The sequence below is a fragment of the Bufo bufo genome, chromosome 2 (genome assembly GCF_905171765.1).
Source record: "Bufo bufo chromosome 2, aBufBuf1.1, whole genome shotgun sequence".
Lineage (NCBI taxonomy): Eukaryota > Metazoa > Chordata > Amphibia > Anura > Bufonidae > Bufo > Bufo bufo.
Window position 1 is genome coordinate 89,265,986 of NC_053390.1, and position 288,358 is coordinate 89,554,343.

A 288,358-nucleotide genomic window follows, 5' to 3' on the forward strand; every position below is an offset into this window, starting at 1 on the left:
GATCATCCGGGCCTCTGCATTATCAATTGCTTCAGGGAGTATCACACTTCCATGGAGTACTAAATTTTTATAATCCCCAACAGTCCACTAGAGAACATAAAAAACTATGGCTCTCAGACTTTGGAGACACGGAAACAATTTTTTTTCCCCCCAAAAATATTAGTTTTAGAGCAGGCATCCTCAAACTGCGGCCCTCCAGATGTTGTAAAACTATAACTCCCAGCATGCCCAGACAACCTACAGCCATCAGCAGGGCATGGTGGGAATTGTAGTTTTACAACATCTGGAGGGCCGCAGTTTTTAGGATGCCTGCTTAGTGTCTCCAAAGTCTGAGAGCCATACATATTGGGCATCGTCGCATGCGTAAAAGTCGTCGCTATAAAAATAACTTTTGACCAAACGCCTCGGATGAACGGTGTTAAAAATATAAAATAAAAACGGTGCCAAAACACCCATTTTTGGGCAAAATTTCCATTTGAATCCTTTTTGCCGGTAATAAAGCAAGGGTTAACAGCCAAACAAAACTCAATATTTATGGCCCTGATTCTGTAGTTTGCAGAAACACCCCATATGTGGTCGTAAATGGCTATATAGCCGCACGGCAGGGCATAGAACGAAGGGAACTCCATACGGTTTCTGGAAGGCAGATTTTGATGGACAGTTTTTTTTTTTACACCATGTCCCATTAGAAGCCCCCCCCTGATGTAGCCTAGACTAGAAACTCCAAAAAAGTGACCCCATCTAAGAAACTACACCCCTTAAGGTATTCAAAAGTTACTTTACAAACTATGTTACCCTTTAGGTGTTCCACAAAACTAAATAGCGAATGTAGAAACAATTTTTAAATTTTCTTTTTTGTTACATTGCCTCAAAAAAGAGTAATGAAGAGCAACCAAAAATCATATTTACCCCTAAAATAGTCCCAAAACAACAACCACCTGATCCCGTAGTTTCCTAGATGGGGTCACTTTTATGGAGGTTCTACTCTAGGGGTGCATCAGGGGGCTTGAAAGGGTACATGATGTAAATAAACCAGTCCAGCAAAATCTGCCTTCCAAAAACCATATGACGTTCCCCTTCTTCTATGTCCTGCCGTTTAGCCAAATAGTAGTTTACGACGACATATGGGGTGTTTCTGCAAACTACAGAATCAGGGCAACCCATTTAAAGTTTTGTTTGGCAGTTAACCCTTGTTTTACTCCTGGAATAAATTGATTATATTGGAAAATTTTCCAAAAAATAGAAATTTCTAAATTGTTTCTCCATCTGTCAATAACTCTTGTGGAACACCTAAAGGGTTAACAAAGTTTGTAAACCCAGTTTTGAATACCTTGAGGGGTGTACTTTCTTAGATGGAGTCACTTTTTTGAAATTTCTATTCTAGGGGTGCAACAGGGGGCTTCAAATGGGACATGGTATAAACAAAACCAGTCCTGCAAAATCTGCCTTCCAAAACCCATATGGTGTTCCCCTCCTTCTATGTGCTCCCGTTTGGCCAAACAGTAGTTTACGACCACATATGGGGTGTTTTTGCAAACTACAGAATCAGGGCAACCAATTTTGAGTTTTGTTTGGCAGTTAACCCCTGTTTTACTCCTGGAAAAAATTGATTATATTGGAAAATTTTCCAAAAAATTGAAATTTCTAAATTGTTTCTCCATCTGCCAATAACTCTTGTGGAGCACCTAAAGGGTTAACAAAGTTTGTAAACCCAGTTTTGAATACCTTGAGGGGTGAACTTTCTTAGATGGAGTCACTTTTTTGAAATTTCTATTCTAGGGGTGCAACAGGGGGCTTCAAATGGGACATGGTATAAACAAAACCAGTCCTGCAAAATCTGCCTTCCAAAACCCATATGGTGTTCCCCTCCTTCTATGTGCTCCCGTTTGGCCAAACAGTAGTTTACGACCACATATGGGGTGTTTTTGCAAACTACAGAATCAGGGCAACCCATTTTGAGTTTTGTTTGGCAGTTAACCCCTGTTTTACTCCTGGAAAAAATTTATTATATTGGAAAATTTTCCAAAAAATTGAAATTTCAAAATTGTTTCTCCATCTGCCATTAACTCTTGTGGAAGACCTAAAGGGTTAATAAAGTTTGAAAAAACAGTTTTGAATACCTTGAGGGGTGTAGTTTCTAGAATGGGGTCATTTTTGGGAGGTTTCTATTATCTAAGCCTCACAATATGACTTCAAACCTGAACTGGTCCATAAAAAGTGGGATTTTGAAGATTTCTGAAAATTTCAAAATTTGCTTCTAAACTTCTAAGCCTTGTAACATCCCCAAAAAATAAAATATCATTCCCAAAATGCTGCAAACATGAAGTAGACATATGGGGAATGTAAAGTCATCACAATTTTTGGGGGTATTACTATGTATTACAGAGGTAGAGAAACTGAAACTTTGAAATTTGCTAATTTTTCAAAATTTTCGGTAAAAATTGTATTTTTTTATGCAAAAAAATTAACTTTTTTGACCCAATTTTAGCAGTGTCATGAAGTACAATATGTGACGAAAAAACAATCTCAGAACGGCCTGGGTAAGTCAAAGCGTTTTAAAGTTATGAGCACTTAAAGTGACACTGGTCAGATTTGCAAAAAATGGCCAAGTCCTTAAGGTGAAATAGGGCCGAGTCCTTAAGGGGTTAAAGAGGATATTTCACCGATCCTGACATTGTAAGCTAAGGATCATGACATATACAGCGGCGCCCAGGGATCTCACTGCACTTACTATTATCCTTGGGCGCCACTCAGTTCTCCCGTTATGTCCTCCGGTATGGCCAATCGCAGCGCAGAGCTCACAGCCTGGGAGTTTTTTTTCTCCCAGGTTGTGAGCTCTGCGCTGCGATTGCCCAGCGCTACAGCCTAGGAGAAGAAGCGGCCCGCAAAACAAGGGCAGACTCCGCCTACTATAACCAAGTCCCCGAACATACCGGAGGACATAATGGGAGAACGGAGCGGCGCCCAGGGATAATAGTAAGTGCAGTGAGATCCCTGGGCGCCGCTGTATTTGTCATGATACTTAGTTCACAATGTCAGGATCGGTGAAAGGTCCTCTTTAAGACCCCTGGCCAGGGGCAGATTAGACATAGACCTTACAGTGAAATTTCCCGGTGGGCCGATGCCCAGGGGGCCGCCTGAGTTCTCCTCACAGCCTCCCAGTGGAAATTTTTCGGGATGTATTTTGTGATGCTGGCAGTATTGGGGTGGTATAATGTGCCACAATATAGAATTGCTGGCCCTGCCTTCCATCAATTTGGACCCGAGTACAAAACAGGGCCACTTTAAGTTCCCAGTCCACCCCTGCCCCTGGTCTAGGCCATGTGACCAATGAACATGATGTCACATGGCCTAGGAAAAGGCAGTGACGCTCCTGGTCCACTGCAGCCTTTCAAAACAGCTGATATCCTGAGGATAGGCCATCGATATCAAAATCCCAGAGAAACCCCCTTATGTCCCATTCTGGCACTGGGCCTAAGGCCTATGGTGGGTCAGGTCTGTCTACATAATTTTATTGTGCCTGGAGATCGGGTGGACCTTTGATGGGCAGGGCTTACCTCAGCTAGCTGCATGCATAATGCTTGCTGCATACAGTGGCGTAGCGTGGGAGTGGGGGATGTTGTCGCGGGTGCAAAATTGCAGGGGGCGCCAGGCAGCAGGCACTTTAATGAGGGACACGGGAGCCTATGGCTCCTGTCCCTTCAGTTCTTCCTCATAGGCTTCAGGCTAGTGGCCTGAATCCTATGAAGCAGTAGAGCGATGCAGGAGATCGCGATTACCTTAGCGTGTCCTCCTGCGCCGGGTCTCGCGAGATGATGTGATGACGTGGCGCAGGAGGGCACGGTGATGTGTTCATGACTGCATGCGCCGGAACGCCCTAACACAGGCTACAAGAGGCGATGAACAGGTAAGTATTTATATATTTTTTTAAATAGGCAGGACATAATGGGGGCACTATGGGGGTGGGGGAATTATACAAAGGAGGCAATTATTATTACAATGCTACAGAGGAGGCTATATTTATTACTATAAGGCCTCATGCACACGACCGTTGTGTGCATCCGCGGCTGTTGTTCCGTTTTCCGTTTTTTTTCGCGGACCCATTGACTTTCAATGGGTCCGTGGAAAAATCGGAAAATGCACCGTTTTGCAGCCGCATCTGTGATCCGTGTTTCCTGTCCGTCACAAAAATATGACCTGTCCTATTTTTTTGACGGACAACGGTTCACGACCCATTCAAGTCAATGGGTCCGTGAAAAAACACGGATGCACACAAGATTGCCATCCGCGTCCGTCATCCTTGTCCGTAGGCTACTTTCACACAGACGGATCCGCTGATCCGTCTGCATAAAAGCTTTTTAGATCTGATTTTTCACTTTGTGAAAACTCAGATCCGACAGTATATTCTAACACAGAGGCGTTCCCATGGTGATGGGGACGCTTCAGGTTAGAATATACTAAAAGAACTGTGTACATGACTGCCCCCTGCTGCCTGGCAGGTGCTGCCAGGCAGCAGGGGGCAGACCCCCCCCTGTATTTAACAGATTGGTGGCCAGTGTGGCCGGCCCCCCCTTCCCTCCCTTGTATTTAACACATTGGTGGCCAGTGCGGCCGGCCCCTCCCTAATTAAAATGACCGACCCCCCATCATTGGTGGCAGCGGAGAGTTTAATCGCTGGGGCTCCGATCGGTTACCATGGCAGCCAAGACGTTACTGCAGTCCTGGCTGCCATGGTTACTTAGCAATTTTAGAAGCATTATACTTACCTGCGATGTCTGTGACCGGCCGGGCGCTCCTCCTACTGGTAAGTGAAAGGTCTGTGCGGCGCATTACACATCTCTGTGTAATTTAAAACTGCCATTGGCCACTGTGTTTTCCTGTGCACTGTACATTTTGGTACTGTATTGCAATATTTACCTGTGTAAGGTTACTTTCACATATGTGTTTTTCTTTTACGAAATTGAGACCTGGCATAGGATCTCAATACTGGATAAAAATGCTTCCATTTTGTCCCCATTCATTGTCAATTGGGACAAAACTGAACTGAACAGAACAGAGGGCACCAGAATGCATTCCGTTCCGTTTGGTTGCGTCCCCATCGCGGACAGAATAATGCTGCAAGCAGCGTTTTTTCTGTTCGACATGGGATGCAGAGCAAGACGGATCTGGCATTACACACAATGTAAGTCAATGGTGCCGGATCCATTTTCTCAGACACAATAGAAAACAGATCCGGAGCCCATTAAATGGTTTTAGTGCCAGATCCGTTATTGCTATTTTAAAGATAATACAACCGGATCCGTTCATAATGGATGCAGCCAGTTGTATTATTAAAAACGGAAGTGTTTTTGCTGATCCCTGCCGGATCAGGCAAAAACGCATATGTGAAAGTAGCCTTCGGAGCCACTATGCCAGTGTGTGTGCAATTTATCTTGGCACTGAGTGCAATTACATTTTTTGTTTGCTCACCATATACACTATTTATGTAGGCATTGTATGTCACTTTTAACGCAGCATTGTGGGCACTGTTTCTTTGAGCTATGCGATATCTGGGCATTGTAGAGTGCTATTATTTGCACACTATATGGAGGTGTTATTTAGGTACTGTCTGACATTTTTATTTCAGCATTTTATAACTGCATTATTGATACACTGGCATTATCACTTCAGCAATATGTTGCGGTATTAATTGGACTAGTTCTCATTTCTTAAAAATCAACATCTCCAATAGACGACAAGTTAAGCTGAAGGTGCTTGTTATGGCGCTTCGGCTTCTTTATTCTATTGATTGCAAGGGACCACAGCTCGCAGACCCCACCGCTGTTCAATAACATGTCACAAAAGGGAACATTCACCTCATTGAAGGGGATGAACGTGAAAAAAGAGAAGCCATAAATGTCAATGACTTCCCAATTAAGGCCTCTATCACACATCAGTCAAATCACGATTCATTGACTTGGTGCTCCATGGGGACACCACAGGAACATGCCCTATTTCGCCTGTGACTACAGATCCCTCACACACATTATAGTCTCTGGGTCCGTGAAAATCACAGACGCAACACTGATAGGATCCGCATTTGGTGTCCATGGTTTTCACGGACCATTAGTAGGAGATACTCTGGAAACGAATTTTCAGCCTAACTGGAAGGGAAAAAAACCGACACGTGGGCCAAACACAGATTCTTCACGGACATCTTAAGAGATGAACCATTGACTATCTTGTCACAGACGTCATCACGGAAATGGGTGCGTGAATGAGTGCTAAAAAATGTGTTAAACTTATGAGGGGGTTCCATAAATGCACCAAATGACCCCATATTCCAGGCATCTGTGAAAGTCATAGTTGAGAGCAACACCATCAAGGTAGTAAGAATCACAACCTTCTTTTTAAGACCTGTACGTTTCTCCTTACATGTCTATTTTTGTAATACTTGTTCCCTTCACGTTGTTAATAGGGTGTGTCCCTACTCTATTCTAGCACTGACAGGGTGTGTTAGGACACGCCTCTTTGATAAGGTGGGTCTAAGATGCTCCCACATTGTTATATTACTGGGTCCCCATTCCAAGTTTAATTGTGGGGCACTATAGTTACATTCCTGGTCTGAATTAAAAGAACTCACCAGATGTTTCCTCTGATATGTCTCAGTGACAACTAATAATACAACTGTAATTCCTCTTCGACATCGTATTTCCATGTTGTTGTTGCTTAGTAACATCATATCTCGTAAACCATTGACATCTCGTATTAGGCATTTGTCAGAATGAAAAGAGGCGCATCTCCTCGGATATAGCCGACAAAGTAATTAAAATAAATTAACCTATAGTTAGACTTGATGCAGCGAGGCAAGCTGAGGATTTATGGCAGACAGCTGATTTATTCAGATGCGTAATCAGCCCTCACAATGTCTACCCCTTGATTAATACTCACAATGACGACTGAATTTCAGAAGATCATTGATGGAGAATAAATCTAAACTGGATGGGATCACTAATACTGCATGTCTACTGCTGACGTATGCTGTTTTCTTCTGTGGCAAGATGATTAAATGCCATGAGAGTCAAGTCATAGAAGGTTCAATATCAGATAGTATTGCATCAACTGGTATATTATTGTTATCATTATATCTATATGTATATCTATATCTATCTATATCTATTGTCAATGCAGATTAGACCAAACTATTCCCACTATATCTGATTCACTGAAAGGGATATTTTGGTTATAACAAGATATCACCTATCCACGAGGACAAGGGACCCATGTCTCCCATTTCAAAGCTGCGACAGTTGCGCCTGCGCAGTGCCACTCCATTCAGAAACTATGGGACTGCTGGAGATAGCCAAGAGCTGTACTCAGCTACCGTATCTCCAGCAATCCAGTAGATATGAACGGAGCAGCATGTGCAGTGGCCGGGTTTGGATTGGCCCAAAAGCTATTCTGCGTCCCCTGGACACCTTCAAGATGTCACCACATGTTGCTGCTCCCCAGAAGGGATGGAAAGGTGTGGTTGCACCCCAAAGGGAAATAATACAGATAAGGCACTGAGCCTGGGCAGGAGAATGTTTCTTGCTAAGGAAAGGCTTTCTCTTTCAGAAGTCTGGTATCCTAGCCAATGGCTGGTGGCCCAGGGTCTGTGGCTCAGTTGTCCGGCTGGAGGCCTGGTCAACGGGCTGGTAACCCAGGTCTGTGGCTCAGCATCCTCATATCCGCATCTTCTCCTTGTCACTCATGCAGTCTGGCAGAGTTGCTCTTACTTAACACTGGTCCCTATCTGCAGATAATTAGAGTCTCTGACTGCTCTCCTTATATACATTTTCTAGCTGAACTAGAACCTTCTAGTCGAAAGGGGTGGAGTGGAGAAGCACAGCCTAAACAGAAACATTGTTACAATTTCTGTCTATCATAGACCTGTATAGAGATTCTATGGAAATGAATGAGCAGTATTTTCTAGACATAAACAAGTCTTCAGAAATAAGCAAGTGAGTTTAACGAGATAGTCATAAGGTCTGAACTTACTCAGCCAGTCACTCACAAATGGAGGTGATCTGTGCAAGAACGATGTGTGATGCCTATTTGCTGCAGCAGAATCCTAGTGTCATAGCCCCCATAACAGTAAAGGATTGGTGGCATTGTAGTCAGGAACTGCGCCAAGGGTTCATCACCAGGAGGTTGGTCAGGATGCAATAGATTAGAAGATAAAATAGGAGCTTCATCAGGAGACAACCAGGGGTCAGAACCAGAAATAGAACAACTGGAGCCTAATGAGCAAGGACAAGGCAACAGTAATTTCCAGGAACAAGGCCGAAGTCAGTTTTAGGGTCAATCAGGAGTCAAAAACAGGAGCAATAGAACAAAGAACAATAGGCTGGACAGGGTGTGAAACTCAATTATCAGGCATGGTATGGCAGGAGACTCTCTTTTAAATAGGCCATCAGGCTACTTCGGGGCAGTGGATGTATTAAAAATTAACATTAATGTGCAACCAGAGAAGGAAAACCTGGCCTGATCCAGCAGACCCTGGCAAAAGACAAGGGCCAGAGCAGTGGATGAAGCGTCAAGCTGGTTGAGCTGAGCAACATCAGCAAATGGCTGAAGAGGATGAGAACCTCAGAGACCCAAGATGACTGTGAGCTGGGGGTATAGTATGGAAAATGAAGGGCCCCTGTTTTGAGACCATCCATGGCCAGAGGTGACCCTCTTATGGCCCTGAGTAACTTAAAGTGGTTGTCCAAGTTATATTTATTGATGACCTGTCCTCAGGATAGGTCATCAATATCAGATCGGCGTGGGTGAGCAGGTGTAATTACACTCAAGCCGATGTCACAGCCCTATAAAACCCTCATCCCACGTTGTCTCTGCCATTGTCCTGTGAGCTGAGCATAGGGAGAGACCTGAAAAGTGCTCATGCGCTAGGGACAGTGTTGCTGAAAACTATTAATAGAAGAATATTGGAGAGGGAGAGTGCGGGGAAAGTGCAGGGAGACTACAGGGGGAGTGCATGGAGACTTATTCTGTGTCAGTTTTATTTATTTATTCCTACATTTACTTATTCCCACATCAGCCATAAATGTAATTCAATACCAATAAGATGGAAGCCTTTATTATTCCGGTGACAGCGTGCCAACCAATACCATCCAGTCTGCACCCCTTGCGGGGGGGGGGGGGGGCAGGTCTTAAAGGGGTTGTCTTACTTATGTAAGTTGCATTTGTCATGTAGAGAAGGTTAATACAAGCCACTTACTAATGTATTGTTATTATCCATATTGCTTCCTTTGCTGGATGGATTCATTTTTCTATCACATTATATACTGCTCGTTATTATGGTTACAGACCACCCTGCAATCCATCAGTGGTGGTCATGCTTGCACGATAAAGGAAAAAGCGTCAGCCTCTCTGCTGGCCGGAACCATGGGAGCTCACTTAGGCTAGGGCTTTTTCCTATATTGTACAAGCACGACCACCGCTGCTGGATTGCAGGGTGGTCTGTAACCATGGAAACGAGCAATGTATAATGTGATCGAAAAATTAATCCAGCCAGCAAAGGAAGCAATATGGATAATAACAATACATTAGTAAGTGGCTTGTATTAACTTTCTCTGCATGATAAATGCAACTTACTGAAGTGAGACAGCCCCTTTAATGATGATCATCCTCCTCTTTTGCTGGCTTTACTTCTTCCAGATCATCCTTCAAAGTCTCCATGTCCTAGAAAAGTCAGCAAGATACAGAGAGAGGAGCTGGGTGTTCCTGATGACATATTCTCATCTATATTAGATGATGTGGAGATGGAGGAAAAGCAGATGGCAGAAGAAGGGCTCCCACCTGTGGAGCAGGAGAGCACTGGGGTTGGAGAAGTGGGTATACCAGAGGCCTTAGCACGGCTGTTCCGTGTGGCCATACTCTAAGGTAGAGTGGCCTGGGTATACCTGATTTATAGTGATTCATGACAAATTAATGTGTGACAAATCGAATTTCTTGGCTAACTTCGGCAAAGTTGCCCAAACGAATTTTTCAAAACTTTACCCATCACTAATTAGAATGTATGCAGGATGATGATGAGAAAAGTAAAATGTGCATTGCAAGTTATGGAGGGTAGTGAAATGCCACACATAGCAGGCACTTTAATATATGCTGGTGGCTGTTGTGTAATAGAACGGCAGGAGAGGTAATGTAAGCCGCAAGTGCTGAGACCTGTAATGTGCTCTTGTAACGCCCCCGAGTGGCATTACTACCTCTTTTTGGGCCCCCACTATCTGTAATGGTTGATCCTGTGTCATCTAATGCAAATACCATGTCTTGCACAGTGTGTAAATATATTTATGATTCTGCAAAGGTTTAACATGGGATCTGCCTGGTTCACCAGCAGATGGCGGCACTTCTGGCAGAGCTGTGTTAGATAGAATGGAGCCCTTCTTCCATTCTATTCCCCTCTCTAGAGAGGGAGGAGTTAGTTAGGAAGCAGTTGAGAGCAGCCCCTGTAAGAGGAATGCTGCACTGTCTGCTCTGCTGAGCCCAGAGGCCCCAGCTACAAGCCTCTGAAGCCAGGAGGAAAGTTTCCCTGGACAAGACAAAGAGAAAGATAGAGTCAGACTACATTAAGTTAAGTTGCAGCAGAAAGCAGAAGGAAAAGTACCTATCTAAGCTAGCTAACATAGCAGAGCCGAAAGAGTTCAGATGTAGCATAGCTGAGAGTGTGCGCCTGCCAGAACTTAAGCCAAAGTCTGCCGGTAACCAAGATAAAGTTGGAAAATTGTTCCCTAATGAAAGTTTGCCAAGTAAAGCTGCGTTTGATTACTTCAATCAAAGTCTGGACTCAATTCCTTTTTTCACCCACTTCGTCAACAACCCTATTTGCACTGCTTTGGACTAAAACGCTTGGGGTTCCGGATATCCAGGTAGGAGCACCATGACAAAGTGCAAAGTCACACAGGGACACTATAGTCAACCCTCATATCACTCTGGCATTCCTACATCTGGGTATCAACAACACTACACTTAAAGGGGACTCCATGTCCTCGTTGCTTAAATGCAACTGGTGTCACGACAACTTGCTCTATCAGAGGGACATATATCGTAAAAACCTCTTCAGGGGCAAGGGATACCCCAGGTGCTTAGTAGGCCCGTTGCACTCTATGCAGCTGTAATAGGGGTCAAGTATAGTGGACGAAGGGGATCGGTAACGTGTTATGCCAACTGCTAAGTGAAGCACAGTAACTAAGAGCAAACAGTAAGCATTATCTTTACTGCTTTAAAAGGATGAAAATATACATTTACAATGCTTTATTACATAAGTCAATGACACTTATGTGTACATAGATAAAGTCTAGCACATGGGTTATAACCTGTTATTTTCTGTTATTAGACTATAAAAAGATTTCACCTACAACAGATAACATTCAGTCCACAGTATCCCTCCCGCCTTCATCTTCCGTGCTGCAGTTACTTCTGCAATCATGAGATATATCATACTTACAATCAGGTTGCACGATTTGATCTTTCAGACTTAAAGGGGTTGTCCTCTTTTTTATATTGATGACCTATCCTTGGGACATAGAATATGTCCTATTATTGTCCGCATTACGGACAAGGATAGTACTTTTCTATCAGGGGCCAGCTGTTCTGTTCGGAATGCACACGGACGTCATCCGTATTTTTTGTGGATCCGTTTTTTGCGGAACGCAAAATACATACGGTCGTATGCAAGAGGCCTAAGGCCTTAGGCCTCATGCACATGACCGTTGTGTGCATCCGTGGCCGTTGTTCCATTTTCCGTGATTTTCTGCGGACCCATTGACTTTCAATGGGTCAGTTGAAAACTCGGAAAATGCACCGTTGTTCATCCGCGGCCGTGATCCGTGTTTCCTTTCCATCAAAAAAATAGGACCTGTCCTATTTTTTGGAAAGAACAACGGTTCACGGACCCATTCAAGTCAATGGGTCCGTGAAAAAACACGGATGCACACAAGATTGGCATCCGCGTCCGTGATCCGTGGCCGTATATAATATCCGCCGACAGTATATTCTAACACAGAGGCGTTCCCATAGTGATGGGGACGCTTCAAGTTAGAATATACTATGAACTGTGTACATGACTGCCCCCTGCTGCCTGGCAGCACCCGATCTCTTACAGGGGGCTGTGATCCGCACAATTAACCCCTCAGGTGCCACACCTGAGGGGTTAATTGTGCGTATCATAGCCCCCTGTAAGAGATCAGGTGCTGCCAGGCAGGAGGGGGCAGACCCCCCTCCCCTGTATTTAACTCATTGGTGGCCAGTGCGGCCTCCCCTCTCCCCCCTCCCTAATTAAAATCACCACCCCATCATTGGTGGCCAGTGCGGCCTCCCCTCTCCCCCCCCCCCCTAATTAAAATCACCTTCCCCCATCATTGGTGGCAGCGGAGAGTTCCGATCGGAGTCCCAGTTTAATCGCTGGGGCTCCGATCGGTAACCATGGCAACCAGGACGCTACTGCAGTCCTGTTTGCCATGGTTACTTAGCAAGTTTTTGAAGCATTATACTTACCTGCGATGTCTGTGTCCGGCTGGGCGCTCCTCCTACTGGTAAGTGACAGGTCTGTGCTATAGGCAATGCGCCGCACAGACCTTTCACTTACCAGTTATTAGGGAGGGGGGGAGAGGGGAGGTCGCACTGGCCACCAATGATGGAGGGGCTGATTTTAATTAGAGGGGGGGGGAGGCCGCACTGGCCACCAATGATGGGGGGGTGATTTTAATTAGGGAGGGGGGGAGAGGGGAGGCCACACTGGCCACCAATGATGGGGGGGCTGATTTTAATTAGAGGGGGGAGAGGGGAGGCCGCACTGGCCACCAATGATGGGGGGGGGGTGATTTTAATTAGGGGGGGAGAAGGGAGGCCGCACTGGCCACCAATGAGTTTAATACAGGGGAGGGGGGTCTGCCCCCTCCTGCCTGGCAGCACCCGATCTCTTACAGGGGGCTATGATACGCACAATTAACCCCTCAGGTGCGGCACCTGAGGGGTTAATTGTGCGGATCACAGCCCCCTGCAAGAGATCAGGTGCTGCCAGGCAGCAGGGGGCAGTCATGTACAAAGTTCTTAGTATATTCTAACTTGAAGCGTCTCCATCACTATGGGAACGCCTCTGTGTTAGAATATACTGTTGGATATGAGTTTTCACGATCTAACTCAAATCCGATGGTATATTGTAACATAGAGGCGTTCCCATGGTGATGGGGACGCTTCAAGTTAAAATATACCATCGGATTGGAGAAAACTCAGATCCTATGGTATATTAACTCCTGACTTTACATTGAAAGTCAATGGGGGACGGATCCGTTTGCAATTGCACCATATTGTGTCAACGTCAAACGGATCCGTCCCCATTGACTTGCATTGTAAGTCAGGACGGATCCGTTTGGCTCCGCACGGCCAGGCGGACACCAAAATTACTTTTTTTTTCATGTCCGTGGATCCTCCAAAAATCAAGGAAGACCCACGGAAGAAAAAACGGATCACTGAACAACGGAAATCCGTTTTGCGGACCGCAAAAAAAAAACGTCCGTGTGCATGAGGCCTTATTCACACATCAGTGTTTAGTCAGTGATTTCCATCAGTGATTGTGAACCAAGACCAGGTGTAGGTCAAAAACAAAAAAGAGGAGCAAATCTTTCCATTATGCCTTATCTCTATGTAGGCTGCACACCTGGTTTAGGCTTACAATCATTGATTAAAATCACTGACCAATACTGACTGTGTGATTAAGGCCTAAATGCCTTTAGATTTTAATAGTTTGGACATTTTCAGATGCAGATATACCAGTTATGTTTATTTTTTTTTTATTGTTTATGAGAAAGGATTTCAATTTTTACTACTTTTTTAATAAAAATATTTTACTTTTTTTTTTGTCCCCCTAGTGGACATGCGATCATTGGATCACTTATACTGTACACTGAAATACTTTATTATTGCAGTCCTTGGTGATTGTGATGTCTTCCCATTAAATTCCTTTATAGGGCTGCCACAACAACCTCAGCAATTGCCAGGTGGGGGGAGGGGGGCTGAATGGGCATTAGAGGGAGCCCCCTTCCATGCAGATGATGAGGTATTTATTGTCCATAGCATCTGTGGGGTTATTGTGTATGTGTTTGGAGTTATCTTTGATCACAGACACTGCAGGAGTCAGATATGTAACACAGGTGTCATCAACTGGCTATGACGAGGTATTGGCTCCTGAGCCGGTGTCACATTTAAACTCATGTACATGTACAGCGGATGTCAATATCAGGTTAAAGGGGATGTCCCACGGAAAATATTCAGCAGTTTTCAAACCATCACCAATATCTGAATACTTTTATAATTGCATGTAATTAAAAATTTTGTATAGCCACTGAGCTATTCAATAAAATGTATCTGTATAGCGCCACCTGCTGTTTTTTTCTTTCTTATTTCTTTGACCTGATCACTGAGATGGCCCCACATGCTCAGTTTCTTCCTTCAACTGCCTTCTGAGCTGTGATAGGGAGAGCATGGACACGCCCCCTTAGCAGCAGCAGAAAAGCCACGCCTCCTGAGTTGCCAGCTTGATATAAATCTAGTAGAGCAATGAATGGGGAGATCTCTGGACCCATCTGAGGTGCAGGGCTGGTTCTAGCTTGGTTAGAAAGAGATTGTTGTGTCATGGGATAACCCCTTTAATGGATCAGAGCTGCAATACCAGACACAACCTGTGGACAGGTGTGGCATTGTGTATAGAAGAAAGTGCGGCCTGCTGGACTATTCCAGCATGATGGTGCCTTTTTCTTTTTCAATGGAAATAAATGAGTGGATGAAACCAAACACATTGCAAACGTTTTCCCATGTTTTACAGTGTACGTCTGGATCTGTCTTAAAAATGGGCTCTAACTGATCTGTTAGACGTGTTGTCTAAAGTATGTGGAAGAATTCATATGCTTGCATCCTGTTCACCGCTGAGTTATTTAAAATATATATAATCTATCTGTATAGCACCACCTGCTGTTTGTTTTCTTCTGCTTATGTTCTGTCCACCTCACTATGGTTGTTGCACATGTTCAGTTCCATTCTTCAACTGCCACCATTAAAGGCTATGACAGTTATTGAGAGAGAGAGAGAGCTACAGAAGAAAAGACACACCCCTTGAACTGCAGCAGAAAGAACACATCCCCTGAGCTGCAGCAGAAAGGACATGCCACCTGAGATGCAACTGATATCTGCAGCTTCCTTTCCCTGTTGTGATATAATACTCTAGTACTATATTATCAATGTAGTCTGAAGCATTGGGAAATAATTTCATGATTCCTTCCCAACCTTTGCTCTACATATTTTTTTTTTTTTACTGTCTCTAAAGAGGTTTTTGGCAGGGGGTTCAGAAGGTTGGGGGGAGGATGTAAAAAAATAAAAGAATGCATAGTCACCACCTCTATCCCCTGCCACTCCTGTTCAACATTTCCCGGTCTCTGCTGGTCTCTACTTTTTGGTCCCCCTGATAATGCCCTCCCAGCCAATCACTGGCCACAGCAGTGACCTGCCTCAGCTAGTGATTGGCTGAGCTGACATTTGTCAGGACTCCGCAGTAGCCTTCAGCAGTGATCCAGGTGGTGTATGAATGGGATCGGGGAGGTGAGTATTGGTTCTTTTATTTTTTGGAGCCCACTGCTACCAATTTTTTTCTCACTGAAAAACCTCTTTTAAAGTCTTCAAATGGGTGTTCCTGTCATAAGAAGTGATGACATATCAGTAGGATGTGTTATCTCCTCCTGATCAGCGAGGCCCTGACATTTGGATCAGTGAATGGAGCTGTGGTGGACTCACAATGCTTAAAGAAGCACTCCGGGATTTTTTTTTCTTTGCTATACAGTGCAGGATAGGCCACTATTATAGAATAAGGTAGAGGCTCTTGTGTATACCGGTTTTATTTGATGTGCCATTTGTGGGTTGTCTGCCATTCTTCTTCTTCCCTCAGATATGGTTTCCCTTATGAATCCTAGATATCCTATAATGTCTGACTTTGCAGAAAGAGAGGGGGTGGAGTATCACTGCACTGCTCTGAGAGGGCAGCCATGACACAGCTGCTGTCCCCTCACACTGTAGAGTCTCCATGTTTTCCTATGTGATGTAGCTTGAACCTGTCTGCCCTCTCTGCCCTGTCATCTCTCTCTCCGCTGTCAGGCCACTTTCACACGACCGTATTTTTCTGTACACATATGTTCTGCAATTTTGAGAATCGGATGCGGACCCATTCATTTCAACGAGGCCACACTTCCATTCCGCAGCCCACCAAGCAAGATAGATTTGCAGACAAGAATAGGTACTTCTATCATAGGGCAGGATGTGCTAACCCGCAAAACGCAGAATGCACGCGGCCTGTATCCGTGTTTTGCGGTCCACAAAAACGGATACGGTCATGTGAATGGACCGTTAACATGCAGGAGGCAAAGAGACTGGTGTGAAGCTACATCTCACAGAACTTCACTGGAGAGTCAGCACACACAGATAGTACAGGCAATGTGAGTCTTAAGGTTTATATGATTACAGGGGAGACATTATATAAGAAGTAGCAGAGATATACAGAGGAACATGGAGTGAGGGGAGGGGCCTGAGATCTGCCAGGAGAGATTTGATTGGTGATGATGTCATCCTGTAGTTCGCAGAAGTCAGCCACAGGGAGAGACTTCTGCTGGCCAGATTTGTGGTCACATGACTTGGTTCTCATAATGAAAAGGTTTAAAATGTATTGATGCAACCGTCCATGATCCGGCGGAACAGTCCCAGATTTTGGTGGTCCCGGAATGCCTGAGGTATGCCCTGCTCTCAGCTGTCTCTGCCTCCAAAGGACACAGAGACAGCTGATTGTAATGGTGAAGCAGGGAGCCATCTTCTCCCTGCTTCACCAATCAGCTCAGCTATCGGCGCTCCCCAGCAGCAGTGGAGACAGGATGCGGTCAAACATCCCACTGCTGGACTGTGAAGAAGGAGCAGGGCAGGTCGGAAATCAGCCTCTGCTGTAACAGTATCCTGCCTGCAGCTGCTGGGGAGCGCAGGGTCAGCTGTGATCATCGGAGGAATTAGGTGAGTATTTACTGTTTTTTTTGTACTTCCTGTGAAGAGGGCACATATCTGGGCATAACTATTGTGAGGGGGCACATATCTGGGCATAACTACTGTGAAAGGGGCATTGCTACTATGAAGGGGGTACATCTGGGAATAGCAACTGTGAAGGGGTACATTTGGGCATAACTACTGTGAAGGGGGCACATATCTGGGCATAGCTACTATGAAGGGGGCACATGTGGTCATTACTACTGTGTGTTGGCACAAAGGGGGAATAATTACTATGTGGGGCATTAAGGGGACTGGGTGTGTATAGTTATTCTTTGGGCAGAGTTAGTATGAAAAAAATTGCACATATTGTCCTTATTTGCAGTTTTGATTTTATGTAAAATAAAAAATAGAGTGTTTCTTAAACTAGGACTGCAATCCCTTTGCCGTGAGGATTAATGGGAGTCTGACAGGCCCCCTCCAATCAGGAAGCGATGACCTATCCTATCCTGAAATGTTTACGATAGCGGTCACCCTCCTTACAGCCTGCACCCCACAGCACGGTTCATCTGCCATTACAGACCTGAGCCTGTCCCCTGAACTTGTTCTTTTACAATCGCTCGATTAACACTGTAAAACAGGGACGGCCACTGCGAAGTGTCAAGCGGGGGGCTGGAAGATAGTTATTTCGCTTCTTCATCCTCCTCCATGATCCCAACCAGAGCTGAGAAGAGTCACATGAATCCTCTCAGCCATGACCCCTCGGAAACAGGGAAGAGGAGACCCTTTCAGGGTGAAGGACGAGGGGCGTCGGGGCTAATTTTTTGTTAGCATGTTCAGTCCTTTTTAGTCATTAATAGTTCAATTATGTAGAGATGACCTAAATCTAAGTGAAGAATGGTCTGATGGCAGCTCCCCTTTAAATGGATGCCTCCAGCATTGCGAATGGATAGGTCATTAAGACTTTCCGGCTGTAGAGTCTACAATCGGAACATATGGACTGTGGGATTTGACAATTGCCTAGATTTGTACGTGGCCCCTTATAATGTCACCGGTTGCTCATGATATGGCCGGGGCGGGCAGTGCGTCTTCTCCTGCTGCTGAGGATGCACAGAGGCAATGTTTGCCTTGTAACCAGACACTTCCTGCGGATGATGAGAGCTGTGCTGCTGCCTTTGTCCTCCCTGCCCTCATCTGCACAGCCCTCTCCAGCTGCTTGATGAACTGCTGAGCAGACGCCACCTTCCCATTCATAGCCAGCAAATACTCCAGATCCTGAGTAGACTGCAGCCAGCCACACAGAGGCACAATTACATGGAGTTGTATGGCAAGGTAGGTACCTTCGTCTACCCATTGCATTGCTAAGGGAGAGACAGCGTTGACAAATATTGACCCCCATCCTCCTCACCGTCCCTGCACCTCTAGATCATGACAGGAACAATCGCATCTTTCACTTTTCCAGGACTATTGTAGAAAGGCTGCCAGATGGAAGCTGTGCCCTGCTGCATTGTGGGAGGTGTAGTTTCCAGCCTTGACGTGCTAGGGAAGGGAGCTAGCTCCAGGACTACAATAACCAGAAGAGGCGCTGGCAGGCAGAGAGTACATGAAGCCAGTGGACAGCTCCTGGTGCTGATCTTCCAGCCGGTCAGGAGGCAGAGCAGACAGTGTGCAGGGGCGGCTGGATCTGGCTGTAAGGGACATTTCTCCAGTTGGGTCAGACCTTTTTAAGAAGGCAAAGGGAGAGCCTCGGACACCATGAGACACGAAGCTCCTATGCAGGTTAGTAGGCAATGCCATCCCCACAGTCCTCAGTAATATATGCTGGGCTGATCAGCTCCTATAATACTCTTTTGGATTAACACTTTATGTGCTGCAAATTCAACTGCCCAGATTGCAATCCTATAGCATGCGTATACTCTTGACGGAGCACAGCGAGGTATGATCAGAGATTGTGCACATTGAGAAGAGCTATGAAATATTGAAAAGGAGGAAAGCCAGCTACAATGGTGCTCCTACTATACAGATAACTTACTTTATAGCAGGCGCCTCAGTAAGGCTAGTCAATTGTTCTGTAGATCTATAGAGAACATCATGATCTCTATGAGAGATGTAGCAGAGCTGAGTTTGTGAATTTGCATAAGGCATTGTCCTATGATGATATATATGACTTTCCATGACACTGCTGCAGGTAGACCTTGCCGCACAGAAAAACGGTGGAAAAACCAGTTAGGCTCTGCTACATCTGTACTGTGTCTGTATAAGTGTTTTTTGCACTATTCCATGTAGTTAGAAAATAATTGAGCAATGAGCATTCAAAGTTAGACATTTTACATGCCAGTCACATGAATAGATGTCCTAATAGCTGTATAATGACTACATCTGATGTAGAAGGGATGGGTTCGGGATCCACAAGAAGGGTTTGTTAGTGGAGGTCATATGAGTGGAGTAGTGATCTCGTCTGGAGTGATATTACTAGTATTATTTTCTTATTGTCGGTTAGATTTGAGCAATTTGTTTCACAGTCCATATGCCCTATTAGGGTTTATAGACATCATATAGGAGGGTCCAGCACTTGTGAAGCGCCTCTGATCCAGCGGCTCCTGCTTAGACTTGCATTGTCCATGTATGAAATGAATGATCAATCAACTGAATGTAAGACTAGAGTTCCCTGAAATATTCCACTGACCATGGCAAAATCAGAGGTTTATTGGGGTGCCAGCAGTGGGACACTATCTATCTATCTATCTATCTATCTATCTATCTATCTATCTATCTATCTATTATGTATCTAATATTTATCTATCTAGATATCTATCTATCTATCTATCTATCTATCTATCTGATATCTATCTAATATCTATCTATCTATCTATTATCTATCTATCTATCTATCTATCTATTATGTATCTAATATTTATCTATCGATCTGATATCTATCTATCTAAAAAATAAAGCTCCTGGGCAGCACCACCAAATCGAGGTAAAGTTGGAGTGCCAGCGGTTAAGGCGGCGGCCCTACCACCCGTACATACAGCAAAAATAAAGGATACCGCGGCACCTCCAATAAAGTGACATGTGCTTTATTCACCAATTAGGCGCGACGTTTCGGTTCACTCCATCAAACCTTTTTCAAGCAGGTTACCACTGCTTGAAAAAGGTTCCATGGAGTGAACCGAAACGTCGCGCCTAATTGGTGAATAAAGCACATGTCACTTTATTGGAGGTGCCGCGGTATCCTTTTTTTTTGCCATCTATCTATTATCTATCTATCTATCTATCTATTATCTATCTCTCTATCTACCTATATCTCTGTCTATATATTTATCTATTTGATATCTATTATCTATCTATCTATCTGATATCTATCTATTATTTATCTATCTATTTATCTGATATATATCTATTGTCTATCTATTTAATATCTATTGTGAGACAGTGACAGGTAGAGTGATTGATGGCAGGTACTTTTCCCCCCAAATCCTGTCAGTGTAAAGTGTAGTTCCCAGGTTAGAACAGTGCATCTGCCAGGACCTGTGAAGACATCATCTTTGGCATCACAGGTCCTGCAGGATCTAGCAAAGGAACTGCACCAAAAATTGTGTAGTTCCTAGGTTTGAAAGGTACATCTGCCAGGACCTGTGATGACATCATCACAGGTCCTTCAACCACTAACAGCAAGTATTAGAAGTTCACAATCAGCTCTGCATTGATCCATACAGACTGGAATGGAATGGTAAGAGGAGGTCCTCCACTTCTCATCATTAACCCCCCCCCCCCCTCCATGCCCTGTTTTTACTCATTGCTCACTGATGTATAATACTTCAGACAGTTACAGTGACCACTAACTCATGTACCTCACACACACAGTGACCATAATGTATAACTGACCACATATTTCTGTAAACACTGCATCTACAGTATTATACCTTCTATGTCTCACATCAATACACTGCTCTGTGTGTATATATATGCACATACATAAACACACCGCATATATTACACAGTATTATACAGGGTGGGCCATTTATATGGATACACCTTAATAAAATGGGAATGGTTGGTGATATTAACTTCCTGTTTGTGGCACATTAGTATATGTGAGGGGGGAAACTTTTCAAGATGGGTGGTGACCATGGCGGCCATTTTAAAGTCGGCCATTTTTAATCCAACTTTTGTTTTTTAAATAGGAAGAGGGTCATGTGACACATCAAACTTATTGGGAATTAAACAAGAAAAACAATGGTGTGCTTGGTTTTAACGTAACTTTATTCTTTCATGAGTTATTTACAAGTTTCTGACCACTTATAAAATGTGTTCAATGTGCTGCCCATTGTGTTGGATTGTCAATGCAACCCTCTTCTCCCACTCTTCACACACTGATAGCAACACTGCAGGAGAAATGCTAGCATTGGCTTCCAGTATCCGTAGTTTCAGGTGCTGCACATCTCGTATCTTCACAGTATAGACAATTGCCTTCAGATGACCCCAAAGATAAAAGTCTAAGGGGGTCAGATCGGGAGACCTTGGGGGCCATTCAACTGGCCCACGATGACCAATCCACTTTCCAGGAAACTGTTCATCTAGGAATGCTTGGACCTGACACCCATAATGTGGTGGAGCACCATCTTGCTGGAAAAACTGAGGTAACGTGCCAGCTTCAGTGCATAAAGAGGGGAACACATCATCATGTAGCAATTTTGCATATCCAGTGGCCTTGAGGTTTCCATTGATGAAGAATGGCCCCACTATCTTTTTACCCCATATACCACACCATACCATAAATTTTTTTGTTCCAACAGTCTTGGAGGGATCTATCCAATGTGGGTTAGTGTCAGACCAATAGCGGTGGTTTTGTTTGTTAACTTCACCATTCACATAAAAGTTTGCCTCATCACTGAACAAAATCTTGTGCGTAAACTGAGGGTCCTGTTCCAATTTTTGTTTTGCCCATTCTGCAAATTCAGTGCGCCGATCTGGGTCATCCTCGTTGAGATGCTGCAGTAGCTGGAGTTTGTAAGGGTGCCATTTGTGAGTAGCTAATATCCGCCGAAGGGATGTTCGACTAATGCCACTCTCCAGTGACATGCGGCGAGTGCTACGCTGTGGGCTCTTGCAGAATGAAGCTAGGACAGCCACTGATGTTTCTTTATTAGAGACAGATTTCATGCGTCCACATTTTGGCAAATCCAACACTGAACCAGTTTGCTAACTGTAGCATGGGAGATGGGTGGTCTCGTAGGGTGTCTTGCATTGAAATCTGCTGCAATGACCCGGTTACTGCGTTCACCAGACATCAACACAATTTCTATCCGCTCCTCTCGTGTTAACCTCGGCGACATGTCAATGGCTGTAAACAAAGAGAAACTTGTAAATAACTCATGAAAGAATAAAGTTACGTTAAAACCAAGCACACCGTTGTTTTTCTTGTGAAATTCCCAATAAGTTTGATATGTCACATGACCCTCTTCCTATTGAAAAAACTAAAGTTGGATTCAAAATGGCCGACTTCAAAATGGCCGCCATGGTCACAAACCATCTTGAAAAGTTTCCCCCCTCACATATACTAATGTGCCACAAACAGGAAGTTAATATCACCAGCCATTCCCATTTTATTAAGGTGTATCCATGTAAATGGCCCACCCTGTAGATGCAATATGTACAGATATATAGTATATCCAGCAGTGTACTGATATGTGAGGTACGAGGTATAATATATGCAGTGTGTACAGATATATAGTATATACAGCAGTGGACTGATATGTGAGGTACGAGATGTAATTTATACCTCATACCTCACGTCAATTCACTGCTGTATTTACTATATACCTGTACACACTGCATCTATTATACCTCATACCTCACATATCAGTACACTGCTGTATATACAATATATCTGAACACACTGGATATATAATACCCCGTACCTCACATATTACACTGCTGTATATACTATATACCTGTACACACTGCATATATTATACCCTGTACCTCACATATCAATACACTATGGTATATACTATATACCTGTACACACTGCATATATTATACCTCGTATCTCACATAACAGTACACTGCTGTATGCACTATACATCTGTACACACTGCATCTATTATAGCTCTTTTGTGTGCCAGGGCTGTTTTGTAATCCCAATCCAGCCCTGATGGCATAAATTATAAAACGCAGCAGCAAGCATAGTTCATGGAAAATAGAGAGAGGCCTGGAATGGGTAGTGGGAGGGGCTATAAATGGGGAATGGGGGCCCAATTTCGATTCTTGCTATGGGGCCCAGTGATTTCTATGTACGCCCCTGCCCAGTATGTAGTGGAAAGCCAAGCTTTCCTGAAGTGGCTTTGTAGAAAAGCCGGTATAGGGCCTGGAGTTTTGGATTGGGGAAGAGTTGGGCGGGTTTCCCAATCTGTAGTCCACTTCTGGGAAGAGTTCTAGCCTGTGAGCTGCACCTGGACCAGTTGCATAAGGAGAACCCAGGCAGAGAGTCTGGGCCTAAGACCTGGGTCTGATATGCTGGTGTGTGCGAGGAGCTCGCTGTGATGAACTGCAAGACGGACAGTACCATGTTTAGGACAGTGAGTAAAATACAGTTTAGTTAGTGCTCAGACGAGCAGGTTTTTATTTTATGTTTTGCCTAAAATGTAAAGGCCTTTTGTTTAATGTTATTTGAAACCACAATAAAGTGGGACTTTCTTTGGACTTCAACTCGAGAGTCACTGTCTCTGACTGTTCCCAAGCCGGTCAATCCTGCCTCTACCAGAGCTGATTCCCACACTATCTATCTACCTATCTATTGGTCTGGAAAAACAGGTATTTTCCTCCCAGCATGTGCTTCTGGGCTGATTTACAGCCAGGTGAGGTCAAATACCGGACCAGATTTTAAATGCCGGCCCGGGTTTTGGCAGCACCTGGCTGTCCTTAAATAGGCAACTGGGCTCAAAAGCCAGGTCTCTGTGTTGGTATCTGGGAGCCTTGTGTCTAGATGAAGGTTTGCTACCTGTTTGGCGTAAAAACAGGTTGGTGCTGCTATCAGTAAGGACTCTTTGAGGCAGAATTGCCGCATGGTGTGAATTACCATCAACACTGCAAGGTGACTTTTAGTTTGAATATGACTGTTTGTTTTGTCACTTGCGTAAAGTGTGAATAAAACACTGAACGGTTTGATCCAAAGAACTTGTTGTTGCCTCTATACTGCGTCCGCTAATCCTGTCTACCTGAGCGTGTCCCCATAATTGGTGGAGGATGCGGGCTAGTACAGTATGGCTGGCGTGAAGGCTGAAATATTTTAGTTTTTCCAGGCACGGTTGTATGTCTTACATCAAACCAGAGATATTACAACCCGTGTCTCTCAACAAAATGGAAGCTGTCGTAAAAGCCCTCGTGGAGGCTAACTTGCAACAGCGGGAGGCTAATAAGCAGCAGCAGGAAACCAACCACCTGCTATTGCAACATGTGATGGTTTTACAAGCGACAGGAGCATCCCAGAGCGTCCACAATGCCCGAAAAGTGGTCCGTGCGGCGATCCCTAAGATGACCCCCTCAGACGACGTCGAGACCTATCTGGCAGTGTTCGAGAAGGTGGCCATGAGGGAGAGACTACCCCGAGATCAGTTGGATGAGGTCGTCGCTCCGTTCCTGGCATCCGGACCCCAGCAGGTGTTTTTTTCAACTTACCAGATGATCAAGCGGCCGATTACACAACAGTAAAGGGTGAAATTCTGGCAAGACTGGGGGTGAATGTGATGGTCCGGGCCCAGCGGGTGCATCAGTGGGAGTTTAACCCGGCTGAACCCGCGAGACCTCAGTATTATGATCTGTTACACCGGTTGCAAAAATGGCTGCAGCCTGACGTGCTGAGTTCCACTTCTATGCTGGACCGTCTGTTGGCTGATGTATTCTGGAGGGCTTTGCCGTACCCTCTCCAGCACTGGATCGGCCAGGTGTCTCCTGGTAATGCCCTTGAGATAGTTGACCTGGTGGAGCGCTATGAGGCTACCAGGACTCCACAGGGGGGTTCTTTTGGGAGGGGGGTGGTCAAACCCCGGAAAACTCCACCCCTAACCCCGCGACTGGTGCCAGCAAAACCCACCCGGGATATTACCCCTACAGACCTAACTCCGTTAGTCTGCTGGCGGTGTCAGAAGCCTAGCCACATAAGGGCCGACTGTCCCCATCGAGGCGATCCCATGGATACTAACTATGGCTACCGCCACTCCTTGTATGCCAGGAAGCTGTGTGCAACAGGTACCCCAGAGACTATAGACAATAGCCACCTGTGCCAGGTAGAAGTGGAAGACACTCTGGCGGTAGCTCTGCTGGACTCAGGGAGTCTGGTGTCCCTGGTAAGAGCTTCTCTGGTGCAGCCCGCCGAGTATACTGGCAGAAAAGGTGGGGTCGTGTGCATCCATGGAGAATTAAAGGACTATCCCACCGCCCTGGTGTCTCTGTCCACGGTGGCCGGTGGGTGGACCCATGAGGTGGCCGTCGTCACCAATTTACATTATGAACTCATAATAGGGAGAGACTTCCCGGCACTGTGGCCTGCTATGAGAGTGACTGATACCCATGAGACAGTGGTAATCCTAGCAGAGTGGGCTGGCTCAGGGGGGGGGGGGGGGACCAGAAACCTGGGAACCTGAGACCGAAGGGCCAGCATTAGGGGTGACCGTCACTTCGGTGGAAGAGGGGGAGACAACCCCACTAAGTGTGATGGTGGGAGATGTGGAGGACTTGCCGCCGGGTCCTGAACTGGCAGACCTCAGTGTCTCCGGGGATAATTTTAGTGCCGCCAAACGTCAAGACCCAACCCTATCCCGCACCTGTGAAAATGTGTTAATAGTAGATGGTGAACCACAACAACCTGGGGCAGTCAGTGTTTCCCCGTTTTGTGGTTCATCAAGATATGTTTTATCGGGTAAACCAACTACGGGGTGAACCTATTCAACAGTTGGTGGTCACCAAGGCTTATCGCAAGCTTGTGTTAGATCTAGCCCACCAACATGTTCTCGGGGGTCACCTGGGGCTGCAGAAAACTCAGGATCGTATTCTACAGCGTTTTTACTGGCCCAGCATATTCAAAGAAATGGAAGAGTGTTGTAAGTCTTGCCTGACCTGTCAGATAACTAGCCCCCAGCCACATTTCCGTAGTCCCCTAGTACCTCTCCCGATTATCGAAGTACCGTTTGACCGAATAGCTATGGACCTCATAAGCCCAGTATCGAAGTGCGCCATAGGGCATCAACACATCTTAGTCATTCTAGACTATGCCACTCGGTACCCGGAGGCGGTACCACTGCGACATACCTCGGCCAAACTCATAGCTAAGGAGTTAATGGAGATGTTTTCCCGAGTAGGACTACCTAAAGAGGTTCTGACCGACCAAGGGACCCCTTTTATGTCCAAGGTGATGAGGGAACTCTGTAAGTTGCTGCACAGAAAACAACTATGGACGTCCGTTTACCATCCGCAAATGGACGGTCTGGTAGAACGGTTTAACCAAACATTAAAAAATATGTTGAAAAAGGTAGTGTCTAAAGATGGGAAGGACTGGGACCTCCTACTGCTATATTTCATGATCGCAGTGCGAGAGGTACCCCAGGCCTCTACTGGGTTCTCGCCCTTCAAACTGCTATATGGCAGACACCCTTGCGGTCTCTTGGACGTGGCCAAAGAGGCGTGGGATCAACAACCCACTCCACATAAAAGTGTCATTGAGTACGTTACCCAGATGCAAGATCAGATAGAGACAGTGTTGCCTCTTGTTAGGGAGCATATGGAGGCAGCTCAGGAAGCCCTGAGTCGGGTCTATAATCAGCAGGCTTGGGTCCGGATCTTTAACCCGGGTGATTGGGTTTTGGTTCTGGTGCCGACCATGGACAGTAAGTTCCTGGCTAGGTGGTATGAGGTACTCGAGAAAATGGTGCTATGAGGTACTCGAGAAAATTGGAGATGTAAACTACAAGGCACACCAGCCAGGGCGGCGAAAGCCGGAGTAGGTTTACCATGTGAATTTACTCAAACCGTGGAAAGATAGGGAAACCTGTACAGATGACAACCCACTGCCGAGTTTTCTAGGATAAGAGGTACTGTCTGATGCAAGAGAGGCAGCTGCCACAGTAAAAATTGCTGACAGCCTCTCCTCTAAACAGACTCAGGAGGCCAGGGAGTTCATTAGTCGGAACACGGATGTGTTCTCGGACCTCCCTGGACGCACTTCCATAATCCAGCATGACATTGTCACTGAGCCTCAGGCAAAAGTCCGATTAAAACCATACAGGGTGCCCAAGGCTCGGCAACAAGGCATATCGGAGGAGGTGCAGCTAATGTTGCAGCTTGACGTCATTGAGGAGTCAAAAAGTGAGTGCTGCCAAAGAGAAAACTGCCTTCATGACGCCTGAGGGGCTGTATCAATATAAGGTCTAACTCTTTGGTCTGCATGGCGCCCCCCGCCACTTTTCAGCGACTAATGGACATTGTGCTTCGTCCACATCGTCGGTACACTTCGGCTTACCTGGACGATATTGTCATCCACAGTACCAAGATCTGTCACCACTAGGCAAATAAAGTAATTCCTGGGAATGGTGGGGTATTACATGAGGTTTATTCCCCACTTTGCTACTCTAGCCGTGCCCTTGACAGGACTCTTGAAGGGACACAAATCAAGGATGGTTCCCTGGGATAATCTGCTGGAAAGACTTTCTCTGCTTTGAAGTTGGCCCTGTGCGTGTCCCCGGTTTTTGTGACACCTGACTTCAAAAGGGAGTTTATAGTAAAGACCGATACCTCCGAAGTAGGCCTCAGTGCTGTACTGTCTCAGGAATTCAACGGGGAGGAGCATCCCGTTGTCTTCCTCAGCCATAAGCTCACCCCAGCCGAGACCCGGTATACACTGCGTGCAGAATTATTAGGCAAATGAGTATTTTGACCACATCATCCTCTTTATGCATGTTGTCTTACTCCAAGCTGTATAGGCTCGAAAGCCTACTACCAATTAAGCATATTAGGTGATGTGCATCTCTGTAATGAGAAGGGGTGTGGTCTAATGACATCAACACCCTATATTGGGTGTGCATAATTATTAGGCAACTTCCTTTCCTTTGGCAAAATGGGTCAAAAGAAGGACTTGACAGGCTCAGAAAAGTTAAAAATAGTGAGATATCTTGCAGAGGGATGCAGCACTCTTAAAATTGCAAAGCTTATGAAGCGTGATCATCGAACAATCAAGCGTTTCATTCAAAATAGTCAACAGGGTCGCAAGAAGCGTGTGGAAAAACCAAGGCGCAAAATAACTGCCCATGAACTGAGAAAAGTCAAGCGTGCAGCTGCCAAGATGCCACTTGCCACCAGTTTGGCCATATTTCAGAGCTGCAACATCACTGGAGTGCCCAAAAGCACAAGGTGTGCAATACTCAGAGACATGGCCAAGGTAAGAAAGGCTGAAAGACGACCACCACTGAACAAGACACACAAGCTGAAACGTCAAGACTGGGCCAAGAAATATCTCAAGACTGATTTTTCTAAGGTTTTATGGACTGATGAAATGAGAGTGAGTCTTGATGGGCCAGATGGATGGGCCCGTGGCTGGATTGGTAAAGGGCAGAGAGCTCCAGTCCGACTCAGACGCCAGCAAGGTGGAGGTGGAGTACTGGTTTGGGCTGGTATCATCAAAGATGAGCTTGTGGGGCCTTTTCGGGTTGAGGATGAAGTCAAGCTCAACTCCCAGTCCTACTGCCAGTTTCTGGAAGACACCTTCTTCAAGCAGTGGTACAGGAAGAAGTCTGCATCCTTCAAGAAAAACATGATTTTCATGCAGGACAATGCTCCATCACACGCGTCCAAGTACTCCACAGCGTGGCTGGCAAGAAAGGGTATAAAAGAAGAAAATCTAATGACATGGCCTCCTTGTTCACCTGATCTGAACCCCATTGAGAACCTGTGGTCCATCATCAAATGTGAGATTTACAAGGAGGGAAAACAGTACACCTCTCTGAACAGTGTCTGGGAGGCTGTGGTTGCTGCTGCACGCAATGTTGATGGTGAACAGATCAAAACACTGACAGAATCCATGGATGGCAGGCTTTTGAGTGTCCTTGCAAAGAAAGGTGGCTATATTGGTCACTGATTTGTTTTTGTTTTGTTTTTGAATGTCAGAAATGTATATTTGTGAATGTTGAGATGTTATATTGGTTTCACTGGTAAAAATAAATAATTGAAATGGGTATATATTTGTTTTTTGTTAAGTTGCCTAATAATTATGCACAGTAATAGTCACCTGCACACACAGATATCCCCCTAAAATAGCTAAAACTAAAAACAAACTAAAAACTACTTCCAAAAATATTCAGCTTTGATATTAATGAGTTTTTTGGGTTCATTGAGAACATGGTTGTTGTTCAATAATAAAATTAATCCTCAAAAATACAACTTGCCTAATAATTCTGCACTCCCCGTACAGGGAGTGCAGAATTATTAGGCAAGTTGTATTTTTGAGGATTAATTTTATTATTGAACAACAACCATGTTCTCAATACCATGTTCTCAAACCATGTTCTCAATAGTTTTAGCTATTTTAGGGGGATATCTGTGTGTGCAGGTGACTATTACTGTGCATAATTATTAGGCAACTTAACAAAAAACAAATATATACCCATTTCAATTATTTATTTTTACCAGTGAAACCAATATAACATCTCAACATTCACAAATATACATTTCTGACATTCAAAAACAAAACAAAAACAAATCAGTGACCAATATAGCCACCTTTCTTTGCAAGGACACTCAAAAGCCTGCCATCCATGGATTCTGTCAGTGTTTTGATCTGTTCACCATCAACATTGCGTGCAGCAGCAACCACAGCCTCCCAGACACTGTTCAGAGAGGTGTACTGTTTTCCCTCCTTGTATATCTCACATTTGATGATGGACCACAGGTTCTCAATGGGGTTCAGATCAGGTGAACAAGGAGGCCATGTCATTAGATTTTCTTCTTTTATACCCTTTCTTGCCAGCCACGCTGTGGAGTACTTGGACGCGTGTGATGGAGCATTGTCCTGCATGAAAATCATGTTTTTCTTGAAGGATGCAGACTTCTTCCTGTACCACTGCTTGACGAAGGTGTCTTCCAGAAACTGGCAGTAGGACTGGGAGTTGAGCTTGACTCCATCCTCAACCCGAAAAGGCCCCACAAGCTCATCTTTGATGATATCAGCCCAAACCAGTACTCCACCTCCACCTTGCTGGCGTCTGAGTCGGACTGGAGCTCTCTGCCCTTTACCAATCCAGCCACGGGCCCATCCATCTGGCCCATCAAGACTCACTCTCATTTCATCAGTCCATAAAACCTTAGAAAAATCAGTCTTGAGATATTTCTTGGCCCAGTCTTGACGTTTCAGCTTGTGTGTCTTGTTCAGTGGTGGTCGTCTTTCAGCCTTTCTTACCTTGGCCATGTCTCTGAGTATTGCACACCTTGTGCTTTTGGGCACTCCAGTGATGTTGCAGCTCTGAAATATGGCCAAACTGGTGGCAAGTGGCATCTTGGCAGCTGCACGCTTGACTTTTCTCAGTTCATGGGCAGTTATTTTGCGCCTTGGGTTTTCCAAACGCTTCTTGCGACCCTGTTGACTATTTTGAATGAAACGCTTGATTGTTCGATGATCACGCTTCAGAAGCTTTGCAATTTTAAGAGTGCTGCATCCCTCTGCAAGATATCTCACTATTTTTGACTTTTCTGAGCCTGTCAAGCCTTCTTTTGACCCATTTTGCCAAAGGAAAGGAAGTTGCCTAATAATTATGCACACCTAATATAGGGTGTTGATGTCATTAGACCACACCCCTTCTCATTACAGAGATGCACATCACCTAATATGCTTAATTGGTAGTAGGCTTTCGAGCCTATACAGCTTGGAGTAAGACAACATGCATAAAGAGGATGATGTGGTCAAAATATTCATTTGCCTAATAATTCTGCACTCCCTGTATAGTGGAGAGAGAGTGCCTGGCTATCAAGTGGGCACTAGAATCTCTCCGCTATTATTTATTGGGGAGAAAATTACGCCTGGTGACTAGAGTTGAGCGAACACCTGGATGTTCGGGTTCGAGAAGTTCGGCCAAACTTCCCGGAAATGTTCGGGTTCGGGATCCGAACTCAACCCGAACTTCGCCCCGAACCCGAACCCCATTGAAGTCAATGGGGACCCGCACTAAAAAGGCTGTAAAATAGCCCAGGAAAAGGCTAGAGGGCTGCAAAAGGCAGCAAAATGTAGGTAAATCCCCTGCAAACAAATGTGGATAGGGAAATGAATAAAAATAAAAATAAAATAAATTAAAATTAACTAATATCAATTGGAGAGAGGTCTCATGGCAGAGAATCAGGCTTCACGTCACCCACCACTGGAACAGGCCATTGTCAGATATTTAGGCCCCGGCACCCAGACAGAGGAGAGAGGTCCCATAGCAGAGAATCAGGCTTCACATCACCCACCACTGGAACAGGCCACTGTCAGATATTTTTAGGCCCCGGCACCCAGACAGAGGAGAGAGGTCCCATAGCAGAGAATCAGGCTTCATGGCATAGCAGAGAATCAGGCTTCACGTCACCCACCACTGGAACAGGCCACTGTCAGATATTTTTAGGCCCCGGCACCCAGACAGAGGAGAGAGGTCCCATAGCAGAGAATCAGGCTTCATGTCATAGCAGAGAATCAGGCTTCAAGTCATAGCAGAGAATCAGGCTTCATGTCATAGCAGAGAATCAGGCTTCACGTCACCCACCACTGGAACAGGCCATTGTCAGATATTTAGGCCCCGGCACACAGACAGAGGAGAGAGGTCCCATAGCAGAGAATCAGGCTTCATGGCATAGCAGAGAATCAGGCTTCACGTCACCCACCACTGGAACAGGCCACTGTCAGATATTTTTATTTGTCAGATATTTTTAGGCCCCGGCACCCAGACAGAGGAGAGAGGTCCCATAGCAGAGAATCAGGCTTCTCAAGGAGACATAGAAGTGGTATTGTAACGCTGATAACGGCGTCATCGCCACTGGCCATGTTGGTGGAGTACTCGAAACAGCACAACAGGGCACACAGGTCTCGCATGGAGGCCCAGTCATTGGTGGTGAAGTGGTGCTGTTCCGCAGTGCGACTGACCCGTGCGTGCTGCAGCTGAAACTCCACTATGGCCTGCTGCTGCTCGCACAGTCTGTCCAGCATGTGCAAGGTGGAGTTCCACCTGGTGGGCACATCGCATATGAGGCGGTGAGCGGGAAGGCCGAAGTTACGCTGTAGCGCAGACAGGCAAGCAGCGGCAGGATGTGAACGCCGGAAGCGTGCACAGACGGCCCGCACTTTATGCAGCAGCTCTGACATCTCGGGGTAGTTGTGAATGAACTTCTGCACCACTAAATTCAGCACATGCGCCAGGCAAGGGATGTGCGTCAAACCGGCTAGTCCCAGAGCTGCAACGAGATTTCGCCCATTATCGCACACCACCAGGCCGGGCTTGAGGCTCACCGGCAGCAACCACTCGTAGGTCTGTTGTTCTATACCCCGCCACAACTCCTGTGCGGTGTGGGGCCTGTCCCCCAAACATATGAGTTTCAGAATGGCCTGCTGACGTTTACCTCGGGCTGTGCTGAAGTTGGTGGTGAAGGTGTGTGGCTGACTGGATGAGCAGGTGGAAGAAGAGGAGGAGGAAGCCGAGTAGGAGGAGGAAGCCGAGTAGGAGGAGGAGGCAACAGGAGGCAAAGAATGTTGCCCTGCGATCCTTGGCGGCGGAAGGACGTGCGCCAAACATCTCTTCGCCTGGGGCCCAGCCGCCACTACATTTACCCAGTGTGCAGTTAGGGAGATATAGCGTCCCTGGCCGTGCTTACTGGTCCACGTATCTGTGGTTAGGTGGACCTTGCCACAGATGGCGTTGCGCAGTGCACACTTGATTTTATCGGATACTTGGTTGTGCAGGGAAGACACGGCTCTCTTGGAGAAGTAGTGGCGGCTGGGAACAACATACTGTGGGACAGCAAGCGACATGAGCTGTTTGAAGCTGTCTGTGTCCCCCAGCCTGAATGACAGCATTTCATAGGCCAGTAGTTTAGAAATGCTGGCATTCAGGGCCAGGGATCGAGGGTGGCTAGGTGGGAATTTACGCTTTCTCTCAAATGTTTGTGAGATGGAGAGCTGAACGCTTCCGTGTGACATGGTTGGCATGCTTGGTGACGGAGGTGGTGGTGTTGGTGGTACATCCTCTGTTTGCTGGGCGGCAGGTGCCAACGTTCCTTTAGAGGCGGAGGAAGAGGCCGAGGCGGCAGCAGCAGAAGAGGTAGCAGGGGGGAGCCTGAGTGAGTTCCTTGTTTTTAAGGTGTTTACTCCACTGCAGTTCATGCTTTGCATGCAGGTGCCTGGTCATGCAGGTTGTGCTAAGGTTCAGAACGTTAATGCCTCGCTTCAGGCTCTGATGGCACAGTGTGCAAACCACTCGGGTCTTGTCGTCAGCACATTGTTTGAAGAACTGCCACGCCAGGGAACTCCTTGAAGCTGCCTTTGGGGTGCTCGGTCCCAGATGGCGGTGGCCAGTAGCAGACGGACTCTCTTGGCGGCGGGTGTTCTGCTTTTGCCCACTGCTCCCTCTTTTGCTACGCTGTTGGCTCGGTCTCACCACTGCCTCTTCCTCCGAATTCTGAAAGTCAGTGGCACGACCTTCATTCCATGTGGGGTCTAGGACCTCATAGTCCCCTGCATCGTCTTCCACCCAGTCTTCCTCCCTGACCTCCTGTTCAGTCTGCATACTGCAGAAAGACGCAGCAGTTGGCACCTGTGTTTCGTCATCATCAGAGACGTGCTGAGGTGGTATTCCCATGTCCTCATCAGGAAACATAAGTGGTTGTGCATTCTATCTCTTCCACCCCTGGGGAAGGGCTAGGTGGATGCCCTTGGGAAACCCTGCCAGCAGAGTCTTCAAACAGCATAAGAGACTGCTGCATAACTTGAGGCTCAGACAGTTTCCCTGATATGCATGGGGGTGATGTGACAGACTGATGGGCTTGGTTTTCACGCGCCATCTGTGCGCTTTCTGCAGAAGACTGGGTGGGAGATAATGTGAACGTGCTGGATCAACTGTCGGCCACCCAATTGACTAATGCCTGTACCTGCTCAGGCCTTACCATCCTTAGAACGGCATTGGGCCCCACCAAATATCGCTGTAAATAGTGGTGGCTACTGGGACCTGATGTAGTTGGTTCGCTAGGACGTGTGGCTGTGGCAGAACGGCCACGTCCTCTCCCAGCACCAGAGGGTCCACTAACACCACCACGACCATGTCCGCGTCCGCGTCCCTTACTAGATGTTTTCCTCATTGTTACCGTTCACCACAATAAGAAAAAAATGATTTGGCCCAATGTATTGAATTCAAATTCAGGCCTTTTTTTACAGGCACCTAACACTATTTGGCTATCTATTTAGGTACCGTATTACACTAATACAGGCACAGCAGTAACGACAGATTTAGCTGAATATAAATTGTAGGCCTAGTATTTAGGCGCTGGATGACAGGTATCCCTTTTACGGACAGAATTAGACTTGGAAATGCATGGTAGCGTGTGAAGTTATTGAGGATGACCCTATCCGCACCTTCAATCTAATATACCCTTTTATGGATAGATTTAACCTTGGCCTGATAGAGCAGAAACCACTAATTTAGGGAATTGCTAAGTTGGGAATTGTATTCAACCCAGAACAAAAACTGTGCTTCGGCAGACAGCAGACAGTATTACAATTGGCTAGCCACAGCTGAAACACCAGATTTAGGGTACTGCTATTTTGGCAATTGTATTTTACCCCTCAATAAAATAGCAAGCACAGCCAAGCCCCTGATGTAGGATATAGCAAAAAAAAAAAACACACTATTGATGGTTAAAAATGGACTTGGTGGCAGCTTGTGCTGGCACATCACAAGACACAAAATGGCCGCCGATAACCCCAGAAAAAAGTGACGCTCTGGGCAGCCTTAAAACAGTGAGCAATTGAATAGCAGAGGTTGTATGATACACAGCTGTATATTGATCACTTCAGTAAATAAATCCCTGCCTAATCTCGCCCTAACAGCAGCAGCTGCATCCTCTCCCTACACTGATCAGAGCAGAGTGACGTGCGGCGCTACGTGACTCCAGCTTAAATAGAGGCTGGGTCACATGCTGCAGGTAGGGGTATTTGTGATTTAGTGAGAGGTTTGGTCTGGGAAAACAGGTATTTTCCTCTCAGCATGTGGTGCTGGGCTGATTTACAGCCAGGTGAGGTCAAATACCGGACCGGATTTTAAATGCCATTCTGGGTTTTGGCAGCACCTAGCTGTCCTTAAATAGGCAGCTGGGCTCAGAAGCCAGGTCTCTGTGTTGGGATCTGGGAGCCTTGTGTCTGGATGAAAGTTTTCTACCTGTTTGGCGTAAAAACAGGCTGGTGCTGCTATCAGCAAGGACTCATTGAGGCAGAATTGTGGCATGGTGTGATTTACCACCAACAACGCAAGGTGACCTTTTGTTTGAATATGACTGTTTGCTTTGTCACTTGCCTAAAGTGTGAATAAAACACTGAACTGTTTGATCCAAAGAACTTGTTGTTGCCTCTATACTGCGTCCGTTAATCCTGTCTACCAGAGCAAGTCCCCACACTATCTTTCTATTTATCTATCTATCTATCTATCTATCTACTGTTTATCTGTCTAATGTCTAATATGTACAGTGGTATGCGAAAGTTTGGGCAACCTTGTTAATCGTCATGATTTTCCTGTATAAATCGTTGGTTGTTACGATAAAAAATGTCAGTTAAATATATCATATAGGAGACACACACAGTGATATTTGAGAAGTGAAATGAAGTTTATTGGATTTATAGAAAGTGTGCTATAATTGTTTAAACAAAATTAGGCAGGTGCATAAATTTGGCCACCACAAAAAAGAAATGAAATCAATATTTAGTAGATCCTCCTTTTGCAGAAATTACAGCCTCTAAATGCTTCCTGTAGGTTCCAATGAGAGTCTGGATTCTGGTTGAAGGTATTTTGGACCATTCCTCTTTACAAAACATCTTTGGTTCATTCAGGTTTGATGGCTTCCGAGCATGGACAGCCCTCTTTAAGTCACACCACAGATTTTCAATTATATTCAGGTCTGGGGACTGAGATGGCCATTCCAGAACATTGTACTTGTTCCTCTGCATAAAGGCCTTAGTGGATTTTTAGCAGTGTTTAGGGTCGTTGTCTTGTTGAAAGATCCAGCCCCGGCGCAGCTTCAGCTTTGTCACTGATTCCTGGACATTGGTCTCCAGAATCTGCTGATACTGAGTGGAATCCATGCGTCCCTTAACTTTGACAGGATTCCCAGTCCCTGCACTGGCCCCACAGCCCCACAGCATGATGGAACCACCACCATATTTTACTGTAGGTAGCAGGTGTTTTTCATGGAATGCTGTGTTCTTTTTCCTCCATGCATAATGCCCCTTGTTATGGCCAAATAACTAAATTTTAGTTTCATCAGTCCACAGCACCTTATTCCAAAATGAAGCTGTCTTGTCCAAATGTGCTTTAGCCCACCTCAAGCGGCACTTTTTGTGCTGTGGGCGGAGAAAAGGCTTCCTCTGCCTCAATCTCGCATACAGCATCTCCTTGTGTAAAGTGCGCCGAATGGTAGACAGAAGCAACGAACTGTGCATCGTTCTATCTGAGATTTTTCTTGGTCTGCCACTTCGAGCCTTAACTTGAACTGAGCCTGTGGTCTTTCATTTCCTCAATATGTTCCTAACTGTGGAAACAGACAGCTGAAATCTCTGAGACAGTTTTCTGTATCCTTCCCCTAAACCATGATGGTGAACAATCTTTGTCTTCAGGTCATTTGAGAGTTGTTTTGAGACCCCCATGTTGCTACTCTTCAGAGAAAATTAAAAGAGGAGGGAAACTTACAATTGACCCCCTTAAATACTCTTTCTCATAATTGGATTCACCTGTGTATGTAGGTCAGGGGTCACTGAGCTTACCAAGCCAATTTGAGTTCCAATAATTAGTTCTAAAGGTTTTGGAATCAATAAAATGACAACAGTGCCCAAATTTATGCACCTGCCTAATTTTGTTTAAACAATTTTAGCACACTTTCTGTAAATCCAATAAACTTCATTTCACTTCTCAAATATCACTGTGTGTGTCTCCTATATGATATATTTAACTGACATTTTTTATCGTAACAACCAACGATTTATACAGGAAAATCATGACGATTAACAAGGTTGCCCAAACTTTCGCATCCCACTGTATCTGTCACTCAATCTGGTCATCTATCTGTCTGTCTACTGAAAGATTCTCAAGGGCTACTCTAAAACTTAAAAGGGTATTACCATCTGAGACACTAAAGGGGTTGTCCCAGCCCCTAGATCTAGATACTTTTGTACTTGCATGTAATTAATAATTTATTATAACCACTTAGTTTTTCAATAAAATCTATCTGTATAGCGCCACCTGCTGTTTGCACGGAGGAACATGCTCAGTCCTATCCTCTAACTGACACTATCTGCGGCATATAGGACACACCTTTAGAGAAATGACACACCGCCTGAGCTGCCAGTTTAAAATAAATCTAGTAGAGCAATTGGAGCAATGAATGGGGAGATCTCTGGATCCATGAGAGGTACAGGGCTGGATCTAGCTTTGTTAGAAAGAGATTGTCATGTCTTATATCATGTCTGATTTTCATTTTTTACATTAATCATGGGACACCCTCTTTAATATGAAAAGTATGTGCCATGAATGTCTGATAGGTGGTGGTTCCACCTCCATGACTCCCTCCTCCTTTCACGCTCTTTGAATACATGTGGTTTTTTTACCTTTGCACCTCATCTGCTCCTTTCTTGAGTGTCACACAGGGCTCAGAAGACCCCATTCTGATAATATATGAGGGCCCCAGAGATTGCCACCCGACAACATTAATACTTACCTGTCCCTGCCTGTGCACTACATGCCACCCTTCTTCTCTCTAACATGGAAATTACATGCGAGCAGCTGCCAGACACAAACATGTCTATGACCAGATGGTCAGGGGCCACACGGAATGGGTCACCTTAAAGTATTCCTCTGCTTAAAACTGAAAATGCAGCGAATGCAGCCAGTGTATACTCCATATCCCACCCTTTACACTTTCCTAACCTTCACAATAGAGAGTTGGGTTAAAGCGGGGTCCACTTTGGCCATCTTTGTTAAAAGAGTCCCCTAACACAGGCTGCCCGATCATCAATAAAACAAGTGTTGAATTTCCCTGCAGTGCCACCACAGGGGACGTGAAGCATTACACTGTGTAAATCCATTGACTTGCAGCTCTCTGCTTGAATACATGAGGGTAGTGAATGGAGAGGATCTTCTATAAAATGTATCAAATTGTACAACATCTTAACATTTTTTTAATCCTTAAACTATGAGGTCATGAAATCATTAGGGAGCACTCTGAAGCTATATCACAGCCCCTAGGACCCCTGTATGATGAAGGGGCGGTATACTGGGGTCAGAATGTAATATTATGCGCCATGCTGTCCTGTGCCCGGTGTCAGATACCTTCTGTGGGGATTCGCTCTGGTAGTTAGGATTAGCGGGTGCAGCACAGAGGCAAAGTACAAGTTTTTGGTTCAAAACATCAGTGTTTATTCACACGTGAAAGCAAAACAAAAGCGCAAGTTGCTTGGTGATCGTTTACACACATGAAAAGTTCATATACAGAACAGTCACCTTTTCTCCTGGGTGTTACTTCACACTGTTGGAAGTTCTGCCTTGTCAAGTCCACAGGCAGGCGCTAGGCGGCCTGTTCACCCTCACAGGGGTCGAGCCCTCCAGCCCGGCTCAAGCCGCGGATCCCAACACAGCCCTCAGATTACAGCACACAGACCTCCTGAGCTCCACTGTCAGACGGAGGTAATTCTCCCCACCTGGCAGTGCTGGCTGGTTTTTATTCCTGGCAAAACCCGGCCTGGAACATGGGGAGTAGTCCCCCACCCAGCACTTTGACTACTCCCAGTAAGAGCCGTCCTGGATCAGCTATTACAGCCATACTAAATATCAAGGTGTCAAACAGCAACTGCTGCTGACACATAAAAACCGGCTCTTACTCCACCGAGGCCAGGAACCTCGGTGACACGTACCTATCATCCACGATGATTCCTTGTACCTTCTTGCACTTGTAATCATTTTTGATACAGCAACCATCGTATTCCATCCTTCATGAATATCTATATTATCAGGAGTATTTATGTGTCCAAATATAACTGTGATGTCAGGAGATTTGTCTTCTCGTCTGCTTCTCGCTTGTCCAAAGAAGTCTCCTGCCCTGCACTTGTATTTTTGCTGCTCTTGTTCTGTACGTTTTCAAAGTCATTTCGCCCTATGGGAGGCCATGTTATTAAACCAAGACGTCTTGTGTTATCTCTGGGGGCAGATCCCGCTGCGGCTGAGGACCAAATATCTGACTTCAGGCTAAGCTTTAACCTTCTTCATTGTGTCCTTAGTGGAACTATTTTTATACTGAGACTTTTCTATTATCTATCTATGTATCTATCTATTTCATATCTTTCTATCTGTCTCATATCTATCTATCTATCTATTTCATATTATCTATCTACAGTATCTATCTATCTATATATCTATCTATCTAATATCTATCTATCTATCTATCTATCTATCTATTTCATATTATCTATCTACAGTATCTATTTATCTATCTGTCTATCTATCTAATATCTATCTATCTAATATCTATCTATCTATCTATCAATTTCATATTATCTATATAATATCTATCTATCTATCTATTTCATTTTATCTATCTACAGTATCTATTTCATATCTATCTATCTATCTATCTATCTATCTATCTATCTATCTATCTATCCATTTATCTATCGACCTAATATCTACCTATCTATCTCATATCTATCTATCTATCTATCTATCTATCTATCTATCTATCTATCTATTATCTATCTAATTGTATCTATATATATATCTCAACTATCTATCTTGTTAGCAGCCTTTAGCCGCGGTGATGTACGTCCGGATAACGCTCAGCCTGCACCTTCTTCAGTGCTAGTGTGTGGGCAGCAGTGGACTAGCACAGTGATGATCCATATCCATATTTCTCCAACCCCTTAAACCTAATAACCATTCCTCTGACCCCTGCTCCTTTGGTTCCTCTTGCAGGAGCATTATGGAACGCGCGCTCTGTCTGTAACAAACTGTCATACATTCATGAACTGTTCATCTCTCAAAACCTTTCCTTTCTGGGTCTCACTGAAACATGGCTGACACCCTCAGACACCTCCTCCCCTGCTGCACTCTCTTATAGTGGATTTCAATTCACTCACACCCCTCGCCCCGGCTGCAAACATGGTGGAGGAGTTGGTCTCCTCCTATCAGACACCTGCTCCTACAGCCCAATTCCACTGCCACCCTCCATTACGCTCACCTCATTTGAAGTACACTCTGTTCGCATCTACTCTCCCTCCAACCTTCAAGTAGCCGTCATTTACCGCCCTCCAGGCCCAGCCACCATCTTTCTTGACCACTTTAACACCTGGCTACTACACTTTCTTTCTGCCGACATCCCCACTATCATCATGGGTGACTTCAACATCCCTATTGACACATGCCACTCGGCCGCCTCTAAACTCCTGTCACTCTCTTCCTCCTTCGGCCTATCACAGTGGTCTTCAGTTCCCACCCACAGAGATGGTCACACTCTGGATCTGATCTTTACCCGCCTCTGCTCCCTATCTAACCTTTCTAATTCGCCTCTCCCCCTATCCGACCACAACCTACTCACCTTCTCTTCACTGGTCTCTTCTGCTGCTCCCCCGGTCCACACACTAACACACCCCCGCAGGAACATCTCGACTTTCACTTGCTTTCCGACTCTCTTCTCCCACTCTCTACCATCTGTTCCCTCCTAGACCCAGAAGCTGCTACCACCCTATATAACACCACAATAAGTACAGCTCTGGACACTGTTGCCCCCCTCACACACAACAAAACCCGAAAAATCAACAGACAACCCTGGCACACCAACCTGACGAAAAAACTCAGACAAGCTTCCAGGGCTGCTGAGCGGCAATGGAAGAAATCCCATTCAAATGATCATTTCACCGCATACAAGCAATCCCTCCTCATATTTAAATCCTCACTCGCTGATGCAAAACAGGCCTACTTCTCATCTCTCATATCTTCCCTGTCACACAGACCTAAACAACTTTTTAGCACTTTTAACTCCCTTCTCCGCCCCCCAGCGCCCCCACCCTCTCCTCTCTTCTCAGCTGAGGACTTTGCCAAATATTTCAAACAAAAGATAGTCAACATCAGAGAAAGCTTCACCACACAGTCCCCACAGACCCTCTACACAACGGCTCGGTCCCCTTCTCCCAAAACCCGCTTCTCCACCATTACAGAAGAAAAACTCTCCACTCTACTCTCCAAATCTCATCTCACCACCTGTGCACTTGACCCAATCCCATCCCACCTCATCCCTAACCTCACCACAGTGTTTATCCCAGCCCTAACTCATCTCTTCAACCTATCACTAAACTCTGGTGTCTTCCCCTCTGCTTTTAAACATGCTACCATTACACCCATCCTCAAAAAGCCTTCACTTGACCCATCTTCCTTGTCCAGTTATCGCCCCATATCACTTCTTCCGTATGCCTCAAAGCTACTTGAACAACATGTCCATTCAGAACTGTCCTCCCACCTCTCCTCCTGCTCCCTCTTTGACCGCCTACAATCTGGCTTCCGACCCCACCACTCAACCGAGACTGCCCTTACTAAAGTCACCAATGACCTACTGACAGCCAAAACCAAGAAACAATACTCTGTCCTCCTTCTCCTTGACCTGTCCTCTGCCTTTGACACTGTTGACCACTCCCTTTTGTTGCAAACTCTCTCATCTCTCGGCATCACCGACCTGGCCCTCTTCTGGATCACATCATACCTCACAGACCGGACGTTTAGCGTCTCCCACTCTCGCACCACCTCCTCGTCTCATTCCCTCTCTGTTGGTGTCCCGCAAGGCTCTGTCCTAGGACCCCTGCTCTTCTCTATCTACACCTTTGGCCTGGAACAGCTCATAGAGTCCCATGGCTTTCAGTATCACTCCTACGCTGACGACACACAAATCTACCTCTCTGGTCCAGAAATCACCACCTTACTATCAAGAATCCCACAATGTCTATCTTCTATATCATCCTTCCTCGCCTCTCGCTTTCTAAAACTTAACATGGATAAGACAGAATTCATAATCTTTCCCCCATCTTGTTCAACTCCCTCAACAGACCTATCTATCATGATCAATGGCTGCACACTCTCCCTGGTCAACAAAGTCTGCTGCCTTGGAGTGACCTTGGATTCTGCACTTTCCTTCCGACCGCAAATCCAAGCTCTTTCCACCACCTGCCGCCTCCAACTCAAAAACATCTCCCTCATCCGTGCTTTCCTTAACTTTGAATCTGTGAAAATTCTTGTACATGCCCTCATTATCTCTCGCCTAGACTACTGCAACATTCTCCTCTGTGGCCTTCCATCTAGCACTCTCGCACCCCTCCAATCTATCCTCAACTCTGCTGCCCGACTAATCCACCTCTCCCCCTATTACTCCTCTGCCTCTCCCCTCTGCCAATCCCTTCACTGGCTCCCCATTGCCCAGCGAATTCACTTCAAAGTACTAACAAATACATACAAGGCCGTCCATAACCTGTCCCCTCCCTACATCTCTGAGCTACTTTCCAGATACATCCCCACACGCACTCTTCGATCCTCACAAGACCTCCTTCTCTCCTCTCCTCTTATTGCCTCTTCCCACAATCGACTCCAAGATTTCTCCCGTGCATCCCCCATACTCTGGAACTCGCTACCCCAACATGTCAGACTCTCACCTACATTGGAATCCTTCAAAAGAAACCTGAAAACCCACCTCTTCAGACAAGCCTACAACCAGTGACCCCGCTGCCTCTATACCGCCATGACCAACTTAACTCGCACCTACTGTGTCCTTCACCCATACCATATAGATTGTAAGCCCTCACTGGCAGGGCCCTCTCTCCTTCTGTACCAGTTTGTAACTTGTCTTGTTTATGATTAGTGCAATTGTCTGTATTATGTATGTGCACCGCTCATCATATGTACAGCGCTATGGAATGAATGGCGCTTTAATAATAAATAATAATAATATAGACAGTCTAGATCAAGAATGCACAACCTTTTCTTGTCCATGGGCCACAATGTCAGAACTATTCCTAAGGACATGTCCCTTCTCTGCGCGGCCGCGGCTTTTAGCCGCCACTCCGTGATTGAGATGCATTCGCCGAAATTTTGGCACAGCTGTCCGCGTCAAAATTCCACTTAAAAAACCACCATGTGAACGTTCTCTTACAGCTATTCTCATCTTCCTTCCCTCTCTGGTCGGAGTGAGAGAGAAGCTACACTGTCTGCTGTTCTTAAAGTCCAAACAAATGAGGAAGTAAAAGGGTCAGGACAGAAAGAAGAATACATGGAGTGACTTCAAAAAATGAAATGTAGAAAAAAAAATATGTATGTGTCTGTATATATATATATATATATATAGGCTGTTAATATGTGACAAAAAATGTTGATGGTAGTGTCCCTTTAAGATGTTATGGTGTGATCAGATCATTATATGTTAGGGCTTCAACCCACCACCCCCTTACTTTCAGACGAGCCTCCAGAAGGCTGACTACATGAGATCTTCAGTGATAACCTCTTGAGTGCAGTGGAAAATAGCAGCAGAGAGAAGGCATAGATCATTCAGACCTGTCAGGAAGAATCAAGGAGTTCATGCAAAATGAGCAAGCTAAAGAAGACAAGATTGTAATCAACTGGTTGTCAGGGAACTGGCAAGAAGTCAGGAGCTGGTAGACAGAAGCAAAGCAGCGGCGGTACTATGATGTCAGTGACAACCTCTGCTGTCAATGATTGAAACGATAAATGACTATATAAACTGTATATATACCAGACTTAGGGTAATACTCCTGAGCCTCCATGCAAAGTATGTAACATCACCTGAAATGTCACTGCACATAGTAGTGCTGCCATATTACAGTATGTACTAACCGCATCTGCACCATGGTCCTCTGCACACCTCAGTGCATGTATATGGCATGTTCATCTGCCATTGCTCTGCCCAGCTATAGGGCAGTTAAAGGTAGCAATGGCACTAGGCCCTGATGCCTATGGGGGCCTAAACATCCACCCACCACATAGAAGGACACCCAGGAGTATCAATGGAAAATTATAGGTGGGGGCGGTATACATATTTTGGTTTTGGGCCCATGGCCCTAACATACCTCTATACCATAGGTGTCTGGCTAACAGGAGAGCTATTTAGAAGGCTCAGTCATTAAAGGGCGTCTGTCAGCAGATTTGTACCTATGAAACCTGCTGACCTGTTACATGTGCGCTTGGCAGCTGAAGGCATCTGTGTTGGTCCCTGCATTGCTGAGAATAATGATGTTTTATTATATGCAAATCAGTGTCTAGGAGCAACGGGGGCGTTGCCGTTACACATAGAGGCTCAGCTCTCTCTGCAACTTCTGCTTCCTCTGCACTTTGACGAGGCCAGGCAGTGAAAACGTCATCACACCCGGTCCTGTCAATCAAAGTGCAGAGAGCGCAGCAGTTGCAGAGAGAGCTGACCCTCTAGGTGTAACGGTAACGCCCCCGTTGCTCTTAGAGGCTCATTTGCATAAATTAAAACATCATTTTACTCAGCAATGCGGGTACATATGAACATGGGACCAACACAGATGCCTTCAGCTGCCAAGGGCACATGTAACAGGTCAGCCAGTTTCATAGGTACAAATCTACTGACACAGATGCCCTTTAAGCATGTGCCACAGCAAATCTTTCAAATGTATGCCGAACCCTAACTCTACCATCTTATTTCCCTGGCAACACTAGCAAAATAAACCAAGAGAATGTATGTACTCAAAGCGCCCAAACAGTAGAGCTCATATTTGACTGACCTCAAGAGTAGGACCACTTTGGATTGTATGGTGGTGTCTGTCTGTAGTGTCAAGTGTTGGCCAAGAACAACTCCCTTTCATGGAAATAACATGGTAACCCACCAGAAGAATACTAAAACACATTATACATGGTCCACCTAAAGAGATTCTCAACTTATTACATTTCATTAGGAAATTTTTAGTTATTGAATTTTCTAAAAGTCTATGGAACCCTACTGTATCTTTTGATCGCTTCCAATTTCAGACAGAGGCTATGGAAAGTGATTGCATTTCCTAGTAGATGCTGTATTTTGGGCAAATTCTCCCCGATAAGCAATAATGGCCAGAAATAATTGTACACACCTTGTTGTACTACCATGGCACCCCCAGCTAATGGTGATTTACTGCGCCCATATAGTACTACCACTCAATGCCAAAAGGAGATCAGCAACCATAGTGCCCACATAATGGTGCCATGTGTAACCCAAGCAACTGCTCACAGGATACCACAAATGTCATCTTAATATAAATGTAAGAAAATCTTTTAGGAAAGGAGTTTAGAGTAGACTATTTGAGATGGTAGTAAGGTGAGAGAGATCCCTAAAAGTTGGAAGCCTAACCCCTTTTACCCATGCTTTAATCCAGATCTGAGAGAGGGAAACCAAAAAGTATTCCAGAAGAGCTCTCCCTTCCTGCTTCCATAGCTGAACATACATTTCTCCATTACTTGTCTCTTTTGGGTTTCCTACCAGCCCTGTTTCTTCAGAGACATGTTTTGAGAAGACTCTTGGTATTAATGTTTCATTAGCAGTTAGCAGACGTCTTCTCATTATGTATACTTTCTTGATTAGCATGTTTGACATCCTGGGGAAAGTAATTATCAGGTTCTTCAATATTACTTTATCCAAAATAGTGTATTTAATGAATGCCTAAATGTCACTTTGAATAATGTTGTCATTTATGAAGAAACCCTCAGTTAAATGACTAAGGCTCGGTTCTCAGTGGTATTCTGGAAATCTGTTCACTAAAATTAGGAAAAATCTAATCACTGTTCCAAACACTAAATATTAGTTGTGTGATACAGAGCGTATCCATCTAGAATGACCCAAAAGTCTAAGTTGTCGTTTTTTGTCAAGTTGGTAAAAATTCAATTCAACCTGTTCTAGGAATGTCCACCAGGTTTATCATCTAGCTTTTCTGGACTCCTTAAAGGACTTTTTCATCTTCTGAGGTTCTTTCGGCAGACCCCCTCCCCCCTTGTGGCCAGACCTACAGAGGGAAGCAAACGTATCTGCTCCCCACCATTGGGTCCTGGCTCCTTCATCTACCAACTGCTATTGCAGCACTCAGGTCCCCTGCTGTCAGCATCCGGTTTGACGCTGCTGCAGCCAATGACTGGTTGCAGTAGCGACCTTCCCCCCTTGTGTCACGTGACCAATTGACGTGACACATAGAGGGCAGGTTACCACTGCAGCCAGTCAAACCGGATGCTGACAGCAGGGGACCTGAGTGCTGCAATAGCAGTTGAGAAGTGAAGATGCCAGGACCCAGTTGCAGGGAGCAAGTAAGCATGCTTCTCTCCACAGGTCCGGTCACGAAAAAATGAACAATTCCTTTAAAGGAGTTAAACCACCATTAAATGGGTTATCCCATAATGTAAAAAATGAAAATTAGACATCATACTTTACACGACAATATTCTTCTAGAACCATTCCTGTACCTCACATGGATCCAGAGATCTCCACATTCATTGCTCTCCTAGATTTATATCAAGCTGGCAGCTCAAGGGAAGGGGAGTGTCTTTTCTGCTGCAGCTCAGGGGGTGTGCCCTCTCTACCATAGTTCTTTCCCTATTACAGCTCGAGAGGCAGTTGAAGGATGAAACTGATCATGTGCGGCCATCTCAGTAAGCAGGACAACGAAATAAGGCCAAGAACAAACAGCAGGTGGCGCTATACAAATACATTTTACTAAATAACTCACTGGTTAAACAAAATGTTTAATTACATGCAATTACAAAAGTATTCAGATCCAAATGCTGTATTGAAAACTGTAGGGACAACCCGCTTAAGGCCTCATGAACATAGTTTTTGTCCAGGTCCGATCTACATTTTCTGTGGATTGCACCCAGATCTATTTATGTCTATGGGTCTCCAAAAGTTGGACAGCACACAGATGTCACCTGTGTGCTGTCTGCATCCATGTTGCCGTTCCACAAATTATAGAACATGTCCTATTCTGATCCGTTTTGTGGAGTCCCTGGTTTGGCTGACATGAGCTAATTTAAATATTCTCCCAGGGAAATCTTTCTGAAAATAAATCTCCATACATCCCTGGGTCTTTACAATGAGTACCAGTACCCCTCCCTTAAGATTTATGGAAAGTATGTAAACCAGCCAACCAGCACCATGCTCTACACTGATGAGGGTCAAAAACCCTGAAACAGCAGTCTCTCCCGTTTGAAGGAGTCTATGGTTTGGTTGTCATGATCTGTTTTACCAAAGAATGGTAAAATATCAGTTTATTTACTGTAAAAATGTAGCTAAAGCACAGGGCACAAAGCTTTCATAGAGTCCCTGTAGGGTATAAGAAACCAAACATTCAGAAACCACCCTCAGCAAATAAGCTGAATCCACTAAAATGTCTGTCCGATCCAATATGAGCAGAAATATGAGAAAAGGCAGAAAAATAAATAAAACCGAACTGCAAGCCCTGGAAGATAAATTGAACTTGTCATCTGTATTTATAAATATACAGTCAAATATCTGTGAGTCAATCACCCAAAACTGTGATAATGGTCTCTAGATGTTGTCCTCTAGAACTGAAAATCTTGTCTATGTAAAGGGCTGGTCTTCTGAAAGAGGTGGTCTTTTGGAAAGGTGTTATTGTATATCAATATGGGTTGCAGAAATACATAATGTAAAATATCCCATTATGTATGGAATTTTAACTTTTTTCTGGAATAGAAGCAACAGGTGTGGGTGTAAATTGTTGTCTGGTGATATGTGTGTTATACATAACATGTTAACATACGTAGATTATTTCCTGTCTGAGCTGTGAAGCAATTTCCTGCATAAGACTTTAGCAGAAATGGAATTTTACCTATTTTAAAGATATATTTACACATAATTAACTGGGATGAATATCAGAGATTTTACTATATTTATCGAGCCCCAGAGGAGCCGGTGCAGAGTATGGGAGTGGTAGTGGCCCTGGTGAAGGGTTGTGTCATGGTTTACAGGGTCAAAAGTCTCAGAACACCCTTTTATTTCAGAAATGAAAGGGAAAATAAAATATATAAATACCCAAGCAAGTAATGGGTGAAGGGACCTATCTTCAAGATGACGCCATTTTGGATCAAGGTCAAATTTACCAATAGGAAGGGGGTCATTTAACATATCAGAGAAGACCAGAATTTTTTCCGAAATACAGCCTCTTCATACTGTATAGCGGCTGTGCTTGGTATTGCAGCTCAGTTGAATGAGACTGAGCTCCTCAAAGGCCATGTGACTGATGGACATGATTCCCACCTAAATACTGCGGTCCCTTCCAACAGCTTATCGGCTGAGGTGCCAGGAGTCAGACCTCTAATCATCTGATATACTGTAGATGAGGTATCCTGAGGATAGGGCATCAATATTTAACTCCTGAAAATCTCTTTAAAAATAGTTGAGGGGACAATACGCTGTTGTGAAGGAAGGGTGATTGGAGGTCATTCTCAGGGGTCTCAGAACAGTCCCTGCAAATCTGGGACAGTTGGCAACTATGCATGTACAGACAAAATCAGACATTACAGAGTAACAAAAACTAACCAACCATTCAAGCCATAAGAACAAGGGCCCTGCTCACCAGAGCTTACAATCTACCAGGTTAAGGGTGGACGCATCTGTATGCCAAAAAAAGCTGCATTCACACAGTGTTTGGTCAGTGATTTCCATCAGTGATTATAAGTCAAAACCAGGAGTGGAGGCTACACAGAGATAAGATAAATTTTGATATGTTGGACCTGTTCTGTGTTTTTGACCCGCACCTGGTTTTGGCTCATAATCACTGATCAAACGCTGACTATGTGAAAGCGGCCTCGCAGAAAATACCAGTCTGTATTTGGCCATCGAAAGTAATACAAATACTATATATAATAATATCTGTAGATAGTAGTCCAATGCCTATCAGTGAGAGCAACTTTCTCCGTAGCTGCTGTAGGAGAACAACACTGGTAAATTGAATCCATGGTCACTACCTCCTAATGTACTACTAGGCTTCATTCTCATTTGTATTGCTTTTGGCTAAAATAACCACATAATTAAGAGAATAGAGGATATATGGACAATAGACCGGATGGTGCTACTAAAAGAACCTCTGCGTAGTGGTAATGGGATCAATATTTCACTCTCCAGAGTGACGCCATGCTCCCTATCTGGTCCTGGCTTATTTTTATGTCCTCATATTTCATAATTCAGCATATAATAAAGTCTTATCACACATTATGGTAATTCTCCTCATTTCTCGTATAGTTGCGTATTTTACTGTTACTGTGCTACCGCCAACTAGTAATGAGTAACAGTGTAACTGAGAGGGATCTCCGAAGAAGTCACAGGCCGCTTACCACTAACTATAGCCATGATACACTTGGTTTGAGGTAATAAACTGCATTTGAAGGTCATTTAGAAGCAATTATAGGGCCATGAAACCTTGGGTACTGCCCTTAAAGGATAACTGTCATATTTTCTTAAAATCAATTTTAACATATGTTACTGCTGCAGCAGCATTATGCATAAAGCTATCTTTAGTTTCCTCACTTACCACTGTTTTCCTTGAGTTTTCCCCTTAGTTACGGCTGTTTTGAATCCTACATTACGAGGATCTTCTCAAGATGGCTCCTCTGCCAGTTCTCTGAGACCAAAACTGCATTCCCTCAGGTCACATACAAACTTGCTGTAGCCAGCAGCTTCCTGCCAGCCAATCAGATTGGATTACTGAGAGACACGCCTCCTCACTCTGAAGCCTAATGCAGGCATGCAGTGTGAAGGAACGCCCCTCCGTCTTCCTAGCTGGAGACAGATGAGCCCTAGCAACAGTATTTTAAGGGAGCAGTGGAAAGGGACAGGGGACATTAATGAAAGCTGTTATTATAAGGTAATCACAGATCTTTTGACAATCATTGACAGACTAACTCAGGTATACATGCCTAGCTCTAATAAACTAGCAAATAAAAAAAATTATGACAGTTATCCTTTAACGTCCATGCTTGGTGGACTGTTGCTGTTGTGGATGGTAGGTTCTTAAGATCAGGGCAGATCAGAGGAAATTTTGCTATCTTTAACTCATCTGCAGAGATGTCAACCTGGGAGAGCCCTTCACAGGGAGATACTCAACCACTAAGTCTTGGCAAACTTTGAGTGGCCTCTTTGACAGTCATAGCCATAGGTTATAAATTAGGTTACTGCATATATTCAGTCCCCATATAGAACCCCTTCCCACTCTGCGCCATATCAGTACTGTATGTCACGGGAAGCTTCTCTAAGCCACCTCACTAATATGGTGCAGTGATGCAGGAGCGCTCAGGTCATCAGAGACCCAAAGTGGCCCAGTCATGACTCCTGAACACTGGGAATGTGGACTGATGAGTCTTTTTTTTAAATTATTATTTGACATAAATACTAATCAGATGAGTCACTAATATATAATCTTTGGCATCTGACACCCGGCACCCCCTCCTATCAGCAGTTGAAAGGGGTCCCACTCAGACAATCTGCTGCAGCCCCTTTCTAGACATCACATCAATGCAATTACATTGATACATATGCCTCATTGGGACCATCAAAGGGTTATAGCAAGCAAGCCAAGATACAGCATTTACGTGATGGTTGGGACTCTTTCTTCATACTGAACGTCCAGACAAGATCTACTGGTAATATGTACAACTTTTATGATTGCAGATGGCATCTGTACAGGACTCCAGGTTTGGACAGAAGGACACATCGGATCAGAACTTTGACTACATGTTTAAATTGCTTATCATCGGAAACAGCAGCGTCGGCAAAACTTCCTTCTTGTTTCGCTATGCTGATGACTCCTTCACGTCGGCTTTCGTGAGCACGGTGGGGATTGATTTCAAGGTTAAGACTGTCTTCAAAAATGAAAAAAGGATCAAGCTGCAAATCTGGGTGAGTTATGGGCACTGTCTCCCGTGTAGAATTCGGTCATTTTTATTTACGGTAGTGGAAATTAGAAAAAAAAAATCCAATAAAAGGGGCAAATCGACATGAATGGGGACTAGTAAAGAAGGCAGAGGCGCACATAAATCATTTGACCAGATTACATTCAAAACTTAAAAATAAATAATGCATGCGGGTGTTCTTCATATTTCATCAGGTAATGCAGGTCTCGTAAAGGCAACGGCTGATAAGAATCCCAATTACCACTGAGGACACTTAGTCTGATGCATTCTGTGAAACAGCAACATAAAGGCATTAAGCTAGTTCAGAGTCTGCATAATAAATGCCGCGGCGTCTGGATTTATTCTGTGTATGTGAGTGGCTTACAAGGACTATGCAGCTGGACAATAGGTTTATTCATGTTAAAAGGAGACCTGGCAACTCTCCTCCTCTGTCATTCCTCCATGCTTGGTGGGAATCTGTCACTCACTTGATAAAAAAAATTCCTTTCTTCTCCTAATCGGTTGCTATGTTTGGGAGAAGTGTGTTTGTTTGTTTTAAATATGCAAATTAGGGCTTAAGTGCACCAAGGGTGGGCTCTAGCTACTCGGTGCACCTTAGCTCCTCCGCTTTGCAGTGTGAACTCTCCGTCTGTCACTTGATTGACATGAGTAGCGTCCCGAGCTGCAGAGCAGAGAAGCTAATGTGCACCAAACGGTTCCACCCACCCTTGGTTAACTTAAAGGGGTTGTTCCACGAAAAATATACATAAAATACATCCCAAAAATTGCAACTGGCCGGCCGTGAGAAGGTAATATATTTTTGGCATTAAAGGAGTTCTCTAGGATTCACAAATTGATGACCTATCCTCAGGACCTATCCAACTTCAAGCACCCCCACTGATCAGCTGTGAGCTCCCACGAGCGCGGTGGCCTCTTCACAGCTTACCAAGCATGCACCTCAATATAGCGGCTGTGCTTGGTGTTGCAACTCAGCTTCATTCACTTTGGTGGGTCTGATCTGCTTCTACGCCATATGACTGATGAGCGTGACTTCACATAGCCTGTGAAGAGGCCTAAGCACTCACAGAGCGCAGCAGCCTCTTCAAACAGCTTATCGTGGGGGTTCCAGGAGTCGGCTCCTCTCCAATCTCATATTGCTGGCCGATCCTGCGGATACATCATCAATATGTAAATCTTAGAGAACCCCTTTAAAAAGACATGCAAGAAACATGGCTTTAAAGCAAAAGGAAAAGTAGACAACTGGTATGAAAGGAACTTGATGCACTTGAATGAGAGCAGCGTTACTATTACATGGAACAATCTCCTCCACAGTATGGGGAGGAGCGATCGCTAATGCCATCGCTTGTCCCCATACTGATCATTATTTGCCTAAAATTCTGGATTTCCCGATGAACGATGAGTTTGCTCCTTCATCGGATAATCGGCAGCAGTATTACACCGCCAGATCATCGCTAACAAAAGTTCCTACAAACTCTCGTTAGAGATGATCTGGCTGACCATCGGCCAGTGTAATACAGGTCATAGACTACTTCCGAGCTAGTACTAATGACCTTTCCTTTGGCTTGGTCATTTGTACTTTAGCCCTAGAGAACATCTTTAAGCTCCAACCTGATTTACCCAGGATGCCCAAAAAGCCTTCCCAAAAATGCACATTTTGAGGCCCATTTTAGAAGCTCGGCCCCATGAGACTCTTTCCCTGGACAGTTGATAGAAAAACGAAAGTGATGTAATCCATGGAATAAGGAAAGAGATTGCAGTTCTCCCACTGTTTATAGCTGATTTCTGGGGTCACCAAAGATCAGCTTGTTTTAGGGAAACTGACAATCAGATTTTTTTCCAAAGTAGAAAACAACCTCCCATTGAAATCCAAGGGAACCTATTGCAATAGCTTTTACGGTCCTTGATGACTACTTAGAATCCTTAGGTACTCTGCATTGGAATTCTGATAATTCAGCATTTCACAAGATTAATCCCATTCCTGATCATAGAACATCTCCTAGTTATCCATTCTGGCTAGAAGAGATGGCAAGTAGGTGGAGACATCAGCAGGCAACATGGGATCAGCAGCAGGGAAAAGGAAGAAAAGTTTGACAATGAAACTAATATTTTATAGAAAGGAGACCCCCATTCATGTTCTTTATCTGCTAGCATAGGGATTATCTCTGTCTGGATGACCCATCATGTCTATGCTTTACAAATACAGTCCATTCATTTCAATGGGAACCATGTAATGCTTCATTTCCCCTCTGGTGGCACTGCAAAGAAATTGAACACTTGCTGTCAAGTTCCATCGCAGATTTTAGATGATTGATGGAGGTCCCTGCAGGTGGATACCCTCTCAGCTTGTACTCCAGCAATGATTCTAATAAACAGGGATTCCCAAAGTTGATGCTCCATTTAAAAATATGTGAAGGCCTCGGCACGGATGTTAAGTATCTTAAACAGTTTTGTGTCCTTTGCTCTTTACTTATTTATCGTCAACTTCTCCCAGAGACTCCTTTGTGGTTTCCTTTCCTTTAAATGAAATAGTCATCTATTGTACTATTTATTAATAAGAGACATTTTGAGAGCAAAATCAATCAGGTATAAATCAACTTCCTAGTAACGTGCGCTGGGTCATATCGATAATGTTTAACCGCAGCTGCCCTCGGCTATAATTACATTTCCTCTGTGATTTCAACCAGGCCTACACACATCAGAATGCTTGCCATAATTCAGAATTTGTCTGTCGCACCTCCCCTCCCCATATTAAAGGGATTTATGAAGATTTCATTGGACCCACATCTATCAAGAAAGTGGTCTCCTTCCTCTTGTTAATGTGACCACCATGTGTATGGCGCTCTCTAATGTATTTCATGGGAGTTACATAAAGAGACATGCACATTTTATGGATAAACCATTAAAGGGGTTCTCCAGGAATCATTAGTTATAATGGCTTGTTTTGTCTAGGGAGCAATTATTAGGGGAACTAAGATGGCCGCCATCCTATTCTCTCCTACTTGTCAGAGATTATGGTCCTGAATACAGTTTAATAAGATCTTCACCTGACTCTCTGTAGGAATGGAGTTCATGAGGAGACATGAAGTACAGAGAGGAGGTAGGGGTAATGAGCAGCAGCACTTGTATACAGACTCCATTACCACAGCCCCACATTATCACAGTCTGTCCTGTCCGCCCTCTCTGTACTTCATGTCTCCTCAAGAACCCCATCCCTACAGAGATTTAGCTAAAGATCCTATGAGCTGTATTCAGGATCATAATCCCTGACAAGTAAGAGCGGAGGAAGAGGCAGCTCTTTATCTCAGTGCTCTGAAATAACTTGTCCTCCTGTGTGATTAGGACAGGTTTTGTGTGCACTAATAGGATGGCGGCCATTTTATTTCTACTAATGATTGCTCCCCAGACATATATAATGATAGTTAGAGATGAGCGAATCAAAGCTGATGAAGTGGAATTCGATCTGAATTTCAGGAATTATTCAATTCGCAGAGAATACAAATTTTCTCATGCTTTGTGGTAACGAATCGCATTTTTTCCTAAAATGGCTGCTGCCCATGTTAGGACATGGAGCAAAGAACTCTGGGAACGAGGGATCACCCACAATGCCATGCATGCAGCCAATCAGCAGCCAGCCAGCCCTGTGATGTCACAGCCCTATAAATAGCCTCAGTCATCTTGGATTCAGCCATTTTCCAGTGTACTTAGTGCAGGGAGAGACATTAGCAGGCGCTAGGGACAGTGCTAGGAAAGACTTGAAAACTTATATTTTGCTCAATAGAAGTTCAGGGAAAAAGTATTAGAAGTGTAAGGAAAGGATAGGGAGGAATCATTCCACAGCATTGAAGCAGAACAGGGTTAAATAGGGGAGTATACAGCCTGGGTAATAGAAGCGATCCTATTGCACATTGCTGCACTGACTGGGGATCCAAATTGCCATTATACTGCTGATCATTTCAGGTTTGCAATAGATGATACCTCTGTAATTCCAGAAAATTATTAGCCCTTGTGCACTTATGTATATGTTCTAAAGCCTTTTTTTGTCGTGTATTAGTGGGGGGAAAAAGGGGGCTTATTAGCCGTTTGGTGTTGAAGAGAGAAAATTACAGCCCTTTTTGGCGTGTATTAGTGGCAAAAAAATAAATATTATTTGCCGTTCACGACCGCAGTTATATGTTCTGAAGTCTTTTTTAGCGTGTATTAGTGGGAAAAAAGAAAAATGGCTTATTAGCCGTTGTGTGGTGAAGAGAGAAAATGAAAGCCCTTTTTGGCATGTAATAGTGGCAAAAAAAAAAACGTTATTTGCCGTTCACGGCTGCAGTTATATGTTCTAAAGCCTTTTTTGGCGTGTATTAATGGGGAAAAAGAAAAATGGCTTATTAGCCGTTGTGTGGTGAAATTAGAAAATTAAAGCCCTTTTTGGCCAAAAAATATATTATTTGCCGTTCAGTGGTGCAGTCATATGTTCTAAAGCTTTTTTTGCCGTATATTAGTGGCAAAAAAAAGTATTATTTGCCGTTGTGTGGTGAAGTGACAAAATTACAGCCTTTTTTGGGGTGTATTAGTTTCCTTTTTATTTACTTATTTGATCTAACAGTATGTCAGACAGAGAAGTGACAGGCCCTGCACAGGGGAGCGGCACAGGCCTAAATGTTTCTGGCGCAGGCACAGGTCGCGCAGAGTAAGAGGGCGTGGCAGCAGGGGTCACGGCGAGAGGCCTGAGCTCCCAGTGTAAGCTAGCGGCTGTGTCTTGACCAGCAACACAGCAGTTCTTGAATGGTTGACTCGATCTTCGACTTCGTCGCAAGTGACATCAGACACCCCCAGCCAAGAGTCGGTGGGTTTGTCAGACACAACCTCCAAACACTGACACCGGCAATGTGTGTTCCGCATTTTGCGGACCGCACATTGCCGCCACTATAATAGAAAATGCCTAATCTTGTCCGTAATTGCAGACAAGAATAGGACATGTTCTATTTTTGGGGGGAACAGAATTGCGGATCCGGACAGCACATAGTGTGGCCCCATAAAAATGAATGGCTCCGCAATTCCGTTCCGCAAAATGTGGAACAGAATTGCGGACGTTTGAATGGAGCCTTAGCTGGCATGGCCTGGGAGCAGGCCCTGTGCCCTCACCTGTCCTCAACCTGCCTCTGTCCTCAACGTGCCACAGGAGAGTGGCGTGAGAGCTGGTGTTGCGAGCGGTCATGTACTTTACGGCCCACTGGGTAAATGTGGTTCCTGCCCAGCCAAACCAGTAACTTGGCCAGGTGACGCTGCTTCCGCCTCCACGTTTTCACGCCGTGGTCCTGTGACAATGTCCACCTCTGTCTCCTCATCCTCCAACTTGTCCTCAGCCTCCACTGCAGGGACAATTCACAGTGCCCCACCAGCATACCACATGTGCAGGGCACGGCGGTGTCACGCTTTTCTGCACCTATTCAGCACATAGTGTGGCCCCATAAAAATGAATGGGTCCGCAATTCCGTTCTGCAAAATGTGGAACATAATTGCGGACGTTTGAATGGAGCCTTAGCTGGCATGGCCTGGGAGCAGGCCCTGTGCCCTCACCTGTCCTCAACCTGCCTCTGTCCTCAACCTGCCACAGGAGAGTGGCGTGAGAGCTGGTATTGCGAGCGGTCAGGTTCCTGGCTCAGAGACCGTTGAGGTGGACATCAGTGACGTGCAGACTGTACTCAATGAGGATGTAGCCGATCACAATTGGGAGCTGGGTGATGAAAGGGCTTTATCATCATCAGGAGAAGAGGGTGGCAGCTTGCGTGTGAGGCAGCGGTGAAGCCAGCAAGTCGGTAGCGTGTCTGGGAGTCAGTAGGGTGGCAGCAGTGGGAGGTCGGGAGCCAAACATGCCCGGGGTAGACCACCCGCTTCACAGGAGCCTACCGGCCCGGAAAGTAGTGGTGTAGTGGTTCACAGAGGCAGTGTCGGTAGCAGTCAGTCAGTGTGGAGGTAAAATCACCTACTCGGCGGTGTGGCAGTTATTTGTTAAGCTGCCTGGGGAGGTGAACATGGCCATTTGTCGAATCTGTGAGCAGAAGGTGAAGTGTGGCCAGGGTGCCAATGTTGGCACCACGGCCCTGCGTCAACATATGCAGCGTCACCATAAAGTGGCCTGGTAGAGCCGTGGCTCCAATGTGGTGGTCCAGCCTGCCGCAGCAACCGCTGCATCACCCAGTGGAACGCACCCGATTTCAGGCAGTCAAGGCTCCACCACCTTAGCCAAAGGAAGCTGTCTGTCCATCCCATCATCTGCTGGTCCTGATGCTCATTCTCCTCTTCCTCCTAGTCGGTCATTGTTTCAGCAATTGATGGCGATTTCCAAGAGACAACAGTATGCGTGCACTGTACCAGCCCTGCACACATATGTAGAACAGAAGGTGGGCCAGTCCTTGAGCCTGTCGGTGTCTGCCAAAGTGGACGGCAGTGCCGACGTGTGGAGCTGTAACTACAGTCAAGGACAATATATGTACTTTACGGCCCACTGGGTAAATGTGGTTCCTGCCCAGCCAAACCAGTAACTTGACCAGGTGACGCCGCTTCTGCCTCCACGTTTTCACGCCGATGGTCCTGTGACAATGTCCGCCTCTGTCTCCTCATCCTCCAACTTGTCCTCAGCCTCCACTACAGGGACAATTCACAGTGCCCCACCAGCATACCACATGTGCAGGGCACGGCGGTGTCACGCTTTTCTGCACCTATTTTGCCTGGGCGAACGGAGTCACAAAGGGGAGGAACTGCTCCGCGTCCTTCATCAAGAAATCGAATCCTGTCTTTCTCCGCGACAACTCAAAATCGGAACCATGGTGACCAACAACGGGAAGAACATGGTGTCGGCGCTGCGCTAAGTAGGGCTGAGCCATGTGCCCTGCAGGGCGCACGTGTTCAATCTGGTTGTCAAGCGGTTCCTGAAGTCTTCCACCCATCTGCAAGACATCATAAAAATGGCCAGGAAACTTTGCATGCACTTCAGCCACTCGTACACTGCAAAGCACACACTCCTTAAGCTGCAGCGGCAGAATGGCGTCCCCCCAACATAGGCTGATATGCATCGTTTCCACCCGTTGGAATTATACCCTCCATATGTTGGACCGACTGTACGAACAGAGAAAGGCCATAAACGATTTCTTGATGATACAGGTGGACAGAGGTACTCCCCTGTGTAACTTTGATGTTAGCCAGTGGCTGTTCATGCGTGACACCTGCCATTTGCTCAGGCCCTTTGAGGAGGCCACTTTATTTGTCAGTTGCCAGGAGTACGGGATGAACAATGCCATTCCACTGATTCCTATTCTGGAAAAGATGCTGGTAAATCTGGCTGGTCAGGGGACTGGAGACGTGGCACCTACATCTCATGGCCACATGAGCCCTGTTGGGGCTTAACTGAAGGAGAAGGAGGGCACTGGAGCACAAGCAATGTGTAGCAAAATGGGTGATGTTTCTACACAGGTGACAGGAGAGGAGGAGCAGGAGCAGCCGGAGGAGCAAGAGGGAGATGAGGAAGACGAGTCAGATGACCCAGACACACCGTGGCAGTATGCAGTGGAGATGGAGGCAGGGAATCCCTCCGAGCCACTTGCGCAAATGCATGCTCACTTGCTTGTGTAGTGACAGCCGAATTGTCACCATTCGGCAGAGAGATGACTACTGGTTCTCCACCATGTTAGTCCCTTGCTACCGGTCCAAAATGGGGACCTTTTTTGCACCCGCTGAGAGGGAGGACAAACTGAACTACTATAAAGATCCTAGGTAGTCAGTTGGCTGCTGCCTATCTGCGCCATCGTCCATCCTCTCGCAGGTCTGACCGCGTGGGCCCTCTGCGCTCATGTTCCACTGACATGGCTGCTTTGGGGGGGGGCAGGAGCAGTACCAGCTCCATCAGCGGCAGCCTGAGTCTAGAGTCACTGATGAGCAGCTTTTTTCACCCGCATAGTGAAGAAACTACTCACCAGCAGCTAGACATAGAGCAGAATCTGAACCAGCAGGTGGTGGCATACTTGGATAGCACCCTCCCAGCTGTTATTGAAGATCCACTGTCATTGAAGATCCACTCTGTGGCCTCCTTACGCTGCTGCTGCTTCCACCTCCACACTGTCACCTCGCCAAATTGTGGTCTCCTCATGCTGCTGCTAAATCAACACTATGTCACTGGGCCACTCTGTGGCCTCCTCATGCTGCTGCCACCTCCACACTATGCCACCTTGCCACTCTGTGGCCTCCTCATGCTGCTGCTAACTCAACACTATGTCATTGGGCTACTCTGTGGACTTCTTAAGTTGTTCTCCCACCCTCCCCACTCCATGACTGGGCCACTATTTTGCCTTTTTGGTCTGGTTGACATCATTATTTATTTGACCCTTCTTCTGATCTGTCAGAAGTCAAGAAAAATGAAGTGCACAACGGATCCTGTCTGTGTAGCAGCTGTAAGGCCTGTATGGTCCCATCAGAATTGGCGTATAATTTAGTAGCCAAAAGCAGGAGTGGGTACAAAACACAGAAGACATGCAAATATTCCATTCATGCATCATCTCTGTTTTGGATCCACTCCTGTTTTTTTTGGGCTTTAGCGATACTGATGGATTACTGACCAAATGCTGACTGAGTGAAGGCAGATGCTCAACAGACAGGATCCGTTTTTTTGGGGGTTATTGTTCTGACGGATTAGAGGAAGGGCAAAATAATCAGTGATGTCAACACAAATTTACTGCTGACACCCTCTCCACTCTGTCAGGGGGGCTATACTTGTAAAGCGTTTAATAAAACAGGTTCTGTAGACATCTATGTGGAATCAGCTGACAACGGTGTAAGGAGTGTGCTCTTTCACACTACAGTAGGATCTTGGGCCTCTGCACGGTTCTTTATACCTGGCGCTAACATCGACCTGTAAGGCTGAGTTCACACTTGAGTTATTTGGTCAGTTTTGGCCCCCGTAACTGCCCAAATAAGTGAAGTGTGCAGTGATTCTAAGAGCGACGCCTGTCATGTGCATGTCATACTGACTCACAGTATTGTTTCACTACCACAGCAGACTCCCTATGCGTGTTACTGCATAGCACAGTGTTCTACACCACCATGCAGACTATCTGCAGCCAGGAAATAGCTGTTTTTTAACACGATTCGCCGTGAATAAATTCGGAACGAATCTAATCTTTTCGGAAAATTCGGCGAATCGGCCGAATCAAATTTTTGAGAAGTTTGCTTATCTCTACCCAATATGATAACTGTTTGATGATGAAGGTGCAGTGTTTTAGTCTTCCAGTGAAGAATACTCTGCCACTGTTCTATGAAGCAAACGCAGACTCTGTGACACCTGTCACATAAAAGTATGAATGCCCAGCAGCTTAAAGGGGTTGATCACTTTAGGCAATATCTTGTTTTTAGAAAGGTTCTTCAACAATAAGCTCGTCACAATGAGTCCTGCTGCTCAGAGCTGCCAGCAATGAGCTATAATCTGGGGGAATTTGGCAGCAAAAATGTGCTTTCATCATAGCCACAGGAGACAATATCTTTTAAATCAGTGGGCTGCATGTTTAATTCATAGACATCCTGGGTCCTCCAGAGTGAGAAATGCTCTTTATGGGTTTCTTTGGATACAGAATAGAGTGCTGTACATGGTTAAAGTTACGGACAGACTCTCTGAACGGGACAGACACATTTTTACCAGCAATTTAATAGCAGTCCTGACCTCTCTAGTAATAGGACTCCTCCACCCACCATGTAGCATTTATACACCTGGTGTCTTCTCATTTGAGAGAGGAACCTTTGGCCTGCATGAGCTATCTGAGGCTGCAGCTGTTACTTTTACCCGCCCTAAGTCAGCTGTGTTAAAAATAGAGTCCCTTGACAATAGGCTGATGACAATGTGTCTGCCTGCTGGGACTCCCTAGCTGTAATCTAAAGAGCCACCTGAAATTAAGTGTTCAGTTTTCCTACAGTGCCATCTCAGGAGTAATGAAGCATTACACAATGCCTATTAAAGTTATCCGAGTATTTAAAGGGAACCTGTCATGTGGATATTTGATTATAATCTAACTAATTATATACAATCATTAACTACTAAAAAGTGCCTTAAATGTATTCTGCATTAGATGTATTTGAGTCCAGCGTGATGTCAGTTAGTCCAGCGTTTTTTTAATTCAGAGCTATAGCCACTCTCCTGCCCACCTGCTGCTGATTCATATGGAAAATAACTGTCAATCAGCAGCAGGTAGGCGGGAAGAGTCAGGAGCTCATGAATATTCAGGACTCATCATTATGAGCTGGAGCTTTTCAATACAAGATGTTGGCAGATTGATTGGGTCAATTAAAGAAAGTGACCCAGCATTTTGCTAAGAGAATCAGTCATTTATGTTGCCCTTAGTTAGGACACCATAAAACTGGGGACAGGTCATCAATATCAGATTGGTGGGGGTTTGACACCTGGGACCCCTGACAATTTGCAGTTTGAAGAGGCTGTGGCACTCCAGTGAGCGCCATACCCTCTTCCTAGGTCAGTGACGTCCCTTTCAGTGGTTACATGGCCTAGGTGCAGCTCAGTCCGATTCAAGTGAATGGGTCTGAAATGCGATACTGAGCACAGCCGCTATACAATGGACCGGACTCACTAGGGTGCCACAGCCTCTTTAAACAGCTGATTGGGTTGCCGGGTGTTGGGCGCCCACCGAACAGATACTAATGACCTATCCAGAGGATAGGTCATTAATACTAAACACTTGGAAAACCCCTTTAATTAATTCAAATCAGTGGTCTATGAAATGCAGGACGGAACAGGTCCTCCAGAGTGAGAGTTGCTCTTTGTAGCCGCTCTCCACTTTGGCCAAGAGATGAGGATCCTGAACAGAGGACCCCCTCACAATTACATAATAGAATATATGAAAATAGGCTGTCTAAACTGGACAATCTCTTTAACTACTGAGCCACTATAATATTTTTTTATATGTTTTTATTGATGCTTTCAAATAAAATTACAGAAAACAACATTCACAGATTGGAGAAAATGGCAACTAGGGACAATGGGTCGATCCCCATAGCGATAGATATATACCATGTAATGCAGCAGATCAATACAGTCTACTAATTGAAGAAGAAAGTTCCTAAAAGAATAATATGGTCCATCATAGAAGTCCAATTAATCGAAGACTATGCATAGGCGTATTCTTGTCCACACATGCTTGGGGATGAGTAACAGGAGAAAAGGGGATGGGAGGGAAGAGGGGTAGGGAAACTAAACATTTACAAAACATTATATTAGATGGGAGTGGTTACTTGAGGACAGAAGTACTATAAATGAAACATGACAGGAAAGAGTCCATGGAAGATATTTCACATTGAGGCTCAGGAACCTGAGGTTTTCCCTGTGGATGTCTGTGGATGGTTGATTATTATGGGCAGAAATTCTAGGTTGCTCCTGTAGAATGGGGATAACTACACAAAAATAAGACATTTTTCTACATCTACAAGATTCTACATTATACGACTTCTCTGTTTGTCAGGTCCCCTTTACTAGATTATGATATTATTTTCAGTCATTTAGTTCCCGTTATTGTTTATTTTTATTTTTAAAGTGAAAAAAATAAATAAAATGATCATGAAATTATGTAAATGAGCCTGACAGGAAAAATAAGCTGCTTGTTACAGTCTGTACTGGGTCAACGCAAGCTTTAGAAGTACAATCAGAGTAAAGTGTTTGGGACAGATTCCAGGCCTGTTGTGAGAGAGAGATTCAATTACACAGTGACAAACTATCTACCTAATAAATCTGGATAAGAGAGAATATAAGGAGATTGATGGTGGTTATATACAGAGGTCAGGAGAAGGGAGCGGCTCTATCATACATAAATGAGTCATTGTTTCAATCAGTAGGATATTTGAAGTGTATGAAGGTGGAAGTGATGACGGATGGATTGGTTGGTGGCTATTAATTCACATTTCTGAGCCTGCTGGAATATACGATATTAGTAGACAATGAGAAAATAAGTCAATAGTTTAAAGGGATTTTCATGTTTCATAATTTTTATCTATTTATTTACTGCTATTCTTTACACTTACTGGAATTGTTTTTTATTTGGGAGAATGACTAGCTTACTGGTTCTCTTGTTACGTAATGATTTTGTTTTATCTGACCAGAGTAACCCCAAACACTGCATATTTTTTCCCTATATGCCTATTTTTCATGTCAGCATTTTCCTTCACCTGTTCTCAGCAATACTGCATCCTGGCAGGTTGTTTACATACAGAACTTCCTGTTTCCATCTTCTTCCTGCTGGGTTTACTAACCAAACCCTTCATGCTTTGCTCTGTAATGTTTCTCAGGGCTTTCTTCATCTAACTAACTTGGAGAGGGGAGGTGTAAGGGGCATGACTACTGCAGAGACGATCAAGCTCTGAGAAACATTATAGAGCAAAGCAAGATGGGTTTGGTTAGAAAACGCAACCAGAAGCTAATGATAATAGAAAGTCTTGCATGTAAACATCCTGCCAGGATGCACTTATGCTGAGAATAGGCAATGGAAAGTGCTGACATAAAAAATGGGTATGTGGGGCAAAAATATTCACTTATTGGGAGAGCCAGTAAGCTAGTCATCAGGGTCAGACTGGGATTCTTTCGGCCCTCTAGAGGAAATTATTCTCAGGGCCCAACCTTCATACCGTCAATATAGTCTAATAGGTTTTAATTCAAAGAAATAGACCCTAGTGGACCTGTATTGTCTCCAAAGACTGTTCTAATTTATTTATTTATTTATTTTTATTTATTTTTTGGGGGGGGGGGCGGCACTACGGCATCAGAGCCTAGAACTACCAGAGGATCCTCTGGTACTCTGGTGGGCCAGCCCAACACTGCTGGTCATTCTCCAGATTCTCCAGATTTTTTTCGGTATGTACAGTCGTGGCCAAAAGTTTTGAGAATTACATAAATATTGGAAATTGGAAAAGTTGCTGCTTAAGTTTTTATAATAGCAATTTTCATATACTCCAGAATGTTATGAAGAGTGATCAGATGAATTGCATAGTCCTTCTTTGCCATGAAAATTAACTTAATCCCCAAAAAAACTTTCCACTGCATTTCATTGCTGTCATAAAGGACCTGCTGAGATCATTTCAGTAATCATCTTGTTAACTTAGGTGAGAATGTTGACGAGCACAAGGCTGGAGATCATTATGTCAGGCTGATTGGGTTAAAATGGCAGATTTGACATGTTAAAAGGAGGGTGATGCTTGAAATCATTGTTCTTCCATTGTTAACCATGGTGACCTGCAAAGAAACGCATGCAGCCATCATTGCGTTGCATAAAAATGGCTTCACAGGCAAGGATATTGTGGCTACTAAGATTGCACCACAATCAACAATTTATAGGATCATCAATAACATCAAGGAAAGAGGTTCAATTCTTGTTAAAAAGGCTTCAGGGCGTCCAAGAAAGTCCAGCAAGCACCAAGATCGTCTCCTAAAGAGGATTCAGCTGCGGGATCGGAGTGCCACCAGTGCAAAGCTTGCTCAGGAATGGCAGCAAGCAGGTGTGAGCGCATCTGCACGCACAGTGAGGCGAAGACTTTTGGAAGATGGCCTGGTGTCAAGAAGGGCAGCAAAGAAGCCACTTCTCTCCAAAAAAAAACATCAGGGACAGATTGATCTTCTGCAGAAAGTATGGTGAATGGACTGCTGAGGACTGGGACAAAGTCATATTCTCCGATGAAGCCTCTTTCCGATTGTTTGGGGCATCTGGAAAAAGGCTTGTCCGGAGAAGAAAAGGTGAGCGCTACCATCAGTCCTGTGTCATGCCAACAGTAACGCATCCTGAGACCATTCATGTGTGGGGTTGCTTCTCATCCTAGGGAGTAAGCTCACTCACAATTTTGCCCAAAAACACAGCCATGAATAAAGAATGGTACCAAAACACCCTCCAACAGCAACTTCTTCCAACAATCCAACAACAGTTTGGTGAAGAACAATGCATTTTCCAGCACGATGGAGCACCGTGCCATAAGGCAAAAGTGATAACTAAGTGGCTCGGGGACCAAAACGTTGACATTTTGGGTCCATGGCCTGGAAACTCCGCAGATCTTAATCCCATTGAGAACTTGTGGTCAATCCTCAAGAGGCGGGTGGACAAACAAAAACCCACTAATTCTGACAAACTCCAAAAAGTTATTATGAAAGAATGGGTTGCTATCAGTCAGGAATTGGCCCAGAAGTTGATTGAGAGCATGCCCAGTCAAATTGCAGAGGTCCTGAAAAAGAAGGGTCAACACTGCAAATACTGACTCTTTGCATAAATGTCATGTAATTGTCGATAAAAGCATTTGAAACGTATGAAGTGCGTGTAATTATATTTCACTACATCACAGAAACAACTGAAACAAAGATCTAAAAGCAGTTTAGCAGCAAACTTTGTGAAAACTAATATTTGTGTCATTCTCAAAACTTTTGGCCACGACTGTAGGTCTTGGCATTAGCTAGAAGGTTGGCCACCAATTATGAAGATTTATCAGTCCCTTCAAAGCTTCACAGTGTTAATGCACCATACAGACTACCTAATGTTTCTTTTCTGTGCCTGCATAGCTTACTCTTTGCTTCCATTGGGCTCATGGACCTCGAGGAGTTTTACTTTTCTGTAGATCCTAATGAGTTTAAAAGCCGCTGTTTAATATATGGTTAAAGCATGCAGGGTTTATAGAATATATGATAGTAATGCAGTTTTCTCTGTTGCATGGCGTGATATGTAAACAGGTTGCTAAGCTGTTGCCTAGCAACCTGTAATCTCTCGGGGAACGACGATACAGGAAAATAATTGTTTATTTACAGTACTCATTGCTCTTTAATATTTGTGTCAATGTAGTCGAATGGAATAAGTTGCATCGACCCAAGCAGCCATAACACTTTGACTTAAATGAAATTAACTCTGGAAGACATGAAATAAAGTAGATTTAAAGCTTAATAGAAGCAGGCAGAAAATATAATGGTGAAGTATTTATGAAGCTGTCTAAAAGAAAAATTGTCTTTGTTGCTCATGGGAACCAATCACAGCAATGCTCTTGTAAAATTAAAGATGAACTGTGATTGGTTGCCATGGAAAAAAATTGTGATTGGTTGCTATGGACAATAATACCTTCTACACAAAAAGACTGGTAAGCATTTAAAGGGAATGTGTCATCAGAAATTGACATATTGTTTAAGGCTACTTTCACACTAGCCGCAGCCTACTCCGGCAGGCTGTTCCGGCGGGTGAAGTAGCCTAAACCATGTTTTTATGTTTTGTTTTTAAGTTGTTGTTTTTTAAAGTAGTTTTGACGGTTAATTTTAATTTTCTATGTCATTTATCAATTATATCATATTACTATGCATACCAGTCACTTACAGGCCAGATGACAACCCTAGCTGTAAGGCGGAGAACAGTACTATTTGAGAAATAGGTGGTATGCTCTGCATGGAGGCATGCATTGATAGGCTAGATTTGGGGATATTTTTGTCTAATTTAGAAAATTAAATTTCAAACATGCTAATAACCCTTAACCCCTTAAGGACTCAGCCCTATTTCACCTTAAGGACTTGGCCATTTTTTGCAAACCTGACCAGTGTCACTTTAAGTGCTGATAACTTTAAAACGCCTTGACTTACCCAGGCCGTTCTGAGAATGTTTTTTCGTCACATATTGTACTTCATGACACTGCTAAAATTGGGTCAAAAAAGTAAATTTATTGCATAAAAAAATACCAAATTTACAAAAAATTTTGAAAAATTTGCAAATTTCAAAGTTTCAGTTTCTCTACTTCTGTAATACATACAGGGAGTGCAGAATTATTAGGCAAGTTGTATTTTTGAGGATTAATTTTATTATTGAACAACAACCATGTTCTCAATGAACCCAAAAACTCATTAATATCAAAGCTGAATATTTTTGGAAGTAGTTTTTAGTTTGTTTTTAGTTTTAGCTATTTTAGGGGTATATCTGTGTGTGCAGGTGACTATTACTGTGCATAATTATTAGGCAACTTAACAAAAAACAAATATATACCCATTTCAATTATTTATTTTTACCAGTGAAACCAATATAACATCTCAACATTCACAAATATACATTTCTGACATTCAAAAACAAAACAAAAACAAATCAGTGACCAATATAGCCACCTTTCTTTGCAAGGACACTCAAAAGATTCTGTCAGTGTTTTGATCTGTTCACCATCAACATTGCGTGCAGCAGCAATCACAGCCTCCCAGACACTGTTCAGAGAGGTGTACTGTTTTCCCTCCTTGTAAATCTCACATTTGATGATGGACCACAGGTTCTCAATGGGATTCAGATCAGGTGAACAAGGAGGCCATGTCATTAGATTTTCTTCTTTTATACCCTTTCTTGCCAGCCATGCTGTGGAGTACTTGGACGCGTGTGATGGAGCATTGTCCTGCATGAAAATCATGTTTTTCTTGAAGGATGCAGACTTCTTCCTGTACCACTGCTTGAAGAAGGTGTCTTCCAGAAACTGGCAGTAGGACTGGGAGTTGAGCTTGACTTCATCCTCAACCCGAAAAGGCCCCACAAGCTCATCTTTGATGATACCAGCCCAAACCAGTACTCCACTCCACCTTGCTGGCGTCTGAGTCGGACTGGAGCTCTCTGCCCTTTACCAATCCAGCCACGGGCCCATCCATCTGGCCCACCAAGACTCACTCTCATTTCATCAGTCCATAAAACCTTAGAAAAATCAGTCTTGAGATATTTCTTGGCCCAGTCTTGACGTTTCAGCTTGTGTGTCTTGTTCAGTGGTGGTCGTCTTTCAGCCTTTCTTACCTTGGCCATGTCTCTGAGTATTGCACACCTTGTGCTTTTGGGCACTCCAGTGATGTTGCAGCTCTGAAATATGGCCAAACTGGTGGCAAGTGGCATCTTGGCAGCTGCACGCTTGACTTTTCTCAGTTCATGGGCAGTTATTTTGCGCCTTGGTTTTTCCACACGCTTCTTGCGACCGTGTTGACTATTTTGAATGAAACGCTTGATTGTTCGATGATCACGCTTCAGAAGCTTTGCAATTTTAAGAGTGCTGCATCCCTCTGCACGATATCTCACTATTTTTGACTTTTCTGAGCCTGTCAAGTCCTTCTTTTGACCCATTTTGCCAAAGGAAAGGAAGTTGCCTAATAATTATGCACACCTGATATAGGGTGTTGATGTCATTAGACCACACCCCTTCTCATTACAGAGATGCACATCACCTAATATGCTTAATTGGTAGTAGGCTTTCGAGCCTATACAGCTTGGAGTAAGACAACATGCAAAAAGAGGATGATGTGGTCAAAATACTCATTTGCCTAATAATTCTGCACTCCCTGTAGTAATACCCCAAAAAATTGTGATGACTTTACATTTCCCATATGTCTACTTCATATTTGTATCATTTTGGGAATGCCATTTTATTTTTTGGGGATGTTTCATAGCTTAAAAGTTTAGAAGCAAATTTTGAAATTTTTCAGAAATTTTCCAAATACCACTTTTTATGGACCAGTTTTTGGGAAATTTTTCCAATATAATCAATTTTTTCCAGGAACAAAGCAAAGGTTAACTGCCAAACAAAACTCAATATGGGTTGCCCTGATTCTGTAGTTTGTAGAAACACCCCATATGTGGTCCTAAACTACTGTTTGGCCAAACGGGAGGACATAGAAGGAGGGGAACACCATACGGTTTTTGGAAGGCAGATTTTGCAGGTCTGGTTTTGTTTATACCATGTCCCATTTCAAGCCCCCCGTTGCACTCCTAGAATAGAAATTCCCAAAAAGTGACTCCATCTAAGAAAGTACACCCCTCAAGGTATTCAAAACTGGGTTTACAAACTTTGTTAACCCTTTAGGTGTTCCACAAGAGTTAATGGCAGATGGAGAAACAATTTTGGAATTTCTATTTTTTGGAAAATTTTCCATTTTAACCCTTACTTTATTACTGGAAAAAATGTGTTAACTGCCAAACAAAACTCAATATGGGTTGCCCTGATTCTGTAGTTTGCAGAAACACCCCATATGTGGTCGTAAACTACTATTTGGCTAAACGGCAGGACATAGAAGAAGGGGAACGCCATATGGTTTTTGGAAGGCAGATTTTTCTGTACTGGTTTATTTACACCATGTACCCTTTCAAGCCCCCCTGATGCACCCCTAGAGTAGAAACTCCATAAAAGTGACCCCATCTAGGAAACTATGGAATAAGGTGGTTGTTGTTTTGGGACTATTTTAGGGTAAATATGATTTTTGGTTGCTCTATATTACACTTTTTTGAGGCAAGGTAACAAAAAATGTAAATCCTAAAATTGTTTCTACATTTTCTATTTAGTTTTGTGGAACACCTAGAGGGTTAACAAAGTTTGTAAAGTAACTTTTGAATACCTTGAGGGGTGTAGTTTCTTAGATGGAGTCACTTTTTTGGAGTTTCTAGTCTAGGATACATCAGGGGGGCTTCTAATGGGACATGGTGTAAATAAACCAGTCTATCAAAATCTGCCTTCCAGAAACCATATGGCGTTCCCTTCGTTCTATGCCCTGCCGTGTGGCTCTATAGCCATTTACGACCACATATGGGGTGCTTCTGCAAACTACAGAATCAGGGCAATAAATATTTAGTTTTGTTTGGCTGTTAACCCTTGCTTTATTACTGGAAAAAAAAGGATTCAAATGGAAATTTTGCCCAAAAATTGGTGTTTTGGCACTGTTTTTATTTTATATTTTTAACGCTGTTCATCCGAGGAGTTTGGTCAAATGTTATTTTATAGTGCAGATTCTTACGGACGCGGCGATACCTAATATGTCTACATTTTAAAATTTATTTAGATTTTACACTATATTATCATTTTAGGAAAAGAAAAAAAATTATTTTAGTATCTCCATAGCCTGGGAGCTACAGTACAGTTTTTTTTTTTTTTGTTGGGCGAATATCTAATGTAGGGGATCATTTTTTGCGGGATGAGATGGCGGTTTTATTGGCACTAATTGGGGGTGCATATGACATTTTGATCGCTCGCTATTACACTTTTTGTGATGTTAGGTGACAAAAAATGGCTTTTTTTTTACACTTTTTTTTTTTTTTAACCCTGTTCACCTGGGGGGGTTGGGTTAAATGTTATTTTTATAGAGAAGATTTTTACGGACGCGGCGATGCCCAATATGTATGGCTCTCAGACTTTGGAGACACTAAGCATGCATCCTCATACTGCGGCCCTCCAGATGTTGTAAAACTACAATTCCCACCATGCCCTGCTGATAGCTGTAGGCTGTCTGGGCATGCTGGAAGTTATAGTTTTACAACATCTGGAGGGCCGCAGTTTGAGGATGCCTGCACTAAAACTAATATTTTTTTGGGAAAAAATTGTTTCCGTGTCTCCAAAGTCTGAGAGCCATAGTTTTTTATGTTCTCTAGTGGACTGTTGGGGATTATAAAAATGTAGTACTCCATGGAAGTGTGATACTCCCTGAAGCAATCGATAACGCAGAGGCCCGGATGATCGGGGCAAGTGTCACACTGAATGGTGGTGTCCTTCCGTATCCCCCTCCTGTGACACACTCTGCACTTTTTGGGGACCGTCCCTTCTTTCCAGTATGGGGGACCCCACCTGGAAAATGTTGGCCAGGGACGATCCGGGCACCTCCAATTCCCGAGGTACTCCGGCCTGCTCTTTCCCGGTCTGAAAAAATCAGGTCCTTGAGGACTGCCTCATAGAATTGGAGGAATGTCCCTGTGCTGCCAGCGCTTCGGGATAGTACAAAAGCGTTGCACAAGGCAACCTGTACCAAGTAGACCGCAACTTTTGTACCATCCCCGGGTTTTTGCGCATGGTATTATTTGGCTTGAGGACTTGATCAGAGAGATCATCTCCTCCCATATACCGATTGTAGTTGACGATACAATCGGGCTTGAGGACCGTTGCCGCGGTACCTCGCACAGGGACAGGGGTGATGCTGTTGCCGTGGATTGTGGACAGTATAAGGACATCCCTCTTATCCTTATACCTGACCAGCAACAGGTTTCCACTGGTAAGGGCACGGGTCTCACCCCTGGGGATAGGTACCTGGAGGGGGTAGGTATGGAGGCCGCGTTGATTTTTCTGCACGGTCCCACAAGCGGACGAGGATCTGGCGGCAAGGGACCTGAACAAGGGAATGCTAGTATAAAGGTTATCCACGTACAAGTGGTAACCCTTATCTAGCAGTGGGTGCATAAGGTCCCACACGAGTTTCCCGCTAACACCCAGAGTGGGGGGACATTCTGGGGGTTCAATACGGGAATCTCGCCCCTCGTACACACAAAATTTGTAAGTGTACCCTGAGGTACTCTCACAAATTTTGTACATTTTCACGCCATACCTCACCCGCTTAGTGGGAATGTATTGGCGGAAACGGAGTCTCCCCTTGAACGCAACGAGAGACTCATCAACCGCGACCTCCCTTCCAGGTACGATTTGGCCCCGAAGTGATCGATGACTGGCCATATCTTATACAGACGGTCATAGGCAGGATCACCTCGGGGGGGACATGCTGCATTATCTGCATAATGCAGGCATTTCCGGATGGCCTCAAACCGGGGAAGTGTCATGGCCATACTGTACAGTGGGGTCTGGTATAGGACGTCCCCACTCCAGTATTGCCTGACAATACCATCACCATAGTCACCCTGTGCATGCAAAACCATACAGTACATAAGGCTACTTTCACACTAGCATTCGGGGCTCCGCTTGTGAGCTCCGTTTGAAGGGGCTCACAAGCGGCCCCGAACGATAGCCATATAGTGTTTTTTTTTGTCTCTTCTTTACTTCTCAAAAGATGAACTATCGGCTAGGACCTGTGGTGACGTCAGATCACATGCTCCAATCACATGGTCCATCACCACGGTGATGTACCATGTGATTGGAGCATGTGATCTGACGTCACCAAAGGTCCTTTAGCCCACAGCTCATCATTAAAGAAGTAAAGAAGAGACCGGGAACTACGCGAACAAGAGGAGAAGGTGAGTTAATTTTTGAATTTTTTTTTGAACCCTCAATTGATTACCTACTAAGCATTCTGTATTCAGAATGCTATTATTTTCCCTTATAACCATGTTATAAGGGAAAATAATAACATCTACACAACACCTAACCCAAACCCGAACTTCTGTGAAGAAGTTCGGGTTTGGGTACCAAACATGCGTGATTTTTCTCACGCGAGTGCAAAACGCATTACAATGTTTTGCTCTCTCGCGGAAAAATCGCGGGTGTTCCCGCAACGCACCCGCACCTTTTTTTTTCGCTACGCCCGTGTAAAAGAGGCCTAACACTTGGGGGATCCAACCCTTTTTTGTATTTTACATCTAAAATAGAAAACAAAACAACTTTGCAGGTAGTCCTGTGTCTATTACTCCTGTGTAGACTTGTGTGTCACATGTGTGGTTTGAACATACATGTTGAGATAAGCTCTACTTACATATATTTTACATACACAAGTCACATACCTGGAGAAGTTAGGTTACTTGAAGTCTGCAGGGGTACAATGATCAATGATTCATGGCAGGTAAATCAAACATTATTCATCTCATTACTGCTGTATCTCATTTTATGGCAAGTCTCACATGGAGTATTTCCTGGAGTTTACCGAAACATCTGACAGTGGTTCCCATTAGGCTTTTAGTAATACTGACGTGTATGTGAGTCAGAGGAAAGTGAAGCTTCATTCATATTTAACAACCATTGGGAAAAGCACACGGTATAATTATGCAATTGAAGCAGTGTGTGTTCACAGGGATACAGATGTAGCAAACATTAACTTGACACAACAAATACACAATTGCAGCAAGCTTTAAATTCACACTTGACCCAACAAGAGTCTTTGAAAGAAACTGAAGAAAACTTCCAGCTCAGGATGAGGACACACACCGTGCTCGGATGGTCTGGACCAAGACCAATATGCAAAATGCATATGCATTAACTATTTTAATTTGTTTGTGTTTTAAATCACTGACTAGTGTTATGTCGACCCAAGTAGTCAGGTTTCATGATTTCATAATCAACGCTGGCACTCCCCTCCCCCACTCGATGGGTGGTTCTTTTTGTTAGACAGAAATACATATTGGGTCTACATACCACAATTCTCCAGTTATAATTAAGGACGTGTAAACGTCTGAAACGCGTTAACAGGAGTCACGGAGTTGTTGTTTCCCACACCATGACGATTTGAAACCTATAATAAAGAATATATGGATTTTACACCTGGTGCTGGATTTTCAAATTTACCTCATTTGCCGTTTTCTCTTATCCCCCATGCTTGAATCCTACTTCCTGATTTGTCATGTGACTGCCGTCCCATCATGCCTTAGGGCAGTGTGATCTGTCTGGACATAAGCAGACCATGTGACACTAACCAGTTCATTTTCTACTTCCACATATCCACAACATCATTTGTAAGAGCAAAATTCTTCCTTCTGCTTATTTGTCTGTCCGTCTATTATTTATCTGTCTATTGTCTGTCTGTCTATCCATGAATAACTGATGCTGTAACGGATATGTAACTGATACTGCACATAGAGGAGTGGTTATTGAAGGGAAGGACAAGAAGCGCTGTGAGCACGTGCGTCCTGTGTTGCAAGGCTCCACTACAGGACGTAACCAAGAGCAGCAATGGATGCAATCGTAGGCTAATACATTTAGAATAAATGGAGGTATCTGGGAAGGTGATATAACAGTGATATCTGTTGGGCAGGATACACTTATATTAGTGGCACAACCCCTTTAACACATTAAGTGTCAAGTCAGCATGTGCTACATCTGTATGTTATGAGAAGCTGTACATACTCTACATTTCCTGTAGCCTGAAAACCTTTTGTCTAGAGATCTTACTTATCCTGTCAAGGAGAAACCAAAATATCCTAATGGGCCAACATTTTTGAGTGGCCAATACTATACATTTTTTGAAATGATATATAATGACCATGAAAGCGATATATAGTGCCTAGATTATAATTCCATACAATGCACTAATTATACCTACCGTATATACACTGCCTAAAAAACTGTGCTACACCAGGCCCATAGATTAGCCTCCATGTGCAATGTTTCCAAGCCAAACACAATAAACGTCCTGAGGAGAGGCTACGTAAGGTTACATCCACATCTATGAATATTTACAGCTTGTCTTATAAGCTGCACATTTATAAGCTTTCTGTATCAGTGTTATAGGCCCTTTGGAAGCAGCAGGGGAGAAGTAGACCTTCTCCTCCCCCGTCCCATGTTCTGCACTAATTATCAACGTAAGAACATTGAACATAATTATTATGCAAAATTTTAGTGACTGCTTCAATGGTCAGGACGTGTGGCCAAATCGAATCTATTGCAATAGCAAACTTGTAGTATAGGTACATAGTACTTCTATAGTGAAAGATAAGCACCTGGAACAAACGTCTTCTTTAAACTTCAGCAACCTATGGACCTATTACATGGTTTAGGCCTCTTGAACACGACCGTATGGCTTTTTCAGTATTTTGTGGTCCGCAAAAAATGGGATCTGCAAAAAATACGGATGACGTCCGTGTGCATTCCATTTTTTTGCGGAACGGAACAGCTGGCCCCAATAATAGGACATGTCATATCTTTGTCCTATACGGAACGGAAAAACAGAAATACGGAAATGGAAGGCATGCGGAGTACCTTCAGTTTTTTTGCGGATCCATTGAAATGAATGGTTCTGTATACGGTCCGTATACGGAATGCAAAAAACGTAATGGAAACGGAAGAAAAAAACGTTTGTGTGCAAGAGGCCTTAGGGTGAGGACAAAAGGTCAAGCCAGGCCCACCAGCTTCAACCAAAGGTGGCACTTAAAAGGATTGTCTCGTCCTAGAGTCCAAGTCCACCCACTGTTAAAAGGGTTTTACTCATGTTAGACATTGGTGGCATATTGCTAGGATATGCGCCCAATAACAGATAGGGGGGACCTACACCTATCTCTAGAACGGGCCCCTGAAAGTGAAGGAGCGCGCACCATGCTGTGGTGCTCTTCATTCATTTCTATTGGAGTTCAGAAAATAGCGCACTCGTGTTTTTTTCGGATGTCCCATAGAAAGGAATGGAGAGTGCATTGTGCAAACGTGTCCAAGGCTCTGTTCACTTCTATGGGACTGGCAGAGGTAGACGAGCCAGCGCTCAGCTTTTTTTGGCAGTCCCATAGCAGAGATGGAGGGCGGCCGTACATGCGCTGCTGCTCTCTTCTCACTTCAGGGCTCCCATTTTGGAGATAAGTGCAGGTCCCAGAGGTGGGATCCGCCCCTGTCTTAACAATGGGTGGACTTGGCTTGTCGCAAATATCTGGTCCATTTGGCATTGCCCTTGATGTGGGTCTGTACTCAGACTATGCTGTCCTATATAAGAGCGGCATAGTATAGAGACAAGTCTGCTCTCCTACTAAGAAAAAAATATTGTGCCATTTTGCTAATAGGGGCCATCAAAGAATACACCAGACATACAGCTTATGCATCTATGTATTTGACAGGTGACTATGTATAGTATGCAGACACAGAGAAGCCAGCCATCAGACACTGTGAGAAGGGTGGTGAGCGGCTGGAGAGCACTCTCCTCATGAGTACATCTCTATAACTATGTGGTCAGTGTATTCTTTGATCATTTCTATTAGCCAAGCAGTACAATATTTTTGTTCCATTTTGGCTAATAGGAAAGCGGACCTGTGCCGATACTCTGTGCACCCTTGCTTCTCCTGCTTCCTCACCAGGCCCTCTTTTTCTTCATGATTGACAGGGCCAGGGTCCTGCATAATCATTTCACCTGGACTGTCACCTTTAAAGGGAATATCTCATGTATTTAATTTTTGGTACACTTAATTAAGTGAAAGTCTGTAGAAGAGAAATTATGTGTTTCTTGTTTTTTTGCTTTTTTTACAGTTTACTGTCATTATTTTTATTTTTTAAAAACTTTCCTGGGGCAGCCATATTGGAAATACACACTTCCTTCCTGTATGTTCTGTATAGACAGCAGGATATTTGTGCTTTATGGCAGCTATAACAAATGGGAGTCAGTAGACAGAAAAAATTTCATAGATCATTGCAGTCTCCAGGAAGTAATGAAGTACAGCTGCCTCCCCCCAAAACGTGTCTAGAACTGCATACAGAGCCTCATCTGTGTGTATAATGTATACTGTTACTATTCTTCCTTATCTGGCCCCTACTAGTACAACAGAGCTTTAATTGAACAATTGATTTCTAGTGATAAGAAGAAGACACTGTTCATTCTGCCCCAATCTGTACAGTAAAGCTGAAAAGTAAAAACAAGGAAACAAGGAAAACAATTGTCAAGTGGTCAGTAAAAACTGGAGCATTTTGTTTTATTTGGATAGTCACAAAAAGCAGCACAATAAAAAAATATAAATATAGAAAATATGGAATTATATTTCTGTTGCCATGCTCCTTTTAAAGGAGTTAAAGCCTGTAGGGCTTCCTACAGAAGTGATTTAGTGAGGCTAAAATAAATTGTCAGTACTTTATACTTTAAAGCAAAGAGAAGTCAAATTGGTGTTCTGAAGATTTTAAATGTGCTTGTAAAGCTTCGCTTTCAAGTCTCCTTTCCAATATAAGAAATGAATTTAAAAAACACAACTGTTTATGTTGTATAGAACAGACTCAGTATGACAATAACCACTTAGGAACGAGCATAGTCTCCAGGATGGTGAAGCTTGGATGACATTTTGCAGTTAGTGAACTGTAATACTTTGCATTGGTTGGCTCTGAACTGTGATGAATCCTTATCTGCAGGAACTAAGCAGCTTATCCTTAATTCACTTCAAAAACAAAATGTTGGAAAATCCTCTGGCAAGTACATTGTCAGTTTCTCGCTAGAGAATGCAGTGCCCTCACCTTCTGTAATTGTGAGAGTGGCATCAATCTTTATATACTTAAAGGGGCACCGTCAACAAAAATGATTATGGAATATTTGTACTGTATGTATAAACTGCATATTTAAAACCATATAGCCCACATACTGTAGAGGCAGACCATGGGGCTGCTATGGACGCACCTAGTCCCCATCACCTTTACTACTAAGCAGCAGATCTGTCACTTATTCATTTCTATGGGAGTTCAGGAAATAGCTGAGTGAGCGTGCTCGGCTATTAGAGGTGGACAATTTGGCTTAAGAGTCATGGAAAGAGCATGGAGGGGGAACAAACACTAGGCCCTTTTGTCTTAACTGACAAAACCTCCGATGACCTCATTCCCTTTCACTGTCTTGTAGATATGGAAAGAGGTATCTCACACTCAGGTGAACCATGGAGCATTGCCAATAAGTCTCAATATCATGGAGTACTTCCAGTAAGTCTCCATACAGGACTGGTCTCTTTAAGGAGATTCCACACCCTGCCTAAACTGTCTTGTGGATGAAGGGAAATGAAAAATAGGATCAGAGCATTTTCCCCCCACTGGGCATAATAATCACTAACTTACCCCTTGGCTTTCCCCTTTGGGGGGAGCCAGACCTTGACTTAGGCTCTTGGCCAAGATCTGGGGTGGCAGCTCAAGTGGAAGCCAGAGCTGAGGCTGGCCACTAGTCCGCGACCCTTGCAAGAGCCTACTGGTCCAGAACGTTGGGGAATGGTTTACGGGGGACCCTTCTGTTATGGAGAGGGCCTACGATTGACTACATCCTAGTACACCTTTTTTGTATGGCACGCTGCACTTTTTGTTTGTGGGCTTTAAATTTTAAAAAATCACTAACAGCTATGACCCACCCAGGATGAAGCCACACAAATACCAAGTATTTTATTGGTTTGTGTATGTAAAAAAAGCGATAGGTAGACTTTTTCTATATGTTTGTAGATGTGGATTTTGTTAAACTGAATCAAGATGGGTTGCAACTTTTTGACATGAAACTCCATCTTGATGACTCTCCACTCAGCAATCATAAGATTAATACTAGTTACAGTTGTAGAAGATCATATCATTGAGTTCTCACCCAGGACACACTAACCTGTGTACAAAATTGCATGTGTTTGCATTTAGGAGAATTATCCTTGAATGAGGCACCTAAAATGTTCTCCTCCTTAAATTATGGAAGTTCCTGTGATGGAGCCTGAAATGGATTGCCAGTGTCACATATTGTACAGTGAAGAAAAATCTACAAGTCAGATTCACGCATGCAGTCAATATTTCTAGAGGATCTCTAAACTGGATGTTGTCATGTAGAAATTTTTATGTTCCTCAAAGCAAAGTCTCAAACTTATTTTTTTTTGCATCCAATTGTGTATTCTGCTTTTGTAGCTTGTGTGAGTTTTCTAGTCTTTTACAACCTCCACATCTAAACTCGTCAATACTTTATTCGCCAAGACCCCTAGCAGATAACCAGGGGGTGTATCATTACGTCTCCTCCTCAGACTTTTGGAGGGATGATTTTTTCATTAAGCAGCCCCTTAGAGACTTCAGTAAAAATCGTGACTCCATTCTCATATTTTTCTTTATTATTGTAACTGAGGTTTTCTGCCTAAGGACAGCTCATAAAATATTAACTCATAGATGCTTTACCTTTGAATGATAACAGGCTCGAGCTTTTATGAGCATAAACCGGAGGGGGAAAGGCAGAGGGAACGTTTTTGTTTATAGAGCAGTTTGTTTCATTGCAATGGCGCCATCTTTCATAGCCTATTATGTAAAGGCTGTTTTCATTCCCCATAATCCTGAACTTGCTGTTGCCGATGACAAAGCCTTATCTATTGTAAGCTGACAATTCATGGGCTATGTCAAAGCATTTGGCTTTGCTGCTTTTAAGAGTCAGAGGGTCGTTTTCATTGCTTTTTAATGTTCTTTATGCAATTTTATTTCATATACGTTAGTGTAATGTGCTTTGTGTATGCCAGATGCTACAAATCCACAGACATTTCATTTCAATGCCCTTTAAAGTGCTGATTCCAACTTTCGTATTCTCAAATATATGTTGAGATCTATGTGCTAAGCCTGACTTTATGTTGGCAATGTACTGTATGCCCCTCTCTGAATATTGTTTGGTACTACATGGGTACAATACACTATGTAGGCACCGCTGAACTCTTCAGAGGAACAAGAAAGCATTGATACTTTTTAAATGGCTGTAGTATAAAATAAAAAACGATACTGTTCCATTGGTCTATATATATATATATATATATATATATATATATATGTGGTGCTTGAAAGTTTGTGAACCCTTCAGAATTTTCTCTATTTCTGCATAAATGTGATCTACCACTCACACCTGATTTCTATCCCATGGATTGAAAACAACTGACTCTAATTTCACCTTTAAATCATCTGGTAATCCCTAAGGTTTGCATACTTTTGCCATTCACAGACGTGATATTGGATAATTTTCCTCAATAAATAAGCAGCCAAGTCTAATATTTTTGACTCATTTGTTTGATTTGGTTACCTTTATCTACTTTTAGGACTTGTAAAAATCTGATTTATGCAGAAGTTTAGAAAATCCTGAAGGGTTAATAAAACACCACTGTGTGTATATATATATATATATATATATATATATATTAAAATTTTCAAATGTATAAAAATTTTGAAATAAAAATATGAAACAAAGGATAGCCTTGTCCTATCTATCCCACATATAATTGACATCACATTTCGTGTGCCTACTAATTTTTCTCCTAACATTTTGCCGGCTCAACCTCTGCTGATTATTCAGAAGCCGCCAGTGTGTGATCAGCTTTGTCAAACTACTGACATCAGTGAGCTCATTATGTTGATGGTGCAAGAAAAGCGGATTTTAAAAACCTGCTTTTCACATATATTTAATATCAGTGAAAATAGCAAAGTAAGAAGAGTGAATTAATTTCCATTGCAATTGTCTTCAGGTTAAAGAATACCTTGGTGACAAAGTATTTGCATAGGTCATCAATATACTGTACTGTAACCCAGTGGTCCCCAACGACCAGAGGAGAACAGATGAGATAGCTCACATGCACGGCGGGGCACACACTCAGCCACACAGCGGGAAGGAGGGAAAGCATTCCTTCCCACTGTGATGCCGGCCAGCCACTGCCACCAATGAAAAGGCTGATGAACAGGTTGTCAGGGAGGGACTGTAAGGATTTCAGCCACTGCCCCACTAATGAAAGTCAAGATGAGGAACCAGGGGAGTGTCCTGGAGGGAGGGAGGAGAGAGGAGAAGAACATGGGAGCTAAGTTTCTCTTCCTTCCACATTCGTGGCATGATGAGTGTCACAGAGAGTAGTCAGACATCCAGTCAAGCAGGGCAGCAGAGCCAGTGACCACCAGTCCCTTCCCTAAATTACACCAGCCCTTAGTGTTCTGCAGCCAATTCAGGTACAGTTACTATGTCATCCTGAAATAAAGGCAGGCAGATATGAATGTAATATGTAAGGCTTGCTTCACAGAGAGCAGCCTGCCGGAGCTATCTGGTTCCGGCATTGCCAGAATGCCCGCCAGCCACGTTGACTATAAAGGGGTTAGCGGCAAACTGCCTGCCACCTGGCAAATATACCGGGATTTGTCTGGACAAATACCCCTGCATAGTCAATGCAGCCGGCGGGAACAACATCCAGCAGCCTGCTCCGGCAGGCTGTTCTCTGCCAGAGCAGCTTGATGGAACTATGACGGGAGTGTGAAACAAGCCTTTACAAGCCATTAGTCATTTCAAATGTAATAATTATATAGTGTTATATATTTTAATATGCACTTTGTGTTTTGTTACAGTATGTGCATGATTCAGTCAACCCCACCCGCTAGCTAGACTTTTTGTTGTCCTACTGATTGATCGAATACCAGCTGCAGTTCCCAAGATTGCATGCAACTGAGTGTACTCTTTTGGACTGCAGGTGTGAAACAGGGGAGGAGGAGTGAGGTGGAGAGGATAGGAGTGGTGGCAGCGGTGAGGATGGAGGTGGTAGTAGTTACAATGGCAATCCCGCTCCAGTGCTCCCTGAGCCATGCACGCACAGAGAAGGGAGGGGGCAGAACCTTTCTTCCCCTCAGGGCACACCCTGGCTTGGGGTTTCCTGTCTGGTGGTGGTTGGGATGCCCTTGGTGTTGATGGGTTTTGGCGTGCAAGGGAATGGTCCCTCATGGAGGATGTGATAATGTGGTGGCAGTGCAAGTGATGGTGCAGTGCAATGAGAAAACTGACCTTGTGAATAAAGAATATGGATAAGTTTACTAGAAACCTTGGCAATTCATGTGAACACGTTGCAAGGATAGGCACAGTCTTTGCATGTTGCATTGGGTAGTTTTTCCCAAGGCCACATATATGGAGGATTAGGCAGCATGGTGGTTGTCTCTGAGTCTCTCTCTAGCTAAACCGTACAATCTTCCCAGTTTGGCCAAGGGTGCAATTTGTCTCTCTCCTACTCTTGATATTCCCCAGTTTAATCAGTATTTCTACAGTAACTTAGCAGATGACCAATCTGTCTCCTTTGCATGGTAGGTGATCTGGAAACTTCAAACCCCAAACAAATGTAGTGAAGTCCACAGCCAAAATAAATAAATTCAGGCGTTACCTTGACTGGCTTTAGTTTTCCAGTACTCTTCCTTGTAAGGCTACTAAATCTTCTGCTTAGCTCAATGCTCTTCTCTCCCAGAGGCTAGCACTTGTAACAACCATGTTTCCAGTTTGACTGCCTGCTTTCTCCCAGCTTTCTTGCTCTCTCAACAACTTCTTCTTAGACACGACCAGTGTCGGAGTGGGGTGCCTAGGGCCAACCAGTAAAATGAATTTTGGGGGCTCACCGTACGGATACATTCAGATATTACCTGCTCACACAGCAGCAAGATGCTACCAGATGATTGAATGTGGGGGTCCCTGCAGCAACTTTGAGAAGGTAGGTCCTGGGGAGAAGAGGATACCGGTAGCTTTCCTCTCTACCTAGAAGTCATCTCAGCCCTGATTGTGTCTACAATAATAAACTGGGGAGTTTCTTTAATAATCTAGCAAGTTTCTATATGAACATAGGCTGGTTGAGGTGCTGTACATTGAATATATGTATGTAGTGCAGTCTACTGTGTTATGTGCCACTTGTGCAGGGAGTGGGAGACTTGGGGCCCATCTTGCTCAGGGGTCCACTGGGGGATTCACTTGTGGGCCAGTCCGAGCCTGCAGACCAGCCCACACCTAGCAATGGTCTCTGAGGTCGGCTAATTAACTCTATTTCCTCCATATACACAGCCCGTGGGATAGAAAGTGCAAAGAGTGCAACTTATCCCATATATCAGTGATCCAAAGGGTCTGATTGACAAGGATGCCCATCTATATTCTAGCCAATTCCATAGAAAAAGGTACTTTGATCTCAAGTCACGCTGTACTGTAATAAACTGTAAGGAGTCATGGAGCTGCTCCTCAGAAGAGTCACGCTGGATTTTTAGCTAGTGATGAGCGGCAGGGGTCATATTCGAATTCGCGATATTTCGCGAATATTTTGTAGAATATTCGTTGAATATTCACAAATTTGAAAATTCACGATTTTTTTTTTTACTCGAAAAATCAGAAAGGTAATGATTGTGTAATATGCGAATTTTCGGAATTCGAATTTTCAGATTCAAATTTTTTATTGAGAATATTTCAACTTACAACTATTAGAAAAAGAAGATTATAGCACTATATTAGCTAAATTGCTCTATATTCGGTTTTTTTCGAATATTCTCTATATTGCTATAACTTAGTTTTTTCGAATATTCGTAATATTCTAAAACAAGAATATATAGCAATATAGCGAATATTCAAAAAAACAAATATAGAGCAAAATTCGCAAACACTACTACTCCTAAAGTCAAGTATATTGCAGCCTTCTTATTTGCCCACAAGCTAGAAGCAGTGAGGGATCATGTGTACTGATGAAAAAAAAATAATTGGAAAAAAAAATTCGAAAAATAAATTCGAATATTCGAAATTACGAATATATATAACTATATTCGAAATATTCGCGAATTTTTGCAGTACCTATATTCGCAATAAAAATTTGAAATTCGAATATTCGTGATCAACACTATTTTCAGCATCACGATTGACGTCACATAGGCTGGGAACAACATGAGAAACTCTAGCTGTGTTTCCTGCAGCAATGCTGCCACAAAAACCAGCCCAGTCAGACAGTTTTTCTGGTGGCTGATTTCAACCAGGTCTTGCATATATTTTCCGCCATGGAAAATCTATAGAGGGCCCACCATGTCTGTGCAGTACCCTAAGCGGGGTTGAGCTTGATGGGTATGCATCATCTTCACAGTTACGTTGTGTGGCATGTTTCAGATATCATTGGTCTTTGATAGTAGCATCATGTCCATTAATTAGGTCTTGTACCTAAGGCTGGGTTTAGGGTTCCTTCACATTTTGTTGCAGAAAATGTTTTGCGATGGAAAATAAGTTCTATTCATCTGAATGAGGCTTACGGAAATCCGTGTGCTTCCTACCAAAATAACCCCATTCAGATGAAAAGAACAGAAAATTTTCTGCAACAAAGTCACGTGTGAAGGCACCCTTACATGCTTTGGCGGCCGCATGCCAAAATTCTACCCACCCATGGTGATCAATAGCTGCGCCGTATTATTGCCAAGGTCCTACCTTCAAAATTGAGCGCCCATTAACTGCCAGGGATGGGCGGAGTTTCATCCTGATGCGACAGCCAGAGCATGTGAACAGTTGTGATATTGGACTTCTTTGGGCCTAATTTGCTTTACTTTAGATAATTAGTGAGACAAACAACATAACCAAATCTACATCTATTTCCCCAGCTTAAGTGCTGTTTAAAATCTAATTAAAGGTATCTGTGAAATCTCAGCATTGTGCCTGCTGCCTTCTGTGTGAAACATGAGACGGTAATGCAATGAGCACACCTTCAATAAGTCCATTAAAATGGAAAACGAACAAACAAGGTCCTGTTTCCTAATTACCATTCGGTCATATGACTTTAAATAATTACAAGGACAAATCTCAAAAAGAAGAACAAAAATATAAGGAACCAGCGGAAGCCAGAAAAATATTACCACTAACAGAGAATTTAAAACTAGTAGTTGTATGAACCTGTTATCCAGAAGCAAATATTGCCCACAAGCTAGAGATGAATGAATTTTCCAAGATTCATTTTGGGTCCGATTTAGTTGAAACATCCGTCAGATTCAATAAAGTCTGAATAAATGCGATCTAAATTGACAGTGCCCCAATTGCCCAGAAAAGTCACTTATGACACTCCTAGGACTGTATCCAACCCCTTTCAAGCTCTTTAACGCCGATACAGCATTAGTATTGTGAAAGTGACAGTGACATATCTGGCTATGACGGATTGGAGCCAGTGGTAACAAACAGCCTATTTAATAACATATTGCACTGTTGATTTTTTTTAAATGAAAATGTGGCCCAAAAATTATCAGTTTTTAGTGGCCGATACAAGCAATCCAAGAAACAGTCCGAGGTCAGGGCAGGCAGTGAAGTATCAAAACGATAATCAGACACAAGTGGTGTCAGGTAGCGGAGAATCAAAGTCCGGAATCAGGCAGAAATTGGTACACGGGCAGACAAACAGAACAGCACACCTTTGCAGGAACTAGCAAGCTAGAATAACCTATTGCTCAGGCACCTTCTGACAGGGGAAGGTGCCTTAAATACCCAGAAGTGGCCAGCCACAAGATGGGGAAGAATTAGGGTGCATGCACTGTGCCATTAAGAGAAAGTTGTGTTGTTCTATTCCTCTATTACTCCTCTATTACTATGAATAAATTGACGACTAGGTGTTACCTTTCACCTTGTCAAGGGGGTCTGTTCCTATGCAGTCTTACACTGTTAATTGTGACTAAATAAAGATTATACTGAAATTACTGTGAATTGGTTGACGCTGATGCCCCTGTTGTTGCATTGACACCCCCATGGACATAACATCACAGGAAACAAGAGCTGCATGGACACAGTCATGTGACCACAGCCCAGAACAGAAGATAGGAGCTATCCCAGAACAAAATTACAGCTATCCTCATAAAAAATATTTCAAAGGATGTTGATGGAAACTGGAAAGCCCCATGAAGCTCAGCAGTTGTCTTTTTCTTCACGTACCGTAAACTCACTTTCTGCACTTTGCAAGGTTTTCCCAGAGCTCCTGAATGACTGATGTGTGCTGTTAATCCACTGGAAAGTATTCTGGAGAAAAGTAGGTCAAGAAATAAATAAAAGATAAAATCTTCTCTGTTAATTAACACCTTTTGTCTTGACGCCAGCAATCTGCCAAAAGCATTCAAGCTTGCCTTCTCATTCACAGGTTACAGTGAATAATTTGTCGGAGCTGTGGGAAATGTTCCCAGGGAATCATACATTCCACTTACACATATATAATGTCAAGTTTTCTGTTTGCTCAAGTGACTGTGGACACGGAAGTAAATACTTCTTATCTTGTAATTGTCATTTTTCAGGATCTGCACCTCTGCAGATTATTTATGCAACTTTGCAAATAGTGCATTAGGTGTCACATTAATTTAAAGGGGTTTTCCCATGATTAATATAAAATACAGACATCATACAGTACATGACAACCTCTCTCTAACAAAGCTATAACCAGGCTTGTACCTCACATGGATCCAGAGATCTCCCCATTCATTGCTCTGCTAGATTTAAATCAAGCTGACAGCTCAAGGGGAGTGTCTTTTCTGCTGCAGTCTAGGGGGCGTGTCCATGTTCTCCCTATCACAGCTCAGGGGGCATGTCCATGTTCTCCCTATCACAGCTCAGGAGGCAGTTGAAGAATGAAACTGAGCATGTGCGACCTTCTCAGTGGGTTAGACAAAGAAATAAGAAAAAAAAACAGCAGGTGGCGCTATACAGATACATTTAATTGAATAACTCAGTGGCTATGCTAAGTTTTTAATTACAGGCAATTACAAAAGTATTCAGATCCAAGTTCTAGTATCAAAACTGTAGAATATTTTTTGTGGGACAACCCCTTTAAAAGTGACCAAAGGGGATATGAATACCGGCCGTGTGCATTCCGCATTTTGCGAAACGGAAGTCCGGCCCTCTGTAGAACAGTCCTATAGGACATGTTCTATTATTTTTGTCGGGCCACAGAACGGACATACAGATGTGGACAGCACAGGGGTGTGGTGTCCGCATCTTTTGCATCCCCATTGAAGTGAATAGGTCCGCATCCGACCCGTGAAAAATGCAGATCAGACGCAGACTAAAAAAATACATTTGTGTGCATGAGCCCTAAGACTAAGGTGTGTATTGTAAAGAATCAATAGATTTTTTAGTAAGAACAGGTCAGCTACAACAGATTTATAGTTGAGTCATAACACTATATAAACAGCAAAATTGCCTAAGTACATAGAGTAGCAGTAGAAAAAGGATAGATGTGAAGCATAATCCTAGCTAGCCAACAGAAATAGATATCGGAAGGCAGAAAGGAATCATGAAGGGACTTAGATCAGGGTGGGCAGCACAAGATCATACAATGAAGGTATAGATCTGAAGATGCAGGCCAGAGGCATAGTTAGCAGTAGCAGAAGCGAAGAAATGTTTGTAAGAAAAAGAAAAGTTATTAAACAGACAGGAGAGAATAATAAAAAAAAAAGATGTAGACAAACTAAAGCAAAGGAAAAGCATTATAAGCTTAGTCTGCATCATTATCTGCTTAAGGCTTCTCTTTAAAGGGGTTGCCCAGCTTTGGCAGACTTTCTGGCCAAAACACAGCACAGAGGGAAGCATACTTACCTGCTTACTGCCGTCTGGTATTTTGTCCCCAAGCGGCACGTGACCCAGTGGCGTACCACTTAGGGGACACATCACTACTTTGACCAGTCATTAGCCACAGCTGCACAAGCGACTCCCTTCGACCCTGGAAGTTGCCGAGACCACAGTGGTGAACTGAAGGAACTGGAGACCAGTGACGGGGAGCAGGTAAATATGCTTCTCTCCGCCGGTCTGGCAAGGTGGGCAACCCCTTTAAAATGGTTATCTCACCAAGACAGATTCTTTTAAAAATGAAGCTTATAACATTGGAGTTAGAGAGGCTGAATCCACGATAATCATCTGATTGGTGGTTATTTGGCTTCTCTAACCCCCATGAATTATCTGTTATTACGAGAGGAAGCCATGGCTAGCCATTCATTTCTCCGGCAGTGACAACTACAAGTAAAATTTACCATCCATGTCATGCATGGGCCCGCTAGTCCTGCCAAAGCAGTAGCCACTCTTATTCCCTTTATTCGGTCTCCTAGATAGGGTTCCTGGACAAAGAACAACCTTCTGTGACATCCTATATTACATTTTCAGACAAGTTATATGAAGGTTGAAAGGGGCAAAGACCCCAGGGTCTCCTTCCACCATGATCCTCCACCATCTTATTCAGGATAATTAATAGTTGGACATTGTTTGAAAGAAATATTTAGACAATAACCAATACTTTATTAACAATTCATTAGTGATATATGTTTAAAAAAAAAATGAATTCCCCAGAAGAAGCTACTTGTGAAACATGCGTCGGGACGCAAGAGTGAACTGGTCTGTAATTGTATTCATTTTCCTATGTACAAAGTTTTAGACTCCAGTCTTAATAAGCTCCTGCGTGGCGGTGGATCGATGAAGTTATGTAGACGCGCGGGCCTCTACATAACTTTGGCGGATCCACAGCTTCTTTCCTGCTGGCCCATCCCCTTCCCCTCCCATGCCACGTCTCCCTCTTTAGACCTTGCGTGAGCGGGAAAGAATTTGCAGATTCTGTCGCAACATGGAGTTTGACAGAATCGTCGCCAGATATACGCCACAAAAGTGGCATATGTTTGTATATGACCCCTTTAGTTTGGTTCAGGTTCACAGAATTTTTGAAAAAGTTCAGTTCGGACCTGAATCGATTCAGACCCAACCAAAGTTGCTCCAATTGCCCTGAAAGTTGGTATAAAACACTCTCTAGTCTCATAGGAATTTTTTTATTTCCTCCTCCCCAAGCTCTGGAATGTAATGACAGCATTAGTAAATGATGTATGAGTGACACTGACATACATAGCTATGGGTAAACGCACTATACCGTGTTTAAAAACATAATGTATGCTAATGGAAACGGATTTAGCCCTAAATTCGTTATGACTCACAGATAATCTTTTACGCTAATCTGTGTATTGGATTAATAATCACCTACATGCTGGTTTGGGTAAATTCAATAACCCCCCCAAAAATGGAACTGTGTGGAGATAATAAATGAATTAAGCCCTAATATTACGTTATCAATCACTTATCTTTTGTCCACTATCCTGCGTATTTTATACGTTTTTTTTAAATTGAAACAAAAGAAATGTAAATTAACTATGTGAGCTGTCTTTACATGGAGTTCAGACTTGTATTTCAGGTGTTTTCAAAGATTTAAAATGCTACATTGATGGTAGAACATGTGTTGTACAGTTTTGCACTTATTCTACACACACACTCCCATCCCAAAAAATGGGACTTCTGTTAAAATGTGGGAAAATTACAATAATGTCCTTGCAAGTAGCTGCTTTTGAGGATTGCAGTAGCTGCAGTTGTGCTAGGATGCACAGCCAGCCTCAGCTTCTCACTTCTTACTTCCTGGCTGACAGCTTTCCCTGCCTGTCCCTATTCTACATGCACATTTCCTCTTCATTGTAATTCTAGCCATTCCCTTCACTGTCCCTGGCAGTAGAACTGTCCCTAATTGTTTTATCACTCTCCCTTACTCCCTAGGATTGTTTTCCTGGCAGACACTGTAAGACCCAATCAACCTTATTCACAGCCCAGCACTGAATGGTGTTCTGCTCATTCTGCTAGGGCATCTCCCTGTCTGTCACCCTGGGAGCCAATCAGGGCAAGCCCTCCACCCAACTTCCTCTCAAAGTCATGTGAGAACCCTTCGTCATCCAAAAAAATGCAAAGTTCGTAACGAGCTGTTTCGCTCATCTTTAGTACTGTCATTTGTGCATTACATGGTGGTTTTGGCTAACTATTGTTATTGCTACTGTTTGTAACCTTATGTCTGAAACCCTATAAGTCTCTGATGCTACTTAAGAGGAGAGCAATAATTTGTCACAATGAGTTCAAATGTGGATTGGACAGTGATATAATAAACTAAGTACACTGCCTGTCCAAAAAAAAAGTCGCTACCAAAAAAAAAAAAAGGTCACACACTCTAATATTTTGTTGGACTGCCTTTAGCTTTGATTACGGCAAGCATTCGGTGTGGCATTGTTTCGCTAAGCTTCTGCAATGTCACAAGATTTATTTCTAACCAGTGTTGCATTAATTTTTTCACCAAGATGGAAGAGTCTGACTGCTGCGCAAAGCCTTCTCCAGCACATCCCAAAGATTCTCAATGGGGTTAAGGTCTGGACTCTGTGGTGGCCAATCCATGTGTGAAAATGATGTCTCATGCTCCCTGAACCACTCTTTCACAATTTGAGCCCGATGAATCCTGCCATTGTCATCTTGGAATATGCCCGTGCCATGAGGGAAGAAAAAATCCATTGATGGAATAACCTGGTCATTCAGTATGTTCAGGTAGTGCAGTAATTATCCAATAGGAGGCTCAAAACTATTTGCTTAGTTAAATCCAGGTGGCGACTATTTTTTGGACAGGCAGTGTATAACATCAATATACAAATTGATACACAGTCTCTAGACAGTATATACTAATGACATGGCCTGGATTAATATATACTAGGTGATTTATACTATTTTGGAGCGGTGATTTTTTGTAGAATTGACAATAAAATATTGCTGTAGTAACATTTACTGATATTAATAACAGCTACATAAAATACTATGAAATCACATCCATTCTTCGGCTAAAGATGAGGTTTATGACAGCAATATTTCATTATCTTTTTTCCAGTCGGTTCTGAGGATTACAGCATAAGTACTATGTGATTAGTGAGGCCCAGGATGATGTCATGCAAAATGCATTGTATTCATCATCATTTTTCTAGCAATGGACAATTGACTTGCATAGTTCTATACACAGCCGCTCTGGTGTGTCCTAGCTGTGCTATCCAGAATGTGATTGTCCATTTACTCTGGATCATTAGGCTGATGAGGATGGTAATGCTAGAAATAATTAAGGAATTGACAGGAGAGATAATTAATGCAAGGCTTGATGTTCAGTGTGAAAATTGGTTACAGGTATTCAGATATCTCTTGCAATTCAGTCCAGAAAATAAAACCTATTTAATTGGCTTTCATTTCTACATTTGTTCAGAAACCATTGTCATAGACCACATTTTACCTGTGCTATATGTACCAAATGGGGTATTTCAGTAATAAATCTAATGGTTAGGGGAAAACTGCTAGATTGGTGGGGGATCTACCACTGGGATCTCCGGCAATTGCTAGAATGTTGATCCCATGTTGCCTGTGTTCTTCCTTACATTTCCTCTTGGATGGACATGTCCTGGTTGCTGGCTGTTCAGACATGATTTTCCGATATTGTGTCATGAGATCTTTATTCTATGTGTGTCTGTATATGTGTGGCCACTCAGTGGTTGTCTTGTGAATTGCAGCCTGTTTTGCTAACATGTCTTGATATTCTATTGGTTTCATTAGAAATTAGCGTTCTTAACCACCTCATTCAATTCCTACTTGATTATATTCTTGCTGTAGGAGTTAACAAGGGACATGGAACCCCCCATTCCAGCGAGCAGTTTGGTTCCCAACAGTCAGATCCTCACTGATATAGCAGTGAACCCCATTCAATGTTAGACCCCTACTTGAATACCCTATTTAAGCTATAGGCCCCTACTGTTCCTCCGTGTGCTGTTTAACACAAGTATTCTCCACTTGAAGCATACTGTGGCTCACAAAAGGCCAATGGGTCCTTCATAGCTGTATAGACTCAATTTCAAGAGGGTGGGACCCCCACTCAGGATCCCCTCTATGAGACAGAGCTGCACAATGGTAAATAAGAATAACTCACACTCTTGTGGACTTAGCTAGTCTTACATGGTCATGGGAAGAGAATTATATGATCATCTGGAGTGATGCAAAGAACTGGACCCATGATGATAAGGCAGTTCAATGAGGTCCATTCAACAGAACATAATAATTGTATAAAAATAATGCAAAATGAGCTTGGTTTGTTAGCCTCCATTATATTATTTACATTATTTTGACATCTACATTGGGTCATAAAATATTTCATCTCCTTTGGGTTGAAGAAGTGGTGGCACATTATTATTTGGCAACCAACCACACTTCAGACAACTGCATTTTCCATGAGTCATTGCATATGCATCCCATTTGGCTATGAGTTGGCTGTGACTTCCTGGGGTCAGATTTCTGACCCCCAACAATTGCTTCGGCTGTGGGACAGGCTTTGCCAGATGCTTTAAAGAGGTTATCCCACAAATTTAAAACAGTTTTTAAATCACATTTCTGGAAGATTGACTTATCTTCTTATCTCGAGGACTTTCTTCCCCTTTAAGCCATATTCATATCAGTTTGATAAGAGTTTCGCTATAATGAGTGTTTATGAGGTTAGGAGATCAGAGATAAGGTCTCACATGAGCCCTCAGCCTCAGAACTCAAGAGGAGCTGTCTGCAAATAGACTGATTTTTAACCACATATGTCACTAAAACTTTTTAATAAACACCAATTGAAAAAATATTATATATTTTAGCCCAAAAGGAGTAAAATACAATCATAAAGAAAATTGCCCTGAAGGTGTCTATAGCCTTTAAGCAGCATTTTTTTTCATCACCATTTTTACAAGGGTTAATATTCACAGTTACATTAATATTATATTATATAAAATAATATTACGGTACATTAGGCTTAGCAGAGTGTAAGAATTTTATGTTGCGCACTACAATATCTTGCAACATTCAGCAACACAGATGAAAAAATAACATTTGGCATCATCTGGATCAATGAACTTGCTAATAGCAAAAAAAATAAAAATGCAGATGGTGTAAAATATGTTTAGCTGCGATTCTGCTGTTGTGGGGCATATCCTGTTTTGGCCTATTATTTGCTTTACAGTTCAGTTGAGTGCAACAGCTAAAGTAAAGGCCGCGGCTCCTGCAATCACAGCATAGCAGCACTCTAGCAACAAAAGTCCTTCCGATGACCTGAATCCTGTGTTTACTCATTAAAGGAAAACTCTAGGGAAAAAAAATTATACCCTGGGGGAGATTTATTAATCCTTTTTAATATTTAGACATCATAAACTTAGATTTAACAGTCTTAAAATACACAAAATGTATCATAATGGTGAATGCTGTACAATACATTTGGTTCATCTTGCTAGACAGTAAGGACTTTTCTAACTTTACACCATCTATTGGTTGGCTTACTTTTGGTCCATGTTGTTTTTAGTTATTTTAAGTCGCGCTTCCTTACCACTGAGCCACGTCCCATGTACAACTAAGCAATGGCCCCTTGTCTACTGAGGTGCAAAAAGTGTCTAAAACACATCATAAATGTGATTACAGGCAGGTACACTAGTTTTTAGATGCACAAAGATTTTGGTACATATAGCGTAGTAAATCTCCTGCATTATGCTACGCCTAGTGAGGTGCATGCCTTATCTCTGTGTCAAGCGCCCTGGACTCTGACAGTAGTTTTCTTGGGGTGTTCCTTTAAGAATGAAGACGGAAAGTAAGGCTACTTTCACACTACCGTTATTCTTTTCTGGCACTGAGTTCCGTCCTAGGGGCTCAATACCGGAAAAGAACTGATCAGTTTTATCCTAATGCATTCTGAATGGAGAGTAATCCGTTCAGGATGCATCAGGGTGTCTTCAGTTCAGTCTTTTTGCCTTTTTAGGACGGAGATAATACCGCAGCATGGCGTGGTTTTATCTCCATCCAACATTTTTCCAATTAACATGCATTAATGCCGGCCCCGAGTGTTCCAGCAAAACGGCATTGCGGTCTGGGCATGCTCAGACCGCAAAAAATGTAAAAAAAATTCATGCCGGATCCATTTTCCGGATGACACCGGAGAGACGGATCCAGCATTTCAATGCATTTGTCATACGGATCAGGATCTGCCTGCCGGAATCCTCTGCCGCAAGTGTGAAAGTACCCTGGTTAGGCCTCATGCACACGACCGTTGTTTTGGTCCTCTTCCGAGCCGCAGTTTTTGCGGCTCGGATGCGGACCTATTCACTTTAATGGGGCCGCAAAAGATGCGGACAGCACTCCGTGTGCTGGTTATGAATAGTCGGGCGGCACTGAGTGAAGGTATGGGTGCGCGGTTAGCGGACGTCACTCTGGATGCTTAAATGAAGGAAGAGACCGGCACTCCTTGGTACTGCCATTATATCGGGTTTATTCGCCACTCATAGAAGAGGTGACGCGCGTTTCAACACATGCAAGTGCCTTTATCAAAGCAATGTGAGCAGCAGGACCATCCTGCTGCTCACATTGCTTTGATAAAGGCACTTGCATGTGTCTAAACGCGCGTCACCTCTTCTATGAGTGGCGAATAAACCCGATATAATTGCAGTACCAAGGAGTGCCGGTCTCTTCCTTCATTTAAGCACTCTGTGTGCTGTCCGCATCCGTTGCTCCGTTCCGTAGCCCCGCAAAAAAAATATAACATGTCCTATTCTTGTCCGTTTTGCGGACAAGAATAGGCATTTCTACAATGGGCCGCCCATTCCGCAAATTGCAGAAGGAACACGGGCGGCTTCATTTTTTTTGCGGATCCGTGGTTTGCAGACTGCAAAAAACGCAACAATTCGAAGTAGTGATAAAAACCAATACCTGATGGACCTAATATAAATCAATGGGGTCATGGGGAAAAACTAATTGGTCACTAGTGATGAGCGGCAGGGGCTATATTCGAATTCGCAATATTTCACGAATATTTGGGCAAATATTCAACATATATTTGCGAATTCGCGAATTCAAGATTATTTTCTTGATTGCAAAAAATCGGCAATGTAATATTCGCGTAATGCGCGTGAAATACAGGCGTGGGTCACTATAGCTACATTTTCCAAGCTGCTAGAAGTTTCCTGAGACTGAAGAAAATGGTTGGCACGGCAGAACATTAAAAATGGCTTTATATGCAGATAGAGTGCTCCAATATATTCGCGATTGCGCTAATCGGCACTTATGATGCGAATATTTTAGCACAATACGTGAAACTTTACATTTTAGCAGGTCTGCATGTATGTATGGACAGCAGAACCTATCACACTACCCAACACCCTGCACTGCAACAGCTACACTATATCAGGATATAACCTACACTGACTATCTCCCACTAACTATCTGTAATATATACACTCACCTAAAGAATTATTAGGAACACCTGTTCTATTTCTCATTAATGCAATTATCTAGTCAACCAATCACATGGCAGTTGCTTCAATGCATTTAGGGGGGTGGTCCTGGTCAAGACAATCTCCTGAACTCCAAACTGAATGTCAGAATGGGAAAGAAAGGTGATTTAAGCAATTTTGAGCGTGGCATGGTTGTTGGTGCCAGACGGGCCGGTCTGAGTATTTCACAATCTGCTCAGTTACTGGGATTTTCACGCACAACCATTTCTAGGGTTTACAAAGAATGGTGTGAAAAGGGAAAAACATCCAGTATGCGGCAGTCCTGTGGGCAAAAATGCCTTGTGGATGCTAGAGGTCAGAGGAGAATGGGCCGACTGATTCAAGCTGAGAGAAGAGCAACGTTGACTGAAATAACCACTCGTTACAACCGAGGTATGCAGCAAAGCATTTGTGAAGCCACAACACGCACAACCTTGAGGCGGATGGGCTACAACAGCAGAAGACCCCACCGGGTACCACTCATCTCCACTACAAATAGGAAAAAGAGGCTACAATTTGCACGAGCTCACCAAAATTGGACTGTTGAAGACTGGAAAAATGTTGCCTGGTCTGATGAGTCTCGATTTCTGTTGAGACATTCAAATGGTAGAGTCCGAATTTGGCGTAAACAGAATGAGAACATGTATCCATCCTCTGATGGCTACTTCCAGTAGGATAATGCACCATGTCACAAAGCTCAAATCATTTCAAATTGGTTTCTTGAACATGACAATGAGTTCACTGTACTAAAATGGCCCCCACAGTCACCAGATCTCAACCCAATAGAGCATCTTTGGGATGTGGTGGAACGGGAGCTTCGTGCCCTGGATGTGCATCCCTCAAATCTCCATCAACTGCAAGATGCTATCCTATCAATATGGGCCAACATTTCTAAAGAATGCTATCAGCACCTTGTTGAATCAATGCCACGTAGAATTAAGGCAGTTCTGAAGGCAAAAGGGGGTCCAACACCGTATTAGTATGGTGTATTTAAGCTAACTAACTATCTAATGTAATGGCACAGGAAAGCAGAGAGCACAGCAATGACACTGCTGTCTCTCTCAGATCTGCAAAATACTACATACAAGGGCTGCTGGGGAGTTTCTTATATAGTAAGAGGTAGGCACCTTTCCTATTGGTTGCTACGGAAGTTGCTAAGCTCAGACAAAGACATTGCAGCCTTCTCATTGGCCCACAAGCAAGAAAGGAGGTCACTGATTAAAAACAAATCTAGAATATTCGAAATTACGATTATATATCACTAATATTCTAAATATTCGTGAATTCTCGAAGTGCCGATATTCACGATTAATATTCGTGATTCAAATATTCGCGCCCAACACTATTGATCACACAGAGCTTGGTGGATCATAACTGTAACGGTAGGGCCACGCGGTCAGAATTCTGCATGCAGTTTTGACAATATATGAAGGATAGATACAATGTCTCCCCTTTTTTAATTCACTGCTGGTTTTGGCTTCCAAAACTGCATCAGGAAACCTGACCGCGTGGCCGTACCCTAATGAAGAACCACAGGGACGTCGTGTGCTGCTGTACAGGCTCCGTGTACAGGGCTTCAACATGTGTACAACACATTTTCAATTTTTTTAGTTTTTTTCATTTTGCCACAGTTGTCACAGTTTAGCAACTGCATATTATAAAACTGTCAGAATAGGTTTCAATGTGGTGTGGCATTGATTGATTGGAGAATATTGGAACATTTTAATGTCAAAAGAACCTTGGGGTTATTTATTCGATAGTGCTATGCTCTACAAAAAAAAAAATGTATTGATACCTAATTATACAGTTAGGCAGTTGTCAATCGCAACCTAATTTATAACTGTGTGTACAAGAAACATGTAGAAATTCCTATTTTTCTATCAGTAAAGGGGTTGTCCACAAAAGCAAAGAAAAAACAAACCTTCACCATTTCCAAGCAGCTTTGTCCCATGACCAGAAGTGTGACATCTCATCTGTCATCACGTGAACTGGTTTGGGACATGTCACAGTTGAGGCCCATAAATGACTGCAGCGGTAGATGTGACACAGGGACAGGGCTGTTTGTACTGAAATTAAGCTGCTCGGAAGAGGTGAGTAGTTTACGGTTTAGGTGTACATATATTCTGGCTATTATTTTACTTTAAGTTAGGGGTTGGACAACTTCTTTTAAGGGGTTGTCTCTCTTCAGCAAATGGCATTTATCATGTACTGAAAGTTACTTACTAATGTATTGTGATTGTCCATATTGCCTCCTTTGCTGGCTGGATTCATTTTTCCATCACATTATACACTGCTTGTGTCCAGGGGTTATGACCACCCTGTAATCCATCAGTGGTGGTCGTGCTTTAGAAAGGTCCAGTCATAGGACTGAAATGTGCCATGGATATGGGTGAATAAAGTCTCCTTTTCTTTCACTTGATGCCGTGGAGACTGGCCTTTTAGCCACGACTGCTTGTTATCATTTGCCATGTGAGAAATGCTATTTTCAGGGTAGAACTTTAAATTGGATTTCACCGAGCACAAGGTTTAGATGCGGAGCATTGGGATTCTGATGCATTGAGGCCAAGTGTGACTAACTGAAAGTGACAAAGATAAAGAGACTGCATAGTGTGTGAAATTACAGCAATTTCTAGGTGGTTGCCTTGTGCTTTTTAAAATGGCCTAGTAGAAGACCAGATGGTCCTATAATGTGTCCCACCAACACCAGGAGGTTTTATTATTTTTATTTGGTTAATGCTCAAGCAAACTATTGATGCTGTTACGTTGTTTCATATGTCAGCCTGTTACTTTGACTTTCTACCCTTCCATGAGACCTTCACACTAATAATTCTGCCCATAAGTGCAGCCTGGATCACCAATGAGATCTCTTACTAACAAGAGCGGAGTCTGAAAAACAAACTCTATACCTACTTATACGCTCATACTGAAGGGACATTTTGAATATGGTAACATTTCATTTAGTTCTTAATTATATTTCTTTTTGGAAAATGATCAAGAACCTCTGTCTGAGTATAAATGAAAAGGTCCACTCTTATAACCAATTATTTTATTATTATTATTATTATTATTATTACTGTTATTATTTATTATTTATCATGTTTTTATTATATAAATTCTTCATTTTTTTTATTATTACTATTGTTATTATTTTATTAATATTTTAATTATTACATTATTATTATTATATTATTACTATTATTATTTCAATATTAATATGTTATTACTATTATTATCGCTGTTATAATGTATTATTTTATTACTAAAGGGGTTGTCTCACTTCAGTAAATGGCATTTATCATGTAGAGAAAGTTAATGGTTGCGAAGGCGGAACTTCAATTTCATGGATGTTTGTTGCTTATATACTGTATATATTTTTTTTTTTGCAGAGAACAGCAAGGTTTTTTTTTATTTCTTTTTTTTTTATATATATTTTTTATTTGTCATGGTCAGAGCGGGTGCATTATCTGTGGAGATTTATTTTTATACTGTTTGTCCGTTTAATCCCTGGCTGCTCATCCCATACTGATGAATAAGGCAATCCACAGAGGGTGTTCACTGCATTTAAGTTACACTGGAGTGTCCTGAACTAATAATGGGAATCAATAGCAAGTCTTCACTCTGCTGTTTTTCACTTTCTTTCTTTTTTATAATTACCTGTATTTATAATTAGCCTTCAGAAAGTCGTTTTAGTATTCAGAGCCAGCTAAAGAAATATGACAACTGGTTCTTTAAACACTTAAATTGGGAAGTTCTGTCAAGTGTGATTTTCAATACAGTTGGGGCCACAGGAAGCCATAATACTGGCCAGGACTATGCCAATAGGACCCTCTTTTGTAGGCAATTGGTCACTTAAAGGGAACCTGACAGCTCCCTTATGCTGCCCTCTCTGAGCTCGCTATAGTGACAGACACACTGATTTCAGAGGTCTGTCATTTATGTGGATTTACAGTACGTAGTGGTTTTTTAAGATCTTACATTTTATACTCCACAGCACATGGCGAACCCTGCATAGGAGGAAGTTTGGTAGACAGAGTTACGAATCCAAAACATCATTCCCAATTTCAGGATAAATTCAATTCGCTGCAAAGCCAAATTTCTTCGTGCTTCGTGGTAGCGAATCAATTCACCCTGAAATAGTGTAAAAAACAAAAAATCATACTTCCCTGCTCCAGTTGCTCAGGACGGACTGGCTGCCACCATCTTGCTTGAAGATCTCAGACGAAATCCCGTGCGCAGTGACGTATGATGTCTCAACGCCAGCCAGCGTGATGACGTCATTTCGGACTGCGCGCAATTTCATGCCAGATCTTCAAGCAAGATGGCGACGACCAGCCCGTCGTGAGCAAATAGAGCAGGGAAGTATGATTTTTTATTCGATTTAACACAAGGTTATTGTTATCAGATGCCGCAATCATGTATGAACGCGGCATCTGAGGGGTACAATGACGGGGGGCAGCGCAATTGGCACTCCCTGTCATTGCACCCACTACTTACAAAGAAATGCGCTTCGCGACAAAGTAATTCATCAGAAAGCAAATTTTTGGAGTAAAATTCAAATACTTCACTCATCTCTGAAAATAATGCACATGGGGAGAACTTTCTATCTGACGATCATATTGGAAGTTCTGTGTTAGAGATAAGAAGTGTCCTGATATCAGACAGCTTCAAAATGAGTGCACAGTGTGGGCAGGCAACTCCTAAAGTAAGTCAGATGCTTGACCGTATAGCTACAGGTATAAACAGTAGGAAGAGAGAGATCGTGATGCCGCTGTATAGAGCACTGGCGAGATCACATCTGGAATACTGTGTCTAGATCTGGAGACGCCACCTACAAAAAGATACTGATAAAATGGAACGGGTGCAAAAGCGAACTGCACAAATAGTGGAGGGTCGGAAACATAAAACATATCAGGAGAGACTTAAGCTGGTTTCACACAGGCGTTGCGGGTGCGTTGCGGGAAAAGATGCGGGTGCGTTGCGGGAAGCAAGTGCAAAGCATTTTAATGCGCTTTGCACGCGCGTCAGAAAAATCGGCATGTTTGGTACCCAGACTCGAACCCGGACTTCTTCACAGAAGTTCGGGTTTGCGATCAGTGTTGTGTAGATTTTATTATTTTCCCTTATAACATGGTTATAAGGGAAAATAATAGCATTCTGAATACAGAATGCTAAGTAAATTAGGGATGGAGGGGTTACAAAAATTAATAAATTATTAAACTCACCTCATCCACTTGTTCGCGCAGCCCGGCTTCTCTTCTTTCTTCTTCTTTGAGGACCTGGGAGGAAAAGGACCTTTGGTGACATCACTGCGCTCATCACATGGTCCGTCACATGGTCCGTCACATGGTCCATCACCATAGTGATCGACCAAGTGATGAGCGCAGTAACGTCACCAAAGGTCCTTTTCCTCCCAGGTCCTCAAAGAAGAAGAAAGAAGACAAGCCGGGCTGCGCGAACAAGTGGATGAGGTGAGTTTAATATTTTTTATTTTTTTTTAACCCCTCTATCCCTAATCTACTTAGCATTCTGTATTAAGAATGCAATTATTTTCCCTTATAACCATGTTATAAGGGAAAATAATAATGATCGGGTCCCCATCCCGATCGTCTCTTAGCAACCATACATGAAAATCTATGGGGCCTGCGTTGCATGAAAAACACACAATATAGAGCATGCTGCAATTTTCACGCAACTCACAAGTGATGCGTGAAAATCACCGCTCATGTGCACAGCCCCATAGAAATGAATGGACCCGGATTCAGTGTGGGTGCAATGCGTTCACCTCACGCATTGCATCCGTGCGGAAAACTCACCCATGTGAAAGGGGCCTTAGAGTCAGGATTAGCCACCATGAGGTCCACAACCACCCTCATCTGCCTTAGCCTCTACTCCCATCCACTCCAGCCCTTCCACCATGCTTCCCCTGTGTGTCGGCGGATCACATACAGTCAGGTCCATAAATATTGGGACATCAACACAATTCTAACATTTTTGGCTCTATACACCACCACAATGGATTTGAAATGAAACGAACAAGATGTGGGAGGCACATATACAAACTGTTGTAATTCCTACACCGTTCACCTGATTTGGATCTAAATACCCTCAAATTAAAGCTGACAGTCTGCAGTTAAAGCACATCTTGTTCGTTTCATCTCAAATCCATTGTGGTGGTGTATAGAGCCAAAAATGTAAGAATTGTGTCGATGTCCCAATATTTATGGACCTGACTGTAGAGACCGGGGACAAGGTAGTGGGACTGGGGGAGGAATGGAAGGAGGGACTAGAACAGTTCAGAAGGAAAGGTGTAGGGTAAAAAATATACATAAACCTCTCAAATGTATGTATACTAATGCCAGAAGCCTGACTAATAAAACTGGGGAACTGGAATTAGTGATGTGTGAGGACTATGACATAGTGGGAATAACTGAGACATGGCTGGATGATAGCTATGACTGGGCGGTTAATGTACAAGGTTACAGTCTGTTTAGAAAGGATCGCCAAAACCGGAGAGGGGGAGGGGTTTGCCTTTATGTAAAGTCCTGTCTAAAGCCCACACTCCGTGAAGATATAAGTGAGGGACATGAACATGTGGAGTCACTGTGGGTAGAGATACATGGAGCTAAAAACAACAATAAATTACTTATAGGAGTTTACTATAAACCACCTAATATACCAGAGTCCACAGAAAATCTACTACTAAACGAAATAGACGAGGCGGCAAATCATAATGAGGTGGTTATTATTGGGGACTTCAACTACCCAGATATAGACTGGGAAACTGAAACTTGTATATCTCATAAAGGAAACAGGTTCTTGGCAATAACCAAAGACAATTACCTCTCCCAACTGGTTCAGGACCCGACTAGAGGGACGGTCATAATGGACTTAGTATTAACCAATAGGCCTGACAGAACAACAGACGTGCAGGTTGGGGGACACCTGGGAAATAGTGACCATAAAGTAATAACCTTCCAATTATCATTCAAAAGAGCGTTTCTACAGGGAGGAACAAAAATACCAAACTTCAAAAAAGCAAAATTTAGCCAACTAAGAGAAGCCATAGGCCTAACTAACTGGGACAAAGTCCTCAAAAATAAAAATACAGCCACAAAATGGGATATCTTTAAAAACAACCTAAAATCTCATTGTGAGAGGTACATACCGTATGGGAATAAAAGGTTAAGGAACAAAAAGAAACCAATGTGGATAAACAGAACTGTAAAGAAAGCAATAAATGACAAAAAGAAAGCATATAAATTACTAAAACAAATAGAACATGTAAAAAACAAATAAAAGCGGCCAAACTAGAGACTGAGAGATTAATTGCCAAAGAGAGTAAAACTAACCCTAAAATGTTCTTCAATTATATAAATGTTAAAAAGTATAAATCTGAAGGTGTCGGCCCTTTAAAGAGTAATGAGGGGGGAGTCGTAGAGAGCGACGAGGAGAAAGCAAAGCTGTTAAATATTTTTTTCTCCACTGTATTCACTGAGGAAAATAAACTGTCAGATGACATGCAGAATGTAAAAATAAATTCCCCATTAAAAGTGTCCTGTCTGACCCAGGAAGAAGTACATCAGCGACTTAAAAAGATTAAAATAGACAAATCGCCAGGACCAGATGGCATACACCCCCGTATCCTAAGGGAATTAAGTAATGTCATAGCCAGACCCTTATTTCTGATATTTGCGGACTCTATACTGACAGGGAATGTCCCACAGGATTGGCGCATGGCAAATGTGGTGCCAATATTCAAAAAGGGTCCAAAAACAGAGCCTGGAAACTATAGGCCGGTAAGTTTAACATTGTTGTGGGCAAACTGTTTGAAGGTTTTCTGAGAGATGCTATCTTAGAGCATCTCAACGGAAATAAGCAAATAACGCCATATCAGCATGGCTTCATGAGGGATCGATCATGCCAAACTAATTTAATCAGTTTCTATGAGGAGGTAAGTTCTAGACTTGACAGCGGCGAATCAATGGATGTCGTATATCTGTACTTCTCCAAAGCATTTGACACTGTACCGCATAAAAGGTTAGTATATAAAATGAGAATGCTCGGACTGGGAGAAAATGTCTGTATGTGGTTAAGTAACTGGCTCAATGATAGAAAACAGAGGGTGGTTATTAACGGTACACACTCAGATTGGGTCACTGTCACTAGTGGAGTACCTCAGGGGTCAGTATTGGGCCCTATTCTCTTCAATATATTTATTAATGATCTTGTAGAAGGCTTGCACAGTAAAGTATAAATTTTCGCAGATGACACTAAACTGTGTAAAGTAATTTACACTGAAGAGGACAGTATACTACTACAGAGGGATCTGGATAGATTGGAGGCTTGGGCAGATAAGTGGCAGATGAGGTTTAACACTGAGAAATGTAAAGTTATGCACATGGGAAGGAATAATGCAAGTCACCCGTACATACTAAATGGTAAAACACTTGGTAACACTGACATGGAAAAGGATCTAGGAATTTTAATAAACAGCAAACTAAGCTGCAAAAACCAGTGTCAGGCAGCTGCTGCCAAGGCCAATAAGATAAAGGGTTGCATCCAAAGGGGCATAGATGCCTGTGATGAGAACATAGTCCTACCACTTTACAAATCGCTAGTCAGACCACACATGGAGTACTGTGTACAGTTCTGGGCTCCAGTGAACAAGGCAGACATAGCAGAGCTGGAGAAGGTCCAGAGGAGGGCGACTAAAGTAATAACTGGAATGGGGCAACTACAGTACCCTGAAAGATTATCAAAATTAGGGTTATTCACTTTAGAAAAAAGACGACTGAGGGGAGATCTAATTACTATGTATAAATATATCAGGGGTCAGTACAGAGATCTATCCCATCATCTATTTATCCCCAGGACTGTGACGAGGGGACATCCTCTGCGTTTGGAGGAAAGAAGGTTTGTACACAAACATAGAAAAGGATTCTTTACGGTAAGAGCAGTGAGACTATGGAACTCTCTGCCTGAGGAGGTGGTGATGGTGAGTACAATAAAGGAATTCAAAAGGGGCCTGGATGTATTTCTGGAGCGTAATAATATTACAGGCTATAGCGACTAGAGAGGGGTCGTTGATCCGGGGAGTTAATCTGAATGTCTGATTGGAGTCGGGAAGGAATTTTTTTCCCCTAAAGTGGGGAAAATTGGCTTCTACCTCACAGTTTTTTTTTTGCCTTCCTCTGGATCAACTTGCAGGATGACAAGCCGAACTGGATGGACAAATGTATTTTTTCGGCCTTATGTACTATGTTACTATGTGGCCGCAACGGCCTCTCCGCGATCAAACGGATGAGGTGACTGCATTTTTTTGTTTTTTTACCACCATTTCATAAAAATTTGATTCGTTACCACAAAATTAGGATTCGCTGCAAATAAAATTTTTCCTGAAATTCGGATCTAATTCTACTTTGTTAACTTCTATTTGATCGCACTAGCAATCAGCCAACAACTATATTTATCTCTTCCCTGCCGCTCCTATTCTGAACGCTAGCTCCTGTGTGTCAACCTTCTGGTCCTCTGCTTATTTACTTCCTCCCCGGCATGGACATGGTCACCTGCTCCACTTCAGCCAATGACTGGCTTCAGAGGTGAAGCGTTTCTTGTGGACATGTCACTGCTGAAGCCAGTGGTTGGCTGGAGCGGAGTAGGTGACCATGTCCATGCCGGGGAGGAAGTAAACAAGCTGGACTGGAAGATGTACGCAGGACCAGAGCAGAGGCAGGCCGTGGGCATCCAGAAAAAAATGATTCCCAGACAACCCCTTTAAGGTTGCGATCTGATAACTGGTATATATGGACTAGCCAGCACATCGATCACACAGGTGGAAAGATACCAAGATGTCTCACCCATTTAATGCTTTTACTGAGAGAGAATGTAATTTTTTTGTCAGTGTCAGTCTTTTTTTAACTGCTGACTCGTCACAGGGGAAGCTGTCAGGCTGCCATTAAACTATTTAGGAATGAAGCTTCATTTTTGTAAAAACCTAAATTGCTGAACGTACAATACCTGTTTACACTGCCTCCAGTAATTCATTAGCTCTTGCCAATTCTTACAGATAACTAATGTACCGGCCGCCACCAGATATGGAATAATCAATTCTAAACCGTGTTATGGCTGCATTAACCCTTTCTAGGACTGAGACCAGTTTAGACCCTTCCTCAAAGGTAGAGAAAAACAACTACTAGTGGAAGGGACCACATCTAAAGCCTCATTCACACATCCGCGTCCATGCCTAAATCTGTAAAAAGGTGGTCAGTGATGCCTCTGTGAAGATGTCCGTGAAGGATTCATGTAGGGTCCATTTTTTGCTGTCCATGTGCCATCCGTGTTTCACTGACATCGCACAGCTGAAAATTTTTCAAGGTATCTCCTTCTAAAGATCCATGAAACACGGATGGCATCCATGTTGCGTTGGTGGTTTTCACAGACCCATAAACTACAATGGGATGGACGGACACAATAGGGCATGACGGACACAATAGGGCATGCTTCCGTGCTAAAAACACGGACCCACGGACCGTGGTAAAAAACTGATGGGTGAATACACATATTTAAATGAATGAGTACGTGTGCTGTCTGTGGAACACTGTGTGAATGAGGCAAAATTTTCACATTTTAGCTTCTCCCTTATAAATCCTGAGCTCCTAAATATTTATACTCAGAGCTTAAAGGGAATGTGTCATCAGACAACGACCTATTGTTTACATCAACCTTTTAGAGAATTTTTGGTGGTTATACTTAAATTCCACATCACTATATTTAAATTAAAAAATCTTGAAATCCTGCACTTTTCTCACTAAGCCTAATAATAATCTGTACAGATCACTTTTCAACAGTCATTTTATTATCATCACAGGCAGGATTAGAATGACAGACAGCACCGGGCTTCAAGGCACAGCGCCTTATATAGTATAGTGGCAGTGCTTGGCATTGCAGCTTCAACTAGGTCAGGTGACATGTACAGTGACGTCACATGGCAAGAAAGAGGCTGCAGCGCTCATGGAGCACCCGACTTCTTCTAACAGCTGATTGGCGGTGGTCCCATCAATAGTAATTCCCAGATAACCCCTTTAAGTGGCAGAAGGGCATTTGGGCCCCTTAGGCTCCAGTGCCCTGGGCATAAGTTCTACTTTTCCATCCCTTATAGCAACACACCTGCAAGGAAGCTGCAGCATATGTGATTTCTCTGTATTACCGTGTGCACTTGTGTGGAAGGGAAGCTATTCCCATAATTTGGATTTATTAGAAAGTCATAAAGAATGCCATTCCTTTACATTTGCTCCCCAATGGAGAAATCCATACTCACCTCTTCCCCGCCGCTCCTTCTGGCTCCTGGGCTCTCTTCACTGGTCTTCCGTTCCCCGTCTGTCAACTTCCCACACAGACGGGATCATATACGCTGCTGAAGCCAATGACTGGCCTCAGCGGTAATATGTCCCCAATTTAGATCTCCATAGGGCTCTACAATAATATCCAGACATAGGCGGACATACCATATATGCAACCTGTGCTGTTTTACAATGGTCTTGGTGCCCCTTTTGTCACTTTTAAAAATAGCGCCCCCTACTGCCTGATTGCTTGCAAGGGACCGTGTTACTGATTGAATGTCACGTTTTTCAACCATTTTTTGCATCCATTTTCTGGGCATGTGGCCCTTTTTAACGGCCGTTTTGCAAAAATTTTGGATTTTTTTTTTTTTTTTTCTGTAAATCCCAAACCTGCAGTATAAATAATGTCCCCCAGAGTGGCCCCCAGTAATAATGTCCCCCATAAAAGCCAAAGCAGTAATAATATCCCCTGGAGTGGCCCCCAGCAGTAATAATGTCTCCCATAGTGACCCCCAGCAGTAATAATCTCCCTCATAGTGGCCGCAGCAGTAATTATGTCTCCCATAGTGGCCCCCAGCAGTAATAATGTCCCCCATAGTGGCCACCAGCAGTAATAATGTCCCCCATAGTTGCCCCCAGCAGTAATAATGTCCCCCATAGTGACCCCCAGCAGTACTAATGTCCCCCAGAGTGGCCACCAGCAGTAATAATGTCTCCCATAGTGGCCCCGGCAGTAATAATGTCCCCCAGAGTTGCCCCCAGCATTAATAATGTCCACCATAGTGGCCCCCAGCAGTAATAATGTCTCCCATAGTGGCCCCCAGAAGTAATAATGTCTCACATAGTGACCCCCAGCAGTAACAATGTCCCTCATAGTGGCCCCAGCAGTAATTATGTCTCCCATAGTGGCCCCCAGCAGTAATAATGTCCCCCATAGTGGCCACCAGCAGTAATAATGTCCCCCAGAGTTGCCCCCAGCAGTAATAATGTCCCCCATAGTGACCCCCAGCAGTAATAATGTCCCCCAGAGTGGCCCCCGGCAGTAATAATATTCCCTATAGTGGCCCCAGCAGTGCTAATGTCCCCCAGAGTGTCCCCCAGTAGTAATTGTGTCTCCTATAGCGGCCCCAGCAGCGATAATGTCCCCCATAGTTGCCCCCAGCAGTAATAATGTCCCCCATAGTGACCCCCAGCAGTACTAATGTCCCCCAGAGTGCCCACCAGCAGTAATAATGTCTCCCATAGTGGCCCCGGCAGTAATAATGTCCCCAAGAGTTGCCCCCAGCATTAATAATGTCCCCCATAGTGGCCCCCAGCAGTAATAATGTCTCCCATAGTGGCCCCCAGAAGTAATAATGTCTCACATAGTGACCCCCAGCAGTAACAATGTCCCTCTTAGTGGCCCCAGCAGTAATTATGTCTCCCATAGTGGCCACCAGCAGTAATAATGTCCCCCAGAGTTGCCCCCAGCAGTAATAATGTCCCCCATAGTGGCCCCCGGCAGTAATAATATTCCATATAGTGGCCCCAGCAGTGCTAATGTCCCCCGGAGTGTCCCCCAGTAGTAATTATGTCTCCCATAGCGGCCCCAGCAGCGATAATGTCCCCCCATAGTGGCCCTCAGCAGTAATAAAGTCTCCCATAGTGGCCCCCAGCAGTAATAAAGTCTCCCATAGTGGCCCCCAGCAGTAATAAAGTCTCCCATAGTGGCCCCCAGCAGTAATTATGTCTACCATAGTGGCCCCCAGCAGTAATAATGTCCCCCAGAGTTGCCCCTAGCATTAATAATGTCCCCCATAGTGGTCCCCAGCAGTAATAATGTCACCCAGAGTGGACCCTAGTATTAATAATGTCCCCCATAGTGGCCCCTAGTAGTACATCCGAAGTCGATTTGCATAAAACTTCATTCCAATACTGTACGGAGCAGGAGCTCCGTACAGTATTAGAATGTATTGGCTCCGATGAGACAAAGTTATTACTTCGCGAAGTCTCGCGAGACTTCGCATAAAAACTTCATAAATTAATTTATACTGTAAAAAACAATTTCCCGAACTCGTGTTCGGTTCCAAGTGGTACTGCTTCATACAGTATTAGAACAAAGTTTTATGCGAATCGACTTCGGATGTCTCTGAAGTACCTTCACAAACACAGAGAGAACATAGAAATTCCTTGATTAGATTCAAACCCAGGACCCAAGCCAGGGGCGGACACAGGCAGCGAAGGGCCCCTGTGCAAAGGATGTACCTGCCCCCCCCCTAAACCACACATACAAATATAAACATATATGTGCAAATAAAAACATCTTGTGAATATGTTTACAGTATGTATATATTCTTTTCCTACTAGGCCGCACCTCTAACTCTGCCCAAAGTATAACTATACACACCCAGTCCCCTTAATGCCCCCACATAGTAATTATTCCCCCTTTGTGCCAGTACATAGTAGTTATGTCCAGATATGTGCCCCCTCACAGTAGTAATGGTGAGATATGTGCCCCCTTCACAGGAAGTTAAAACAATATACTCACCTAGTTCCTCCTGATCACAGTTCAGCTGCTGGCGCTCCACAGCAGTAGCAGGATGTAGTGTCACACATTGCTCTGCTGTGTAGGAGGAGCACAGCAGATTCCCGGCCGCGCCGCTCCTCCTCCTACACAGACCAGCAGTGTGATGTGTGACACTACATCCTGCTACTGCTGTGGAGCCAGGTCCATATTTAGATTTGATGCTGCCCTAGACACTTTAGTGCCAGCTTTCTCCCCCCAATGAAGTCCATAGCTGATGGTAAAATGCCTCCTAGGCCTTCAGCTATCCCTCAGGACTCCCTCATACACTTGGACAATTAAAGGACTGACCTGTTACATGTGCACTTGGCAGCTGAAGACATCTGTGTTGGTCCCATGTTCTTATGTGCCCGCATTGCTGAGAAAAATGATGTTTTATTATATACAAACAGGGACGTTACCATTACACCTAGAGGCTCCGCTCTCTCTGTAACTGCCGTGCCCTCTGCACTTTAACATGGCCCGGTGGGATGACATTTTTACTGACAGGCCCTGGCAAAGTAGACAGGGAGCGGCAGTTGCAGAGACAGCAGAGCCTCTAGGTGTAATGGTAACGCCCCCGTTGCTCCTAGAGGATAATTTGCATATATTCAAATATTCATTTTTTTCTCAATAATGCAGGCACATATGAACATGGGCCCAACACAGATCGGCACTGATGGGTGACTTTAGCGCTGCCCTAGCCTTTTTACAGGCTAAGGCAGCGCTAAAGCATGTCTATTAGTGCCAATGACATCACCGGGCTCACTGCCAGGCGGAAGCCACCTCCAAATAGTATCCCCAGTGGTAATAAGGCTCCCTACAGTGCCCTCAGTACTAATAAGGCCTCCCTATAGGGCACCTCTTATAATCTATAAGGCACTTCTATAGAGCCCTCAGTAGTAGTAATGCCCTCCACCACTGCCCACAGTATTTATAATGTTCCCTGCAGTGCCCCCTGTGATTACAATACCTTCTGCCGTACCCCCCGGAGTTATAATCATCTCTGTAGTCCCCCCATAAATTATAATGCCCGTCCTCTCCCTCCAGTCTTCTATACCATGCAGTCCCGTGTAAATAACACCAGTCCTCTCCCTACAGTCCCATGTAAATAACTTCTCTTCCTTACAGTTCTCTATAACATACAGTCCCATGTAAATAACTTAAATCCCCACCTTCACCCCCCTCCAACACATAGTCCCATATAAATAACATCACTTCTTACCCTCCAGTCCTCTAAAATATCCAGTCCCATGTAAATAACACCAGTCATCTCCCTTCAATCTTCTATAACATACAGTCCCATGTAAAAACATATCTTTCTTATAATCTTCTATAACATACAGTCCTATGTAACTGACACCCCTCCCCTCTCTTCAGCCCCTCTAACATACAGTCCCAGTTAAATAACATATTTCCCTCCCACTAAGCAGGGAGGAGGTATAATCAGGAGAACCACATCTCCCAGCACTTCTCTGACACTTACATTCATTCCATAGCATCACAGGTCTCCACTGCTGAGCGCTGTCTCTTTCTGTACTGGTCACATGACGGTGACCTCATCACAGGTCCTACCTCCACTTCCACTGCTGAAAAGATCACATGACTATGATGTCATCAAAGGTCCTTCAGCTATGGAGTGTAGACACAGACGGGCAGCAGATTCGCAGTAAGTTCTAATCAGACGCCACCCCCAAAACTCCGACCTCCACACCAAGGTGCCCAGATTACCCTGTTGGCAGAGGTAGGGAAGGAAAAATATGATAAGATAAAAAAATAAACGCCTCTGCTGGCACTGGGATGGGCCCCCTCCCTTGCTGGGCCCCTGTGCAGCTGAACCAGCTGCATAGGCGGTATGTCCGCCCCTGACCCAAGCAATACAAGGCAACAATGCTAACCACTGAGCCACCGTACCATGTTTAAATTCACTGAGCAACCACTATTGGTAGTCTATGGCTGTCGCATGTCTGTGTGATTGATTTTATGCACTTCTATGCAATTCTTGTGACTGAAACATCAGAAGTCAATAATTTTGAGGGAAGTCCACAGACATTTAGCTATATATGTAGGTAGAACCTTTAGCACATTAGACGTAAAAAACAGTGTAAGCGATTTAGACTAATTTTCTACATTCTCATTGAGATTTATAGCAGATTCACAAAATCAGAATTTAGCTGATGTTGTTATCATCTTCTCTGGGAAACCTTAGACTTGCATAATGATGTATGAAGTGGCTACATGTTACAGAAGCCTTTTCAGTATTATGATCATAGGAGTTGTATCCTGCAGAAATACTACTCTACAGTAAATGACGTTTCATGTGAAGCTGTTCAGAGAAAATGCCCTATCAAATGGAATATCACTCTTGTGTTTAAAGGGAATGTACATCCTTAAGAAGTTGTTTTTATTTTAATCTGAATATGACCAATAATCTGTGCTGATTTATTATCATTATAGTGGTTACAGCTTCAAATAAAGTGCCCTGAGCTCCAAATCCAGTGCATAGCCTGCAGTCACCACTAGGGGGAGCAGAGGTGCTTACTGCATATTACGGATTTCAACATATAAACAACAACACTATGCAGAGTAGGTCTTAAGCTCCCTCTAGTGGTGACTGCTGGTTGTCAAAACATTATCATTTCACTCTATGTCCAGATATGGGATTTGGAGTTCTGTATCAGAAAAATGGAACTGTGTCGGTGATAACGATATATTAGATCTATTATGACATAAATCAGAACAGTATTTTGGATCTAAAAGTAATACAAGTCAGATCTTCCGTTTATACCCTACATGTGCTAAAATAGTACACACAAACATATACAAATTCTTCATAGAGCATTCTCCCCTAGACTCCATTATCTTCATCTGTCAGGTTGTTGAAAGCTCTATTCTTCTGGTGGTCATATACCTACAGCAGCTACTCCCCCACTCATATGCACACTTACTTTGGCTGAGCATGCGTGTGTTTTCCATTAAGGGGACTGAAATAAGACACTGCCAAACAACATGCCTGATTCTTCTTTCCCCAACATCAAATGACATGGAAGAATTGGCACAGCACCTTACACATACGATAGTCATCCGTATCCCACCAAAGTTGTCAGTTTTGGCTGACCTTGCTCACCTTTAGTGTTGATCGAGCACCAAAGTGCTCGGATGCTCGAGTAGAACACTTTGGGATGCTCAGGTTCTCTACCGAGCACCCGAGCACAATAGAAGTCAATGGGAGAACCCGAGCATTAAACCAGGCACCCCCTGCTCTGAAGAGGGGAGGGTGTCTGGTTCACAGGAAAAGGTCAGAAATTGATAGAAACACCATTGAAATGGTTCGGGAACAGCATGGTGAGGATGTCTGGATGCATCTTGGACTCCCAGGTCGCTGCTGGGAACGATGTTGTCCGAGTAGTACACCACTTTAATACGCACCAAACCGAAGATAAAATCGATTTTAGAGGAAAAATTGTTAGGAAACATTCTTTCCTGTATATTTACTTGTATATAAAGTGCAAGTGCTGCCAAAAATTACAAGGAAGAGGCACTCCGATACAACCTGTATATCACATAAAGGAGGGCCTCATTCACATTGTGGTACAATTGTTCAGGTAGTGGGACTCCTACACTCACAAAGCCTATGCACTAAGTGAAAGGGCTGCCAAAAATTACAAGGAACCGGCACTCCAATACACCCTTTATTACACCTAAAGGAGGGCATCAGACACAGCCTTGAAAAATGATGACTGATGGCCTGCTGGTGACCCTCAAAAACATTAGGAGCAAGGGCCTTCTGGTGACCATCTAAAACATTAGGGGTGAGGGCCTGCTCCTGATCTGACCATCTAAAACATTAGGGGTGAGGGTCTGCTGCTGAGCTGACCCTCTAAAACATTAGGGGTGAGGGCCTGCTGCTTATCTGACCATCTACAACATTGGGGGTGAGGGTCTGCTGCTGAGCTGACCATCTAAAACATTAGGGGCGAGGGTCTGCTGCTGATCTGACCATCTACAACATTATGGGCGAGCGCCTGCTGGTGACCCTCTAAAACATTATGGGTGAAGGCCTGCTGCTGATCTGACCATCTAAAACATTAGGAGCGAGGGCAGCCTAATAAGCATGTTGATATGATGGAGGAAGAGGACGAGAAAAGGGAGATTGAACCATATACCCTTTTTTGTGGTGAAAGGGGTGTATGGGAATACAGTGTATGCAATACACCATAAAAGCCACAGTTTTAAAGTGCCTTTATGTTCAGCCCCTTTCCTCTGGTGGAGTAGAGAAGTCAAGGGCAATCCAGGCCTTGTTCATTTTGATAAGAGTCAAACTGTCAGCATTATCAGTTGACAGGCGGATGCGCTTATCAGTTATTATGCCCCCAGCAGCACTAAATACACGCTCTGACAAATTGCTGGCGGCAGGGCAGGCCAGCACCTCCAAGGTGTAGAGCGCCAGTTCGTGCCACGTGTCCAGCTTTGACACCTAATAGTTGTAAGGGGCACAGAGGGATCACTGAGGACGCTGACACGGTCTGCTATGTACTCCTTCACCATCTTCCAAAACCTTTCCCTCGTTGTGACACTAGGCTGCGCATCAGGGTAAGGGTGCTGGTGGGGTGTCATGAAACTGTCCCAGGCCTTCGGGAATGTTGCCCTGTCTCTGTTGGAACTGCTGTGTGTTCCCCTCGTCTCCCCTCCGCGGTTGCCCAAGGAACTACGTACTCTGCCACCAGCGTTGTCAGCAGAAATTTTTCCACAAGGACCTTCTGGTATTGCACCATTTTGCTCGTCCTCTCCAACACAGGAATGAGAGATGAGAAGTTTTCTTTGTAGCGGGGGTCGAGAAGGGTGAACAACCAGTAGTCGGTGTTGGCCAAAATGCGTATAACGCGAGGGTCATGGGAAAGGCAGCCTAACATAAAATCAGCCATGTGTGCCAGAGTCCCAACAGACAAAACTTTGCTGTTCCTCATCAGGAGGATGACTCTCAATCTCCTCATCCTCTTCCTCCTCTTCGGCCCATCCATGCTAAACAGATGGAATAAACCTGCTATGGGCACTACCCTATGTAGCGGGGGCAACCGTCTCCTGCTCCTCCTCCTCATTATCATCATCCAATCCGCGGTGAGAAGACGAACGGAGAGTGGTCTGGCTATCACCCTATGCGTCTTCCCCCATTTCCACCTCTTCCACATGCAAAGCGTCCTCCTTCATTGTGAGCAGCGGGTGTTTCAGTAGACACAGAAGTGGGATGGTTACGCTGATAATAGCAGCATCGCCGCTCACCATCTGTGTTGATTCCTCAAAGTTGCGTAAAACCTCCCAGAGGTCAGACATCCATGCCCACTCGTCGCTTGTGAAGAGCGGAAGCTCACTGGAAAGGCAACAACCATGTTGCAGCTGGCATTCCACTACTGCCCTCTGCTGCTCACAAAGCCAACATGTGGAACGTGAAGTTCCAGAGCTTGCTCACGTCGCACAACAGTCGGTGAGCTGGCAATTACAAGCGCTGTATGAAGTACAAGCACTGTATGTAGCCAGGGGGGCAGACCAGTGACCAAATATAGGGGGGGTGGACTTATTGTAGTGTATACTCCTCCATCAACCCCACATAATACTCAATCATCCAGCCACAAACGTTGGTCTGCACTCCCTCTTATGGCTATAAAAATTGGTTACCTAACTGTTTCTCATATAAACTTGAGGCTCTCCCCTCTATAGTTCAGGCTGATCAGCCTAGCCCGCTCGACGCGTTTCTCTGACTTTTAATACTGCCACCAATTCATTAGGAGCACTGTAGACACACACACAAAAAAATGTGCTGACACACTCTGGTGCATAGCGTGCAGCATGTAGCCTGCGGCACAGGGACGGCTGTAACGCGGCCGCCGTACACTGCCGCTGAAAAAAAGAAGGCCACTCCCCCTAGGCCGGACAACATCTCACGGGAACCAATAGATCCGGGGCATCGATAAGCACAAGCGCGCCCCTGTCCCGCCTCTATACAGTATTCTCGGAGGCATAGGAGGTAGGAAATAATAATGAAGTGACTAATCGGCGGTTGTACTTCATACTAGGTATGGCAATGCTCAATAGATATACTAGCAAGGGACCCGATTAGGAAAACAGAACCAGCATAAACGCTACAGCTGGTATGTGTGAATGGTTACCAGGCGTATAAACGCTTGGATACACATCAAGATGTAAACTAATATCCATATGGCACCCATAACAGCCACATGGATAACATGCATAACAGCACGTATATACAAAACTTCACCAGTACCGAGACAGCAAATATGCATCATGGCTATACACCTGTAAGCCATTATATGTCATCCAAATTACAGGTGATGCTGGCCTATTCATACTTCAACAAGAACACTATCACTGAATGAAACTAGTATATGAGATAAAATCATTCAGTCCACGGGGTTTCACCGTCTGTAGCGTGAAAATCCATTGAGCCTCTTTACGTAGGAGGAGATTATCCACATCTCCACCTCGCGCAGATGTTCTGACATGCTCGATTCCTTGAAACCTAATGCAATCAATTGTATCAGGATGTTGTCTCAGGATGTGCTGAGCAATTGGTGAATCGTCTTTGTTAGAGATATCCTGTAGATGTTCACCGATGCGGCGTCTAAATTCGCGCTTCGTTTATCCCACATATTGCAATTTGCAGATATATGTTGCTACATATATCACTCCAGATGTTCTGCAATTAATGAGGGATCGGATCTCATATCTTCTGCCCGTGGTCATGCTCACCACCTCCTTTCCCTTTTTAATAACCTTGCACGCCACACATCCACTGCAATTGAAGGTGCCTGATGGTCTATTGGGCAACCACGTTTCCGACACTGGAGTGGAGAAAGAACTGTGCACCAATCTATCTCTCAAATTGCCACCTCTGCGAAATGTTATGAGAGGGTAGTCTCCCACTAAATGCCCCACTATCGGATCAGACTGCAGGAGGCCCCAGTTATCCTTTAGAACCTTACGTACTTCCCTATGCGCTATATCAAACGTACCAATAATTCTAGCTCTAGGGTCATCACTGATGGCCATTTTCGGATGCAGCGGACTCTCTCGGTTGCATCCAGCTGCATGATATGCCTTTTTCAACGGTTCTGCTGGGTAAATATAGTCCTTAGATCATTCGCCGCAGTCCTAAAATCGGCCCACTCAGAACAATTCCGCCTTGCCCGCAGATATTGTCCTTTTGGGATGCCACACTTCAGCGGGAGCTGGTGACTACTCTCCCATTTGAGTAGGTTTGCTGAACATATTGGTAGTGATTGTCCTATCCGGACCAATCTTAATGCACAAATCAAGGAATGTCAGTTCAGTGTCATTGATCTCACTGGTGAAGTATAATCCTAGATCATTCTTGTTGAGGATGGAAACAAACTCTTTGAACGCTGAGGCGGTGTTATCCCAGAGAATGAACACGTCATCAATGAACCTCAGCCACACTGCCATTTACACGGTCACATGTCCCTTATTAGCCAATAGAAGCTCTCAAGTTCTACTCCAGGTTGCCATAACAACTGATCACAGGTTTTAGCAGTTCACAGGTCCTTAAATATTCAGTCATATAACGTGTGACGGCACAACTACACTGCTCCATGCATGGGGGGCAGGGGCCACTATTAAACGGACGGGCGCTTTGGAGTTCACTGTTAAAGGGGCAGGCACTGTGGAGTTCACTGTTAAAGGGGCGTGCACTGCGGAGGAGGAGGTCAATGTTAAAGGGGCGAGCATAGTGGAGGTCACTGCTAAAGGGGCAGGCACTGTGGAAGTCACTGTTAAAGGGGCAGGTACTGTAAAGGTCACTGTTAAAGGGGCAGCCACTATGAAGGTCACTGTTAAAGGGGTGGTCAATGTTAAAGGGGCGGGCACTGTGGAAGTCACTGTTAAGGGGGCGGGCACTGTGGAGGTCACTGTTAAAGGGGCGGGCACTGTGGAGGTCACTGTTAAAGGGGCGGCCACTGTTAAAGGAAAGGGCATTGTAGAAGTCACTGTTAAGGGGGCGAACACTGTGGAGTTCACTATTAAAGGGGCGTGCACTATGAAGGTCACTGTTAAAGGGGTGGGCACTGTGAAGGTCACTGTTAAAGGGGCAGCCACTATGAAGGTCACTGTTAAAGGGGTGGTCAATGGAAAAAGGAGCGGGCACTGTGGAGATCACTGTTAAAGGGGCGGGCACTGTGGAGGTCATTGTTAAAGGGGCGTGTACTGTAGAGGTCACTGTTATTGGGGAAGCTGTTGATATCTTTTTACGACACACGGAAACATATAATGAAATAGATGAAATATACCCGTGCGAAGCCGGGTCCTTCTGCTAGTCTCTTATATATATAAAAATGAGTTTCTGTCTGTCCGTTCGTCTGTCTGTTCTTTATGCGTGACCATACAACTAGACCAATCCTCACCAAATTTGGCACACAGGTACATCAGGTGTCCGGGAAAGTTTTAGACCGGGTCTCAGCTCTCAAGGGCGTACCCTTCCTGAGATATTCCTAAAAAATGACCTGCATTAGCCAATAGAAGCCTGCAAATCTTTCACTCGTATCCCAACTGCCATACACACGGTCACATGTACCTTATCAGCCAATAGAAGCTCGCAGGCGCTTAGCTCGCAGGCTCACAGGCTCGCATACACACAATTTTACTCCAGGTTTCCATAACAACCCAGCCATTTTTCTTCACTGCTGTAGGTGAGCTTTAGGCTAGGGCTACACAACGACAATAAGTCACACGACACATAGGGCACAACTACACTGCTCTACATGCATTCATCTTGGATGGATTTTTTGCGACTGTTATGTTGCAGTGCGACACCATAGTCTATCATTATAAAAATTGTTGCGTGACATTGGTATGACAAAATGTCGCGCGACACAAGTAGCCCCTTAAAGGGGAAGGGCGCTGTGGAGGTCACTGTTAAGGGGGAAGGGGCCACTATTAAAGGGGAAGCTGCTGTGGAGGTCACTGTTAAGGTGGCAGGCACCACTATTAAAGGGGCAGCTGCTGTGGAGGTCACTGTTAAAGGGGAGTTGACTTTGGATGTTACTGTTAAGGGGGCAGGCCGCTGTGGAGGTCACTGTTAAAGGGGCGGGCACTGTGGATGTCTCTGTTAAGGGGGCAGGGCACACTATTAAAGGGGCAGCTGCTGTAGAGGTCACTGTTAAGGGAACAGGGTACTGTGGCAGTCACTGTTAAAGGGACGGGTGCTGTGGAGGTCTCTGTTAAGGGGGCATGGGAACAGTGGAGGTCACAGATAAGGGGACGGTCCCCTATGGAGGTCAGTGTTAACGGGTGGGGTGCTGTATAAGTCACTTTTAATGGGCGGGCCCCTGAGGAGGTCAATGTCAAGGGAGTGGGGTGCTGTGAAACTCACTGTTCAAGGGGCGGGCTGCTGTGAAGGTCAAAGTTAAGGGGATGGGCTGCTGTGGAGGTCCCATTTTAAGGCAGTGGGGCACTGTGGGGGAGTCAGTGTTAAGAGGTGAGGGGCTGTGGAGTTCACTGTTAAGGGGGCGGGGTACTGTAGAGGTCACTGTTATTGGGGATACTGTCGATATCTTTTAACTACACACAGAAACATTAAATTAAATAAATGAAATATACCCGTGCGAAGCCAGGTCCTTCTGCTAGTATATATATATATATATATATATATATATATATATATATACCTCGTGTAAGAGATGAGTAAGGCCTCTTTCACACTTGCGTTGTCCGGATCCGGCGTGTACTCCACTTGCCGGAATTACACGCCGGATCCGGAAAAACGCAAGTGTACTGAAAGCATTTGAAGACGGAACCGTCTTCCAAATGCGTTCAGTGTTACTATGGCACCCAGGACGCTATTAAAGTCCTGGTTGCCATAGTAGGAGCGGGGAGCGGGGGAGCAGTATACTTACAGTCCGTGCGGCTCCCGGGGCGCTCCAGAGTGACGTCAGAGCGCCCCATGCGCATGGATGACGTGATCCATGTGATCACATGATCCATGCGCTTGGGGCGCCCTGACGTCACTCTGAAGCGCCCGGGGAGCCGCACGGACGGTAAGTACACTGCTCCCCCGCTCCCCACTACACTTTACCATGGCTGCCAGGACTTTAGCGTCCCAGCAGCCATGGTAACCACTCTGAAAAAGCTAAATGTCGGCTCCGGCAATGCGCCGAAACGACGTTTAGCTTAAGGCCGGATCCGGATCAATGCCTTCCAATGGGCATTAATTCCGGATCCGGCCTTGCGGCAAGTGTTCCGGATTTTTGGCCGGAGCAAAAAGCGCAGCATGCTGCGGTATTTTCTCCGGCCAAAAAACGTTCCGTTCCGGAACTGAAGACATCCTGATGCATCCTGAACGGATTTCTCTCCATTTAGAATGCATGGGGATAATCCTGATCAGGATTCTTCCGGCATAGAGCCCCGACGACGGAACTCTATGCCGGAAGACAAGAACGCAAGTGTGAAAGAGCCCTTAAGCGATTCTATACACATCATTTGTTACAGATTTCCCAAAAGATTCTAGTTTTGGTGAATTTGAAACTTTTGTTATTAGTCCCAAATGAATCTTTCAAAATGGTGACCACCAGGGGCAGACTAACCATAGATCATACAGGAAAATTTCCCTGTGGGCTGATGTCCAGCCTGCCCCTCAAGCCCTCCTCACAGCCACTGGCCAGGTACATAACAATCTGATACTCTCTAGGAGCATCAGGTACTTATGCACCTGGCCAACCTCCTGAACTCAACAGTGTCACCATCTGCAGGGCGTCGATGCAGTTGAATACTGTGCTGAGGGCGGCAGTATGTTGTGCTGCACTACGGTATTTGGTTCTGCTGGGGAGTGCTGATTTTATAAGTGCATTGGAGATATTCAGGAGGTAATCTGGAGGTAGATACAATCTAAACAAGTAAGATTTGTTTATTTAAAATCTTTCCCCTCTTTACAATGGCAGACCTGGTTCTGTGCAGGAATTGTTGTGCTTTTATTTCAGGTTCCACTCTTCGGAGGTTTGGATACTGTCTAAACTGTAGACAGCTCTCCATAATGCAGCAGGAAATAACCTTTTTGAAATATGAGATTTGCAAATTAACCGTTAAACAAACTCAGGCTGAGAACGTTGCAATGCCACTGCCACAGAGGCCCCCTAGAAATGGAAGATGGGTTACTGCAGGTTCTGGTAGACTGAGAGTTGTGGATAGAAGACATGTCCCACAGTGTGTGGCTCTCCATAATTCATTTGCAGCACTTTCAGAGTGCAAGAGCAACATGGAGGATGGCTCAAGCACAGTGGGTGAGGAACAATCACCTCCCATGCCTAAAGTATGCAAGACTGCTGCCAAAGACAAAAAGGAGAAGGTGAGGACTGATAGTAAGCAGCTGTTGGTGGGCGATTCCATCATAAGAGGTGTGAAGTTTGAGGAGAATGGTGTTGTGAGATGTCTCCTTGGTGCTACCGCTAGCAGGGATCCTTAATATTGTTAGGCAAGCAAAGCAGGAAAGGGAGGTGGATGTTATTGTCCATCTTGGGACAAATGATCTGGCTTGCAATGAGGTTTCAAAGGTGAAAGAAGCTTTTCACACACTTGGAAAGGATATACAGGAGGTCGCATCAACTGTTTCATTCTCTGCAGTTTTGCCTGTGCATAACCTTCAGCATGACAGGAAGATGCGCATTAAGGAATTCAATGTATGGCTTGGTGAATGGTGAACCAAGGGTTTGGCTTTGTGTCTCATGTTAGCTCTTGTTGGAATGGAAAAGAACTGTACAAGAAATATGGTTTGCATCTTTCTCTCAAGGGAACGAATGTTCTCGGTGAACAGTTCCAAGTATTTGCTAAGGAGCATTTAAACTAGGAAAGGGGGGCAAAAGAGTGATAATCCAGCAGTCCAGCTGCCCCCCGGAACAATGCCAGAAGATGCCAGTAGCACAAAGGTTAAGAAGCTCAGATTCTTGTCTACAAATGCTCGCAGTTTAGGGAATAAGATCAATGAACTTGAGGCTATAATGGCATCTGAGAATATAGATTTAGTGGCTGTTACTGAGACGTGGTTCAATGCGAGTAATGACTAGGATATAACAATACCAGGGTTCTCTCTATACAGGAAAGACAGAGAAGGCAAGAAGGGGGAGGGGTGGCCCTGTATGTGAAAGATAGCATAAAATCTAATTTGATACAAGTTAGCGAGAACAATTTAGAGTCAGTTTGGGTTACCTTGCAGCTTGATAATCATAAGGTAACTCGTGTAAGTGTGATATATAGACCACCTAGCCAAGTCAAAGAATTAGATGATCTACTAGTTGAGGAAATAGCTAAAATGACATTGAAGGGGGAAGTTATCATTATGGGAGACTTCAATCTTCCTGATGTAAACTAGAAAACCAAAATAGCTAGTTCTGCCAGGAGTACAGATATTCTAAATTCCCTACTGGGATTATCTCTACAGCAAGTAGTTGAGGAGCCAACCCGGAAGGAGGCCATTTTAGATTTAGTATTCACAATGGGGATTTTGTATCTGATATTACTGTAGGGGAAAGCTTGGGATCTAGTGATCACCAGTCAGTGTGGTTTACTATAAGTACAGTGACTGAGTCACACCACACAAAAACAAAAGTTTTAGATTTTAGAAAAACTGACTTTTCTCAAATTAGATTAGTGGTATACGAGTCCCTATCAGATTGGAACAGTTTCATTGGAGTCCAGGAGAAATGGGACTACTTAAAATTGGCACTATTGAAGGCAACAGAAAATTGCATTAGGCTTGTCAGTAAAAGCAAAAAAAGGAAGAGACCACTGTGTACTCAGCAGAAGTGGCCAAAATCATTAAAAACAAAAATATAGCATTTAGGAATTATAAAAAAAACAAAAAACGAGGATGACAGGCAAATTTATAAGATTAGGCAGAGAGAGGCAAAACAAGTTATAAGACCTTCTAAAGCACAGGCAGAAGAGAAATTAGCTCAGTCAGGGTAGAAAAGCGATAAAGCATTCTTCAGATACATAAATGAAAAAAGGAAACTAAAACAAGGAATTTCAAAATTAAAAACAAAAGAAGGAAAGTATATGGAAGAAGATAAAGAACTAGCTGACTGCCTCAATGAATACTTCTGTTCTTACAAAGGAAAATGAAGGAAAAGGACCTCAGTTAGGAAAGAAGACTAATGAATCTTTTGATGCATGTGTCTTTACAGAGGAAGAGGTTCTAAGTCAGCTGTCTAAAATTAATACAAATAAGTAACAGGGGCATGATGGGATACACCCAAAGCTATTAAAAGAGCTCAGCAGTGAACTATCAAAACTTTATTTAACCAATCACTGGCAACAGGAGTTGTCCCAGAAGATTGGAAATTAGCAAATGTTGTGCCCATTCACAAGAAAGGTAGTAGGGAGGAATCGGGCAACTATAGGCCAGTAAGCCTGACATCAATAGTAGGGAAATTAATGGAAACCATACTTAAGGAGAGGATTGTGGAACATCTAAAATCCCATGGATTGAAAGATGAAAAACAGCATGGGTTTACTTCAGGGAGATCATGTCAAACTAATCTTATTGATTTTTTTGATTGGGTGAATAAAATAATAGATGGCGGAGGTACAGTAGACATCGCTTATCTAGACTTTAGTAAGGCTTTTGATACTGTCCCACATAGAAGGCTTATCAATAAATTGCAGTCTTTGGGCTTGGACTCCCATATTGTTGAATGGATTAGGCAGTGGCTGAGGGACAGGCAACAGAGGGTTGTAGTCAATGGAGTATATTCAGACCATGGTCTTGTTACCAGTGGGGTACCTCAGGGATCTGTTCTGGGACCCATATTGTTTAATATCTTTATCAGCGAAATTGCAGAAGGCCTCGATGGTAAGGTGTGTCTTTTTGCTGATGACACAAAGATTTGTAACAGGGTTGATGTTCCTGGAGGGATACACCAAATGGAAAAGGATTTAGGAAAACTAGAGAAATGGTCAAAAATTTGGCAACTAAAATTTAATGTTGATAAGTGCAAGATAATGCACCTGGGGCATAAAAACCAAAGAGCAGAATATAAAATCAGTCATACAGTCCTAACCTCAGTATCTGGGGAAAGGGATTTAGGGGTCATTATTTCAGAAGACTTAAAGGTAGGCAGACAATGTCATAGAGCAGCAGGAAATGCTAGCAGAATGCTTGGGTGTATAGGGAGAGGAATTACCAGTAGAAAGAGGGAGGTGCTCATGCCGCTCTACAGAGCACTAGTGAGACCTCATTTGGAGTATTGTACGCAGTACTGGAGACCATATCTCCAGAAGGATATTGATACTTTGGAGAGAGTTCAGAGAAGAGCTACTAAACTGGTACATGGATTGCAGGATAAAACTTACCAGGAAAGATTAAAGGACATTAACATGTATAGCTTGGAAGAAAGACGAGACAGAGGGGATATGATAGAAACTTTTAAATACATAAAGGGAATCAACAAGGTAAAAGAAGAGAGAATATTTAAAAGAAGAAAAACTGCTACAAGAGGACATAGTTTTAAATTAGAGGGGCAAAGGTTTAAAAGTAATATCAGGAAGTATTACTTTACTGAGAGAGTAGTGGATGCATGGAATAGCCTTCCTGCAGAAGTGGTAGCTGCAAATACAGTGAAGGAGTTTAAGCATGCATGGGATAGGCATAAGGCCATCCTTCATATAAGATAGGGCCAAGGGCTATCCATAGTATTCAGTATATTGGGCAGACTAGATGGGCCAAATGGTTCTTATCTGCCGACACATTCTATGTTTCTATGTATTTTGTGCTGATCTGTGTTATTTGATTCTTCTAGAGCCATATTTGTGCTACACTACGGTATTTGGTTCTGCTGGGGCCTTTTTTTGTGCTGCACTATAGTATTACTGATCCCACCTACTTGTGTTGCCCTGCCTTCTGTCAGTTTGGATCCCCCCTACAACAAGGGGCCACTTTTAGTTTTTGTTTTTTTCCAGGGCCACTTTAAGTTCCCAGTCCGCCCCTGGTGACATCCATTTTACAGATCAGAAGACAGACAATAAGACATCTGCCACCCAAAATGAATTTTGGGTTATTTTCTCATCTCTACCTCTACCATCCGCAGATTGAGATTAGCCCTTTTTGCGTTCCCTCCGAGGCCTGTTGTGCAGCACTGCTCTTTGCCTGCCATGTCCGTCTCTAACTATATTGGAAAAACATTTTGTTGATTTTACCTGGGTGCAATTTGATGAACGTCTGCAGCTCTTGCGGTACATGCGGAGTGATAAGCATTTTTTCTCTGTAATGTAATTACAATGTTCCTCACTTTGGTTGCCGTTCTCCCTTGAAGTTTGAGGTTATTGTTTCTGCTCTTATCTCTCTAATTGGGTCTGCAGAATTTACCGCCACTTACTGAACGTCCAGCACTGTAGTCTATTACCTGCCGCACAGGTCTATAATAAAACTGAAATGTGCTCTAGATATTATCATCCATCCTACGGTCAATAAATGGATAAATTAGCCGGCTCATACTGTTTCTAGAGGACGGGTACTTTATCACCCCTCCAAAGGGAACATGCAGTGACCAGGAACGGGTTAGCTGACGGCACTTTAATGCAGTGGCCGGAGCAGGTGGATAATATATCCTATATTTGTCGTGACCCCAATTGCAGCGTGCGCAGGGTACTATCCCAGGGCCCTTCCAAGGTGTTATAACGCACGTCCCAGATTAGGAATGCCAGAGTGGTGTAATGCCCTATATTGTCTCTGTAGTTTTGTGATAATGGTGTCACGGTGTCTCCTACCTGGGTACGGCCAGCTCCTGGCTCACTTGCAATAAATTTGAGTGTAGTGATAGTAGGAGTAATAGAGGAATTTTGCAAAAGAAATGATGTCCAGACCTTTAGATGAAGTTAAAACATTTCTTTACTTGAAATAACTTTGATCCGAGCAGTATACAGCTTTGGTCTCTTGGTCCCAGCAGGTTTTGGCAATCATTGGCAGGAATGAGTACTTCTGCTTTAAATGTGGAGCTTGCAGGATAAAACGTCTGCTTGGTAGCTCTGTAATTGTGGCAGGGTTAGCTTCTGTACTTATCTGTAACTTCTGCTGTGTGGGAACAGACTAGCTGAGGAGGAAATAGCTTCTCCTAGGTCTCTGGACTTCTCTCACAGATGGATTCTCAGGGGATGCTTTCTTCCTGGAACTCTGGAGGTTGTCTGTAGTTTCTGCTTTTTTCATCCAGCAGAGCTGAAGGTGCTCAAGCTGGGTATCTGGCCAAGTCTCAGCCGAGACTAGGTCCTTGCTGTCTTCCCTATGCAAGGGAGCTCCACACACACACCCTACCCCTAGCAGGGCGTGGGCTACACTCCTCTCTAACTTCCTTCTCCACCCATGCTGCAGGATGTGGGACCAGCCCACTTCTCCACAGAGGGGGAGCTAAGCTGGAATAATCCATTCCAACCCAGATTCACTAAACATTAAACTATACTTGCCAATGAGTTGCTGCCACCTACTGGTAACCAGGCAAATTACATGAACAATTGCATTTAACATGGTTTTATATGCACATTTGTGGAAGACATAATGTAAATTATATCAGATGACAGTATAAAGGCTCCTAGGAGATAGTAGCTGGGTAGAGGCATGTAGTAACACAACTCACAATTCACCCCGTTCCCACAGACTGAGGGATGCAAACTTAAAGGAGTTTTCCTGCCACAAGAAGTAAAGGCGTATTGGTTTTGGTGACTTACTGGGCAGTTGCCCAAGGTCCCCAGTGACTATGGGTCCTCCTGAGGGGAAAATCTCTAGGAGAAAACTAAAGGTACCCCATATTAATTAGGGTTACATGGTAGTATTATATGGTAGTATTATTTGGGAATTGATTTGCAATATTATGTGGGAGCTATATTACAATATTATTTGAGCACTACATATGTGGCAATACACTATGTGGCAGAATGGCAGTGCTATAAGGTCAAATGACGTATTATGTAGGCTGCATATGGCAATACACTATGTGGCAGAATGGCAGTACTATAAGGTGGAATGGCAATATTATGTAGGCTGGATATGGCAATACATTATGTGGCAGAATGGCAGTGCTATAAGGTGGAATGACGTATTATGTAGGCTGTATATGGCAATACACTATATGGCAGAATGGCAGTGCTATAAGGTGGAATGACGTATTATGTAGGCTGTATATGGCAATACACTATATGGCAGAATGGCAGTATTAAGCTAGATATAGCAGTGCACTATAAGGTGAAATGGCAGTATTATGTAGGCTGTATATAACAAGACACTATGGGCCAGATTTATCATTAGCTCAAGTCAAAATAATGGAGTGAAAAAGTCCAAAAAATTTGCTCTGCGCATTGCTCGCCAGTTTTCTGAAAGTGGGGGTGTTTTCTTATGTAAATGAATCTCTAGACAGATTTACCATTGCGACAATTTCACTCCAGTGAGGACCATGTTTATCTTATGCAATTTTTTAATAGAACATGCAACTTTTTCGTAAAGACGTGCGACTTTTGTAAAGCCGCTTACTGAAGTATAAACTGCTACCGTCAAACCACATTTATCACAGTATTAAAGGACCATTAATAAATCTGACTTGGCCAAAAGTGACTTTGGACATATGTAAAAGTGGAGTAAGATGTGTGTAATGATAAATCTGGGCCTATATGGCAAAATGGCAGTATTATTATAGCAGTGCACTATAAGGTGACATGGCAGTATTATGTAGGCTGTATATGACAAAACACTATATGTCAGAATGGCAGTATAATGTAGACTGTATGTAAGTAATGACCGTATGTGAAGGCAACTCTAATTCTTCTCCTATTTTGACCTAGTAATTCTCTGCCGACGGTATAGTAAGTGCAGAGCAGTGAAATGAGGTACATTAGATGGGTTATTATCTGCATGGCGCCATCACTACACCTAAAACTCTAAGAAATGGGACATTTTAATGTAAAGTTATTTGATTTCAAAAGGAGAAATGTCCAATAAAACAGAAGTACATAATCTACCACTGATAGAATATGTCCAGCACCTGTTTAACACAAATTGTCTCTCTGTACATATATTGCTTAAGGGGGTTTCCATAATCCATACTCCCCTGCTCCCTGCTGCTCCATTCCAACCCACTGTCTTCACCAGTCTTCAAGTCCCCTCCTGTAAACTTCGGGGGTCACATGTGCTGCTGCAGCCAATTGGGGGATATTTATCAAACTGGTGTATAAGAAAACATAGCAACTAATCAGATTCCACCTTTCATTTTTTAGATCTTCTCTGGAAAATGAAAGGTGGAATCTGATTGGTTGCTACGGGCAACTTAGGGTACTTTCACACTAGCATTGTTAGAATCCGGCAGGCAGTTCCGTTGCCGGAACTGCCTGCCGGATCCGTAAATCCGTATGCAAACGGATATCTTTTTTTCCGGATATGGATCCGTTAGATTTAAAATACCGGATCCGTATTTCCGGTATCATCCGGAATAACGGATCCGGTATTTAATTTCTTCAAAGCTAGAAAGAACTGAGCATGCGCAGACCGGAAAACCGGATGCGGCGATGCAGCAATTTCCATATCCATATATACCGGATTCGGCATTAATACATCTCAATGGAAATTAATGCAGGTGCCGCACTGTTCCGGGATTTTGGCCGGGAAAAAAAAAACGCAGCATGTTGCTGTATTTTGTCCTGTCAAATACCGTACAAGTGACGGAACGGACGACATCCTGATGAATACTGAATTGCTGGATTGCTTTCCATTCAGAATGCATTAGGACAAAACTGCTGCAGTTTTTTTCGGTATTGAGACCCTTTTCCGGATTTCAATACCGGAAAAGAATAACGCTAGTGTGAAAGTACCCTAAGCCAGTTTTTCTTTACACCAGTTTTTTTTTTTTTTTAAAACATATTTTTATTTCAAATGTATCATCTTTACATGTCATTATCTCAACACGTTACATATATGAGCATATGATACACCACTTTTTATTTTTATAAATAAATCAGAAAACATATGGATAAAACGAAATCAAATGGCACAAATCCCCCTCCTTCCCTAACCCCCCCCCCCCCTTCCCCTCTCCAGGATGTCTATTCCTACAATCCCCTCCCACCTCGCAAATTCAAGCAATTTTTTTTAATTTTTAAGGTTATAGCCTTCAGTTGTCTCCTCTCAAAGACGCCAATCTCCCTGTTAGCACTGCATTTGAGTACCACTCTGTATATTTGAAAGAAGTCATCAGCTCATTGATATCTCCCCGCGGTATATGTTTTTCAATAAATGTTTGCCATTTGTTAAAGAAGTTTTTGGTCTTCTTCTCTTTTTGGTGTTCCGTGTCCAGTTTGTCTATGTACATTAACTGTGACATCTGAGAAATCAGTTCTTTGATTGGAGGTGTACTAGGTTTCAACCAGTTATTTAGAAGACCACGGAGAGATACCAACAGAGCTACATCAATAATCATTCGAGGTTTAGACGTGACATCAAAAACATGAAAGAGCAAAACCGTAGGGCTAAGTACCAATGTTATTCCCCACGTCTCTTTAATCCATTTTACCACTGCCTTCCAAAAAGATTGGACGAAATCACACTCCCACACACAGTGTTGCAAATCTGCTCTCTCCGTTCCACATTTCGGACATGCCGTCAGATACCCAGTTTTAGGTGTTGGCCCCGCAAAATTAAATGCATAAATTGCTGAATGTATGAGACGGAAATGTGACTCCCTCCACCCTTCACATGGTACCGCTTTGCATACTCTCTCCCACCCCAACAAAACTTCCTCCCCCGATAACGAGACCTGTAATTTCCTTCCCCATTTCTTGAAGAGTCTGGCTTCCACTTTCTTGTCAATTGATTCTCTCATGGCCTGATATAATTGGGAAATAGAGTATCTCGTGGCCCCCTGTCCCAGTGAAAATGCTAGGTGTTGGTTCGTGCATTCGCTTGAGACATCTATTAGCCTCTGTTTACAAAAATAGATAGCCTGTTGATAAGCTAAGAACTGTGAATTTTCTAGACCAAACCTCACACATAACTCTGGGAATGTCAGGTATCTCTTCTCAGTAATATGCAGCATATCCAGAAATGAGTGAATTCCCTTGGCCCTCCAGACCCCAAACATTTTGTTTTGAGACCCTGGAGGGAACTCCGGATGATTCCAGAGCTCCAAGTTTCTGGATGCTAAGAAAGGTCTTTTGGCTAGTTTGCGTACTTCTTTCCAAGCGACCATAGTGTCTCTTAAAATTATTGAGTGTTTCAGATGGGGTGGGAGCAGTCGCCTCCTGGTATGTAATAAGTTCACCAATGGCCACTTATCCGAGAGTTGTTGCTCTAAAATAGGGTCTGAACAGTAGTGTGTTTTATGTATCCAGTCCAGGCAATGCCTGAATAGACATGCTAGATTATAAATTCTCATATTTGGGATATTTATGCCACCTTGGATTCTAGGCAACATTAACTTAGATAGTGATACTCTGGATTTTTTCCCTGACCACAAGAAAGTTGTGAACATGGACTGGATATTTTTAACATCTGAATGCTTTAGAAGCAGCGGTATTGTTTGCATGGGGTACAGTAGCTTTGGGAAGCATATCATTTTAATGACGTTACCCCTGCCCGTCAGAGACAAGGGTAGGTTTTTCCATCTCTCCAGGTCGTTTCTAATTGTTTTGAACAGTGGGACATAATTGAGGGCATAAAGAGACTCAGGGGTTCTCCCTATTTTGATCCCTAGGTATTTGATGTGATTCTCAGCTATTACAATCTTGCTACATGAGTCCGGCAGTACAAGTTTAGACCTGGATGCACGCAATGTAAGTAACATACATTTGTCCGCATTTATCTTGAACCCCGAGACTGGTCCAAAAGAGGACAAGAGGTTTAACACCTTCTCTAGATCCATCTCAGGATCAGCCATGAAGACAAGCAAGTCATCAGCAAAAAGCGAAGTCCTCACCTCCTGGCTTCCCACCTTAATGCCCCGGAAAATATCCCCCTCTTCCAATATCCTAATCAGGGGTTCTAATGCTAGGTTAAATATTAATGGTGATAAGGGGCATCCCTGACGCGTTCCCCTTGCCAACTGGAAGGGCGCTGACAGAAATCCTGGCAAAGAGATTCTGGCCTTGGGGTCTCGATATATTGCTGATAGGAAAACCCTAAAGGGGCCTACAATCCGCATCCTGTCTAATACCCTATTCATCCAATCCCATCTCACGTTATCGAATGCCTTTTCCGCATCAAAAGCCACTAATGAGGGCATTATAGATCTATCCGATTCCCATCTTACTGCGTCTAAAACTGTAAGGACTTTGCGTATATTAGTAACTGCAGCTCTGTTCCTAATGAAGCCTGACTGAGATGGAGACACCAAGTCCGGCATTAACATTGACAACCTATCAGACATTATTTTAGCTGCTATCTTTATGTCAACATTGATAAGTGAGATGGGACGGTAAGAAGAAGGAAGTGTGGCGTCTCTCCCCGGCTTGGGAATTAGTTTGACATAAGCTATATTATCAGAAGATGATAATAAAGAGGATCCTGAAAGGACATTATTGAAGACTCTCGTGAGGGGTTCTGCTATCTCCCCACCTAGCATCTTGTAAAATTCTATTGAATACCCGTCTGGGCCTGGCGCTTTATGTAGTTTCGATTTTTTAATAATCCCTAACACCTCTGCCTCAGTGAACGGCGAGTTCAAAGTATCTAATTGGGCTTGTGATGGCGAGGGCAGACCAGTGCATTTCAGAAAGAACTCAGACATGTGGTCGGCTGGGCCAGGATCCTCATAGAGCTGTGCATAAAAATCCCTCAAGATAGATACTATTTTCTCAGGATTTGTATGTATCCCACCCCCTGGATCGGCTATGGATGTTATGTGGTTCTGTTTTCTGGAGTTCCTTACCAGTGATGCTAATAGTCTACCTGCCTTGTTTCCCTCCCTGAAAAACTTGGCATCGCTGCTTGACATATCTATCCTTGCCTTCCTCTCGTACCACAGCTCATAATTATTTCTGGCCTCCTTCCACCGCAGTCTAGATTGCTCAGTGGGTGCATTCATGTATTCAGTATAGGCTGAACGTAGGATCTCACTATAATTCCGCAATGCTGATGTTACTTTTTTCTTTATCCCCCACGTATATGCCATTATACGTCCTCTCAGCACCGCTTTTGCTGCGTCCCAATAAAGGGATGGCGAATCCTGATATGTGTTATTATCTCCCCTATATTCCCAGTACCAACCTCTGAGGAGGTCAGAGAAATTCTCGTCCTGATATAGGAATGACGGGAAGCGCCATAAAATATTCGACCCCTTAGGCTGCAACTCTGCTATGTTTATAGAGATGGGGGCATGATCAGATATGATCAGGTCGTGGATTCTGGTATCTAATATCCTATTAGTCAGGCCACTAGAAACCATAAGATAGTCGATTCTCGACCACGAGTCATGTGGATTGGAATAAAATGAATACTCCCTACTGTCTGGATTTAGCATTCGCCAGGAGTCAATCAATGCCGTGTCCTCCAAGAACTTTGCCAGGGCCCCCTTTGTAGTAGGAGGACGCTCTCTAGAATTCCGTATTGGTTTCCTGTCTTCTCTTAAAGAGGCCACGGCATTGAGATCTCCCCCCATTAGCTTATTGACTGACGTATCTCTTTCAATAGTCCCGGTCAGGTCATTCAAAAAAGGTCTACTATCCCCATTAGGACCGTATACATTATAAATCTGAAGCTCATCTGTTCCTAAAGCGATTTTTACTGTGCACCGTCTACCCTCATCATCATTTGACTGATCCCTAATGGTGCATGATAGATTTTTGTGAAATAAGATCATTACTCCTGCTTTGCGGTTTACCGCTGGAGAACCCAACACCCTACCTACCCACATCTTTTTCATCCTGGGATAATCCTCTTCTATCAGATGAGTCTCCTGTAATAGGGCTATATCAGCACGGAGATTCTTCAAGTGTCTAAGTATCTTGTTGCGCTTTTGAGGTGAGCGCAATCCTTTTACATTCCAGGAAACTACTCTCATGGAGGGTTCCACTGGTCTCTGAAGCTGATTAAGGAGTGATTGAAGGCAGACATCCTATCGACAAGTCTAAACAATACCCTTCCCCTAACCCCTCTGTATAACAATAACAAAGAATAAACATAAACATAAGCATAGATCCTTAGGGCGATAAACCCAGAAAGTAACCCTAAAGGCCACATTTGCTTGTTCAGAACCTTCACTTTTTTCCCCATGTGAAAATTAGCGACAATGGTGTTTTGATCGCTTTGCTCCCCACATCCCCCGCCCTTTATAACATCATCCCAACTGCCTTTTATAAACACATGTAGTACTTTGAAAAAGAAAACCGAACCTATAATGCCCCATCTATCCGGCCCGCCTCCCGGACCTGAGAGATCCTGGCCCCCGGGACAAAGGCTATGCCCTTAGACCCCAAGGGAGCAAACTTCCCATGATCTCCCCGGCCCGAGATGCCACCTCAAGCAGACCCGCACGTCAGTGGGTCCGACCCCCCCGACCTAGAAGACCGTGGCCCCCAGATCAAAGATCTCCAGGGGAGCGAAATCGCCCCCGGCCTCCCCGACTCAGAGGAGCCGCCCCAATGAAACATACCAGTTCCCGCGTCACAGATACAGATCGTCCCGGGCTCCCCAAAGCCTCCGCGGCGGAACCCTCAGGAGAGGAAAGAATATCAGAGTCATCTTGCTCCGCGGTGCTGGTTTGGACTGATTCGATCCGCCTGGGGGCGCTCCTGGAAGTCCGATCCTGACGGATATTCGGCGGAATCCTGAGGTCCCCACTCTCGATGTCGTGGTGAAGTCTGTGCTCCTCGGTTAGATGGTGAGTATCCTTCTATGGCTGCCAGCGCTTCATTTGGCGAGTGGTACATTGTAGACGAACCATCTGAGCGGAAGATCCGGAGCGAGGCAGGGTAGATCAACGCAAATCTCACATTCTTGTTGTGCAATTGCGTGCAGATTGGAGAAAATGCTTTGCGTCTCCTCGCCACCTCTGCAGAGTAATCTCCAAATAGCAGGATTTTCGCCCCTCTCAGCATTATGGGGCTTTTGCGCGCTTTAAATGCTCTAAGGATGGTCTCCTTATCGGAGTAGTCCAGGTAGCGCATTATGACCTGTCTTGGTCTGGAAAGTTGGCGGTCCTCGCCCCGGTTAAGTGGGCCCACTCGGTGTGCTCTCTCTACTTTGCAGAGTCGTTGGATTCCCAGGGCCTTGGGCAGCTCAGTTTCGCAGATCGCTACCAGATCACTTGCTGGGATTGCCTCCTTCAGCCCCACCACTCTCAAATTGTTGCGTCTGGATCTATTTTCCAAGTCCTCTAACTTTTCACAAAGTCTCTTATTTTCTGTAAGGACTTTCTGCAATTTGAAGAGGATAGATTCTGTGGTGTCCTCAATCACTTGAATCCTAGATTCCGCTGCATTTAGCCTGGTATCATGCTCCTGTACAGTTTCCTGCAGTTGTTGCATCACCCGAGTGACTGATGAGGCCAGAGTCTCTTTTAGGTCAGGAGCTAAGTGAGCGGCTACTTCGATTGCAAGCTCCTTGTAGTCAATGTGCCTGATTAGTGAGTCCGGCATGTGGTTCTGCATCTCCCTTCCCTCGTCGGGTTGTTGTGAGAGAGCCCGGGACCCGTCGCCGTCCGCCTTCTCTAAGTTCGGCGCCATACTGGCGGGTGCTGCATCTCTCTGTAGCGGTGACGGCAGCTCTCTGGTTTTTAGTTTCTTGCCCATAATAATAAGGTACCGATCCATGCAGCGTGTGCGGACCGTGTGTTCTCTCCTGTCCCACCGAAGTTGAGGGTGTATGGGCAATTTGACTCGGTTTGTGGCAGGTTCATGAGGAGCTCACTTTCCAAGCGACTTCACATGGCGGCGCCGGAACCGGAAGTCTTTACACCAGTTTTGATAAATCTCCCCCAATGAATGGCCTTAGAATAGGACATGTTCTATTTTATTTTTTGCGGGATGGACATGCGGAGATGCGGAAGCAGAAAGCACAAGGTGTGCAGTCTACATTTTTTGGTGGCCTCAATAAAATGAATCCATGAGTCCACATGCAATCCACAAAAAATGTTGATCAGATGCGGGAAAAAAATATATAGTTTGGGTCATTACTGAAGCAGCGATACTAATGTTATTACGTTTTTTATTGTTTAGATTATAATATAAAAAAGCAGGATATTTAAAAAATAAAATAAAGCTGAGGACATGCTAATCCTGTATTGTACATGTACAGCAAGATTGCGGAAACTCCTTCCCGACAGTGCCGTATATGTACAGCAGAGGTAAAGAGGACCTGTCACCTCCCCTCACATGTCTGTTTTAGTAACTACTTGCATTCCCCATGTAATAATTATTCTGGGGAATGTATTCATAAAACTGTAGGTTGTGCAATTTGTTTATTATTCCTATTAGAAGTTATAAATTAATTACCAGCAGTTTGCAATGACGGTCTAGATAGGAGTTACCAGTTTGCTGTGTGTCCCTGCCAATCTGACACTGCCAGCACTGATTGGATAGTGTCAGACTGTGAAGGCACACCCCCAACTGGTAACACCCATCTTGATCATTTTTGCAAACTGCTATTCATTCCTTCAAAGCCGCTAGCAGTAAAAAAAATTATAAATATAAATGTAAAAAAGTGTACAACCTACAGTTTTATGAATAGAGGCTCCAGAATTGTTATTAAATGGAAGATGCAAGTAGTTCCTAAAGCAGACATGTCTGGACAGGCTTGGAATCTGCATAGGTTCCTGGAAGCTAGCTGCACTTACCCTAATTAGACTCTAAGGTTGCCTGCACATGTTGTGGATTATGCGCGGATTTCGTGCGGAAAAAAATGCAGTGTAAGGCCTCATGCACACGACCGTTCCGATTTTGTGGTCCGCAAACCGCGGATCCGGAAAAAACGGAAGCTGCCAGTGTGCCTTCCGCAATTTGCGGAACGGAACGGGCGGCCCATTGTAGAAATGCCTATTCTTGTCCGCAAAACAGACAAGAATAGGACATGTTCTATTTTTTTGGCGGGGCCACGGAACGGAGCAACGGATGCGGACAGCACACGGAGTGCTGTCCGCATCTTTTGCAGCCACATTGAAGTGAATAGGTCTGCATCCGAGCCGCCAAAACGGTGGCTCGGATGCGGACCCAAACAACGGCCGTGTGCATGAGGCCTAAGGGCCCGTTGCCATATTGAGGACCGGATCCGCAATACACGGGCATCATTCCGTTTTGCATTCCGCATCACGGATGCGGACCCATTCACTTCAATAGGTTCGCAAATCCGGAGATGCGAAACGGTGCGAAACAGAACACTACGGAAGCACTACGGAGTGCTTTCTGGGGTTCCGTTCTGTACCTCAGCACTGCAAAAAGATAGAACATGCTCAAGTGAATTGGTCTACGATCCCCATGCGGACCGGACTTCACACGTGTGAATGAGCCCTTAGGGTTTATGCACACAGACGTATTTTTGTTCCACATCCGATCTGCATTTTATGCCGGTCGGATGCGGACCCATTTACTTCAATGGGGCCGCAAAAGATGAAGACAGCACACCGTGTGCTGTCCGCATCCATATGTCCGTTCCGCTCCTCCCCCCGAAAAAATTAGAACATGCCTTGTTCTTATCCGTATTACGGACAAGTATGGGACAGTTCTACAGAGGGCAAGATGTTCCGTTCCGCGAAATGCAGAACACACACGGCCGGTATCCGTGTTTTGCGTATCTGTAAGTTACATAGTAACATAGTCAGGGCCGTCTTTACCAAGGGGCAAAAGGGGCAGCTGCCCCGGGCCCAGTTGCTCCTGGGGGGCCCAAGGCAGCTGCCTCTTGAGCCCTGCTAGCCACTGCCCCGGGTGTCAGGCTGTCAGCTCTACCAGGATTCCAGGCATCATGATCGTACTGTGATTTAGGACCTTAATGACATCATCACCATGTGACCAGTAACCTAGCAATTACTGGTCACATGGCTATGAGGTCATCACAGGTCCTGTGGAGTGTTCCAGAAGTTAACTGTGGAGCTTTTTTGTGTGAAGATTACATCAGAAAAAGGTGACGGGCTATTATGTTAATACACTGTAAACTACTGTATAGTGGGGTGCTGTATACTGTGTGTGAGGGGCCTGTATACTGTGTGTGGGGGGCCTGTATACTGTGTGTGGGGGGCCTGTATACTGTGTGTGGGGGGCCTGTATACTGTGTGTGGGGGGCCTGTATACTGTGTGTGGGGGGCCTGTATACTGTGTGTGGGGGGCCTGTATACTGTGTGGGAGGCCTGTATACTGTGTGGGGGGCCTGTATACTGTGTGTGGGAGGCCTGTATACTGTGTGTGGGGGGCCTGTATACTATGGGGGGGGGCTGTATAGTGTGGGGGGCTATACTGCTGTACTGTATACTGTGGGGGTCTGTATAATGTATACTGAGGGTGCGGTATAGTGTGGAGTGCTATACTGCTGTACTGTATAGTGTGGGGGGCTGTATCGTGTATAGTTTGGAGTGTTGTATACTGTGAGGTGCTGTATACTGTGGGCTGCTATACTGCTCTACTATATACTGTGGGGTACTGTATAGTGTGGGGTGCTTAACTTCATACTGTGTGGTGCTGTATACTATAGGGTGCTATACTGAATACTGTGGGGTGCTGGGGCGCACTGTAACACTAGGGTGAGCCGAGCCCTGGTCTCCTTCCTGCAGAGCGGTGCCCACTTCCAGCCTGAGCCCAGCTGCCCAGAGCACTGATCCTGACCCGCTGGAGTCTTCAGAACTGGAAGTATTTACAGTAATTCACTGGACTCTACCAGATGTGTGGATTTTTTGTGTGTGTGTTGTGGTGGAGGGCGTGATTGCCTAAGGTGTGGGAAGGCGGGATCCAGGGGGCCCAAGTAAATTTTTGCCCAGGGTCCAATCACTATTAAAGACGGCCCTGAACATAGTACATAAGGCTGAAAAAAAACATCTGTCCATCCAGTTCGGCCTGTCATCCTGCAAATTGATCCAGAAGAAAGCAAAAAGACCCCTGTGAGGTTGCAGACCGCAAAACCGCAATAACTTGTGTGGATTTAAGTGCAGTTTTGTACAGTTTTTCTGCAGATTTTCTGCACACAAATCTGCACTGTGTGCAGGCACTCTTAAATTGTTTGCAGATTTACAAATCAAACAGCAACTGATTGGGTCCAAATTGGATTTTCTTTTGCTAGACCTTTGAGTACCAATACTGTGTGACAGGGGCAGATTGGCCATAGACCTTACAGGGAAATTTCCCCCGTGGGCCGATACCCAGGGGGCCAACCAAGCCCTCCGCTCTGCCGCTGGCCAGGTACATAATGAGCTATCAGTGGTAATTAACTCTGTGAGAATTCAATGTCCTGCATCTCACCTCCTAAGCCCCCTGCTTCATATCTTAATCAGAAACAACTGGAAGAGGAGGAGAAAAAATGGCAGCTATTGATGGCCACCTCATAAAGACAGCTTTTGGGGCAATATATTGTGCAGCACTGTGGTATGTGGTATTTTGCGCTATGGTATTGCTGACCCCCCTACATTTGTTGCCACACCTCCTGTCAATTTAGACCCTTCTACAATATGGGGCCACTTTTAGGTATCTTTTCCAGGGCCACTTTAGGTTCCCAATCCGCCCCTGCTGTGTGAGAATCTGAGCAGGACATCGGAGCATCTACTGGTACTCTGCTGGGTCTGTTCCGTCCTCTATACTACATTTCTATTGCATATACACTCACCTAAAGAATTATTAGGAACACCAGTTCTATTTCTCATTAATGCAATTATCTAGTCTTCCAATCACATGGCAGTTGCTTCAATGCATTTAGGGCTGTGGTCCAGGTCAAGACAATCTCCTGAACTCCAAACTAAATGTCAGAATGGGAAAGAAAGGTGATCTAAGCAATTTTGAGCCTGGCATGGTTGTTGGTGCCAGACGGGCCGGTCTGAGTATTTCACAATCTGCTCAGTTACTGGGATTTTCACGCACAACCATTTCTAGGGTTTACAAAGAATGGTGTGAAAAGGGAAAAACATCCAGTATGCGGCAGTCCTGTGGGCAAAAATGCCTTGTGGATGCTAGAGGTCAGAGGAGAATGGGCCGACTGATTCAAGCTGATAGAAGAGCAACGTTGACTGAAATAACCACTCGTTACAACCGAGGTATGCAGCAAAGCATTTGTGAAGCCACAACACGCACAACCTTGAGGCGGATGGGCTACAACAGCAGAAGACCCCACCGGGTACCACTCATCTCCACTACAAATAGGAAAAAGAGGCTACAATTTGCACGAGCTCACCAAAATTGGACTGTTGAAGACTGGAAAAATGTTGCCTGGTCTGATGAGTCTCGATTTCTGTTGAGACATTCAAATGGTAGAGTCCGAATTTGGCGTAAACAGAATGAGAACATGTATCCATCCTCTGATGGCTACTTCCAGCAGGATAATGCACCATGTCACAAAGCTCAAATCATTTCAAATTGGTTTCTTGAACATGACAATGAGTTCACTGTACTAAAATGGCCCCCACAGTCACCAGATCTCAACCCAATAGAGCATCTTTGGGATGTGGTGGAACGGGAGCTTCGTGTCCTGGATGTGCATCCCTCAAATCTCCATCAACTGCAAGATGCTATCCTATCAATATGGGCCAACATTTCTAAAGAATGCTATCAGCACCTTGTTGAATCAATGCCACGTAGAATTAAGGCAGTTCTGAAGGCAAAAGGGGGTCCAACACCGTATTAGTATGGTGTTCCTAATAATTCTTTAGGTGAGTGTAGATAGTCATTAAAGATGAGCGAAGTATTGAAAAATTCGATTTGGCTATGTTTGCCAAATTTTACTAAAAAGACAGGGAGCAGCAATTGTGACACCCCCCGTCATTGTACCCCTTTAGTTGCCGCGTTCATAGCTGATCGTGGCATCTGACATTAACATTAAAGTGTAAAATAAAAAAAATAAAAAAAAAATCATACCTCCTCCATTTGATCGGAAGATCCGGCTGCCGCCATCTAGTGCAAAATCTTGTACAGCACGTGATGACATCTTCATGTCGTATATACATATATACGTCACCGCGCACAGGATTTCGTGCAAGATCTTCAATCAAGATGGCAGTGACTGGCTCTTCTCGTTCAAACGGATGAGGTAAGCATGATTTTGTTTATTTTTTAACACCATTCAGGGAAAATTGGTTCGCTACCACAAAGCACAAGAAAATTCGGCTTTGCGGCAAATTGAATTTTCCCTGAAATTCGTATCGAAGTCCACTTCACTCAACATAATCATAATAACAGTTACAATATTACTATGCTACAGAAAGTTTTCCTCGGATACCTTGTCTAGACTCAGTAAAGTAATTGCTTTTTGGGCCAAATAATATAATACTGCTCTCTGTGACTGGCAATGAGGATACAGTATAAATTGCTGCAGCCACTATCTGCCTACAGAATTGCGCAGCATTTCCACCTGACACGATTATATACTGTATGTTCTGCATTTCATCCCCTTTATGCAATGTTGTAACAAAGAGACATTATAATGCCCATCCATCAGTGTAATGGACGCTTTCAATTAATCTTTCCTCAGAACATGGATTACTAGGGTCCAGTCATTTCTGCTGCATCATCATACACTCATTCAAGTTTGTGAAGGATCATTGCGTCAAGACAGAGGCAAAATAATTCAAACCGTACAGATTTTAGCATGGGGGAGAGTAGAATCGCAGTTTAGATGATATCCACAGTATAGAGACTTGTATTAATATTCTGAGATGTTCCCAGGACCCTCAATAGATGCACAATAATAATTTACAGTAAGTTTTGCCTGCAGTCCCATAGATAAACCATTGATTTAATTACTCAACAAATGTAGCTCTGCTACATCAGCTGGTTTCTATTAATATGCCTCCAATATATCTCATATAAAATTGAGTAGATTATCATAGGAGACATGGAACATTTCCAACTGTAATTCGTTTTTGTTGTTTTGGTCGAAAAAGGTTTCCTTCTTTTTTTTTTTTTTTCCTTCCTAATGTTTTTTCCCCTTATAAGATGTTTGAGGTTTTCTGTATGTCCCCTGTGCAGAGGGCTGCCGGGGTGATGTGGAGGGCTTAGGAAATAATGAGGCCAAGTTGACAGCAGAATGGTTCTTTACTGATGAATCAGGTACATTAGTCACAGTTTTCATCAAACATGGACTGGCATTTCTGAAAGAAGTGCACTTTCCACAGATCTCACAGGTTACACAGCTGCAGTAAAAGTTAATAGGCTAAGATGTCTCTTTAAAGCAATTCTCCCCACACTGAACATTTCTAGCTGCCTTTTGCATCAGCATCCAGAAATAGGGGTTCAACAATTCTCATTTTGTCTATGCAACCACGGGGTTGACCTCAAAGTCATTTCACGTTCTGCACCTTTTTCACAGGTTGCTGTACTCACAGTTAATGTCCCTACAGGATTCCTCCGCAGGAGGTAGTATAGTAGGCATATCCGGATTCTGCCTTTTTTAAGCTAATCTAGTGCCAGAAGCCTTTCACTTTCTGGCCAGTGTCTGCTATGGAGTCCATAAGTTTCTCGGTGTGGTGTTTTCCTCCCACACACGAGCGTGGCAACAAGTTATGGTTCTTGAAAGACAAGGAAGAAAAATTTGAATTATCGTTACCAAATAATGTCCTGGGTCTGCAGATATTAGGAAATGAAAGCTGGGATCTGATTGGTTGTTATGGGCAAGAAGGACAGTCTTAGGCTACTTTCACACACTCGTTTGGTGCGGATCCGTCATGGATCTGCACATACGCTTCAGTTCAGATAATACAACCGCATGCATCCGTTCAGAACGGATCCGTTTGTATTATCTGTAATATAGCCAAAACGGATCCGTCTTGAACACCATTGAAAGTCAATAGGGGACGGATCAGTTTTCTATTGTGCCAGATTGTGTCAGAGAAAACGGATCCGTCCCCATTGACTTGCATTGTGTGTCACTACGGATCCGTTTGTATCCGAATCGCCAGTCGGACAGCAAAACGCTGCAAGCAGCGTCCGCCTTCAGGGCGGAATGGAGGTGGAACGGAGGCAAACTGATGCATTCTGAGCGGATCCTTTTCTATTCAGAATGCATCAGGGCAAAATTGATCCGTTTTGGATCGCTTGTGAGAGCCCATGACGGATCTCACAAGTGGAAACCAAAATGCCAGTGTGAAATTTGCCTTACTATTAGACCGTTTTGATAAATGAGGCCTGTAATATCTGTTAATTGGTATAAAACATCTGTCCATTTTTTTTACTTTTTCCCCCATTTTTTTATTACTTGGTCAGTCTTGTACAATAGCGATGAACATTGCATAGATTTATTTTTAGGAATATATGATATCTGATTGGCCAGGTTTTATGATATCATTATTGGAACGGAGGAGAGCATTGTGGGCACTTTCTTGTGTAGTTGCCATAGAAACACTTCTGTTCCTCTTAGTAAAGGTCAAACTCGAAGTTTCTCCTTTTGTTGCTGATGTCTCTTCAAAACACTTGCTCGAAAATTACGGATTATGTTCCTAGAATAGAAAGAAAAACGAAACAATTACATCGACCTTTACAATGTCTAATGCACATGGAATAAAACGTTACACGACCTTTTACAAAGCAAATCTAAGCTTAGGAAACAATCATAGTGTTTAAAGAGATTTTCCAAGGCTTTTATACTGATGACCCATGACCTATCCAGTGGCGTAGCGTGCATTGCTGGCGCCCTGGGCAAGCCAAGTATTGCGCCCCCTAACCTGCAGACACTCTCCTTTCTTTTGACCCACGCCCCACATGCTCCAGCCGCGTATGTGGTGGGATCAGCGGATGATGCCTCTATATACACTTATTGTACTTCGCTGACATACTATTGCATCAGGGGTCACAAAGGAATTCCATTCCTAATCCCCATTTAGGCTCCATGCACCCGACCAGTGCAATTTCACTTGGCCTTTATTTAAAATATTGAGCTGTTCAGTCACAAAGGGTTAACTGTTTTTCTAAGGCCCCTTTCACACGGGCGAGTTTTCCACGCGGGTGCAATGCGTGAGTTGAACGCATTGCACCCGCACTCAATCCCGATCCATTCATTTCTATGGGGCTGTTCACATGAGCGGTGATTTTCACGCATCACTTGTGCGTTGCGTGAAAATCGCAGCATGCTCTATATTGTGCGTTTTTCACGCAACGCAGGCCCCATAGAAGTGAATAGGGCTGCGTGAAAATCGCAAGCATCCGCAAGCAAGTGCGGATGCAGTGCGATTTTCACGCACGGTTGCTAGGAGACGATCGGGATGGGGACCCGATCATTATTATTTTCCCTTATAACATGGTTATAAGGGAAAATAATAGCATTCTGAATACAGAATGCATAGTACAATAGGGCTGGAGGGGTTAAAAAAATAATAATAATAATTTAACTAACCTTAATCTACTTGTTCGCGCAGCCGGCATCTCTTCTGTCTTCATCTGTGAGGAATAGGACCTTTGATGACATCACTACGCTCATGACATGGTCCATCACATGATCCATTACTATGGTGATGGATCATGTGATGGACCATGTGATGAACGCAGTGACGTCATCAAAAGGTCCTATTCCTCACAGATGAAGACAGAAGAGATGCCGGCTGCGCGAACAAGTGGATTAAGGTGAGTTACATTTTTTAACCCCTACAGCCCTATTTTACTATGCATTTTGTATTCAGAATGCTATTATTTTCCCTTATAACCATGTTATAAGGGAAAATAATACAATCTACACAACCTTGAACCCAAACCTGAACTTCTGTGAAGTCTGGGTACCACAGTCAGTTTTTTATCACACGCGTGCAAAACTGAACAACAGAACGCAATCGCAGTCAAAACTGACTGCAATTGGGTACCTACTCGCGTGGGTTTGCCGCAACGCATCCGGACCTTATCCGGACACGCTCGTGTGAAAGAAGCCTAACTGTGTGATTAGTACTTTCACTTTCATTTTATGCTCTAAGTACCCTTATTTCTAAACTACTGAGAGGTCATAAACACTTATCCACCGTGTGCCTTCCGCAATTTGCGGAACGGGCGGCCCATTGTAGAAATGCCTATTCTTGTCTGCAAAACGGACAAGAATAGGACATGTTATATTTTTTTTGCAGGGCTACGTAATGGAGCAACAAATGCGGACAGCACACGGAGTGCTGTCCGCATCTTTTGCGGCCCCATTGAAGTGAATGGGTCCGCACCCGAGCCGCAAAAACTGCGCCTCAGATGAGGACCAGAACAACAGTCGTGTGCATGAGGCCTTATCAGTAAGATAAGGATTGAGCTTCAATGAGTGTTTATAAGGTGAGAGAGCAGAGATAAGAAGTCCGTCTGCTCCTCAGATGACGGAAAGGACAAAAAATCTGCAGAAAGCTAGTAAAGCATGTCAGCTCTATACACAAAAAAGGATTTCATATTGTTAATAAAGACCAATTGAAAAAATGATTTTTAACTCAAAATAAGTGCCGTATTTTTTGCTTTTTATATATGCACTTTTTTTTTTACTCCAAAAGTGTGTGTGTGTGTGTGGGGGGGGGGGGGGGGGGGGGGGGGTGGCCGTGCGTCTTATAAAGCGAAGCTGCTGTGCTGCATAGGCATAGCGGCCTGCGATGTGCCAGTGATATGTAAACAGGGGCACTATCAGGATAGTAGCGGGGCCCGGCGCAGTCACTGAACTTCATTAAAGGGAACCTGTCACTGGGATTTTGGGTATAGAGCTGAGGACATGGGCTGCTAGATGGCCGCTAACACATCCGCAATACCCAGTCCCCATAGCTCTGTGTGCTTTTATTGTGTAAAAAAAACGATTTTATACATATGCAAATTAACCTGAGATGAGTCCTGTCCCTGACTAATCTCACGTACAGGACTCATCTCAGGTTAATTTGCATATGTATCAAATCGTTTTTTTTTTACACAATAAAAGCACACAGAGCTATGGGGACTGGGTATCGCGGATGTGCTAGCGGCCATCTAGCAACCCATGTCCTCAGCTCTATCCACAAAATCCTGGTGACAGGTTCCCTTTAAGCCGAGCCCCAGTCAGAGCAGCCATGACATATAAAGTGTATGCAGCAGCCCCTAGCAGTGCTGCTTTGCTAAACTAGCTGTAATTGCTTCTCTGCAGTATTCACTATGCACGCAGCGGGCAGTGACTGAGTGAGTGACGTGCGGTTCCAGCCTGCCCGGCATTGTGTGAATGGCATTGTATTTAATAGCTGGATACCCCCTTGCAGTTCAGCGCCCGGGGCAACCACCCCATTCCCCCCCCCCCCCCCCGCTACTCCACTGGACCTATTCTGCTGGACCCGTTGTGTGCATCCGTGGCCGTTGTGCCGTTTTCCGTTTTTTTTCGCGGACCCATTGACTTTCAATGGGTTTGTGGAAAAATCGGAAAATGCACCGTTTGGCAGCCGCATCCGTGAGCCGTGTTTCCTGGTCGTGAAAAAAATATGACCTGTCCTATTTTTTTCACGGCCAACGGTTCACGGACCCATTCAAGTCAATGGGTCCGTGAAAGAACACGGATGCACACAAGATTGGCATCCGTGTCCGTGATCCATGGCCGTAGGTTAGTTTTTATACAGACGGATCCGAAGATCCGTCTGCATAAAAGCTTTTTCCCGGTTGCCATGGTTACTTAGCAATTTGTAGAACCATGATACTTACCTGCGAGCTGCGATCTCTGCGTCCGGCCAGGAGCTCCTCCTACTGGTAAGTGACAGGTCATGTCACTTACCAGTAGGAGGAGCTCCCGGCCGGACCTGTCACTTACCAGTAGGAGGAGCTCCTGGGAACCAGTGGGAACGCCTCTGTGTTAGAATATACTGTCGGATTTGAGTTTCACGATGTAACTCAAATCCGACAGTATATTCTAACATAGAGGCGTTCCCATGGTGATGGGGACGCTTCAAGTTAAAAATAAACCATCGGATTGGAGAAAACTCCGATCCGATGGTATATTAACTCCTGACTTTACATTGAAAGTCAATGGGGGACGGATCCGTTTGAAATTGCACCATATTGTGTCAACGTCAAACGGATCCGTCCCCATTGACTTGCATTGTAAATCAGGACGGATCTGTTTGGCTCCGCACGGCCAGGCGGACACCAAAACGACTTTTTTTTTCATGTCCGTGGATCCTCCAAAAATCAAGGAAGACCCACGGACGAAAAAACGGTCACGGATCACGGAAAAACGGAACCCCGTTTTGCGGACCACAAAAAAATACGGTCGTGTGCATGAGGCCTAAGTCATCAGTATCTGACCGGTGGGGACACCCAGGACCCCCACCGATCAGCTGTTTGAGAGGAGTACTGACACTCACTGTGGCCTTCTCTCCGCTCACCAAGCACAGCGCCATACATTGTATAGTGGCTGTGCTTGGTATTGCAGCTCAACCCTATTTGCTTCAATCGGGCTGAGCCATGCCTAGGCCCTATGACCGATAAACATGACTTCACATGTCCTAAGCTAACCTGAGAGAAGACTGCGGCGCTACCGCGAGTGTCGCTGCCTTCTCACACAGCTGATCGGCGGGGGTCCCAGGTGTCAGACTCCCACCGATCAAATACCGATGACCTATCAAGAGGATAGGTCATCAGTATAAGGGTCCATTCACATGACCATAAGTGTTTTGCAGTCCACAAATTGAGTATCTGCGAAATATAGGTACCAGTGTGCTATCCGCATCTTTTGCGGCCCCATTGAAACGAATTGGTCCGCACCCGTTCCGCAAAATTGCGGAACAGATACGGACCCAGAAATACGGTCATGTGAATGGACCCTAAAAGTCTTGGAAAACCCCTTCAATACATAATTTCAATTCATTTGGAATGTAGAATATATTTAACCACTTCCGGTATGCCCATAGATTTTAAACATCCAACAACTAATTGTGCAGTTGCGGGAAAAGGGAGCCTGCTGTCAGTAATAGCAGGGCCCCCATAGAGAAGGCAGGAATAGTCAATGCAGCCACTCTTGCGCCGATCATAGTGATAATGTGATTATTGCGTTGGGTGTTAGCTACCATGGAAGCAGGGGAAGCGGCTGTTACAGGGCCTGAACTCAGGAAGGGGCCCAGGCGGAGGACATAGATTTTTTTTTCAGGGCCCAGGGAGCCTAGTCCTCTTCTAGTCCTCTTCTCTGGGCACCTGCACTGCAGTAAGTCCTTGCGATGGCTGGCAAGTCACAGGGAAGTGCGTGCCTAGACACAGTGCTGCACAAAGAACGGAGGTGTCCACCGGAGAAGAGGGGTGAGTATTTTATATTTTTTTGTCCATTATGAGGTTTTCATGCTGTGGGCCCAGTCAGTTCTGGTTACGCCACTAACCTCTGGGTAATGTATTCCACTAGCCCATCCTCCGCTGATCATAATCCATACATCCCCATTATCAACAGGACTGTTATGGAAAAAAGACATCATTTTAATAAGTATACCAGTCGCAAAAAAATAGGAATCATTTTTTTGAAGAAGATTACGTCTATGTGTGGCCTCTGAGTGTTTTTTTCATGTGTTTTGATAGCAATCGGGCAATTATGTATTGAATTTGTTTAGTTAGAAATTGGAGTCCTCAATAAAATTTCGCAGGAGGGTACAGGTGGGCTGTAGCCTAGGCCCCTAGAAATGTTGATACCCATGAATGTAAACATTTAAAATCCATGCCCATTCCACATAACTTTCTAGGCATTAACTTGCAGATGGAAGACATTGCAGAAATGGCACATCCAGATCAGGCATCATTTTGTTGAACACTGGGATTTATTAACTACTTTTTACTAAGGTAATATCCAGAAAGATTATTTAGCAGTTTTTGCCTGAGGTTCTCACGTCAGTCCGATGTCTAATTACAAAGCCTCCTTATTCTCGTAGTTATAATTCTAATTAATTAGCAGCGCACACCAGAATCATTACTCACTGGGTGCAATCATCATTTTCTCAAGAGCCTTGGTTGGCAGATTTCATTACACATTTATGTCCAACTTCATTGCGTGATCAATATCTTCTGGTATTTAGAGATCTGTTGCATGGAAAGTCATTTTAATATAATAGGATACCTACTTACTATGTATCAGAGTGGTACTTACCTTGACACGGACTACAACTCTGAATTATTTCTTTAGGGTCACATTTGTAAGTATATTAATATCATTGAAATACCTTAGAGAAGTGTGGGGATTGGAAGTCTGTCCAAAGCCACAGCAATGCATATTTCACTACATCCCAATGCCGATTCCTAGAATATAGTGGGAACAAAGGGAATACACTTGTTTTCTATAGTAGTCAAAAAATGCATATTGAGGCACTGCCTGCAACCTACTGTTACGACCTTAGAGGAAGATATTGGCAGTATGAAATACCTTCTCTATATGGACAGATAGAAAGACATAAAGAAACAGCCACTGAGTAGGTTGGTGACTGCAGGGATCGGGGGCTCCCTGGGAGGCAGACATGAGACTTGAGATAACATAGGGGAGGTTATACAACTTGGAGCATGTTGGTTTTTTGTGTGAGTTGGGGACAGTTGAGGAAGGGGGGGGGATAGAAATAGGAGAGCAAGAGGAAGCTGAATGTGGAGTCTGTGGTCCTAGATGTGCAACGTGCCACCTCCCAGGGCCAATCGTGTCCCAGGTTTCTAGGAATGCCGAATGGTGTGGTGCAGCAGTTTTCTGTGTGTGTCACGGTGCTCCTACCTGGATACCATCGCTCCCCAGGGCTAGACTCTGAAGCAATAAAGGGGATGAGTAATGGTGGAGGTGGAGAATAAATCGAGTCCAGACCTTGATAAAGTTCAAGAGCTTTACTTGCATCAACTTGTATTCAGACAATATTCAAGCTTTCTCTTGGTTCCAGCAGGTTTCAGCATGCAGATGAAAAACGAAAGTAGAGGTGGCTGCATCACTGTCTCCATTAGAGGGATTGTGCAGTGAAAAGATACTGATGACCTATCCTCAGGATAGGTCATCAATCTGGTCAGTTGAACTCATGGCACCCCTGCAGATCCGCTGTTTGAAGAGGCTGCAGCACTCCTTGAGCGCTGAGAACTCTTCCTAGGCCAGTGACATCACATGCATCGGTTACATGGCCTAGGCACAGCTCAGTCCATCAAATGTTGCAATACCAAGCCCAACCATTATCCAATGGATGGCTCTGTGCTTGGTAAGCTGCATGGAGCATTGCGGCCTCTTCAGACAGCAGATGAGCAGAGGTTCCAGGTGTCGAATTGCCCTGATCAGATATTGGTGACCTATCTTTTGACTAGGTCATCAATATTAAACACCTGGAAAACCCCATTTAACTGTTAGGATTAGCATTTTCTCTGATCCCTGTGACTATGTATTATAAGCCGTCCTCCTGCCAGTGGCTGGCGGTACCAACTCGATCACCTTGACATAATAATACAACAAGGTGCACTAACTACCGAAGGAACTTGACATATTATTACGTCAATGTGCAGGAAAGAGTTAAGGATTTGACCCCCCCCCCTCCCCGTACAATATTGTATATCTAAATTGTATGTATACAAAATATATTTTATACTGTATATATTATATATATTATACCGGCATATTGGAGAGTCCCATATTTACTCGACACTCAACTTCCAGCTTAATCCAAGGTCATATTTATCTGTGTATTTAATAACTCCATCAATGAGAAATGTTGCCCCCTCAATTCCCTCACCGATTTCATTTCTTCCATGCCTACGAGATTTATGTTACCATGGCAATAACCATTTTGGCTTCCTGTGTTGCCCTGTATCTTGGCTACTTATCATGGCTGTGTGTCTCGCTGGTATCAGTCGGCTTCCTGTCTGAATTACTTTTCTTCATAGATAAAGTAAATTAATATTGCTACAAAGCTCAGAGATCACAATCAGTTCAGCCAGCGACATTAAGTTCTTCATTATAAAAGGGGGATCAGGCTGGTTTTAAGCGTGTTTTCTTTATTTTAATTGAAAGAAAAAAGATATTGTTTTCATTATTATTTAATTTTCTACATTTTTGAGCAGTTTCAAAATATAATAAAACAATTAAATTGCACAATATTTCCTTCCAAGTACTTACAAGTATACTTCTAGTCCTCCTGTAGATCAATTGTCCACTGTTCTGATTTGTTATAAATGCAGAACAATGAAAATAAGAAAGCGTCAGTTCCGTCACAGGACAGAGAGGATGGATCCCATTGACTATAATGGAGTCGGCTGGGTTTCTATTAGGACAGAACAGCACATTTACGAAGGAATCTATTGCCTTGAAACACCGGACTCTAATGTGAACACAGCCCTGTGTAAAGAGGTAATGAAGTTTAAGGCCTCTTTCACACGGACGAGTTTTCCATGCGGGTGCAATGCGTGAGGTGAACGCATTGCACCCGCACTGAATCCGGACCCATTCATTTCTATGGGGCTGTGCACATGAGCGGTGATTTTCACGCATCACTTGTGCGTTGCGTGAAAAGCGCAGCATGTTCTATATTGTGCGTTTTTCACGCAACGCATGCCCCATAGAAGTGAATGGGGCTGCGTGAAAATCACAAGCATCCGCAAGCAAGTGCGGATGCGGTGCAATTTTCACGCATGGTTGCTAGGTGACGATCGGGATGGGGACCCGATCATTATTATTTTCCCTTATAACATGGTTATAAGGGAGAATAATAGCATTCTTAATACAGAATGCTTAGTAAATTAGGGATGGAGGGGTTAAAAAAATTAAACTCACCTCATCCACTTGTTCGGGCAGCCCGGCTTGTCTTCTTTCTTCTTCTTTGAGGACCTGGGAGAAAAGGACCTTTGGTGACATCACTGCGCTCATCACATGGTCCATCACACGGTGATGGATCATGTGATGGACCATGTGATGAGCGCAGTGACGTCACCAAAGGTCCTTTTCTCCCAGGTCCTCAAAGAAGAAGAAAGAAGACAAGCCGGGCTGCGCGAACAAGTGGATGAGGTGAGTTTAATTATATATATATATTTTTTTAACCCCTCCATCTTTAATTTACCATGTTATAAGGGAAAATAATAAAATTTACACAACACCGATCCCAAACCCGAACTTCTGTGAAGAAGTCCGGGTTCGGGTCTGGGTACCAAACATGCCGATTTTTCTCACGCGCGTGCAAAACGCATTAAAACGCTTTGCACTCGCACATTTTCCCGCGACGCACCCGCATCCTATCCGGCCCTCACACGCGATGCCCGTCTGAAAGAGGCCTTAGCAAATACAGCCTATTTGTTATATAATAAAAAGTTATGCAATTTTCCATTATACCTTCTGCATCAATTCCGCTTGCAGTTATTCAAATGCTCATGGTTTACCTCCACTGAATAAGAATTTGTCCTGATCATGTGATGGACACAAAGGAGCACGCCCCCTTACAAGACACAAATCCAATAGCTGTACTGTATACATCTGCCATGCACATGTGTGTCCATCACTAGGGATAAGCGAATCAACTTCGGATGAAACATCCAAAGTCGATTCGCATAAAACTTTGTTCCAATACTGTATGGAGCAGGAGCTCCGTACAGTATTCGAATGTATTGGCTCAGATGAGCCGAAGTTATTGCTTCGGGTAATAACTTCATAAATTAATTTGTACTGTAAAAAAACATTTTATGAACTTGAATCGAACCCGAGTTCGGGAAATGTTTTTTTACAGTACAAATTAATTTATGAAGTTATTACCCGAAGTCTCGAGACAATAACTTCGGCTCATCGGAGCCATTACATTCTAATACTGTACGGAGCTCCTGCTCAGTACAGTATTTTAACAAAGTTTTATGCAAATCGACTTCTGATGTTTCATCCTAAGTCGATTCGCTCATCCATATCCATCACATGACCAGGACTTATATTGAGGAGGATAGGTCATCAATATCGACACTTCAAAAATCCTTCAATAAAGTGACTCCACTTTTATTACTGCCTATGCCATAAGTCAGCCCACAAGGGGAAGGCAAGGGGAGTGGAGAGGATAGAAGTGATGGCTGCACCAATGAGGGTGGTCAGTAATAAGAATGGACGTCTATCGCTTATAGACACTATTTGATGCCCCCCCCCACCCCCACCCACCCACATCCACATCCAAAAGTGAAATAAGGTTTAGGTCAACATGAATTGTTTCGGGGGGTGGGGGGTTCGGAAAGTCTATTGGTGGGAACTCATAAGCAAACATTTTAGTCCTAATCAGTGGCAACCCCTGAGCAACATACTGCTAATCAGGGTAAACTAACGAATCGGCAAGGTAGTGCCTATGATTAAAGGGAACAACTACTCCAATTTATGGTTGTAGTCCTCAAGGTTGTTAATCCTGCTCTAGCACACCCTGGGCCTTCTTTCCCTCTGGGCACACTGTGGACTTTTGGGACCTCCTGTCAGGTGGTGGCTGGAGTGCTCTTGATGTAAGAATGAGCAGTGTAGTGAAACGCATCCAAGGGGGAACTTCTGACTGGCTCCCAACACGGCTGGCACCACCACAAGATAAGACTTTAATTTTTCGTTGTGCTGCTATACACATTTTTTCCTACAGTGTAGTGAAAGGCAGGAGAACAGGTGCAGGGACTGACAGATGGTGGAGGCAATGACCAGGGCCGTTTGGTTGAAATAAACAGACTATCTTTACTGAACAGACCGTGGCAGTAACAGTGTAAATGCAAGCAACAGGCACACATCTCAGATATTGCACAAAGTAAGCTTTTCCCAAAAGAGTGTATATAGAAGGTGGCAATGTTGGCAGTGGGACTTCCTTAGTCTCTTTCTATAGGTACTAGCAATCTTCCCAAATTGACCACAGGCATGCAGTCACTCCTAATATACTTTCTGCAGTGCCCAGTTGCAGGGTGCACTCCTAGATGGGATGACCAGTCCATCTCAGAGGAGTCATGTGCAGCAGAAAAATAAACCCAGACCACCAGTAATGGCTTTTGACATAAACGTGTGTTTACCTTACTGTTTCTGTCCAGCACTGCCTTAAAGTGGGCCTCAAACATCTGTAAATAGTCAGTGCTTCTTTCTTTTAGGAAATAATCCTTAGTAAAGTTGTTTTCTGGCACTTTTCCACTCTCAGAAATTGTGTTTTCCTGGATTGTTCTGTTTGGCCTACTTTTGCAGCAGTACACAGCAAGCATGTCTTCACTCAACTGGCAACCAACTAAGAACTACCAATTTAACTGTTTCCTACCTATGTATAACCATTTGGGATACATATGTGCACAAATAATCTCAGTAAACATTTTAACAACTTTTAAAGTGTGAAACATAGCATTAAAACGTTTAGTAGTAAACTTGATATTAACCCTTCAGCAGCGAAGGGTGAATTATTAACTCCCCCAATCAACAGCTCAACAAGCCCCACACCTTAAAGGGGTTGTCCAAGATCTTTTTTTTTTTTTTTTTTAGAATCCCCCCCACACAGCAGTACCTGTGAAGAAAGCTCTACTTACCTGCTCTCTGCCACTGTGTTCCAGCTCTATGGCTCCCGGACTGTCTTCCCTGTCATCCCGTCTCCGTCTATCAATTTCTGCACTGATGGGGTCATATGCACTCCTACAGCCAATGACAAGCCTCAGCTGTGACGTATTGCCGTGGTATGGGAACCAGCAGTGATGTGTCTCAGCGGCGCACGTGACTCCCATCTGTGCAGAAGGTGACAAATAAGGACCAGAAGTCCAATGAGGACAGCCTGGAAGCTATGGAGCCAGAATGAAGGAACTGGGAACGGGCAAGTTTAGCTTTCGTTACAGGTACCAATTGGTGATGGAATAAAAAAATTATAATCTGGGACAAACCACAAACCCTTTAAAGTTTGGCAATCGAATCGGTGCTAGAAGGAACTCCCTGTATACAGACCCATATAGCTCCCACTGAACTCAGCAATGGCCTTATAAATCTTATGTAAGGGCCCCCTCCTACTAGTGGCCCCTGTTCTCGTGTTCAGTGGGGCCCCCGCCAATCTAATAGTTATCCCCTATCCCTGTGGGGATAACGTAATGTAACTGGAATACCCATTTAAGTGTACATACATACAAAACTAAATGCAATTTCAAGGTAGCCCACTAGTCTGAACTCACGTCCCCAATACAGGACTTGATACTGTTGCATGCAGAACGCTAAAATGGCTGTTATAAAGCGCTTTATTATATTGTAAGAGATTTTCTGGAATGTGACCGTCTCTCGTTTGGTCCCAGAAATTTCTAGACTTCTAGCAGCTCTTACAAAGAGCAACCGGATAATTGGAAGCAACTATGCACCTGCCATACCCAATACAAGTGTCAGATATCCCTATAAATAGAAAGTGCACAGCAAGCTTGTGAAGACTAGTGTGAATGTCATAGCGATCCTGAAAGCCCCCCGCCGTCACCTCGACTTATATAATCACATGGAGGATAACTCACACAGTCGACCAATATAACTTTCACCCGCAGCTTTCGGGCCAATTACCCTGAGAATCCTGAATGGGCAGTGTGAACGTGGCCTTACATTCATCATTCATCCTGTATCCCTGAATAGTTTTTAAAAATGTTTTTAGAGGATTTATGTGATTTAAAGCAAGTAAAGCATATTTAATTATTTTTATACAGCATTGCACATAGAGGTTTAAGTGACATTACATTAATCGATAGAAAATCAAATGATGATAATATAATGGCTCAATACCTTATCGTGCAGGATTAGAAGCATACATTTCTGAGGGTCAAGGCTGCCTCTAAGGGGATCAAACTGAATACAGATTTTTTACAGGCCCATAAAATTCAATACTAGCTGTATAAACCCGATCTCCAGTTTTCTGCCCCTAGTGGTATACTTCTCCTGCAGCATTGAGGATGTCAAAAATAGAAGCATTTCCCAAACTTGTTGGATCAGGTAAGAGAAGTCAATAATAAGAATGGATGCTCATTGCTCATAAACACTATTTGGCATCCTCTACCACCTCCATCCAAAAGTGAAACAGGTGGCATTTGCTCCTTCCCCCCAAAAAGGGGAAGAGGGAGGGTATTGGGGGGGGGGGACTTGTTAGCAAACACTTTAGTGCTAATCAAGGTAATGCCCAAAGTCCCGTGGTTAAAGGGAACAATTAAAAACTACTCCAATATGGTATTATAGTTGGTATGGGTAATGCCAGGGGTCTGCGCCAATCTCCATCTGACCCTGCACCTAACTGTCTAAAAAAGAGTAACAAGGTAAAGATAGATAGATAGATAGATAGATAGATAGATAGATAGATAGATAGATAGATAGATAGATAGAATATGGAAGCTGAAGTCCAGAGTAGTCAGGAAGTGTTTAGCGTGTGGAATTTTTTTTTTTATTATCCAAAATAAGGTGAAAAAAATAAATACCGGATCCGTTTTTCAGGATGACACCGGAAAGACGGATCCGGCATTTCAATGCATTTTTTTGGACTGATCAGTCTTACTAATGCCATCAGTTGGAATACGTTTTGCCTGATCCGCCAGGCAGTTCCGGCGACAGAACTGCTTGCCAGATCTCTCTGCCGCAAGTGTAAAAGTAGCCTAACCTACCGAATGTACATTGGCAAGAAGAAGGAGGCGGATTGAATAGAATATGATCAGATGCATTGGGATAATTATTTCTTTGAAGTCACCATAAGAAGAATGGTGTTTCTTATCTATAATAAAAACACTTCGCCCAAGACGGAACAAGTAATTGTCTATATGTGAAGCGTAATGGATGGTGTTATCAGTGAAGGTATATTCCTGCCAGAAAGATAAATTACCTATCTACTGGAATTCCCACCTAATGCCAGAACAGGGGATACCCCTCCGATGCGAGACTGCAGCCAGGAGGGGTGTGGATGGAGCTGCAGCCTTACTTTCCACCTCCTGAAATTTTACAATAAATCATTTACCTTCTTTACACATCACCAGGGCACCAGTGTAACATTTTATTCAGTAGAATAATTCTAAGTATCAGCACATTGTCATAAAATGTTGAAAATAGTCGATGTCCCATGTGGTATGACCTAAAATGCGTGAGTAATCTGCATTGTGCTGTAGGTATCAGTGCAGAATGGGTGTGAATATAATGGAGACAGCTCAATAGTGTCAGATGTGCTCTTGTCTCCAGCTTTGTGTTTGTTCATGTTCTCATGTAAATGTCACCTCAATGCCCCTTAATCTCCACAAGCCACTTGATTGATGGGTGGTATACAAAAGATGTACAGTAGATGCTCACACATTTCATCAGCTCAAGAGCAGCCTCAACTGAATGCATTGGCCATATGCATTTCTGGATGTTATTCTTGTCTTATATGGAATAGAAACATAGAATATTAGGAGAAACTAGGTGTTTAGTGGATATGTTAATCTCCATATAGCAATATAAGAGAACAGTGACCATTCCCGTGTGGCGAGGGCGGGTTATATGTTGCACGTCTTTTTAGGGCTGCATTGTTTATGCTTTGCACAGCGACACAAATTAAAGGAGTTTTCCGGTTTTATCAAGATATATCTTACCCTGTTATCTAAATCAGTCGGTGTCTGACCATTGGGAACGGAGCGGCTGGTCCAACTGTGCCTTGCTGCTTCATTCATGCTTTATGCCCGTCATCTAATCAGGGCCAATTCTAGCTTTTCTGGGAAAATTGAAATGTCCAATTAAAATCAGACTAGTAAAAGGTATCCTGCTCACTGGAATTAAACATTAGGGGGCCTGCACTGGCTACCACCCACATCCAGTGCATCCTCCTGTCTAGTTTTTAGAGCAGAATTTGTGTTGTCTGTTGCACTGTTCCTGCCTCCTGCAATTTAATATTGCAGGATCAGCACCTCAAAAAGCACAGGGAGCGGGTCACAGACCGGTTGGCCGCACTGATACAGCGCCGTGCAGAGCAGCAACTAATGAGCATGGCACCCTTGGAACATGGAGGCAGGGAACTGCTTGATCAATGCCAACAGTTGCCAGTCCAGGCACAGAGGAGGCATCCGTCAGTGGTTAAACTTAAATATGACAGCGACGACACTCAGAGGCAAATCAGTCAGCCGCCTGAGGCAAGATGCTCATCTCACTTCATACCAGATGCAGCCCTGGATCTAATAGTTATCCCCTGTGAGTAGTAAATAACCTGATATAATGAAAGTACCCCTTTAAAAGGATCTGTCACCACATACCTCCATGGTTATCCAAGCCAAGTGTCAGATGTGCGCTTGTCTCCAGAACTGAACAGCTTTTCTCCCATCCCGATCAGCGACTGCATTCCTGAAAAGTTGTGGATTTTTTTTATATGCAAATGAGCTGCTTGACATCTGGCCTGGCCCTGTGTTCTCACTTATGCCCTCGTGCTTCGGGGATCAGCACAGCCATGCGACTTGCAAGGGTTGCATAGTACAGATGATTTCAACTCTGGAAAGTGCCAGGGCTATATTACCTGTGTGCCAATTTCCAATGTACCAGCACATGTGCGAGAACACAAGGTGTAACAGAGGCTGCCGTGCGCCGCTGTTCTCCTGCTTACCGCCGCGGTGCCTGGTTCAGCGGTGATCTGCTGCCAGTGTTTCCTTTCAGCCCTGGTCACAGCATGCTTGCTACTTGTTTCCTGCAGCATTTCCTTAAGGGCCGGCGTGCGTCACTTCCTGTGCTTTATGGGTTGGATCATGTGACCTCGCTGACCAATCCTAGCCCTCCTGTACATATATAAGTGGCTCAGCCCCCTTCCCAGATGCCTCAGTGTCAAGGTGTCCTGTTAAGGTTCCTGATATCTGCTTGTGTTCCTGACTCGTTCTTGTATTCCTGGCCTGCTTGCCTTGACTCTCCTGTTGCCGACCCGGATTGCCTGACCTGTACCTGTGCCGCCTGCCCTGACGCCTGTTTGTCTTCACCTCTGCCTCATCCTTCGGTCCTGTACTGTTGCTCCTGGTTACAACTCAGTCTGCTGACAACGCCTGTACCTCTGGTACCTTGCTCAGGTCCGCCTGGACCAGCTGCCTCGTGTGCCAATCCTCCTCAAGAGGTAGTGACCTGGTGTTCCCCTCTGGAAAGTCTATCCCCACCATCAGGGGTACTGTGAAGATCGAGGGGTTTACTTAGACAACGCCCTGAGAGGAGGTAGGAGACGTGGCACAGTGGGTTCACACCTGCTGGTTCGTAACAACAGGGCCAGGCCAGATTGCGTCTCCCCTGCCTAGTCTTGTCATTCAAAGCTTGGGGGAAGGCTGGACAAAATAAAGTCTGGAGCTTTTGGTGCAATGAAGTGCAACTGTGATGCCCTCGTTATACCAAACAGAGTTGATTAACTCTGGCCTTGTCTGGCTTATGCTGTAACAATTGAGTGTGCAGTACACAGAATTAACATTTTCCCAAAAAAAGATTTGAATCCCACTAGCAACCTGCTGTCTGTGGGATTATGTGGGGACAAGACTTAATCATATACACCAAATCAAATAAATGCTCTTTTCACTAATAAATGACTAACAAATACTAATATTAGATATCTTTATTGTTTGTACAAAATGGTAAACATATAAAGTCAATTATGACAGCGGCATACATATGCAAAAGCATACATATGGGCTTAATCAATCTTACTAAAACATCCAAGTCTATCATGGGATCTCATACATACATAATGGTACATGTAAAGTGCATAGTGCTAATTATTGGTGTATACAGCATTAACATTACAAACATTATATAATAACCCATACTTTGCGGATAATGTGTAATTCAACGAATGGCTGGCTCTCAAGTAATTAATATAACATTTATTCCCTATACATTTCATACGCAAACAGAATATATACAGAAAAAAATATAAAAGATACAATTCATATAGAAAAAAACCCATATAAAAATATTAAAAAATATATAGTGATATGTTAGTTTTTTTAATTCATTATAGTCACGGTCCCTCTTACAGTTGCGTAGCTCACGCAAACTTTGGAACTTAATTCCCCAAAAGAAAAAGACCCTTAAAATTACATTATTTATTAGTAATCATTAAAACCTAATGCCCAAACTATTGTTAGGATGCAATGCCAGTCAATCATATACAGATAAAAACAGATACAAAAATAGATGACAAAAATAGTAAGAGGTCACCAGGGAGGGAAAAATCCCCCCCCCCCCCCTAAATCTCACCCTAACATGCCCCTCAGCCCAGAGACAAATCCTGATGGTGGAGACTCTCTGTCCTCGTGCCTCAACTATTGTGCTCTCAATAGCTCTAAAAATAAAAAGAACCCCCCCCCCCCCCCCCCCCCCGTGAAACTTTGGAACTTAGACTCAATTCATATGCTGTGGTTAAAGGGGTTGTCTGAGTTATTTTTTTGTTCTTTGTATGTTTCTAACTAGGCAAATGTAAGGACTTTACAATTCACTTTCTTTATCTCCAGTTGCTGCTTTCCCAGATTTCACTAAGGGGTCCCATGACCTGTGATATCAGCTTCTCTCCCTGCTCTGATGATGTTTCGTGCACAAGCCTGAGAGAGCAGATATGTGCCTGTACAGGAGACGTCACTGTGCTGGCCACTCCCCCCTGGCTGCTGCTTATTGCTCTCTCCATGGATTCTTAAGGAAAAACATTAACCCCTTCAGCTGCACAGACTCAGGGCTGAAGGCTTTAATGAGTAGCTGCAGGCAGTGAGGAGACAAATTCTGGGCACAGGAGCTGACAGATGAGTTCTGCAGAGCATTGCACAATAACAGGTAGGGGGAAGATCCTGTGTGTATCAGCAGTGTCATTGTGATCCTGTGTGTATCAGCTGGGACTTGTAGTCGTACACACACAACATGCTGCAGAGTCTCCCAGCGGGCAGACATGTCACTCAGGGCAGCACTTGTATTCACTCCCTTTGCAGAGCAGGGGCAGAGATTGTAGTTATTGTAGGTAAACAAAGGACCAGAAAAGAACCAGGGAAATTAGGAAATATATATATATATATATATATATATATACTGTATATATATATATATATATATATATATATTTGTCTAAAACTTGCTTAGCTTAGTTATATATTGCTGCTCATCAGATTTACAGTGCTATATATATATTTTCATAACTCGAACAACCCCTTTAAGTATCTCTCTATATTTTATGTGCTGCTAATAACGTTCCAAGTTAGTATTGAAAGTTCGATCTTGCGCTTCTTACCGATACCTTGGTGTGCCCGCCTTATCACACGGTCTGCTACTGCCAATGTATAAGCTGGTACATACGTGGCTTTGTCCGTATATACTGCTTGATCCTCTCTATTGCTTAAGGATCGCTGAGACCTGCAGTCCGTCCCTGCCGTATATTTCAAACCTGTTGGATCGCTAGCATGGTGTAACTTAAAATGATGTGACAAAGTGTGTTTTTCATATCACTTTTTATTTTATTAATGTGCTCAGTTACTCTGGTTTTAAACGCCCTTCCTGTACAACATACCATACATACTGCTTGGCACATGGGCACTCCAGGACGTATATGACCGCCTCACTGTTACATAATGTTTCTTTAATTTCCCATTCAAATGTGTTTACTTTAGAAGTTACTCTAATTGTCTTTCTATCAAATGTAGTTCTTCTACAGTTACTGCTTACACCACATCTATAAAACCCGTTTAGCTTAATACATGGTGTCATTATAGATTTTTCCTTTTGTCTTCTTATGGTTGGGGCAACTTGTAGTCCTAAATTTGGGGCTTTTGTGTACATAATAGGTGGTTTTCTTGGGAGAGTTGTTGCTAAGACCTTATCTTCTTGTAACAAGTGTCAATATTTATTAATGATGGCTGATATTTTTTTGTATTCCACATTAAAAAGTAATATTAATTTAGATGTCTCCACTCTACTGTACCCTTGTTATTTTTCTTGGAAAAATATTTGTCGATCTAATCTTCTCACTTTATTTAATGAATCATCCAGTAGGGCTGGTGAATGTTGTTTTTCAAGAAATTGAGCTTTCATAGATTCCGCTTCGATTTCATATTGATCTTTCCGTGTGCAGTTTCGCTTTAGGCGATGGAACTGACTAAGGCTACTTTCACACTTGCGTTGTTCTTTTCCGGCATAGAGTTCCGTCACAGGGGCTCTATACCGGAAAAGAACTGATCAGTTTTATCCCCATGCATTCTGAATGGAGAGTAATCCGTTCAGTTTGCATCAGGATGTCTTCAGTTCAGTCGTTTTGACTGATCAGGCAAAAGAGAAAACCGCAGCATGCTACGGTTTTCTCTCCGGCGAAAAAAACTGAAGACCTGCCTGAACGCCGGATCCGGCATTTTTTCCCAAAGGAATGAATTAGCGCCGGATCCGGCATTCAGAATACCGGAAAGCCGGATCCGTCGTTCCGGCATGCGCATGCGCAGATCGGTAAAAATGTGAAAAAATGTACAAGACGGATCCGTCGGTCAGCATGACAAGCGGAGAGACGGATCCGTCCTTGCAATGCATTTGTGAGACGGATCCGTCCCTCCAGCCCGCCCATCTCCTGCTGAATGCGATCCTCCGTGTGACGCAGCGGACGAATTCTCGCGCATGCGCCGTGCGCGGCTGTATTCGGCGCATGCGCAGTGAATGTCTGACCGCTTCCCTGCTCAGACATCTCCACTGCGCCTGCGCCGATGACGTCATAGTGCTCCAAGGAACAGGCGCAGTGGAGATGTCTGAGCAGGGAAGCGGTCAGACATTTACTGCGCATGCGCCGAATACAGCCGCGCACGGCGCATGCGCGAGAATTCGTCCTCTGCGTCACACGGAGGATCGCATTCCGGAGGACATGGGCGGGCTGGAGGGACGCGCTGGGCGGCGGCAGTTTCTGAAGGTAGACGGAGCCTCTAGGTGCTAATGACGCCCACATAGCACCTAGAGGCTCATTAGCATATTTATAAAAGTTATTTTTTTTAGCAAAACGGCTGCCCCAAAAGCTGCTATATTAGGATGGTTGGCCAGAGCAGACACTAGCGGATCGCTAGTGTCTGACAGCTAATTATGTCATACGAAGTGATAGAAACCCTTTAAGATAAAGCTATTTTTTGCTACAGATTTCTGATAGGTACTACATAGGAAGGTGGAATCCTTAATTTCTATATTAAGATCAAGGAATTGTACTGCTTGAGTGCTAATGTTTGGTGTGAATCTCAGATTTAACAGATTATCATTCAACTTTTCTATAAATTCTATTAATTCCCCATATGGCTTATCCCATACTAAAATAATATCATCAATGTATCGCCGCCAGAGCACCAGAGCCCGATCCCAATCATCACGTCATCTGTAGATAATATTTTGAATTATAATAAAAATAATTATGAGTCAAAACATAATTAATACTATCTTGTATGAATTGTAATTGTTCTATTTCTAGATCATTTTTTTGGGGTTATTATTTTTTATACCGCTTGTACACCCTGTTCGTGATTGATACAAGTGTATAATGAACTTCCGTCTAATGTTGCCATAATCTAGCCAGGTTGATATATCAAATTTTCAAACATCTTTACCACCATTGTAGTATCTTTTAGATAAAAAGGAATGTCTCTTACATATGGTTGTAAGAGATGATCTAGATACTGCGATAAATTAGATGTTAATGAGCCTATCCCAGAAACTATAGGTCTACCTGGCGGATTGGTTGGGTCTTTGTGTACCTTCGGAATACAATAGAACACCGGCAACCTTTTCGGAGTACCCAGTATAAAGTCATACTCCCGAAGACTGGGGTACTGCACAGTACTATGTAAAACCAAAGATATGACATTGTGATTTCAGAATGAATGGTGCCAAATGTCATTCTCTACTCAGCTACATATTTACATTCATAAGGATGTTATATGCAGACCTTTTTCTAAAAGAAATGCATACTTACAGAGAACAGACAATCGTAGAAATCCGCACTTAGGGTACTTTCACACTAGCGTTTTTCTTTTCCGGCGCTGAGTTCCGTCCTAGGGGCTCAAATCCGGAAAAGAACTGATCAGTTTTATCCTAATGCATTCTGAATGGAGAGTAATCCGTTCAGGATGCATCAGGATGTCTTCAGTTCAGTCTTTTTGACTGATCAGGCTTTTCAGAAAACCGTAGCATGTTGTATTTTTACCTCCGGCCAAAAATCCTGAACACTTTGACTGAACGCCGGATCCGGTCTTTTTCCCATTGACTTGCATTAACGCCGTGTGTTCAGTCAAACCGGATCCGGCTTTTGCATGTTAAACCCGAAAAATGTGAAAAAAAAGTCCTTAAATGGCAGATCCGTTTTTTTTCCATGCATTTTTTCATTGTGATCAAAATCCTGATCAGGATTCAAATGTAATCCGTTTTCACACGTTTTTCCGGATCCGGTGGGCAGTTCCCGTGTCGGAATTGAACGCCGGATTTAAACAACGCTAGTGTGAAAGTAGCCTTAGGGATATAGTTTTAACATGTTATTTTTTTAAACTGTTATGCTATTTTTAACTTGATTTACTAAACAGATCCAATGGGGTTTTGATGTAACAAGCACAAGGGGAAACGTTATTGCTGTAGTGTATAGTGTATGATGGAGGAAAGGGGGGGATCAGGAGTCAAAGATGCATATGAGATGGTGTTCAGGTGTTCTGAAGAATTTTTTTATTATTATTATTATTATTATTAGTAATATTAATATTGGGCTTTTTGCTGTCATTTACTTCTAACAGCATAGCTGAAAAGTGTTTGCCAGTAATGTTTATACTGAAAGTCAAGGCTGGATAGTTTTGACAAAACCAAAATGACGCCCCTCTAAAATCAAGCCCAGTTCGAGGTGAGGTGTGACTTCAGCCAATCCTACCCTAATATTACTGGTTCAGTTCATGTCATAGGCAGTACAAGCACAGGCAACTATCTGTAATGTGTATGAACCCCACCAAGATAATTTTAATACCTCATCATTTTGCATCTCTAGACATTTATGGGTTATTTATAGTCACCACATTCTAACCAGGGTTGTCATGTTTTGAAGAGTGGTGCTGTAAGACTCATGTATTTGAAGGGGTAAATTCAGCTCTGTGGCTATACTTGTATATGCTGTATATATGTGGCATATACATTACCCCAGAGCATGGAGGTATCTGCAAATAGTTTATTTCATTATGTACTGTAATGTCATGTAATGTCATGCTATGTATTGCACCCAGTATAAACAGGTATGGATGGCACAGGCGGGGTTAACAATCCTGGGTCAGCCCTTGTAGGAGGTTAAGTAAGGGCTGGTCCCGCCACTATTTTTAAAGCAGTCTAGACAAGAGTCTAGAAGAGAAAGGAAGCTGTGACTTGTGCTCCCTCTTCTTAGGCCCAAAAATCGACAGAGATTGATGGCCATCAATAACAGATTGGTGAGGTTTGACCCACAGCAGCACCATGGATCAGTTTGAAGGAGCTATAGCACTCACATTGCAGGCTCTTCATGGTTTGTGTGCCTGTAGGCTGTTTACTTAGTAACGTTGGTGCTGGATATTGGACTAAGAGGCCGGGCGCTCGAAGTAGTGCCACAGCCCCCAAATAGTTGATCGATGAGAGTTCCAACAGTTGGACCCCCATGGACCACTTGATAGGACATAAACCTCCCGAACCCAGAAAACCCTTTTAATGGATGTGATAAGAAACAAAATTATGACTATGGAGAAATACTCTGTGCTTTACATGCAGAAGGACCAGGGTTCAATATCTAGTAAAACCATGAGCTTTGATTAGCCTCTGGGTTTCTGATATTGACCTGGTCGGATATCAATCCTTTGACATTAGGGTTTGTACTTCAGACCAAATTGTCATTTTTTTAATTTGTTTTGTTTATTTTTTTAATAAAAGAGATGGAATATTAATATGGCTCCGCATGTTTGTTATTTCAGGACACAGCCGGACAGGAGAGATACCGAACCATTACTACAGCCTATTACCGAGGTGCAATGGGTTTTATCTTAATGTATGACATCACGAATGAGGAATCGTTCAATGCAGTGCAGGACTGGTGAGTGCTTCTTGTTTCATGTGGCACCTGTGTTGTGACACTATTTCCTGGCACACCGTGTGCATCCAGCATATGCCAAAATGTCTGGTGGGAAATGTTTTTATTTGCTCGGTCTCTGAGTGACAAGTGATAAAACACAGCGCCTGTCGTGTGCTTCTCTTCATATTAGCACAGCGAGATGGCGGCACGTTATGTCTATAGATAGATGCTGAGTGACATGATCATCACAGCTATGTCGTTGCCGTTTTATAGGCGGAATTTAGCAAACTAGGAAATAATGTTGTAAATTTACAGCAAGGGTCCCGACACTCACAAATTTGCTCTGGCATTTTTTTTGCCACCAAACAATCGCCATACCACATGTGTTTTTTATGGCAATTGTAGTTCAGGTGTTTTTTTTACCCATACATAAAAGTCCAGCAGATTCACTTGAATCAGTAATCCAAACCACAGCAGGAGTCCACGGTGTGCGCACGCCCAGGTCATCCAGAAATAGGATCCAGCGTGTAAATAAAATCCCAAAATTTATTGCAGTAAATCAATTAAAAAACACATCCCCTCCTGTACATCGCTGACATGTTTCAACCGACTGTAGCAATCATAGCACCTGCTCCTTATAAACGTTGCCAGCTGAGGAATATCCACAAAAAAACTAAATGACAATTCCTGACAGCAAGGTGTAGATTCCACCAAGCAGCACTACAAGCCGCACACTGATATGAATGGGAGGTGGATGCTTGTAAAGCCAATCAAATGCTATGAGTTCTATTAGATGTAAACGTGCGTTACCCTCACAGACTAAATCCTGGCCTTCCCTCTTTCAACTGCACACTCTCAGAGGTTCACTAGAGTTCCTTGGGGACAAACTAGCTGATGCTGAGTGACAGGATTGGAAATTGCTTCTTTAGCAGCCTTGTTTCAACGCACTCAGGCTCTGACTCAGACTAAGGACAATTGTATCTGTTTTGAAGTCCGCATGCGTTCCACATTTTGCAGAACAGAATGGCCAGCCGTATGATAGAGATGCCTATTCTTGGCTGCAATTGTGGACAAGAATAGGACATGTTCTATCTTTTTTGTGGGGCCACGGAACAGAAGTACAGAAGTGGACAGCACACAGTGTGCTGCCCTCGTCTTTTACGTCCCTATTGAAATGAATAGGTCCGCATCTGTTCCGCAAAAAATTGCGAACGGATGTGGACACAAATTTAAGGTAGTCTGAATGAGTCATTAGAACACCGTACATGTCAAGTCTTTAAAGATGGCACACACCTCGTTTTTCATAGCTGAACACCAGTCACAAACCTTTAAACCCTCAGATGCCATGGTCAGTTGTGACTAGAGCTGAGCGAATCGAATCCGATCCAAATTTGAGGATAAATTCGATTCGCCTAGAAGCCGAATTTCCTAGTGCTTCGTGTCAGTGAATCGATTTAACCTGAAATAGTATAAAAAAAACTCAAACTTACCTCCTCCATTTGCTCGCAACGGGACGCCAGCCTCCATCTTGCTTGAAGATCTCGTCTGAAATCTAGCGAGATTACATCATTACGATGGCCGGTGTGATGACGTCATGCGTCACCACGCCAGCTGGCCTGATGACGTAATCTCGCGCCGCACAGGATTTCAGCCTAGATCCTCAAGCAAGATGGAGGCGGTAAGTTTTATTTATTTATTTTTTTAATTGTTAATTTTACACTCAGATGCCGCGATCATGTATGAACGCGGCATTTGACGGGTACAATGACGGGGGGGGGGGGGGCGCTATTGCAGTTCCCTGTTACTGCACCCGCTACTTACAAAAAAATGCGCTTTGTGACGAAGTAATTCGTCAGAAAGCAAATTTTTTTGTGAAATTCGGCAAATCAGCCGAATCGAACTATTAAAAAATTTGCTCATCTCTAGTTGAGAAGAGTCTAGAAGAGAAAGGAAGCTGTGACTTGTGCTCCCTGTTCTTAGGCCCAAAAATCGACAGAGTTGGTGAGGTCTGACCCACAGCAGCACCATGGATCAGTTTGAAGGAGCTATAGCACTCACATTGCAGGCTCTTCATGGTCTGTGTGCCTGTAGGCTGTTTACTTAGTAATGGTGCTGGATATTGGACTAAGGTAATAATCAAGGAAATGCCCGTACCTAAAGAGTCAGATCCCACTAGCTGCACCAAAAGCAATAGACATTAAGTGGAGAAACTAATCTGTAAGTCAGGCTAATAGGCTAGTGGAATGACACACTTGTAACCTCCACTCTCTACTGACAATAATAGACGTAGACGTAAGTGCAATAAGAAAAGACTCCCCATACATTAAGTAGCTCACCGTTAGATGAGACGCTGTATGTTTGGTCACCTCGACGCATGTTTCGCGTAAGCTTTGTCAGGAGGGAAGCGGAAGAAATAAAGGGACCTCAAACTAATCCAATTGGTCCTATCTATTGCATGTACATGTATAAAAGATGGTGGCGTATTTCTTGGCGCATGCTCATTGTCAAATTCCCCATATGTTTCCTTCCTTCGGTCGTCGTCGGCTGCTCGCCATGTGACGTCCCAGTAGGGTCCATCGCTGCCCAAAACACCCACATTATACAATGCACTGCCTCAGCAGCAGTGTTCCCTAAACTCCAGTGCCCCTGCCCACAATGTACATGTCATAACATCTGGATGCTAGTCTAGAAACAGGACATTCTGTGTGAGGCTCACTGTGTTATCAGTGGTCTTACATAGGACTGGCTGCAGGTGACATCTACTACATTATCTATACTCAGAGAGCTATCACTATGTTATCTGTGGTGTTACATAGGACTGCAGGTTACATCTACTACATTAATTGTACTCAGAGAGTTATCATTGTGTTATCTGTGGTGTTACATAGGACTGCAGGTTACATCTACTACATTAATTGTACTCAGAGTTATCATTGTGTTATCTGTGGTGTTACATAGGACTGCAGATTACATCTACTACATTAATTGTACTCAGAGAGTTATCATTGTGTTATCTGTGGTGTTACATAGGACTGCAGGTTACATCTACTACATTAATTGTACTCAGAGAGTTATCATTGTGTTATCTGTGGTGTTACATAGGACTGCAGGTTACATCTACTACATTAATTGTACTCAGAGTTATCATTGTGTTATCTGTGGTGTTACATAGGACTGCACGGGACATCTACTACATTGTCTGTACTGAAAAGTAACCACTGTGTTATCTGTGGTGTTACATAGGACTGCAGGTAACATCTACTACATTATCTGTTCTCAGAGAATTAGCACTGTTTTCTGTGGTGTTACATAGGACTGACTGCAGGTGACATCTGCTGCATTATCTGTACTGAAAGAGTTACCACTGTGTTATCAGTGGTCTTACATAGGGCTGTAAATAACATCTACTACATTATCTGTACTTAGAGAGTCATCACTATGTTATCTGTGGTGTTACATAGGACTGCAGGTAACATCTACTACATTATCTGTTCTCAGAGAATTAGCACTGTTTTCTGTGGTGTTACATAGGACTGACTGCAGGTGACATCTACTGCATTATCTGTACTGAAAGAGTTACCACTGTGTTATCAGTGGTCTTACATAGGGCTGTAAATAACATCTACTACATTATCTGTACTTAGAGAGTTATCACTATGTTATCTGTGGTGTTACATAGGACTGCAGGTGACATCTACTACATTATCTGTACTTAGAGAGTTATCATTGAGTTATCTGAGGTGTGACTTGGATATGGTTAGGGAACGGTTGTGATGTGGCTGTGTTAAAAAAATAAAATAATTAACTATGGGGTGGAACACAGAAGGGGGATGGTCAGGGGGAAATGGAGGGATGGCGCCCAAGTTTGGTAAACAGCCCAGGTCCTATGATGCATTTAATACGTCCCTGCGGCAAAATCCCTTTAAAGCCTAATTAAATTTAGGCCTTGGTCACATCACATTAATGGCCTCAGTGTGACACATACGAAGGGACATACTTCCCAAGTGTGGCTGTGCTGGAGGCCTCCGACTGATGCCGTGAAGTGGCATAAATTTTCTTTCCCTGTTGTCCGCAGGTAGCCAACCACCAGCACTATAGTGTAAGATTTTGAGTTCCCTGCCAAACAGTTCCCTGTATTTCAGCTTCTGAAGTGGAATTGGGCTAGTGTCACATCTGTGGCAGAGCCTGCTGGAATTCTCTGGATCCAGCACTGCCGGATGTAAATGGAATGCCTGCCGGGCCCATTCAGTATATTTAACATTGACTGTATTCCTGGATCTGCCTCCGTCCTGATTCCCGGCAAAAATGCAGAGAATCGGACAAACACAATCCACTGCACGCTGCTGTTTGTCTCCAGCCAATTCCCATCATTCGCTGCCAGATCAGGCGGCCGGATCTCCGTGCCGCACATGTGAAACTAGCCTTATCATTGCAGAGCCAGGAATACAGTCAATGCTAAATGTTGCTGCTGATGAAACCTATTAAACTAAATACTTTAAACTATTTCTAAGGCTACATGCACACAAACGTTGTTTGTTTCCGAGTCTGTTCAGGTTTTTTTTTGGCGTATAGGATGTGGACCCATTCATTTCAATGGGTCAACAAAAAATGCGGACAGCACACCGTGTGCTGTCCACATCAGTATGTCCATTCCATTGTCCAAGATCTAGTAAAACTTTGCCTAAACAAATGTGCCAGTACACATGGAAGGTGTGAATGCAAATTAGGCAATTATAGGGATGAGAGAGGGATTCTCCCAGCATTTGAAGGGAAGCTTTGCTGATCCAATATTTTGCAACACAAAGTAAATACACAGGTCAGTGTGCAGCATCGTCCTCTTTGATGAAATGGAGAAAGACAGTTTCCATGGGAACCAGCGCTTGTCTTTCCCAGAATCTAATGTCTTTGTGTCTGTGTCTGCTTCTCGTCGAAGACTGGTTACACATTAATGCATCCAAATCTGTGTATACACACTTCATAAACGTTATTAACATAAAATACATATTGTGGGGATTCGCTCTGGTAGTTGGGATAAGCGGGTGCAGTACAGAGGCAAAGTACAAGTTCGTAATTCAAATGTCCGTGTTTATTCACACATAAGGTCAAACAAAACACTCTTTGCAGGGTTGGTGTTTCTTCACACCGACTAGAAAGTTAGAGCATGACAAAAACGTCACCTTGTCGTCAGTTCTGCCTCCAGCAGTCAAAATGCAGGCTTTAGGTGCCCTGCACTCCCGACACACAGGTCTCAAGTTTTCAGCCCAGCACAGGGCTCAGTTCCCACACCAGCGATTGCCAGAGCTCCTCTGGCAGAGAGAGGTAAATACTCTCAGCTGACACTGCCGGCTGGGTTTTATATAAGCCATTTAAGACCCGGCCTGGAACGTGGGGAGTAGTCACCCACCCTGCAATTTTGACTACTCCCAGTAAGAGCCGTACCGGATCAGCTATATAGCCATACTAAAATAGCAAAGTGTCAATCAGCATTAGCTGCTGCTGACAACTGAAAATACAGGCTCTTACTTCATCGAGGCCAGGAAACTCGGTGACACATACCTTCCGTCAACGACGGACCCTTGCGCCTTCCTACATACCTCCCCCTTTGTTCAACTCTGAGGTGGTGAACACTTGTCAGACAGTGTACCCGGGACAGGGCATATGCATTTCCCTGTAAGCAGCCTGCGCTATGTTCCACTGAGAACTTAAAGTTCTGTAATGACAAGAACCATCTCGTGACCCGAGCATTCCTCTCTTTGGCCTGGCTCATCCGCTGGTCGGTCACCAGACAGAACTTTCTCCCCAACAGATAATAGTGGAGCGACTCGAGTGCCCATTTGATGGCCAGGCACTCTCTCTCCACTATACTATACCTAGTCTCGGCTGGGGTGAGTTTGCGGCTCAGGAAAACAACTGGATGTTCCTTCCTATTGATTTCCTGAGAGAGTACAGCTCTCAGGAGCCTGAACCTTTTCTCCTACAAAGCCTGGCTGCGGGCTGCCTACTTCAGAGGCATCGGTCTGTACCTCAAACTCCTTCTTGAAGTCTGGCATCACCAAAACCGGTGACCCGCACAAGACAGACTTTAACATGGAAAAAGGCTCTTCTGCCTGGTCATTCCAGCGGACCATCACGGACTTCCATCCCTTCAAGAGCCCAGTCAACGGAGCCGCTAAAATGGCAAAATGGGGAACGAACCTCATATAAAAACCCACCATTCCCAGGAACGACTTTACTTGCTTAGTGGTGACAGGTCGTGGCCAATTCCGAATCGCGTCTATTTTATTCACTTGGGGTTTGATAACACGTCCAATGATGTACCCCAGGTAGTCTCCTCTAACCCTATCACGCATTTCTTTGGTTTAGCGGTCAGTCCAGCCTTCCTAAGGGCGTCCCCTACAGCCTGCACTTTGGGTAGATGACTTTCCCAGTCGGCACTGTGGATGACGATATCGTCCAGGTAAGCCGACGCGTACCGACGATGTGGACGAAGTACAATGTCCATGAGTCGTTGGAACGTGGCATTGGCACCATGCAGACTAAAGGGTAACACTTTATACTGATACAGCCCCTCAGGGGTGACATAGGCAGTTTTCTTTTTGGCAGCCTCCGTTAAGGGCACCTACCAGTATCCCTTTGTGAGGTCCAAAACAGAAAAATATCGGGCTTGTTCTAACCTCTCGATAAGCTCATCTACCCAGGGCATGGGATACGCATCGAACTTGGAGATTTCGTTCAGTTTGCGAAAATCGCTACAGAACCGTAATGTCCCGTCCGGCTTGAGTATTAAGACTATCGGGCTGGCCCACTCACTTTTGGACTTATCAATGACGTCTAGTTGCAGCATTAGCTGCACTTCCTCTGCGATGGCTTGTCGCCGACCCTCGGGTACCTGTTATGGTTTTAACCGGACTTTTGCCTGAGGCTCAGTGACATTGTCATGCTGGATTATGGAAGTGCGTCCAGGGAGGTCCGAGAACACATCCATGTTCCGACGAATGAACTCCCTGGCTTCCTGAGCCTGTTTAGAGGAGAGGCTGTCAGCAATTTTTACTGTGGCAACTGCTTCTCTTGCTTCAGACCTAGGAGCCTGAACCTTTTCTCGTACAAAACCTCGCCGTGGGCTGTCTTCAGTAGAGGACTCCCTATCTTTCCATGGTTTTAGTAAATTCACATGGTACACCTGCTCCGGCTTTCGCCGCCCCAGCTGGTGTACCTTGTAATTTACCTCTCCCACTTTCTCGAGTACCTCGTAGGGCCAATACTACCTAGCTAGGAACTTACTGTCTACGGTTGGTACTAGAACCAAAACCAGATCACCCAGTTTAAAGTTACGGACCCGAGCCTGCCGATTATAGACCCTACTCTGGGCTCGCTGCGCTGCCTCCATATGCTCCCTGACCAGAGGCAACACTGTCTCCATCCGTCCTTGCATCTGGGTGACGTACTCAATAACACTTTTGTGTGGTGTGGGTTGTTGTTCCCATGCTTCTTTGGCTATGTACAACAGACCACGAGGGTGTCTGCCATATAGCAGTTCGAAGGGAGAGAACCCAGTAGAGGCCTGGGGCACCTCTCGCACTGCGAACATGAGATAGGGCAGAAGAAGGTCCCTGTCCCTCCCATCCTTAGACACCACTCTTTTTAACATGTTTTTTAATGTTTTATTAAATCTCTCTACCAGGCCATCCGTTTGCGGATGATACATGGACGTCTGTAGCTGTTTTATGTGGATCAACTTACAGAGTTCCCTCATGACCTTGGCCATAAAAGGGGTCCCTTGGTTAGTCAGAACCTTTTTAGGTAGACCCACTCCGGAAAACATCTCCATTAACTCCTTAGCTATGAGTTTGGCGGATGTATGTCGCAGTGGCACCGCTTCTGGGTACCGAGTGGTGTAGTCGAGGACGACCAAGATGTGTTGGTGCCCTTTAGCGGACTTTGGTACTGGGCCTATGAGATACATAGCGATTCGCTCGAACGGGACCTCGATAATCGGGAAAGGCACCAGGGGGCTCCGGAAATGTGGCTGGGGGCTATTTACCTGGCCGGTTGGGTAAGACTTACAAAACTCTCCTACCTCTGAACACACAGGGCCAGTAAAACCGCTGTAGTATCTGGTCCTGCGTTTTCTGCCACCCCAAGTGACCCACAAGAATATGTTGGCGGGCAAGCTCCAATACGAGCTTGCGATACGCCTTGGGCACCACCAGCTGTTCAATATGCTCACCCCGTTGTTGGTTAATCCGATACAGCATTTCCTGGTGAACGACAAAACGGGGAAACATCGACTCGGCCCCAGGTTTTTGTGGTTCACCATCAATTATTACAACATTCTCCCATGCTTAGGATAAGGTTGGGTCCCGGAGTTTTGTGGTTCCGAAATTTTTACCGGAGACCTTGAGATCTGCCAATTCAGGACTCAGTGGCAAGTCCTCAACGTCTCCTACCAATACACTCAGTGGGGTTGTCTCCCCCTCTTCCACCCTGGCGGTCACCCCCTACTGCTGGTTTTTCTGCCTCTGGTTCCCACCCGAGCCAGGCCAACTCTCACAGCCGGCCACATGGCCAGGAAGCCCGGAAAGTCTCTCCCTATTATTAGTTCATAAGGTAAAATGGTGGCAATGGCCACCTCATGGGTCCACTTGCCGCCTTCCGTGGATAGAGACACCAGGGCAGTGGGATAGTCCTTTAAATCTCCATGTATGCACCTGACCCCAATTTTTTGACCAGTATACTCGTCGGGCTGCACCAGGGTAGCTCTTACCAGGGACACCAGACTCCCTGAGTCCAACAAAGCCACTGCCAGTGTGTCTCTCACTTCTACCTGGCACAGGTAATTATTGTCTATAGTCTCTTCGATACCTGATGAACAGAGCTTCCTGGCGTACAACGAGTTGTGGTATAGTTAGTCTCCATGGGTTCGCCCCGATGGGGACAGTTGGCCCTTACGTGGCCAGACTCCTGACACCACCAGCATACTATTGGAGCCGGGTCTATGGGGGGGGGGGGGGGTGCGGGCTTGGTTGGCACAAGTCTCTGGGTCTGGGATGGAGATTGCTGGGGTTTGGTTGCCCCCCTTCCAAACAAACCCCCTTTCAAATTCCTGGTAGCCTTATAGCGTTCCACCAGGTCCACCATCTCAAGGACATTACCAGGAGACACCTGGCCGGGCCAGTGCTGGAGGGGGTACAGCAAAGCCCTCCAGAACACATCAGCCAACAGACGGTCCAACATAGCAGTGGGACTCAGCACGTCAGGTTGCAACCATTTTTGCAACAGGTGTGATAAGGTATAATACTGGGGCCTCGCGGGCTCAGCCGGGTTAAAGTCCCACTGATGCACCCGCTGGGCCCGGATTAATACATTCACCCCCAGTCTCCCCATGATCTCACCCTTTACTGTCGGGTAATCAGCCGCTTGATCATGCGGTAAGTCGATGAGCGATGACCTCAGCCCATTGCTCCCGGGGTAGCTTCTTTCTCACGGCTACCTTCTCGAAGATCGCCAAATAGGTCTCGACGTCGTCTGCGGGGGTCATCTTGCATTGGGTAGACTGGGACTATAAAGTAGCCCTGGAAAAAAAAACTAAAAGTGGCCTATGTTTTAGGTGGGTCGAAATTGACTGAAGGCGGGGCAACACAAGTAGGTGGGGTCAGCAATACCATAGAGCAAGATACCATTCTTGCAGAACCAAAGAGCAGCACAATATCTTGCCCCAAAAGCTGTCCCTCTATGGCGGCCATCAATAGCTGCCATTTTCTGTCCTCCTCCTCCACCTGTCTCTGATTAAGATGGGGAACAGGGGGCTTAGGAGGTGAGATGCGGGGCAACAGCAGCTGAATTCAGGAGGGCATGTGCAATTTCTGGCTGGGTACATGAGTACCTGATTCTCACATAATGAATTACTGCTTAGAGCTCATTATGTAACTGGCCAGTGGCAGAGAGGAGGGATTTGACAGCCCCCTTGGCCGGGAAATTTCCCTATAGGGTCTATGGGCAGTTTACCCCTTCTGGTTACTATCTGTAGACAACTAAGGACTGTAAGCTCTCTTTATATACAGTTGCTAGCTGAGCTAGAACCTTCTAGTGGGAGGGGTTGAGAGGGAGAATCATAGACTAAACAGAAACAATGTTACAATTTTAGTCTGTCATAGATTTGTACAGAGTTTCAGTGCAAGTCTATGTGAATGACTAAGCAGTTTTTCCAGACATAAACAAGTCTTCAGACATCAAAAAGAGCTAAACCAGACATTCAGAAGGTCAGTGTGTCTGTTATTTTCCCTCTAAAACTTTGCATAGGGAGAAAGTCATATAGTCTCTCAGTATTAGTTGGCTGTGCATTAACTCTTTTCACAGTGCAGTGTAGATAAAGTGCAATAACCGTGCAAATGAACAAGATATCTTTTACAATAAACATACAAATTGCAGTTAAACAATAAGAAACAGTTTAGGTCATCAGTATCTGATCGGTTGGGAGTCCGACACCCAGGAACTCCACCCATCAGCTGTATGAGAAGGAACCGGTGCTTCTGTGAGTGCTGCTGCCTTCTCGCAGCTTACCAACCACAGCGCCGTACATTGTATAGCGGCTGTGCTTGGTATCGGGCTCAGCCCCATGCACTTCAATGGGGCTGAGCTGCTCCTAGGCCACGTGACTGATGAATGTGACGTCACTGGCCTAGGAAAATCTGAGAGAAGGCCGCTGTGCTCACAGGAGCGCCAGTTTCTTCTCAAACAGCTGATCGGCAGGGGTGTCGGACATCAGATACTGATTACCTCTACTAAGGATAGGTCATCAGAAAGTCTCTAAAAACCCCTTTATCCATTAAAAATGCAATAAAGTAGTGAGTTGATAGGGGCAAATGTCCAGAAACATCCATAGTCCAAAGTACCCTTGCTCCAGGGCACTACACATTCTACAATAAACATTTCAAATTTATGTTCTACCATGACCCCACCAGCTCTTATCTTAGATATCCCTCCACCACCAATCCTAACTAGATCCACAAGACAATCCTATTTTCTTAGCCTGAGTGCCTAGAGCTAGTAACTCAAAGAGCACTCCTGATTTGTACCAAATACTGTAATGCTGATCACAATGCTTCCTGTCAGACAGTCATAGCGCTTGCTGCTGCCACAAGGGGGAGCTTAATGCAAGCAGTTCACTACTAGGTGTATACATCTATACGCAGTGTGCTCCCCCAGGGGTGGCTGAATTTTATCATTTAAAGGGAATATGTCACCAGAATGGCCCTATAGAGCTAATCGCATGTGCACACTGATCACGCTGCCATGGTTCCTAAACTGTTGTTCTTGAAGTTCATAATCAATATATTTGTGTAAAAAACAACATATAAAATCTACTTAACATCATGAATAATGTCTTAGTATAGTCACTGGGGTGTGTCCACCACTGAGCTAAGTCACTGAATAATGCTGGCAAGCCCACCCGCCTCGCTGCTGTAGCCCACCCCTACTATCCTGTATGTCAGCAACTGGCCAGAAGCACTCCCTCAGCGGCCAGGATCCAAGGTATACAACTTGGCTTCAAGCGCTCACTGCGCATGCCTGGATCATGGGGGTCCTATGGCTATATATATATATATATATATATATATATTTTTTTTTTTTTATTATTTTTTTCTTAAATAGCTGTCCTCTTTAAAAAGAGAAATAACTCAGAATTGAAGAAAAATCAATTAGTCAATGACATGACAGAAAATTGGGACAATATATCACAGGCAGACAAACCAGTCTTGATAAATGAATCCTCAAAGTCCTTTTCAGGAGAGATACCGCAGTGCTTTTACAAGAGAAGAATATTTCTTCTATTTTGACAAGCCTTCGGGACAGTACAATAGGGAGATAAAGGATAAGTGTTTCTGTCCTCCGCTCCTTAAATACTCGTCTGACTGCTGTGATATTTCCTTTTGCCGTAATGAACTATTTGCATAACAGCTTTTCGCAAACAATCCATCATTTCTCGCAATGAGGTTTACGTACAGAGCTGTCACAATTCCAAGCAGATACTGAGATCCCTCTGTAGGTCGTAATGTATGATTTCATTCTTATAATTAGTGAGCCTTGAAGAAAAAAAAAACTGTCTTTTAGATCGGCTTCTGCAGAATGGCCCTCCTTTCCGAGATTTTAATGCCCTATTATCCATTAGTGTTTAATGGATGGAGACTTTTATGTTCTCAAAGGAGACTATTCTGTTGGTTAGGGGGTCACTAATGCAGAGAGGAGTAATTGGGTGCCAGTGCTCGGTAGGGTGCAGCGAGTGACTGCGCCCACTCATAATATGAAATTTACAAGAAACTGAAATATCTTCTAGGGATCCACAAGAACTGTGAAGAGTGATTTGAAGAAGAGTGATTTGAAAATGTTCCTGATAGAAGATGATAGACAGACAGAGTTAATTTGTGTTGGAATAAATGTAGTTCCTGTGATCTGGTGTGGAGGGTAAGGTTAGATACTTGGTGTCTGCTGGAGACTGGGAGTAGGTGGGTTACATGTTGTGCAGTGGGTGTGGGATAACATATTACTTGGCATCTAGAGCAGTAAGAGATGTACAGACGTGTCCATTTTTACTCTTGGCTGGACATGTCCTGATATGTGTGATGACCAGCTTTTTAGAACAACATGAATTCACGATACTGTGTCACGAGATGCCTATCATGTAAGTGTCTATGTGTGGCCATCCAGTGGTTGTGAAGTGAGTTGCAACCTGTCAAGGGTATTGCTAGCATGTTGCGATATGGTATTCAATTGGTATTGTACTCAATTGGAGTTAGAGCTAAGGTGGACACATCTGTAGGTTATAGTCTGTCATGTCTGTAGGTGTGTGACCTCAATAATGTGTTTGGTGGGGTGTACAGGTGTCCAGAGAGCAGAATAGGCAGTTTAGTGAGTTTAGGAGAGAACAGGTATAGTATATAGCCTATTTAGTGGTGGGAAGGGGGTAGGTAGGTCTCACGGGTCACCTGAAGCTGAGGAAAATGAAAATAGGTTAGCTAATGTCCTGTGAGAAAGTAGTTCATTGAATCCCCAATATGTAGGGGTAAGGGGTGCTACTATAGTGCACGCTCTACCACAGTGTCCTTAGTCTGTAGTGATGTGTAGACCCTCACTCATAAATCAGCAGCAATAATGTCAATAATTCCTTAGCTATGGTCCATCAATGCAGGCAGTGTCAAGCCTCAACCTTAAAGGGGTTTTCCAAATTTTAGATACGGATGACCTATCCTCCATATACAGTATATCAACAATACCATATCATAGAGCGTAAAACACCTGGCACCTCCACTGATCAGCTGTTAGCCTCCAGTGCCATAAACATAATTGCGTCGTAAATATAATATATGTAGCAGAAGACTCTGTCTACTGTGTAGTGAATAGGAGCTGAGCTGCAGTATGCCGGCATGGCCACTACACAGTGAATAGGGCTTTCGGCAACCAGATCCACCCACTGTTATGGTTCTGCCACTGGTGGCAGATCCCTGATCAGCAGGGATGCTGTGTGCCGGACCCCTACCGATCTGATATTAATGACCAAGGTCATCAAATCCAACAGGTGGAAAGCCCCTTTAAGGATGATGCCTGAATGAGGAGATGGCATCTACAGTTTCTCTTCCTGTTCACCGCTGCTGTCTATGGCAAAGACCATAGACCGCAGCAGCAGACAGAAGAGAGAAGGGAGACGGCACATGTGCACTGCCAGCGCCATCTCCTCATACAGCTGATCAGACCCCCACGGATCTGATATTGATGATCTAATCTGAGGATAGGTCATCAATACCAAAAGCTTCGGAATACTCCTTTAAGTGATAATTGGTATGAAAATGAGCAACCCTGGTAATTTCTCTACTGTTTTCATGAGTTGTGCACACATTTATGGCAATCCTATGATTATTTCCCATGTGATCAACAATTTCCTAATTAAATATGTTTGTAATTAACACATTTTACACACTCCACTGTCCTGCAGTAGCTCCGGCACTGGAACCGCACAGGTAGGTCTATTGTGTAGTTGTCAGAGCTGGTAACTGCAGCACTGCTTCCATTCACTTCAACCCTACACAGTGGTCGGAGTTGTGTAACTCTAGCACTGGTTTTCAGCACCAGAGCTACTCGTGAACAGCTGATTGGTGGGTCTGTGGGATGTTGGACTCCACTGATCAGATATTGATGCCTATCCGGAGGAAAATCCATTAATATTAAAATCCTGGAGAACCCCTTTAATTATTGTGCATTCGCAGTGGATGAAGGGAATTTGTCTATTGGAAATGAGAGCTTTATAGCGCTCTCCGTATTCCGTCCCATTATTCTGTTACACCCCCTCCAGTCCTTCATACGCCCCAGGAGTAACCTACAACCCTCACAAATACTGATATCTAAAAAATACGTTACTGATAAAGTAGAGGTGACAAAGCAATGGACAATACATGAAGATACAGATGCAAGACATTACATAGAGGACACCACCACACACAGCGGCCTCCTTTCCTGCCCTCCCTGGACACTAAGGAAACGTGGCCAGTAATCTGTATGTAATATTTCCAGATCCCAAATATATACCGTCTACTGGATCTACATCAACTTACATCCAGTACCCTGATTTAATGAGCCATTCGCAGTTTCACTGTACCGGCCGTGCATACTTACACGTGCATGGCTTAATCTTTGAGACAAGCATATGCTACTGGCAGGATCAACCAGGTACATATAGAGATTCATGCATCTACAAATATCTATACATGCACAGGAAGCAAACATCTAATATAACCTGATTCTGAGGGAAGTGCTGTTTGGCCAGGGGTGGCAGGGAGAGAGTCCCAGAGCTTCACATGTCCTATAGGTTCCTGTGTCTCAGCCCTCTCCATGGACTCCACCCCATGACCACCCAACTACCTTCCAATCTGCTGGCCAAGAAAACGTGGTCCATCTGCTTCTCTAACCGCTTTACGATGTGTCCCTGCTGTCCTTGAAATGCTAACAAGGGACACAATGGCCTCTGGGCCTACTGAGAGGTCAATGGGTGAATATCACTGAATAATATCAGTATATGCTACATTCATTTACTAGGTATCTGGTCATAGGACTGAGGGTTTGGCTGGGAACTATATTGCCCTGTAACAGCAGTCATTTCACTATGTTCTTATAATGTTTTCGGGTTCAGTCTTCGGGTTCTTATGGAATTCCGTATTGGATTCCGTTATCAGGGAATATAACGGAATTCTATGACGGAATGCACCACGGAAGCCTTTAAGAAGCATTCTGTTTTGCATGTCGTCATAATAGAAGTCTATGGGTAGCATAACAGATCCATCTGGTTTCCGTTTATGCAAGACAGGACTCCTACATAACGGAAACCAGACGTATTCCTTATGCTGCCCATAGACTTCTATTATGACGGAATGCCTCTTAAAGGCTTCCGTGGTGCATTCCGTCATAGAATTCCGTTATATTCCGTGATAACGGAATCCAATACGGAATTCCACATGAACCCGAAGACTGAACCTGAAAACCTCTAGGAGGTCCCCAAGGTGTTAGGACCTGGCTGCGGGTGCTCTTTTCACCATCACTATTTCTTAGCTTGCAGTTCATAGAAATCAGCTAGTTGCTGTTTGCGTTTCACAAGATAAGTTCAGCTGAAATTTGGCCGGCCTCGTTATATATGCAAGTGATATTACTGAGCATAAAGGGCTAGAAGATTTATGCTTATTAGAGCTTGTAAAACATTTGACATGGTTTTAGTAGCTGTAAAATTGCCAGTAAAGCACCATATGGTCCCTGCAATCATTTCAACCCTCAGGCAGCACTAAAATATTCAGAGGTGAAACACACACTAACTGTACCAACCACCGGCCCTTTCTATCCACCTTTTATTGTCCATTAGTTCGGTAGTTTTAACATTAAGCCCAGCATTTAATTACAGATGTGTCAATGGAGAAATAGGTGTCATTTGTTAGGGGCATCAGTACCACACCGAGCAGCACAATTACTACCCCCCTCTTGCCACATACACAACTTCTCTATGGCGGTTTACAATATTCCGCTGTGTCGAATGTACCTTGCTTCTAGCTCATTAATAATTCACTTTGTTGCAGATGTCATGTCCTCGCTATTCTTATTCGGGAGATTTTAAACCGACCAAAACAATTCAGCTGCCATCGAGAATCTGTAGTGAGCGTCCCCCGATGGGCAGAATATCAAAACATATCATTACAGAATTACTACCAAGGGAAAGGGACAGATTTAAAATAAATTATATGTTATTTCAATGTCTTTGCCTACAGACAGTCGTTATGGAATAAGCCAATTTCCACTAATTGTCAGGAAAGGGGTTTATAAAATGAAAGTCCATTGAAATGCCTGAGCTTAGATAAGCAGGTTGTCACACTGACAATGGCAAAAGGAAGCATGCAGTTTTAAAAAAAAAAATGGGAAAAGTATTAACTTATAAAGTTGGACATTTTATTCACCCAGTATGTTCAAGGACTGTTCATAAAAATTGTACCAAGCAAGTTAGAATTTATTAATCACCATTGCAGAATATGTACAACAGCTTCATGACCAGTTCATAGGAACGACATTTTTGTAATCAAATTTTCATTTATTTATTTCCATCACTGACATATTCCTCAGCACCTTACAGATATGATCATTACTTGCTGTCCTTAGTGGAGCTCATAATCTAAATCCCTTATCAATATGTCTTTGGAGTCTGAGAAGAAACCCATGCAAATACAGGGAGAACATACAGACTCCATGCAGATGTTGTGCTTGATCAGATTTGAACCTAGGACCCCAGCGCTGCAAGGTGACAGTGCTACCCACTGAGCCACCAAGCTGGCCACGGTAATGCAACATTGCTGTATGTTCTTCCAGAACATTCATTCTCATGATGACTAAGGGGACTTTCACATTTGCGTAAGTTGCGTTGTGAGCATCCGGCAGGCAATTTCGTTGCCGGAACTGCCTGCTGGATCCGAAAATCTGTATGCAAATGGATATCATTTGTAGACGGATCCGAAGGCAGATCCGTCTGGCAAATGCATTGAAATTCCGTCTCCGTCTCTCCGGTGTCATCCGGGGAAAAAGGATCCAGTGTTTATTTTTTTTGCATTTTTAAAGGTCTGCGCATGCGCAGACCGGGAAACAGGTTCCAGAACACAATGGAAATGAATGCCGGATCCGGCATTCCGGTAAGTGTTCCGGAATTTTGGCCGGAGAAAATACCGCAGCAAGAGGGACCATTCAGAATGCATTAGTATAAAACTGAAGCGTTAATACCTTGCCAGCTCTAAATATATAGCCTTTGAGAAAACCCTGCCATGTTATGTACTTCAGAATTGTGCCTACTTCTTGTGTATATGCTACAACCTCCATCAACTATTTAGTAAGGCTATTTTCACACTAGCGTTTACCATCTCGGTAGGCTGTTGCGGCAGGGAGCAGCCTGTCGATGATGTCTGGATCCGGCATTGCCAGATGCTTTACCTGACACCCGGCGGAGATCTGGCCGTAACCTGGCAAAGATGTTGAGAATCAGCCAGGCAAAAAAAATCTGTGTGCGGCCAGGTCTCCATAGGTCCCCATTACAGTCAATGGGGCAGAACGGCAATGCAGTAACTTCTACCAGAACAGCCTGACAGTGAGAGGGACTTTATTTATCATAACCAAACGGGCCTGGTCATAGCCTTCACCATCCGCCAGCCCCTCAGTCTCCTGCACTCCTAGTTTGCACCTTGCTGTCTATCCATCCAGACACTCCAGCCAACACAAGGCAGACAAGCAGGAGACCCGAAATCCAGGGTGTGCCCCTAGGGGAAGAAGGGTTGCATCTTTCAAACCACTACATGGGCATCCTGTGGAGTGCCGAAGAGGGATTCACCACTGTGAGGACTATGACCACCCTCAGCGCCATCGCCACCACTCCCATCCTCTCCAATGACGGTCCACCATGCAGAAGAATCAGGCATGCTGGACTTTTACTGCTTTTGTTTTCAGGAGATAAGCTGCTATCGGAGGAGTCTGGCAGCAGCTTTTCCCCTCCCCTAATTCACTATATACACTGCGTGCAGAATTATTAGGCAAATGAGTATTTTGACCACATCATCCTCTTTATGCATGTTGTCTTATTCCAAGCTGTATAGGCTCGAAAGCCTAATACCAATTAAGCATATTAGGTGATGTGCATCTCTGTAATGAGAAGGGGTGTGGTCTAATGACATCAACATCCTATATTAGGTGTGCATAATTATTAGGCAACTTCCTTTCCTTTGGCAAAATGGGTCAAAAGAAGGACTTGACAGGCTCAGAAAAGTCAAAAATAGTGAGATATCTTGCAGAGGGATGCAGCACTCTTAAAATTGCAAAGCTTCTGAAGCGTGATCATCGAACAATCAAGCGTTTCATTCAAAATAGTCAACAGGGTCGCAAGAAGCGTGTGGAAAAACCAAGGCGCAAAATAACTGCCCATGAACTGAGAAAAGTCAAGCGTGCAGCTGCCAAGATGCCACTTGCCACCAGTTTGGCCATATTTCAGAGCTGCAACATCACTGGAGTGCCCAAAAGCACAAGGTGTGCAATACTCAGAGACATGGCCAAGGTAAGAAAGGCTGAAAGACGACCACCAATGAACAAGACACACAAGCTGAAACGTCAAGACTGGGCCAAGAAATATCTCAAGACTGATTTTTCTAAGGTTTTATGGACTGATGAAATGAGAGTGAGTCTTGATGGGCCAGATGGATGGGCCCGTGGCTGGATTGGTAAAGGGCAGAGAGCTCCAGTCCGACTCAGACGCCAGCAAGGTGGAGGTGGAGTACTGGTTTGGGCTGGTATCATCAAAGATGAGCTTGTGGGGCCTTTTCGGGTTGAGGATGGAGTCAAGCTCAACTCCCAGTCCTACTGCCAGTTTCTGGAAGACACCTTCTTCAAGCAGTGGTACAGGAAGAAGTCTGCATCCTTCAAGAAAAACATGATTTTCATGCAGGACAATGCTCCATCACACGCGTCCAAGTACTCCACAGCGTGGCTGGCAAGAAAGGGTATAAAAGAAGAAAATCTAATGACATGGCCTCCTTGTTCACCTGATCTGAACCCCATTGAGAACCTGTGGTCCATCATCAAATGTGAGATTTACAAGGAGGGAAAACAGTACACCTCTCTGAACAGTGTCTGGGAGGCTGTGGTTGCTGCTGCACGCAATGTTGATGGTGAACAGATCAAAACACTGACAGAATCCATGGATGGCAGGCTTTTGAGTGTCCTTGCAAAGAAAGGTGGCTATATTGGTCACTGATTTGTTTTTTTTTGTTTTTTGAATGTCAGAAATGTATATTTGTGAATGTTGAGATGTTTTATTGGTTTCACTGGTAAAAATAAATAATTGAAATGGGTATATATTTGTTTTTTGTTAAGTTGCCTAATAATTATGCACAGTAATAGTCACCTGCACACACAGATATCCCCCTAAAATAGCTAAAACTAAAAACAAACTAAAAACTACTTCCAAAAATATTCAGCTTTGATATTAATGAGTTTTTTGGGTTCATTGAGAACATGGTTGTTGTTCAATAATAAAATTAATCCTCAAAATTACAACTTGCCTAATAATTCTGCACTCCCTGTATGAATGCTTGACTGAGCAAAGCATACATATGTATGAGAGGATCATCGGGGATAGCTTTCATGTATGGCCAGCTTAACATCTGTAAACATGGTCTTTATAAGTATTCTGTGTGCGTGAGATTTTTTATCTTCATATAGAAATTTATATATTCACACATAGTAGATCTGTCGCAGAAATTTCATGACTGCCTCATTCATCAACAGAAATCCATACATTTGCTGCAGAATCAACCCCATTCAGATATATGGAACAGATTTTCGCAGACATTTCTAAAACAATTCGGCCACTTGTGGTCTGTGATTACCACTGCTTTCTCCTTTGCATAAGCTCTTTTATTGTAGCGTTTATAATCCATGAAAAATGCATGCAGCAATTCCGTGATGACTTTGCCGTGACTTCACGTAATATGAGCGATTTTTAATTTGGTGAAATAATTTGGAAAAACGGGAATATACTTTCCAGAATCCCAGATGCAAAAAATAATAACATTGTACTCTTTGCAGACCTGGAGATTAGGGGCTCATGCACATGACAGTATTGTGCCTCCATCTCATATACACAATTTGTGTGGATTGCACACGGACCAATTCATTTCTATTGGCAAAAAAAGTATGTCTGTACCGCACATTAAAGAACCTGTCCTCTATATCGTCATTTCTAGTGATGGGAGTAAGAAAAATGTGGATTGGACATGAATGTTGTCCATATTTTGTGGATCCGTGGTTTGCAGACAGCAACAGGGACACAGTCATATGGATGAGGCCTAAGAAACATGCTGAACATGCTGTGCTGTTCGTGTACAGACGTTCTCTATTGTCTGTGTCCCCTGAATTAAGAATTCATGTGTCTGGGAAAACAATATACCTGGATTTAAGAAGATAAGTAACACAATTTTGTTATTTCAGGTCAACGCAAATCAAAACCTACTCATGGGACAACGCGCAAGTGATATTGGTCGGTAATAAATGTGACATGGAAGATGAACGAGTGGTTTCGGCAGAGAGGGGGAAGCATCTAGCAGAGCAACTGGGTGAGTAGCAGAGTTTAACATTCATATTAGATTTCAAACCACCTTTGTTTAATCAAGAAAAATACAGTATTTACCCACTATGGACTTTTTAATGATTTATTCAAATGATGATTGAAACACTAAAAAATAGGTTTGATTTGGCCGAATCGGTTTACATTCAATTTGGGTCCAAATTGACTATACCTCAATCGACTGGCCTGCAAATTTGGACTATTTTTGCTTTCTAGTCTCTCACTTTTTACTTTATTTATTTTTTCATCTTCTGTGTGTGTCTCTCTCTCCAAAATATGCCCAAATCGAACCACCAAAAATTCGGATTCGGATGCAACTAAAATTGGTACAAAATTCGGGTTGAATCTGATTTGATTAGAATTGATTTGCTCATCTCTATTTATTAACCGCATAAAACAGAAGCAATCAGAATGGACCATGAGTTCACAAACACATGTACAAAAACATAGTTGATGAGGAGCACCATGGAGTAAGCTGATAAATAGTGCCATACAGTGCCCAGATCATACAGTATATTGAACAAATAACCTGTCTACACAGCAGTTATCATCAGTCCTGTCTCGCTGGGCTGGCCTGTGGGTGTCATGTGCAGAAGCTTTCCACTTCTTATGCTAACTCCTGGGAGCCACCAATAATAAAAATAATAATAATAATAATAATATTTATATAGCGCCATCATATTCCGCAGCGCTTTACAAATTCATAGGGTTCATGTACAAAAGTAACTGGCTAATACTAGTGATGATCGAGCACCCCGATGCTCGGGTGCTCTGCCCAAACACACCGGGATGCTCGGGTGCTCTACCGAGTACCCGAGCCCTATAGAAGTCAATGGGAGGACCTGAGCATTAAACCAGGCATCCCCTGCTCTGAAGATGGGAGGGTGCTTGGTTCATAGGAAAAGGTCAGAAATTGATGGAAACACCACCGAAATGGGTCAGGGACAGCATGGGGAGGATGTCTGGATGCATCTTGGACTACAATGTCGCTGCTGGTAATGATGTTGCCCGAGTTGTACGCCGCTTTTACAGACTGACCATAAAACTCACAAAACCAAAGATAAAAGCGATTTTAGATGAAAAATTGTTAGGAAACATTCTTTCCTGTATATTTACTTTTATATAAAGAGTAAGTTCAGACAAAATTTTTTGTGATTTTCGGAACTGGGGCCATGACTCAGAGGGACGGCTGGTGGTTTTGATTGTGTTGACCGGACTCTTGGACGATCAAACTGAACTCATTGGAAGAGGAACGGCCGGTGGCATCTGTATTGTACCTGTAGAGGTGAAATTCTTGTACCTGCGCAAGCCGAACCACAGCCGAAACCTTTGTTGCCACAAACGTTTTCATTAATCAACAACTTAAGTTGGAGGTTCGAAGACGATCCCCGGCAGCGTTATTCCCATTTCCCGCCGAGCATTTTCTGGGAAACTAAAGTCTTTGGGTTCCGGGGGGAGTATGGTTGCAAAGCTGAAACTTAAACAAATTGATGGAAGGGCACCACCGACATCAGTCCACAAGCCTAAATGGCAACATTTTAACCGCCAGTAACTTAGAAAGTTGGGCGGTTAGTGCCATGGCCTGTGCGTGGGTGGCTGGGTATTTGCACATGCGTTCAAATGCCTGGGGTAAAGACATTTGGACGCTGCGCTGGGACAGGGAAATGGATGTGGTCGCTGATGGTGCTTGCGACGGTACAGGTGCAGCGCGGGAGACGTACCGGTACGTCATGTGTTGTTCCGATCACCGACGCCCGGTGATCGGAACAAGGTGCCTGCTCAAATCATTGAGCAGGCACCTCGGCTAAATGCGCGGGGGGGTCCCGTGACCAGGGGGGTCCCGTGATTCAGACCTGCGGTTTGCGGCTTTTACCTGGTGCGGCGGCGGTGCCATTGGGTCCCCATGCGGCTGTAGGGGGGACCCGATGTCATGGAAGGCAGCGCGATGCCTAAGGAAGGCATCACGCTGCCTTCCGGTGAAGAGCCTATGAGATCCAGCCCCCTGGATCTCACAGGCCGGAAGCTGTATGAGTAATACACACTGTATTACTCATACAGCCAATGCATTCCAATACAGAAGTATTGGAATGCATTGTAAAGGATTAGACCCCCAAAAGTTCAAGTCCCAAAGTGTGACAAAAAATAAAGTGAAAAAAAAAGTTGAAAAAAAAAAGTTTGCCTCAAATTTTTTAAAGTTTCAAGTAAAAATAAATAAAAACGTCATTTTCCTCAAATAAAGTTAAAAAAAATTGGTAAAAAATAGGGGGGGAAGGTAAGTATACATATTAGGTATCGCCGCGTCCGTATCGACCGGCTCTATAAACCTATCACATGACCCCTCAGATGAACACCGTAAAAAAAAAAAAATTCAAACTGTGCTAAATAAACCATTTTTTGTCACCTTACATCACAAAAAGTACAACAGCAAGCGATCAAAAAGGCGTTTGCCCACCAAAATAGTACCAATCTAACCATCACCTCATCCTGCAAAAAAAGAGCCCCTACCTGAGACAATCACCCAAAAAATAAAAAAACTATGGCTCAGAATATGGAGACACTAAAACATAATTTTTTTTGTTTTAAAAAAGCTGTTATTGTGTAAAACTTACATAAATAAAAAAAAAGTATACATATTTGGTATCGCCGCGTTCGTATCGACTGGCTCTATAAAACTATCACATGACCTAACCCCTCAGATGAACACCGTAAAAAATGTAAAATAAAAACTGTGCTAAATAAACCATTTTTTGTCACCTTACATCACAAAAAGTGTAATAGCAAGCGATCAAAAAGTCACACGCACCCCAAAATAGTGCCAATAAAACCGTCATCTCATCCTGCAAAAATCATACCCTAGCCAAGGTAATCGCCCAAAAACTGAAAAAAGTATGGCTCTCAGACTATGGAAACACTAAAACATGATTTTTTTTTGCTTCAAAAAAGAAATCATTGTGTAAAACTTACATAAATAAAAAAAAGTATACATATTAGGTATCGCCGCATCCGTGACAACCTGGTCTATAAAAATATCACATGATCTAACCTGTCAGATGAATGTTGTAAATAACAAAAAATAAAAACGGTGCCAAAACAGCTATTTATTGTTATCTTGCCTCACAAAAAGTGTAATATAGAGAAACCAAAAATCATATATACCCTAAACTAGTACCAACAATACTGCCACCCTATCCCGTAGTTTCTAAAACGGGGCCACTTTTTTGGAGTTTCTACTCTAGGGGTGCATCAGGAGGGCTTCAAATGGGACATGGTGTCAAAAAACCAGTCCAGCAAAATCTGCCTTCCAAAAACCATATGGCATTCCTTTCCTTCTGCGCCCTGCCGTGTGCCCGTACAGCTGTTTACGACCACATATGGGGTGTTTCTGTAAACTACAGAATCAGGGTCATAAATATTGAGTTTTGTTTGGCTGTTAACCCTTGCTTTGTTACTGGGAAAATTTATCAAAATGGAAAATTTGCCAAAAAATCTAAATTCTGAAATTTCATATCCATTTGCCAATAACTCTTGAGGAACACCTAAAGGGTTAACGACATTTGTAAAATCAGTTTTGAATACCTTGAGGGGTGTAGTTTCTTAGATGGGGTCACTTTTATGGAGTTTCTACTCTAGGGGTGCATCAGGGGGGCTTCAAATGGGACATGGTGAGAAAAAAAACAGTCCAGCAAAATCTGCCTTCCAAAAACCGTATGGCATTCCTTTCCTTCTGAGCCCTGCCGTGTGCCCATACAGTAGTTTACGACCACATATGGGGTGTTTCTGTAAACTACAGAATCAGGGCCATAAATATTGAGTTTGGTTTGGCTGTTAACCATTGCTTTGTAACCGGAAAAAAATTATTAAAATGGAAAATCGGCCAAAAAAGGGAAATTTTGAAATTGTATCTCTATTTTCCATTAATTCTTGTGGAACACCTAAAGGGTTAACAAAGTTTGTAAAATCAGTTTTGAATACCTTGAGGGGTGTAGTTTATAGAATGGGGTCATTTTTGGGTGGTTTCTATTACGTAAGCCTCGCAAAATGACTTCAGACCTGAACTGGTCCCTAAAAATGTTTTTTTTTTAAATTTCTGCAAAATTTCAAGATTTGCTTCTAAACTTCTAAGCCAGTGTTTCCCAACCAGCGTGCCTCCAGCTGTTGCAAAACTACACCTCCCAGTATGCCCGCACAGCCAAAGGCTGTCCGGGCATGCTGGGAGTTGTAGTTTTGCAAAAGCTGGAGGCACGCTGGTTGGGAAACACTGTTCTAAGCCTTGTAACATATGGGGAATGTAAAGTAATAACTATTTTTGGAGGTATTACTATGTATTATAGAAGTAGCGAAATTGAAACTTGGAAATGTGCAATTTTTAAAAAATTTTGGGTAAATTTGGTATTTTTTTATAAATAAAAATGATTTTTTTTAACTTCATTTTACCAGTGTCATGAAGTACAATATGTGACGAAAAAACAATCTCAGAATGGCCTGGATAAGTCAAAGCGTTTTAAAGTTATCAGCACTTAAAGTGACACTGGTCAGATTAGCAAAAAATGGCCAAGTCCTTAAGGTGAAATAGTGCTGAGTCCTTAAGGGGTTAAACACATCATCTTGTGTGAGTGTGAAGGCTCTAGAGGTTGAGAATCAGGGCACAAGATCTCATGTCCCTCTTCAAAAGTGCTTGGGGAGAGGGCCAAATTAAGTGATGGGGGTGAAAATAGCTCCTCGGAACATCCGAGTACCGGATCGCTTGTTTGGCCAGACTCTACTGTACATGGTGGGAGGAAGGATTATCAGGGTGAGGATTGTGTTGTTGACCAGACTGTTCTCTACTGAGACTGGACTTGGTGGAAGACAGGGTGGTGCTTAACCCAGTGGAAGCATTATCTGCTGCAATCTAACCGACCACCTGGTCGCACTGGTCTGACTTCAAGAGTGTTGTCTTGCGACGCCCTGCAAACTGGGACATGAAGCTAGGTATCATGGATGACTGTTTTTCTTGTGCTCTGGCAGCAGGCACAGTCCACGGCCTCTGCGTGAACCATCAGAATCACGTCTACTTGCCCGTCCCTTAATACTCGCCTTCTTCATATTGACACTGGATGTCACTGATATTTGGATTAAATATAGGCCTCACACACTGTCTAGAAATAAGTGTATATTTGCTTCTCACTGGTCACAGAAAGCAGAGTTTGAACAATACAGAAACTGACTGTAACTGCAATTTGGATTAAATATAGGCGTCACACACGGCCTATATATCAGTGCTGATTTGCTTCTCACTGGTCACAGCAAGCAGAGTTTGTTTAATGCAGAAACTGACTGTGTAACTGCAATTTGGATTAAATATAGGCGTCACACACAGCCTAGATATCAGTGCTGATTTGCTTCTCACTGGTCACAGCAAGCAGCGTTTGTAGAATGCAGAAAATGAATGTCACTAACGGTCGCCCTGACACAAAAAAATTATTCCCCCAAAATAAATTTTGCTGCCACCTCTAACAATAGTCCTTAAAAGGACTTTTTGAGATCAAATTCGCGCTACACTCGCTCTGTCCCTTCCTAACAGCAGCTCTCCCTGACTCGCAATGAGCCGAACCCGCGTGACCGGGTGCTATATAGCACCCGATGATGTGTGCCGGCCAGCAAATCACTGTAATGCCAGTAGAAAACATGTCTAATGGCATTACAGTGATGGCAATACTTACCAGCATGTTTATTGGCTGCTTAGAAGGCGCCAAACGTCCGGGGAGGAGACTCGAGCATGGCGCTCAAGCAGGGGAGTAGCTATAGGTGGTGCAGAGGTAGCAGTCGCTACCGGGCCCAGGAGCCTGAGGGGGCCCAAAGACCCTTGTGCTGCATAAGAAGACACACAAAGCACTGAGGGACGGGGGGCCCAAGTCTAACTCTTGCACCAGGGCCCATGAGCCTGTAGCTACGCCCCTGCGCTCAAGCACATGTGGTACTCGGCAAAGCACTCGGATCTGCCGAGCATAGCGATGCTCGAGACGAACCGGTACTCGGCCGAGCATGCTCGATCATCACTAGCTAATACTGAAACACTAGGAGTCGGAGCATATAAGGTAGTTGATTGTGATAAGTAGGATTCAAGCCATAATTGAACTGAAAGGAGTGGTGCCGGACGATTTGCTTCGGGTTTGGGACTGTTAGAGGATCGAGTTCAGGCCAGAGAAGTTGGTCAGGTTGAGGTTTACTCGAGGAATAGTAGTTTTACGTAGCTTGATAAGCCTGCCTGAAAATATGTGTTTTTAAGGTGCATTTGAAGCTGGAGAAGTTGTGAATTGACCTCATATTCCGGGGCACCGTATTCCAGAGACTAGGTGCAGCTCGAGAAAAGTCTTGAAGACGGGAGTGAGAGGTACAAATTATGGAGGTTATTAATCTTAGGTCGCTAACAGAACGGAGAGCACGAGTAGGGTGCTAGTCAGAAATGAGGGAGGAGATGCATGGAGGTGCAGCACTCTGGAGAGCTTTGTGGGTGAGGGTGAGAAGCTTGAATTGTATTCTGGGGTGGATGGGCAACCAGTGAAGTGACTGGCACAGACTACTATCATCAGTGTAGCGGTTGGATGGATAGATGAGCCTGGCTGCAGCATTTAGGACAGACTGAAGGAGGGAGAGTTTAATGAGAGGGAGACCGATTAGTAATGCGTTGCAGTAGTCAAGACGTGAATGAATTAGGGCAACAACAAGAGTTTTTGCCGTTTCCACCATAAGAAAGGGGCAGATTCTGGCAATATTCTTGAGGTGCACCCGGGGGCGTTGCTAGGGTCTCAAAAGATCTGGGGCCCAAGCCCCAATGCATATGGCTCAACTCTCTAAGTCAACAAATTGCCCCGACCCTCCAGCCACCCCCCTTCCCCCCCGCAAACACTAGTGCTGAAAACATTTTACTGTACTTGCTATACAGCTATACCTCTCACATCCAGGGCCTACCAGGTGACGTCTCCTCCGATGTAGATCTTCTCTCTCATCATCTTCTCCATTCGGTCCGGACAATTTCTCTCACACATCTTAGCTTCCTCACTTTTCTGTGCCCCCAAATACTATCCTCAAGAGAAATTTGATAATGTTCCCCATAGTAAAAGTGCTCTTCATAGTCCCACCAATAGTAATTCCCTTCTAGAATGCCCCCATTAGTAATAGTGCCCCCAAAAGTGACAGTGCTCCCCAAGAATGCCTCTATTAGTAGAAGAGCCCTCCAGTATTAATAATGCCCTTGCCCTTGCAGATCCCCCAGTAGAAATAAGGCCCCCCTATTGTTCCCCCAGTGGTAATAAATCTCTCTACAGACCCCTCAATAGTAATAAGGCCTCCATAGTGCTCTTCGTAGAAATAATGTGGATCTATAAGTCGCTCTTATAGAGCCCCCAGTAGTAATAAGAATGTCTATAATGTCCCCCAGGATTTAAAATGTCCATACAGTCCCCCAATATTTATAATGCCCCCTACTATTATAATGCTCATCCTGAAGTTCCCCAAGTATTTATATTGCCCCCTACTATTATAATGCCTCTACAGTGCCCCCAGTATTTTTATCGCCCCCTACTGTTATAATGCTCGCTCTGAAGTACCCCCAGTATTTATATTGCCCCCTACTGTTATAATGCTCGCCCTAAAGCTCCTCCAGTATTTATAATGCCCCCTGCAGTGCCCCCTGTAGTTATATTCCTCCGTTTAGTGTCTTTAGAAATTATAATTCCTCAGCCCCTCCACCATACAGTTCCATGTAATAACATTATTTGCCTCCCTCCGTCATAGAGACCCATGTATATACTATCACACCATCTCTCCAGCCCCCTCCAATATACAGTCCCTTGTAAATAACATTCCTCTATATCTACAGCCCCCTCCAAAATACAGTTCCATGTAAATAACATCACACCATATCTCCTGCCCCCTTTAATATACAGTCCCACATAAAAAACATCACCCCCACCCAAGCTGCCTTCAACATACAGTCCCATGTAAAGAACATCACCCCCTTCCCAGCTGCCTTCAACATACAGTCCCTTGTAAATAACATCACTCCCTCAATATTCAGTCCCATGTAAATAACATCACTCCCTCCCCCAGACACCTTCAACATACAGTCCCATATAAATAAAATTACCCCCTCCCCAGCCACCTCCAACATGCAGTTTCATGTAAATAACATTACCCCTTAACATTCAGTCCCATGTAAATTATATCACTGCCTCCCACAGCCACCTTCAACATATAGTCCCATGTAAATAACATCACCCCCACAACTTTCAGTCCCATGTAAATAACATCACTCCACCCCACTGTCCCATGTAAATAACTTCTCTCCCTTCAGCCCTAACATATAGTTAAATAACTACAACTCCCAACATTGCTCTGCCTCTCACACTGAGTAATCTACCACATCACCTACCTCTCCTCATGTGCAGACCTCACTCTTCTTCCTAGAAATTCTCTTCACTGCTGAGCCGTCCTCTCCTGCACTGGTCACATGAAGGTGACATTATTGCAGGTCCTTTTCAGCTACTGCATTTAGAACTGATCACATGACCTGTGATGTCATCACAAGTCCTTTAGCTCTTGCAGGGCATTAGATGCAATTGTATTGCTGTCCTGGGGACTACAGTTGTATCTAGCTGGCAGGCAGTACATTCGGGGCCTGGGACAAAACATCAGGGGCCGAGGCCCGAATGTTTTAACCTATCAACTCCCCTGGGTGCACCAATGAGGACCTATGGAAATTGTGAAAGAATTACAGTCTTTTAAAGCTGGGAGAGACTGTGCATCCAATTGTTTATTTTTGCCTGGGGGTATATGGGAGAGTTACAAAGAAAAGGTCAGTGCTGAAAAATCCTAAATGACATTTACAGCTTGCCTAAAGGCATATGCGAGAGAAGCCAAGATGAGAAAGGTTAAACTGCATGTTAAAGAGGTATTCCCATATTATAAAGTGCTAGCATATCGCTAGGATATGCATTAACTGTTTGATCTGGGAGACCTACTACATTACCTTTTCTGATTTACTCTGCACAGCAGTGCCCCAACCACTCATTTTGCAGGGAAGGGTAGTACAGCACTATACCTCCCAACCAATGGGACAGTCCCAGATTTCAGTGGCTGTACTGTGATCGCCGGAGGTATGTCTCGCTTTCTGGCAGCTGTCCCTGCTTCCATAGGAAGCGGAGACAGCTGCCTGTAATGATGAAGCAAGAGCCGTTGATCGGCTCCCTGCTCTATCATTCCTCCCCCTGTCTGCGCTCCACACTGCAGGTCTGGGCAGGGGGCGGGCCGCCTGGAGCTCCATGTGCCCTGCTGCTGCTGGGGAACAAGGTGACTATGTGGAGTTTGTTATTTTTTTTGCTGCCTGTGAAGGGGGCACTTAATTGTGCATATTACAATGAGAGGCACAACTGGGCATATTACTATAAGGGGGTCACAACTGGGCATATTACTGCAAGGGGTCACCACTGGGCATATTACTGTGAGGGGGCACAGCTGGGCATATTACTGTGAGGGGGCACAGCTGGGCATAACCTGTGAAGGGGGACAAAGCTGGTCATAACCTGTGAAGGGGGACAAAGCTGGTCATAATCCTGTGAAGGGGGAACAAGCTGGGCATAATTCTGTGAGGGGGCACTGCTGGGCATATTACTGTAAAGTCGCACCTGGGCATAATTCTGTAAGGTGGCACATATCTGTCATAACTACTGTGAGGGGGCACCTATCTGGACATAACCTGTGAAGGGGGCATAATGTGGGCATAAATACTGTGCGGTGGCATAAAGGAGGAATAATTACTATGTGGTGGCATATAAGGGACTGGATGGAATTAGGTGTTTTAGTTATGTTTTGGGTGGAGTTAGAGGCGTGGCTTTTTCCACAAACTCATATATCATTTCACTCAGCTCCTCCTGCTCTATATCATGCTGCCGGCACATCAGACTGCATGTTCAGTCTGACAGGCTCCCTTTAAGACAAAACCTAAAATAATAAAACATTTTAGGCCGAGTTTTTATATAACTCTGACAACCCCTTTAAATGAACCAGACGCTTAGGTGTATAGCATGCATGGTTAATGTTAAAAACATTTTCAGGGGCTGAAACATTGTCAGCACATCTTTATCCTTGTGGTAATTCTTGGTAAGGGGTCAATCCTAGACAACTGCCGATATGCAGAATGAACGGGCTGAGATACTTTGTGAGGCACATGAAATGAGCTATCAGGTTAGCACATGAAAGAACTGTGACGTTTCAGCGAGCCAATCAGCCCTACTATTTGGATGGTTAGTGAAAGAATCAGAGGTTAGAAAATTTATATATTTTGTTTTTTTTTACAAACATCTTTTTAGAAATTTTAAACATTTTATATACATAAGAGCCAACAGAGAATATGACAAAGTAAACTAGTAATATGTGGTAAGAACAATTCTATCCATCAGAGTATATCTATGAGGAAAGAAAATTTGTGAGCACTAACATTGCATAACGTCCCTTCACACTACGTGGCCAGTCAAAGATGGTTATTATGGCCAACTAAGGAAGATTAATGAAAAGAAACATGGATAACCGTCAAACGTGACGAACAGGGGGAGTAGACAAAAGACAAACTAAGGGAGAGGGGGCTTCCGTCAGATGGCAGGCACCATGAGTGGTGTTTGGTTGATTGTAAGTTACAGTTCGCATTGTTCCATCATACAGCCAATGAACTAATAGCAAAACAGAATTGAGGTAGTAGAAATGAAATTTGGTATAAAGAATCACAGTTTTTTAAGGTCAGTATCCTGTTGTTACCACTATTTAATCATATTGGGGTGGTGCTGGAGAAGCCATGGGGGGAGGGAAGGGGAATGAGATCTCCCGTTGTCACGGTGGTTAGGATACAAGATACAATAAACACACAGAAAACCTCAAAACAAGCGTCTAGGCTAGAAGCTGGGGATAAAGGTCACCTCCTGACAATTCCCTACCAGCTCTCCCTGGACTTTTGTGCCCACGTTCAGACCCTAAAGGTGGGAATCAACGTGCCCCCGTGCCTAAGGCTGAAGATTCCCTAAAGTCTCTGAGATGGTGGAAAGGGGGAAAGAGGCAGCCTCCTTCCTCAGGTCCTGGAGGAGGCAGGTGTCTCTCTAACAGCCTAGACAGAACACAAAAAGGAAACCAAAACCAACTTCTCTTGTAGCAGAGCAGAAACAGCAAATCCACCTTTCCTCAGAGCAAGATAGAAGCTATAAGCCGCACAGGACACTGGGAAGGGGCGTAATTTAAACTCACACAAACGACCCCACCCAGTGCACCTGAAGGAAGGTGTATACAGCTCAGCTCCAAACCCAAAACAAAAAACTACACACGTGCTGCTAACCTGGCAGACCTCCGCACATAACCTGAGCAGGGCATGACAGTACCCCCCCTTCTACGGGTGACCTCCGGACACCCCGGCCCAACTTTATCCGGGTGGGCCCTGTGAAAGGCCCTCACCAGTCGGCTGGCACTAACATCCACAGCCGGAACCCGCATCCTCTCCTCGGGGCCGTATCCCCTCCAGTGTACAAGGTACTTAAGGGAACCCCGAAGAACACGTGAGTCGAGAACCCTAGAGATCTCAAACTCTAAATTGCTATCAACCAGAACAGGGGGAGGAGGCAATGGCGATGGTTCCACCGGTTTCACATATTTCTTCAGTAAAGACCTGTGGAACACATCACAGATCCTCCAGATCTGCGGAAGATCCAGGTGAAACGCCACTGGATTGACAACCGCAGATATTTTGTAAGGTCCAATAAATCTTGGACCCAGTTTCCAAGATGGTACTCTCAGTTTAATATTTTTAGTAGATAACCACACCAGATCACCTACACACAGGTTCGGACCAGTCATACGTCTCCTGTCAGCCATTCGCTTATACCTCTCACCCATCTTCTCCAAATTAACTTGGATCCTCTGCCAGATAGAAGACAAGGCAGAAGAAAATCTTTCCTCCTCTGGCATCCCAGAGGAACCAGTCCCAGAAAAGGTACCAAACTGAGGATGAAAACCGTATGCGGCGAAAAATGGCGACTTACCTGTGGACTCCTGCCTACGGTTATTCAAAGCAAACTCTGCTAGAGAGTCCTCCTGGTTCTCAGCCACAAAACACCTCAAGTAGGTCTCCAGGTTTTGGATAGTACGCTCTGTCTGCCCATTCGACTGCGGATGAAAAGCCAAACAGAACAAAAGTTGAATACCAAGGCGAGAGCAGAACGCCCTCCAAAACCTGGAACAAAAACTGTGTGCCCCTATCAGAAACCACATCCGAGGGAATGCCATGTAATTTCACGATGTTATTAACAAAAACCTGAGCACGAGTCTTTGCATTGGGCAGACTAGCTAACGATACAAAGTGAGCCATTTTACTAAAACGGTCCACAACCACCAAAATCACAGTTTTCCTGGATGAACTCGGCAGATCAGTAATAAAGTCCATAGACAAGTGCGTCCAAGGACGAGATGGAATAGACAAAGTAAAAGGTGAACCAGAAGGTCGAGTGTGAGCAACCTTTGACTGTGCACAGGTCTCACAAGCTGCTACATAATCCTCAACACTCTTACGTAACCCGGGCCACCAGAACCTCCGGGAAATAAGATCAAAGGTGGACTTGCCACCAGGATGTCCAGCAAGGACAGTATCTTGATGTTCCTTGAATACCTTGTATCGCAGTCCAGCAGGAACAAACAACCTCCCTGGGGGACAAGAACCAGGATCCCCTCCTGGGCTCCCAACACCTCCATCTCCAACTCGGGGTACAGAGTGGAGACCACCACCCCATCCACCAAAATCCGAGCAGGATCCTCTGAATCACTTCCCCCAGGAAAACTACGAGACAATGCATCTGCCTTGACGTTTTTAACCCCCGGGCGAAAAGTAACCACAAAATTGAACCTAGTAAAGAACAGTGACCATCTATTGTCAAATATTTAGAAAAGGCTCCACCAGCAAACTACTGGAGCTCAGCCTTTCAGTTACCAGCTGAAAAGAGGAATAAATCAATAGTAATATAGGCTGGCTCACGGTATTTTTGCATAAAATTTTTATTAATGCACTAAATCAAAAAGCAAACTGACTTTGTGTCATCATATCAGCATACATACATGAATAAATGTGTGAAAAATAGGTATGTAAGTGCGGAGCTCACGCACAAACCTATATAACTGGAGTACTCCTAAAAATATGACCAAATGGCTAGAGTGAGGCTGCAATAGATATTCAATTAAACCGCTTGAATGTCCAAGTCATAAATGGCGACTTGCCGGGTGGTTGGAACAAAAAGTTCAAGAATGTCCTTGCTGTGATTCCCACAAGGAAAAACTCTGTATTCGAGTGTCCTGTAACAAATCGTAACCGCACTTATTCGGCAATTCTCCACTTACTTTTACTTGCGGAGCAAGATCTCAGACACGCTCGCTCAGCGTCCCACGTGTCCAGCCAGGTAGTTGATCGCTGGTTAGTGACGTAGGCGCCTCAAGCCGTCAGACCAACGGAAGCTGGTTAAGCTGAGCTGAGCGGGTGATTGCCTGAACCTGTCAGGCCAGCGGCAGTGGATACAGCAGGGTTTTACCTTGAATTTGCGGCTATGTTGAATGTAACAACACAGGTTTAGTCCACTTTATAAGTAGTTGGTAAATGCAGGCCTTTTAAGCGGTGTTGGACGTCTTCAAATACTTGAAAAACAGTGACCATCTAGCCTGTCTAGGATTCAGACGCTTGGCAGATTGCAGGTAAGCCAAATTCTTATGATCAGTATATACCGTAACGGGATGAGACGCCCCCTCCAACCAGTGACGCCATTCCTCAGAGGCCAATTTGATGGCCAGCAATTCCCTATCTCCTACATCATAATTCCACTCGGCGACCGAGAGCTTCTTGGAAAAAAAAGCACACGGACGCCATTTGCCAGGAGATGAACCCTGCGAAAACACTGCTCCAACCCCCACCTCTGATGCATCCACCTCCACCACAAATGGCTGAGACACATAGGGCTGCATCAGAATGGGAGCAGACGCAAAACATTCCTTAATAACCGAAAAGGCCTGCAATGCCTCATCCGACCAGACAGAGAAGTCGACGCCTTTCCTAGTCATATCGGTCAAAGGTTTTACAGTGATAGAGTAGTTCAAGATAAATTTTCTATAATAATTGGTAAACCCCAAAAACCGCATCAAAGCTTTCTGATTCTCCTGTCGGTCCCATTCCAGAACCGCCCGGACCTTTTCGGGGTCCATACGAAAACCAGAGTCAGAAAGCAGATATCCCAGAAAAGGAAGCTCCTGAACAGAAAACACACATTTCTCCAATTTCGCATATAATTTATTCTCCCGAAGGATCCACAGAACCTGTCTCACGTGATCCCGATGGGTCTTCAGATCAGGAGAATAAATTAGGATGTCATCCAAGTAAATTGCAATGAACCTTCACACAAAATGATGGAAAATGTCATTGACAAATCCCTGAAACACCGCTGGCGCGTTAGTTAACCCAAAAGGCATAGCCAGATTCTCTAAATGACCCTCCTGCGTGTTGAAGGCCGTTTTCCACTCATCCCCCTCCTTGATTCTGATCAGATTGTAGGTCCCTCTTAAATCTAACTTGGAGAACACCTTGGCTCCAACAATTTGATCAAAAAGGTCAGAAATCAAAGGAAGGGGATACGGATCACAGACCGTAATGCCGTTCAATTCCCGGAAATCCAAACAAGGTCTAAGCGATCCATCCTTTTTCTTTACAAAGAATAAACCAACTGTGACCGGAGACTTAGATGGCCTAATATGACCCTTTGCCAAACTCTCGGCAATATACTTCCGCATGACCTCTCTTTCGGGTTGAGAAAGATTGTATAGCCGAGACTTTGGCAACTTAGCCCCTGGGATAAGATTAACCGGACAATCATATTCACGATGAGGAGGCAACTCCTGAGTCACACCCTCCGAAAAGACATCCGCAAAATCTGAGAGATACTGGAGGTAGAACCGTAGTAGACACCCCTGAGATAGATGCACTAGGACAACTGTCTGAACAAAATTCACTCCAACCAATGATCTGCCAATCTATAGTAGGGTTATGTTTTATCAACCACGGTAAACCTAAGACCATAGGAGCTGGCAAGTCCTTCATGACCAAACAAGAAATGATCTCAACATGTGAATCACCCACCCTTAACGGAATACCATGAGCAATATGAGTAAGACTCCTTTGAGAAAGAGTGGAAGAATCAATTGCGAACACCGGAATCTCTCTTTCTAAAGTGCAAGTACTTAAGCTAAGATTTTGAAGAAAAAGAAAATCAATAAGTTTTACCCCAGCACCACAGTCAATGAATACTTCAAAATTAAATTTTCCTGAGTCTAGCGCCACCGTAGCTGGAAGGAGAAAACGAGTATTGCAGGGAGATTGCATACCGGCTTGCTCCGACACCCCATTCACACTACCAAGAGTCAGGGATGTTATTTTTTTTCTTCTTTATGTAAACCTCTTTGTGGTTCTTTATCATCAACTTGCCGTTTAACAAAAAGACAAGCATGAACAAAATGACCACTTTGTAACGGCATACAAGGGAATGCTCCAAACTCCCGAACGGAACCTCATGAATTGCTGCTAGCAGACGAATATGAAACGCACCCAAGCAGCTTACAATCCTAGCAATCGGTCTCTAACAGCATACAGTGAATCCCCCCAAGAACGAGACCAAGCTCCGTGTTGAGGGTAAAGCAGTGGACAGCCAGAGCTGTGTGTTTATTGTTCTTATACACATTCTTACACATTAGTACCACCCACAGGGTTTTGTAAAACAACCAGTAACCCCGTACAATACACTCAGACACTCCCACACAAAATCCTCCCCTCTGCCTGTGATACGATTACCTTACATAATGGGTTAATGTAATTATCATAGGCAGGAGAATACACAGTGTTACACAATGTCTTCTGTCCTGGAGACAACCGAGGAGTAATTCAATTATCTCTCAGGACAAAGGGAAATCGCCAATACACACGTGGGGACAATAGGACAGAAATCACTATTCAAATATACAATGTCGCAACCATTACAGTAAACATAGACATTTTACATATCCAAAAATGGCACGTATTAGACCAGTGGTTCAAAAGTTAGCAAAAGTCCTTTGTGAACAAAGGAGGCATGGCTTTTCTGCCCAAAACCAGCTTTTACAGAGTTAGGCTGTGTGAGATAATTGGCTTAACTGGGTGTGGTAAGCCAACTAGGTACAGAAAATACCTCTATTCACAACAGCAAAACTACACAAAAATACATAACTCCTATCAAACTGAACAGAACCCCCACATTTAACTTATCCCCAGATGGCTTGGATCTGAGCGCTCAATATATCCGAACAGCACTCAGATGCCACAAACACAGTCAAATTGCCATGGGGTTTAAGTTTAGCATGGGCTGATGAGAGGGCCCATAATCCTGGGGCAAGAGGCTGGCAACCAGGCTTCTCCAGCACCCAGTGGCGAGGTTGGTTTCGCCACACACTTGCTCCACAGTAATAACATAGCTTATGCAACCTCCTAAAGTTCCTATTACCAGAACGGAGACACCTGACCCAGCTGCATGGGTTCCCCCCCTACCCTAGAATTACATGTCATATTACCCCGGGGAACCGGTGAGACGAAACCACTCCCAGAAGGGATCCCTCGCGCAGAAGGAACCTTACACCTCTCTCTAATGCGTCAATCTAACCGTACTGCTAAAGACATAGCACTCCAACGTATCGGGATACTCATGAAAAGCGAGTGCATCTTTCAATCTCTCAGACAACGCCTCTGCAGTATGTTCTCCTTGTAATAAATTACGCAACTTAGATTCCGTCATCGAGACCCGATCTGGATCATCATAAATTAATCCCAAGGCTTTAAAAAATTCATCCACCGACCGGAGGGCCAGAGAACCAGTCTGCAGAGAAAAGGCCCAGGACTGCATGTCCCCTTTAAGCAGGGATATGATTATCCCTACTATCTGACTCTCATCACCAGATGAAGAAGGCCGCAGCCGAAAATACAGCTTGCATGACTCTCTAAAGCGGATAAAGTCATCCACACACCCTGAAAATCTATCAGGGAGAGCGACTCTAGGCTCCCCATAAATTTGACTTCCTCCTATAGCACCTGATGCCAGAGCATTCTGACACCGTGCGACAGAATTACGCAGATCAGCAACCTCTAGGGATAATCCCTTCATGCGATCAACTAACGCATCAATTGACTCCATCTCAAAGCAGCTGAGAAATGGCAGTCTAGGTAATGGCGGGTTATAATGTCACGGTGGGAAGGATACAAGATACAATAAACACACAGAAAACCTCAAAACAAGCGTCTAGGCCAGAAGCTGGGGATAAAGGTCACCTCCTGACAATTCCCTACCAGCTCTCCCTGGACTTCTATGCCCACGTTCAGACCCTAATGGTGGGAATCAACGTGCCCCCGTGCCTAAGGCTGAAGATTCCCTAAAGTCCCTGAGATGGTGGAAAGGGGAAAGAGGCAGCCTGCTTCCTCAGGTCCTGGACAGCCTAGACAGAACACAAAAAGGAAACCAAAACCGACTTATCTTGTAGCAGAGCAGAAACAGCAAATCCACCTTTCCTCAGAGCAAGATAGAAGCTATAACCCGCACAGGACACTGGGATGGGGCGTAATTTAAACTTACACAAACGATCCCACCCAGTAAACCTGAAGGAAGGCGGATACAGCTCAGCTCCAAACCCAAAACAAACAAAAAACTACACACGTGCTGCTAACCTGGCAGACCTCTGCACATAACCTGAGCAGGGCATGACACCCGTGGGGTGGCAGACTCAAGGTAGGTACACCAGAAGATTCTTAAATAGACAGCAAAGGTCTGTTAGGAGGAGCAGGAAGGGAGTATTCCACCCAAGGTACCCATATTTTTAAGAATTGATTATGATGGTCTGCCAAAATGGAGGTAAATTTTTCGTTGACCATGTAAAAATCTAGTCTACGCATCACTTCAGAGAAGTCCAGAGAGGGTTTTTTTTTCCAGGCCGCTGAAATCATTTGTTCAGTGGCCAAGTAAAAGAAACCTATTAACCATCGGGAGAGTGGGGGAATTCTGTCAACAGTAGCCACGGGGGGAGAGAAGGGGAATGGGATCTTCCAAAGGGATCTCCCGACTCAAGGTAGGCACACCAGAAGATTCTTAAATAGACCGCAGAGGTCTGTTAGTAGGAGCAGGAAGGGAGCATTTCACCCAAAGTGCCCATATTTTAAGAACCATCGGGAGAGTGGGAGGATTCTTGGGATTCTCTTGTCAAGTAATGCCTCCCATGGGTCCTTTCTGATATTTTAACCCATTACTGAGTAAATGAGGTTATTTACTCTAATCCAAAGTCTTTTCACCTGAGGGCAGGCCCACCAGTTATGCAGTACGTCACCTACAGTTTCACAACCCCTGAAACAGTTGGGAGAGGAGCCCAGCACTGTGTGGGCTATTCTAGATGCAACAAAATACCAGTGGAATAACACTTTTACAACATCTCTAACATTAATGTTTTTTGGGCACTGTGGCCACTTTGAAATTTAGGACAATTGGGTTCTATAAGAGATATGTATTAGGGTGATATCAATTTGATGATGAGACCTCTAGCATGTGGATGACACAGGCAGTCAGTTTTGAAAGCAGTCAAAGATAGAGGGGTTGTTGTATTTTTGAGAAACGACTAAATAAAATCTTAGTTGAGTTAAGGAAAGGTTTCTGTGGATGGTAGCTCAAATCTGCCTTGTTAGGAAGTGAATGTAGCCACACTATCGAGGGAAAGTAAGTGATAAAACCTAGTGAGTCCTTTGGCTGTCCAAAGTCGAAACCAAGGGTCAGCAACCTCCGGCACTCCAGCTGTTGTGAAACTACAACCCCCAGCACACTCAATTCACTTCTTTGCGAGTTCTGAAAACAGCCAACCGAGTGTGCATACTGGGAGTCATAGTTTCACCACTCCTGGAGTGCCGAAGGTTGCTGATCCCTGGTCTAAATGATTCTGGGGAATCCTTTCCTGGAGAAGTAACAGTTTCTTTAAAAGTGTGGTAGAAGAGGCAGATGAAGGGAAAGTAACCGAGCCGAATATTTGACTGAGTCCCATATTTTGAGAGGGGAATAGTAACAGTGGGTTGAGAGGCTGGTGGAGTCCATAGCACTGAGTTTATGGACAGGGGAGCTGTCTTCAAGGGAAAGCCAAAGTGGGACAGGGCTAATAGAGCTATTTGAGCTGCTTGGTAATATTTTTGATAATTCAGTACCCCGAGTCCTCCTTTGAGTCTATGTCCATATAAAGTGGAGCTCGCCACTCTAGGAATAGAATTATTCCAAACAAATCGAAGAGACATCAATTGTATGGTTTGGGCAAGATAGACATGTTTAGAGAGTTAACTCTCCCAAAGATATGTGGTAGTAGCTCCAGCTTTCTAAAAGTAATCTCAACTTTCTGAGCAAAGATGGGTAATTGTGTGAGTAAAGTGTATCGTAGGAGGCAGTTAAATGGACTCCTAGATATTCCAGGTATCCAGATGACCAGCTGAGAGGAAAATTAGAGCAAAATCGTAAAACTTCAGACGATGGGAGCAAGATATTAAATGCTAGAGGTCCGAAATTTTTTGGACAACATAGCGTATGTGATGTCATATTCTTCGTTAGATTTCCACATTACAAAGTTTAATACACACCCTAACATTTTCCAGTGATTTACAGACAGATGATCCTCTCTTTATGTATCCCCTGAGGTGGAGACTTCCCTTCCACTTCTGCAGTACCTTTATGAATTGTTCTTCTGTTTCAGGTTTTGAGTTTTTTGAAACAAGTGCTAAAGATAACATCAATGTGAAGCAGACCTTCGAGCGCCTTGTGGATATCATTTGTGACAAAATGTCGGAGAACTTAGAGACGGATCCAGCCGTCACAGCTTCAAAGCAGAGCTCAAGACTGACAGACAAGCCCCCTCCACAGCAGCCCAACTGTGGATGTTAATTTCACCATCACGGCATCTTCAGTATGTTCTATTGCCAATAAGTATTTAAGAAAAAAGTGGTCCGTACACTTCACATTTCTACTGTCTAATATCTGCGTAGAAAGAAAAGAAATATGGCTTGTTTTGTATGGTCAGCTGATGAATGGTGGCCTAGAGGCTAAGACCTAATAAATGTTCCTGCTGTTTGCAAGTTCCATGGCTTTGTATGCTCTGATAAATTTCATGTTATTCACTGTTCTTGTTGAGTTGATACATCTATGACATTTGCGCTTTTCTAAAACTATTATATCCAGAGTGAATGGCACTTTCTCCTGAATGTTACGCTAGTGTCCTGTTCTCCTCGAGACTTTTGATATTTTAATTTTATATGTATATTATACTGGTATATGCTAAAGGAATCCAAATTATATTGTATTTTATTTCATTACCATTGATGTACCTTTAAATTGAAGAAGTCAGTATCCATATTTGTTTCAAGGGTTGTAGTCTCCTTTCATTACTGCCACTTTTATGTGTGCCACAGATTGAGGGAAGATTCTGGTTAGCTAGCTCCCTTCTGGAAATTTCTGGAAACAAGGTGTAAAAGACAGGATTTAAAATTTGTAAAATTAACCATTAGGATAGGGGGATTTTAGATCAATCCTGGCTCTGGTTCCCAGCTATTCACTTCTTATGTTATGTTAGCACTGCATCTACAGTATATGTGGTCTTAGATTACAACTTGTACATATGCTGATATGGACCTCGTTGATTGGCAACTGCACTAGTAGACCCAGTACATCCATATACCACATGGTCAGCCATTGATTTGAAAAACCGCCAAGTGTATGGTCAGCCCGGTCTTCTGGGACAGTTTTTTTTAAAAAGAGAGCTTAAATGCTTGAGCCTACCTTAACATATTCTACATGCCATTATAATAAAGAAATTACATCTTCATAAATCTTTGGAAAATATAATTTTAAAGTGAAAACAAGAATAGCTAGCAGCTCCTTGACCCTTACAATATGGGTTCATCAGATACAACAGTCTTCATTTATCCTTCAGCTTTTAGCCAATTTTCAATTTGTAGATGTTCCAGCACTTGATGTTCACATTCTTTATATGAACTTCACATACAAACTCCAAAGAAGAGCAGGTAGGTAGAAGCTTGCTGTGTTCGGATTTTAATGTAAAGTTTATAATAAAAATGTTGTACCAGACAATTGAAAGCTGGATCATCTACTTTCCTCCACTGACGCCCATGCACTGAACTGCTGATGGATTTTTATTTTAGATGAGAGCATCCTTTCAAGTATACTTATGTAAAATATGAACTTTCTAACAGAGTAGATGACTTATGCATCTTGTGTCTGAAGTTTGTAACAGTAATAGAATATCAAGCAGTGGTTCAGAACCACTATAAATTTCAGAAGATGTAGCATCTTATAGCTTTGGAATAATTATGCTTGGTTAATTTGCACCATACTGATGTCATCTGATTAAGTTTAGGTTAACATAGCATTCGTTTTTAATATACAAAATGATGTTGCAAACACAACTTATATCATAGATATTGTGTGTCTGATAAATGAAACAGCAATTACTGTATAAAGTGACCAGAGACTATGAAATTGTTCAATAACATAGTTTATATTGTCTCATAGTATTTTGTATGATAAATATGTAAACACTATATTAATTATAATATATTGTACTCAGTAGATCTACCGGTATATATTTAGCACAGAATCCATGATGAAGCTCATGCTATAGAAGTGAAGAAAATAGGGAAACCTATACTTAAAAGGTATCAATTATTTGAATGAAATGCATCAGTTTTTGCAATTATTAAAGATAAGGATTATTACAGCCATTTATGCCTTACCATGATACGAAAATGTGATAGGACCAGCAAGTAATATACAAAACAACCAATAAACGCAATTTTTATTACAATGGTCAAAAAAAGAAAAAGTTCAACTTTAATCGCTAAATAAATAGCTTTATCTTTACTTCCTTATGAATTACATAGTGGGTAAATATAATGGTATGATGAGTCCCTGTTATTCACTAGATGACCCTTTAAAACCCAGAAAAAAACTGAGCAGAAAGTTGCCATGAAGCCAACGTCAAATCATGAGAGCCATGGCTTTATTTTCTGTTATCAATGTGACAGCTGCTTATCTTGACTCAAGCAGGGGACAATTGAGCTACCAATCTGTCATGAACGTTCTAATGATGATGAGGTAAAACCATTGAAAACCTCTGTTATTGTAAATTGAGGTTTACCCATAAAAACTGTGCGGTCATAATCAATTAACAATGAATCTCTAAATTGAAAACCAAGCAGACTTGCACTTCTGTGTGGCTTTCAGCTGCTTCACCACGGGACTTGGCCGGGTAGCAGCTGGTAAATAAAACCATATCCAGTATTTCCCTGTAGGTTGTACAATTATGCTTTCTTTTGCTGGACAATTAAATATTATCTTTTCTAAATAGATATTTTCTTTCTTGGATAAACATGCCAAAAATAAAAAATAAACCAACAATGTCAAATGTACAATGTAAATCTATTGTAATATTCCCCATTTCGCTTCCCCTTCTTCTGCAGGGAGTTAGATTTTTATGTCTGCACTGTGGCCCTAATATGTTCATGCAGTTGCTTAGCAGTTGATGCCTTGGGTGAATGTGACCCATCTGGATCACTGATTCGGTGGAGATGCAGATGGGTGCTGTTATGGAAGATTGCAAAGAAAAAGGGGGTCAGTCAGCACATCCCAATGCGCAGGGGCACGTTGCTATGGCTGAGAACAACACTGTAAAACAAAACATGCAATGCAACAGCTCTCTGCAAACCAAATAAAGTACAAAAATGCATAATAATTGCTAGTGCTATACTTATAAATTAGAGATGCTTGGCAAATCATAGGCTGATTTTAATTAGTGTGAGTATATAGCTTGGCCTGCTCTCCCTCACTCACTGGAAGCCATTTGGCACCAGGAGAGATATAGTTGTGGACTCTCATTGCATTCTTTGGTGGCCATTTGGCACCAGGAGTGGTGTGGAGTGGGCTCGGCATGCATGTTGGTACCTGCATTCCTTGGATATAATGGAGGCCATTTTGGCACCAAAGATGACAGAAATTAAAGCAGGCCCAGCATGCATGTGGAACCTACTCTCCCTGAATTGTATGGTAGCCGTCATGGCACATAACAGGTAGAATTTAGTGTTAGGAACCAGTCTTACAGAGATCGCCTTGACATGCGGCAGACGGGCTCAAATAATTTTGTACAAAATGATTTGCCAAGCATCTCTAATTTATAAGTATGGCACTAACAATTATTATGCATTTTTATACTTTATTTGGTTTGCAGAGAGCTGTTGCATTGCATGTTTTGTTTTACAGTGTTATGGAAGATGGCCACCAAAATCCAGAGGCTTAGATTTATTTATTTTTCTTATTCAGTTTTATATAAAGTGGTTTAAAAAAATAAAGTGAGGATGTAAAAACCATAAAGGATCTTATGTTTCCCACCAGTAGTCCATCTCTTTCTCTATACCCCCACGGAATTTAAAGTTTTTGGGTTCAGAAAATATGCTATTCTTAGGATCTTATGGCCAGAGCCAATAAATTTCAATCATTCTTAACGTATAAAGCACTCTGATGACAGACGTCATTCGGAAGCTATAAAGCCAAAGTGTTGCAGCTCATTTCTATAGTTTCATTGCCCGCAGCTCTACACTCCTACTTCCTCTATTCTTCCATTATAATAGACCATGACTTTCATTATGTGTGACATTGTACTCCCGCCTTTCAATAACATCCCTTTATCTGGATTCCAGTTCTCCTAACGATGCAACACCAAAAGAATAATAGAAGAATACCCCATATGACATATAGGATAGTAGTTTGCATAATGAGTATCAAAGGGAGCCATTGTTTTCTTCATGTTCCTGATGGCAGGAGAAGCTACAGATTTCTGGCCGGATACATTTCCATATTGATTACAAATCCATAACAGGGTCCCTTACCTATCATGAGTTATTCATAATACTAGTGTATTCTTATGTGGCAGAGCGACCGTTGAGCTCCCTTAGGCACCATAGCTCAAGTGTGACTGCGGCACATCCCTGAAGATTCTGGAAGAAATTATTCAGAAATGTGTCTTACAAAGAAGATATTGGGCTAATTACAATACATTGTTTGCCTACAATGTAGCATTTACTAACATAGAACTTTCAATCAGTTTTAGTAGTTTTTTATATTATGCAAAGGGTTTAGTCCTGGTTCTAATCGAAGTAATTTCAGTGTAATTAATGAACTCGTTGCATCTATATAGTATATTTCTAATTAAAATGTACACTTGCATGTGCAGATATATATACGGTAAATGTGTTAGAAACACTTGACCTGAGAGACATATGCTTGAAAAAATATGTGTCATTTTGTTTCCTGTATTCAGAATCTTGTTTTGATGTATTTGATGTGGTTTGCTTCTATCTATATTTATGTATGTTGCTCTTTTCGTACAATTATCCTATAATAGATTCACATTAGACATTTAGATTCCATAAGGAAATATGTATGTAACATTGACAATTAATAATGAATTATTTTCTCTTACCATTCTCTCATGCTGCTAAAAATGTTGAATTCTAGGTTACAATGATTATATGATTAAATTTTATGTGCACATGGCTGATTTTTCCATAATTAGAAATCCAAAGACTGACCTTCAGATTGGTTCTTTTTGCATTTAGGAACTGCTTCAGGTAGGAGCTAATCCATGTTTGGCCATGTTTGGTGCATTAAAAGGGGACATTTAGTTTTTGTTGTTGTTTTTTTTTTTTTGCCTGACATTGATGGCATATCCTAGTGATATGCCATCAGCATCCCACATGGGCCAACCCCTTTAACTTCTCTCAGAAAGGAATATAAGTGATGACTGGTAATATTTCCTCTTCCTTTACTTAGAGAGGATGTGGAGATGTGAGCTTCAAAAATATATGTAGATCAAGACCAATAAGTGATGCTCACCTGCTGCTGGCCTGTTTCTTAGCTCAGTTCCATTAGGGCAGAGCTGTGATCTGTTACCACAGGTTAGCCTCAAGGTCTACAGGGAGTTTAAGGTAGTCTGAGACACAGTTCCTCTCTCATCAATGGTTCAGGCTGCTGCTTTCTTCCCACCTTCCTCCAGCTCTGCCTGCTCAGATAGACTGCTATGTATAAATACGTCAGGACCACCAGTAAATGAGTACATGGAGAATTGATTCTATTACATTATGATAGGTACAGATAACAAAACCAGCAGTGAGGAAAAAGATTATCAGGTAACTGCTACACATGTATTGGGGTAAATGAGCCTTAGGAACTGCATTCATAAATTACTTTGATTTAGGTACAAAATGGTGGTTAAAGGTCTTTTTTTTTACATCCAGGTAGAAGAATATAAGCTATTAGTATATAGAGATAATTATATTAACCTACTGTGCCAATAAGAAGCTGTTTTATCAGGGCACGAGAACCTCAGTGGAAATCTCAAGTGCACTTACTTGGAAAGAGATTTGACCGGGACATTGCATTGAAAGTGCACCCACCCATATTTACATGTAATGTTAGAAGGGTTTGGGAAAGTTTGCCCTGCTTTTATTATTATTTTTTTATTAAAAAATATAAGTTTAAACGTTTATGTTCAATCAATATACGCACGTATGCCTCTATAGCGGTTTTCCCCAACCAGTAGCTCGTGAGGGCTGAAAACACATACCATCTATTGTATTGGATCGCAAGAATTTTGATAGCATCTGCTGAGAATCCAATGGGCTCAACTTTTCCTCAACTTCTTGGGGAAGGGGGTGGATGGATAGTATTTAAAAATTTTTCAATATGTCTCCTTGGGGAAAATCTAGACCAGAGGTGTTTTGCAGTCATTTCTCTTCCTCATTGCAATTAAGCCAACCTAATGTGCATATTGATGAAGATTCAGCGGAGATAAATTTTCTCTTAATTCTTAGAACTTTTTATCCACACATACAGATGTGTCCTTCCTTGGGCTACATTCACACCAATGTTTTGAAATCTGGCAGGCTGTTCCAGCAGAGGAACAGTCTTCTCAATTTCACCATATCCAGCATAGCAGGATAATGCTGGGAAGTGCCGCATCCTCATTTACTACAATGGGCTTTGAAGTAAATGGGGATCCAGCGCTTTCCAGCATTATCTGGCTGTGCCGGATATGGTGAACTCAGGAAGGCTGTTCCTCTACTGGAACAGCCTGCCAGATTTCAAAATCCTCTTGACTCAACATATTTCACGGTGTGTACTGCAAAATGGTAAGCTTTAAAAAAAAACATGATACTCTGTCACAAGATATTTATCCATCTAGAGCCACTCAGTGGTTGTGTAGTGAGTCACAGTTTGTTACAGATTTTTCTAGCATTTCTCAACATTGTATTGAATTTGTTCTGTGTGAAATTGGATTTCGTAACCAAATTTGAGCTAAGATAAGGGTAGACACATCTGTATATGAGGAATACCAAGGGTGGGCCCATACTGTAGCTGTTTTCTTATTTTTTGTGCTTATGAAACTGTAATGCTATCGTGTCATATGAACCTGTAGTGTCGTGATCCTCCTGTGCTATGTTTAATGAAAAGTTCTGAGCTTCAGTGTATTTAATGTTGCATGAGTAAATGTTTTAGACCTATAAATATACACATATATTTTTATATTATGAAGAAAAAAAACAGCTCTCGTCTGAGAGTCCATGGGCCATGAAGTGCAATATTTGATGACCTCTGTGGTGTACATAATATCAGTGTGAAAGTGTCTTAGGTGGCTGTATGCAATATTCAGTGTCCGTGAATTAAGCCGTGCTTTGTTAGAATATACAAGTAATATTGTATCCTCGGAGACATGGTCGAAACCTTTGATTGCTTGGAGTGAATTGAAGTATTTTATTAAATGAGATGTTGTATTTGATGTAAAATAAAATGTCTAAATTTATGATTATATTTCTATGTTATGAATATCCAATTGTGTGTGCTGCAGAAATTGTAATTGCATTGGAAGCAAATTTACTTTACTTTCGCAAAAAAAATAAAAAATAATAATTCAAAAATACTTTTTGGAGTTTCGGCACCAATAAAAAAAAAATACCAATGCATGTCTTATGTTGTATCACATCATCATTTACTATTGGCTATCTAAAAAAAAAGTCTAAGAAATCTATAACCCCGATTTGTATTCTTGCCTTTTCTTGCTTTTACTTGAGGGAGCCATTTGGATTCTAAATGTGGAATAAAAGGATTTCTCAACCTTTATCTTGTACTCTCTTTTCTCAGCCCCATTTTCCCATATTTCTCGAAAGGATTGGATGTAAAAAATGTATGCTGTATGACCTCCATTTTCTCCTAGAAAAGGGCCTTTCTGGCTCCATAGGTAATAGATTGTCAAAGGCAGGTGATGCCAACAAACTGTACTGTAATATAGACGCAAAGCATTGGGTGGAAGTCAAACAAAATTCTGGAACTACAAAGCCCTCCTGCCCCTTTAAAATAGTTCCCTGCTTTCAAGCTGGGCACCAGAATGGAGGTAAGAAGTAACAAGCTAATGACATTACTGTAACCTATCTGAAATTATTTTTCCTCAGCCACCGCCCCAGGCCACCTGTCCACCATCTTATTTGTGGAGAAGAAAATATCGGGTAAATTTTTGAAACTTCCTCCCCCCAAAATGCAAAAAAAATGCCCTACAAAATTGCCTCCAGAAATACAATGATACTTGATATTACTTGCACCTGTAGCTAAGGACTCTAAGAATGCTGGGTAAGGCTAGGTTCACATTTCCGTTTGGTAAGTCTGGTAGTCTGTTCCAGCAGAGGAGCATAGCTGGACAGGGTAAATCTGGTAGTCTGCTCCTCTGCTGGTACAGACTACCAGATTTACCGAACAGAGATGTGAACCTAGCCTAACAAATACATTGAGAGATTGTATGGTGAACAGTTTGGTTATCACATACTGTAACGCATGGGCAAGATTTTTTTTTCCAATAAATTCTCAATAAGCTTATGATATACTGCATTATATCAGGGGTGTTTTATTATACATGCAACGGTAGTGAGAAGTAGCCTTAAGACTATATATGGCCAACTGATGGAATAAGGAGGTCTACAGATTGTGTGAGGTTTTGCAGCTCATCTTCTTTTCAACATCCTCAATGTAAGGGCTGATGCACACAAACGTGTGACTGCCGGGCACGTTCTGCGGACCGCAAATTGCAGTCCGCAATGCACGGGTACCAACCATAGGACCACCATATGTGGACGCAGAACCCATTCACTTGAATGGGGTCCGCGATCCGCATCCGACAGTCCGCACCGCATTGCACTACTTTTTTTGTGGTGTGAAGGCACGGACAGAAAACCCCCGGAAACACTCCGTAGTAATTCTGTGGACTTTCGTGCCTCCGTTCTGCACCTTCTGGATTCCATGATGCGGTGCAAAAATGACCGGGGCCGGTATATTGCAGACCTGCTGTTTGCGGGCCACAATACGGGCCCGGCCTGGCCCACGGTCGTGTGCATGAGCCCGAACTGAGCTGCAATATCAGATACAAGTTATGGGCAGGTGTGGCTCAAAGCAGACAAAAGTACTAATAATATTATTTATTCCTAGAATGTCTCATTATGTAAAATCTCCCAAATTATTGTATAAATTTTTTTTTTCTATGCTTTAATTTAACAGATAATGTGTATAATGCTAGCTTATTTTATAAAGGTTTTTATACAATGTACAGTGCTTCTGATATGGTAAATGTATATATATTTTTTTACATACGTAGGTGTCTATATTTAGAAGCTCCAATTAAATAGGGCACCATTTTTCTTCAGTATTTGTCACAGTAAGGGCACATTCAGTTTCGGTGGAGACCAAAAATGAGGAAAATAGAATGACCAACTACTGCCCTATCTCACCATAATTTGAGTCATGTATTACAGAAGGCATTTGGGCACTGAAGCAAGAATTGTCCCAAAATTTCCAGCTTCACAACTTGCCATGGCGTTTAACTGAAGTAATTTAAAATACCATACAGTAGGTAATGGCACATTTCGAGCCTATAGTTGGGCCCTTAGTCATAACATACCACATTACAAAGATACTAATTAAATGTAGCACTAATTAAGGCAAACAAGAACTAGAAATGAACCCAATATAGTCCAAACAAGGGAAAATATATTTTATCCATATCTTTATCCATTATAATTGTATCAAGTATACATGTTATACCAATGGTCGAGTCACATTATTATGATCATCAGTTAATATCCAGAGTAACCGCTCTGTGCAGCATGGACAGTAACTAGATGGGCTGTGTAGGGATTTGCTCTGGTAGGCAGGGTAAGCGGACGCAATACAGAGGCAAGACCACGGTTGAAAAGCAAAAGTTCAGTGGTTATTCATACAAAAAGGCAGAAAAGAAAAACAATACTTTGCAGGGTCCTGGTGTTAATTCACACAGCAAGAGTCCACAGAACAAAACATGTCACCTGGCAGTCCACAGCAGGCTTTAGGGCGCCTGACTCCCAGCAGGCGGCTCTCAGCCTTGCAGCATGCCGGAACGCCTCAGCTCCCAAACACAGAGCTTCCACAGATCCACTATCACCTGGAGGATCATTCCACACCCAGCTGAGCTGCTGGCTGGGTTTTTAAATCCCAGCCCAAAACCTGGCCTGGACGTGAGGAACAGCTACTCACCCTGCTCTTTGGCTGCTCCCAATAAGAACCGGCCCGGATTGGCTTTACAGCCACACTAAGTAAAAACAGTGTCAGCGAGCAATAGCTGCTGCTGCAGCACAAAATTACCGGTTCCTATCTCACCGAGGCCAGGAATCTCGGTGACACGTACCTTCCGTCAATGACGGACCCTTGCGCCTTCCTACATACTCCCCCCTTTGTTCAACCCTGAGGGGGTGAACACACGCCAGACAGTGTACTCGGGACAGGGCATCTGTGTTTCCCTGTAACCGGCCTGCCCTGTGTTGTACTGTAAACTTAAAGTTTTGTAGAGACAAGAACCACCTGGTGACCCGAGCATTCCTCTCCTTGACCTGGCTCATCCACTTGAGAGGGGAGTGGTCGGTCATCAGACGGAACTTCCTCCCCAACAGATAATAGCGGAGAGACTCGAGTGCCCACTTGATGGCCACGCACTCTCCACTATACTGTACCGGGTCTCCGCTGGAGTGAGCTTACGGCTGAGGAAGACAACGGGATGCTCCTCCCCATTGACTTCCTGAGACAGTACCGCATCGAGGCCTACTTCTGAGGCATCAGTCTGTACCACAAATTCCCTCTTGAAGTCGGGCGTCACCAAAACCGGGGACCCACACAGGGCCGACTTCAAAGTGGAGAAAGCCTCTTACACCTGGTCATTCCAGCGGACTATCGCGGACTTCATTCCCTTTAAGAGCCCTGTCAACGGAGCCGCTAAAGTGGCAAAATGGGGGACAAACCTCATATAATAGCCCACCATTCCCAGGAATGACTTTACTTGTCTAGAGGTGGCAGGTCAGGGCCAATTCCGTATATCGCCTCTATTTTGTTTACTTGGGGTTTGATGACTCCGCGCCCAATGACATACCCAAGGTATTTAGTCTCCTCTAACCCTATCGCACATTTCTTTGGGTTAGCTGTTAATCCCGCCTTTCAAAGGGAGTCCACTACGGCCTGTACTTTGGGCAGGTGACTTACCCAGTCGGTACTGTGAATGATAATATTGTCCAGGTAAGCCGAGGCGTACCGCCCATATAGACGAAGTACAATATCCATTAGACGTTGAAAAGTGGCAGGGGGCCCTGCAGGCCAAAGGGTAACACTTTATATTGGTACAGCCCCTCTGGTGTGATGAAGGCAGTTTTCTCTTTGGCAGCCTCCGTCAAGGGTACCTGCCAGTACCCTTTGGTGAGGTCCAAAACAGAGAAATACCTGGCTTGGCCTAATTTCTCAATTAGTTCATCTACCCGAGGCATGGGATATGCATCGAACTTAGATATTTCATTTAATTTCCGAAAATCGTTACAAAATTGTAACGTCCCGTCTGGCTTGGGAATTAAGACTACTCACTTTTAGACTCCTCAATGACATCAAGCCGCAACATGAGCTGCACTTCCTCCGAGATGGCTTTTCGCCAAGCCTCGGGTACCCGGTATGGCTTTAACCGGAGTTTTGCCTGAGGCTCAGTGACAATGTCATATTGGATTACGAAAGTGTGTCCAGGGAGGTCTGAGAACACATCCGTGTTCCGACTAACGAACTCCCTGGTTCCCTGAGCCTGTTTAGAGGACAGGCTGTCAGCAATTTTTATTGTGGCAACCTCTTCCTTTGCATCAGACAGAGGCTGGGCTCTTCCGTACAGGTTTCCCTATCCTTCCAAGGTTTTAGTAAATTAACATGGTAAACCTGCTCCGGCTTCCGGCTTTCGTCTCCCCGGCTGGTGTACCTTGTAATTTACCTCTCCAATTTTTTCACGTACCTCGTAGGGCCCCTGCCACCTGGCTAGGAACTTACTGTCCACGGTCGGCACCAGAACCAAAACCCGATCACCCGGGTTAAAGATCCGGACCCGAGCCTTATAGATATGACTCTGGGCTCTCTGAGCGGCCTACATATGCTCCCTGACAAGAGGCAAAATGGTCTCTATCCGCTGTTGCATCTTGGTAACATATTCAAGGACGCTTTTATGCGGACTGGGTTGTTGTTCCCACGCCTCTTTTGCTACGTCCAACAAGCCACGATGATGTCTGCCATATAGCAATTCGAAGGGCGAGATCCCAGTAGAGGCCTGGGGCACCTCTCGCACTGCGAACATGAGATAGGGCAGAAGAAGGTCCCAATCCTTTCCATCTTTGGACACCACCCTTTATAACATGGTTTTTACAGTTTTGTTAAACCTTTCAACCAGTCTGTCCATTTCTGGATGGTACACGGATGTCCGTAACTGTTTAATACTCAGCAACTTAGAGTTCCCTCATGACCTTGGACATAAAAGGGGTCCCCTGGTCAGTCAGGACCTCTTTAGGTAGCCCCACTCGGGAGAACATCTCCATTAGCTCTTTAGCTATAAGTTTCGCCGATGTATGTCGCAGAGGCACTGACTCCGGGTCCCGAGTGGCGTAATCAAGGACAACCAAGATGTGTTGGTGTCCCCTAGCGGACTTCGGTACTGGGGCTACTAGGTCCATAGCGATTCGCTCAAACGGTACCTCGATGATCGGGGGAGGTACCAAGGGACTGCGAAAAATGTGCTGGGGGCTAGTTGTCTGGCAGGTCGGGCAAGACTTACAGAACTCGTCCACCTCTTAAACACACTGGGCCAGTAAAACCGTTGTAGTATCCGGTCCTGTGTTTTCTGCATTCCCAGATGACCCCCGAGAACATGCTGGTGGGCTAACTAACATGAGTTTGCGATAAGCCTGGGGCACCACCAACTGTTAAATGGATTCACCCCGCAGCTGATTTACCCGATACAACATATCCTGATGAACCACAAAACAGAGGAACGCCGACTCTGCCCCTGGTTGTTATGGTTCACCATCTATTATTATTACATTTTCCCAGGCTCAGGATAAGTTTGGATCCCGGTGTTGTGCAGTACCAAAATTATCCCTGGAGACATTGAGGTCTGCCAGCTCAGGCCCCGGCGGCAAGTCATCCATGTCTCCCACCATTACACTTAGCGGGGTTGTTTCCCCCTCTTCCACCGAAGTGGAGGTCACCCCTACCGCTGGCCCTTCAGACTCAGGTTCCCAGGGTTCTGGTCTCCCCCCTGAGCCGGGCCACTCTGCTAGGGTTACCCTGTCTCATGGGTATCAGTCACTCTCGTAACCGGCCACAGTGCCGGGAAGCCCGGGAAGTCTTTCCCTATTATAAGTTCATAGTGTAGGTTGGTTGCGACAGCCACCTCATGGGTCCACCTTCTGGAAACCGTAGACAGAGACACCATAGCTGTAGGGTAGTCTTTTAAGTCCCCATGTATACACATGACTCCGACCTTACGGCTGGTGTACTCAGCGGAGCCTCCGCTGGAGTGTCTCCCACCTCCACCTGGCACAGGTGGTTCAGAGACTCCGGAGCACCCACTGCACACAGTTTCATGGCATAAAATGATTGACAGAAGCCATAGTTCGTGTCCATGGGTTTCCCCCTGATGTGGACAGTCAGCTCGAACATGGCCAGGCTCCCGACACCACCAGCAGATTATTGGAGCAGGGTCCACAGGGGTTATATCCCGGGCGGGTTTGATGGGCACAGGTCGCAGGGTCTGGGGTGGAGAGTTACGGAATTTGACTGCCCCCCTCCCAAAAGAACCCCCCTGTAAGTTCCGGGTAGCCTCATAGCACTCGATCCTCCAGGTTGACCATCTGCAGCGCATTACCTGGAGAGACCTGGCCAATCCATTGCTGGAGAGGGGGTGGCAGAGGCCTCCAGAACCTGTCTGCTAACAACCGGTCCAGCATAGCAGTGGGGCTCAGCACGTCAGGTTGTAGCCACTTTTGCAACAGGTTGAGCAGGTTATAATACTGGGGTCTCACGGGCTCAGCCGGGTTGAACCCCCACTGATGCACCCGCTGGGCCCGGACCAGCACATTCACCCCCAGTCTTGCCAAAATCTCACCCTTTACCTTTGGGTAGTCGGCCGCTTGATCATCCGGCAAGTGAAAATATACCCGCTGGGACTCTGATGCCCACTGGTCTTGGGGCAGCTTTTTCCTGGTGGCCACTTTCTCATGCATCGCCAGGTAGGTCTCGACGTCATCTGCCGGGGTCATTTTAGGGATCGCTGCACGGACTGCTTTCCGGGCATTGTAGACCCTTGGGGTTGCTCCTGCTGTCTGCAAAGCCATCACGTGTTATAGCAGCAACTGGTTGGTCTCTTGCTGCTGCTTATTAGCCTCACATTGCTGCAGGTTGGTCTCTCGCTGCTGCAGATTAGCCTCCATGAGGGCCTTCACAACAGCCTCCATTTTGTCACGTGACACAGGTTTAAATCTAGCCGGTTTGATAAATGACATACAACCGTGTGCAAACCAAAAAATATTTCGGCATTCACGGCAGCCTCACTGCGCCTGACCGCATCCTCCACCAATTGTAGGGATTTGCTCTGGTAGGCAGGGTAAGCGGATGCAATACAGAGACAAGACCACAGTTGAAAAGCAAAAGTTCAGTGTTTATTCACACAAAAAGGCAGAAAAGAAAAACAATACTTTGAGAGTCCTGGTGTTAATTCACACAGCAAGAGTCCACAGAACAAAACATGTCACCTGGCAGTCCACAGCAGGGGGCTCTCGTGCGGCTCTCAGCCTTGCAGCATGCTGGAACTCCTCAGCTCTCAAACACAGAGCTTCCACAGCTCCACTATCACCTGGAGAATCATACCACACCCAGCTGAGCTGCTGGCTGGGTTTTTAAATCCCAGCCCAAAACCTGGCCTGGAACGTGGGGAACAGCCACCCACCCTGCTCTTTGGTTGCTCCCAATAAGAACTGGCGCTTTACAGCCACACTAAGTAAAAACTGTGTCAGCGAGCACTAGCTGTCGCTGACACACAAAATTACCGGTTCCTATCTCACCGAGGCCAGGAATCTCGGTGACACATACCTTCCGTCAATGACGGACCCTTGCGCCTTCCTACAGCTGGAAGTGACTGAATAAGGTCTTGGTAGGTTGCCAGGTAGAACATTAATTGCTGGACTTCCAAAAGGATTTTTTAAAGCAGTTCTGGAAGAATTCTTATTAAACTGCACCAAATGAAACAGAGACGATTCTCCTGTGTGTTCTGATTGCCTGACAGGGGTGTATTATACTTGTTTTCTGCTGTGTGAGATTCAGTATGAATACCATAAGATCTATCAAATGCTTTCCTTGTTGTCACTGGTTCCAATGGCCATCATACTAGTGGTGTGGTGAATGTAGCACTTCTTCTCCAGAGCATCTCTTCTTCTCCAGAGACACTGCTCTGGGACTATGGATGGTGGACAATCCTGTTAGCAGTGCCTACAGTATGTCACTAGGAATGTTTTTTCTAGGTTTAATATATATCACTTGTAAGATCAATACCAACTACACTTGTAATCAAGTGCCAGTTTTTTTGGCCACATATTTCTGAACCACTTAGTCTGTTCATGATTTCTGTGCAAAGAGCCAATTGTGTCTCCAGCAGGATAGCTAAGATATCAAAATCCTTTTTAGCTTCAGGTCCCATTAGGTCTGAACAATCACACCCAAGCCGATCTTTTAGACTTCTTCTTATTCTTTTATTCAATAAAAAATCTCTTGGTCAAACGCAATTTCAGCAGTCAGTGCTTCAACCAAAGACTGTGGAATCAGGAGCAGACCGATAATGCAGCTTATCATTTTTTAAGCACTTTTTTCTTGGAATCTCTAAGCAGTGCTTGTAAGAAGAGACTTATTTTTATCAGAATAGAAGAAAATTCCTTAGTAGAACAAAAGGCCATCAGGGTTGCCATCTTTCCTATTTCACCTTTATTTTCAACTTCTCCTGTCTGCTGCATGCAAAAGAGAAACAGAAGAAGTTTAGTTCACAGGAAGATCAAACATTACAAAGTCTTTCCTAAAGGACACTTTCCATGCACAGCATTAACAGAAATCATTCTGGTACTACAACTTTGTATATAGTTATTTTATTATATTATTGTGTACAGTATTTTATTGTGTACATCTGGCCATAATTTCCAGCAAGGATTTGGTTGGTAAAGGTTGGCAGGAAGAGGACTAATCACCCTGTTCCTTCTTTCTTCGTACTGCTTCCTGCCAAGAAGGAAGAGTTGCTGTCCAGAGACAGGTGGAAGAGGCAGCATATTACAGAGTTACTGCTCCTGTTACAGATTATCCAGGAAGAACCTCTCAAACCTGCCTCAAGGCAAATCTTAAGAAGCTAGACAGCAGAGTGAACTGCTATAACCAGCAGCAAAGACACTGCTGCAATTTGAGGGACTGTGGCTAAGACACCCACCACCCCATTACTAAGCCAGTACCAACTAAGTTCTGAATTGTCACCAACCAAACTGCCTCCATAATCTTTGTTGGTGCCAGAGAAGATTTGCACTTAAAGTCAGTTGCTACTGAATGTATTTCAAGTTGTATGTTGCACGTAGTAAAAGGACTTTATTATGTGTAATTCTGGTCTCATTTTTTAATGCTACATTTGCACTGCACTAATCCCAAAGGCCTGAGCGAGAACACCATGGCACGACACTTCATCCAGCCACTACCACTTCTATCCTCCGCACCAGCTCGCTTCATGAACTTGCCATCACGAAAAGGATTGTTCCTCCGTGTTTTACTATCATTGTGTGTGGACCCTAAAAGAGACTTTATACTCAAAATGACCTTCAGGGGTATTAAAGGCCATCTTCCATTTGTCCCCCTCCTTGATCCTTACCAGATTATATGCCCCCCTCAAATCCAATTTAGAGAACACCTTGGCAGTTGGCACCGACAATCTGATTGAACAAATCCAGGATCAAAGGAAGGGGATAAGGATCACGGACAGTAATGTGATTAAGCTCACGGAAGTCCAAACATGGCCTTAAAGCTGTGGCGTAGTGTGGGGGGGGGGGCGTTACCCCGGGTGCAAAATTTTAGGGGGGCACAAGTGGGGGGTGGCGGCGGGTCACAGGGAGATGAGCGCTTCCATTGCTCATCCCCCTAGTCATCAGATGGATGTGCCTAGTGCCTGCAGCCTATCAGAGGCCGATGCAGGCATCACGATGATGTAATTGTGCCGCCTGAGCCATACAGGACGGGACACAGGCCAGAAGAGGCCTGTATCGCATTGCTGCCATGGAGGTAAGTATAAGGCCCCTTTCACACGGGCGAGTATTCCGCGCGGATGCGTTTTTCACGTAACGCAGACCCCATAGAAGTGAATGGGGTTGCGTGAAAATCGCAAGCATTTGCAAGCAAGTGCGGATGCGGTGCGATTTTCACGCATGGTTGCTAGGTGACAGTCTATTCACTGTATTATTTTCCCTTATAACATGGTTGGAGGGGTTAAAAAAAATTTAAAAATTTAACTCATCTTCTCCTCTTGTTCGCGTAGTTCCCGGTCTCTTCTTTACTTCTTTAATGATGAACTACCGGCTAGGACCTGTGGTGACGTCAGATCACATGCTCCAATCACATGGTCCATCACCACGGTGATGGACCATGTGATTGGAGCATGTGATCTGACGTCACCAAAGGTCCTTTAGCCCACAGCATATCATTAAAGAAGTAAAGAAGAGACCGGGAACTACACGAACAAGAGGAGAAGGTGAGTTAATTTTTTAATTTTTTTTTAACCCTCAATTGATCACCTACTAAGCATTCTGTATTCAGAATGCTATTATTTTCCATTATAACCATGTTATAAGGGAAAATAATAACATCTACACAACACTGAACCCAAGCCCGAACTTCTGTGAAGAAGTTCGGGTTTGGGTACCAAACATGCGTGATTTTTCTCACGCAAGAGCAAAACGCATTACAATGTTTTGCACTCGCGCGGAAAAATCGCGGGTGTTCCCGCAACGCACAACGCCCCTGTGAAAGAGGCCTAAGTGTTTATTTTTTTTATATGGTACAACACTGACGACTGGCACATAATTGGGGGGCCATCTATGGGGGGCACTTGTTACTGGCACACGATTGATGGGCACTTCTTACTGGCACATGATTGGGGGGGCATCTATGGGGGCACATCTTACTGGCACATTATTGGTGGGCACTGTGAGGGCATCTATCAGGGCACATCTAACTGGCACATTATTGGGGGTCACTGTGGGGGCATCTATGGGGGCACTTCTTACTGGCACATTATTGGGTGCACTTTTTACTGGCACATTATTGGGTGGCACTATGGGGGCACTTCTTACCGGCACATTATTGGGGGCATCTACTGAGGCCACAAAGAATGAGTATTTTATATGGCGGCTCTGTATAGGGGCTCTTTATACTGGGGCACATTATGGTGGGTACTATGGGGAAGGGGAGAGAGGAGTACTATGGGGTCATCTACGGGGGCATTAAGAGGGGATATTTAATACTTGCAAATTATGGTGGAAACTGAGGGCATCTACTGGGGCACTATATATGGGGAATTTTATACTGGTACATTATGGGGGGCACTAGGAGGAAGGTGGAGAGGAGCACTATGGGGGTATTTTATACTGGCACATTATGGGGGCACTATGGGGACACTAGCTCAACTGGGGGCATTAAAAGGGGGTATTTTTGCACTGTCATGTTATAAGGAGAATTATTACTACGGGGGGATTTATGGTGGGCTTTATTACTACTGAGGGTCTAGGGGGAACATGATAACTAGTATGGGCACTATGGGAGAATTATTACTCTGGGACACAGTGGGGACATGTTGGGGGCACTGTAGGAGCACTATTACTACAATGGGTGCTCTAGCAGAGAATTATTCCTATTAGTGGGACTTTTGGGAGCACTATTACTGGGGGGGGCACCTTGGCACAGTATCAGCTTACCACAATTATTTTTGGGGGACCTTATGTTTACACTTTTAGTGTCAGGGGCACTATTTCCTGTGCGCAGTTATTTTAGGGCACTGCATGCCAATAATTATTAAAGGTCACTATCTGCATGGTACTATTATTTTAGGGGGTTTATCTGTTTCTGCAGTATAGTATTGGGGAGCACGGCAGGCAGAGTATTGGGGATCGTAGGATGATTTGTCCAGAAGATGGGAGGATGATGGAAAAGTAGTAAACTAAGATTTTTTTTTGTCAAACTGCAGTCACAAGAAATGGCTGAAAAATGGTGGTCGGTCTGAAAAGAGAAGACGAGGAAAGAGAACATCTACATCAAAGGAGACATCACTGGATGTAAGAGGTATGTGGACCTGTACTACCCTTCATGTTCTGTAGTGATGGGAGGGTGGATATAGAATTTGGCCCACACTGTAGCAGCCTGGCCCTAGAATTCAGGTCACACTGTGTGTGTTCTGAATTCTGGGGGCTCACACCCATCTACTGTACTACATTATCTGTACACAGACAGTTATCACCGTGTTATCTGTGGTGTTACATAGGACTGCAGGTGATATCTACTACATTATCTGTAAAAGGGGCATGGCCACATGTTGGGGGAGGGGAGCAATACTTGGCTTGCCCCAAGTGCTGGCAACCCACGCTACGCCACTGCCTAAGAGTTCCGTCCTTTTCTTAACAAAGAAGAACCCTGCAGCTACTGTGTTGGATTTGGATGGTCTAATTTGACCTTCAGCCAAACTCTCGGTGATATATTATCGCATGGCTGCTCTTTTGGGTTCTGAAAGATTATACAACCGAGACTTGGGAAACCTAGCTCCGGGAATAATGTTGACGGGTCAATCATACTCTCGATGTGGAGGTAAAAATCAGAAATAAACAAAGGTACATCTTTAGTGGTTACAACAGAAAGCGACGTGCAAAGACAGTTGTCTATGGAATAATCACTCCAATCAAGTATCTGTCTCGCTTGCCAATCGATGGAAAGATTATGTTTGCTTAACCATGGTAAACCTAGCACCAAGGGAGCAGGCAGACCCTCTAGCACAAAACACGAAATGGATTCTTGATGAAAATCACCCACCTTTTAACGAATATCCTGTACCATTTGTGACAAACATTTCTGTGTGAGTGGAGTGGAATCAATTGCAAGCACTGAAATATTTTTGTCTAATGCACTTGTTTCAACCCATGCATACGGACAAACTGACCATCAACTAGGTTAACCCCTGCCCCACTGTTAATAAACACTTCAATTCCCACATTTTTGGAATCTAGCGACACCTCGGGTACTACCGGCAAATGACAAAACTGAATGTTCTGATTCCCCACCCACACCACCAAGAGTGAGATGAGGACTAAACATATTTTTTTCTTTTTCACCTTGACGTTGAACATAAGGACATACGTTAACAAAATGTCCCCCTATTCTACAGAAAAAGCAGAGTCTCTTCTTAAACCTAAATATATATAAGTGAGGAAAAAGAAACCAAAAAATGAGGATAATGAAGAAGGTTTACAGAAGCGCCAGGGAGACTACTGGGTGGTGAAGAAAGATGAAAGAGAGGCGTATGGCTGTTCCCGAGGCAGCACCCTTACATATGCAGTGCACTGCAGGTAATTGTAATTAGAAGGGGGAAAAAAGGGAAAAAAGATATGTGTGCTAGGTGTTCCCCTAAGTTGCTTGGTGGTAGTGGAGGGGGGATTAGCACTGGGGCGCCAAGGGGGGAAGGGGGATTGCCAAAATCTTATTTTAAAATCTTATATTAAAAAGGAAAAATATAGGTGTAAAAATATATGTAAAGTTGTATAAATGAATATACGAACAAATGAAAAAAAATAACCTAAAGTTCTTATCACCAGGTCCAGAGGTAGCTCCCCCCACCCCCAGCTACATTGGCACGTCACCAGAGATAAGCTCAAGTGTCTCTCTACCCAAAGTGTCTGGGGAGGCCGCCACCCCATATGATAGTACATCCTGAGTGTGAGGAACCTTAGATGTCTCCCTCAGGCGTCTATCAATATGTACAGCAAGAGACATGGCCGCTTCCAATGACTAAGGATATTGGTGAAACACCAACGTGTCCTTCAGGCTCTCTGATAGCCCTTGACAGAATTGACTACGAAGAGCTCCATATCCGTAGCCCATCTCCTAAATTCAGAGCAATAGGCCTCCGCAGAACGCTCTCCCTGCCGTAAGCCACGTAACTTAGTCTCGGCCAGGGAGATCCGATCTGGGTCATCGTAGATAAGACCTAGAGCTCAGAAAAATTCATGTACCAACCGGAGGGACTGTGATCCGGTTGGCAACAAAAAAGCTCAAGACTGGGCGTTACCTTTAAGTAACAAAATTATTATGCCCACTCTTTGACTCTCGTCCCCAGAAGAGTTAGGACGTAGTTTAAAATATAATTTGCTCGACTCCCTGAACTGAATAAAGTTGTCACTTCCCCCGGAAAATCTCTCCGGTAGAGAAACCTTAGGTTCAGGACAGGCCTGGTTCCCGCTGCCGGAACCAGCCGCCTGTGGTCTCTGGATCTGTGAGACGGTCGTGCGGAGGTCAGCTGCCTCCAAAGACAGCCCCTGCAGTTGTCCCACTAGTGCAGAAATAGTATCCATCGCTGCACTGACACAAACAAAATGGCGTTTTTTGGGGCGGTTGATAATGTTACAATGTGGGGGGAGGGGAGGAACACCAGAATGACAACAGAAGGAAAATAACCAGGAACTAGGCCTCAAGGCTAGGGAAACCCTAAACCTAGCCCTGACTCCCGTCAGTATGAATAGACCCTGAAGGTGGGAATATTCATACACTGGAAACCTAGGCCCTAGTAACCCTGAAAATCCCTAGGAGTAGTGACAGGGTCTGAGACTACTGGTTCCTTCTCAGATGAACGAACCAGCGTCTCCCTGAGGCCTAGTAAACAACGAGCATACACAAAATACAAAGAGAAGTACACTTATCTTCAATAGAAAATAGATGAGAAAGAACTCAGATGAGAACCACACACCAGCTCTTCCAACTCCAGGCAGAAAATATCAACCACATGGTAGGAAGTGTGAGTCCAGACTAAATAGACGAGCATTAAGGACCACAAGCTGCACCTGAGACAAGAGGTGTGGTCATTACCAATAACAACACTGCAACAAGTGAAAACAGATAACCTCAAGTGAAAACAGATAACCTCAAGTGCAGCCAGTCTCTCAGATCTTCTAACCTCTGTCATGGGAGGGACCGTGACACTACTGTGATAATCATCAACCCTGGGCCGCCATGGACTCCCGTTTCGCCGTGGAAGCTGCCACAGGAGGAGCAACAATGGTACTGACAGGAATATCTGGCCTGGATGTACCACTGGATCCGGAGATGCTCCATGTGCAGGCCTCAGCCGTTGCTTCTGGATCCAGAAGGCACTCCTGTTCAACAGTCACAGAGCCTGCATCACCAACAGTGGCCACTGGAGGTCACTAATGCTTCAATTTTGCTACCAGCTGCAAGTGTGAGCATCAGGAACCATGTGAGGATGACCTCGTCGACCTGGGAGAAGAAGAGGAGGAATTCCACTCCCTGACCTAAGGTTTCTTGACAAGTCCAGAAGATCCAGGAGCTCCAACGGGCTTCCGGATGGTGAGATACTTGAGACTGGCCCCAGTTCTGTCCTTGTTTTATGGGCCCTATTTTTGCCACCCTCACGTTTTTAGACAGTACAGGACTATCCAAGTTGTGCCTGTTGTGCATTTCCCCATCCTCTCTCAATATTAAGTACTTTGCCCAAAAAGGGTGTTTTTTAAATAACAGAATATGACAGAATATAACGCTTGAATTTCACACGTACAGATGCAGACAAGGCCGCAAATTAAGTATTTTGCCCAAAATGGGTGTTTTTTTTAATACCAGAATATGACAGCAGTATCTAAAGCGTGTATCTCACACTGACAGATGCAGACAAGGCCGCAAATTAAGTATTTTGCCCAAAAAGGGTGTTTTTTGAATAACAGAATATGACAGCAGTATATAACGCTTGAATTTCACACGTACAGATGCAGCAAGGGCTGTGAAATTGAGTATTTTGCTCAAAAAGGGTGTTTTTTAAAACCCAGAAAATTATAGCTGTATTTCTAGCTTAAATTGCACACTGACTAATGCGGCAGAGGCCCAAGATGGAGGGTATTGCCAAAAATTGGTGTTTTTTAAAACCCAGAAAATTATTGAATTATTTCAAGCTTGTTTTTAACAATCACAGATGCAGCAATGGCTGCAATATTAAGTATTTTGCCCAAAAAGGTGTTTTTTTAATAACAATATGACAGCAGTATACACTCACCTAAAGAATTATTAGGAACACCTGTTCTATTTCTCATTAATGCAATTATCTAGTCATCCAATCACATGGCAGTTTCTTCAATGCATTTAGGGGTGTGGTCCTGGTCAAGACAATCTCCTGAACTCCAAACTGAATGTCAGAATGGGAAAGAAAGGTGATTTAAGCAATTTTGAGCGTGGCATGGTTGTTGGTGCCAGACGGGCCGGTCTGAGTATTTCACAATCTGCTCAGTTACTGGGATTACTAGGGTTTACAAAGAATGGTGTGAAAAGGGAAAAACATCCAGTATGCGGCAGTCCTGTGGGCAAAAATGCCTTGTGGATGCTAGAGGTCAGAGGAGAATGGGCCGACTGATTCAAGCTGATAGAAGAGCAACGTTGACTGAAATAACCACTCGTTACAACCGAGGTATGCAGCAAAGCATTTGTGAAGCCACAACACGCACAACCTTGAGGCGGATGGGCTACAACAGCAGAAGACCCCACCGGGTACCACTCATCTCCACTACAAATAGGAAAAAGAGGCTACAATTTGCACGAGCTCACCAAAATTGGACTGTTGAAGACTGGAAAAATGTTGCCTGGTCTGATGAGTCTCGATTTCTGTTGAGACATTCAAATGGTAGAGTCCGAATTTGGCGTAAACAGAATGAGAACATGTATCCATCATGCCTTGTTACCATTGTGCAGGCTGGTGGTGGTGGTGTAATGGTGTGGGGGATGTTTTCTGGGCACACTTTAGGCCCCTTAGTGCCAATTGGGCATCGTTTAAATGCCACGGGCTACCTGAGCATTGTTTCTGACCATGTCCATCCCTTCATGACCACCATGTACCCATCCTCTGATGGCTACTTCCAGCAGGATAATGCACCATGTCACAAAGCTCGAATCATTTCAAATTGGTTTCTTGAACATGACAATGAGTTCACTGTACTAAAATGGCCCCCACAGTCACCAGATCTCAACCCAATAGAGCATCTTTGGGATGTGGTGGAACGGGAGCTTCGTGCCCTGGATGTGCATCCCTCAAATCTCCATCAACTGCAAGATGCCATCCTATCAATATGGGCCAACATTTCTAAAGAATGCTATCAGCACCTTGTTGAATCAATGCCACGTAGAATTAAGGCAGTTCTGAAGGCAAAAGGGGGTCCAACACCGTATTAGTATGGTGTTCCTAATAATTCTTTAGGTGAGTGTATAACGCTTGAATTTCACACGTACAGATGCAGACAAGGCCGCAAATTAAGTATTTTGCCCAAAAAGGGTGTTTTTTTAATAACAGAATATGACAGCAGTATATAACGCTTGAATTTCACACGTACAGATGCAGACAAGGCCGCAAATTAAGTATTTTGCCCAAAATGGGTGTTTATTTTAATACCAGAATAGCACAGCAGTATCTAAAGTGTGTATCTCACACTGACAGATGCAGACAAGGCCGCAAATTAAGTATTTTGCCCAAAAAGGGCGTTTTTTTAATAACAGAATATGACAGCAGTATATAACGCTTGAATTTTACACGTACAGATGCAGCAAGGGCTGTAAAATGTAAGTATTTTGCTCAAAAAGGGTGTTTTTTAAAACCCAGAAAATTATAGCTGTATTTCTAGCTTAAATTGCACACTGACTAATGCGGCAGAGGCCCAAGATGGAGGGTATTGCCAAAAATTGGTGTTTTTTAAAACCCAGAAAATTATTGAATTATTTTAAGCTTGTTTTTAACAATCACAAATGCAGCAATGGCTGCAATATTAAGTATTTTGCCCAAAAAGGTGTTTTTTTAATAACAATATGACAGCAGTATACACTCACCTAAAGAATTATTAGGAACACCTGTTCTATTTCTCATTAATGCAATTATCTAGTCATCCAATCACATGGCAGTTGCTTCAATGCATTTAGGGGTGTGGTCCTGGTCAAGACAATCTCCTGAACTCCAAACTGAATGTCAGAATGGGAAAGAAAGGTGATTTAAGCAATTTTGAGCGTGGCATGGTTGTTGGTGCCAGACGGGCCGGTCTGAGTATTTCACAATCTGCTCAGTTACTGGGATTACTAGGGTTTACAAAGAATGGTGTGAAAAGGGAAAAACATCCAGTATGCGGCAGTCCTGTGGGCAAAAATGCCTTGTGGATGCTAGAGGTCAGAGGAGAATGGGCCGACTGATTCAAGCTGATAGAAGAGCAACGTTGACTGAAATAACCACTCGTTACAACCGAGGTATGCAGCAAAGCATTTGTGAAGCCACAACACGCACAACCTTGAGGCGGATGGGCTACAACAGCAGAAGACCCCACCGGGTACCACTCATCTCCACTACAAATAGGAAAAAGAGGCTACAATTTGCACGAGCTCACCAAAATTGGACTGTTGAAGACTGGAAAAATGTTGCCTGGTCTGATGAGTCTCGATTTCTGTTGAGACATTCAAATGGTAGAGTCCGAATTTGGCGTAAACAGAATGAAAACATGTATCCATCATGCCTTGTTACCATTGTGCAGGCTGGTGGTGGTGGTGTAATGGTGTGGGGGATGTTTTCTGGGCACACTTTAGGCCCCTTAGTGCCAATTGGGCATCGTTTAAATGCCACGGGCTACCTGAGCATTGTTTCTGACCATGTCCATCCCTTCATGACCACCATGTACCCATCCTCTGATGGCTACTTCCAGCAGGATAATGCACCATGTCACAAAGCTCGAATCATTTCAAATTGGTTTCTTGAACATGACAATGAGTTCACTGTACTAAAATGGCCCCCACAGTCACCAGATCTCAACCCAATAGAGCATCTTTGGGATGTGGTGGAACGGGAGCTTCGTGCCCTGGATGTGCATCCCTCAAATCTCCATCAACTGCAAGATGCCATCCTATCAATATGGGCCAACATTTCTAAAGAATGCTATCAGCACCTTGTTGAATCAATGCCACGTAGAATTAAGGCAGTTCTGAAGGCAAAAGGGGGTCCAACACCGTATTAGTATGGTGTTCCTAATAATTCTTTAGGTGAGTGTATAACGCTTGAATTTCACACGTACAGATGCAGACAAGGCCGCAAATTAAGTATTTTGCCCAAAAAGGGTGTTTTTTTTTAATAACAGAATATGACAGCAGTATATAACGCTTGAATTTCACACGTACAGATGCAGACAAGGCCGCAAATTAAGTATTTTGCCCAAAAAGGGTGTTTTTTTAATAACAGAATATGACAGCAGTATATAACGCTTGAATTTCACACGTACAGATGCAGACAAGGCCGCAAATTAAGTATTTTGCCCAAAATGGGTGTTTATTTTAATACCAGAATAGCACAGCAGTATCTAAAGTGTGTATCTCACACTGACAGATGCAGACAAGGCCGCAAAATTAAGTATTTTGCCCAAAAAGGGCGTTTTTTTAATAACAGAATATGACAGCAGTATATAACGCTTGAATTTTACACGTACAGATGCAGCAAGGGCTGTAAAATGTAAGTATTTTGCTCAAAAAGGGTGTTTTTTAAAACCCAGAAAATTATAGCTGTATTTCTAGCTTAAATTGCACACTGACTAATGCGGCAGAGGCCCAAGATGGAGGGTATTGCCAAAAATGGGTGTTTTATTAAAACCCAGAAAATTCTTGAAGTATTTCAAACTTGTTTTTAACAATCACAGATGCAGCAAGGGCTGTAAAATGGAGTATTTTGCCCAAAAAGGGTGTTTTTTAAAACCCAGAAAATTATTGCTGTATTTATAGCTTAAATTGCACACTGACAAATGCTGCAAAGGCACCAGATGTAGGATATTGCCAAAAATTTGTCTTTTTTTAAACCCAGATTATTATTGCAGTATTTCAAGCTTGGATTTGAATGTCACAAATGCACATATGCTGTGCTGGTGCACTGAGCTTGCATAAAATGGCCGCGGCCGCCCACCTAACTAACAGACGGATAAAAGTTATTTTTCTGTGTCACTGGGCTCAGGGCAGGGTAAAAATATTGTGCACTGCACCCACAAAACTAAATCTAGGTAGATCGCTGAGTTAACAAGCACTTCTGATTAAAGATTCTCTCCTATTCTCTCCCTCACAGCAGCAGCATCCTCTCCCTAGACTAGTAACAGCAGAGTGACGTGCAGCACTACATGACTCCAGCTTATATAGAGACTGGGTCACATGCTGCACTGGCCAATCACAGCCATGCCATTAGTAGGCATGGCTGTGATGGCTTCTAAGGGCACACAGTTAAACGCTTGTTGATTGGCTGCTCTGCAGCCTTTCAGAAAGCGCCATAAAATAGCCGAACACCGAACCCGAACTTTTACTGAAATGTTCAGGTCCGAGGTCCAAAAATCCTAAAGTTCGGTACGAACCCAAACTTTACAGTTTGGGTTCGCTCAACCCTAGTTAGAAGGCTTAAAAGTTTAGAAGCAAATCTTGAAAATTTTCAGAAAATTTCCAAAACCCACTTTAACCACCTCCGGACCGCCTAACGCAGGATCGCGTTCCGGAGGTGGCAGCCCTGCGCACAGTCACGCATATACGCGTCATCTCGCGAGACGCGAGACTTCCTGTGAAAGCGCGCACACAGGCGCGCGCGCTCACAGGAACGGAAGGTAAGAGAGTTGATCTCCAGCCTGCCAGCGGCGATCGTTCGCTGGCAGGCTGGAGATGTGTTTTTTTTAACCCCTAACAGGTATATTAGACGCTGTTTTGATAACAGCGTCTAATATACCTGCTACCTGGTCCTCTGGTGGTCCCCTTTGTTTGGATCGACCACCAGAGGACACAGGTAGCTCAGTAAAGTAGCACCAAGCACCACTACACTACACTACACCCCCCCCCCCGTCACTTATTAACCCCTTATTAGCCCCTGATCACCCCTAATCACCCCTGATCACCCCTGATCACCCCATATAGACTCCCTGATCACCCCCCTGTCATTGATTACCCCCCTGTCATTGATCAACCCCCTGTAAAGCTCCATTCAGACGTCCGCATGATTTTTACGGATCCACTGATAGATGGATCGGATCCGCAAAACGCATCCGGACGTCTGAATGAAGCCTTACAGGGGCGTGATCAATGACTGTGGTGATCACCCCATATAGACTCCCTGATCACCCCCCTGTCATTGATTACCCCCCTGTCATTGATTACCCCCCTGTAAAGCTCCATTCAGACGTCCGCATGATTTTTACGGATCCACTGATAGATGGATCGGATCCGCAAAACGCATCCGGACGTCTGAATGAAGCCTTACAGGGGCATGATCAATGACTGTGGTGATCACCCAATATAGACTCCCTGATCACCCCCCTGTAAAGCTCCATTCAGATGTCCGCATGATTTTTACGGATGCACTGATACATGGATCGGATCCGCAAAACGCATCCGGTCGTCTGAATGAAGCCTTACAGGGGCATGATCAATGACTGTGGTGATCACCCCCCTGTCATTGATTACCCCCCTGTAAAGCTCCATTCAGATGTCCGCATGATTTTTACGGATGCACTGATAGATGGATCGGATCCGCAAAACGCATCCGGACGTCTGAATGAAGCCTTACAGGGGCATGATCAATGACTGTGGTGATCACCCCATATAGACTCCCTGATCACCCCCCTGTCATTGATTACCCCCCTGTCATTGATTACCCCCCTGTAAAGCTCCATTCAGACGTCCGCATGATTTTTACGGATGCACTGATAGATGGATCGGATCCGCAAAACGCATCCGGACGTCTGAATGAAGCCTTACAGGGGCGTGATCAATGACTGTGGTGATCACCCCATATAGACTCCCTGATCACCCCCCTGTCATTGATTACACCCCTGTCATTGATTACCCCCCTGTAAAGCTCCATTCAGACGTCCGCATGATTTTTACGGATGCACTGATAGATGGATCGGATCCGCAAAACGCATCCGGACGTCTGAATGAAGCCTTACAGGGGCATGATCAATGACTGTGGTGATCACCCCATATAGACTCCCTGATCACCCCCCTGTCATTGATTACCCCCCTGTAAAGCTCCATTCAGACGTCCGCATGATTTTTACGGATGCACTGATAGATGGATCGGATCCGCAAAACGCATCCGGACGTCTGAATGAAGCCTTACACGGGCGTGATCAATGACTGTGGTTATCACCCCATATAGACTCCCTGATCACCCCCCTGTCATTGATCACCCCCCTGTCGATGATCAACCCCCCTGTCATTGATCAACCCCCCTGTCATTGATCACCCCCCCTGTCATTGATCACCCCTCTGTAAGGCTCCATTCAGATATTTTTTTGGCCCAAGTTAGCGGAATTTTTTTTTTTTTTCCTTACAAAGTCTCATATTCCACTAACTTGTGTCAAAAAATAAAATCTCACATGAACTCACCATACCCCTCACGGAATCCAAATGCGTAAAATTTTTTAGACATTTATATTCCAGACTTCTTCTCACGCTTTAGGGCCCCTAGAATGCCAGGGCAGTATAAATACCCCACATGTGACCCCATTTCGGAAAGAAGACACCCCCAGGTATTCCGTGAGGGGCATATTGAGTCCATGAAAGATTGAAATTTTTGTCCCAAGTTAGCGGAACGGGAGACTTTGTGAGAAAAAAATAAAAAATATCAATTTCCGCTAACTTGTGCCAAAAAAAAAAAATTTCTATGAACTCGCCATGCCCCTCATTGAATACCTTGGGGTGTCTTCTTTCCAAAATGGGGTCACATGTGGGGTATTTATACTGCCCTGGCATTCTAGGGGCCCCAAAGCGTGAGAAGAAGTCTGGTATCCAAATGTCTAAAAATGCCCTCCTAAAAGGAATTTGGGCACCTTTGCGCATCTAGGCTGCAAAAAAGTGTCACACATCTGGTATCGCCATACTCAGGAGAAGTTGGGGAATGTGTTTTGGGGTGTCATTTTACATATACCCATGCTGGGTGAGAGAAATATCTTGGTCAAATGCCAACTTTGTATTAAAAAATGGGAAAAGTTGTCTTTTGCCAAGATATTTCTCTCACCCAGCATGGGTATATGTAAAATGACACCCCAAAACACATTCCCCAACGTCTCCTGAATACGGCGATACCACATGTGTGACACTTTTTTGCAGCCTAGGTGGGCAAAGGGGCCCATATTCCAAAGAGCACCTTTAGGATTTCACAGGTCATTTACCTACTTACCACACATTAGGGCCCCTGGAAAATGCCAGGGCAGTATAACTACCCCACAAGTGACCCCATTTTGGAAAGAAGACACCCCAAGGTATTCCGTGAGGGGCATGGCGAGTTCCTAGAATTTTTTATTTTTTGTCACAAGTTAGTGGAAAATGATGATTTTTTTTTTTTTTTTTTTTTCATACAAAGTCTCATATTCCACTAACTTGTGACAAAAAATAAAAACTTCCATGAACTCACTATGCCCATCAGCGAATACCTTGGGGTCTCTTCTTTCCAAAATGGGGTCACTTGTGGGGTAGTTATACTGCCCTGGCATTCTAGGGGCCCAAATGTGTGGTAAGGAGTTTGAAATCAAATTCTGTAAAAAATGACCTGTGAAATCCGAAAGGTGCTCTTTTGTATATGGGCCCCTTTGCCCACCTAGGCTGCAAAAAAGTGTCACACATCTGGTATCTCCGTAATCGGGAGAAGTTGGGGAATGTGTTTTGGGGTGTCATTTTACATATACCCATGCTGGGTGAGAGAAATATCTTGGCAAAAGACAACTTTTCCCATTTTTTTATACAAAGTTGGCATTTGACCAAGATATTTATCTCACCCAGCATGGGTATATGTAAAATGACACCCCAAAACACATTGCCCAACTTCTCCTGAGTACGACAATACCACATGTGTGACACTTTTTTGCAGCCTAGGTGGGCAAAGGGGCCCACATTCCAAAGAGCACCTTTCGGATTTCACAGGTCATTTACCTACTTACCACACATTTGGGCCCCTAGAATGCCAGGGCAGTATAACTACCCCACAAGTGACCCCATTTTGGAAAGAAGAGACCCCAAGGTATTCGCTGATGGGCATAGTGAGTTCATGGAAGTTTTTATTTTTTGTCAGAAGTTTGTGGAATATGAGACTTTGTATGAAAAAAAAAAAAAAAAAAAAAAATCATCATTTTCCACTAACTTGTGACAAAAAATAAAAAATTCTAGGAACTCGCCATGCCCCTCACGGAATACCTTGGGGTGTCTTCTTTCCAAAATGGGGTCACTTGTGGGGTAGTTATACTGCCCTGGTATTCTAGGGGCCCAAATGTGTGGTAAGGAGTTTGAAATCAAATTCAGGAAAAAATGAGGAGTGAAATCCAAAAGGTGCTCTTTGGAATATGGGCCCCTTTGCCCACCTAGGCTGCAAAAAAGCGTCACACATCTGGTATCCCCGTACTCAGGAGAAGTTGAGGAATGTGTTTTGGGGTGTCTTTTTACATATACCCATGCTGGGTGAGATAAATATCTTGGTCAAATGACAACTTTGTATAAAAAAATGGGAAAAGTTGTCTTTTGCCAAGATATTTCTCTCACCCAGCATGGGTATATATAAAATGACACCCCAAAACACATTCCCCACCTTCTCCTGAGTACGGAGATACCAGATGTGTGACACTTTTTTGCAGCCTAGGTGGGCAAAGGGGCCCATATTCCAAAGAGCACCTTTCGGATTTCACAGGTCATTTTTTACTGAATTTGATTTCAAACTCCTTACCACACATTTGGGCCCCTAGAATGCCAGGGCAGTATAACTACCCCACAAGTGACCCCATTTTGGAAAGAAGAGACCCCAAGGTATTCGCTGATGGGCATAGTGAGTTCATAGAACTTTTTATTTTTTGTCACAAGTTAGTGGAATATGAGACTTTGTAAGAAAAAAAAAAATAAAAAAAAAAATCATCATTTTCCGCTAACTTGTGACAAAAAATAAAAAGTTCTATGAACTCACTATGCCCATCAGCGAATACCTTAGGGTGTGTACTTTCAGAAATGGGGTCATTTGTGGGGTGTTTGTACTGTCTGGGCATTGTAGAACCTCAGGAAACATGACAGGTGCTCAGAAAGTCAGAGCGGCTTCAAAAAGCGGAAATTCACATTTTTGTACCATAGTTTGTAAACGCTATAACTTTTACCCAAACCATTTTTTTTTTTACCCAAACATTTTTTTTTTATCAAAGACATGTAGAACTATAAATTTAGAGCAAAATTTCTATATGGATCTCGTTTTTTTTGCAAAATTTTACAACTGAAAGTGAAAAATGTCATTTTTTGGCAAAAAAATCTTTAAATTTCGATTAATAACAAAAAAAGTAAAAATGTCAGCAGCAATGAAATACCACCAAATGAAAGCTCTATTAGTGAGAAGAAAAGGAGGTAAAATTCATTTGGGTGGTAAGTTGCATGACCGAGCAATGAACAGTGAAAGTAGTGTAGGTCAGAAGTGTAAAAAGTGGCCTGGTCTTTCAGGGTGTTTAAGCACTGGGGGCTGAGGTGGTTAAGGACCAGTTCAGGTCTGAAGTCACTTTGTGAGGCTTACATAATAGAAACCACCCATAAATAGCCCCATTTTAGAAACTACACCCCTTAAGGTATTCAAAACTGATTTTACTAACTTTTGTTAACCCTTTAGGTGTTCCACAAGAATTAAAGGAAAATGTAGATGGAATTTCAGAATTTCACTTTTTTGGCAGATTCTCCATTTTAATCTATTTTTTTCCAGTAACAAAGCAAGGGTTAAAAGCCAAACAAAACTTTTTTTGGAGGGCAGATTTCACTGTGATAATTTTAAGTTGCCATGTCACATTTGAAGACCCCCTGATGCACCCCTAGAGTAGAAACTCCAAAAAAGTTACCCCATTTTGGAAACTACAGGATAAGGGTCCATTCACATGTCCGCAAAATGGGTCTGTATCTGTTCCGCAATTTTGCGGAACAGGTGCGGGCCCATTTATTTTCAATTGAGCCGGAATGTGCTTTCCGCATCCGCATTTGTGTAATCGCACTTCCGTTCCACAAAAATATAGAACATGTCCTATTCTTGTCCGCAATTGGCATTTTCTATAAGAGTGCCGGCGATGTGCGGTCCGCAAAATGCATAACGCACATTGCTTGTGTCCGTTTTTGTTACTCTATATTACACTTTTTGTGAGGCAAGGTAACAAAAAATAGCTGTTTTGGCACCGTTTTTATTTTTTGTTATTTATAATGTTCATCTGACAGGTTACGTGCTATTTTTATGGAGCAGTTTGTTACGGAAGCAACAATATCAAATATGACAAAGATTTTTTAGTGTCTCCATATTCTGAAAGCCCTAGTTTTTTTTTTTACGAGATTGTCTTATTCAGGGGCTCATTTTTTGCGGGATAAGGTGACGGTTTGATTGGTACTATTTTGGGGGACATACGCCTTTTTGATCGCTTGGTGTTGCACTTTTTGTGATGTAAGGTGACAAAATTTTTTTTGCTTTAGCAGAGTTTTTATTTTTTCTACGGCATTCAGGTGAGGGGGTGGATCATGTGATATTTTTATAGAGCTGGTCGTTACAGATGCGGCAATACCCAATATGTCTGTTTTTCTATTTTTTACGTGTTTTATTTTATTACTTGTTTTTTTTGTCCCACTCTGGGAACAACTTCTGGGGTCTGATCGCCTCTGCAACGCATTACAATACAACCTGTAGGGCCGGATCTCACAGGCTTCCATAGAAGGAAAACCCCGATGCCTATGGAAGGCATCGGGCTTCCTTCCCTGCCATTGGGTCCCTGTCACCGCAGCGCGGGGACCCGATGGGGAAGCGGAGGGAGCCCGTACCCTCCGCAAACCCTCTGCATGCCGCGGCCAGCTTTGACCACGGCATACAAAGGGTTAATACGCCGCATCAGTGTTTTCACCGATGCCGACGTATGCAGCAGGGGCCCAGCTGTCAGTGACTGCCAGGTCTGTGCCGCTGATCGGGTGCAGCTCCTGCACCTGCCCGATCAGCCTGCCGTATATGTACGGCATTGGTCCTTTAGTCACGTCCACCAGCGCCTTACATGTACGGCACAGGTCCTCTACGGGTTAAATGTGCATACTGAGATAGCTGTAAGTCACTGATGACTTCTCCATCCAATAGCTGTACCAATAGCTTTTCACAGAAAGTGGAAAAGGCAAATATATAAACGTATACATTTCAGGTTTTACTGAATCTTTTCCCACAAAACTATACAGTGATCCCTCAAGATACAATGGCCTCAGGATACAATGTTTTCAACATACAATGTTCCGGGCCATTGTAAGTTGAAACTAAACTCAACATACGATGCCTTAGACTCAGATCCAACCAATCAACATGGCCATTTCATTGGTATAACACCTTTATGGGTTATCTAGTTGCTCCTCTGTGGTACTAAATGCTTTGCACTGCTCTATGTCTGTGCCAGGATAAGCTGCTCCTTTGGACACTAGGTGAGCGGCGAGTTCATTTTGTTTTACTTAGGGCTCTTTCACACCTGCGTTCTTTTCTTCCGGCATAGAGTTCCGTCGTCGGGGCTCTATGCCGGAAGAATCCTGATCAGGATTATCCTAATGCATTCTGAATGGAGAGTAATCCGTTCAGGATGCATCAGGATGTCTTCAGTTCCGGTACGGAACGTTTGTTGGCCGGAGAAAATACCGCAGCATGCTGCGCTTTTTGCTCCGGCCAAAAATCCGGAACACTTGCCGCAAGGCCGGATCCGGAATTAATGCCCATTGGAAGGCATTGATCCGGATCCGGCCTTAAGCTAAAACGTCGTTTCGGCGCATTGCCGGAGCCGACATTTAGCTTTTTCAGAGTGGTTACCATGGCTGCCGGGACGCTAAAGTCCTGACAGCCATGGTAAGTGTAGTGGGGAGCGGGGGAGCAGTGTACTTACCGTCCGTGCGGCTCCCCGGGCGCTCCAGAGTGACGTCAGGGCGCCCCAAGCGCATGGATCACGTGATCCATGTGATCACGTCATCCATGCGCATGGGGCGCTCTGACGTCATTCTGGAGCGCCCCGGGAGCCGCACGGACTGTAAGTATACTGTTCCCCCGCTCCCCACTACTACTATGGCAACCAGGACCTTAATAGCGTCCTGGGTGCCATAGTAACACTGAAAGCATTTGGAAGACGGTTCCGTCTTCAAATGCTTTCAGTACACTTGCGTTTTTCCGGATCCGGCAGGCACCTCCGGCAACGGAAGTGCATGCCGGATCCCAACAACGCAAGTGTGAAAGAGGCCTTAAGGACTTGCTTTATATTTCTTGGTTATCTGTCTATTTTTCTTAACATTTCACTTTTTCCTATTTTGGGATGACATTTTTGGAACCAATTACTGGTTTTTCATGGAGTTATGGACTCAAGTTACAATGGTTTCAACTTACAATGGTCACCCTGGAACCAATTAATATTGTAACTTGAGGGACCACAACACTACATATGCAACAACAGCGGTCCGCAAGGGGTCCCTTTAAGATGAGATAAGTGTTTCGTGACGCCAGTTGCAATGAAGCAACAAGAAATGGTGTTGGCACCCGGGTGTAGGAATGGCTGAGTGATATAGGGTGTCCTATAATGTTCCTTAATGTTTTGTGCGTGTGTCACGGTGCTCCTACCTGGATACGCTGGAACCCTAGGTGTTGGCTCTGAAGCAGACAAATGGACTGAACAATTGAGGGATTTGAAGAAATATTTGGGCAGACCTTGTGATGAAGCTTAATGGCAGCTTTACTTTGCATAAACGTTTCTCCAAAAGGTTTATAGACTTTATCTTGGTTCCAGCAGGCTTCAGCATTAACTCTGGCAGGCAAACAATCTCAACTCTGCTACATTGGTTTCTCTTTGGCTCTGCTGTACTAACAGACTTAGATGGAATCTCTGATTCTGCAGGATGCTGCAACTTCTCTCTGTAGTCTGATTATCCCAGGGAATAGGTTAGAATCCTGGCAGCTCCAACATGGAGTCTCAACCAGAACACACCACAACTCCCTACCTCGTTCTGGTAGCAAACAGGACTGGCCCACTTCTGACCAAGAAAGGAAGTGAGAATGAAATGGTGAGTTCCGTTCTATCTAAGTGTAGCTCTGCCATAGTTGCTGCCACCTGCTGGTGAACTAGGCACATTACATGAACAATTACATAACATTATTATAAATGCACAGTGTTGAGGGACCTGGAAATAAATGCATAAGATAATATTATATTAGCATTCACAGATAGAAGTAGGGCGTAGGAGCGGTAATGCCAAGGGGGTGAGGTGGCGTTACACATATCATGTGTGCTTAGGCCTCCAGAGTCATAAGCCCCTCAATTAAATGTTCAGGATATAATAGGCTTTATGAACATGGAAAGTTATTACCTTGATTTCCACTCTGTCCCACAAGCCTTTTTCTTTCTGCTCGGTTTCTCAGTAATCATTCAACTTACCTGTCAACCACATCATTGGAGATGAGCCACACCGCAGATGCTGTACCTGCTTCCTTGATAAATACTGTTATGGATCCACTATAGTTGGAATGAAAGTCCTTGAAATGTCACCTTCAAATGTTGTATGGCACATTGTGCACCAAGACAAACGTGAGGGATAAGAAGTAGTATTACTATGCAAAGAATCGGGCATTTCAAATGGGAGATTATTGCGATATACATTCAACATGATCCGAGTTTATGATTGCACAATTAACAGGACACAATACTGGCCCAATATACTGCCCTTATCTATGCGGTATCCTGTTGTGATATTACGTCCAATGGGTGGATCCAGGTGCAATACCAACTTCCACCTATAGAACAGAGAAATAGAAAAAACACGGCCAGTATTGTGTCCTGTTAATTGTGCAATCATAAACTCGGATCATGTTGCATGTCCCCCTACATTAAGCTGGCAAAAATGTTCCAATTTGCCAGCTTAATGTAGGGGAACATGCAACATGATTTCTGGTTTCCATGGGAGCAGTAGACACCCCCTATGCAAATCCGACAACGGGGAATGATATGGGCGCAGGAGTGCGATCATGTGACCGTTTTCCTATAACGTGATCGCTGCGCGTCATAGTAACCATAGTCATGTGGACGGTCTTGAGTCACATGATCGCGATGTGAGCGGACATGCGCAATCGGGTCCAGGGAACGCCAGGACAACGAGCTGTATCGCCGGCGCCCCGGCAGCATGTGTGATAGTTTATTTTCAAGTTAGTTAAATATCGATTCTAATGACCAGGCCCCCTCGCTAATGTGATCTAATCTTACTGTCTCCTAAAGTCTCCTGTGTCTGGGATTCGAACCCACAACCTCCAATGTATCAGTGGCAAAGCATTTACCCACACAGCCATGAAGGCTGCTTTACAACTGATTGACAAAAATATGAGACTTCTACTGTTATAGCTGGCTAAGTGTACATCTATACACATGACAGCTGTCCCAGCACACTCAGCTCTGCTATATCTCTATATATGAGCAGCTGTCATGTGTATAGATGTACACTTAGCCAGCTGAGCACCTGATACTGGCACCTGGGGGGGAGGAGGGGTTGGCACCTGATACTGGCACATGGGGGGGAGAGAGGCACCTGATACTGGCACATGGGGGGGTTTGGCACTATGATATTGGCACATGGGGGGTGGGAAGGAGAGAGGCAGTTGATACTGGCACATTGGGGGGGGAGATGGCACTATGATACTGGGACATGGGGGGAGGAGAGAGGCACTTGATACTGGCATGTGGGGGGGTTTTGGCACTTGATACTGGCACATGGGTGGGTTTGGCACTATGATACTGGCACATGGGGGGGAGAGGCACTTGATACTGGGACATGGGGGGGAAGAGAGAGGCACTTGATACTGGCACATGGGGGGTTTGGCACTATGATACTGGCACATGGGGGGTGGGAAGGAGAGAGGCACTTGATACTGGCACATTGGGGGGGGAGATGGCACTATGATACTGGGACATGTGGGGGGGAGGAGAGAGGCACTTGATACTGGCACATGATGGGGGGGCATCTATGGGGACACTTTCTGGCACATTATTGGGGGGCATTATGGGGGACACTAGGCCGGCAGCCTATCAGAGGCCGGACACTGAGGGGCATCTACTGGGGCACTATATATGGGGCATTTTATACTGGTACATTATGGGGGGCACTAGCAGGAAGGAGGGAGAGGAGCACTATGGGGGAATTTACTGGGGGCACTATATAGGGGTATTTTATACTGGGACATTATGGGGCACTATAGGGGCACTATGGGGACATTAGCTCAACTGGGGGCATTACAAGGGGGTATTTTTGCACTGTCACATTATAAGGAGAATTATTACTACTGGGGGGAGGGCATTATAGTGGGCTTTATTACTCCCCCATGGTATGACCCCCTAGTAGCAGCACCAGCCTCTCCCTGCTCTGCTATCCCTCTGCCCCTTCTCCAAATCCTTATTATGAAATCTTTCTCATTAGGATAAAGCACAACATCAGCTCCGCCGAGCCCCCGGCCAAAGTGTGGAAGTGGTGTCCGGGATCCCCAAGGGTCAAGTAACTGTAAGTTTTCATATGAAATATGTTTATGTTATACACATATCGCATCCACTGTGCCCCACAATATACAGTATACCGCTACACTGTGCCAAAGGAGTGGGGTTTACACAGGAGGAGGGAGGTGCGAAGCGCGCTGAAGGGGCCCTTACAAATATTTGCTGTGGGGCCCAGTCACTTCTAGTTATGCCCATGGCCATGGGCAACGAGCTGTATCGCCGGCGCCCCGGCAGCATGTGTGATAGTTTATTTTCAAGTTAGTTAAATATCGATTCTAATGACCAGGCCCCCTCGCTAATGTGATCTAATCTTACTGTCTCCTAAAGTCTCCTGTGTCTGGGATTCGAACCCACAACCTCCAATGTATCAGTGGCAAAGCATTTACCCACACAGCCATGAAGGCTGCTTTACAACTGATTGACAAAAATATGAGACTTCTACTGTTATAGCTGGCTAAGTGTACATCTATACACATGACAGCTGTCCCAGCACACTCAGCTCTGCTATATCTCTATATATGAGCAGCTGTCATGTGTATAGATGTACACTTAGCCAGCTGAGCACCTGATACTGGCACCTGGGGGGGAGGAGGGGTTGGCACCTGATACTGGCACATGGGGGGGAGAGAGGCACCTGATACTGGCACATGGGGGGGTTTGGCACTATGATATTGGCACATGGGGGGTGGGAAGGAGAGAGGCAGTTGATACTGGCACATTGGGGGGGGGGGGAGATAGCACTATGATACTGGGACATGGGGGGAGGAGAGAGGCACTTGATACTGGCATGTGGGGGGGTTTTGGCACTTGATACTGGCACATGGGTGGGTTTGGCACTATGATACTGGCACATGGGGGGGAGAGGCACTTGATACTGGGACATGGGGGGGAAGAGAGAGGCACTTGATACTGGCACATGGGGGGTTTGGCACTATGATACTGGCACATGGGGGGTGGGAAGGAGAGAGGCACTTGATACTGGCACATTGGGGGGGGAGATGGCACTATGATACTGGGACATGTGGGGGGGAGGAGAGAGGCACTTGATACTGGCACATGATGGGGGGGCATCTATGGGGACACTTTCTGGCACATTATTGGGGGGCATTATGGGGGACACTAGGCCGGCAGCCTATCAGAGGCCGGACACTGAGGGGCATCTACTGGGGCACTATATATGGGGCATTTTATACTGGTACATTATGGGGGGCACTAGCAGGAAGGAGGGAGAGGAGCACTATGGGGGAATTTACTGGGGGCACTATATAGGGGTATTTTATACTGGGACATTATGGGGCACTATAGGGGCACTATGGGGACATTAGCTCAACTGGGGGCATTACAAGGGGGTATTTTTGCACTGTCACATTATAAGGAGAATTATTACTACTGGGGGGAGGGCATTATAGTGGGCTTTATTACTCCCCCATGGTATGACCCCCTAGTAGCAGCACCAGCCTCTCCCTGCTCTGCTATCCCTCTGCCCCTTCTCCAAATCCTTATTATGAAATCTTTCTCATTAGGATAAAGCACAACATCAGCTCCGCCGAGCCCCCGGCCAAAGTGTGGAAGTGGTGTCCGGGATCCCCAAGGGTCAAGTAACTGTAAGTTTTCATATGAAATATGTTTATGTTATACACATATCGCATCCACTGTGCCCCACAATATACAGTATACCGCTACACTGTGCCAAAGGAGTGGGGTTTACACAGGAGGAGGGAGGTGCGAAGCGCGCTGAAGGGGCCCTTACAAATATTTGCTGTGGGGCCCAGTCACTTCTAGTTATGCCCATGGCCATGATAGCGATTTTTACTGACCAGGTGGGGAATATTCCAGCTGCAATCACTTCCATAAGGTAACATTTGTTTACTAGGATGTTGTGGGTTATAGGATATGTGAACTAACACAGGTTTTAGAAAGAGTGATTTTAAGGTTCTATTGGTGGATTGTAACTGGGGGAGGGACCGATTGGTCTTTATATACTCAGCTCATACACTTCTGTAACAGCTTGACAAAGGCTAAGATGTAGCCGAAACGTTGCTGTATCAAGATTGTGTGTACTGCCTCATGCACCATGTGCGAATAAAATCTTGTTGGATTGGAGATGCTGCCGTCTACCTCTGTGATGAATATTGCTTTAACCCCCATGGCTCTGGGGCACTGGAGTGGCAGATGCATTGCTAATATCCTCACCATAAGGTACTGTAGTGCTGCTCTACATTTCATCATATTTATTGCTTCAGTGACAGCGTCGCTGAGATCCTGCTCTTTTTCATGCTCACCTACTTGGAGTAGGCTTGAAGTTTTCCGAAGTGCTGGTTCTTCTTTTATAACTTATATGCAAAAAAAGTCAATGGGGTGTAAAGCTAGCAGCAGCAGCCAAGCTCTCTACACCCCTAATCTGGCCTGACTGACACCATAGCACGGTGGGAACATCATTATATCATAATGGTACTGACGTTCCACCAGAGAGGCCAGATTAGGGATATGGAGGGCTTGACTTTTGCATATAAGTTCTAAAAGTAGAACCAGCACTTAAGAAAACTTCAAGCCAAAACTGTGAAACAATTCACTCAATGCACAGCCTTGGCATGAAGTTCTCAGGAGCCACTTCTCCTTTTCCAAGTGTTTATTGTGAAGATAAGGTTTACAGTCCTAAGCTTTGAGGCTTGCACTCTGCTTTTTATGCGTTAGCTGTACTGCATCATTGTGGTGATTTTAAAGTGCCCTGAATGTAGGCAGGCGATTATAGCTAAATTATAAAGTACATGGAAGATATACTATACTGGACTGTAGTATTCAGGTTAAATTGCCGTGTTGGTACTTTGCGATAAATAAGTGGGTTTTGGGTTGCAGTTTGGGCACTCGGCCTTTAACCACCTCAGCCCCCCTAGTTTAAACCCCCTTAATGACCAGACCACTTTTTACAATTCTGCACTACACTACTTTCATGGTTTATTGCTCGGTCATACAACTTACCACCCAAATAAATTTTACCTCCTTTTCTTCTCACTAATAGAGCTTTCATTTGGTGGTATTTCATTGCTGCTGACATTTTTACTTTTTTTGATATTAATCAAAATTTACAGAAATTTTTGCAAAAAAATTTAATTTTTCACTTTCTGTTGTAAAATTTTTCAAATAAAACTACATTTCTATATAAATTTTTCTCTAAATTTATTGTTCTACATGTCTTTTTTTTTTAAATAAATGCAATAAGTGTATATTTATTGGTTTGCGCAAAAGTTATAGCGTTTACAAACTATGGTACAAAAATGTGAATTTCCGCATTTTGAAGCAGCTCTGACTTTCTGAGCACCTGTCATGTTTCCTGATGTTCTACAATGCCCAGACAGTAGAAACACCCCACAAATGACCCCATTTCGGAAAGTAGACACCCTAAGGTATTCGCTGATGGGCATAGTGAGTTTATGGAAGTTTTTCTTTTTTGTCACAAGTTAGCGGAAAATGATTATTATTTTTATTTTATTTTTCTTACAAAGTCTCATATTCCACTAACTTGTGACAAAAAATTAAATTTTACATGAACTCGCCATGCCCCTCACAAAATACCTTCGGGTGACTTCTTTCCAAAATGGGGTCACTTGTGGGGTATTTATACTGCCCTGGCATTTTAGGGGACCTAAAGCGTGAGAAGTAGTTTGGAATCCAAATGCGTAAAAAATGCCCTGTGAAATCGTAAAGATACTCATTGGAATTTGGGCCCCTTTGCGCACCTAGGCTGCAAAAAAGTGTCACACATGTAGTATCGCCGTACTCAGGTGAAGTAGGGCAATGTGTTTTGGGGTGTATTTTTACATATACCCATGCTGGGTGAGATAAATATCTCTGTAAAAGACAACTTTTCCCATTTTTTTATACAAAGTTGTCATTTTACAGAGATATTTCTCTCACCCAACATGGGTATATGTAAAAATACACCCCAAAACGCATTGCCCTACTTCTCCTGAGTACGGCGATACCACATGTGTGACACTTTTTTGCAGCCTAGGTGTGCCTGAAGCCTATGAGGCATAACGGAGGGGACGGGAGCCATAGGCTCCCGTGGCCCTCAATGAAATCTCAGCTGCCTGGCGCCCCCTGCAATTTGGCACCTGAGGCAATGGCCCCCCGCCCCCCCCCCCCATGCTACGCCCCAGTTACCATGTGGTTCTAGTTACTATCCATTTGTATTCGTTGCAGCTGCTCTGTGTTTTTCTACTAACACTGCATTTCACCATATCGATGTTAGAGGCAGAGCTTGTTAAGAGCTCATTTGCATCCTTTTCCTCCCAGAATTCCAGAGGAGCATGTATGGCCTATAAGTCTCCTCACACTGATTAAGGTGCTCTCTCCCTAAGGAGAGTTAGTTCCCCCCTTGCCATATCAATGTGTTCTTATACAAATTATCCTTTAAATTAACTCTGCACTAGCCCATTCATTGGTAAATGTGAGTGCAGCAGGCCGCCCCCTGGGGCACTAAAGGAATTGAAGTCCCGAATACCTACGTGTAGGAATGGCCGAGTGGAATAGGGTTGCTTAAAATGCCCCTTAATGTTTGTGTCCCGGTGCTCGGTACTCTTACCTGGATATCTTGTCTCCGAAGCAGACAAATAGAGGGTAGTAATAGAGGGATGAAATAAATAACTTGAGTCCAGACCTTGTGATGAAGTTAAATAGCAGCTTTACTTGAATAAATATTCTTCAAAACAATCTTCAAGCTTTATCTTGGTCCCAGCAGGCTTTAGCATTAAAACTGGCAGGAAAACTTGACTCTGCTACATCTGTTTCTCTCTGGCTCTGCTGTACTGACAGGCTGACTGTATAACTTTGCTTCTTCTTTATGCTGCAACTTCTCTCTTTGTAGTCTGTCTTAAAGGGAACCTGTCACCGGGATTTTGTGTATAGAGCTGAGGACATGGGTTGCTAGATGGCCGCTAGCACATCCGCAATACCCAGTCCCCATAGCTCTGTGTGCTTTTATTGTGTAAAAAAACAGATTTGATACATATGCAAATTAACATAAAAGAGTCATATCTTACTTGTGTGACCAGAGAAGAGTCATATTTTCAAGCTCTGACTCATCTTAGGTTAATTTGCATATGTATCAAATCGGGTTTTTTTACACAATAAAAGCACACAGAGCTATGGGGACTGGGTATTGCGGATGTGCTAGCGGCCATCTAGCAACCCATGTCCTCAGCTCTATACCCAAAATCCAGGTGACAGGTTCCCTTTAATTATGCCAGGCAACTCCCCTCCTGGCTCCTGAGGCTCCAAACTGTTGCCTCCATATCCAGCAGAGCTGAAGGTGCACTGGCTGGCTTGGGTTTGCTTGGCTTGGGCACATCCAGCAGAGACATGCCCAGCACTTGCTTCCTTCCCCTAGCTGGGGTAAGCTAGACTGCCTTCTAACTGAGACCCACCCTTCCTGCACTCCTCCACAGAGGGGGGTTAGAATGGAATGGAAAGCTCCATTCTACCTAACTGTAGCTCTGCCATGTTTTCTGCCACCTCCTGGTGAACCAGGCACATTACACGTGAATATAACAGTTGCAAAATAGGAAATGCACAGTGTTTGGACCTGGAATAAATACACATGATGACATGAGGTTAACAAGTAGACAGTAGCGAGGTGCAAAGGTGGTAATGCCACTCTGGGGCGTTATATGAGCATGGGTCAATTAATCTATATATATCTTAAAGGGAACCTGTCATGTGGATTTTTGATTATAATCTAACTAATTATATACAATCATTAACTACTAAAAAGTGCCTTAGATGTATTCACTTACTGCTGTGACAGATGGTTACCTCATAATATACACACAAAGATGCCTCATGCCGCATGCTAATGAGCTGATTTGAGTCCAGCGTGATGTCATTGAGTCCAGCGTTTATTTAATTAACAGCTATAGCCACTCCCCTGCCCACCTGCTGCTGATTCATATGGAAAATAACTGTCATTCAGCAGCAGGTAGGCGGGGAGAGTCAGGAGCTCATGAATATTCATGACTCATCATTATCAGCTAGAGCTTTTCAATACAAGATGTTGGCAGATTGACTGGGTCAATTAAAGAAAGTGACCCAGCATTTTGCTAAGAGAATCAGTCACTTATTTATGTTGCCCTTAGTTAGGACACCATAAAACTGGTGACAGGTTCCCTTTAAGATAAGCACTAGATTTATCACAACTTTTTGTATAACTCTATATTAACTATTGGTTGACTTACTCTGAAACAATATGCCAGTTATGTGGCACAATTTTGTTGCAAAATTTAGCATCTTTGGTTACACCCTTTCCTCCAAGGCCAATCCCCTTTATGTTAAGGTGCACCTATTTTTTGGACTAGGCAAGGAAAAAGAAACACATTCTCTAAACCTACATGCACCAAACGGCACCACTTTTTGGCCCAATTTACACCAAAATCTAGGTGCATTCACAATAGTAAATCTAGTCCACTGACCCTTGCTTCTAGTGTGCTTGGGCATGCAGCACTTTTACTCACAGCTGCATTTTTGCTCTCTCAGGTTTTCATATTGAGAGAGTGCCAGTGTCTTTTAGTGTTCTAAAAAAAACTTGCTACAAGACAAGTGAAAATCTTGGAAATTCACTAAAATTGTTGTAGAAAACTGTATTGTATTGCCACCTGGTGGTTATATTGTAGATGACAGTACCAAATACAACTATATGAATAGACAGTACCAAGATCTTTCTAAAGAACTTTTTATACATACAGCTGTAACCATGACAAGGGGGCATCCTCTGCATCTAGTGGAAAAAAAGGTTTCACCATTATCATAGACAGGAAATTCCTTACTGTTACAGCAGTGAGACTATGAAACTCTCTGCCAGAGGGAGTTGTGATCAGGGGCGTAGCTATAGGGAAGCGGCTGCTTTGCGGCCCGAACTCAGAAGGAGGAGGACTAAAAGATTTTATTGTCAGGGCCCCCTCAACAGTATTATAAAATTACATTATATACAGAGACACTGTAGGAAACGGACAGAGTGGCTGCCGGGCCTCGTCTGAGAGAGCGATCTTGAATAGCAATAGGAGTGGGGCTTTAACGGGAAGAGGGAATTGCGAAGATGTTGCTGGGGTGGTGGTGGTGGGCTGTTAAAAAATTTGCTGTGGGGCCCAGTCATTTCTAGTTACACCTCTGGTTGTGATGGATGATTCATTGTACAAGTGCAAAGAAATAGAGATAAGGAAGATTACAGGTTCAACACCTGGGACCACTGCCAGCAAACTCTAATTCTTCTACCTATTGTGTCTTCCTTAACCACTCCAGTTAATAGATCTAAGGCTACCACAAGGTGTTCACAAGAGCCCATCTTGGGGCCGGTTGGACTTGGCTGCTAGAGACCCAGGTTACGTCTGCGAAGTAAAGCGCCAGAAAACAGGTGCAAGATCACAGATATCATATCTATCAGATAGGAAAGAGAAGCGAAGTGAAATACAGTCCTCCGCCCCCCCCCCTTCCCCGTACCAGTCTGTTTATAATATATATATATATATCCCATCTTGATGTACAGCACCATGGAATTAATAGTGCTTTCAAATAAATAATAATAAAATACAAGCCAAATTCAGTTCACAGGAGAGACAATTGCAGCCAAATCAGTAGACAAGGAGTTAATCCTGAGACAAGCCAGTACACAGGAAGGTCCAACAGAAACACAGCTCAGTTCTGAGCACACAGAACTAATAGGAACCAGTAATAAAATCACAGGCAAAGACAAACAGCAAATTCCCATATCACATCCCTTGCATAGCTCTACGAATGGACACTGAGCCAGAAAACATGGCTCAGCTGGTCAGCATAGCAACCCTAAAACAGCTAAATGTCTTTCTTATGTTTTACACAGCTGACCTCAGCAATAGTGTCCGTGATAGAAGGCAACTCTGATCATAGACTCTTACTCTAAGATGCCACAATCAATACCAACTGCGCCATGCTTCTAAGCAGTTAGTCAGTAGGAGATATACAGTTAGACAAAACAGCGTTAGGAAAAAGTGTCTATCTCTTGTTATGGCAGCCTGGGACATTGTGCAGGCTCCCAGGCCTGACACTGTTATCTTACTATAAAGAAATCTTCTTATGACGCCCTGCCTGTGACATATTTGGTATAGCCATGTCCTAAATTGTCTGAACTACTAAAATATAAAAGTTTATTTATAAGGACGTTGGGACTGAAGATTACATGTGGGGATGTTTCTGGAAAGCAGGTCAGAGACGTGAAGACGGGACATGGTGGCATATGTCCTATAAGCTTTTGATAAATAGATCAGGTGAGTAAATTAGTTGTATTAATAAAAATAACAAAGGGGGTTAAATAATATCTTTATTTATTAGTGGTTTAAATTATGGCTGCAATGCTTATCATGTTTTCCTATTCATATTATTGTCAACAACATAAAATATGAACATTACCAACAATGTAAAGAGGTTCTCCCATGACTAATAAAAAAAATGGAAATCAGACATCATATAGTACATGCCAACATCTTTCTAACAAAGCTAGAACCAGCCCTGTCCTCACATGGGTCCAGAGATCTCCCCAGTCATTGTCTGCTAGATTTATATCAAGCTGGCAGCTCAAGGGGAGTGTCTTATCTGCTGCAGCTCAGGAAGCGTGTTCATGCTCTCCCTATCACAGCTCAGGAGGCGTGTCCATGTTCTCCCTATCACAGCTCAGGAGGCAGTTGAAGGATAAAAATGAGCATGTGCGGCCTTCTCAGTGAGCAGGTCAAAGAAATAAGAAAAAAAAATGCAGGGGGCGCTATACAGATACATTTTATTGAATACCTCAGTGGCTATGCTAAATTTTTAATTACATGCAATTACAAAAGTGTTCAAATCCAGGTCCTGGTATGAAAACACTGAGTAACTAGTCCAGTCAATACCTTAAGTGGTATAACCCCACCAAGGGGGAAGGGGATTCAATCGCACTTACGTGAATGTGCATCTAACGTTATTTTCCCTTCCCTTATACCTGTAGGTTCTTCTTCAGTGGCAGTCCTGATCTTCACTTCTGTCTCCTGCAAGACCAGAAGACTCTTTGGACCTCAGCAAGGTAATCTGTTACCAGGTAAGATTATAAATATTATTTAATTGGAAATGCAATGACAGAGACCATGAGCTCCCCTCATTGTATTTCGTAATGAATAGGTCCTTTCAGATAGTGGATGGCCTCAGATGTAGTTGTGAGTATTTTAAACTGAATTTGCTGGGTAATGGGGAGCCATTGAGAAGGGACTGTCAGAGGGTGGACGAAGGGAGAGGCGCATTAACCTAGAAGGAGAGTTGAGAATAGATTTGAGGGGTGGACAGTGCTGCTTCTCAGGGCTCACCTGGCAGCCATGGTGTCTCCATATCACTAAATTTTGTTTATTGTAATTACAAGTTAGGAGATTTAACCCTCACACTGCTTACCTTCAGCTAATGTGAACACAATCTCTTCAGGAAGGCAGTGTAAGGGTTAAATGGCATCTGTCAGCAGATTTGTACCTATGAAGCTGGCTGACCTGTTACATGTGCATTTGGCAACTGAAAGCATCTGTGTTGGTCTCATGTTCATATGTGCCCGCATTGCTGAGGAGAAAAATAATGTTATAATATATGCATTACACCTAGAGGCTCTGCTCTCTCTGCAACTGCCATGTCCTCTCCAGTTTGATTGACAGGGCCAGGCTGTGAAAGCATCATCATGTCTGGCCCTGTCAATCAAAGTGGAGATGAGGCAACAGTTGCAGAGAAAGAGTAGCTTCTAGGTGTAAGGGCAATGCCCCCGTTGCTCCTAGAGCAGGGGTCGACAACCCCCGACATGCGTGCCAGAGATAGCACGCAGGCCATATTTGACTGCCACACTGTATCGCAGTGCACTGCACCTTTAATGTTAAAAAAAGTCAGACTCGCTACCCATCACAATGCCGTGCCGGCCATATTCAGTCTCCACTACCTCATGGTGACAGGGATGGGAGTAATAGTGACACAGGTAACAGCAGAGGGTAAGGAGTAGTAGTGGCATAGGGGACAGGAGGGAATGATGTGCTGGGGCAGATAGAAGGTTGATAGTGAGCTTGGGGAATGGGGGAAGCTTTGTGACTAAATTGGGGATGGGTTTAGGATGGTGAGCCTGCATGTGACTGCTGGGGGTTATGGAGGGACAATTTGGGGGAAACTTCTGACAACTTTGGGTGAGTGGGAGAATGCTGAGCCTGCATGTATCTGGTGATAACCATGCCAGTCACGCAACTTCTTAGAGTCAGGGGTGCAGTTAAAAATCCTTCTCATTTGCAGAACTGAGCGCTCACTGCCCTGGAGGACCTGCCAAACTTGACAGGAAGTGACATCATCAAAGGTCTTTCTCCACAGCAACAATAATTACATTAGTATGCACAAGAAAATGTGATAGCAGCTTTGCAGCATAAACATAACATAAATGGTAAAAGATGAAAGTTAGGTAGTTGTCTAGTAGGGGGTATGCCCATATTCAACTTATATCCCTTAGGACCATTTCACATATATAAGTTATGTCCGACCAGCTATTTTAGTAGGGTGGCCACTTGCAGAACCCCAAAAAGGAGGACATCACATCCTGATAAGGAGGACATCGTACCGGGGACAGTGGCGCACAATAGTTCAATACTACAGCATGCACAATACTACATTATACAGATACTTTTATAAACAGAATGTACATTCTACCAGCAAGCTCCATATCACTGTATACATGAAGATGTATAACTTATACCAGCTGTACATATATAATTATATACAGGAGATGCCCAGGTTATACCAGCATGCTCCATATCACTATATTCAAGAATTTCTTATACGGTATAACATCTTCTTGTATATAGTGATATGGACCAAGCATCTCCTGTATATAATTATATATGTACAGTTGGTATAACCTGGGTATCTTCTGTATATCATTGTATATGTACAGCTGGTATAAGTCATATATCTTCTGGTACCAGAAGAGGACAGATGTACAGTCAGGTCCATAAATATTGGGACATCAACACAATTCTAACATTTTTGGCTCTATGCACCACCACAATGGATTTATAATGAAACAAACAAGATGTGCTTTAACTTAAGACCGTCAGCTTTAATTTGAGGGTATTTACATCCAAATCATGTGAACGGTGCAGGAATTACAACAGTTTGCATATGTGCCTCCCACTTGTTAAGGGACCAAAAGTAATGGGACAATTGGCTTCTCAGCTTTTCCATGGCCAGGTGTGTGTTATTCCCTCATTATCCCAATTACAATGAGCAGATAAAAGGTCCAGAGTTCATTTCAAGTGTGCTATTTGCATTTGGAATCTGTTGCTGTCAACTCTCAATATGAGATCCAAAGAGCTGTCACTATCAGTGAAGCAAGCCATCATTAGGCTGAAAAAACACAACAAACCCATCAGAGAGATAGCAAAAACATTCTGTTTGGAACATTCTTAAAAAGAAGGAACGCACCGGTGAGCTCAGCAACACCAAAAGACCCGGAAGACCACGGAAAACAACTGTGGTGGATGACCGAAAAATTCTTTCCCTGGTAAAGAAAACACCCTTCACAACAGTTGGCCAGATCAAGAACACTCTCCAGGAGGTAGGTGCATGTGTGTCAAAGTCAACAATCAAGAGAAGACTTCACCAGAGTGAATATAGAGGGTTCACCACAAGATGTAAACCATTGGTGAGCCTCAAAAACAGGAAGGCCAGATTAGAGTTTGCCAAACAACATCTAAAAAAGCCTTCACAGTTCTGGAACAACATCCTATGGACAGATGAGACCAAGGTCAACTTGTACCAGAGTGATGGGAACAGAAGAGTATGGAGAAGGAAAAGAACTGCTCATGATCCTAAGCATACCACCTCATCGGTGAAGCATGGTGGTGGTAGTGTCATGGTGTGGGCATGTATGGCTGCCAATGGAACTGGTTCTCTTGTATTTATTGATGATGTGACTGCTGACAAAATCAGCAGGATCAATTCTGAAGTGTTTCGGGCAATATTATCTGCTCATATTCAGCCAAATGCTTCAGAACTCATTGGACGGCGCTTCACAGTGCAGATGGACAATGACCCAAAGCATACTGCAAAAGCAACCAAAGAGTTTTTTAAGAGAAAGAAGTGGAATGTTTTGCAATGGCCTAGTCAATCACCGGACCTGAATCTGATTGAGCATGCATTTCACTTGCTGAAGACAAAACTGAAGGGAAAATGCCCCAAGAACAAGCAGGAACTGAAGACAGTTGCAGTAGAGGCCTGGCAGAGCATCACCAGGGATAAAACCCAGCGTCTGGTGATGTCTATGCGTTCCAGACTTCAGGCTGTAATTGACTGCAAAGGATTTGCAACCAAGTATTAAAAAGTGAAAGTTTGATTTATGATTATTATTCTGTCCCATTACTTTTGGTCCCTTAACAAGTGGGAGGCACATATGCAAACTGTTGTAATTCCTACACCGTTCACCTGATTTGGATGTAAATACCCTCAAATTAAAGCTGACAGTCTGCAGTTAAAGCACATCTTGTTCGTTTCATTTCAAATCCATTGTGGTGGTGTATAGAGCCAAAAATGTTAGAATTGTGTCGATGTCCCAATATTTATGGACCTGACTGTATAACTTATACCAGCTCATATACATAATCATATACAGAAGATACCAAGGCCAGGTTGCAACTAGTAGTAATACCTGGGCCTAATTCCTAGTGGACTGTCTGTGTGGGTTGGCTGAATCGACTTGCTGAAAGCAGCCTGAACGCTGGGGGCAGGCTGGGCTCAGTGTGGGCTGGCGGCTGGCTGAGCTGAGTGCCTGAGAGTGCTGCTGCCTGGACCTGGCTGGCGAGGGTGGTTTCAAAAGTCAAATGAGTGACTGAGTGTGTGTACACTGTCCTGTAGTCTGTACAGACTCTGTAGATAGAGACTGGGCAAGTGCAGTGGTGGCACACCCGGTCTCTCCATGTCCTGCGCTCCTCTGTTCCCGCCTGTAAAAAAAAGAATTGGCCGATGCTGCATGCAGCAGCTGCAGCCCTGATGACGTTGTGATGTCACAATACAATGCACTGTGATCTGGACATGCTGCCAGGCCATGCCTCCTGTCGGGAATACTTAAAGTGACCATGTCTGAGCCGGAGGCTGCCGGCTGTCAGCTTAACCACAAAAAAGGAGGAGTTCTGGGCGTCCTGGCCTTGCGCCGGACGGAGGACCAGAAGTCTAAAATCCGGACTGTCCGGCATAAAACAGGACGTCTGGCCACCCTATATTTTAGGCCGAACACAACTGATATATGTGAACTGCACTACACTAATAGCGCCGGACCAAAAAAACAGGCATGCAGTGTTCGATCCAGCGCTATTTGGCATCTAACACCACAACTGATGCTCCGGATGTATGAGAACGATCCCATAGAAAACTGTGGGATCAGTTCTGGCATCAGTTCCTCTATGGTGTGTTTTACTTCACACCAGGGGGCACTGAACTAGATCGCCAGACAAATGTGAAGGGGGCATTACAGGTTCTTTTACTATATGGCATTTTGCATTATTTCTATATTCTTGATAATTCTGTGTCTTTCTTTGACCAATGTAACTACTGTATATGAATGTGTGGCCTCTACCAGATACTACAACCAACATGCTATGTGTCCTCTTCAAGAGACTGTACATCACCAAGCTCAATGCCTTATGGTACACTACTTGTCACTAGTGTCCCTTCAGAATGTACAATATTAAAGGGCTTCTGTCACCCTCCCATTTAACAATTTTCAGTATCGGACATTACCTTAGCTATTTGCTAATGTCAGTTGAGTCCATATATATCACTCTTACCTCTCTCTGTGCTGTAATTTCTTAAAAAATCATACTTTTATAATATGCTAATTACTTCACTACCAGCAAGTTGGGCGGTTACTTGCTGGTAGCCGCCACATCCTCAAACTATAAACACGCCCCCTCCTCCACTTGATAGACAGGGCCAGCGAGCGCTCTCCTCCTCCCGCTGGCCCTGTCTGCCCATGAAATCCCGCGCCTGCGCCGTACCAGTCCTCATTCGGAGCAGGCGCTCTGAGAGAAGGACACTCGCTTGCCCGCTCCTTACTCAGTGCGTCTGAGCCGATGATGTCAGCCTATACCCGGAAAAGAAGACTGCTTTTCCGGGTGTAGGCTGACATCAGCGGCACAGGCGCACTGAGGAAGGAGTGGGCAAGCGAGTGTCCTTCTCTCAGAGCCCCTGCGCCGAATCAGGACCGGTACGGCGCGGGATTTTATGGGCAGACAGGGCCAGCGGGAGGAGGAGAGCGCTCGCTGGCCCTGTCTATCAAGTGGAGGAGGGGGCATGTTTATAGTTCGAGGATGCGGCGGCTACCAGCAAGTCCGCCCAACTTGCTGGTAGTGAAGTAATTAGCATATTATAAAAGTACAATTTTTAAAGAAATTACAGCACAGAGAGAGGTAAGAGTGATATATATGGACTCAACTGACATTAGCAAATAGCTAATGTCCGATACTGAAAATTGCTAAATGGGGGGTGACAGAAGACCTTTAAAGGGGTTAGAGGTTTAATATTGATGGCCTATCCTCAGAATATGTAATCAATACCTGATTGGTGGGGGGTCTCCCCCCCTCCCCCCCCGATCAGCTGTTTGAAGAGGCCGTAGCGTTACAGTGAGCCCTGTGGCCTCCTTGCAGCAAACCAAGTACAATGGATAGTTTGTCATGATCTGCCATGCTATTTTGGGTCCAACAAGCCAATGGTTTTTCAGATATTTAACTACAGTTGCAAGAAAAAGTATGTGAACCCTTTGGAATTATATGGATTTCTGCACAAATTGGTCAAAAATTTGATCTGATCTTCATCTAAGTCACAACAATAGACAATCACAGTCTGCTTAAACTAATAACACACAAATAATTGAATGTTACCATGTTTTTATTGAACACACCATGTAAACATTCACAGTGCAGGTGGAAAAAGTATGTGAACCATTGGATTTAATAACTGGTTGAACCTCCTTTGGCAGCAATAACTTGAACCAAACGTTTCCTGTAGTTGCAGATCAGACGTGCACAACGGTCAGGAGTAATTCTTGACCATTCCTCTTTACAGAACTGTTTCAGTTCAGCAATATTCTTGGGTGTCTGGTGTGAATCGCTTTCTTGAGGTCATGCTACAGCATATCAATCGGGTTGAGGTCAGGACTCTGACTGGGCCACTCCAGAAGGTGTATTTTCTTCTGTTTAAGCCATTCTGTTGTTGATTTACTTCTATGCTTTGAGTCGTTGTCCTGTTGCAACACCCATCTTCTGTTGAGCTTCAGCTGGTGGACAGATGGCCTTAAGTTCCCCTGCAAAATGTCTTGATAAACTTGGGAATACATTTTTCCTTCAATGATAGCAATCCGTCCAGGCCCTGACGCAGCAAAGCAGCCCAAACCATGATGCCCCCACCACCATACTTCACAGTTGGGATGAGGTTTTGATGTTGGTGTGCTGTGCCTCTTTTTCTCCACAGATAGTGTTGTGTGTTTCTTCCAAACAACTCAACTTTGGTTTCATCTGTCCACAGAATATTTTGCCAGTACTGCTGTGGAACATCCAGGTGCTCTTGTTCAAACTGTAAACGTGCAGCAATATTTTTTTGGACAGCAGCGGCTTCCTCTGTGGTATCCTCCCATGAAATCCATTCTTGTTTGACTTAGTGTTTTACGTATCGTAGATTCGCTAACAGGGATGTTAGCATATGCCAGAGACTTTTGTAAGTCTTTAGCTGACACTCTAGGATTCTTCTTCACCTCATTAAGCAGTCTGCGCTGTGCTCTTGCAGTCATCTTTACAGGACGGCCACTCCTAGGGAGAGTAGCAGCAGTGCTGAACTTTCTCCATTTATAGACAATTTGTCTTACCATGGACTGATGAACAGCAAGGCTTTTGGAGATACTTTATTTAACCCTTTCCAGCTTTATGCAAGTCAACAATTCTTAATCATAGGTCTTCTGAGAGCTCTTTTGTGCGAGGCATCATTCACATCAGGCAATGCTTCTTGTGAAAAGCAAACCCAGAACTGGTGTGTGATTTTTTTATAAGGCAGGGCAGCTGTAACCAACACCTCCAATCTCATCTCATTGATTGGACTCCAGTTGGCTGACTCCTCACTCCAATTAGCTCTTGGAGATGTCATTAGTCTAGGGGTTCACATACTTTTTACACCTGCACTGTGAATGTTTACATGGTGTGTTTAATAAAAACATGGTAACATTTAATTCTTTGTGTGTTATTAGTTTAAGCAGACTGTGATTGTCTATTGTTGTGACTTAGATCAAGATCAGATCACATTTTATGACCAATTTGTGCAGAAATCCATATCATTCCAAAGGGTTCACATACTTTTTTTTTGCAACTGTATATTCCTTTTCAGAAGAGTGTCTACTATTTTTACTACTACAGGGGGAACTGAAAGATTTTATTGTCAGGGCCCCCTCAGCAGTATTATACAATTACATTATACAGTATACAGTGACATGACATACATTACATATACATGTAGAAAACAGAGGGTTGCACTGGAGGAGGGGGTTGCCGTTTGGGGGGTAAGAGTTCAAAAATTTGCTGTGGGGCCTAGTCAGTTCTAATTACTTCACTGCTACAGATGTCATACTAACTGATCTGGCAATAAAAATGTCTACAAAAAAGAGCTTATGGGCAATGATAAAAAGAAGAAAAAGTTTAGATTTCATTTTTCATTCCTTCATTGAATGCCAAAAGGTGAACGTCGCAACAAAATCAGTAAAAAGGTAAAAGCACGCAGAAAAAAAAAACTTTATTAAACCCTAACATGCACTTATTCAAATCTACCACTAGATGTCGCAATTATAGTGAATCTGTGCATACTAAGTTTTCGACAGTTTCAGGCTGCCAGCTACTAGAGGACTACAAGGATCAGCAGCTTTTACTGTGACTTTAGCTTTTGAATGACTGAAGAAGCTAAGCAAGTTTGCAATGTTAGCAATGTTTCCTATACTTATAGGATCTATGGTAAGTGGGTGACAAACATGGAGTCGCTGTGGCATGCACTATTGGGAGCAGTGTGGTTGTCTCTGCTAAACAGGGGCTGACATAGACAATAGAGGTGCCATGCACCAGCCAGCAGGGGGATGCGTGAGGGTGGAGAGAATAGAAGTTGTAGCTGAGGCAATGAGGATGGTTGTAGTCCTCACGGTGGCTTATCCCAAATGCAGCGCCCTCCGGGGCCACGCGGGCAGTAAATGTGTAATACCACAGAATGGTATTACCATTCCTACACCCTGCTACTGCCTCTAATGGGGTAACCATAATGTCATCTGTGTATTAATTCCAAGAGAAACACCACTTCTTGTACAGACGCAAGTTGATTTAAGTAAAGCTGTTTAACTTTATAAAAGTCTGTACACGGCTATTTTTCCACCTCCACAATTACTCTCCTCTTTATTGCTTCGGAGCCTAACCCTGGGGCGCGACGGTATCCATGTAGGACCACCGTGACGCACAGAGACTATTAAGGGCCATACCACACCACTCGGCATTCCTAAGGGACATGATCGGCCCTGGGGGGCGGAATGTTGCAATTGGAGGGGAGCCACCCTTCTCCACCTCGAGGCACACTCTGGACTTTTGCAGTCTACTGCCTGGTGGTGGCCTGGGTGCCATTGATGTTAAGGAAGAATGAGCAGCGGGCTGCAAGGCAGGAGGACAGGAGGAAGATGGCGATGGTCGGGTATAGAGACCACAGACCAGGCCAGCTTAATTATTGCAAAATTAAGTCTCTCCTTTACTGAATAGATGATAGGGGTCACAGTACAAATACATGCAGCAGGCACAGTACTGAAGTATTTTACAGAGTAGTATTGCAAGCACGGCCGAGTGGTCCTCAATAGAGATGAGTGAATTTCTCAAAAATGTGATTCACTCGATTCGCTGAATTTTCCAAAAAGATTAGATTTGCTCCTCATCTCCTGTTACCTGTGTAGAAAAACCACCCATTTCTCTACACACTGCTTGTGCTCGAATGTCCTCCTCCTCCTCTAGTTCAGCCCCCACAGGGCTCATGTGGCCATGAGATGTAGTCACCACCACGTCTCCTGTCTCCTGACCAGCCAGATTTAGCAGCATCTGTTCCAGGACATGAATCAGTGGAATTATGTTATTCATCCAGGAGTCCTGGCAACTGACAAATAAAGTGGCCTCCTCAAAGGGCCCGAGCAAATGGCAGGTGTCACGCATGAGCTGCCACTGGCTAACATTGAAGTTACACAGGGGAGTACCTCTGTCCGCCTGTATCATCAAGAAATTGTTTATGGCCTTTCTCTGTTCATATAGTTGGTCCAACATATGAAGGGTGGAATTCCAATGGGTGGAAATGTCACATATCAACCTATGTTGGGGGATGCTATTCTGCCGCTATAGTTCAAGGAGGGTGTGCTTTGTGGTGTACGAGTGGCTGAAGTGCATGCAAAGTTTCCTGGTCATTTTCAGGATGTCTTGCAGATGGGCAGAAACCAATTTACAACCATATTGAACATGTGCGCCATGCAGAACGCATGGCTCAGCCCTCCTTGACGCAGCGCAGATGTAACCCTCTTTTCCTTGCACCATCTGCGACACCTCCAGCTTTGACACTCACTCGGTCACCAGCTCCTCCAGGCATAAACTCTAAGTGGACTCTAAGGGACAACACTCATGTCTTCTGTGGTTTAAAGCTTTATTGAGGTGGAGTGCACTTGGCTGGAGCCTGTAATACAACAGGGAAACACTGCCACTATGCGGTATACAGCCAGGTCACCAGCCCACCTCCTTCACAGTAAATGTCTGCACTCTAAATATATTATAAAACAGTGATCTTATAGTGGATTTTACATTGAACAAGTATATGAAGATAACAGCAACATACCTGTAATACAACAGGGAAACACTGCCACTATGTGGTATACAGCCAGGTCACCAGCCCACCTATATCATAACAGGCAGTCATTATATTACATTCCCACATACATGTTACAGGATATAACAAAGCATACAGAAAAATGAACAAGAGAAAATCATTTACAAAGATATTGCAGCAGGGTGACCTGGAATACAGCATGTCTTACAGCCATTTTAGGAAGAGCACATGGCTCTCTAACTGTACATCATCTACTCAGCCTAGCATGTGCTACAGGGCTTCAAGGCTGCTAAAAAAATACAGTCACCTCTTTACATTCTACAGAACTATTTTGGGTATATATTATAACTTTTTACAATAGATAAATGAACTTTATCTTTAGAGAACTTAGACAGAGATCCTACCTCCTTCACAGTAAATGTCTGCACTGAGGAGACCAAACCAAGTAGCAGAATACACAGGGGGCTTTCTGGAAGAGTCCACTGTAAACACTCTGTCTGTTAGAACTTTCCTCAGTTATCTAATAGCACATTTGAAGAGGTTTATTTAGCATGTCCTGACTCTCTGCTAACAGCTTATGAATATATGGAACTATATTTAACAAGTGCTCATTGCTGCAGCTCCTATATATTGGTATGACCCTATTGCAAACCTGCAGACTGGATATTTGGTGAAACTTCATGTGGTTCATATTGACTGTACTACACAGACACCATGTTCTTCCCATTGTCAGTCACCATGGTTCTGATTTTGAGTTTTCAAGGAGAAAGCCAGGATTCGATTTCTTGATAAAGGACGCAAAGCAGTTCCTTCCCTGTGTGACTCTTTTCGCCCAGGCGAACTAGGTGCAGAACAGCATGACACCGCCGTGCCCTGCACATGTGGTATGCTGGTGGGGCACTGTGAATTGTCCCTGCAGTGGAGGCTAAGGACACGGTGGAGGATGAGGAGGCAGAGGCGGAAGCGTCGTCACCTGGCCAAGTTGCTGCTGTGGCTGGGCAGAAATCACATTTACCCAGTGGGCTGTAAAGGACATAAATTGTCCTTGACCGTAGTTATAGCTCCATACGTCGGCGCTGCCGTGCACTTTGGCAGACACCAACAGGCTCAATGGAGGGACTGCAGCACCAGCAACTTTGCCAGGAGCACGTTCAGCTTCTGAGCCGTTGGATGAGTGCACGCAACCTGTTGTCTCTTGGCAATCGCTTCGGTGATCAATTTCTGACAAAAAAACTGACGAGGAGTAGGAGGAGCAGGAGCATCAGGTGATGATGGGAAGGACAGACATCTCCCTTCGGCTGAGGTGGGGAAGCCTTGACGGCATAAAATTGGGTGAGTACCACTGGGTGATGCAGCAGTTGCTACAGCAGGCTGGACCACCACATCGGAGCCACGGTTCTCCCAGGCCACTTTATGCTGACGCTGCATGTGTTGACGCGGTGCCGTGGTGCCAACATTGGCACCCAGGCCACGCTTCACCTTCTGCCCACAAATCCAGCAAATGGCCATGTTCACCATCTCTGGCGGCCTAACGAAAAATTGCCACACCGCCAAGTATGGCACTTTCCCACCAACACTCCACGCTGACTGCCTGCTACCGCTGCCTTCGTGAACCCCTACACCGCTACTTTCTGGGCCGGTAGGCTCCTTCAAAGCGGGTGGTCTACCCCAGGCACGTATGGCTCCCGACCTCCCACTGCTGCCACCCTGCTGACTCACAGCCATGCTGCCACCCTTCTGGCTCAGCTGCCACCCTCTTCTCCTGATGATGATGATGATGAAGCCCCTTCTTCACCCGGCTACCAAGTGCGATCGGCTACATCATCATCATCATTCGCTACTGTCTGCACGTCCCTGATATCCACCTCAACGGTCTCAGGGCCAGGAGCCTGACCGTTCGCAACACCTGCTCCCACGCGACTCTCCTCATCACTACGTGCCCGCCTACCGGAGGAAGCGGCGAATGTCTCCTCCAGATCTTGGCTGGGCAATAGCTGCTGACTGTCCTCTAGTAGCTAGTCCTCGCTGAAAAGTGGAGCTGAGCCTACAGCATATAATACTTCTCGCATTGAGGGAACTGAAAATGACAGCGGAAGGTTCAGGACAGGTGGGGGCACAGGGCCTTCTCCCGGGCCATGCCAACTCAGTGTCGTGTAAGAGGAACCCACGACTCTTGGCTGGGGTGTCTGATGTCACTTGCGACACCGGGAGCTCAGGCCACCGTTGAATGCCAATTGTGACATATATTTTCTCCTTTTTTTTCCTATTTCTACACCCCAAAAGAGAAAAATAACAATCACAATTCACCGCAGAACGGATGATTGGACATACGTATACTTACTTTTTTTACACCATGTAAATGGCTGTAGTACAATGTAACTTCACCACCGAACAGAACATATACACCCCACCCCCAAAAAAAAAAAAAACTATGTAAAATCAACGCAGAAAGGCTAATGATGAAGACGCCCTAAATCAGAGCATTTGAGATGCACTCTGGTGTTCCAAATCAATGTACCCCCCCAGGGGTTAATATCCACGCGTGGCTGAGAGACTAGACGCTGACACATAGATGGTCAATGCAATCTCTAACTTTTATTACATGGGGTAACCGTATATACATCTTCAGAAGAGGGCAGTCCTCACTGAGGCTTAAACATTGTTTCATTGGTCAAAAAGGAAGAAGAGATAAGAGAGAGGAGATAACACCCTGGCATCTGCGCACTGGGCCCTACTTTGGAATGTGAACTAATGTAAACATCTGGTTACCATCGTCATTTTCTAATTGCTTCTATTCTAACAATAATACTGCATACGTCATATGTGACACTTCAAAGAGGTGCTTCTCTATAGGCAGTGAATAATATATACATATCATCGAGCCATATAATTGGCTTATGCACTCCTTCACACTCTATATACCTCCCTTGTTGGGACATCTGTACAAGGATGAGAAATCAGACACTTCTCACAGCACAGCTCTTTGCCCCCCCTCTCTTCTCCAGTCTTGAAACAAAGAGGGGGTGGGTGGGCACTTGGAGAAGAAAAGGTTAACTCATTACAATCCTATATATACAAAAAATATAGAATAAAATTCACACATCTTTAACAGTCCCCCCTTGAATTTCATTCTCTCCCTAAACCTAAACATCTGTCCCAATGCTCCGACATCCTCTTCACCAGCTTCCATGACAAGCCATTCCTAGCGAACAGCCTCCCGTGACACTGGATTTGAGCACGGGGAAGTCAGATGATCTTTCCCTAACTGGCGTTGACATTATATGGGGGGACTGGAGGTCATCAGTGCTTCTGATTTTCTGGATCGATGTTTTCATACAATTTTTACCATATTCTTTTGAGTCATGATCAACAGTCACACAAGGGAAAACCAGTCTCAACACTTCCTTGAAATCAATCCAATTATGCTTTACTTTGAGCTGCACTGTGCTTGTGGTCAACAACACTCGGAATGGACCATCAAACAAGGGTTTTAGGACTTTTCTAACGTCTCTTTTTCTACCACCCAATCTCCAGACACAAGTGGGTGGGTTCCTGGTACTTTATCAAAACCTGGAAGTGAAGCAAAAACTCGAAAATGTACTTTAGTCAAATGCTTGTACAAAACTGATCACATAATCTGCCAGACAACCATGTTGCATCTGAAGCTGCTGTGGGAAATAAAATCCTATCCTAGGGGCTGACCCAAAAAGGACCTTATAGGGACAAAGGCCTGTCTCATGGTTAGGCGTATACCTTACTAAAAGAGGGCTACCAGCAGGCACTATATTAAGGCTTTTGAATCTTTAACTTAGTGTCCCGTTCAGTTCCTTTTCCCTACTCTACTGCTGCTTTGTGGAGGGTTCGAAGCATGTAAGGCCTGTCCTACACCCAAAACCTTCATCATCTCCTGCATCACTTCACCTTTGAAGTGAACACCTGTGTCACTTTCAATGATCTAAGGTACCCCCAACCTGCACACAACTTCGGCCATAATCTTCTTTACTTCTTTTCGTACGGTTTTGGCCATCCTGAAAACAAGCCATCACATATCAATACATACTTATACATGCCCACCTTGGGTAGTTGAAGGTAGTCTGCAAACGTTGAAACAAATACAAAAGCAAGTCGTGTTTCTTGGGTACCTTAACCACCTTGCCCACGTTGTTCTGGGCACAAACCATTTATCCTTGAGTATGTCTGACTGTTACAGTGCTGAACCCTGGGGCGTACCATATGCTACGTACTAAATCACACATAGCAGTTTTTGTCTGGTGCATCACTCCATGGGTTGCCTGTGCCATCGTGGAGTAGAGGGATCTGGGAAGGCAAAGTTTTCCCTTCTTATTTGTAGTCCCCCCTTTTCCATCCACCAGTCCCTTTCCTCCTTCCCCATCTGGTTCTGTAAGGTCTTAAGAACTTTCGGGAGACAGGAGGAGTTATTTCAGGGACCTGAACTGTGGCCACCTAGGACAGGGGTCTGCTTAGGTAATTTGGCAGCCATTTTTGCCGCCTGATCTGGCTTTCCCCTTTGCCTTCTCTGCATCTGTTTACAGTGGCCTTTCGTTGCTATCATCACCTCTCATGTTAGTGACAAAAGGGCTTCCATCAGAGACCTCACTGCTTCCCCATTTTCGATGGGTTTACCTGAAGCGATCAAGGAGTCTCTGGCTTTCCATATGGGCCCATAGTCATGGGCTATCCCAAAAGCACACCTGGAATCAGTGTAAATGTTGGCTGTTTTTCCATCTGCATATCTGCAAGCCATCTTCAGAGTCTTTTAGCTCCACTTCTTGAGCAGACATGTGTGGTAGTTCACGTTTAATCACCACTGCCCAACCTGTGTAGTACCTGCCATCCTGGCCATACCTCGATCCATCCACAAAGAGCACATGATCTAGATTACCTAATGGCTGATTTACCAAATCCCACTACCTCTTGTGACATCATCTGCAAACAGTCAGGAGCCTCTTCCTTTGAATCTGGAAGAAAAGTTTAAAGTGCGGTGCCCTAACTCTTCCCTCCCCCCTTGATCCAGAGGCAACAGGGTGGCTGGGTCCAAAGTATTACACCTTTGGAGAGCAACATTGTCAGGCAACAAAATGGAACACTGCATTCTCAAATAACGGGCAACAAAACAATCATTTGGATTGTACGTTCATGACGATAGATGTAATATCACCATCACTTTATGGTTCAGAACTATCTCAGAGCTTTCATCAAGCATAGCTAGTACAACTACTACAGCTCTGATGCAGAAAGGGGCACCTCTGGCCACGGGATCAAGTCTGGCTGAATAATATGCTATGGGGCGTTATTGCTGGCCATGTAGTTGGGTGGGGACAGCTGAGTCATGGCCACTCACTTCATAACAATACAATCTAAATGTAATAATCTGATAGGCCCAGTGTGGGGGAACACAAAATTGCCAGTTCTAGGCATAAAAAGCATCTACCACCTCATCTGTGAAGCGGTAGGGACTAAAGGACAAATCAATCACAGTGGAGTGAGTGGCGGTAACCTGAGCCAACAAGGTGTGTGTATTGGGCACGATGTGGGTGTTAGAAACTGTGGCTTCATTAACTGCATGTAGGTCATGCACCATCCAATGGTGAGTGGTTTTGCTTTTCTCAGTTTCTGGGAGTACTGATACAAACATGGACCGGGGAATTTTATCACTAATGGCCAACAAACAAAGTTCCTGGTCGTTGAGGGCACCTGTAAGCTTCACAGTGCCGTCCTACTGATATGAGATACCAGCATGTACTTTTGCAAGCAAATCTGCACCCAGGAGGCAACAAGGGGCGTTACCACTGACCAGCAAATGGGCAAGCGCATCTTGGTTAGGGGCAAATCTAATATGGATGGTTTCTGTTGAAAAGGGAGCGTACTACAAACCGGATTCCAAAAAAGTTGGGACACTATACAAATCGTGAATAAAAACTGAATGCAATGATGTGGAAGTGCCAACTTCTAATATTTTATTCAGAATAGAACATAAATCACGGAAAAAAAGTTTAAACTGAGAAAATGTACCATTTTAAGGGAAAAATATGTTGAATCAGAATTTCATGGTGTCAACAAATGCCCAAAAAGTTGGGACAAGGCCATTTTCACCACTGTGTGGCATCTCCCCTTCTTCTTACAACACTCAACAGACGTCTGGGGTACGAGGAGACCAGTTTCTCAAGTTTAGAAATAGGAATGCTCTCCCATTCTTGTCTAATACAGGCCTCTAACTGTTCAATCGTCTTGGGCCTTCTTTGTTGCACCTTCCTCTTTATGATGCGCCAAATGTTCTCTATAGGTGAAAGATCTGGACTGCAGACTGGCCATTTCAGTACCCGGATCCTTCTCCTACGCAGTCATGATGTTGTGATTGATGCAGAATGTGGTCTGGCATTATCTTGTTGAAAAATGGAGGGTCTTCCCTGAAAGAGATGACATCTGGATGGGAGCATATGTTGTTCTACAACCTGAATATATTTTTCTGCATTGATGGTGCCTTTCCAGACATGCAAGCTGCCCATGCCACACGCACTCATGCAACCCCATACCATCAGAGATGCAGGCTTCTGAACTGAGCGTTGATAACAACTTGGGTTGTCCTTGTCCTCTTTGCTCCGGATGACATGGCGTCCCAGATTTCCAAAAAGAACTTCGAATCATGACTCGTCTGACCACAGAACAGTCTTCCATTTTGCCACACTCCATTTTAAATGATCCCTGGCCCAGTGAAAACGCCCGAGCTTGTGGATCTTGCTTAGAAATGGCTTCTTCTTTGCACTGTAGAGTTTCAGCTGGCAACGGCGGATGGCACGGTGGATTGTGTTCACTGACAATGGTTTCTGGAAGTATTCCTGAGCCCATTCTGTGATTTCCTTTACAGTAGCATTCCTGTTTGTGGTGCAGTGTCGTTTAAGGGCCCGGAGATCACGGGCATCCAGTATGGTTTTACGGCCTTGACCCTTACGCACAGAGATTGTTCCAGATTCTCTGAATCTTCGGATGATGTTATGCACAGTTGATGATGATGATAGATGCAAAGTCTTTGCAATTTTTCGCTGGGTAACACCTTTCTGATATTGCTCCACTATCTTTCTGCGCAACATTGTGGGAATTGGTGATCCTCTACCCATCTTGGCTTCTGAGAGACACTGCCACTCTGAGAAGCTCTTTTTATACCCAATCATGTTGCCAATTGACCTAATTAGTGTTAATTGGTCTTCCAGCTCTTCGTTATGCTCAAATTTACTTTTTCCAGCCTCTTATTGCTACTTGTCCCAACTTTTTTGGGATTTGTTGACACCGTGAAAATTGGAATCAACGTATTTTTCCTTTAAAATGATACATTTACTCGGATTAAACGTTTGATCTGTCATCTATGTTCTATTACAAAAAAAATATTGACATTTGGCATCTCCACATCATTGCATTCAGTTTTTATTCGCAATTTGTTTAGTGTCCCAACTTTTTGGGAATCCGGTTTGTACTTTCCAATCCACTTCTACCCAAAGACTGGTGTCCTTGGAGAGTAAATCAGGGGAGGCCATGTTTGCTGTGCACAACTGTTTTGGCTGCTCCAGTATCAATCAAAAACGGGACTACTTCTTTTATCACCCAGAGTGAGGGATATCATTGGGCCAGACTGAATCTGCTAAAAATGTTTAAAAGTAGAGCCGATACTGGATTTCCTGTTTCCTAATCTTGATCTAACGGGACTACTTCTTTTATCACCCAGAGTGAGGGATATCATTGGGCCAGACTGAATCTGCTAAAAATGTTTAAAAGTAGAGCCGATACTGGATTTCCTGTTTCCTAATCTTGATCTAACTCCCCCTTACCTGTCTTTGTGTTCTCCTTATGACAAAAAAACATGGGTGTCTGTGGGGACGGACAGTGATCTGGGCATGGTCAACATAGAATACAATCCTCTCGTGTGGTGTGGACGAGGAGTACCAAACACAGCACAACACTCTCTCTTCTGGGATCTGGGTCCCACAGACTCTGCAGGCCCATCATTTTGAAAACAGCGTCTAATATACCTGCTACCTGGTCCTCTGGTGGTCCCTTTTGTTTGGATCGACCACCAGAGGACACAGATAGCTCAGCAATATGTAGCACCAAGCACCACACTACACTACACCCCCCCTGTCACTTATTAACCCCTTATTAGCCCCTGATCACCCCATATAGACTCCCTGATCACCCCCCTGTCATTGATTACCCCCCTGTCATTGATCACCCCCCTGTAAAGCTCCATTCAGACGTCCGCATGATTTTTACGGATCCACTGATAGATGGATCGGATCCGCAAAACGCATACGGACGTCTGAATGGAGCCTTACAGGGGCGTGATCAATGACGGTGGTGATCACCCCATATAGACTCCCTGATCACCCCCCTTTCATTGATTACCCCCCTTTCATTGATCACCCCCCTGTAAAGCTCCATTTAGACGTCCGCATGATTTTTACGGATCCACTGATAGATGGATCGGATCCGCAAAACGCATACGGACGTCTGAATGGAGCCTTACAGGGGCGTGATCAATGACTGTGGTGATCACCCCATATAGACTCCCTGATCACCCCCCTGTCATTGATTACCCCCCTGTCATTGATTACCCCCCTGTCATTGATCACCCCCCTGTAAAGCTCCATTTAGACGTCCGCATGATTTTTACGGATCCACTGATAGATGGATCGGATCAACAAAACGCATACGGACGTCTGAATGGAGCCTTATAGGGGGGTGATCAATGACAGGGGGGTGATCACCCCATATAGACTCTCTGATCACCCCCCTGTCATTGATCACCCCCCTGTAAGGCTCCATTCAGAAATTTTTGGGGCCAAAGTTAGCGGAAAATATATATTTTTTTCTTACAAGGTCTCATATTCCACTAACTTGTGTCAAAAAATAAAATCTCACATGAACTCACCATACCCCTCACGGAATCCAAATGCGTAAAATTTTTTAGACATTTATATTCCAGACTTCTTCTCACGCTTTAGGGTCCCTAGAATGCCAGGGCAGTATAAATACCCCACATGTGACCCCATTTTGGAAAGAAGACACCCCAAGGTATTCCGTGAGGGGCATATTGAGTCCATGAAAGATTGAAATTTTTGTCCCAAGTTAGCGGAAAGGGAGACTTTGTGAGAAAAAAAATATATATATCAATTTCTGCTAACTTGTGCCAAAAAAGAAAAATTTCTATGAACTCGCCATGCCCCTCATTGAATACCTTGGGGTGTCTTCTTTCCAAAATGGGGTCACATGTGGGGTTTTTATACTGCCCTGGCATTCTAGGGGCCCTAAAGCGTGAGAAGAAGTCTGGGATCCAAATGTCTAAAAATGCCCTCATAAAATGAATGTGGGCCCCTTTGCGCATCTAGGCTGCCAAAAAGTGTCACACATGTGGTATCGCCGTGCTCAGGAGAAGTTGGGCAATGTGTTTTGGGGTGTCATTTTACATATACCCATGCTGGGTGAGATAAATATCTTGGTCAAATGCCAACTTTGTATAAAAAAATGGGAAAAGTTGTCTTTTGCCGAGATATTTCTCTCACCCAGCATGAGTATATGTAAAAAGACACCCCAAAACACATTCCCCCACTTCTCCTGAATACGGCGATACCACATGTGTGACACTTTTTTGCAGCCTAGGTGGGCAAAAGGGCCCACATTCCAAAGAGCACCTTTAGGATTTCACAGGTCATTTACCTACTTACCACACATTAGGGCCCCTGGAAAATGCCAGGGCAGTATAACTACCCCACAAGTGACCCCATTTTGGAAAGAAGACACCCCAAGGTATTCCGTGAGGGGCATGGCGAGTTCCTAGAATTTTATATTTTTTGTCACAAGTTAGCGGAAAATGATGTTTTTTTTATTTTTATTTTTTCCCTTACAAAGTCTCATATTCCACTAACTTGTGACAAAAAATAAAAACTTCCATGAACTCACTATGCCCATCACGAAATACCTTGGGGTGTCTTCTTTCCAAAATGGGGTCACTTGTGGGGTAGTTATACTGCCCTGGCATTCTAGGGGCCCAAATGTGTGGTAAGAAGTTTGAAATCAAAATGTGTAAAAAATGACCGGTGAAATCCGAAAGGTGCTCTTTGGAATATGGGCCCCTTTGCCCACCTAGGCTGCAAAAAAGTGTCACACATGTGGTATCTCCGTACTCAGGAGAAGTTGGGGAATGTGTTTTGGGGTGTCATTTTACATATACCCATGCTGGGTGAGAGAAATATCTTGGCAAAAGACAACTTTTCCCATTTTTTTATACAAAGTTGGCATTTGACCAAGATATTTATCTAAAAAAAAAAAATCATCATTTTCCGCTAACTTGTGACAAAAAATAAAAAGTTCTATGAACTCACTATGCCCATCAGCGAATACCTTAGGGTGTCTACTTTCCGAAATGGGGTCATTTGTGGGGTGTTTGTACTGTCTGGCCATTGTAGAACCTCAGGAAACATGACAGGTGCTCAGAAAGTCAGAGCTGCTTCAAAAAGCGGAAATTCACATTTTTGTACCATAGTTTGTAAACGCTATAACTTTTACCCAAACCATTTTTTTTTTTTACCCAAACATTTTTTTTTTATCAAAGACATGTAGAACAATAAATTTAGAGCAAAATTTATATATGGATGTCGTTTTTTGTGCAAAATTTTACAACTGAAAGTGAAAAATGTCATTTTTTTGCAAAAAAATCATTAAATTTCGATTAATAACAAAAAAAGTAAAAATGTCAGCAGCAATGAAATACCACCAAATGAAAGCTCTATTAGTGAGAACAAAAGGAGGTAAAATTCATTTGGGTGGTAAGTTGCATGACCGAGCAATAAACGGTGAAAGTAGTGTAGGTCAGAAGTGTAAAAAGTGGCCTGGTCTTTCAGGGTGTTTAAGCTATGGGGGCTGAGGTGGTTAAACACACACATATCATTAGGGTAACAAAACTTAACCAGTTCATTTCTGAACATTTAACACAAACGCCTTTCTGATTGCAGACACTAGGGCACTTTCTTTCTTGCTAGTGCCATCAATTAACATCCTGACACCGCTCTGTTTTCTCACTCATTAGAACCCCCCCTTCAACATCACAGGCGTTCTGATGCCCACAGTCTGTAAACTCTAACTTCACAGTTTCTTACAGATTTTCATCCCTGTTGCCAGCCGGGCGACCTTCTGTCCGGGGCCACACTTTCTCTAACATTCTTTGTCACATTTTAACTTTCAATTCTTAATATCACATCCTATAATCTCCCTCTTCTCTCGCTACTAGCTAGGGGCTGTATTTTCTCCTTCTTCATAATACTGGGACTGACCCATCTCAAAACAACAGTATTTCAGACTGACACACACAAAACAGAGGAGTGATCAGCACTTTTAACCCTTTCCTCCGCAGACAAAGGATTCACCCTCCCCTCTGGTTGGCTCAAATCTGACTATCACGTCTGACTAGTCAGCTGGGACTCCCTGCACGTCTTCCCCTGCTCCAGGGGTCAGGCGGGCTCCGCCGCGTCTTCCTGGGGTCAGGTCAGGTGGAGAATATCTCCGCAGTCTTCCCTTAGGTCAAAGGGTCATACGGCTCCACGCGTCTTCCTGAGGTCAGGTCAGGTGGAGAATATCTCCGCAGTCTTCCCTTAGGTCAAAGGGTCATACGGATCCACGCATCTTCCTGCCAGGTCAGCCGGAGTTTACTTTGTCCCACACCTCGGCGCTACAGCGCCCCCTTCCAAACCAGGAGGTTACTGTCCCCTCCCTTTGTCTGTGGTTTTACCCTCTGTGCTCAACTAACTCCTCACATAAATCACAGACACACACAAAACATATACACACCAGAGTGATCTATAATTTCAGATTATTGGTTCTATAGACTCCAAGCTTTCAGCATTACAGCCTACTACTATACTTACATCGGTACCACCTCACAGCAGACTGAGCTATTTGAGCATGACGAAGTAAATAGCAGAAAGGCAGATGAGATAAAAAGTTTTCTCACCTTTCTTTGAGGTTGCAGTGCTCTCCCCTCTGCGGTTCGTCAAGCTCAGGGGCCCGTCTTGTCAGCTGTTGGATGCTACTTTCGCTCAGAGTCCCTTCATGGTCACCATTTGATGAAGATGCCCTAAATCCGAGCATTTGAGATGCACTCTGGTGTTCCAAATCAATGTACCCCCCCCAGGGGTTAATATCCATGCGTGGCTGAGAGACTAGACGCTGACACATAGATGGTCAATGCAATCTCTAACTTTTATTACATGGGGTAAGAGTATATACATCTTCAGAAGAGGGCAGTCCTCACTTAGGCTTAAACATTGTTTTATTGGTCAAAAAGGAAGAAGAGATAAGAGAGAGGAGATAACACCCTGGCATCTGCGCACTGGGCCTTACTTTGGAATGTGAACTAATGTAAACATCTGGTTACCATCGCCATTTTGTAATGGCTTCTATTCTAACAATAATACTGCATACGTCATATGTGACACTTCAAAGAGGTGCTTCTCTATAGGCAGTGAATAATATATACATATCATCGAGCCATATAATTGGCTTATGCACTCCTTCACACTCTATATACCTCCCTTGTTGGGACATCTGTACAAGGATGAGAAATCAGACACTTCTCACAGCACAGCTCTTTGCCCCCCCTCTCTTCTCCAGACTTGAAACAAAGAGGGGGTGGGTGGGCACTTGGAGAAGAAAAAGTTAACTCATTACAATCCTAGATATACAAAAAATATAGAATAAAATCCACACATCTTTAACACTAATAGGATGTACATATCTTTCCTATTAATACACCCAGGAAATGGCTGTATCACAGAACTTGCACCAAGGTTTGCTGGAATTAGTGATGTATCATATAGTGCAAACAACCTAAAAGCAATTTGGATCCCCAATAAGTGCAGCAAGTAGAATCCCTCCTATTACACCCTGTTCTCCTTTTATACTGTAGATGATGCCTCCCTATCCTTTCTCTACACCTTGACTAATCTTTCCCTGAACTTGTAAATCATTTTTTCAGCACAATGAAGTCTTTCCTAGCACTGTCCCTAGCGCCTGCTGACGTCTCTCCCTGCACTAAGTACACTGGAAAATGGCAGAATCCAAAATGGCTGAGGGTATTTAAAGCCTACCTCCCAACCATCCCAGATCCGGCGGGACAGTCCCGTATTACAATGGCTGTCCCGCTTTCTGGCAGCTGTCTCTGCATCCATAGGAAGCAGAGACAGTTGTCTGTATTATGATGAAGCAGAGAGTCGTCATTCTGTTTCATCATCCCTCCCCCTTGCTGGCTCTCCACTCCTCTGGTCTGTGTGGGGGGCCTCGGCTCCTCCTCCTTCACAGACTAGAGCAGCCTATGTCCTGCTGCTTGGAAGAAGGTAAGTTTGTGGTTTATTTTTTTTTACTTTTTGTGAGGGGCACAATTTGGGCATATTACTGGGGGCACAGTGTGGGCATATTACTGGGGGCACAATGTGGGAATATTACTGGGGGCACAATGTGGGAATATTACTGGGGGGCATAGCTAGGCATATTACTGGGGGCACAATGTGGGCATATTACTGGGGGCATATTACTGTGGGCACAGCTGGGCATATTACGGGGGGCACAATGTGGGCATATTACTGGGGGCACAGCTGGGCATATTACTGGTGGCACAGCTTGACATAATTCTGTGAAGACACAATGTGGGCATAAATACTGTGCCGTGGCATGAAAGGGGAATAATTACTATGTGGGGGCATTGAAGGGACTGGGTGGGATTAGGTGTATAGTTATGTTTTGGACGGAGTTAGAGGCGTGGCCTAGTGTGGAAAAATTTGCCACAATCTGTCCTTCTTTATTCATTTACAAAGTTGGGAGGTATGTAATAGGGCTGTAACATCACAGGGCTGGCTGGCTGCTGATTGGCTGCATGCATGGCATTGTGGGTGATCCCTCATTCCCAGAGTTCTTTGCTCTATGTACTAACATGAAGCATCAGGAAATTCGGTGTGAATCGAATTTTTCCTGAAATTCGGATCGAATTCCACTTTGTCAACTTCAATTCGCTCATCTCTAGTCCTCAACCATCTGCAAAATTCAATGCTTCTTTCCTTCAGAGGTAGTTCTCAGCAAAGTTGCTTTTCTGACATCTTTCACTCTCAGGAATGGTGTTCTCCTGGAGCAGAGTTTCATGCTAGATTGCATAGTTGCAGACCTCCACTAACCAGGGGAAAATGGGACCAGCTCATAACCTAGTAACTCATAATAAGAAACTGTTAGTAACAGTTTCCTACCTACAATATACATAGCCTTTTTGGGTTACATAGTGCATAGATCATAGTCACTATCACAATGAACACTTTTACCACGTTAGTAATGAACTTGGTATTAACCCTTTAGCAGTGAACCAGACATTAACCCCATAGCAGTAAACCTTGTATTAACCCTTTAGAAGTGAACCAACAAGTCACTGCAGGGGGCCACTCTAGTCAACCCTTCATCTGATCAATCAGTAATATTGAGCCAAGATGACCTTGGTACCCTTTTTTATAGTGGTGTTGTGGCTTTTGGTCCCTAGCTCCCTTTAGCGACCTTCAGTAAACTTTCAGTTTGCTTCCTGTAAACTGATAAGTCACCTACCGCTTGGGGACACATCACCACTGAGGTCAGTCATTGGCTGCAGTGGGGCATTTGAGACCATCCTCTAGAAGTTTACAGGGCAGCACTAGAAGACCAAAAAAAAAGGCCCAGAAAGCTGAAACAGAGTGTCGTGGAGCACGTGAGTATATGTTTTTTTCAACAGATACGACATGCTGAGGTTGAAAGTTAAAAAAGTCCAAAAAGCTGGACAACCTGTTCAATCTGGCAGAATACAAGTTCATATTCTTACCACTCCTGATGATTAAACCTTCACAAAAAGTATGCTTGTTCTGCTCTCCCCAGCCCCTACCTAGTGCTGTCAGTTTACGATTTTGACAGATTCCAAGAGCCATAATGTTTTTTAGTTTTTTTTCAATGTAGCTGTTTAAGGGCTTGTTTTTTGCAGTAGGCGTTGCATTTTTCAATGGTATGATTTTGGGGCATATATTGTATAATGTTCAGATTAACTTATATTACTCTTTCTTGGAGGAATGGAATAAAAAAAAAATTCCAGTTATCTTGCAGAATAAATGATGTGATATCTTTTTTCTATGGGAAGGTACCATCAAGGCCGAATTAACAGTTTAAGCAGTACGAAGCAGTGAATATATCATGGGACACAACTAAGGGTACTTTCACACTTGCGTTTTTCTTTTCCGGCATAGGGTTCCATCCTAGGGGCTCTATACCGAAAAAGAACTGATCAGTTTTATCCCCATGTATTCTGAATGGAGAGTAATCCGTTCAGGATGCATCAGGATGTCTTCAGTTCAGTCTTTTTGACTGATCAGGCAAAAGATAAAACCGCAGCATGCTACGGTTTTATCTCCGGCCAAAAGAACTGAAGACTTGCCTGAATGCCGGGTGTATTAGTGCCGGATCTGGCATTAAAAATACCAGAATGCCTGATCCGCCCTTCCGGTCTGCGCATGCGCAGACGTAAAAAAAGGTGAAAAGAATAAATGCCGGATACTTTTTCAATGCATTTTTCAGGATCCTGATCAGTCTTACAAATGCCATCAGTTGGCATACGCCTAATATAGACGTATTTCAGCAACATAAATGACCCCCTATATACTGTATATATATATATATGGTCTATTCACACACAACAGATTTTGTACCAGAAATCCCTGTAATTTTCCATATATTTGCATGGAACCTAAAGAGAGCCATCCACATGCTGCAGAAACAAACATATTCAGGAAGATCTTTGCAGATAGATAGTAACACCAAGGAATGCTAGATTTCAGCTCTGAAGTCTACATAGACATTAAACATTAAGAGAATGCAATATCTCTTGGGTTTACTTTTTCTTAACAGATGACTGATGTCTACATATTTTTGCTATAAACTGAAGCTGTTAGAAAAACTAGAGTATTGCAAAGCAGAAACTCATATAGCAGCTCAGAGATGATGTACCAAGTGTGCTGCATATAGCAGTTGTTCCACTAGGGGGAGCTTGGGATGGGATTTTATTGCTTATTGTTATAGATTCATACAGGTGAGCTTACTTTTGTGTATATGTTTGTTACTTATTTTTGCTATTTTTGTTGCACAGTATTATACCAATATCTGCCTTATTATTCTATACCCAGTATAAAGGGGTCTTCCAACTTTTTTATACTGATGACCTGTCCTCAGGATAGGTCATCAGTAATGATCAATGGGAGTCCGACACCCGGGACCCCCGACGATCAGCTATTTGAGCACCGTGGCTTTCTCACAGGTTATCAAGCACAGCGCTGTACATAGTACAGCAGTAGTGCTTGGTATCGCAGCTTAGCCCTATTCACTTCAATAGGGCTTAGCTGATTCTAGGTCACTGATGTCACTGGCCTAGGAAAAGCTGTAAGAATGCAGCGGTGCTCAGCGCATTGCCGTGGCCTCCTCAAACAGCTGTCAGCGGCAGTATCGGGTGTTGGACCTGCACTGATCAGATACTGATGACTTATCCTAAGGATAGGTCATCAGTATAAAAAGTTGGAAAACCCCTTTAAGCAATACTTCTGGAGCAGACAACGTATGATCAGTAAGCATTTGGATCCTTAGATGACATAAACATATCCAAGATTGCTACTTGCACAGCTGGGACCCGGGGACCTAATGATAATAATAATCAGGGCCGTTTCTAGGGCCGGGCGATGGGTGCCACCGCACGGGGCGCAAGACAAAGGGGGGCGCTGGTCACACTGGCGATGCAGGGGGGAGGCAACGGGTCAAAGCTCTCCTCTCCATAGTCATCTTTATCGCCGTCCTCAGGACAGCCTATTAGAGGCCGGTGCAGGTGGCGCGATGACGTCATCGCGCCGCCTGAGCCATACAGCACGGGACACAGGCCGAAAGAGGCCTGCATCGCATCGCTGACATGGAGGTAAGTATAAGTGTTTTTTTTTTAAATACGGGACAATACTTGTGGTACATGATTGGGGGGTATGGAGAGGCACTTCTAACTGGCACATGATTGGGGGGCATCTATTGGGGCACTTACTGGCACATTATTGGGGGGCATCTATGGGGCACTTACTGGCACATTATTGGGGGGCATCTATGGGGGCACTTCTTACTGGCACATTATTGGGGGGCACTTCTACTGAGGCCACAAAGAAGGGGTATTTTATATGGGGGGTTTTGCATGGTACTACTATTATCAGGGGGTTTATCTGTTTCTGCAGTATAGTATTGGGGAGCACAGCGGCACAGTATTGGGGGTGGTAGGATGATTTGTCCAGAAGATGGGAGGATGATGGAAAAGTAGTAAACTAAGATTTTTTTTTTGTCAAACTGCAGAGACGAAAAATGGCAGAAAAACGATGGTTTGGTCTGAAGGTCTGAAAGGAGACGATAAGGAAGAGGGAAGGAACATCTACATCAAAGGAGACGTCACTGGATGTAAGAGGTATGTGTAAACAAACTGAAAAGAAAAGGAAAGTGACCAAACTGAGATCTGTGGAGACTTTAAAGAGGACCTTTCATGGGTGCCAACATTGCAAGATAACTATCTGGCCATGTAGAGCGGCACCCAGGGATCTCACTGCACTTACTATTATCCCTGGACGCCGCTCTGTTCGCCCGCTGTGGCCCCGTTACCTACTCCCGCTCTGTATGGTAATTGCTACTATCGGTTCACCAGGGAGGAGTCTGCACTGTTTCTCTCCTGGGTGTTCCTTCTCCCTGGATGTAGCGCTGTCCAATCGCAGTGCAGAGCTCACAGCCTGGGGGAAGGAACGCCCAGGAGAGAAGCTGATGTCTCCTCCCTGTTGCGAAGTTAGCAGCAATTACCATACAGTGCGTGGAATATACTGGGGGCCAGAGCAGGCGAACGGAGCAGCGCCCAGGGATAATAGTAAGTGCAGTGAGATCCCTGGGCGCCGATGTACATATGCAGATAGTTATCTTGCAATGTTGGGACCCATGAAAGGTCCTCTTTAAACGTGAATCGGGGGGGGGGGGGGGGCGCTTTTGTATTGTTCGCCTTGTTGGCAAAATTCCCCAGAAACTGCCCTGATGATAATAGTAATAATAATAATATAAATTTATATAGAATGGGCAGCACGGTGGCTCAGTGATTAGCACTGGTGCCTTGTAGCGCTTGGGTCCTGGGTTCGAATCTGACCAAGAACAACATCTGCATGGAGTTTGTATGTTCTCCCCATGTTTGTGTGGGTTTCCTCTGGTTTCCTACCACACTCCAAAGACATACTGATAGGGAACTTAGATTGTGAGCCCCATTGGGGACAGCCTGATGCTAATGTCTGTAAAGCGCTGCGGAATATATTAGCGCTATATAAGTGGATAACGTAAACATAGCGCCACCATATTCCACAGCGCTTTACAAATTCATAGTGTTCATGTACAAAACAAAAGTAACTGGCTAATATACAACTGAAACACTAGGACTCAGGGCCCCGCTTGCAAGAGCTTAAAATCTATGAAATACACATAAATTAAAGAGGACTCATCACCTCTCCTGACATGTCTGTTTTAGTAATACCTGTCTTGAACCCCCCGATGTAATAACAATTCTGGATCTATTCTTTTAAGTCTATGTTGTGCCATTATCCTATTATTCCTTCTAGATGTTTATGAATGAATTGCCAGCAGTCTGCAATAAAGGACCGTCTAGATGTTACTAGTTGGGGGGGTGTCCCTGCACCATCTGAGACTCAGATCAGTGCTGCCAGTGTGAGATTCTGCAGGAACACACCACCAACTGGTAACTAGTGATGAGCGGGAGGTGCTATATTAGATTGAATATTCGTCCTATATTCGTCGAAATCGAATATTAGTCATTATTCTATTTATCGCAAATAATATGCGATTTAATTGTTCGCGTATTGCGATTTTTTTTTTAACTGTATAAGGCAACTTTCATATTGGTTGGCTATGGCTATTGGCTAATATGTGTATTTTACGAATATTCGCTATATTGCTATATATTCTTGTTTTAGAATATTCTAAAAAATGAAGTTATAGCAATATAGCGAATATATTCGTTATTTAGAATATTCGTCTTTTTTTTTTCAATCTGTACTGTTATTCCACTTTGGCATACTCCTCCACGACAAGCGTCCCCGTCACCATGGGAACACCTGTGGGTTAGAATATAATATCGGATCTGAGTTTTCATGATCTCAGGGAAAACTTAGATCCGATGGTATTTTCTAACCCACAGGCGTTCCCATGGTGACTGGGACGCTTGTCGGGGAGGAGTATGACCCACAAGAAAGAAGCAGGGAGGAATCAGGTTTTCAGATGTTAAAAAATTACGAATTTTCGATATAGCGAATATGTAGCACTATATTCGAAATATTCGCAAATTAGTGAAGTTGCGATATTCACGATTAATATTTGCGCTCAACACTACTGGTAACACCCAGGTGGGCCATTATGGCAATTCAAAGATAAACTTCTAGTAGGAATAATAGTGGCACACAACAATATAGAAATCACTGCAAAAAATGCACCAAAATGATACGCAATTGACAATACTAGCTAATTCCTCAGGCCAATGTTAAAAGCTGAGAACTTTGCCAATATCTTCCAGTCAGGAACATATCGGAGCCCCTCATGCACCACGTCACGGTGTCTCAGCACGCATGGGGTCCTACCACTCAACTGCCTGTGGTGTGTGAACAGGGTCTGAACCAACTCACAGCCAGGCTCTCACATGCCTCCATAGTGGTATCACCAATGTACTGTGAGGTAGGATAAAGCTGTGAGCCGCACCCACAACAGACCATGTGACACAGAAGCCACCAGGTGCAAAAGAATGTTACCAACAAAATAGGGTCATAAGAATAGATCCAGAATTGTTAACACACGGGGAATGCAAGTAGTTACTAAAACAGACAATTCAGGCTCGGACTGGCCCACAGGGGAACAGGTGAATCCCCAGTGGGCCCCCAGCACAGCATCTCAACCAGCCTGCATCCATATAAAAAACTGGGTACACTATTTAACAAACTACCCAGTTTATTATTATACTGTAGATGCATCGGGTAGCTGAAATTACTTCTTTCCCCAGGGACTCACCTTCTTGAAGTTATTGCAGACACCCCCATGATCAGTCGTCTTGAGGGTCTTATTGCTACCTGTCGCTCTGTGAGCAGGTAGTACATATCTGCATGTAGCTGTACAGTGGGTACCCAGAATGAATTTACTGACACTGGTGACAGGTCCTCTTTAACCCCTTCTTGATGCAGCCATTTTCCCTTTTCATTTTTTTACTCCCTGCCTTTCAGTAGCCATAATTGTTTTATTTTTCTGTTTGCAAAGCCAACCCTGACTTGTTTTTTTGCCAGACAAAAATCTGTAATGGCTGCAGTTTATATTCCATATGAAGTAGTGGGAAGCTGGAAAAAAAAAATCTAAATGGCGTGGAATTGGGGAAAAAAACGCAACCACCATTGTTTTATGGGTTTTGTTTTTACAGCATTCTGCTGGCTAGTACGATTACAGAGATACCACATTTATATAGTTTTTCTTATGTTGTAATACTTTAAAACATATAAAAAAACATATTTCTTTACATCGCCATATTCTGACCCCGTAACTTTTTCATATTTACGTCTACAGAGCTGTGTGAAGGCTTATTTTTTGCAATGCAGATTTATTGATCCCATTTTGGGTGTGTGTGTCAATTTTTTAAATTTTTTGGGAATGCGAAGGAAACAAACAACAGCAATTTGTCCATTTTTGTTTCTTTTCTGCTACACTGTTCATATGGGATAAATACTTTCAGACGCAACGATACAAATGATCTTGATTTTATTGTATATTTATTTTTATTTGTAAAATAGGGAAAGTATGTGATTTAAATTATGAATTCTTTGATTACAGCGATGACCTGCTCCCCTTGCATCATGTCAAACGGTCACGTGATGCAAGCGGAGCAGGTCACCTCTGTAGACAGCGATTGGCTGCAGCTGCGTCAAAACAGAACTTTACATCCTGGGAGCCAAGAGAAGATGCAGAGACCGAGTAAAGAAGTTGGTGGGAGCCAACGGCAGGAAGCAGGTAAGTATGCTTTCTTTCATAGGTCTGCCAAAGGCAGGGGAAGGGGAGGATTGCCAAAACCCTCCAAAGGTGCACAACCCCTTAAGATTTTTACAACATAGTAAATGACCACTAGAGGGAGACAGATTACCGGTATAAAAGGTTTACTATGTGAATTGCATACTCATGATAAATTCTATCAGCAACCAGATAAAGCATAAAGCATACGGAAACATTACAGAAGAACCGTTCTAACCAAACCTTAATTATATAGAAATGCTTCTGCTGCTTCCACCATCCCCTTGAAATTGTTTTAAAATGTATTGATGGGAAGGACATTTACATATTGTGGGTCTCGGAACAGATTATAACATGGAATGATGTCAGGAACATGGTTTGCCTGTGTTTATTGTAGCATCTAGAAAAGAAGAAGCCTTTAGGCCTCTTTCACACGAGCGTGTCCGGATTAGGTCCGGATGCGTCCCGGTGCATTGCGGCAAACCCGCGCGAGTTGGAATGCAATTGCAGTCAGTTTTGCCCTATTGTACTATACATTCTGTGTTCAGAATGCTATTATTTTCCCTTATAACCATGTTATAAGGGAAAATAATAATCATCGGGTCTCCATCCCGATCGTCTCCTAGCAACCGTGCATGAAAATCGCACCGCATCCGCACTTGCTTGCGGATGCTTGCGATTTTCACGCAGCCCCATTCACTTCTATGGGGCCTGCATTGCGTGAAAAAAGCACAAAATAGAGCATGCTGCGATTTTCACGCAACGCACAAGTGATGCGTGAAAATCACCGCTCATGTGAACAGCCCCATAGAAATGAATGGGTCCGGATTCAGTGCGGGTGCAATGCGTTCACCTCACGCATTGCACCCGCGCGGAAAACTCGCCTGTGTGAAAGGGGCCTTACAGTTCTGGCAAAAAAGCAGATCCACTATAGGGGAAGGGCCACGATGCAGCCGAAAAAAACACGAGCATCTGATCTGCAGCTGTTAAAAATTGATTGCCATCAGCTGATCACTAATTGCGGATAAACCTTCCTTCCTGCCATTAACAATAAGGAAGAAAGTGACAGTCAGTTTGTGCCAATGTATAGAAAACAGCTGCTGTTTGCATGGTCGTGTGTTTTTTTTGTCACACCGCGCCCACATCTTGAACGGCCACTAGGGATGAGCGAATTGACTTCGGATGAAACATCCGAAGTCAATTCACATAAAACTTCATTCTCGCGAGACTTCGCAAAGCAATAACTTTGGCTCATCGGAGCCAATACATTCTAATACTGTCCGGAGCTCCTGCTCCGTACAGTATTAGAACGAAATTTTATGTGAATCGACTTCGGATTAAACATTCGAAGTTGCTTTGCTCATCCCTACCGACCACCAAGATTGTGAGTGTGCCTAAACGGCACTGAAGGCACACTCACAATCTAAACAGCCTGTTACTCCATGTTCCCTTGCGGATACATCAGCAGAGATCAGACAGTGTGAATGCATCTTCTTATGGTGCCCGCAGATCCGCTAATTTCCGGGCTGCACTGGTATTTGCTGAGCTGCGCCTGTACTTCAAATGGCAGGTATAGTATAGATGCAACATGCAGCCCAGCAATTAGCAGTACCCTAATCCTAATAAACTAGGTGGGCTAGATGTGTTTACTTTTCATTTGCACAGTAGAATGACCCTCTAGTACCCCCACATAGTAGAATGACCTGTAGTATCCCTACACAGTAGAATAACCCTCTAGTGCCCCTACACAGTATAATGACCCCCTAGTCCCCCTACACAGTAGAAAGACCCTTTAGTGCCTCCACACAGTAGAATAACCCCCTAGTGCTCCTACACAGTAGAATAACCCTCTAGTGCCCCCACACAGTATAATGACCCCCTAGTGCCCCTACACAGTAGAAAGACACTTTAGTGCCTCCACACAGTAGAATAACCCCCTAGTGCCCCCACACAGTAGAATAAACCCCTAGTGCCCCTACACAGTAGAATGACCCCCTAGTGCCCCCACACAGTAAAATGACCCCCTAGTGCCCCCACACAGTAGAATGAACCCCTAGTGCCCCTACATAGTAGAATGACCCCTTAGTGCCTCCTCACAGTAGTTTCGCCCCAAGTGCCCCAACACTGTAGAATTTCCCCCTAGTGCCCCCACACAGTAGTTTTACCCTCTAAGTGCCCCCTTACTATAACAATGATCCTTAGTGCTCCCCTCACAATAGTGCTGCCCCCTTTAGTTCCCCCTTACAATAGTCCCTGAAGTTTTAATAAAATTAAAAAGTAATGCTCACCAAGCCCGGTTCCCCTGCAGTGCAGTTTCTAGGAAAAATTTCTCTCAGGGCGAGTGTCAAAAAAACTCCCCCCCCCCCATCAAAACTGCTAGATGAAATCATATCAGAAGAGTACTTGCAACCGTCTCACCATATATATATATATATATATATATTATTTATTTTATTTTATTTTTTTAATGCTTAACACAAGATTTATTGAGAGCTTAAACTGCTAAAAGTCGCAGGCAGAGTGGTACAGGAGAACTGCAGTATAAAGGAAGGCAATACCCTTAGAAGAGTAGTCATGAAATACAATCATCAATAATGTGCAAAACCAAAAAACTGTCATGTTAGCATTTAATAACTAACTAAAACCCAATCACAGCAGGTCTCAACTAGCACACGCAAGTAAATGTACAAAAACCAAGTAACATATAAAACCAGATTCAAAGCGTAGATGGCAAGGCGGATTACTGTACTGTATACTGTACATAAAGGGTGAATCCTTTGTCTGCGGAGGAAAGGGTTAAAGGTGCTGATCACTCCTCTGTTTTGTGTGTGTGTCAGTTTGTAATACTGTTGTTAAGATGGGTCAGTCCCAGTATTTTAAAGAGGGAGATTATAGGATGTGATGTTGAAGGATTGAAAGTTAAAATGTGACAAAGAATGTTAGAGAAAGTGTGGCCCCGGACAGAAGGTCGCCCGGCTGGCAACACGGATGAAAATCTGTAAGAAACTGAAGTTAGAGCTTACAGACTGAGGGCATCAGAACTCCGGTGATGTTGAAGGGGGAGTTTTTAACGAGTGAGAAAACAGAGCAGTGCCGGGGAAAGCGGAATGATTACTAGGTGCGGCAACTGGAGGGACAAAAAGATGGTCAGTTAATGGAACTGTGAAATAGAGAGATTTACTTTCCCCCCGCCTTCACACAGAAACATTCCTGAGATAAGAGGAGCAGGAAAATGGGGGGAGGGAAAAATGCAGAGTAAGTGATGTTATATGTGTAATATGATTATAGAAGACAAAGAATTGTTCAATAATCTTCTTTCTTCTTTCTTCTTTCCCAAGCAGTGCACTGTGGGAATCCGGCTTTTAACAAAATGACTGTATGATTATATAACATGTATATTGTCTTACAGCGACAGACCATCAGCAATTCTGGGTGTGGTGTGACTATCTGTTTCCGGGAAAGCTGTGTTTGTCTGTGCTGCAAGTTTTGGGATGAAACAATGTGGGTTGAAAGACATAAATGATTCAGTGGAATGTGAATGGGTGTGGCTTTGAGTTGTAATTGAGGCGAATATGTGTGAAGACTGATTATGAGCTGTTAATGAAAATGTATATGAATGCGTATGGAGTACGGTATTTGTTTTTTAAATAATATGCGCATTGAGGATTTTATTTTATTTTTTCTTGGAAGTTTTTGGGTTTTTATTGGTGCCAACAGCATTGAACAAGCTGTACATTTTTTTATATCGAAGTCAATGAAAAGTTTTTATGGGCCCTTTGTGTGTTCATGTCTGTATTGTCAGATCTGTTTGTTTCAATGTTTGAAGTTACGTGTTACATGTTAAGTGTTGTGCTAAACATCAGAGCTCTGTTCTTATAGATAGCTAGCACATTACTAACAGACAAAAGGAAGACCACAGCGTCCGACTGAAAGGGGTGGACTTAGATGACTCAGAGCGGACGGAGGAGGATAGGGGTGGACGTTACAGACAACGACAGCCCTTGTGCCCATCCCCTAGTTATAAGACACTCCCATGGAAGATGAGAAGTCCTGTTTTGTTTTCCAGTCTATTAATTCCGCGATAGGGAAAGTTGGATACTTCTGTAAGCCAAAATGCAGAGTAACATCAAGCGGCATTGAGTGGTTCAGTGGTGCCAACCATAGGTAGTGTTCCTTTGGCATTGCTACAGCCCTGATGTCAAACGCCTCATTGAAGTGAGGAAAAAGTAAGTCTGCCACCCTGTGATGGGCCTGCAGAGTCTGTGGAACCCAGATCCCAGAAGAGAGAGTGTTGTGCTGTGTGTGGTACTCCTCGTCCACACTGTTGACCATGCCCGGATAACTGTCCGTCCCCACAGACACCCATGTTTTGTTGTTATAAGGAGAACACAAAGACAGGGAGGGGGGGGGAGTTAGATCAAGATTAGGAAACAGGAAATCCAGTATTGGCTCTACTTTTAAACATTTTAAGCAGATTCAGTCTGGCCCAATGATATCCCTCACTCTGGGTGATAAAGAAGTAGTCCCGTTTTTGATAGATACTGGAGCAGCCAAGACAGTTGTGCACAGCAAACATGGCCTCCCCTGATTTACTCTCCAAGCACACCAGTCTTTGGGTAGAAGTGGATGGGAAAGTAGTACGCTCTTTTTTCAACAGAAACCATCCATATTAGATTTGCCCCTAACCAAGATGCGCTTGCCCGTTTGCTGGTCAGTGGTAACGCCCTTTGTTGCCTCCTAGGTGCAGATTTGCTTGCAAAAGTACATTCTGGTATCTCATATCAGGAGGACGGCACTGTGAAGCTTACAGGTGCCCTCAACGACCAGGAACTTTGTTTGTTAACGACCAGGAACTTTGTTTGTTGGCCATTGGTGATAAAATTCCCTGGTCCATGTTTGTATCAGTACTCCCAGAAGCTGAAAAAAGCAAAACCACTCACCATTGGATGGTACATGACCTACATGCAGTTAATGAAGTCACAGTTTCTAACACCCACATCGTGCCCAATACACACACCTTGTTGGCTCAGGTTCCCATTACCCCTGCTCACTCCACTGTGATTGATTTGTCCTTTAGTCCCTACCGCTTCACAGATGAGGTGGTAGATGCTTTTTATGCCTAGAACTGGCAATTTTGTGTTCCCCCACAATGTACCATCAGATTATTACATTTAGATTGTATTGTTATGAAGTGAGTGGCCATGACTCAGCTGTCCTCACCCAACTGCATGGCCATCAATAACGCCCCGTAGCATATTATTCAGTCAGACTTGATCCCGTGGCCAGAGGTGCCCCTTTCTGCATCAGAGCTGTAGTAGTTGTACTAGCTATGCTTGATGAAAGCTCTGAGATAGTTCTGAACCACAAAGTGATGGTGATATTACATCTATCCTCATGAACGTACAATCCAAATGATTGTTTTGTTGCCCGTTATTTGAGAATGCAGTGTTCCATTTTGTTGCCTGACAATGTTGCTCTCCAAAGGTGTAATACTTTGGACCTAGCCACCCTGTTGCCTCTGGACCAAGGTTGCAGGAAAGAGTTAGGGCACCGCACTTTAAACTTTTCTTCCAGGTCAAAGGAAGAGGCTCCTGACTGTTTGCAGATGATGTCACAAGAGGTAGTGGGATTTGGTAAATCAGCCATTAGGTAATCCAGATCATGTGCTCTTTGTGGATGGATCGAGGTATGGCCAGGATGGCAGGTACTACACAGGTTGGGCAGTGGTGATTAAACGTGAACTACCACACATGTCTGCTCAAGAAGTGGA

At 44.0% G+C, this 288,358-nt stretch overlaps 1 protein-coding gene across 1 annotated transcript; it reads left to right on the forward strand.

Annotated features, from left to right (window-relative positions):
* The first annotated feature begins 51,012 nt into the window (after positions 1–51,012).
* RAB3C (RAB3C, member RAS oncogene family) lies at positions 51,013–204,703 on the forward strand. The gene is made up of 4 exons (XM_040420169.1): positions 51,013–51,240; positions 163,311–163,429; positions 183,953–184,077; positions 203,925–204,703. The coding sequence occupies exons 1-4, from the start codon at positions 51,013–51,015 to the stop codon at positions 204,110–204,112; spliced, it is 660 nt and encodes a 219-aa protein (XP_040276103.1). The 3' UTR covers positions 204,113–204,703.
* The last annotated feature ends 83,655 nt before the right edge of the window (positions 204,704–288,358 follow it).

Coding starts and splice junctions, on each gene's coding strand:
- RAB3C (XM_040420169.1), top strand. CDS start 51,013: ATGGCATCTGTACAGGACTCCAGGTTTGGACAGAAGGACACATCGGAT. Junction 51,241..163,310: donor GGATCAAGCTGCAAATCTGG/GTGAGTTATGGG, acceptor TTGTTATTTCAG/GACACAGCCGGACAGGAGAG. Junction 184,078..203,924: donor GCATCTAGCAGAGCAACTGG/GTGAGTAGCAGA, acceptor CTTCTGTTTCAG/GTTTTGAGTTTTTTGAAACA.